Source organism: Corythoichthys intestinalis, chromosome 16, assembly GCF_030265065.1.
Source record: "Corythoichthys intestinalis isolate RoL2023-P3 chromosome 16, ASM3026506v1, whole genome shotgun sequence".
Classification (NCBI taxonomy): domain Eukaryota; kingdom Metazoa; phylum Chordata; class Actinopteri; order Syngnathiformes; family Syngnathidae; genus Corythoichthys; species Corythoichthys intestinalis.
The window spans coordinates 10,601,611-10,889,968 of record NC_080410.1 but is presented as its reverse complement, the minus strand read 5'-3'; the positions used below and the strand labels follow the sequence as shown (position 1 = coordinate 10,889,968).

Below are 288,358 nucleotides of genomic sequence, written 5' to 3'. Positions count from 1 at the left end.
CACATGCTCGTGCTACATATTTGGATTACCAAAAAGAGGACACAAATAACAGACATAAATAATCCCTGTTTACTATTAGTTTATATGTATTGATAAAATGCATGCACACACTGTGCGTGCATGACGCACAGACCTACAATCAGTTTGCCCCAAATTTCGCCCATATCAGCAATATTGAAATATTGCTTGTTTGCCGCACAGAAAAAAAAACAAGCATTCCCAGGTTTACCTTTTTTTTAATCTTTATTTCTTTATGGCTGTGGTCAAAACCACCTTCTGCCTAAAAGCCGAGCTCAAGCTAGGCGCTAACGGTAATGCACAGCTCCAACGCTGCCGTCCTCCCAGACTCTCTCGCTCTTTGCTGACATAATTGCTGCATGAATTCCTATTTGGGAGATTTGAAAGTTCAGACCGCCGCCACATTTTGAACACTGTGGCCCAGATCGGATTTTAACCACATACAAAAGAGACCCAGATCGGATATTAAATAGTCCACTCTATTCGACTTGCCCTTTTCAGACCGGACAAGTTAATGTCTCGCTCGAGTCGGAAAAACATGAAAAAATCGAATTTGTGCATTAACACCTGCGGTCTAAACCTAGCCGTAGTCTCTCTAAAGCAGAGGTGTCCAAACTATTCCACAGAGGGCCACAGTCATACGCGAAGATTTAGGGAGGGCCGGGGGGAGCATTGCACCCCCTGGTGGCAAAAAATTTCATTGCACATAATCGACTTTCCAATATATTCATTTAAAATTAAGACTTTGCCGGTAAAATGTTGTATATAAAAGTTGTAAAGCAAAAAAAAAAAAAAAAAAACATATTTTATATGTATATAAAAAAAAAATATTTTTATAATGGGTCAAAATTATTATTACTAGCACCTTTAAGACAGTCATTTGCTTTGTTTAGCCCCCCCCCCCCCCCCCAAATACCTAAGGACAGAAGAGGGAAGATACATAATTTTTTCAAACCTAAGCTTTCAAAAGCAACAACAACTACTTAGAGAAAACCAAGGAAGGAAGATGTGGACCATGAAACGCAACAACAACTACTGAGAGAGAACCAAGGATTGAAGATGTGGACCATGAAATGCCGGAGAGCACCGCCAAAATGGTGAGCGGAGTTTCAGTATCAGTTTTGCTTGACTAAAGACGTTAACCCTCAAAAATAATGGGAAGCAAAAAAACGCTCATTTTCAATGTATCATTAAAAAATTTTCCTAGCTGGAATATTCATTCAAAACTGATGTGGCGTCTACTTCTTCACTAGTAAAGACAGAAAAAGGCGTGCGCTTACACACACCCCCCCACAAACACCCGCGCACACACAGCTGGGATGCCTGTGTGTACGAGCATGGGCTAAGCTACTTTCCGAGCATATATCCTGTAAGTTAATTTTATTGCTGACACTGCATTTCGGGGTCATCAATATTTTTACCCCCCCCGCCACAAAAGTCAAACTCCGCCTATGGCCACAGTGGGTGCTGGATTTCATTCCAAAAAAACAAGACAACACATTTTCACTAACATGGGGTCTTACAAGTGTAATCAGTTGATTGCAGTCAGGTGCTGCTCGTTTTAGCAGAAATGTCATTGGTTAAACTGTCTGTGCTCGATTATTAATAATAATAAACTCCTAACTCATTTACTGCCATTGACAACAATAGACATAAACTTAATTTTAGTTGAGAAGGCTGGCAGTTATTGAATGATCAAACTTCAAGTCCCAGTCCTCATAGTCCAGAGGGACAAGAGGGCTGCCACCATCAATGGCAGGCAATAAGTGATTGAATGAAAACATTAAAGACAATCTGGGGGTAGGCAGGAAGCAGTTGATGTTTTTCCATAGTTTGAGTGTTACAGCCGGTAATATACCAAAGTTCTGTTTGGTGATTATAAAAACAGCTCATTTTAAAAATACTTTACGAAGTGCATTCCAGCAGAAATAATCTTGTTTAAGATTTTAAAAATAACTTCATTTCATTTTTCTTCTGTGTAATAGTGGAGATAGTGGGGTGCGTTCAGGTTCATGGCAATGTAAATAGTAAACACACATAGCCTACCTTTGCAAGAACGATGGAGTTCCTGTTTGATACGGTCATAGTGTGCAGGTCCTGCACCCAACTGCAGCAAAACTGTTCGTAGCTTTGTATCGATTTGTAATTTCGGAAGCTGATGAGTTTAGTAACATACACCAAACAATAAATACAGCAGAATGTCCATTTCGCGTAATTGTGGAAGCCCGTCGACATCTTTACTCCATTTTTTCTTCGGCTTGCTCGTAAGTCTCAACTTTGTTCACATCCTTAAGTTTGATCACATATCTCTTCTTCGCCTTAGTAACGAGTTTGTCTCCTTATCGAACCGGCAAGTTAACGTTTAAAGAAACAACATTAAACATGAAACAACATTAAACATTGTCCAACAAATAAACCATGAAAAAATAATTTATATGTTGTATATTTGACAAAATAATCGCGTTTCCGAAGTTCGAGTCTGAAAGGGGACGAACCCGGAAGTGATACGTCACACCGAGAACAGCGATGGCAGCGCTCCATACGGCCGCCATACAAAGCCCTTCAAACAATGATTCAAACAGCGATATAAGCGATAGATTGAGCGCAAAGGAGGAGATCCAAGTTTTTGAAGAGTTGGAGGAAGAAGAGGAGCTTGGAATTTTATGTTGAACCTAACATGTATTAGCCAGACGCTAATCAGGATGCAAACAATGTGCCTAGACTACCTGACATGGATGGAGACAAGACCCATCGAGAATACAAGATTGGTAAGATATAGGCTGTTATTATTTTCATGATTTGAAGATGCAGGCATTTGCACATCATTTTATGTTTTTGTCTATCTGATGACATTGTTATAAAAAAATAATAATCAGACTTCATGTTAATTTTCGCAGATCCGGCAGCGCTCGTGCATATGAAATAATAATATAAAAACGTTGGGGGGAAAGAAGGAGATGAGTCGTTGATGGCTTTCTCCACTTTATTGTGGCAACAATAAGAAAACATTCGACCGCGAAGTTTTGCTTCTCGCTCATCTCCCCCTCACCTCCAACTACTCACAGCTCTCCAATCCCAGCGTCTCTTAAACGGATCGTGCATAGTGTCTTGTTATGAGCTTTTTGTTGACAAAGGCATCGAACACACGACGTGTTGACAACTTTGTTTCTTTATTAACACATGGAGCTAACAGTACGAACACAGCTTGGGGCTCTCGGCAGGCTGTGCGGAGCGATAGATAGAGCCTGTGCCTCTCTATCACTCTCCCGCGTCACGTGACCAAAACAACAGTAACATTGCGTGCACTTCAGGGTGCCTCGAAAAACATTATCTCAGAATATTACACACAGTTAGGACATTACAGTATAAAATAAAATAATAATATGCATGAATTCATTTTTACAACAAATCCCAAGAATTGCATGTAGTTTATGAAAATTAACGTCATATGAAAGAGTTGGAGATTTGTTGGTGCACTGAGAAGCTGGACTAACAGATCACAATCCTGACATTTAAAAAAAAAAAAAAAAAAAACTTGAAATTTGCGGCATCTTGGGAGCAAGCAGCCAGGATCAAACGGTATTTCAACATGCCAAAAAGACTGTTGCATTTACTGTCTTTTTTCAAAAACAAGGAAGATGATTCAAAATGAGTCAGAAAAGCACATAGAAAAGAAAGAAAAAAAAGGAAAGTCCCACACCATAGCAAGTGGGCATTTGCGTTTTGTTTTCAGCACAATTTTCTGCATAATGTAATGTCCGTAACTGCGTGCGGGCCCGTGAAGGGGCCATCACACAGCAGAGTGGTGACGAGGCGGGAAATGACGAGAAGAGTGCGGCGTTAGAGCGAAGTTGGCAGTCACATGTTGCAGCAGTCCGCTGTTATTTTTGTTTTTTTGTTATTTAATTGTTGCCACAATAAAGTGAAGGGAGCCATCATTCACTCCTTTCCTTTCTATTTCTCTAGTCGGGCTATTACAATATGTCCCGGGACCTGTCCACGTGCCGTCATCCCTGCGCTGTCATATGTACTTTGCGTTCCGGCACCTTATGATTTACAAATTAAGCACTGTTCCATAACAGTTGGCAGCTCTGCTTTGACAAAGTCATCAGTCATCTATCCAAAAATCACTTTTTTGCAAATCCTTGATCATAAACAGACCGTTTGAGGAAGCAGGCATCTTCGAAGTCTTTGTAGCAGAGAACATGACTCGATGATGGCGTGAAATTCATTCGCTTAGTGCGAACAAAAGCCATTCATACAACTTTTCTTTAGATTGAGAACAATACATCGCCACACACCGCTGTGGCATCTTACCGAGAAGCAATGCAACAATACTGTGTGTATGGCGGACTTCCCTTGCAGTTCTCGGTGTGACGTCATTTCCGAAGTTTTCCGAAGATTGTCGAAAAAAAGCATTTTCGTTGTCAAGGGCATTGCTATGGATTAAACAAAGAATCTGGAAGGGTTGCGTTAAAAAAAAAAAAAACGAAAATATGCTTATAATTGTTTAGCCATTAATATTATTCAAAAAAATGGTTGGCCAACCTTACTTCACATTTGGTCTTTAATGTCCCGCGAGCCAGACCTGCTTCCAGTATGGCTGCGTTGTTGTTGTCAAATCTCGCGTGATCCCCCATTCTGTGACGTAAACGCTCAAGCCTAACAGCGCACGTACTTTAGAGCTGGTTGTTTATATGTGAATTGTCTCGCCCTATGTTTGTATATGTGTATTTGTTGTTAATAAAGTTTGTTTAAAAAAAAAAAAAAAAAAAACTTCAGAGCCGGTGTTTTCAGATACAAACCGGAACAGCGCGTGGCAAACACACACACACGCAAAACAGATGCAGTGGGATGTGATGGCAGAGCACTCAGAGGAAAATTTGTCCTTTACGAGGTGGAGATATAAACACTATTTCAAGTTGGTCAAAATTAAAGGAAAGAACGTGCATGTAAAGTGTAATTTATGTCCCGGGGCAAAGATTTTGTCGACATTTGTGGTAAGCAATTCAAATCTATTTATTTTTGGTGCACTTCAAGTGTAGGATAAATCTGTTGCTGGTGAGGTGCAATAAATATTACAAGGTTCTATAACAGAACTACCTGTCCTTCTCTATTCAACTGACTCGAATACTGCTCAGAAAATTTCAAATACTTTGACATACAACAACTTCTTTTTAAAGTAACGGAAATAGTTACTTTCCCTGGTAAATAGTTACTTTTACTCTAGAGTAATTCAGTTACTAACTCAGTTACTTTTTGGAAGAAGTAGTGAGTAACTATAACTAATTGTTTTTTTAAAGTAACGAGCCCAACACTGCTCATGAAGTCTTATACACCCATACTTTTCCTAAGTTATTGATATGGGAATGTTCTTTATATGCAAGTCGTCATATACATCTTCTATACAGTGTTGTAAATAACGGCGTCAGAGTATAACAGTATTACTAACGGTGTTATTTTTTCAGTAGTAAGTAATCTAATTAATTGCTTTTCTCATTTTTGCAATGCCGTTACCGTTACTGAGGATGTAGAGGCATGCGTTACTATGCGTTACTACATTGGTTGAAAGACGTGAGACAAATGTCTGAGAGACACATACTCACGGAGAAAGCAGAGCGGAAGTGTGGAGGAGGAAAGGGAGTTATGACGCTGTTGCAAACGCGATGCTCTGGGTGGTTCCAATAAGAACTGACTGTTGCCGATAGCCTACAAACTATGCCCACATGATGCTACGATAGATATCACATGTACAGAGAACTAGATGCGAAATGATAGAGTCACCCGTATTAGTAAACAGCGTCAATCTTAAAGCAGTAGACTTCTCAGGAAGGTTCTGTTGTAGAGAACCTTCCTAGCGAACCTATGTAATTTTTAATCTAAAATATTCCTAAATTGGCAAAATCTTGACTTGAATCTATCTTTAAATGATGAAACAGTTTTGAAATGTTCACGTGTCGAAAGTAGACAGAAGGGAACTAATGCAATAACGGGAGCAATATTAACAACTTTAACAGTTGAGTCACAACATTAAATGACTTTCAAACATAGCAAAGGTTACTGTCTAGTTATCGCAATATCCGCAGTACCCCTATGTCTATTTAAGCTTAGGGTAAAGAATTGGGCTAGGGCCAATTGTGCCAAAAACCCTTTGAACTTCACAAAGTGTGACCTGCTTTTTTTTTTTTTTTTTTTTTTTTTGGGAATGAAAAAAAAAAAAAAAATGTGAAAAGTGACCCCAGTTACTTTGCCAAGTAGCTAATTACTCTTACATCAGTGCTTCTCAATTATTTTCTGCTACGCCCCCCCCAAGCAAGACGTAAATGTTTCGCGCCCCCCCAAACTCTCTGCCGCCACTGTAAATAGTATTGTCTATTACTGCAGTATTGTATTATTACTATTATAAATACGCATCTGCCTAATATTGTGTCCTTTTTTTCTAATAAAGAAAAAAAGTAACATAGATCAACTTATAATAAAGTATAACTTTACTAACATTGTTTTGTTTGTAACAGAGAAGACTTGACGTGCATCAATTTGCCTGAATTTAAAAAAAAAAGTCACATTCAAACTGTAAAAATACACTCAAGGTACATTTTTGACCATTTGATACAGAAAAATAAAATGTAATAAAATCAGTAAATAATAACAAATTCAAATTGATTAGAAACATTCACTCATGAGGACAATATGCCAAAAAATTTGACCGAAAAAACAAAAATGAATAAAGGAAAAAAAGAGTGTCCTTGGACAGAAGGACAGTTTTTATTTTTGCTGCTCACACTCAGTATTACCTCCTTTGCAATGGTGTGGAGTCATTTTGCAATGAGCATGCTAACAATGCTCACTGGTTTACTGATATAACACTGACAAAGTAGGACGAGTGTTGGCAATATTCGGCACGTTTTCGCTGAAAAACAATCAAGCGGCTTATCAATGAGATTGGGGTCGAATGTCTTTAAGTGGCGTCTTTATTGATTTGGCTTCTGGCGGTTCGCTATAATTATTTTTAGACACAGTAAACAGTCTTTCCTCATCACCCACAGTATTAAAAGTCAAAGCCAAAAGGCAAACGGCACGAACAAAGCGCATTCTCGGCGGCCGAGGTAGAACCGTAGGTGAGGGCGGTCGTCGTGACGATCCCAAGCCGAAAATGGCACTTATCGGGCGGCGGCGTGAGAACCGGACAAGACAGTGGGTCGCTGCGTGAGTGAGTCCGGTCGGAAAACGGCTTTCGAAAACGGCGGCGGCGCACTGCTCTTCATATTTGTTTTCTGTGTAATGAGTGCTCTTCCTTAGTTCAAAAATACTGCACGCACTCTGAAAATGAGAGCGCCACTGCCACCCACTGAGTGGATGCGCAAGTACACTTTATTCCAGTACGGCAGAAAAAAAAAAAAAAAGAATGTTCCCCGAGGTCACATGCGCCCCCCCTGGCATCGCTCTGCGCCCCCCCAGGGGGGCGCGCCCCACTATTTGAGAAGTACTGTCTTACATTCAGGTGACTGAGTTACTAACTTAATTACTTTTTGGGAGAAGTAATTTGTAACTAATTAATTATTTTTTCAAAGTAAGATTAACAACACTGCTTCTATAGTTGCATACACAATGATTTTTCTCGGACAAAAACAACACATGAATAGGAGAATGTGAATTTTGTCCTGCTCATGTTGCTGTGGGTTAGTCTGACTTGTTGTACTCATGAGGTATGGCTATCTATTCCTCCCAGTCTGCTGCTTTTTAAAGTCGCGTCGTGTATAATCATTTCATACATTTTACAATTTACACAGAAAAATGACAAAAAGAAAAGGAAAAATACCACAATGTTCAACTTTTGGCTGTACGAAGAGTAAGGATGTTACATACAATATTAGGAGCAATGAAAGGCAACTAGCGGGCTGACACCGCTACATGACGTAATGGTTACTGGAAGCAAATGCTAACCAAACTGTGTGTGTTGGAGTATGACATTTAATAGAGCATCTTTGATACACAGCAATCAAAACCACGAAATATAAAACAACCGCATTAACAGCATTAAAACACTGTTATAAAGTAGTTGGTTAGGTTCTGTGTCAGACTTTGCTTGGCATTGCACCCAAATCAGCTGTTGTGGGCCTACAATTATAAAGTCAGATATTTATATACACTGGCAGGCAAATAAATAATGCCACCCACACAAAATGTCACTGCAGGTTGACTTGGGCGATGGTGAAAAAACAAAAAAATAAAGTCAGCCTAAAATACTTACAAGTTCAGAATATTAAACTAGATTTGTATTAGGCCTGCGGTACTTTGAAAAGACTCTTCTTGTGAAGTTTAGAGCTGCGGATAGAAAAAAAGAGAAACGTACTGCAGCTTGTTGTCAACATCAAGGATTTTAGAGGGACCGCAAGATCACTTGTGGTGCCAGTAAATCTCTAATGCACACAATTGGCCGCCACCCAGGGTTTATATTAGAGAGTATCCGAGGTGAATGGTCCTTTAAGGCCTAACCGAATTTGCTTGGCTGGAAGTAGAATTGTATAGCTCTCGTGGCACTTTCTTAAGCGCTGATGGCACAAGGGGGCTCATATCATTTCAGCACAGTATTAAAACAAATATGTTCCACCATCCACAGCTCACTAGCTAATTGTGGATGCAGTTATTTATTGAGGCATGACAGACACGCGACTTAATATACGACCCACAAAGAGTAATTACAATAAATGTGGTGACAAACTCATGGACTTATTTTTTTAAGTTATATTTATACAGTAAAGAAAATGATTATTTGAACACCCTGCTATTTTGCAGGTTCTCCCACTTAGAAATCATGGACAGGTCTGAAATTTCCATCGTAGATTCATGTCCACTGTGAGAGATAATCTAAAAAGAAAAATCCAGACATCACAATGTACGATTTGTTTTTAATGATTAACTTGTGTGATACAGCTGCAAATAAGTATTTGAGCACCTGAGAAAATGAATGTTAATATTTGGTGCAGTAGCCTTTGTTTGCAATTACAGAGGTCAAACGTTTCCTTTAGTTTTTCACCAGGTTTGCTCACACTGCAGGAGGTATATTGCCCCACTCATCAGTCAGGTTTCTGGGCTGTCGCTGAGAAACACGGAGTTTGAGCTCCCTCTAAAGGTGTTCTATTGGGTCTAGGTCTGGAGACTGGCTAGGCTATGCTAGAACCTTGATATGCTTCTTACCAAGCCACTCCTTGGTTTTCTGGCTGTGTGCTGTGTCACTGTCATGTTGGAAGACCAAGCCACAACACAACTTCAATGCTCTGACTGAGGGAAGGAGGTTAATCCCCAAAATCTCTCAATACAGGGCCCCAGTCATCCTCTATTTAATACAGTGCACTCGTTCTGTCCCATGTGCAGAAAAACACCCCCAAAGCATGATGCTACCACCTCCATGCTTCACAATAGGGATGGTGTTCTTGGAATAGTACTCATCATTCTTCTTCCTCCAAATACGGTTAGTGGAATTATGACCAAAAAGTTCTATTTTTATCTCATCTGACCACAAAACTTGAACCCTAGACTCCACTGCATCATCCAAATGGTCATAGGCAGATGGGCCTTGACATGTGCTTGTTTAAGCAGGCGAAGCTTCCGTCCCATGCATGATTTCAAACCATAACGTCTTAGTGTATTACCAACAGTAACCTTGGAAACGGTCCCAGCTCTTTTTTTGGTCATTGACCAATTCCTGTCGTAGAGTTCTGGGCTGATTCCTCACCTTTCTTAGGATCATTGAGACCCCATGAGGTCATATCTTACATAAGGCTCCACTCCGATTGAGATTGACATTCATGTTTAGCTTCTTCTATTTACAAATGATTGCTCCAACAGTAGACCTTTTTTCACCAAGTTGCTTGCCAATTGCTCCGTAGCCCTTTCCAGCCTTGTGGAGGTGTACAATTTTGTCTCTGGTGTCTTTGGACAGGTCTTTTGTCTTGGCCATGTTACAAGTTTGAGTCTTACTGATTGTATAGGGTGGACAGGTATCTTTATGCAGCTATCGACCCTAAAACTTTAATAGTCTGACTAACAGGTCTTTTAGGGTCAGTAGACTAGCTTTCTACAGGTGTTCAAATACCAATAAATTGCTAAAAAATCTAAATTGCTAAAAAATCATGCATTGTGATTTTTAGATTCTCTCTCTCTCTCTCTCTCTCTCTCTCTCTCTCTCTCTCTCTCTCTCTCTCTCTCTCTCTCTCTCTCTCTCTCTCTCTCTCTCTCTCATACAAATTTAATTGGTTCCAGGACCTTGTTTGTAAATCGAAATATGTCAGATGTTGAGCGGGATTTCCCGAAAAGAATACATTATGATTCGATTAATCCGTTCCACAGCCAAAAAACTAAAACCTAAATAAATACTTCAATTACAATTACTAATAACGATTACACATAGCAAAACATCAATTATAAATACAAATCGTAATAATAATAATAAAAATAATAAAAATGAATGGAAATTTTAAAAGGGTATTTTTTTTTATTGTCACCTTAACTTATAGAGACTGGCAAACGTAGGTCTGAGGACACGACGGGTGCATGTGGATATGGTCAGCTGTGTTATGTCTTATATAACAAATCCAATAAATAAAACACATGTAAAACAAATAAATTGTGAAAAAAATATATTATCACCATAATTTATTGGTGAACGGCGGTCGGAGGAGACAACATGTGTGTCTTTAGGTTCCGGCGAGCAGTGTTGTCTAGCCAGTTTGTGCACACCACGCTCATATTTTTCTATCATTTCCTTCTTGATTTCAATGGCAAGCCTCACCTTTTTCCTTTTTTTTTCACCACCTGCCCTAACATTCTTGGGACCCATGTTGATTTCTCTCACAAGAAAACCCGCCGCCCACGACGCTGTCATCAATCGTCGTATTTCGAGCGCGTCGTCATACTGTATGTTGAGACAAATGACTGTTCAAATTTTACGTCGGATGTCAAAAGGATCGTATGTCGATGCGATCGTCGAGGTACCACTGTATAGTCATAAGTGCCTTGTGATGGTTTGTTTTATTTTTCTTTTCTTTCTTCTGTGCAAAATAAAGAATTCATTAATTTGTTAATTCATTCAAAAATAAATTAGGTGGAGTTACTGGTAGAATGGGCAAATTTCAAGATGATACGATATTTGATTTGTCAGGCAGCAATAGGATATTTGCTGATATTAGAAAGTCAACCACGATTCAATTCGTTTCAAGGGCTTTTGATCGCTTTAATACAAGAGTATACAAACATTGAACAAAATCAAACATTTTGTTTTTGACAATTTTGTTGCTGTAACATTTGAGTTAATTCAATGACTCTTTTCAAACAATATGCCAACATTTCTAACATGGATAAAAATTTTGCATTTTGATCAGTTGTGTTACATTTCTACTACTTGGCAATAAAGCTTACACTGCAAAAACACACCTCCTAAAAACTAATTACATTCACTTGTTTTCGGTGTAAATCTACTAGAAATAAGTGAAATTACCTGCCAGTGCTTCAAGTATATTTTACTCACTGAGATTTCTTGAAATAAGAAAAATAGCTAGCTGAAAATAAGCTTAACAGACCTATTTTAAGCAATAAATTAGGATATTTAATCTTTAAAAAGCTTGTTTGTCAGAAATGTTATTAATTCAAGAATAATATAGTTCAAAACATTATTTGAAAGCAAAAGTTTCTTGATTTTGGTGAAAATGACCAACTTTTAGATGAACAAACGGTAACATTTACTTAAGTGGAATAATCTGATGCATTAATATGTTAACTAGTCTTTAACACTCAAAACAAGATGGAGAAAATCATTTGACTAAATGTAAGAAAAATAATATGACTGAGACGTAAATTTGCAGTGTAGAGACTCACCTCCCAAGCACAAGCAGAAGTCACTCTGTCTGATTAAATTTAAGGATGGATCACATTTACAGTTCAAATGACTTAACAATAAAAGCCTTGTCTTCATTGTAAATAAAGACTTGATAGCAACAGTTCTAAAATTTATTGAAATGTCCATTATTTACCACAGTGACATATTAGAGGTCAAACAGCATCCTGGAACTGACTGAATTCTATTTGAATACTTTCGAGTTCACAAGTTCTCACAATTTCACTCCCTTCAAGCAAAAAGAGGAATCAGTGACTGTAGCATTGCTAAGCTTCCTTTGCTTGACTTCCTCTTTTCAAAAAAGTTTCAAGACCAAATCAGAGGAAGCTCCGAGTTTGATGTATACTCAAGGGCGTAGGTTTGCATAGGGACGGTAGGGACATAACACTACCAACTTTTCAGGATGCTCAAATTATCCCCACCAACTTTTAAGCAATCTTATTTGCATTACATAATGACCTCTGTTATATAGGTCATTTTGATGGTCTTCCTATATGTTGTAAGGATAGAATTGATCCTACCATTATGAAATCAATTACAGTACTATTATGCAAACTTACACTGACCCCTTTTCACTGTTTGAATGTGCCAGTCCATTTTTCCCTTAAAACACACGTTTGATTGGCTGATGACTTGACACCCCCCCCCCCCCCCACACACACACACACACACACACACATACCCATTCACAACCGGACATAAATATAACATGCTGCCTCCATTCTATTCTATTCTATTTTTTTTTTTTTTTTTTTTTAAACCTGTCCTGTTCAGCTGTTTGACACAGAGAATGGAAGTCTAAGTGCCCAGATTCTGAACAGTTTTAATGTTTCACATTGAGAGTCTGACATACTCCCATTGTGATCATTCAAAATACCTTTTTATTATGACAAAGCAGCGAACAGGAAGGGATTATGGGGGGACAGAAGAAAAGAAATACAAGAGAAGAAGGAAAAGAAACACATACACAAACAACAACTAGAAATACATTGAACATCTAAACTAGTTACTAATATGCTGGTGCTATCGTCAGCGAGATGTATTTCCGGTTTACACCATGTGGGGGCCTATTGGCCAGTGAAAGAGGAGAATGGGGGTGGGGGTGTCTATAAGCCTATAAGCTAAGTGATTGAAAGGGGTAGAGTACACAAATCAGTTCTGTGATCTAGAACCCAGTAATCGTGTGAATCTCTTATGAGTAAGCCCGTTGGCGACCAACCCTACGCCGCCGCATCGCCAATCCCGGCACCGCGACCCCCGACCCGAGAATGCCCTACCACATCCAGCAGCACGCAGGCCCCACCGGGCGCGCGACAGCCACGCAGACGGGCGGAGAAGCCGCGCGGGCGCCAACCCAGGGCCACGGCCCCCACCCAGCCAGCCCGGGGAGGGAGGGCGGGCGTGGGGGCGGGGGGCCATGCGCAGCCCATCCCTCCTCCCGCAGGCCAGCAAAGGAGCCATCTTCCCCCCTCCGGGACCCAGGGTGGTCCCCCGGGCCACCCGCGCACCCATCAACTGGCCCTCAGGGATGGCAGGAGGGGACGCATCACCAACCCCACGCCTACACCCACCCCCGCCCGCTCACCCGGGCCACGAGCCACAGCCGCAGCCCCCCAACCGGCACGGCACGCCACGGGACCCCCAGCGGCCCACCAAGCCCCAGGCAAGGCAGGGTCCCCCGCCGGTGCAGGCGACACCCCGCTGATACACCGGCGCCCAGCCAGCGACCCGCGACGGAGCGCAGGGCGGATGCCCAGCCAGAGAAGAGAGGGGAAGGCGGAGGCAGGAGAACGCCCAGGAACTGCCACGGGGCGATGCAAGATCGGAGACCCGACCCCCCAACCTACTCCCGCGGCCGGCAGCCGAGGCAGAGGGGAGGCCACACCCCAGGAGCCACGCCATATAAAAAAGTGTGGGACCCACCTACCACCCTATTACTGTGGCTGCCAGGTTCCCGACTGGCAGCCATCACCCAGCACCGTGATGGGGGTGTGAGGGGAGGATAGTGCAATGTATGCATTAAAATAGGAGAGCTTGGCTTGGGGCAGTGGGACCGCAGCATGGAGCTTCTGCCCAGCCGCCCGTCCCACCGCCCTTTGCCAGAGCTCTCCTGTGGAGTATGATGTGTGGTGCATTTAAAAAAGGTGCAGAGATGGCGGGGCCTGTGGTGAGGAGGCAGCCGTGAGGTACCCCCACCCTCAACAGGTCCCAACCATCCCACAACCTTGGTGTGTGGTGCATTAAAAACAGGGGGGAGCCGGGCCGGGACTGTAAAGCCCCGTCCCAACTCTCCCCGGAGAACTGTATGAGCATGTAAGTGGCAAGGTGAAAAATATTTACAGTGCCGAAGTGAGAAGTGCGTGAGTTAAGAGGCAGGCTCCCGCGGGCGTGGCCCCGTCCACCAGAAACACCGGCCGCAGGGCAGAAGAGGCGTCAGGGCCCCGATCAATCTCCGCCCCAGACCACCCATGGCGCCTCCGCGACCGCCCCCCCCCCACCCACCGAGCACCCACCCCGCACTCCGAGCAGGCGCCACACCAAGCGCCGGCGACCAGGGGACGTCCACCCCACTGGCAAGGGACAGCAAGCCTCACCCAAGGCCCCGCGGGCCCCAAGAGGCCCCGCCAACGACCCCGCCGGCCGGGGGGCAGCAGCGGCCGCCGCGGCCCAAGGAGGCGGACAGGGCCGGAAGCAGACCAAGGGGACGGAAGCGCGCCCCCCACAACCCACCCCCGGGCCAGGAGGGGCGCGCGGCATGACACCAGAGGGCACCTCCCCGGCACCCGGTACAGGGAGACGCGGCTCCGGCCGGGCGGACCTGGGAGGGAACCATGGCTGCCGCATGCACCCCCCGGCCCCCACCCCAACTCCACCCCACCCCACCCCGGACCGGCACCCGCGCGGCCCCCCCACCTGCCCACGACACCAGCGCGCGCCCGACGGGACCCCCGCACAGCCAGACGCAACCAGACAAGCCCCGGCCGAAAATCCCGGGGGCCAAGACCGGCGACGGGACGGCCCAGGGCAGGACGCCAACAAACTCCACCTGTAAAGCTGACAGAAGAAGAGGTTTATCAAACACCATTAGATGTATGCCAAGGACCGGTGAAGTGTATTATTTACGCATAGTTCCTTAATTGTTCCAAGTCTGATAATATATAGGGTGTTCCAAAAAAAAGTTGCATATGTTCCCAGCAGCTGGAAACCAAATTGTCTATGAGTATCCTTGTAAAATAAGCCCATTGACCGACTAAACTGTGAAGGAAGAAAGTGTATTTATTACATGCTTTTGGGAGTGTACAAAACAGATTGGATTTAAACATGTCCTGTTTCCAGCTGCAGAAGGATGCATACAACTTCCCTGGACACCCCGCATACATCAATTTATGTGTACATTTTTATTATTTCCATTCTATTCTAATATCCCTTCTAAGACGAGGGATATTAGAAGTTTTTTTTTCCACCAGCAGCAGTCACTGTAAGTAATGTAAAAAGACGTCAATGTTGTGGAGGTGGGGAACACTCCACTAATTTTGCTACTGCTACAGTGCTTCAAGTCGATTTTACTCACTGAGATTTCTTTAAATATGAAAAACAGCAAGCTGAAAATAAGCTTAACAGACTTATTTTAAGCAAAAAGTTTGTATATTTAATCTTGAAAGAAAAACTTGTTTGTCCGAATTTTTTTAAATTCAAGAATAATGTATAAAACATTAGTTGAACATTTTTTTTTTGGTGAAAGATTACCAACTTTTAGATGTATGGGCTCAATACGAACAAATAGTAATATTTACCAAGATTTATTTACTAAGAATCTGATGTATTAATCTGTTAACTAGCCTTTAACACTCAGAAAATTATTTGACTAGATTCAAGAAATATATGATTTAGACGTTATAAATTTGCAGTGTGAAAGTATAGGTCAATACAGATTTATTTTGCATTAATCATTTAGCCTATCAATTAATAAGGTTCATATTGGTGAGAAATGTAGCCCTGACCCCCATTAACTAAATAAGTTTGGTCTTGTTAATGTCCCGTCCCCAGCAAAAAGTGTACATGCAGGTTATGCTGTTATATTGTCCCTCCTAATATTAAGACCAGACCTACGCCCTTGTGTATACTGTATATCTCATTTTAAGCATTTTACATAAGATCTATAAAACTAGCCTCACTGACCAGTGCATGATCCATATTTACACATCAAATATATCAGAGTTATGGAGGTTTGGACCTCTTTAGGGGTCAACAGCAGGTAATCTTGACTTATGCCGTTCACAAGATACATGGCAGTCTGGTCTTTTGTGGTTTCAATTGGATTTCCACTCCGATCCAATATCGACTGGGGAATCACAGCATGCGATGCAGGACTTTGTAATGCATCATGAACGGAGGTGACACCGAATCTTTTTTTACACTACTGAGCGTATCGGAAGCTGTTGCATGTCCTCGTATTTTTACCAATATCCCCAACGGAGAGGCTGCCCGTGGTAAAGGACTTAATAGCTCTTTTTACAGCATTCTGTTGTTTCTTGTACAATGTAAACATCTCCTTCACAGTGTGAGAGAACACTAAACACTGCACATTGCTCTCAGACCGATTTAAAGGCAAACTCCACAATTCTTCTGAATGGTGTTTTAGCATTGGTTCTCTTGTCAAAAACACGTGCAGTGGTATGAAAAAGTATCTGAACCTTTTGGAATTCCCCACATTTCTGCATAAAATCGCCATCAAATGTGTTCTGATCTTTTTCAAAATCACACGGATGAAAAAACAGCGTCTGCTTTAACTAAAATCACCCAAACATTTTTAGGTTTTCATATTTTAAAGAGGACAGTATGAAAACAATGACAGAAGGGGGGAAAATAAGTAAGTGAAAAAACACATTTATTATTTTGTGAACACCATTCTTGGCCATAGTTTTACATATAGTTGATGTGTGCACAGAGATATTGGACTGTGCCAGTGATTTCTGTAAGTCTTTAGCAGACACTCTAGGGTTGTTTTTTTTTTTACTTCTCTGAGTATTCTGCGCTGAACTCTTGGCGTCATCTTTACTAGACGGCCACTCCTTGGGAGAGAAGCAACAGTGCCAAGCTCTCTCCATTTGTAGACAACTTCTCTGACTGCCAGTTGACGAACATTCAAACTTTTAGAGATGGTTTTGTATCCTTTCCCAGCTTTATACAAATCAACAATCCCTGATCGCTGGTCTTCAGACAGCTCTTTTGACCGAGCCATGATCAGACAATGCTTCTCATCAAGACATTTATTACCAGGTGTGTGTTTTATAATGGGCAGGGCAACTTTAAAGCACTCATCAGCAGTGTTGGGAGTAACGCTGTTATAAATACCGCCGTTATGTAACGGCGTTATTTTTTCAGTAACAGGGTAATCGAACTAATTACTTTTTCCGCCGTTACAACGCCGTTACTGTTACTGACGGTCAAAAGCGGTGCGTTACTTACTCAGAATAAATTGAAGAAACTACCAGCCTTGTCGAGTCGACTCTCTGCTCTGTTGATTTGTCATCCAAGACTTGGGGTGCGTTCAGGTTCGAGAATAGCGCACATACTTCTGACTCCAAGCTGTTTGTCCCTGCTCATTCAATTAGACAATGCTTTCCTAAGTTTGGTAACGTTTCTGTGTTTGCTACACCTGATGCTAGCCTCGTTCCCATCTCCCACTGTCAGCCAGCAATAATTCTGCTTCCATCTTGAGGACGGCAGACGCTTTGAAGGTGACGTGAATTGTCGAGAAACAAGCCTACCTGAATGCAGCCCCTCGAGAGATGCGATGGAAGTGATTGTGATTGGCTGAGGGTTAGAGTCATGTGTCGTGGTAAGCCAATCAGAGCCGGTGATTTCATAAGCAAACCGGAACAGCGCGTGCGGCAAACACACACACGCAAAACAGATGCACAGGGTCGGGATGGCAGAGCATTCAGAAGAAAAATTGTCCTTTAAGAGGTGGAGATATAGACACTATTTCAAGTTTGTCGAAATTAAAGGAAAGAACCTGCATGTAATGTGTAATTTATGTCCCGGGGCAAAGCTTTTGTCGACATCTGTGGTAAGCAATTCAAATCTGCTGAAGCACCTAACAAGTTAGCTACCTGTCTGTTCTTTTCTATTCCACTGACTCGAATACTGCTCAGAAAATTTCAAATTCTTTGACATACAACAAGTTCTTTTTAAAGTAACGGAAATAGTTACTTTCCCTGGTAACTAGTTACTTTTACTATAGAGTAATTCAGTTACTAACTCAGTTATTTTTGGAAGAAGTAGTGAGTAATGTAACTAATTACTTTTTTAAAGTAACGTGCCCAACACTGCTCATCAGTGATTAGGCACACACCTGACTTAAATTGTTTGGTAAAAAAATGGTTTCAATTGCTCTTTAGGTCTCCTTAGGCAGAGGGTGCACTTACTTATTTTTCCCCGTACTGTCATTGTTTGCAGGCTATCCTCATTAAAATATGAAAACCTATAATTTTGGGGTGGTTTTAGTTAAAGCAGACACTGTTTTTACATCTGTGTGATTTGACAAAGATCAGATCACATTTGATGGTGATTTTATGCAGAAATGTGAGAAATTCCAAAAGATTCAGATGCTTTTTCATACCACTGTATATTACCACACAATAAATCATGTACTCTTAGATTTTTCACACAAAAATGACAGTTATTGTTGCTTGTGAGCCACAAATTGACGACAACCGACAGCGTGAGTTGCATTTAGGTTAGACCCATGTGTTTCTAACTGTTAATCGATTAGTCTGTGTTTGTTGGCCTCACCTCTAGCATCCATTTTGAAATCTAGCTTATGTATCTTGTACATGGCGAAAGTTAGGTTGGCTTGCCGGGCTAGGTAATCTCCTGCTCCAGTTTAAACGTGTTGCAAGAAGTTGATAAATATAGACTTGAATAAATAGCTGCGGGGAGAAGCACTGTGAAATGCAACATGACGTCACCAGCGTACAATGACTCACCCACCAGTTTCGGAACTTCTTTGATGAAAATATCAGATGGAAACTAGGCTAATCCATTGAAATCCATTAGTTCAAACAGCGCGTAGTTGTGAGCAAGTAAATGTACTGATCATGTAAAGTAAATGAGAACCCTAATGCCTAAAGTATGACATGCCACATTGCACATGTGTGTGAGCTTGGCATGCCGCCATTGCTTTTTACAGGATTTTACAAATCGGCTTTGTGTCAAAAACTTCAGCGGAAGGAGAGCGAGAAGCACCAAGAGCAAGTTGGGGAGGGTCTCTGCATCAACAAGCGTAATTTTCTCTTTTTTTTCTCTCTCGGCATTTCAATCTCCTCCGTGTTTGAAGGAGACGGTCATTATGCTTGGCTCTTCAATCTCTTGCTTTGTTCCAGCATTTCACTCAAAGCACCTTTTCTTCTTCACCTTTAGATGACCTTCTGGTCTATCTGGTCCGCCGCCATCGCCCTGCGTTCGGCCTCTTTTGCTTGGCTCGAGTGAGAACAGAAGCCATCTCGGACCGCCTGATTGAGTTACTGCGGTTGTGCCCGCTGTCACGCGCGCACAAACACACACGGGCACACGGCGCGTGCACTGTTAAGGCTTAGTGAGGAGGGGTGGCAGGGGGCTGATACTGCATTAGGATGAAACAGAGCCAGACGGCTAATAATGACACAGAGCTCCCACCGAGAAGCGGTAGGATTATCCTCTATTGACGTCTAATGGAAAGCATGACTAGTTAGATTTGTTAAGATGCTTGCTTGATTTCGCCTTTTGGTTTCTTTCAAAGTAGTTTATCACTAGTAGTGAAATGGAATATATTTTTGAAGATAAAGCAAACATTGAATTTTTCGTATTATAAGGAAATAAACAAGTAGCCTAACATAGGTAAATGAACAAAAATAAGTCCAAAGTGCACGTTAACTATATTGCCAAAATATATCACATTTGAGACACGCATTTCTGGACCACTTTGCAGTAAAAGAATTTGTTTAAAACCTTATTGTGTTCAATCTCACTTTAGTTGAACAGTATTTGTTTTACCGCAAGAACTGCATATAATGCTTAATGCAGGGGTGTCCAAACTTTTTGCTAAAGGGGCTAGATTTGGTGTGGTAAAAATGTGGGGGGCCGACTTTGGCTGACGTCCTTTACGTAGAACAATATATTTAAGCAAATTTTAGCAAGCCATTCTGTGTGTCACATTTACTTATTTACTTACTTACTATAATTTTTTTAAATTAATAATTTCAACAATCTCGCAACTAGCCTTTGTGGCGTTCTCTTTCGACTCTCGGGCTCTTGCAAATTACTGCTGCTGTGAAATTAAACTAGCTTCAAGTTGTTTCAATTGCTCACTGCGTATCTTCCCTGTAATCTTGTCGTACATGTCAGCGTGTCTTGTTTGGTAATATCGCCTCACATTGAACTCTCTAAAAAGAGCGACTGTCTCTTTGCAAATGAGGCAGACACAAATGTTGCGTATTTTAGTGAAAAAATAGTCCAATTTCCACCTATCCTTGAAGCGTTGGCCGTCGCAGTCAACTTTCTATTTTTTTGTTGTTGATTGTCGCCATTTTAGATAAGTGGAAGTCAACGGTCACACGGGGTAATGTTGCTTAGAGTAGTGCTGCCTTTTAGTGGGTAAATGAGGAGCAGCATTTCGTGTGTAAGCTACTTTATTTTCTGGTAGCAGTACTGCTGACCAATTTATTGAGTCTGTGTGCAGGCCAGATGTTATTGATCTTATGACAGAGGCTGGGGGCCGGATGAAATTTGATCACGGGCCGCATTTGGCCCCCGGGCCGCACTTTGGACATGTCTGGCTTAATGTATCATTTATGATACAAATTAGAGAACATCTTGTCAGACTGAGATACCCACCACGGGAGAACTCTGTAATAAAACATTTGGACAACATGATTCCATTTCTTGTTTTATTTAAAACAATTGGTGCATGCGTAAAACAGGTTTTTAAAAAAATCACAATTTATAAAATTATTAGAAAAATATTAAGGAAGATGGAGCACAAGTCGAGCCTTCCATCATCAAAGTAGAACGCGTGTAGTCTCGATATACTGTATGTCCATCGACGTACAGTAAGTGTTGTCGTGAGGCACATCAACTTGTCTTCCCTTGCTTAACAGTGTTTTCCACATGTAAACAAACAAACAAAAACCTTGTAATTCTTGCATTTATGCGTTTACATAATTGTACAATCCTACACATACTGATTAGCAACAGGCTAGCAGCAGATAGCATGTGCTGGAGCCACAGCAGTACAGTAGTTGTAGTAAATAATATTTAACATCATCATAATTACAATCATAATCGTAATAACAATATCAAAGACAACAAGTCGTTTCATGTGCAAGATTTTAGCTTTGGAATTTTTTGAGCACCTGACACATGAAAATGCAGGGATTGTCATGTCATGTCGCTTCCTGTTTTATTTTGAAGGCTTCAACCTCCTCATGTCTGAGTACTTGCCCTTCCTCTTGTCAACTAGTCACTTATTTTTTCCACCTGTTCCCCATTACCTCATGTGTATATATTGCCTTAGTTTCCCTTGTCCCTTGCAGAAGTTTTTTACTACTTAAGTTGGTCACGTCAGCCTTATCTCATAGCATTCATTCATAGTTGTCTACAGGGGCGTTACCGGGGGGGGGGGGGGGGGGGGGCAGTGCCCACCCACGGACGCGCTCTGCCCACCCAAAGAAAACTGGATGTAGTACTAAAGGCAGTCTGGGCACCACGTATAGTATCCCATTCATATAGTTCTGATGTGTTCTAAGTTTTAACCTTTGCGGTGTTTCCTCCTCTTTCACCTTATAACATAAAAAAAAAAAAAAAAAAAAAAAAAGAAATGTTGATTTTGTTCCTAGGAGGCGCTACACACATTTACACATATTTTGATTTTTTAAAATTTTTTTCACCATTTTATCAAAGTTTTCACCAGTGTTCACCTGGCAGTTCAGTTTGGTTAGTTTTAAAGCATTCTGAGGGGGTCAAAGTAGGTCTCAACGCGTCGGCCAGACAAAGAATGACTGCTAGGGGGCGTTACATAGTGAATTTGGAATTTGTCTTTACACGGTATCAAAGATTGCACCTGTCTTGACCTGCCTGCCGATTTTGGTGTATTTGAAGCATCAGCAGCAGGGGATCAAATGGAGCACAAAGGGGCTGCGGAACAAAGCATAACTATAATGATAATAATTAAACTGAAGAACCACAATAGGTTGCCTAAAAAAAACATTGTCACTGCATGTCCATACTGTTCAGTCATGGATGTGTTCTAAGTCAAATAAAATCAAATCAACTTTTATTTGTTTAGACCAGGGGTCCCCAAACTTTTTCCTGTGAGGGCCACATAACTTTTCCCTTCTCTGATGAGGGGCCGGAGTCAGTTTGTAACAGAAAAAGTGTGACAATTGCAGGAGTGCCTAATTGTAAAAAAACATTGTTTTTCAGAAAGCCACAATCAAATAATAATAATAATAATTCTGCATTCTTCACGGAACAAAAGTAAATAAAATTAAAATATAATACAATATAATATAATATAATATAATATAATATAACATAATAATAATAACACTATTAGTTAAATAGATAATAACCAAATAACCCTCTCTGAGTTCTTCACAGAAAAAGGCCAGGAAATAAATCACACTATTGAGAAAAAAAAAACAAAAAAACAAAATGCTCTCTGGTATTGTTCAGGGGGCCGGACCAAATGTGGAGGCGGGCCGTAGTTTGGGGACCCCTGGTTTAGACCAAATCACAACAACAGTTATCTCAAGGAGAAAACAAAACCTGTTTTAAGGTGCAGTAGCCCTACGCTGGATTTCGACCTACCCCCCCACCCCCAGGTAAGATTAATGCACACCCACACCTGTTATCCTGGTAACACCACTGGTTGTCTAGATGTTATCCTCCATTTGGAGTGCCTTTTGTTTGAACTTTTGATTATGTTATCCTGACTTAATCCTCCGTTTGGAGCGCTTTATATTGGTACTTTTCCTCATCCCCACATGCCAGCGGAGGAACCTTTGTTTTCGAAATCAAAGTTTTTTTGCCTGAAACTCCGCAGCTGAGTCCACCTCATCGTCTCGGTCTGACAGGGGTAGGAAGAACATACCTTCCATAACACAGTGGCAACATGGTTACAAAAACATCCGGTCTTTCTTTTAAAATGTATTCTAGAAAAAACAAAAGCAGAAAAAGGTTTCACCACACAAACCGTAAAGAAATAGTGGAGAAAAAGTCAGCGTTTTCATCGTCTGGTGTACAGTATGCAGGAAGAGTAAAAACTGACTTTGACAATCAAATCTGCAGAGTGTGTCAAACTTTTACCCTACTTTAGTATAATCTGATTACTTTTACGACTGCCTTTTGCCCTTTTGGTCTGCATTGTCTCCATTTTTTCCCCATGATGAGACTTTTCCCTGGTACCACATGTCCTCTTGTGGCCTTATTTGAGTTCTCTGACTCCATCCTCTCCTCCCAGTGCTTGTCTCCACCCTGAACTAATCTACTGAGAGTGACAGTCAGAGAGTACAGGAATGATGAGCAACTAAGCGAGCGAAAGGGAGTGACACGGAGCAAGGAAAAGTCTCCGCTCCCTCGAGTGAAAACAGAGTAGGAGTGACAGGCGTGTCGTGGTGTGGTGTGGCATACACTCAAATTTAGCAGACATTTATATGAGTGGATGGGGAAATGAGTTGAGAAATAGGGGGACTGGGCAAAAAAGGGAGTCAAGGTATAAAAAGGTGAAGGGCTTTGAAGAGCAAGCAGAGATGATGAGAAATGTTTGCTTGGAGGGAGATATTTGACTTACTGATGTGCTGTTACTGACGTGCACCTGGAAGCAACTACAGCGAGGCTGACAGTTCCTGGAGTACACATGTAGTCCTCTAGTAAATAATTTGATCGGCGTGGGTCAGTCAATATAATTATTTCAAATTCATAAATACAGTGTATCAAAAGTGAGTACACCCCTCGCATTTCTGCAGATATTTAAGTATATCATTTAATGGGACAACACTGACACCTTAACATAATGAAAAGTAGTCTGTGTGCAGCTTATACAGCAGAGTTAATTTATTTTCCCCTTAAAATAACTCAAAATATAGCCATTAATATCTAAACCCCTGGCAACAAAAGTTGCTAGTACTAAAGAAGCCGACACAGTCTGTACATTTAAGATTAGACTAAAAACGTTCCTATTTGACAAAGCTTACGGTCAGGCTAGTTGAAATCGGACTAGACTAACAGTTCAGTCTAAGCTGCACTAGAAGCTATAATACTGGGGGAAGTACAGCCAGTGAGTCCTATCCCCTTTTTCTCACTCTACCTACCACTTGACTTACTTTATTTCTCTTTTCTAATTCTAATATCTAGTTGACTAGTCTCTTTATCACTAGTCACCCGGTGTCCCCTTTCCCCCTTCCCCTCTGGGGAGGGGCTATTTTTCAGCTGCAGCCTCCAGACTATCCTGACCCCTAGCTGGATGGATGTCCTTGTTGCCCACCGTCTCAGGCTAGATGGACCTCCTCTTGTTTCTTCATTCCATTGCATCTCTATAAAATGAACCTCCTGCTGCTAATACCCACCATCAGTCCTGGTGCATCTATAGCCTGTCTGTCCTGGGAGTGGATCTCTCCTGTTCTCCCCAAGGTTTCTCATTTTTCCCAAAGGGTTTTTGGAGTTTTTCTTTGCTGACATGAAGGGTCTAAGGATGGGGGATGCCCAGGACTTGAACTTCATCTAATTCATCTACTGTTTACTGTTTCTGACTGTGTGTCATATTGCCTCTGCAAAGCCCTTTGAGACAACCTTGTTGTGATATAGGGCTATACAAATAAAATTCAATTGAATTGAACAAAAGTGAGTACACCCCATGAAAGAAACGTACATCCCTAAATGTCAAAATGTCAAGTGACTCGTTACAAGAGTGCTGTCAGCATTGCTGTAGAGATTGAAGAGGTGGGGGGTCAGCCTGTTAGTGCTCAGACCATACGCTGCACTCTACAAGAAATTGGTGTGCATGGCTGTCACCCCAGGAGGAAGCCTTTTCTGAAGACGGTACACAAGAAAGCCCGCCTGTCTCATCAGACCATAGGACATGGTTCCAGTAATCCATGTGTTTTGTTGAAATGTCTTCAGGCAAACTGTTTGCGGGCTTTCTTGTGTACCGTCTTCAGAAGAGGCTTCCTGCTGGGGTGACAGTCATGCGCACCAATTGCATGCACATCCCCTCCACGATGCATCATGGTGGGGATGAGGTGTTGATGTTGGTGAGCTGTTCCATTTATCCTCCACACATGACGTTGTGTGTTACTCCCAAACAATTCAACTTTGGTTTCATCAGTGCACTTATTATTTTACCAAAACATCTGTGGAGTGTCCAAGTGCCTTTTTGCGAACATTAAACGAGCCACAATGTTGTTGTTTTTTTTTTTTTAGAACGAATTGGCTTCCTCCGTTGAGGCCTCCCATGAACACCATTCTTGGCCATAGTTTTACACATAGTTGATGTGTGCACTATTGGACTGTGCCAGTAATTTCTGTAGACACTCTAGGGTTCTTTTTTACCTCTCTGAGTATTCTGCACTGAACTCTTGGTGTCATCTTTGGTAGATGGCCACACTCCTTGGGAGAGAAGCAACAGTTCCAAACTCTCTCCATTTGTAGACAACCTCACTGACTGTCGATTGATGAACATTCAGACTTTTAGAGATGGTTTTGTATCCTTTCCAAGCTTTATACAAATCAACAATCCTTGATCGCAGGTCTTCAGACAGCTCTTTTGACCGAGCCATGATGCACATCAGACAATGCTTCTCATCAAGACAATTCTTACCAGGTGGGTGTTTTATAGTGGGTAGGGCAGCTTTAAAACACTCATCGGGTATTGGGCACTCACCTGACTTAATTGTTTGACAAAAATGGGTTTCAATTGCTTTTTAAGTCTCCTTAGGCAGAGTGTTCGCTTACTATTTTTTTCCCCCCTTCTGTCATTGTTTGCATGCTATCATCATTAAAATATGAAAACCTGCAAATGTTTGGGTTGTTTTTAGTTAAAGCAGGCACTGTTTTTACATCTGTGTGATTTTGACAAAGATAAGATCACATTTGGTAGTGAGAAATCCCAAAAAGTTCAGCTACTTTCTCATACAATTGTAAGTAAAATTATGTGCCAGTGGATCAAATAATTTTTTACTTAGCTTTCTTGAAATAAGAAAAATAGCTATCTGAAAAGAAGTTTCACAAACTAATTTTAAGCAATAAATTACTGTATTTAAGCTTTAAAAAGCTTATTTGTCAGAACATTTTGTTCAAAACATTATTTGAAAGCAATTTGCTCTTGATTTTGGTGAAAAATTACCAACTTTTAGATGTATGGGCTTAAAAATAATAAGTAGTAATATTTACTCAATAGAAATTTAATAATCTGTCATTAATCTGTTGACTAGACTTTACCACTCAAAACAAAATGGAGAAAATTATTTGACAATATTTAAGACAAATAATTTTGATTGACGTTATAAATTTGCAATCTACAGACTTCATTTTCCTCCCCTAAACTATCACGCCATTTATAAGGTGAATTATGGGGAGTCCTATGTGACTGTAAGCTTTATTTTTCAGAATGAAAAAGGCTGTGGTAACTCCCAAAGCTGTCAAAGAGTGCAAAAACCGAACTACTAGTAGTACTCCACTCCAAACTGCAAAAACACACCTCCTTCAAACTAGTTAAATTCCCTTGTTTTCAGTGTAAATAAAATCTAGTAGAAATAAGTGAAATTACTGTATCTATTAGTGCTTCAAGGAAATTTTACTCACTTGGACTTCTTGAAATAAGGAAAATAGCTAGTTGAAAATATGCTTAACATATTTTACACAAAATGTTAATATAGTTAAACTTAAAAAAATATTTTTTGTCAGAAATGCTCTTAATTCAAGAATAGATATTGTTCAAAACATTATTTCAAAGTATTTTTTTCTTCATTTAGATCGAAAATAGCTAACTTTTAGATGTGTGGTCTTAATATGAGCAATAGTAATATTTACTGAAAGTAAATTGAATAATCTGACGCATTCATCTGTTTATTAGTCTTTAACACTCAGAACAAGACGGAGAAAATTATTTGACTAGATTCAAGAAATATTATATGATTTAGACGTTATAAATTTGCAGTATGTTTACCTTGTACGCAAAAGACTAAAGCGAGTCAATTGAGCTCTATGCATTCTACACTACGAAAACACAGTTCCCTTGATATCAGTCTAAATCTAGTAGAAATAAGTGAAATTACTGTATCTACTAGTGCTTCAAGGAAATTTTACTCACTTAGATTTCTTGAATTTTGAAAAAGAGCTAGCTGAAAATATGCTTAACAGACTTATTTTACGCAAAATGTTATTATAGTTAATCTTAAAAAAAGCTTTTTTTTGTCAGAAATGTATTGTTAATCTAAAAAAAAACGTTTTGTCAGAAATGCTCTTAATTCAAGAAAAGATATTGTTCAAAACATTATTTGAAAGCATTTTTTCTTCATTTAGATGGAAAATGGCAAATTTCTAAATGTAAGGTCTTAATAAGAACAAATAGTAATATTTACTGAAAGTAAATGGAATATAATGTGATGCATTCATCTGTTTATTAGTCTTTAACACTTATTATTGTAATTAATCGCAATTAATCGCAATTCAAACCATCTATAAAATATGCCATATTTTTCTGTAAATTATTATTGGAATGGAAAGAAGGCACAAGATGGACATATACATTCAACATACGGTAAGGACTGTATTTGTTTATTATAACAATAAATCAACAAGATGGCATTAACATTATTAAAATTCTGTTAAAGCGATCCATGGATAGAAAGACTCGTAGTTCTTAAAAGAAAAATGTTAGTACAAGTTATAGAAATTTTTCATTAAAACCCCTCTTACTGTATACGTTTTAATAAAATTTGTAATATTCTTAATCAAAAATTAAACTAGTAGCCAGCCATTGTTGATGTCAATAATTACTTACACGATGCTCATGGGAACTGAAGCCCATAAAATCAGTCGCACCCAAGCGCCAGCAGAGGGCGGCAAAACTCCATAGACACAACAAGTGAGCGTTTCACTGCACTGTCATTTAAATCTGTCTGAGCGGGCCAGCTACGTTAATTGCGTCAAATATTTTAACGCGATTAATTTAAAAAATTAATTAACGGCCGTTAACACGATAATTTTGACAGCCCTAATATATGTGTGTATATATATATATATATATATATATATATATATATATATATATATATTTATATGATTTGTGTGACGGAGTAGCCCCGTCAGATCCCGAGGGAACTCGGCGTCCGCAATATAACGCGTAAGACACGGCAGACTCTGCGTTATCAATAGTATTCATTTTGGCACAATATTATTCATTTTGACACATACACCCGTGCGCATACACTCACACCGTACCTGTTAACTTTTTAGGCATCGCGGGGGTCTGGGGTGCACACTAGACCAGGGGTTTTCAACCCAGTCCTCAAGGCACACTGTGGGTCCTGGTTTTTGTTCCAGCCGATCCAGCAGAGACAGTTGAACCAATGAGGCTTCTGCTAAAACAAGCCACACCTGACTGCAATCAACTGATTGCACTTGTAAAACACCAGATTGGGGAAAAAGTGTTGTCATCTTGTTTGGTAAGAATGAAATCCTGCACCCACAGTGTGCCTTAGTGGAATAGGTTGGGAACCCCTGCACTAGACTGCCGGCACAACATCGTTATGCCGTACTCACTCTTAACAAACATTTCAACATGTAGTCACCCTCCATTCACGTGCAGAACTGTCAAAACAGAGCGCGCATTCACTTCCTGGTTTTATGACGTCACGAGCGGGCCGTCAGCGAATGACGTGACAATACGGCTTGAGTTTTTGGCTCACGTAAATTTATGTTTCTTTCCAAATGTTATTTCGGTATAGTAGTACCAGTATTTTGTTTACTGTATTTTTCTTTAATTTATAGTGAAACTAATATTGAACAAACTGGAGTTATTAAGCAGATAACTGAACTTTTGGAGTAAATTGGCTGGAGGGGAGGGGCCAGGACAATATAAAGAGGGACCTACCTTTCCTACCTGAGTCATTTGGAGTCACACAGTGGTGCAGAGCAGGTAATAGACCTTTTTATTTCATTTGTTATACTATAATTGTTTTTGTAAATATGGTGAATGTATCTTTTGTAAATAATCACTTTTTCACTTTGTCACAGAACACTGCTGTTTAGTTGTTGGGAACGTTAATAAAAACACTTAAAAACCATCATTCTGCTTCGGTTGCCATTTTTGGGAGCAAGAGCCCCGCCACAATTTGGATGTTATAAATATGCATTACGTTTACCTTGTACGCAAAGAACTAAAGCAAGTGTTCAACTGAGCTCCATGCACTCTACACTGCAAAAATACACCTCCTTTGAACTAGTTAAATTCCATTGTTTCGAATGTAAATCTACTAGTAATAAGCGAAATTGTCTGCCAGTACTTCAAGTAAATTTTACTCACATAGATTTCTTGAAAGGAGAAAAATAGCTAGCTGAAAATATGCTCAACAGACTTATTTTACACAAAACGTTTGTATCCTTAATCTAAAAAATACTTTTTTGTTGTTGTTGTCAGAAATGCTCTTAATTCAAAAATAGATATGTTCAAAACATTATTTGAAAGCATTTTTTTCTTTATATCGATGGAAAATGACTAACTTTTCGATATAAGGTCTTCATAAGAACAAATAGTAATATTTACGCAAAGTAAGTTGAATAATCTGACATATTCATCTGTTTATTAAATTTCCTTCTTTTCACTGTAAATCTACAAGAAATAAGTGAAATTATCTACCAGTGCTTCAAGTAAATTTTACTCAGACTTCTTGAAATAAGAAAAATAGCTAGCTGAAAATAACTTTAAGACTTCTTTTAAGCAATATATTTTTCTAATCTTGAAAAAAAATAGCTTGTTTGTCAGAAATGTTCTTAATTCAAGAATAGATATTGTTCAAAACATTCTTCGAAAACAATTTGTTTTGATTTAGGTGAAAAATTACCAACTTTTAGAGTTATAGTCTTAATAAGAACAAGTAGTAATATTTACTTAAAGTAAGTGGAATAATCTGATGCAATTATCTGTTAACTAGTCTTTCACACTTAAAACAAATTGGAGAAAATGATTTGATTGCAAAAAAATTTACCTTCTTGAATACATTTTAAACAACAAATGGAGTAAAAGTCAAGAGACCAACTAGTTTTAACTCTTTCACTGCCAATGACAGTGCTAGAAGTCCAGTCACGTCGCTCTTAAAAACTAGTAGATGTTAGGATGTTCATTCGCTGCCAAGTGCCAACCCTCCCACTTCAAATGGATTCGATGTCTAGCTCATTCATTTTTTGTAGAGCACTTGTATTGATTCTCATTAGCTTGTGCAGTTAGCCCAATGATATGCTTTTGTTGAGTATACATAGAAATCAATCTGAACAGTAAAACACCTTGTAGGGCTGAGTAAATTTAGATTTTGAATGTATGTTGCACCAAAGCAATGAAGACACATCTTCCATTCAGTCTGTGCTCTATAGTCTTCATCCCTCCACCGGGATTCTTCCGTCTGCCTCCCTCTTCCCCTTCCTCTTCCACTTCCTTCCTTCCTCCCCATTATGCTCTCCTTCAGCACCTTTCACCCTCAGTTTCCTGTTATAGAACTCGCACGCATTGTCCTGTTGAAATGATGGAGTATTTGATATTGGGCCAAACCTTATCAGCAATTTTATCCAGAGAGAATGACATGACTCAAATTTAACAGAGGGCACTATAATGTCAGGCTCTAAATTGGCTGCACTGCAGAAACGGATTAGCTGATTTGTGGCGCAGCACGCAGCGTGGCGTCATGAGTGTTCGCATTTGCATTTGTGTGAAGCTGCACATTTATAATGTCTGCCTGTGTGCTTATTTTAAGACACAACTCCAGACTCACACAGTACACGATTTGACGCCTGTTTAGGCCAAGAGGGCTGGAATATAAGCACACCCAGCAAGTACAAACAAACTGGGAGTACTTGGAATATAAAACTAGATCAGTACAGACAAATGCCTTCATACGGATGCGAAAAAAAAAAAAAATGTTGATAAATAAATAGAAGGTCACAGAGAACAAATTACAGAATGAGAAGTTTCTGTAGTTATAACGCGTCGATTAAGATGATAGATGTCCAATCATGTTGCTCCTAAAAACTACATTTAAAATTATAAAAATTAGTTTCACTAGTAGACGTCCAATCCGTTTGAAGTGGGAGGGATGGCAGCGAATGGTCCATTTGCTGCCATCCCTCCCACTTTAAATGGATTGGACATCTAGTGGTGTCAGTAGCAGACAATGAGCTTACAGGGTAAATGCAAAAAATACCCTCCTTTACAATCAAGTGTAGCACAAAATAAAGTTTACCTCAAGGCAACAAATTTCTTTTGTGAAAAACAAATAAAATAACTGAGTACTGTTGCTTTTTCCAACAAATATCGTATCCAGATACATTTCACATACATCTTTTGACAACCCTACTAAAGACGTACAACTTATTGCCCTGTAAAAATCCATATACACTGGTACCTCTACATACGAAGTTAATTCGTTCCAGGACCTTGTTTGTAAGTCGAAATGGTCGTATGTCGAGCAGGATTTTCCCATAAGAATACATTACAATTCCATTAATTCGTTCCACAGCCCGGAAACCTACACTAAATCCGTAATAAATATAGCTGGTACTATTGCAAATAGCAATTCCTCAGAGCAAAACAAATAAATTATGAATAAGAATTGGAATAATAATATAATAATAGTAATAATAATAATAATACCTATAATAATGTAACAAATCTGGTTCTAATGTGGCTGATGTGTTTTGCGTGGTGTACCTGAAAGCACCACGTGGCTGACGTGACAGAGTGAGAGAGGACTTTTTACTTTCACTTTTCATGTTCAGCTGCGGGCGGACAGTAGGCAGGTTGTGTTGCAAAAGTTCTGGAATAAATGATTACGAACTTAAAGAAGCTGACGATTTTTTGGCGATGTTATAATAAAAATAATTGTCACCTTAACTTATAAAGACTGGCGAACGGAGGTCGGTGGAGGACCATTGAGATCGTAGACATTCTACGGCTGTATTGTCGAGCCAGTTCACGGACATTCACAGCACGCTCATATTTTTCTATCATGTCCATCTTCATTTCAATTGTGAGCCTCGCCTTTTTCCTTTTTTCACCACCTGCAGTAACATTCTTGGAACCCATGTTGATTTCTCTCACAAGAAAATCGGCCGTGCGTCGCGTCTTGCTGAAAAACAAAGAATCCGCGGTCATAAATCGTCATATTTCATGAATGTCGTTGGAGATGGAGAAACAAATGGCGAGTCAAATTTTATGTCGGATGTCGAAAAGTTCATGTGTCGAAGCGACTGTATGTCAAGGTACCACTGTATTAGCCGATCTGCGCTGCACCACAACGGTTAAAGCGGAGGGAAAAAAGTAGCGTCTTATTGTCCAAAAAATTGTGGTATATCATTACAAATCTGCTATATTTTTTATTTATTTAGGTTAATTCTTATGTGTCCGAGAGTTTAAGTTTGAGAGATTCTCACTGAAGTACCACTAAATACATTGATGCATCTACAACAGGCGTCAGGAACCTTTTTGGCATTTTATGTAATTTCAACACTTTTAAAACACTGTATTTCCCGCACTATAAGGCGCACCTAAAAGCCTTAAATTAAAACAGTGCGCCTTATAATCCGGTGCGCCTTATATATGAATCAATATTGAGCTTCAACAGTTGTTTTTTTTTTTTTTTGAGTTATTATTTGATTTATTATTGTTATTGCTTTGCACTATTACGAGTGTTACTATATTGTGCACTAATGTTTAACCCTTTAAGGACCTTTTTTGTCTGATTTTGAATGCCTTTGATATTGCATTTATATTTAAAAGAAAGAATTGTTCACAATGGCCTGGTTTGGTTCCTTTTTTCAGGACACCTTGAACTTCATGTCCAAACTGTTGTTTTCTTCACCGACCAATTAAAAATCAACATTTTGGGACCAAAAAGACAAAACATCCCCCCAAAATTTGAACAAATAGTTTTATATTTGATAATTCAACATAAGCAGCAGGTATAGTCATAGGCGTTTTTGGCCTTTACACATGCTCTGGTCAAATACAGTGCATGCATTGCAAAACAGTGGAAAAATTATAACCTATCTAACACAAAAAGGGTGACTGTGGAAAAGAAAAAAGTTCCCCTCCACTACGTGAAATAAATGTTGCTGTTTTGTTGATATTCCCTTCAGTGCAGCACCGTCTAATGGATGCATAAAATAACACCAGCCTCTAATGTAACATTTATTCTATGCGCCTTATAATGCGGTGCGCCTTATATATGAAAAAAGTTTTCAAATATGTCACTCATTGAAGGTGCGCCTTATAATCCGGTGCACCTTATAGTGCGGAAACTACGGTACAAGGGTTTGGGTTACTCTCTAAATTCTTTTTAATAACATTGTTATGCTGTTGCTAATCAATGATGAGTATTTCTTACCATAAATGCGACTTCTGGCGCTGCATGGTTTTGCTGATGATTTTGCTTCATGCAGGCGTTGAGAAACTTCGGATGGGTCTCTTTTCATGTTCACGAAGCGCCACGAATCCTGTTTTTCCCCACCATGCACGGAGCTCAATCTGTGCACACCGAAACAATTTTATCCATCGGTAGATTTTTTTCTTTCGCGAACTTGAATAAATCCTCCCCTCTTGTTGTCCCTTTCATAGTCAAAACCTTGCAATCATGCTGTATTTGGATACATTTTTTACATCTGTTGACTTATCCAAAGCGAAAGAAAAAAATCGGTGCTGCATTTATGTCCTTCACTTGCGTTGCCTCAATTTAATTTGACATCATGACGGTCTTTATCCAAAAAGTCGTCAAAAACTCTCCACAAAGGCAAATTCCTCTCTCAGTTACTGCTGAAAAGTACGTTACTCCTCGTCTTTTTTTCTTTCTCTCATATTCTCAAAAGGGTTTCTAAAGTTAGCTGACAAACGCGGAAAACGAAACTAAAAAGGTTGGAATTTTACTTCACGCACATGCGCACATCAGCCGCTACTTTCGACAGCAAAATACGGCGACCCCACTTGAACTGTCTCTGCCTCATCTGTGTTGCCAATGCGATTGATAGATAAATAAAAATACTGATAGACACAACGACATGTATGTTTGCCATTTTTTCACAAAAATTACTGCAAACCGGTTTTCCAATCGCCGGTTGTAGTATACGGATTACGTGTCCCATGATCACCCTGGGCTCACGCAGCCAATGGCATGGGACTTGGGGGGATCTAACGTAGGGACATCTAGGGTGGTATTTGACGATATCTAGTGCGAATTACGTGGGTGTTGTCAGAGCATCAAAAAAGTTACATACACCGCAAAAGTCATGTCTGCTCATTACTGCACAACACCAGCATATGACCGGTGACCGTCACCGTTTTGCGCGATGCGCAAAGGAGTATAACGAACCTTTTTTTTTTTTTTTAAATAATTAAAGATTTGTCTGCGAGCCAGATGCAGCCATCAAAAGAGCCAGATGTGGCTCGCAAGCCATCGGGTTCCGACCCCTGATGTATAATATCCTAGTCAGGACTAATAAATCATTCACACATGAACTGAATTTAAATCCTTTTTTTCCACACATTTCCCACAGATGAATGAACATTAATTTGCTGCCAACCCTCCTACTTTAAAATATACTGTATTAGACATCTAATGCTGTCAACGGCAGCCAATCAGTTAATGGGAAATTCATTAAGCTTTATTTGTAAACAATTTATTAGTAAGTTCGCTCAAATTGAAGGTCACAGCTAGACCCCCCTTTTGAGATAATATGCACTGTATATTTTTTTAAATGTCATCCAGCTTTCCATCGTTTTCTGCCTTCCATCCTTGGATGATATACAGGCAAACACATTGCATGTTGACTCTTCCCATTTGTCTCTCTTTCTCTCTCTATAGGCCAAAAATGTCACTTTCCCTTGAAGAATCTTTTCTATTTTTTTCCCCACTACCTACCCTCACGCCCTTCCCATATATCTCTCCCCACATCCTTCCCACTCTTCCTCTGTCACTTCCTATTCCCATGTTTCTAATCCTCCCTCCCTCCCTGGTGATAACTCCTCACTCCTTTACCTCTTCCCCTTCTCTCTCTCTCTCTTGCAAGGCACACTACCATCCTCCTCACCCTGCCTCTACCCTAACACCCCCCATACAGCGTTTATCTCACTCTTCCCGCTTCTCTTCTCCTTTGCCATCTATCACTGTGATCTCGCTTCCTAAATCATTCCCGATAGACTGCAGCACCACACGTGCTTATATAGAGGCAAGGGTGTGCAGAGGTATTATAGCGCAGTAATTAAGCATACACACACACACATTACTCACAGTACACACACATATTACCAACTGCTGCTCAGTCAGTGCCACCATTTACCTCGGTTGGAATGTTAAGTAATTTGGGAAAAGTGGCACAATTGGATATAGTGGTTATTAAAGCCTTCACAGTTGATCAAGATGAGGAGGGAGGAGAAAGCACCAAAAAACAGGAACATGGAGATGTTTGAGGAAGAAAAAGATGAGGATGGAAAGCAAAGAATAAGAGGAAAATAAGACACAAAATTATATGTATTTAATAGGTACAGTGGATAGGCCATATATGATACAATTTTAACCCCAGTTACAACAGTTTTTCGTCATATAAAGTTGATATGTGCAACTAATATTTGATAAAAACACCAAGAATTTAAATGCGACATACTTTCTTTGCTGTGTTGATAGAACTTTTTGTGAAACGGCTCGTTTTCTGACGCTACTCCCTAGGTGAATGATAGACATATATATTGGACCAATCAGGTCCAATTCACGAGGCAAAAGATTGGCATACCAGCCTAACAATTGAGTGATAGCATGGCATTGCCACAGCAATTTGGCAAGTATCACCTTATATACATCCACTGAAGTGGTGCTTTTCTCATAGAACAGGTTTTCAACAGTGTGGTTAATCATACTTTTAAAAAGTAAATAGTTACAGTAACAAATGACTTCTCCCAAAAAGTAATTATTTTAGTACCTCAGTCACCTCAACGTAAGAGTAATTAGTTATTCGGCAAAGTAACTGACGTTACTTTTCATGTTCTACACGTTATTACATGATCCATTCTATGACGTCTTTCACATCAAATATCGTTATATTAACTGATTGAATTGAACTGTCTTTTTCACCCCCCCCGCCCAAAAAAAAATTAGGTCACCCTTTTTACTTTGTTTTTAAATTTCAGCGATATAAGACTGTAATGGTATACAAACTTTAACTTTCAAATGCTGTGAGAAAAAAGCCTTCTTCCTGTTGTACTGAACTGTGACTTGTGTGTACCGTCACACCCCTAATAGATAAAAATTAGGGCTGTCAAATGATTAAAATTTCTAATCAAGTTAATTACAGCTTAAACATTAATCATAATTAATCGCAATTCAAACCATCTATAAAATATGCCATATTTTTCTGTAAATTATTGTTGGAATGAAAAGATAGGACACAAGACGGATATATACATTCAACATACGGTACATAAGTACTGTATTTGTTTATTATAACAATAAATCAACAAGATGGCATTAACATTATTAACATTCTCTTAAAGCGATCCATGGATAGAAAAACTTGTATTTCTTAAAAGATAAATGTTAGTACAAGTTATAGAAATTTTATATTAAAACACCCCTTAATGTTTTTGTTTTATTAAAATTTGTAAAATGTTCAAACAAAAAATAAACTAGTAGCTCGCCATTGTTGATGTCATTACACCATGCTCACTGACACAAGCGCCAGCAGAGGGCGCCTAATAACAAAAAACAAGTAGCAAGCGGACATTACACTGCTGTCATTTTAATCTGAGCGGGGTATGTGCGTTAATTGCGTCAAATATTTTAACGTGATTAATTTTAAAAATTACATACCGCCCGTTAACGCAATAATTTTGACAGCCCTAATATAAATATATTTTTCAATATGCAGGTGAGGCTTGAATCTCTTCCCTCTTCTATCTTTGCTCTGGTTATTTTGATTAAAAAGAAATCACGGTTTATGGACATGTCATTCAAGCAAAGTTTAGGTCAAGTGACTTTTTGGTAATAAAAAACAAAACCAAATTATTATGATATTGTAGCATCTACAAGGACAACGCCCACTTGGTGATGATAATGCATACTGAGCAGGAAAACAGTCCATTATTTTCAATTAACTGTACCAACCTGAATGCCACGAACTGTATGTAAAAAGTTTCCCGAGCGTTTAACATGACGCTCGCCACTCTAGTAAATGCTAATGCTAGTGTAACATTGTAATTCTCTTTTGGTGTTACTAAGAATTGAACACCTTATTATACATAGGTTCGACTCAAGGAGCAAGAGCGACTAGGGAAAAAATAAAAAAACAACATTTATTAAACTATTTTACAACACTATATAACAACACACAAACCATGTAAATAAAGAGAATATTACTTCATTGAATAGTCCCTTCACAGACTATTGCTGCCGTGCTTCGATGTCCGTTCTTCTATTCAGTGTATGTGTGTACTACCCGGGTAGTGCGACTGTATATTGTGTGAAGAATTTTGTAGTGAAGGTGAGCTTATCTACCCTCAGGGTGATGCTCCAAAAATTGGTTGAAGTTGAAGAAAAATGGTCGTCTTCAATTCCGCCTTGAATCAGGCCGAATCCTCCTTGACATCAACGCTGTCTCTCCGATGTAGAGCCAGCAATTCAAAAAACAATCTGCATATTAAGGACTTAATTTACAACCAACCATATAATGTATAGCATGTCATCCCCCTTCTCTTATATCTATAACTTCCAATACTGGTCGAAATAGGTCGTTTCTAAAATCAAACAATTTGTTCATGAAGTGTACAGTGACAGATACTAGCTTACATATAGCAAATACTTTCCAGAAATACATCAACATACAACATTAACATATTTGTACATGAAAAAATAACATTGTAGTATATTTTCAATTTCCTCCGATTGGTTTTTTTAGACAAAAGACACAATATTTTGTAACTCAACTCTCCAGGAAAATGTGTCTATCACATAAACATTAGCATACACATACAGCATGGAGGAAGTCGGCGTGATGTCACGATGACTTCACCTCGCTTAGCAACGTGTCGCCATTTTGCGAAGGGGGCACGCACAGCTTAACATTCCGTAGACAAACGTCTGAAATTCATATATTTCAGGTGTGTTTTGCGTCTTTTTTCATAAAAACGTCTTAAACATGGCTTACTATTACCACGAGTCACTGCCGACAGACGCGAGGAGGCGATACAATTTAAAATTACCGTGTATCGGCTTGCAATTCTGCCCATACAAAGTCGCAGCTGATAGCTGGATGAACAAACCAAAGGAATGGCCTGCAGTGGAGTTCAGAAACATCTACGACTACCTAATAAAGTCACCCAGGAAGTTGACCTTTATCAATTACATGGAATATGTACTGTGTGGAACTACAGTAAGAAAACTGGTAGTATATACAGATTGATTTTTTCTGCCGTAAACGGTAATTCGCCTCTAAGCGTTATTTAGCCGTGAACACGTCACGTCCAAATAACTTATTCCCACTAGGCCAATAATATACCGATTGACTAATAATAGCAGTTCACGGCAAAAGAAAAATAACGCTTTGTGAGTTGCTGGTTACGGTAATAAAAACCACTGCCTAGTCTATTGAATCCTAAACGCTAATTTGGGCAAAAAAAATCGATTAAAGTTTACTCACCAGTAATAAAATGTTGGCTGCAAACGTAAATGTGCTTGGATTTAGGTTCCCACAGGCGAGAATAGTCCACGAAACCGTCTTCTTTTACTGTTCCTCGATTAGTTGCTTCAGCCATTTGTTTCTCCTTTTCTTCTCACGAGGAAGAATGAAGGACTTCAAATGCGGCTCCGAACTCGTCCTTGTGTGACAACCCCCAACACAGCAACTTTCATTCCGATGGAAAAAAGACCACAAATAAGACGAAAGTTCAACGCGTTTGTATTACAACGCACGACAGAGCAACTGCTTGTGACTCGTCTTTTGCCCCTATTTCAATATGGCGACGCTTTGTTGTAGCTGGTGACATCGATAATGCCCGGATGTCCGACTGCCTATACAGCGACTCACCGAAGTCTTGCATCACACAGAATAACTCAAAAGTTCTCCCATTAGAGCAATCTGGAACTCGTCTGCAACAAAATCAACCTTTTAAGGTTTCACGTACGTAAAATTGAACAAATATTTTTTTTTCTAAACTATTACCAGTTTCTCTTTAGTCTGAGTCTTGGTTGCGCTAGCATTAGCAGTTTCTCCATTAGCGTTCATAGCATCTCCATTTCCCAAAATGCAACGCTCATACGCCCACTTTTAGTGCAATGCCTGATCATGTAGTGCCATCAAGTGGACATTTTAACCCCTTAATGCCTGCAATATGACGCAATTGTCAGAGAATCACAAAATTTGAAAAATAAGGTCTTAATGAAACCTTTTTTTCAAATTTGTAAGAAAGAAAAAAATATGTGTAATAAGTGCTCTAATATCTATAAACCTTGCTAAATCCCGTTGTTTTTTCCTCATGGAACCTGCAGATGGATGAGTTGACTTGCATCCATTATTTTTTTTTTTGATATATATGATATATGATTGACGATATTTCAAAATTCTGAATTAATCTCAAAATCATAAAATTCTAAGTGTATCAAATGTGATACATTTGGCAAGAAGGGGTTATCTCACAACAGTCATCTAAAATACAGTTCTTAATAAAAACCATGAGCTGTACTTTTATCAGTGTTACACTAGCAAGAACGCAAATGTTATGCTAACACTCTGAGCCACCTAGCATCGCGTTTGCAACACCATCCCAACTAGGGATGGGAATCGAAATCCGATTCGAATTCCGAACCGATTCCTAGTGTTTCGAGGCCTCGACATCACAATAAAAAAGCCTTAACGAACCCTTTAACGATTCCTAAAGACGCATATTGCGTCGTGACGTGTCTTGTTGTCCAGACGCATCAAACTAGCATGGCGCCAAGAACCACAAGCTCCAAACTGGCTACACTTCACCAGGAAAGAGGGTGAAAATGAAAGGTTACAATGGTTTAGCATGAGCATTGCAGCCGTAAACATAACAATGACAGCACGTTGGTTCAAAAACTTCAAACACTCGAAAGTGTGTCTTCACTTCACGAGAAAAAATTACAACAAAGCGACTTGCAGTCATTGCAATGTGGAGATAACTGCATCGGGAGGGAATACGACTGCAATGTCCTCACCGAGACACTAAGGCTCAGTCCTGTCTATACAGCTAGCTAAACTCCCAAATGACGATAAAGAAGACGTTGGTATAATTTTCTGACTTTATTCAACCATCACTTGAAGAGTGAAACTAAAAATAGAAATGAAACAAATCAATTTCGTCCCCAATAACAAACAGGTTTGTATCAACGTAAATCAGCGATGATTAGCTGCTAATACATTAATAACACAACTGTTAGCATGCGTTCGCTAGCATTAGCACATCGTTCAAACCACTACACAACTGGATTTACGTGTCCGATCACGAGTGGAAACACAACAACAACACAAAAGATGATACATACAGGCGTTGCCTCTGTAGATATTTTACAAACATTAACAAAGAACGTAGGCTCGTAGCAGTGTTTCCCTCTCTCATAAACTCGCTCACTCGCTTGGAGGCGGCACTTCTTCTTCGCGTGTAAGCGCGCTCATCTTCACGTGAGGAAGCGCAAGGGCGCCCCCACTTGAGCATGAAAGCACCATAAAAACTAAAAGGCATGCATTTGAATATAATGGTAAATAATACACTTTAACACAGGGGTCCCCAAACTACGGCCCACGGGCCAGATACGGCCCCCTGAACAATACCAGAGAGCATTTTAATTTATTTTTATTTTTTTTCTCAATAGTGTTATTTATTTCCTGGCCTTTTTCTGTGAAGAACTCGGAGAGGGTTATTTGGTTGTTATCTATTAAATTAATAGTGTTATTATTACTAATGGTTATTATATTATACTATATTATCATTTTTATTTTATTTATTTTTGTTCTGTGAAGAATCCAGAAAGGGTTATTTGACTGTGGCTTTCTGAAAAACAATATTTTTTTACATTTAGGCACTCCTGCAATCGTCACGCTTTTTCTGTTACAACAGAAAAGGGAAAAGTTATGTGGCCCTCACAGGAAAAAGTTTGGGGACCCCTGCTTTAACACATATTGCCAAAGGCAGAACAACGACCTATATGCCAATATATACCAATATTTTTTATTTCTATTAGAAAAATGTTTCAGTAAAATGTTACACATTCTTGTGCATTTGCCACTTATTGCCACAGTTAACATTGAGGCTTTGGGCCTCTTTTGACCTCGTTGTGAGTTTGTAAGGTTGTGACTTCTGATTAAACAAACTCGATGCCAATCAAAATGTTTTTTCTTCTTTTTCCCCAAATTAGAATCGATAAGTGAATCGATAAAGAATCGAATCGTTAAGCAATATCGATAATGGAATCGGAATAGTAAAAATCGTATCAATTCCCATCCCTAATCCCAACCCCATTCCCCTCCTCCCCTCTACCGCTCTGCTCTCTCAGACATCTCTCGTCATTCAACCAAATTGTAGTAATACACGCCTTCAAGTCCTCAGTAACGGTAACGGCGTTGCAAAGATGAGAAAAGTAATTAATTATATATATATATATTTTTTTTTATTTCATTTCATTTCAGGCAGTTACATTCATCTTCACAAATACAGATCTTTGCTTTCAAGAAACAACAATACTACTCACTACTGACAAAAATAACACCGTTATACTCTAACGCCATTATTAACAACACCTGCTTTCATCATTTTTTTTGTCAAATGATAGTTTCAGCTCCAGCCACAAGTTGTTTGTTGGCAAATCCTCTTTTTGGAGACAGGATACTGAGGCCGACGCCCCATGGCCTTGGCCCGCCGCACGCATCTTAGGGGCAAAACACATGAGAGGCTATAAGTGATGGCGAAATGAGAAAGTCATCACCGGTAATCTGAAAGCCAACACGACTGCAGTGGCAAGCGACAGTAGCCACGTTTACATGCTGACTTTTATTCATACCGATTCAAATCATTCCGAATGGAAATTTCACATCAGCTGTTTACATGTCACTTCATCTATTCCGATCCAGCGTTTACATGTGTCTGCCTTTATTCCGAAAGGACGTTTGACAACTGCCGTCTGACATGCGCAGATTAATCAAAACAAAGCGTCACGTTGCAAAACATGGAGATCGATCGTCAGATCAGCTGCTGTTTTAACTTTTCGAGTGGAAACAAAACTTCAGAATGACACGCCGTTCATTTAAAAAGTTGTGTGGGTGCGCTGTGCGTGTGCTTGGAATCCATGTTGCAAGTGACGTTACTTACGTCACCAAGTGACGTCACCACGTCAGTACGGAGCATGTGCAGAAAGAACGCAACCAGACACCATTACGCTTCCCTGTTTACATGATATAATTTTACTTCTAATCGGTTTGGGAAAAGGAATATTCCACCCCTGTGAATCGGAATGAAATTCCATTCGGTTTGGGCCTGTTCATTCCGAATGAGGTGTTTATATGGAACACATTTATTCGGTTTGAACAAATATTCCGATTGTAATTGGAATATTTGGCTCCATGTAAACGTGGCAAGTGACACGCATCGCCCTCTGCCTGTACGTCATCGCTCGTCTCTGGTCGGCTATGAAGTTGGAGGGCGTTTCGAAATTGCCGGTATTTTCTGAGCACCAATAACTTCCTTTACTGCTGCTTTTTTATTCATGTCCCTAAAATCATACCGAGAGGTAACATAAAGTATGTGCTGATCGCACGTACACTGCTAAAACGACACGCTCCTCCATGTTGACAAAGGTTTTTTTTGTTGTTTTTGTTTTTTTCAACGACAAGCAATGTTGGAAGGTCTGGAAAAATGACAAGTACAAATGGAAGGACAGAAAGAGAATGAAAAATGAATCAAACAAAAGCGAGAAAAATTGTACAACAAACATTGAAGAAACAAAGAACACTAAGAAATATATAAAAACTTTATGTATTTAATTTTATTTTACTTAGCTTATTGGCTGTGTTTGACAGCCTTAAACGTCCACTCCCTTTTGACTAGGAGGGCTGCCATCAATTTCTTTTAATGAACTCATTGGTTGCCATTGATGGCAATGGATGTCCAATCCGTGTTAACTGAGAGGGCTGGTCAAATTGGAATGGACGTCTATCGCCGTCAATAGCAGTGAGTCATGATCTCATATAATATAGTAATCCCTCGTTTTTGATGGTTAATGGGGAAAGCCCCCAGCGATAATCGAATTCCGCGAAGTAGAGGCGAAGCTTATTTACATTTTTATTTTAATGCTGTGTTCAATGTATTTCTTCAGATTTAACATCGGAAAAATTTATATAAGACGTTTTTCCGCTTTTTTCCCCAAAGTATAATTGAAATTAAAAAAGAAAGTTTTAAACATGTTACTGTGCAACCGAATTATTTTTAAACAAGAATAACGTAGCAAAATGCTTGTCTTTATTAAATGCTTCATTGAGTGAGTCCACTCAAATCCGCTCACGCTGCTCACATACACACACACAATGAGTCACCACCACCGCTAGTGTTTAAAACTCAACTAGGGTATTTCCGATCATGTTTTTTTTTTGCTCCCGATCCGATCCCGATCGTTTTAGTTTGAGTATCTGCCGATCCCGATATTTCCCGATCCGATTGCATTTTTTTTTGCTCCCGATTCAATTCCAATCATTCCCGATAATTTTTCCCGATCGTATACATTTTGGCAATGCATTAAGAAAAAAATGAATAAAACTCGGACGAATATATACATTCAACATACAGTACAGTACTGTATTTGTTTATTATGACAATAAATCCTCAAGATGGCATTTACATTATTAACATTCTTTCTGTGAGAGGGATCCACGGATAGAAAGACTTGTGACTTTGTATATTGTGACTAAATATTGCCATTTAGTGTATTTGTTGAGCTTTCAGTAAATGATACTGTAGTCATGCCCAAATGCATGATGGGAAGTGGAACCATGACTGTGCGTAGTGCTACCAATTGATATACAGTGGGGAGAACAAGTATTTGATACACTGCCAATGGTTTTTCCTATTGGCAGTGTATCAAATACTTGTTCTCCCCAATGTATCTTCTCTGCGTTGGCAAATAACATAAGGTGTTAAGATAAAGATCAATTGCTACCTTGCTTCGCCACATTGCTTCCCATGATATTTCTAATCATAGGGAGAGGAATTGTAAGGTTTTAGCCAATTAAAAAAAAAGGCTCCAAAGGCTGCCAAAATTCACTCTACTCATTTTACGCTGCCTCTTATCTCTCTATATAGGTAAAACGACGCCATTACAGATTGAGCGCAACAATGCGTGAGTGGGTCGTGCAGCGCATGCATTAATTGCGTTAAATATTTTAACGTGATACATTTTTTTTAAAATTAATTACCGCCGTTATTAGGATAAATTTGATAACCCTACTGTTATGTACTTCCTTAATCTAAGTACATGTAAGGCCGAGACTTGAATGGAACAACACTTCTTTATTCAGTGTGCTTCTCATCATATATATCAGAGACATAACAGAGATTCCTTTTAATACTGTTATATCACGCCCACAGGAAGTGCACACTATGGCAACAGCAGTGTGACATAAATATGTCACACCTACTTTAAGTCTAAACTAAAGATTCTGGAAGAGTGAAACATATTATGTCTGTAACGTTAAATACAATTAGAAAACGATTTAATTAAAAATATATACAGTGGGGAGAACAAGTATGTGATACACTGCCAATGGGTTTTGCCAGTGGCAGTGTATCAAATACTTGTTCTCCCCACTGTATATATATTAAAAAAAGGCATGGCCGATATTTTTTTTGCCGATTCCGATACTTTGAAAATGACGTGATCGGACCCGATCGATCGGGATACTGATCGATCAGGTCATCTCTAAGCTCAACGGCCTCATACATTCTGCGTCTCTCAAGGTAAGCGCTCCCAAGCTTTTCTGGCAATATCAATGCTTCAAAGCTGTCACTCATCATTAACTTCAACAAGCAGCTCCTGGATGAGCAAGATAAGCAGCAGGAGGGAGAGGTGAGAGGCTGAACGTGATCAGATCGCGACATCTCTATAAAATACTGTATTTATTTATTTATTAATTGAAAAAAATCTGCGATGGACTGAGGGCATGAAGTAGCGAGGGATCATTGTATAGCCAGGGTACTCAATTAGCGGACCGCGGTCCACGGCCAGACCACGGCACACCTCTCTGCGGACCCAGAGCAAACGACACTTTACAAAAAAGAAAAAAAAAACTTTTTTGAAACATATATTTGTATGAATCGCCGATCTATCGCTATGCGCTACTATTCTATCGCTAAATTATGTTTCATTTTTAGTCAAATATCTTCCATGTTCCCACTTCTGTTGTCGCCTCTAAGACAACGATGCGCTGATTGGGTGAGAGAGCCTGCATGGATGCGCTGATTGGCTGAGAGAGCCTGCATGCTGCTAGCTAGCTAGAGTGGACGGACCGCAGCAGTGCGAAACACGAGTCGCACCCAGCATTTCAATCTGTTTGTTTTCTGTTTGCCACCAAACCGAATCTAACAAAATGGCATGCTCAAAGTTGACCAAGAGAAGAAAAGTGGACAACGAAAATCGTCCTTTCCATGAGGATTGGACTGGCAAACATGTGTGTATTTTACCAACTGCAAGTACCAAACCTATGTGCTTAATATGCTTCAAGACAGTTGCTCTGATAAAAAGTGAAAATGTGAAACGCCATTATGTTAAAGAGCACAGCTCTTTTGAAGAGAAGTGTCCTTCTAAATCAGAATTGAGAAGGCAAGAAATTAACAGGTTGAATCAGTCATATCAGGAGTCAACAAAGTGTCGTGGGTGTTGGCCAAACATTATAAGCCGTTCTCTGATGGAGAATCAATAAAACAGTGTATGACTGAAGTGATGGCAGCAATGTTTGAAAAGAAAAGGAGGAAATGACAACAAAAATCAAACAAATCTCACTCTCAGATTCATCAACCACAAGACGCACTGAAGTACTGGCTGATGATGTGAGTAAACAGTTTTGTGACTCCCAAATACTGTTTCTCTCATTGAGCGGTGTTTTACTGTTTAAGTTACTGTCAATAAATATTATGCTTGCACCTTAATGACGGAGCTTGTCATTTATGTTCTGTAAATGTGAACATGTACTGTACTACTTGCACATTTTCTTTTTTGTCCAGCAGTGTTTTGCAGTTACCAACTGTACTGTCAATAGTGATTGTTTGCACCTTAATGACAGATCTTGTCAATTATCTAGTGTACATGTGTAAACAATGTACTTGCATTGCTTTTTTTTTTTTTGTATTTTTATTTTAAGTCAAGAAAATTTTTTGTTAATTTATTTTTATTTAATCAGAATGTGCACTGTATTTTTGTTTGGTCTAAAGAAAACCACTTTTACGACCTTCAACCTGTCTTGTACTTGACCGACATTAATAAATGGACCCATGCTTGTGTGAAAAAAATAATTGTGGACCTTCAAGATTTGTATTTGAAGATCCCTGCTGTGTAGATTTAAGGGAACACTGTCAATGGCAGTGAATCAGTTAAAAAAGCAAAGCTGCTGTGTATTTGGGACAATATTGAGACAAGCATGGTAGTGATACATAGCAGGGGCAGAGGAGGAGAGTCAGCAAGAAAGACCTTGCGCTCATTTGCTAACAAAATTCTGTGTGTGTGAGAGAGGGAGAACGAGAGAGGGGGTAAGCAGAAGAGGGAGGAGTGAGTAGAAGAGGGAGGAGTGTTTGAGATATTGTCATCCAGTCCTGTCAGAGAACAGAAGAGAACGGCAGTGGAAGCATCACCAAGTGATGGGATACAGACGCACCGATGAGCGGGCAACAACACGGGACTAAAGGAATACACATGGATGAAGATATGCAGAAGGGAAAGGATGGAATGACATAAAAAAAAAAGAGAGAAAGCATTTTGTTCCTTGCTGGCTTTCCTCTGTCTTCCCACTTCCGTTTTGGGCATCCCACAGTGAAAACACATACATATGATATATATATAAAATTCCTATACATATATATCAAATTATGCCTGTTTTCAAAGAAGCTGCAGCTGAACAAGGAGACAATTGACAACTATTTGTTGTATGATTCAGAAAGGTAATGTGCAACAAATTTTCAGAATCTGTTGCATATTAATTGACTGACATTCTTTGGGGTCAATTTTTTGAAAAACAAAAAATTCTACAGACTCGCACCTGAACCTGGCCCAAAAACAACAAAAGAGCATCTGCTACAGTCCAAGAGGGCTTCCTTTGAAAACAGGATGTTTTGATGTGCCGATGGTGGCACGCTGCTGCTGTTTGGGCTTGTCGCATCTCCACTTCGTCGCCAACAACCTTGGGAGATTTATTCCAGCTAAACTTGTGCCAGCCTTCATCCTAGAGTGCAAAGAGATCAGTTCTTTCTTGACCCCATGCTGAGATTTTGTTAGCGTTGACAAAAATCCAGCAGTCCGGCTTGGAAACAGGTCAGGAATATTTTGCTGTAGTGGACCAAAGTGGGACATTTCAAATTAAGGGTAGGAAGGAGTTGCTTCTGTTTGAGTAAGAACTCAGCAAATAGCAATGAATGATCCATTATGTAGTATTCTCCTTTAATAAATCCGGCATCATTTTTTAACAGCTTCTCTCGTTCAGCATCACTAAGACGTTGCGATCCAACATCACAACGCCAACCCTCCTCTTTTCCCCCACCCTTCTCTTCTCAAGTAGGACAAGGATAAATAGAAAAATACTCAGCTGGTGTCCAGGCTCTGTTACAGATCATAGGATCCAGTGATAGGAAAGGTTTCAGGGGAGGGTGGCGGGGGCGAGTCAATCAACAGTGAACTGGGTGCAAAAAGCCACTGGACTCCCTGTGTGCTGAGTGGAAGCTACTAACAAAGAAAGAGCAGCAGGGGAATTGAAGCTGTTAGTGACAGTGTATGTGTGTGTGCATGCGTGATAGGAAAAGACACCACACGTGCAAGAGGAGAAGCGCTTCTGGACTCTCATCATCTGAGGATTCCAGCTGGATGAGTGCCCAGAGTTTTCTTTTAAAGAACAGCTGCGTTTACCTGTTGGCTCATTGACCGAGAGTTGAAAGTAGAAGACCTGAAAAAAAAAGATGCCCACTACTAAAATAAAAGATCACCCTTTGTGCAGTGACGGTGTCAACGGCAGGATGAAAGATGCAAGTTAAGTGGAGGAGGAGGAGGCAGACAACTCCTTTGGGAAACAACACACTCCGGTGAGTTTTCCTTGGGACGTCAGAAGTGATTTGGCGCTACGCATCAAATGTGTAACTCACTCAGGAATACCAGCATGTCTCAGGATTGAGAAACTCACCAAGATGGGGGTTTGGGACCGTTTGTGAGTCTTAGAAGAATACCCCCTTCTTCTTTTGACAGCAGACATTTTCACAGCCTGTTCTTTGACTGAGCAAAGTGGGAAACTGATTGCAGAAAATGCTACAGGCACGATTATTTGCGGACAACAAGCGCTTCTAAACTGGATTCTCTACAAGACAGCGGATTCAGATTTGTTTCGAACTTTCGGATGCCATACAGCTTATTGAAAGGTGACATTTCCCCTATTTTAGACCACTCACCCACCAACACACACACATAAATGAGGCACTGTAGGGTTAAAAACATAATACACTCTGGGCATTGGTAGATGTGGAAAGTACTTACTTTTTTTTTTTTTTACTTAAGTAAAAATACAGATACAGCTGCAAAAAAATTACTTCAGTAAAAGTATAAGCATCTAAGAAAAAATTCCTCATAAACGTACAAAAGTACTTGAAATTTACAAACAAAAAGTAAAAGTATTTTCTCCCAATGCAATAATGTAATATACGTATATACTGAATGTATATATACTGTATATACATATATATACACTCACCAGCCACTTTATTAGGTACACCATGCTAGTAACGGGTTGGACTCCCTTTTGCCTTCAGAATTGCCTCAATTCTTCGTGGCATAGATTCAACAAGGTGCTGGAAGCATTCCTCAGAGAATTTGGTCCATATTGACATGATGGCATCACACAGTTGGTGCAGATTTGTCGGCTGCACATCCATGATGCGAATCTCCCGTTCCACCACATCCCAAAGATGCTCTATTGGATTGAGATCTGGTGACTGTGGAGGCCATTTGAGTACAGTGAACTCATTGTCATGTTCAAGAAACCAGTCTGAGATTATTCCAGCTTTATGACATGGCGCATTATCCTGCTGAAAGTACCATCAGAAGTTGGGTACATTGTGGTCATAAAGGGATGGACATGGTCAGCAACAATACTAGGGTAGGATGTGGTGTTCCAACGATGCTCAGTTGGTACCAAGGGGCCCAAAGAGTGCCAAGAAAATATTCCCCACACCATTACACCACCACCACCAGCCTGAACCGTTGATACAAGGCAGGATGGATCCATACTTTCATGTTGTTGACGCCAAATTTTGACCCTACCATCCGAATGTCGCAGCAGAAATCAAACTCATCAGACCAGGCAACGTTTTTCCAATCTTCTACTGTCCAATTTCGATGAGCTTGTGCAAATTGTAGCCTCAGTTTCCTGTTCTTAGCTGAAAGGAGTGGCACCCGGCGTGGTCTTCTGCTGCTGTAGCCCATCTGCCTCAAAGTTCGACGTACTGTGCGTTCAGAGATGCTCTTCTGCCTACCTTGGTTGTGACGACGGGTGGTTATTTGAGTCACTGTTGCCTTTCTATCAGCTCGAACCAGTCTGGCCATTCTCCTCTGACCTCTGGCATCAACAAGGCATTTCCGCCCACAGAACTGCCCCTCACTGGATATTTTTTTCTTTTTTGGACCATTCTCTGTAAACCCTAGAGATGGTTGTGCGTGAAAATTCCAGTAGATCAGCAGTTTCTGAAATACTCAGAACAGCCCTTCTGGCACCAACAACCATGCCACGTTCAAAGTCACTCAAATTGCCTTTCTTCCCCATACTGATGCTCGGTTTGAACTGCAGGAGATTGTCTTAAACCATGTCTACATGCCTAAATGCACTGAGTTGCTGCCATGTGATTGGCTGATGAGAAATTAAGTGTTAACGAGCAGTTGGACAGCTGTACCTATTAAAGTGGCCGATGAGTGTACACACACATATACATATATACATATATATTTATTTATTTATTTATTTATTTATACACAGTGGGGAAAATAAGTATTTAGTCAACCACTAATTGTGCAAGTTCTCCCAGGCCTGTAACTGTCAACATGGGTAAACCTCAATCATGAGAGACAGAATGTGGGGAAAAAACAGAAAATCACATTGTTTGATTTTTAAAGAATTTATTTCCAAATCATCGTGGTAATTCTGCAAGTTCTCCCAGGCCTGTAACTGTCAAATTGGGTAAACCTCAACCATGAGAGACAGAATGTGGGGGGAAAAAAAAAAAAAAACAGAAAATCACATTGTTTGATTTTTAAAGAATTATTTGCAAATCATGGTGCTAAATAAGTATTTGGTTGATACCAAAAGTTCATCTCAATACTTTGTTATGTACCCTTTGTTGGCAATAACGGAGGCCAAGCATTTTCTGTAACTCTTCACAAGCTTTTCACACACTGTTGCTGGTATTTTGGCCCATTCCTCCATACAGATCTCCTCTAGAGCAGTGATGTTTTGGGGATGTCGTTGGGCAACACGGACTTTCAACTCCCTCCACAGATTTTCTATGGGGCTGAGATCTGGAGCCTGGCTAGGCCACTCCAGGACCTTGCAATGGTTCTCCTTTGTTGCCCTGGCTGTGTGTTTGGAATCACTGTCATGCTGAAAGACCCAGCCATGTCTCATCTTCACTGCCCTTGCTGATGGAAGGAGATTTTCACTCAAAATCTCTCGATACATGGCCCCATTCATTCTTTCCTTTACACAGATCAGTCGTCCTGGTCCCTTTGCAGAAAAACAGCCCCAAAGCATGATGTTTCCACCCCCATGCTTCACAGTGGGCATGGTGTTCTTCGGATGCAATTCAGTATTCTTTCTCCCCCAAACACGAGAACCTGTGTTTCTACCAAAAAGTTCTATTTTAGTTTCATCTGACCATAACCTATTCTCCCAGTCCTCTTCTGGATCATCCAAATGCTCTCTGGAGAACTGCAGACGGGCCTGGACGTGTACTTTCTTCAACAGGGGGACACGTCTGGCAGTGCAGGATTTGAGTTCCTAGCGGCGCATTGTGTTACTGATAGTAGCCTTTGTTACTGTGGTCCCAGCTCTCTGTAGATCATTCACTAGGTCCCTCCGTGTGGTTCTGGGATTTTTGCTCACCGTTCTTGTTATCATTTTGACGCCACAGGGTGAGATCTTGCATGGAGCCCCTGATCGAGGGAGATTATCAGTGGTCTTGTATGTCTTCCATTTTTTAATAATTTCTCCCACAGTTGATATATTTACACCAAGGGTTTTACCCATTGCAGATTCAGTCTTCCCAGCCTGGTGCAGGTCTACAATTTTGTCTCTGGTGCCCTTCGACAGTTCTTTGGTCTTGGCCATAGTGGAGTTTGAAGTTTGACTGACTGATATTGTGGACAGGTGTCTTTTATACCGATAATGAGTTAAAACAGGTGCCATTAATACATGTAACGAGTGGAGCCTCATTAGACCTCGTTAGAAGAAGTTAGACCTCTTTGACAGCCAGAAATCTTGCTTGTCTGTAGGTGACCAAATACTTATTTTCCACTCTAATTTGGAATTATTTTTTTTGTTAAATTTTTTTTTTTTTTCCACATTCTGTCTCTCATGGTTGAAGTTTACTCATGTTGACAATTACAGGCCTCTCTCTCTCTCTCTCTCTCTCTCTCTCTCTCTCTCTCTCTCTCTCTCTCTCTCTCTCTCTCTCTCTCTCGCTCTCTCTCTCTCTCTCTCTCTCTCTCTATATATATATATATATATATATTTATTTATATATTAGGGCTGTCAAACAATTAAAATTTTTAATCGAGTTAATTACAGCTTAAAAATTAATTAATCGTAATTAATCGCAATTAAAAAATTCAAACCATCTATAAAATATGCCATATTTTTCTGTAAATTATATATATATTCTGTAAAATAAATTGTTGGAATGGAAAGATAAGACACAAGATGGATATATACAGTGGGGAGAACAAGTATTTGATACACTGCCAATGGGAAAACCCATTGCACTGTACATTCAACATACGGTACATAAGGACTGTAGTGGGCATTTCACTCTACTGTCATTTAAATCTGTCTATGCTGTCCTCACTCCGAAGTGTCTACTTTTTCCAAAGCTCGACAGCTAGTGAACGACGCCTTAACAATCAGACTTCTTCCTTTTTCATCTGATTTATTAATAAAATGGCCTCAAAACACTGTCCTCTTTAGACCGTAGTGAAACTACAAAAAAAAAGTACACAAGCATTGCATTAGCAACAACGTTAGCTTAGCACGCTATACAGGTTCACTAAACATAAACAAAAAGCGTCTCATACAAAAAATAGAACATTTCGCTTACTAACATAATATGTACATTCTTTACAACAACCATACTTACGGACAAATCTTGTCCAAGGATCATATAAGCACAACATTACAATGTAGGCGTCAGCCCGAGACGTCGTGCAGCCATATTGAACTGGCAAGTAAAAAATAAACCATGTCGCAAAGCGACCATAAGAGTTCGCTGTTAGACAGCACAAAAAGCATTGCTGTAAAACTTACCAAAAAGCAGAATACTGTCTGAGTGGGACATGTGCGTTAATTGCGTCAAATATTTTAACGTGATTAATTTAAAAAATTAATTACCGCGCGTTAACGCGATAATTTTGACAGCCCTAATATATATATATATATATATATATATATATATATATATATATATATATATATATATATATATATATATATATATATATATATATATATATATGTATATATGTATATATGTATATATGTATATATATGTACATATATGTATATATATATATATATATATATATATATATATATATATATATATATATATATATATATATATATATATATATACAGTGCCTTGCAAAAGTATTCGGCCCCCTTGAACCTTGCAACCTTTCGCCACATTTCAGGCTTCAAACATAAAGATATCAAATTTTAATTTTTTGTCAAGAATCAACAACAAGTGGGACACAATCGTGAAGTGGAAGAAAATTTATTGGATAATTTAAACTTTTTTAACAAATAAAAAACTGAAAAGTGGGGCGTGCAATATTATTCGGCCCCCTTGCGTTAATACTTTGTAGCGCCACCTTTTGCTCCAATTACAGCTGCAAGTCGCTTGGGGTATGTTTCTATCAGTTTTGCACATCGAGAGACTGACATTCTTGCCCATTCTTCCTTGCAAAACAGCTCGAGCTCAGTGAGGTTGGATGGAGAGTGTTTGTGAACAGCAGTCTTCAGCTCTTTCCACAGATTCTCGATTGGATTCAGGTCTGGACTTTGACTTGGCCATTCTAACACCTGGATACGTTTATTTTTTAACCATTCCATTGTAGATTTGGCTTTATGTTTTGGATCATTGTCCTGTTGGAAGATAAATCTCCGTCCCAGTCTCAGGTCTTGTGCAGATACCAACAGGTTTTCTTCCAGAATGTTCCTGTATTTGGCTGCATCCATCTTCCCGTCAATTTTAACCATCTTCCCTGTCCCTGCTGAAGAAAAGCAGGCCCAAACCATGATGCTGCCACCACCATGTTTGACAGTGGGGATGGTGTGTTCAGGGTGATGAGCTGTGTTGCTTTTACGCCAAACATATCGTTTTGCATTGTGGCCAAAAAGTTCAATTTTGGTTTCATCTGACCAGAGCACCTTCTTCCACATGTTTGGTGTGTCTCCCAGGTGGCTTGTGGCAAACTTTAAACAAGACTTTTTATGGATATCTTTGAGAAATGGCTTTCTTCTTGCCACTCTTCCATAAAGGCCAGATTTGTGCAGTGTACGACTGATTGTTGTCCTATGGACAGACTCTCCCACCTCAGCTGTAGATCTCTGCAGTTCATCCAGAGTGATCATGGGCCTCTTGGCTGCATCTCTGATCAGTTTTCTCCTTGTTTGAGAAGAAAGTTTGGAAGGACGGCCGGGTCTTGGTAGATTTGCAGTGGTCCATTTCAATATGATGGCTTGCACAGTGCTCCTTGAGATGTTTAAAGCTTGGGAAATCTTTTTGTATCCAAATCCGGCTTTAAACTTCTCCACAACAGTATCTCGGACCTGCCTGGTGTGTTCCTTGGTTTTCAAAATGCTCTCTGCACTTTAAACAGAACCCTGAGACTATCACAGAGCAGGTGCATTTATACGGAGACTTGATTACACACAGGTGGATTGTATTTATCATCATCGGTCATTTAGGACAACATCGGATCATTCAGAGATCCTCACTGAACTTCTGGAGTGAGTTTGCTGCACTGAAAGTAAAGGGGCTGAATAATATTGCACGCCCCACTTTTCAGTTTTTTATTTGTTAAAAAAGTTGAAATTATCCAATAAATGTTGTTCCACTTCACGATTGTGTCCCACTTGTTGTTGATTCTTGTCCAAAAAATTATATTTCATATCTTTATGTTTGAAGCCTGAAATGTGGCGAAAGGTTGCAAGATTCAAGGGGGCCGAATACTTTTGCAAGGCACTATATATATATATATATATATATATATATATATATATATATATATATATATATATATATATATATATATATATATATATATATATATATATATATATATATATATATACACATACATACTGTACATACATACATACAGAGATCTAAGTCAATATTCAAAGAAAGAACCATAAAATGTATTGACTGCTCCATTTTATTTAAAACTGTAGAAAGGGGAAAAAAAGCAATAAAATTGACTGCACTGTAAACAGAAGCTTAACGAGCTCAAAAACTCCCAAATTTAGCTTAACAGCAGATTGCAAGCAACTATCAGGGGCATACCGCCACCTACTGTACAAGAGTGTGGTGGTTTATATTGGTCGATATCTTGTTCACCTGCCTAATCTTGCTTGTACTCGTGTTGCTGCCTCTAGTGCTCAGTTACGGTATAGTTGCACAGGGCTTAACCATTGCGCCGGAGGGATGAAAATGAAACTACTCAATTCACAATGAGAAATAAGAAAACAAAAGTTACGTGTAACGCACATAGGCGGAGTTTGACTTTTGGGGCAGGAGCTGTGACGAGCAGACGTTACTAGTCGAACATGCAGATATGATTTGCTCATATCATTACAATAGTCACATCATCTGTTCGAAAAATAATTTTGACCCAATATATATATATATTTTTTTGTTCATTTCATTCATTTTTGTTGTTTGTTTTATTGCTTTACAACTTTTGTGGACAACATTTTACCGGAAAATTCTTAATTTTAAAATCATATACACGTATAGGAAAGTCAATTACATATAATGACACTTTTTGGCCACCGGGGGGGCCTGGCCCTCCTGCCCCCCCCCCCCCCCCCCCCAAACTCCGCTTATGGTAACACAGGCGACAATTTGAAAAGTAGTGGCGTAAAAAGTACAGATATTTGTTGTAAAATGTAGTGAAGTAAAGGTAAAAAGTACCACTTCATATTTGTACTCAAGTAAAGTACAGATACTCAAAAATAGTAGTTCAGAAAGGCTTCCTCCTGGGGTGACAGCTGTGCACACCAATTTGATGTAGAGTGCGGCGTAGGGTCTGAGCACTAACAGGCTGACACCCCACCTCTTCAATCTCTGCAGCAATGCAGACAGCACTCCTGTAACGAGTCACATGACATTTTGGAGGGAAAATGACAAGCAGTACTCAATTTGGACATTTAGGGATGTCCGTAGTTTCTAAGGGGTGTACTCACTTTTGTTGCCAGGGGTTTAGATATTAATGGCTATATTTTGAGTTATTTTGAGGGGAAAATAAATCAACTCTATCATGTAAGCTGCACACAGACTACTTTTCATCAAAGTGTCATTTTGTCATATCCCATGAAAAGATATACTTAAATATCGGCAGAAATGCGAGGGGTGTACTCACTTTTGTGATACACTGTATTGAGGTATCATGGGGTCACCTGTAGATTTTGAGGCTTTTCCAGCTTATTTAATAATATACGTTAAAATTGGATCACTTCACTTTCCAATGTACATGAATGGGAACATTGGAAATAAATAGGGATGTTTTCGTCAAATTTTGGCGGAACCGTACGTTTTTGGAAACCTTTGTGTGCTTTGATTTGCTGATTTTTAAAAAATGAGTAAATACTGTGAATTGGATTTTTAAAAGATGAATTAATGAGTTGAAATTAATTTAGCTTTTTGTCGAAAAACACACATTTTCACCGTAACCGTAAAGATTAAGGGCGAAATTAAAAGAGCTCCTGCGTGGTGTGAGTTTTTGGAACGTTCCCAATTTTGAAGGATGAAAATAGGTCAAAGTGTGTGGGCTGTGTGGCGTACCGAAAAAGTGGACGGGAAAAAAACTAATTATACATTGGGAGCTTTGCAAATCTTCCCCGCAACAATAATAATAAAAATATAACACAAACAGATAGAGCCACTCTTTTGAAATATCCTCACACATTAGAAGTGCAATTTTCTCAGACACCAAGGTTAATCTCTGAAGCGTATAATCCAGAGGTTCTACTGTCTGACGATAAATTCTGAACACGTAATTGCTTATTTAAAAGGGACTCATTCACAATTCACGAGTTCACAAAGATGGGGAATTGACTTCTGTCACTCACCTGGTGTCAATTAGTTCCCTCTAATTGCAAAATGATTCCCACATCAGTTGTAAGTATATGGGAACTATCACAGGCCCGTCTCAAAATGAATGCTTTTGATTCAACATGGTGACTGTACCTTGTTGTACCTGTACCTTGTTGTCGGATTTTTAACATTATTCTTCTTCCCCCCAAAACTAGGTTCTTCAATGTTGGGTCTATAAATTACGCATCAACACTGAGGCATCAAGACCAAGGATCAAAGATGTCTGGGTACATGCGAACAATATTGGTCAGCTTCTCAGTGGCCGTTCTTTTAGGATTGACCTCTCTGGGAGGTCTAAACCATCAGCCTTTGGGCCAGGTTTCAGCCCAGGCTTCTCCAAATAACCTCACAACTGAGCCCTCAGTTTTACCAGAAGCTGCCCTTGCCACACCGACTCCAGACACAGAGGATAAAACGGCGCCAGGCGGTGCGAATCGTTGCTGGGGTTACTACGACGTCATGGGCCAGTGGGACCCACCTTTCAATTGTAACGCAGGGATCTATAGCTTTTGTTGTGGCTCCTGCTTCTACCGCTTCTGCTGCCAATTCAAAATCCACAGTTTGGACCAGACTTCCTGTTCAAACTACGATACACCTGTCTGGGCAAACACCGGGCGACCGGCAGCCCCCGTCACAGAGGTCCAAGAGGAACCAGACCGCGATCGAACCCACATGATCGTGTATATTATTTGTGGCGTGGTGGCCATCATGGTCCTCATCGGAATTTTCACCAAGTTGGGGCTGGAGAAGAGTCGAGGCGGACAAACAGACATGACCAATTCCAGGTATGACGTAATCAATAGAGATTTATTATCTGATTCTCAGTACAGTGATCCCTCGTTTTTCGCGGTTAATGAGGGCCAGAACCTCCCGCGATAAGTGAAAAACCGCGACGTAGCACCAACCCTTTTTTTATGTGTGTGTGTTCAATGTATTTATTCAGATTAAGCATTGGAAAGAGATACATTTGAGACATGTTTTTTCCCTTTTTTCCAAAAGTATAATAATTTTTTTATGTGTATATATATTTTAATAAATGTTTTTTAAGCACTTCAAATGTAATAATTATGATAAGTTTTAAACATGTTACTGCCCCACCGAATTATTTTTAAACAAGAATAAAGCAGAAAAATGCTTGTCCTCATTAAATGCTCCATTGAAGTCCACTCAAATCCGCAGAAGCTGCTCACTTAGACACAATGAGTTGCCAAAGCAAGTGTTTAATAAGTTAAACGATGAGTGACGCTTGCGGCGCTTTGAAGCATCTTTGACAACATCCAACCTTCACGTCTGTCAATCATCGTTAACTTTAACAAGCAACTCCAATGCAGTGCCTGACCAACAAAGAGCAGCAGGTGGGAGAGTGACATTTAATTATTTGTTTTTAAATTAAAAAAGGAAAATCCACGATGGACTGAAGAAGCGAAGTTTGAAGCGCGAAGTACCGAGGGATCCCTGTACATTAAGGTCAAATCAGCTTTTTGATTACATGTGAGAAGTTATCAATTAAAGGTCAGAAAACCCACGTTTGCAGGGGATAACTATAACAAGGTCTTTTGGGTTGACGGAAATCACAGATTAAATGTTGTGCACTCAGAACATTGTTACAATTATTGTCAATTATGATGGCTATATAAATTTCAGTTAATCTAGATATTCTACACATTCTTATGACATTTTAACTGGCTGGATTTATTTTTGGTGTCCATTCGAGCATCCAGCTATGGAATATTTGTTGCAACCTAAATTACTTTACATAACATATAGTTAGTACTATTCTGTTACTAAGCAATGTTGAAATTTTTGTTCATGCAATATACCACGGTTAGCTCTACTTTAGGAATAAAAACTCAAATTGCTAACATGCATATTATTAAGTCAGATATTACTTTGTGCAGAAGAATGAAAATAAATATAAAAGTCCACCACAAAAGCTTTTTACCCCATTTTCTCTCCCTGTTTAGACTATTTTTTTCACTTGAATTATTACCTTTTTGGTCCATTTAGAGAAAACATGTGGAGTCATGTTGAGTTTTGCTTGCATACTGGTGGTATAGCCATTTCACATTGATGCTGGATTGATTGCTGTGACACAACTGCGACTCTGCCAATGTTTGGCCTCCAGTGAACGATCCGAAGAGAGCGGGTGGTTTTTGGATGGCTGGAATATTGACTGGATGTGACTGGAGAGGAGCCAACGGTTAATTCTAGTGCACAGAACAGTGAGGACAAGGGAGAGACACAGAGTGTGTGTCAGTGTGTTGGGTGTGACCAGCCAGCGTATTGGGTGTTAAAAAATGCACCATGGGGCTTCTTTAAAAAGGCATCATCACTAGATCTCGAAACCTACTCGGCATATGAGTAAGATGATGGTGTGGCATCTAATAGAGAGACGACTACTGGACACCAGCACTAATTAATCCGGCCTTGTGACACCCAGAACATGACGAAAGCTGGCAGCTAAAAGTACATGTTGGCCTCGGATATGTGTGGTTCTTAACTCATTGGCTGCCAGTGACAACATTCGTTCATTTGCCCCTCCCACTCAAAATAGATATTAAGCGTCATCAATGATACTGACAGTTGAACATTCACAGCGCATAGACTTCATAATGTAATCGATGGGACACGGGGTGCGGGGCCGATAAATAGGGGGACTGCATTGTTGGCGAGGCCGTCAAAGCTGACCGAGTGGAATCACAGACAAAGAGCAAAATTGTTGTGAATAAATGCTTAAATCCTTGAATTCTTTATAGATATGGACATAAAACAGTCATGATTCTTGGTTAAAAACTCAAAAACTGTGCAGGTAGCATTTATTTTACGTAAATATGTCGAATGTGCGTCTCGTCTTTAAAGTGCATGTGACACGAAAAAGCATGTTTATTTCATAATACAGTACACGCGGTATTTTATGCTCCTGAATGATATGGACCGCTTAGATGTGTGTGGAAGCGATCGCTATATTTATTTAGTTTTTTTAATCCCGCGCCATGAAAATGAGTGACTTCCGGCTTCGGTCTTGCATTGAGGAGGAGGACGCTGTGACGTGTACGGATGACGGCGTCCTCTTCACTATGCAGCCGTACTGTTGTGTATGAGGACTAAGGATTCAGCTGATTTTGCGGATTAATACGTTTATTTTTCGCATCACGCCGGCCAAACGGCTGCAGAAAAATCTTGCTGTATGAGGTAGAGGCGTGTGCGCCTTTTTGGAGTTTCAAAAGGTTCCCATTCACCGTGGATATTGGCCAAAACAATCCCTACTACTGTGGGACCATTGGACCTATGAGGAAGTGAGTAAACATCTTGTTTTGTTTTATTTCAAATATGAATACAGCGATTACAAAGTAAGCACTACAAACTTTCTTTAAATAAAGGACTACTTACGTCTGATCATTGATAGGCATGTAAAAAGATCTCCTCATGCACATTAGCTGCACGTTAGCTGCACAACAACTGCAGCCGCCCTCCTCCGAGGAAGGAGCTGTAAATTGCTCTCCGCCGGGCGGTTTGCCGATCCACAAAGACAATCGACAACCCAGTCGTCATGTCAAATAATCCGGGCTAGTTATGTGTGATTTTCCGCTTCGAAGACTTTGAAATATCACTCGGTTCGGGTTAGCATGTCGGCTAGCTGTCACGCCTCTTGGTTTGTTTACATTCTCCGAAGCCGGGAAAGGCAAATGACATATGTCCGATTTAGGTGTCATAAAATATCGTTCGGGAGGTGCGACAGTAAAGGTGAAGTCAACAGTTTTGACCATTATGGAATAATTTTGCCATGTCGTCTTGAATAAGTGCATTTTTATTATTTCATATTCCATTTAGCACAAGACTGTTATTTGTCATGACCATGCCATTTATTTAGCAATTGGGGAAAATACTTGGATAAAAAGAATATCCTGTAAACGTATTGAAGTAAAGAGACAGAAACAACAACATTTTGCAGCTCTCTTCATCGCGTTTTCCTCGTTGTGAAAAGTTCCCCCTCGACAGGCTGACTGGTCCTTCTCAAGCCATTTATTTAGCTATTGGGGAAAAATGCTTGGATAAAAAGAATATCCTGTAAAAATAGAGGGGTAGGGAGACAGAAACAATGACATTTTGCAGCTCTCTTTGTCACGTTTTCCTCGTTCTGAATAATTCCCCCTCAATGGGCTGAATAGTAAAACCGATGAGCCCAGTCTCCCGCTGACGTCATCCACCTGTTGGGGACGCTAGAGCCCTATAATGGTAGGCGTGGCTAATCGGCAGATTAAAAGACTAATTTCTCGTCATCTGCGCTTTGCTAAATTGTTGTATATAGTGGAATCGTCTCAAAATATGATTCTAATTCACATAATAATGCTATTTAAGACTTTTTTTCTCCTGTCGTATGCTCTCTAAATATTCACTGTGGCACCGCCATACCACAACAAAGAGCTTTTAACGTTAAAATTATTGTGAATAAATGTTTAAATCCCTGAATTCTTTATAGATATGGACATAAAACAGTCTCGATTCTTGGTTGAAAGCAAAAAACAAACAAGCAGGTAGCATTTATTTTACGTAAATACGTTGAATGTGCGGCTCGTCTTTAAGTTCACTGTGGCGCCGCCTTACCACAACAAAGAGCTTTTAACGTTGAAATTCTTGTGAATAAATGTTTAAATCTCTGAATTCTTTGTAGACATGGATGTAAAACTGTCATGTTCTGCTCCTGGTCAGATTTTGTGTTGTTATAGAGCCGGCTGTGGGGGCGTTCCCGACATCGCACCTGCAGCTAATACCTGCTCATTAACAATAGTATAAAGACGGCGCAGATATATTTCCTTCCATTCGACATCTTGTACTTTCGAGTAGCCTTGTAATTTGTTATTTCGCCCCTGCCTTGGGTTTTTGATCGTCTGCCACCTTAGTTTTGTATTCCTCTACCTTGTGCAGGTACGTGATTGTATTTTAGTTGTTTTATTGGTTTATTGGCCTACCACCTAGGTTTACCCTCACGTTTATACAGTGGGGCAAATAAGTATTTAGTCAACCACTAATTGTGCAAGTTCTCCCACTTGAAAATATTACAGAGGCCTGTAATAGTCAACATGGCTAAATCTCAACCATGAGAGACAGAATGTGAAAAAAAACAAAAACAGAAAATCACATTGTTTGATTTTTAAAGAATGTATTTGCAAATCATGGTGGAAAATAAGTATTTGGTCAATACCAGAAGTTCATCTCAATACTTTGTTATGTACCCTTTGTTGGCAATAACGGAGGCCAAATGTTTTCTGTAACTCTTAACAAGCTTTTCACACACTGTTGCTGGTATTTTGGCCCATTCCTCCATGCAGATCTCCTCTAGAGCAGTGATGTTTTGGGGCTGACGTTGGGCAACACGGACTTCCAACTCCCTCCACAGATTTTCCATGGGGTTGAGATCCGGAGACTGGCTAGGCCACTCCAGGTCCTTGAAATGTTGCCCTGGCTGTGTGTTTGGGATCATTGTCATGCTGAAAGACCCAGCCACGTCTCATCTTCAATGCCCTTGCTGATGGAAGGAGATTTTCACTCAACATCTCTCGATACATGGCCACATTCATTCTTTCCTTTACACAGATCAGTCGTCCTGGTCCCTTTGCAGAAAAACAGCCCCAAAGCATGATGTTTCCACCCCCATGCTTCACAGTGGCTACGGTGTTCTTCGGATACAATTCAGTATTCTTTCTCCTCCAAACACAAGAACCTTTGGTTCTACCAAAAAGTTCTATTTTGGTTTCATCTGACCATAACACATTCCCCCAGTCCTCTTCTGGATCATCCAAATTCTCTCTAGCGAACCGCAGACGGGCCTGGACGTGTACTGGCTTCAGCAGGGGTACACGTCTGGCAGTGAAGGATTTGAGTCCCTGGCAGCTTTACTGATAGTAGCCTTTATTACTGTGATCCCAGCTCTCTGTAGGTCATTCACTAGGTTCCCCCGTGTGGTTCTGGGAATTTTGCTTACTGTTCTTGTTATCATTTTGACGCCACGGGGTGAGATCTTGCATGGAGCCCCATATCGAGGGAGATTATCAGTGGTCTTGTATGTCTTTCATTTTCTAATAATTGCTCCCACAGTTGATTTCTTTACATCAAGGGTTTTACCAATTGCAGATTCAGTCTTCGCAGCCTGGTGCAGGTCTACAATTTTGTCTCTGGTGTCCTTCGACAGCTCTTTGGTCTTGGCCATAGTGGAGTTTGGAGTGTGACTGACTGAGATTGTGGACAGGAGTACTTTATACAGATAATGAGTTAAAGCAGGTGCCGTTAATACAGGTAACGAGTGGAGCCTTGGTAGACCTCGTTAGACCTTGTTAGAAGAAGTTTGACCTCTTTGACAGCCAGAAATCTTGCTTGTTTGTAGGTGACCGAATACTTATTGTCCACTCTAATTTAGAAATAAATTCTTTAAAAATCAAACAATGTGATTTTCTGTTTTTTTTCCACATTCTGTCTCTCATGGTTGAGGTTTACCCATGTTGACAATTACAGGCCTGTCTAATCTTTTCAAGTAGGAGAACTTGCACAATTGGTGGTTGAATAAATGCCTTTTTGCCCCACTGTATATATTGATCCCCGTCGACCTTCTGTCACAGACCCGTTTTGTTATTTCCCCTTTTGACTGCGACCGCGTATTGTTTTGTTTTGTGTTTAATAAACCCTTGCACGCATCCCTCAGTTGTTTGTTGTCTGTTGTGAGGTCCAACCTTTTTTCCACGTTTGCAGATCCCAACCGAATATCTCGACGCCCTTCCAGTGGATTGCCTGCATCTTTATACTATTGTTGATGAGCAGGAATTTGTTGCAGGTGCGATATCGGGAACGCCCCCACAGCCGGCTCTGTAACAACACAAAATCTGACCAGGAGCAGAACGTGACAAAAAAGTCTCGATTCTTGGTTAAAAGCAAAAAATACCTCCAGGTAGCATTTATTTTACGTAAATATTGTGAACTATGACGCCAATGCCTTAGTGGCATATTTCTCTATTTTTGTCAAGTTTCAAAATGCATGCATGGTACGAAAAATATAATTACTTTGAATCCTCAAACAAATCACTCCTGAGACAATCCTTCCTGTTTGTATGTGGTAGAGGTTTCGTACTTTTTGAAACGAAATCCATCGTTTGTTCGCTGCGTGCATGTGTTTGTGAATAGCTCCTCTTGATGTGGGCGCCCCCCTGCTTGAAGAAGTTTCGCAGTGCATGGCGGAGCTGACCCGTCAATAATGATGATGTCTATGCACAGCGAGTCCTCCCAGGTTAAATCAACTGGATTTTATCATTGTCAACAGCAGGCAATAAGTTAATTTTGGGTCACTTCCTTGTTAATTATAGAGTAATTGCATGCCTCTTCCTGTTGATTATGGGATACTTCCTGCACATTTTGGGCCATTTCAGGGTCATTTCATGTACATTTTGGGGCCTTTTCAGGTTTCTTCCGGTTGATGTCAGGTATTTTTTTCCAATTTCAAATTAATGTAGAGTTTTTGTCGAATTTAGGTGGATCTGTACGGTTTGGTAAAAACCTTTGTCAAACGGTCGCCAGTCATATTGGATTGAATGTATGTCAATGGCAGTGAATGAGTTAAAATAAGCAGTTGGATGATTTTTTCCTGAATTGCGGTCACCATCATAATAAAATTCCACCTTCATACTAGTTATCACAATAACAACATACAACAGAATATAGGCCTTGATGTCAAGTTGAGTTAAGCAAATTGCCCCCACCCCTAAAAAATGTCATGTGTGAAAATTATGACTCAAATATTGAAAACACTACAATCGTATGCCCGGCCAGTAGTTAGCGATATGACTTTGGTAACTGCACATACATAATCTGTTGAAGTTTCAGGTCATACTCCAATACCTTTGGCAACCCCTTCATGATTGTAACTTTAATTTATGATAATAGTAATGTACTACTGATAGGTAAGAAAATATTGGCATCCATCATACTCTCTTCTGAAAGGCTATTGAACAACAATAGCAAAAAATAAATAAATAAAAAGGCAAGGTTTGTCGACACAACTTGTAATTTTCATCATAATCAAATATAATTATTTGTAATGACTAACGAGGTTTATTGTGGTTATCATTCAAAATTTACATTTGGATGAATTTTGGTATATTTCTAAACCAGCTTTTGAAGAATCTCAATCAACAAATGTAGGGAATTGTCATTTGTCGTATATGTGTAGCATGTATTTGTGTACATTAACAGTTTTTTTCTGTGTGTACTTACTTCAGTACTTTGGTGCCACCCATCGAATGTTTAATTATACAAGCAGGTTCATTATGTGTCTCTACCGAATATACCACAATGGTCATAGTACAGTTGCCTAGTGTAAAAAAATGCTGCCTTTTATGGCACTGGTGTGTTCGTAGCTATTCACGTTTACTTTCTTATATTCAGCTATCCACTAGCACCTGCCTTCTAGCTCAGTCCCGAGGCATCATGCTAACAAAAGCCATACTCAGCATTGTACTTTCCATTTAGGGAGAGCAGTGTTTCATTTTCATGAGACCAGACCGCTGCCTTAAAAGTGGGTGTTAAGTGTGAAATAATTCTTGATCCTTGTGGCATTTACATGGAAGCATGTCACATGTGATGCTATTAAAACACTTGGGAATGTTTTTTTAAATTACTGCAAAATGGAATGTCGCCATGTTGGCATCAGATGTTGCCTGATGAACAATGAAATATGTTTCCATTCAGAATGGCTGAGCTTATCTCTGCACACCGATCACATTTTCAAATTCATTCTCAGCCGTTGATTGGCAAGCACTTTCACCCAGCTGCCATCAAGAAAGTGTCTTGTACTCAGTGTGCGTGTGCACGCATGTGTGTTTGTACAACATATGGGCAGAAGACAAAAATAAATCTAGCCGCAGAGCTGTTAAAGGTGGCAATGTGCAGAAACCTTGGGTCAGGCAATCACAACAGTCAGTGGTGCAATGATGTACAGCACAACACACAAAATCACCTCTCATTATAGCTGTGCGTTATCCCCCTTACTCCAATGCACTGCTCTTCATCTCCAAAGAGACTGTTTTTGTTTTGGTCGTCATCCGTCTTCTGCAGTGTCCGATACTGCTGCAAAACAACATTTAAAACAAATTGTATGCTTTGATACATGATTCAGTAGAGGAAAGTAAATGCACCAAATGTTTTCCAAACTAGTTGACAATGAATTACTCCTAAGAGACTTGCTTAAATGCTTGGAAGTACAGCATTTTACTGAGGGCGTATTCACACTTTGGTTCGCACCAAAATACATTTGGTCTGGGTTTTTGTGATGCGGTTCCTTTTCACATTGCAATTTGAGCAAATGATCCAGGATTTGACAACAAATCATCCTCGTCCAATCATTGGAAAAAAAAACGGTATGTGTAGGGTAACACGGTAAAATAAGGAAGTAACCAATCACGGAGCTCCAGAGTGCTGCAAACGTGCTCATAATGATTTGCTTTTGTTCGCGGGAAATTTGGAGCATCAGAAGCCTTTGATGGCACTGTAGCGGATGATGTTGGTGAGTCTGTCGCTTGGTGAGTTAAGTTTGCGTTGCCATGCGCTCGTGTTCGGCTGATCGTGCCTTGTGTTCGGCCGCTCGTGTCTTTTTTCTCCGGAAACCGCATGACAGAGTTCCCCTCCGGAACACAACATCCCCCACATTAATTCCGTGGGTAAATTATGTACAGAGGATGTACGGTCACTACACCACGTTCATTTTACAAGAACAGAAGAAATTTCACTCCTAATTGCTCCACACTGAACCTGGACTCATATCACCATGTTACATAAAAAATATACATGTTTTTGTTCCTGGCTTGTAATCATTGTATTTGTGTTGCTTGGGTCCAAATTAAATGAAAAAGTTCCACTAAAAAGGTAAACGTTTGGTTTTGCTAAAATTAGGCTACGTCTACACTAGGACAGATAACTTTCTCCAGGGTATTTTGCCGACTATTTTTATACCTGTCCACACTTCGTTTAAGGTGCGTTTAAGGGCCTCCCCGCTTCTGCAAGGTATGCCTGCATTTGCGCAAACTACGCATGCGTAAAAAGGAGAAGCCTAATGTGTTACGTCATAGCCCGCGCGGTTTACCTCTGAAACGGAAACACATTCCTAGCCCGTGACAAATTTTGAAATTACTACACCTGCTAGACTGTCATTATTTTGTGATCACTTTTTTTTCGTGATCACAATTAAACGCATCACACAGGAGTGGAAGGGAGAGCACGCTCTGCTTTTACGAGCAGTCGCCGAGTTGTGATTAAAATCTTTAGAAAACAACGGAAGCCTGACATCCTTGCATCAGTTGCGCTCTCACCACTTGGAAAATAACAAATAGAAGCATATGGTGTGGCGCTGAGTATATTTTCTGGAAGCAGTAACCACGACTGCTTGTGCATAAAAGTGGCGATCCTGGAAGTGGCAACAGTTTTGACTGGCAGAAATGTCTGGGGAAAAAAACTGATCGCGCGCCTCTTTGACTGGGGGTACCATGCAGGTACTTTTCGGGGTTTAATTTTCCTCTAAGCATTTTTTTTATAAAGTACTCACATTCGGTCGGCATTGAGTTGGGAGGGGCCAGCCCAGCAGCTGGCTGATCGGAAACAACTCGGGAGACGAGCTCTGTAAAAAATGCTCATCTCCACCTCATCCGTGATGGGAGGACCCAAAATGGTCCCTGAATTTAAGCATATTATTGAGACGTAGTTTGAAGGTTCAAGAAAAATATGTGGAAAGGAAAAGAGCAGGAATGCCACGACGTGATCGTCCGCCTCCATTGTTTACGTTGCTGGCATGCCGCACTAAAAACAGTGACGGCATGACATCCCTTCCCGAGTATCCGAATGTTGTACGGTGACAGCAGTCCATATTAGGCGGCGCGTAGGCTGCGGGTAACATTACCGGCCTACTTTATCCGTTTAACAACTAATCCAGATAATAGGCATACTAGTGCAGTTGACATGCCATATAGTCCAACTAATTACAAGTTTAAGGCCATTATCCGTCCTAGTGTAGACGTAGCCTTAGAGGCTATATTCAAAATTTCCGATTTTACGTCATAGTTATGCAGAAAATATGTTAAATGTAATTTCTTTGTGTCTAAGGTCAAGCTAAGTATACAAAATAAGGAGGAAAATGTACATATTTATATATACAATGAGGAGCAGATGTATTTGCACCCCATTTGATTTTCCAAGTTCACCCACTTAGAAAATAGATAGAGGTCTTAAATTTCAATCATAAATGCATTTCCACTGAGAGAGACATAATCTAGAAAAAAAAATCCGGAACTCACATTGTATGATTTTAATAATAATTATTGAATAATTTATTTGTAATTTACTGGGGTCCATAATTATTTGTACCCCAGAAAATCAGCAATAATTATGACACTCATAGTTGTCAGTATACCTTAAAAAAGTCCACCTTTACCCCATGAGTAACCACCCACCCACCACTTGTTTGAGCTCATTATTGTAATCTGTGCGCCCCACAGTCGGTCATAATCCAACTGCTACCATGGGCAAGACCATAGAGCTTTCAAAAGACACCAGAGAAAAAATTGTTGAGCTCCACAAAGCTGGAAAAGGCTATGGGACAATTGGAAAGCAGCTTGGTGAGATTAATCAACAGTTGAAGGAATTGATTGAAAATGGAAAAGGTTAAACATGACTGATAATCTACCTCAGACTGGGGCTACATGTAAAATCCCTCTTCGTTGGGCATCACTCATGATGAGAAAAGTGAGGGCTCAACCTAAAACTACACGGCAGGAACTGGTCAATAACCTGATGAGAGCTAGATGCACAGTTTCAAAGGCTACTGTCAGTAGAACACTACGGTGCAATGGTTTAAAATTAAGCATTACTCAGAAGGTTTCCCTGTTGAAGCCAGTACATGTGAAGGCCCGTCTGAGGTTTGCCTGGGACCATCTGAATGATGCAGAAGGGTCATGGGAAAAAGTCATGTGGTCAGATGAGACCAAAGTAGAACTTTACTCGTTGTGTGTGGAGGAAAATGAAGGATGAGTACAATCCCAAGAACACCATCCCCACTGTGAAGTATTGGGGTGGAAACCTCATGTTTTGGGACTGCTTTTCAGCAAATTGGACAGGACGACTGTTCTCTATAAAGCAGAGGATGAATGGCGAAATGTATCATCAGATTTTGAGCCACAGCCTCCTTCCCTCAGTCAGACAGTTGAAGATGAGTCGTGGCTGGATCTTCCAACATGACAATGATCTGAAGCTCACAGCCAACCTGACCAAGAAGTGGTGGCGTTGTCCTTGTACATAGAAGCTACAATATGTGCTCCTCTGTCAATGTTCTTTCGAAATATAGTGGTACCTCGACACACGATCGCTTCGACACAGGATCTTTTTGACATCCAACGTAAAATTTGACTCGCCATTTGTTTCTACATCTGACGAAATGCTCGAAATACGACGATTTATGACAGCGTCACAATATCATTGTTTTCCCGCAAGATGGACGCACGATGGATTTTCTTGGGAGAAAAATCAACATGGGTTCCAAGAAGGTTAAAGTGGGTGGTGAAAAAAAAAAAAAAGGTGAGGCTTACCCTTGAAGCGTGGGGTGGCCGTCCGTGTACTGCTCGGCAATACTCCTCCGACCTCCATTCGCCAGTCTTTATAAGTTAAGGTGACAGTTATTATTGTGGTACAATCGCCAAAGAGATCGCCAGCTTCGTCAAGTTTTTATTATTTATTTCAGAACTTGTGCAACACAACAAGCCAATAGTCTGCCAAAGTTGACGCCAGCCAGCAACAACAGGATGTTAAAATAGAAAGTAATATATCTCAACTTCACTCTCTCTCACTTTGCGTTCAGGTACACCACGCAAAATACATCAGCCACATTAGAACCTGATTTGTTACATTATTACAGGTATTATTATTATTATTATTACTATTATTATATTATTATACCAATTTTTATGCATAATGTATTTGTTTTGCTCATTGTAATTGCTATTTGCAAAAGTAACAGCAGTATTTTTCAACGATTCAGTGTAGGTTTTTGGGCTGTGGAATAAATCATTGGAATTATAATGTATTCTTATGGGAAAATCCTGCTCGACATATGACCATTTCGACTTACAAACAAGGTCCTGGAACACATCAACTTCGTATGTAGAGGCACCACTGTAGTTGAAAACTTTTTTAAAATCTATTTTTGGAGTAATTCTTAAAAAATTTACAGATGAAAACATTTTTAGTAAACGTAGACTAAAACTAGACAAAATTAGATGAGTTTTTGTCAACAAAAACAAGACGAAGACACATTTTGAGATGACTAATATATGATAAAGACTAATCGGTATTATCGTCCAAAAGACTAAGACAAAATGTTTTTTTTTTTTTTTTTTTTTTTTAATGTATTTGTATATAATTAGAATTAAAAGGCCTACCAAAACAAAACCGGTTGTGATCAAACAGGGCAGGTTTGAATACACTCTGAAAAACTAAAAACAAAATTATTTGACTTGGGTGTTGGTGCTCTAGCTCAGGGAAGAAGCTAACTACTGGCAACTAATTTTTTTAAATTTTGAAAAACAATTGTGCTATCAGCAGTGCTGCTCACCACGAGCGCTGAGATTCGAGCTGTGGCTGTAACAGTTTGAGAAAAGTGGAGCTGTGTGAGCGCTCATCGCTTTGCTGTAAACACCTGTCACAGGCGATGATGAAAAGTGCCACTGCGGCTGAACAATAAAGGAAATAGAAAGCAGTGAGGATGAAATACAATACAGTAAAGCAATAGAATGGTCCATGAAAATGGCTGTTTGGATCCCCTGTGACTCATTCAATTGGTTGTGCCCTTGAACGCAAAGCTCTTCTGAGGAATAACTTATGATGAGTTGGGTAATGCTATTAAACAGAAAGAGTGGAGCATTACACTACTGGGTGTGTTTGTGTTCAAGATGGCGTTGATACCAACAGATTCAACCCAAAGCAAACAAACAAACAAACAAAAAAGAACAGAGGCAAGGCTGTCTAATAATAGTGATGTGCAAATTAATGCAATTTCGTCTTATAAATATAGCTGCTTCCTCTCTAGATGCCTGATATATTTATCTGGTAGTCATTAATAGTGGTTTGAAGTAAAACACTTGTTTTTGAGAAAATATTATACTAATACGTAACATGTATACTAATAGACTTGAGTTTATATGTTAGCACAGTCACATTCACAATTACTCAATTCGAATACTGTGTTGTTGTGGCAAAATATTGACTATTTTATTGTTTGTCAAACTGACGCTAATGTATAACATGACAACATCCTTGACGGTGGCCACAGACTGATACGTTGACATTTATAGTTTTAATTTTTCATAATTATAACTCCCCACTCCCCCACATTACTTATTTACTCTCATGGAACACTTAAGTTAAAATATTTGCACTTAACCTTTTCATGCACAAGTTATTATTATTTATTTATTTATTTATTTATTTTTTAAACCCTCGCTCATTTAACTCATTGGCTGCCACTGATGACGCTAGACGTCCAATCATTTAGACTAGCAGGAGCGAATGAATGTTCATTTGCTCTTTCCAGTCAAAAATATTTGGATGTCTAGCGCTGTCAGTGGCACTGTATGATGAGTATTCACGGACAGTCCTCCCAGTTTGAACAAATTGGACGTCTATCGCTTTCAATAACATAGAATTACCAAAATATCGAACCAAATATGAAAAAACAACTTTATAATGTTACTTTGGGATGTAACCAGAGTGTATTTCTGTGTTTATTGAATTTAATTCTTGAATTTAGCTACAGAGGGTAAATTGTCAGTTTTTTTTAAAAAGCTGTCCGTTGTAAAGGGTTAACCGGCAGGATGATCATCGACGTGGACAGCGCTTTTACGTGACAAAAATTAGGTGAGCCGGTATTAGATGCCTCAGTCGAGGCAAACCGCATCAACGTTTCTGTGTGCTGTGATGCAAAAAAACAATCAAACTGCTGTGTTTCACTGTATATTCAATATCAGTGTTTTTCAACCTGTTCTGAGTCACAGCACGTTTTTACATTGGAAAAAATAGTGCGGCACACAACAAACCAAAAATGTTCTAAAATTATTCTCTGTACAGTTTATTTAATTATAGAATGGTAAATGGTGTTATACTTATATAGCGCTTTTCCACCTTATCAAGGCGCTCAAAGCGCTTTACACTATCTCGCCATTCACCTACTGGTGACACAGCACCAGGAGCAACGTGGGGTTCAGTATCTTGCTGAAGGATACTTAGGTGAGTTCATCAGGGCGAAGAATCAAACCCACAACCTCTGGGTTGGGGGACAACTACTCTACCACTGAGCCACGCCACCCCCGGAGAACAATTTTTCAATATTTATACTTACTCAGTAGGAAACCTGAGCCTATATAGATGAACACAAAGCAGGAATCTTCGTCAACAGCTCTTATTCTCTCTCTGTTTTTATTTATTTATTTATTTTTTATAGCAGTTAGGCCTGAAAAGCTCAGAATTGTCAGACAGGGGGACTTTAGAAATGTCTTTAATTGCATCAGGGGCAAGCATATCACTGACAATGGCTTTGCGGGCTGGTAGTATTGTCTCTTTTTGGATTCAGCAACAAGTTAAGGTAACTGGCTTTGAGGGCTTTCTCATTTACCTTTTCAGTGTTTCTCATAAAAGTTGCCTGTTTCTCTGTGTTTTCATGGAGGCAAACAAAATAGTCCATCAAGTTGTTTTGAAACGAGGGCAACTGCAACTGCTCGTGTCGCGTTCAAGAACTGCTTAGATTTCTAGCCATCACCCACCTTGCTGTCCTCGACAATGTGTTGGAATAAAACACAGGGGAAGGATTGACGGTCATCATATATGGATAAAATGAAAAAGACACTTTCGTGTATGTCGACACTTGACGAGTCTACTCAAATGATGTACAGTAGACGTGTTGGGGTCCATGTTGTCGTGGACAGCAAGGTGGCTGATGGCTAGAAATCTGTGCAGTTCTTGAACGCGGCACAAGCAATACCTCGCTCATCTGCACACGACCGCAACCTTCTACCTCGTCCTTCTTTCAACTGCAACTACACCTGACGACGTAAAAAAAAAAAAAAAAAAATGCGATATTGGATAACTTCTCGCGGCACATTTGACGATCTCTCACGACACACTAGTTTGCCGCAACACACCGGTTGAAAAACACTGCCCTAAATCATATGTAAAGCACATGACAGCTCTGGATACTAACTATCTCCATAAAATTATTGGAATAAGTTGGATCACATAATAGTTTACCGTGAAGATCTGCTAACATTTTTTGAGATCACTCTCCTGCTCTGTCACTAGAGCAGGAGAGTGCTAGCTGTCACTAGCGAACTTGACACATGTAAGCTACTCGTCTCATCCCATCTTTCCTGTTCATTTTGCTTTTGCTGCTCGTTTTGTGAAATATTGACAGGGCAGAACTACATGTTTATATAGTTAAAAAGTGACACTGTGAAAGTACGGCAGCGTACCCATGTGATGTCACCGCCCTGCGACGTCAACAACAATAGAGACACACTAGTCGTTTTTTTGTTTAAATTTTACAAATGTTATTAAAACGAATACATTAAGACGAGTTTTAATATCAAATTACTAAACTTATCAAATTACTACAACTTGTACTAACATTTATCTTGTAAGAATTACATGTCTTTCTATCCGTGGTACCCTTTAAAAAAAATGTCACTTGCCCTATAAAGGGTTAAAGGTCTAAGTGTCCAATTTTGAACAGCTGTCATCTGTAGTGACCATTATCCCAGAAAGTGTACATTTATTTTCCAATATGCAGATGTCATTGTTCGAAAACATTCTTTGATGGCGCAACAGTCAAGAAATACATTTCCAAACACTTCATATAATAATGATTTGATCATTTCTTCATCATTCTGTAGGGATTTGGGAGCGGATGATCGCTATAATTATTTCCATCCTGTGATGTTTTTAAGCCCTCAACTTCCTCAGCTTCTTCAAAACACATCCACACAGGGGACAAACAATTGTCAGCAAGCGCTTAATAAGTCATCGTTATAAAAATTAGACTCCTTTCTTGGATTATAAATGATTAAAACTGAATTCACCATTTTCACAAATAGCTCCAATTTGATAAAAGTGCACCCAGTTGAACATTTCTATTGCATTTTCTACAAAAAATGTCGTACCCCCTTATCAACTGGAAGTAGTACACTCCTCAAGCTGGGAAAACAAATTAACAACTGAGACGTAATGTACTCGTAAAATGGGCTAACTCAATAATATGTCACTTTTAATTGAAGTCCAGAAATTAATGGAGATATGTATACACTGTTTTATTTACTGGTTTCTAATTTGAGGTTTACCAGTTTTAACAAGTAGAGAAAGGCCATTACTGTATTGTACTCAGCACTTTTCCTTGTTCATCAGTCCAACTTCTGGTATCATCAAACAAAATATACGTATGCTATATGGCTGGTCTGGTGACAACAGTCATACCAATAGTGTAATATTGTATTTTTATATTTACATTACATTACACATTTTTCATTTACATTGCGAATGATTGTTGCAATCCCTCTCAGTCCAAACGAATTGGACGTCTAGCGCCGTCAGTGCCACTGAAACACAAGCATTCAAAGCCAATCCTCCCAGTTTAAATGAAATGGATGTCTATCGTTGTCAATGGCAGACTATGGGTACGTTTACGTGGGTAGTTTTCCTCAATCGGATTGAAATCAATCACATTAAGTGATTAAGTGAAAAGGAATTGATCTGTATGCATGAAGTTTCTGTAAAGAGATTCACGTTCTATCTGTGTTTGCATGTCCCCAGCTGAATCAGATTGTATTGATTAACATCACAAACAATAATAGACTAATGTAGAAATAATTAAAATGTAAAAGATTCTACTTGTGACTAGGGCTGCCGCTACTGAATATTTTAGTAATCAAGTATTTGACTGAAAATGTCATCGATTAATCGGATAAAACATTTTGGTAACACTTTATAATAAGGGTCCCTTAATTAACATTAGTTATTGCATTTTTAGGCAATAACTAATGTTTAAGTAACATTACAATAAAGGATTCAATCTCTTTTCTAACATTTATTAATATATTAATTAATATGAGTTAATACATTAAGTTTATGCATTCGTTAATGCATTTAAAGACAATAACTAATGTTTAAGTAACATTACAATTATTCATATAATCCCTTATTTAACATTTAGTGATTTATTGATTAACATTAGTTAGTGCATTTGTTAATGCATATCCAGACAGTAACTAATAGTTTGGTTAAATTAAAAATATCTATAGGCCTATATAGGGTTAGGGTTTGGGGTTTAGGGTTAGGGTTTGTAAAGTTAGCAGCACCCAAGGACTCACAGAGCAATGTTTCTCATTTTGAAATAACATAATCACTTACTAGTACCAGTATACATTAATAACTATTTATTAATGCACTAATGTATATGTGAATTAATGTTAAGTAATGTATTATATATATTATAACAACCTTACAACCTTAACTCTGGTATTATTTCACAAGAACGTACCTCATAAGTATTACTTAACCTTAATTAAATATGATATTATTTCATGTGAACGTACCTCATAAGTACTACTTAACCTTAGTTAGCCATTACTGAAAGTTTTTTGGACCCTTATTGTAAAGTGTAGCACATGTGTCCCTTAACTAAGAAATTATAAATGCTTAAGTTCCTCCCCTTAACCTTTATTAACCATTACTGAATGCTTTTTGGACCCTTATTGTAAAGTGTAGGACATGATTCCCTTAATTAAGAAATTATAAATGCTCAAGTTAACAAACCCTAACCCGAGACCCAAAACCCTAACCATATATATGCCCATATATATTTTTAATTTTACTAAACCATTAGTTACTGTCTGGTTATGCATTAACTAATGCATTAACTAATGTTTCAACTCATGTTAATTAATGTATTATTAAATGTTAGATAAGCAATTATGTTAATCATTGTAATGTTACTTAAACAACATTGTCTAAAAATACATTAACTAATGTTATTTAAGGGACCCTTATTGTAAAGTGCTACCCCATTTTTAGACAATCAATGTCTTTTAGATGTACTTTATTGAAAACAGCCAACAATTGCATCTCAGATGTGACTACAAAAATAAAACAACAAATTCACTGCTTTCACTCAAAAAACCTCAGATCTTATTAAAAACAAAATCTTATTTATTACCGAAAAATGTCATTACGCTTGGAAACACACATCACTTAAGTTAGATGTTTTTCCTCACGTGTTTCAATTGAATTTCCATTTACACAAGCTATTTTTAAGTTCTAGTTAAGGTTTAAGTCTAAATTGTAAGCCCTGATAGGATTTTTGAGTTTTTGCTGTGTTCAAAATAAATGTATGATACCAGCTGTATCGGAGCACATTAGGCACCAGGGCTACTTGGTGTTTTATCCATCCATGACTATCGTGCTAAAATTGACAGTTAGCTGTATTATGTTTTTATTTACACCGTCATCACTTTACAGTGCTATGTTTCTACAGATTGTATAAAGCCTGTATGAAAGACACGTTAGCCACGCATCGACAGTAGTCATAAATGAAACCTAGCCCTCCGCAGGGCTAACGTTACGTTAGCAAGGTACAGTAACGTTAATCATATTTATGAGCGCTACTTTAACTTAGTTTTAGCTTGTCCCGAGTATCGATCCTCCGCTCTTGGAGTAAATACCTTCAGTGGAGCGGGCGTTGGGAGGGCGGGTCGCACGATGGTGCCCGGTCCAGGTTTCGGGGGCAGTCATCGGTCACAGGGTCCAGCCAGGGGTGCGAGAGCATCGGCGGGGCCGGTGGTAGCCTGGGCCGGGCGGGGGTATAGTGCTATGCACTGTCTTACAGTGAATACATGAAACAGTGTTCGCCTTGGTATCCAGCTTGAAATGCTCCCACACTTTTGACATTTTCTGCTTTTTCTTGGTACATTTCTCTTGGCTTTCATCGGCTTCTTCGTCGTTATCTCTATATCCATGCATGGTTGATATCAAATACATCCGCCGCCGCTGTTTTCTTCTGGTACTTACACAACGTCAGCGCGTTTCGTCGCATTAAAAGTAGTCCTGGCAAAACGTGATGCTTAGAGCTGCCAAAATAACACGATTCCTCGGGGCGAATACAATTCCTCGATCAATTTTAAACTCGAGTTACTCGAGTTTTTCGAGTAATCGTTTCAGCTCTACATATGACTAGTTGGCTCAGACGTGTTGACCACTACAGGGGCTCTAGTTCAGGGGTGGGCAAACTATTCCACAAAGGGCCGCTGTGGGTGCAGGTTTTTGCTGCAACCCATCAAGAAGACACCTTTTCACCAATCTGGTGTGTTGTAAGTGCAATCAGTTGATTGCAGTCAGGTGCTTCTTGTTTCCATTGAAACCTCATTGATTAAAAGCTCGATGCTGGATCAGTTGGAACAAAGACCAGGACCCACTGCGGCCCTCGAGGACCGGTTTGCCCACCCCTGCTCTAGTTAGAGAGCACAGGAGATGAACTCAAATACTTTATTGGGCTCACACGCAGGTTTGCATATCAGTACACACATTTAATATCTGCTGAAAACATACAGGTATACAGTCAATATTCACAGAGTTCTTAATGTGATTAGCTTATTAAACAATAAACTATATCATTTTAACTATAACTACAGTGAACATTTGCACGCTCTCTCCCTTCAAACCGCTACATTCACTGCTCACATAAATTATTTTGATGGGATGATAACAGTCGTAGTCGATAAAAACAAGCTCACAACTACAAAATTACGAGTATGAACAATTGAAAAAAAACTGACACAAAAACACCTTTAACACAACTATTACTCCACCTAGCATTGTGAGAAATGTTCACGATCTTCTGTATGTGCAGCGCCGTCAATTCACTTTACAAGACATACTCACATCATCATTGAAGTAGCCGACATATATGAACCCCGTTCTCCTCTATTCTGTAACTCAGTGAGAAGATAAGTTGTTAACCTGACTTGTGCTATACACTCACCGGCCACTTTATTAGGTACCAAAGAACTGCCGCTCACTGGATATTTTTTCTTTTTCGGACCATTCTCTGTAAACCCTAGAGATGGTTGTGCGTGAAAATCCCAGTTGATCATCAGTTTCTGAAATACTCAGACCAGCCCTTCTGGCACCAACAACCATGCCACGTTCAAAGTCACTCAAATCACCTTTCTTCCCCATACTGATGCTCGGTTTGAACTGCAGGAGACTGTCTTAAACCATGTCTACATTCCGAAATGCACTGAGTTGCCGCCATGTGCATGTGCCATATTGCAACGTGCGCGCTGTGTTTAACCTGCTGTGAGATGGAGCTCCTTGACTGGACACTTAGCTCATTGGACAAAATATTTTCTACAATGAGACCTACACCAAACCAACGGCCATGTCCGGCCAACACCTTCACGTCTGGATATGTGGAGGATGCCTGGGGAAAACGGAGGCCCATATGCTTAACGTCTCTCCAGATTGAGGACGTCGAGGACCTCTTTATCTTCGGCTCTCTGATGGCGCTCGCCTTCCTGCTGCTTCTTGGTGCCCTCTGGGTACATCGATTCTCGATGAGAATGAAGCGTCAACTCAACGAGGCAATGGCGATTGCACGTAACGATGGCGACAAATTGTCCCAGGTGACGAAGGAACAAGCAGCGTTAAGTGATGCCACTGTTCAAATGGTCACGAAAATCATCACGGAGATCCGGGATCATGAAAGGCTCACTCGCGGGAACTGGGCAAGAGAGGAGGATGAATAATCTTCCGGAGCGAATACAGCAGACGTGGGCCTCCATGATACCCCGGCCATCCCTCCCTACACCAACTTGGAAATCAACTTATCCAATGAACCTACTCAAATTGACAATATTGCGAAATGCCATGGCAATCAATGACTCTTGGAAAGATATATGAGTAAAAAAATGGACTATGCAACACTAACATGCTAGACTGTGCGTCCCGGGCTGTTGGGGGACGGGTATCGATAAGCATTTGCTTTTTTCCCGTCTTCCTTTGTCTGTCATCGTCTTTTCGGGCAAATTATTCCATATTCTGTGTCAATGTTTCTCTTTCTTGGCCAAACTATCCCACATTCTGTAACTGTCAATGATACTGATGATGATGACAATGACAATAAATTCATTCATTCATTCATTCATGTGATTGGCTGATTGGAAATTAAGTGTTAACGAGCAGTTGGACAGGTGTACCTAATAAAGTGGCCGGTGAGTGTATATTCTACTTCATAAAAAAATCTGATGACCTGAGCAGTTATTAGAAGCTTGAATTTTTCTAATCTAATATATTCAAATTTAACTTGAATAAACTTTTTAAATTTTGAGTGGTGGATCAGGTTAACATAGTAGTGTCAAGTAGAAGTGACTGTGGAAACTATCCCTTAGGAGTTTGCTGCAGAGCATTCTCTTCGAAGTTTACCTGTTGCCGCAGTGGCTCTGCGCAGCATTTAGAGATAAAACAGCAAACATTTTTTTGTTGTCTATTCCCGTGAGATATCTATTTCATCTTTTTTTCTCAGTAGCTCAATCAAGGTCCCGTTCTCATTTTAACATAGCATTTTAATTCAGCACCCATCGTCTTCCTCAAAGGTTTCATGTAGGGAGAGATCATTGCATGTTTCTAATCGGTGGTCTCATGTGTACATGGCAGATGGTTACATGTTTATATAGCCTTGTGAAAGGATAGTGTCGTTTTTAATATATATCATCCATGTGGTCAAATTACACATGCGCAATGTGAAAAATAAATGAGAAAATGTAAGCGTGTTATGTTGATTTAATGGAATGCAGCCATATCATCTTGCATTATGACATCCACTGTTGGATTGCCTAATTAAAATGAAATAAAATGTACTATAGAGATGTGAATAAAATATGAACCCAGTGAAAATGGATCGGACATCTGGTGGCATCAATGGCAGCCAATGAGTTAACAAGGAAATGACCCAAAAATACCGAAAAATGAATAGCAAGTGACCGAAACTCAATAGGAAATGACCTATGGCGTAGCTAAGCATCCCCATGCAATTCCTCTAGAAACCCCATTTTCAAGAATTGTCATTGTTTTTACTGTGGACAAATACAGTTATTGCTGATGCCTTCCTGCTTGATCAAATGAATTGTGTGGTTGTTATGTTAGAGCGAGTCTTGGGTTTTACTATATGTACTACGAGTGCGAGTAACTTTAGGAACACGCCGTCGGACGTGGGTTCCATTTGCACTCCAGTGATCCTGATAATGGTCTTGTTCCAGAGAAGATTGACACTGGCTACAAATCGCAGTGACAGAAAATCAACGGCTTACCATGGAGCTGCTTGCTGGAGCATGCACAGTGGACAGCATCATGACCGTCTATGTGCCATATAGCTTCTAGTCTATGGATGCAGCTAACCATCTCACTCTAAACTGCACACTACAGTACATCTCATAGTACCCGGATTAATGGGGAGTGGAGTGCTTTAACTCCCAAATTGCTCAGGAGAACACACAGATAAAATAAACAAACAAACAAAAAAAATTAAACAAACATTTCATCGCATTTAGTCATGTAGGAAATTTATCAACAGCTAAAAATGAGCCGTCAGAACAACATTGTGTTGGCAAGTGCATTAATGGTTTTGAACTATTCAAGCAAAATTGCCAAAATTCGATCCATGAATGCTGTCTCAAAGCTGAAATTGAAAAAGAGAAAGGGACAAAAAAAAAACATCTGGTAGGTAATAGACAGTACATTGCACACATTGTTGTTACTCAGCCTTGCATTGTCTGGTCTGGTTTTAACAATAGGCTCTGAAAGCATGGGCACGACTGGCTTATTTAAAGAAAAGAAGAAGAAAAAAGTGAAGAAAAAAAAGTACATTTGGCACTGATGGTGTCAAGAGAGTTCAGGAAATGCTACATCCTTTATTGTACTTAATTTATGAAACATGAAAAAGACTATATAATCACTTGCGTTACATTTTTCTGCATTAAGCATACATCTGACCAAAGCACACGGTCCCAGTTGAAGCCTGGGACCATGTGTATTTTTGTGTGAGACCAAGATTGAGCTTTTTGGCAACAAACACTCTAAGTGGGTCTGGCGTGCCATGAAAGATGTGCATAATGAAAAGCACCTCATACCCACTGTGAAGTATGCGGGGTGGGTCAGTGATGCTGTGGGGCTGTTTCACTTCCAAAGGCCCTGGGAACCTTGTTAGTGTGCATGGCATCATGAATGCTTTGAAATACCAGGACATTTTAAACCAAAATCTGTTGCCCTCTGCCCGAAAGCTGAAGATGGGTCGTCACTGGGTCTTTCAGCAAGACAATGACCCTAAACATATGGCCAAATCTATGCAGAAATGGTTCACCAGACACAAAATCAAGCTCCTCCCATGGCCATCTCAGTCCCTAGACCTTGTTTTGTTGGCAAAAGGGGGTTGTACAAAGTATTAACACCAGGGGTGCTAATAATTGTGACAAAAATTATTTGATGTCAAATATTTTTTTCTTTATGTGGGATTTTTCCCCCCACTGAATGAATGCACTTGTATTGAAGGTTGGAATTTTCTCTTTTTTTCCATTAAGGTTATTTGAAAAAAAAAAAAAAAAGATTAGAAGCTAAAAACACATCTTTTTCAGGGGTGCCAATAATTATGGAGGGGACTGTATTTTGCAAGTTCTCCCACTAAGAAATCATGAAGGAGTCTGAAATTTTCATTGTAGGTGTCCACTATGAGAGAAATGATCTAAAAAGAAAACTCCAGAAATCACGATCCTTGATTTTTTTAACAATTTATTTGTGTGATGCAGCTGCAAATTTATTTGTATGTTACAGCTGCAAATAAGTATTTGAACAGCTGTCTATCAGCTAGAATTCTGACCCTAAAAGACCTATTAGTCCGCCTATTTAAAGTCCACCTCCACTCCATGTATTATCCTGAATCAGATGCACTTGTTTCAGGTCAATGGCAGCATAAAGACACCTGTCCACCCCATACAATCAATAAGACTCAAACTTGAATCATGGTCAGCACCAGAGAGCTGTCCAAAGACACCAGAGACAAACTTGTTCACCTCCACAAGGCTGGAAAGGGCTACGGAGCAATTGCCAAGCAGCTAGGTGAAAAAAGGTCCACTGTTGGAGCAATCATTAGGAAATGTAAGAAGCTAAACATGACGGTCAATCCCAATCGGAGTGGAGCCCCATGTAAGATATCACCTCGTGGGGTCACAATGAATCTAAGAAAGGTGAGGAATCAGCCCAGAACTATACGACAGGAGTTGGCCAATGACCGGAAAAAAGCTGGGACCACTGTTTCCATGGTTGCTGTTGGTAGTACACTAGACGTCATGGTTTGAAATCATGCATGGCATGGAGGTTCCCCTGCTTAAACAAGCCTGTCTTAAGTTTGGCTATGACCATTTGGATGATGCAGAGGAGTCGTGCGAGCATGGTTTGTGGTCAGATGAGAGTAAAATATAACTTTTTGGTCATAACTCCACTAACAGTGTTTGGAGGAAGAAAAATGATGTGTACTATCTCAAGAATACCATCCTTACTGTGAAGCATGGGGCCAGTAGTATCATGCTTTGTGGGTGTTTTGCTGCGCATGGGCAGGACAAGTGCACTGTATTAAATAGAGGATGACTGGCGCCCTGTATTGTGAGATTTTGAGAACAACCTCCTTCCTTCAGTCAGAGCATTGAAGTTGGGTCATGCCTGGGCCTCCCAACATGACAATGACCCGAAGCACACAGCCAGAAAAACCAAGGAGTGGCTCCGTAAAAAGCATAACAAGGTTCTAGCATGGCCTAGCCGGTCTCCAGACCTAAACCCAATTGAAGACCTTTGGAGCTCAAACTCAGTGTTTCTCAGCAACAGCCCAGAAACCTGACTGATAGGTGGGCCAAGATCCCTCCTGCAGTGTGTGCAAACCTGGTGAAAAAGTACAGGAAACGTCGTGTACAAAAATGTGTGATCGGGACATCCATAGTTATATTTTTTATAGCATTATCTACAAATGGTGCGAATAAATTTGTCAATGTCTAAGAACCTTTTTAAATGCATCATTTTCTGTCTCATTTTTTACCTCAAAACTGAGCCTTACAGACAGCTGGATGATGACGCACATAAGAATAGAACAGAAGAAAGGCCTCCTGTAGGCCTAATGAGAAACATGAGCCTTTTTGTTAAATGTCAAGTTTCTTACTCATCAGTATTTTAAGTCTTTTGAGTTGCAAACCATATTCCTGCAACATTGGCTCTGCTCTTGATTGGCTCTCGTCCACATGCAATTACAATGTTTCCATACTTCTTAATACTTCTTTTTATACTTGGCAAGCCCTCTCACTTCTACAAAGTAACCTAAATTTAAATTGAGGGAAACCTTCTTTTTACCATCCCTCTTTCCTACATTCATATTCTTATCTGCATACTAACTCAAAAATAACTACTTTCAAGCTCAAACTGGTGTGCTATAACAGAGAAGAGAGAAAAGTGAAAATTCACATCTTTACTTTCCTCTCGTTTCATCCTCCTTCCTGTGCTGCGTTTCGATCCATTGTTCATATTCCATTATTATTGTCTTTTTGATCATTTCTGCACTTTCTCTGCCACTTTGTCCTATTTTCTTCCCCTTACTTAGTTTTGGGAGATGACAGTGGCACCTTCAGCTTATTTGCTATCAATCCCAAATATTTTTGAAAGGATAACTGAGGTAATGAACAGTATTTTTCAATGTCAGTGTAAGACCGATGAGAACAACAATGCTGCACAAGGAGCTTGGTGTGCTGAGCATTTATGTGGTACACCATATTCCTTCCAAATAACTAGAGTTGCACAGATATCGATACTAGTATAAATACCAATACTGCAGTAAAATGAAATAACGCGCCGATGCAGCGTAATATATACTCTTTGAGATTTGGGGTGTATTCACACCAGGAAAGTCCATACTTCACTTTCTTTGGTCCACACCAAAACATAATTGGTCTGGACTTTTTTGATGCAGTTCCTTTTCACGGTGCAATTTGAGCAAGCGACCCAGTATATGAAAATAATGCGGGCTAACACGCCAAAATAAGGAAGTAAACAATCACCGAGCTCCCGGGTACTGTAAACGTGCTCAAAATGATTTGTTTCATCCAATTACAAGTGTTGGTGGGAAATTTGGAGCATCAGAGGCTTTTGATGCCAAGTTCATTTTACAAGGACAGTAGATATTCCGCTCCTCATTGCTCCACGTTGTACCCGGTCTCATATTAGCCGACGTACTGCTAAACATAGACTGTGATGCTAAGCAAACAACATTTCCTGGCTACGGAAGCCTGTTTATTACGCACAAAAAGCGATGTGATTTCAGCTATAGTCGGGACCACGGTGTGGTTGCTTTCACACTTTTAGCGAACCGCACCACGGTCTGTGTGGAAGCGAACCGAGACCACCTCTCTGGCGAGGTCTCGGACCAGCTGTTTCGTCCGCACCAGAGTTCGCTGGTTTGTATTCCCAGCAGCCCAAAACGTGCGCACCAAAGACTTTTTTGGTTTGGTCTGAACCAAACAGTAAGGTGACCATATTTTGATTTCCAAAAAAGAATAAACTCGGCCCGGCCTCAAGATACAAATTTTACTCAAAGTTCACTCAAAGATGCCTATATCACTTTAAATCTATTTAAAGTGTATCTCCTCTGTCTGGATAGAAAGATTCAGTTTTTATATTAAAAAAAAAAAAAAAATAGCCATATAGTATATAACCAAAGACACAAATTCAAATTCTCAGAGGTTACTCAACAGAATTTATTATTCCTAAAGAATAACCGAACATAAAAACACACACACAAAAAATAAATAAATAAATAAATAAAGGAATTATATAATGGTAAAAAAAAATAATATAATGCAGACCAATGAAAATGTAGTCCAGTCAATACACACACACATTAGGGTATGTGGCAACTAAACATTTTCATAAATTACTATGACGACAATTGTCATTGACAAATTGTTGTTCCTGCTCAATTGTTACTCTCATTCAATATTCTAATTGCATGCAAACAATAACCGAAATAAACTGACATACGATTCAACCAGCATGTTTCCAAACGCAGCAGTTTAAAACTATATTTCCCATAATGCCTGGTGCGGCTTAGCTTAGTGACAGCTACCCTATTAGCGGGCACTGGTAGCCAAGGCAAAATCAAACACTGCTATAAAAGTTAACAATCATCGGCAGCGCAACGATGCGACAACAAACAGGATTTTACAGATCACACTAATACAAAGATCCGAGAGAAGTCAACAATTACCGAAAAGTCAGTTTTCCAAGTCTACATACCGATAGCATGTGAGCTCCTGTCGTGAAGGTTTGTTTGTGAATGAGAATTGATAGTAGACTTGCCTGGTATGCCAGACTCACCGTCCGGCGGATCAAATTCCGAGGGCGGAGCAAGCCACAGCAAACAGACAGCAGAGCACACCAATCAGCGACGGCCAGACGTGACGTTGTTAAAGCGACAAGTAATTAGCGTGAGCGGAGAATGGAGACGTTTATTCAACATGGCTAGCGCGAGCCATGTTGACTGTTGTCAATGACTTGTGTCGATGTGTTTTTGGTAATTTAAAACTGGTTTTACCGCGGATTGGAACATATTCTCGGCTCTCCCGTTTGCCATCTGTGTTGTTGTAGAGACGACTTTCGGCGCGCAAGAGTGACGTTACTCGTTAAGAACACGTCACGCAAATAAACAAATCTGATTGAACGATTGATTTTGTACTTGTTTGAGAGGCCGTTAATGGGCTGGGTCCCAGACTATTTCTCACAGTGTTTGAAAAATACAGGGAGAATAGTCTGGCGGTGCCAAGCAAATACTAGACGCCATGATAAAGCCAGTCTGTGACTGCGCCCGCATGCGCAAATTTGTATCCAAAGTAGAATATAGGTATTTTCGTCTAAATTACTCTTTTGGCTACTTGAGCATTTGATTATTTAGTATCGATCATAATAAAAGTCTTAACAACTGGACAGGCTCTCTGGAAACACGTCACAGGCAGCACAGTACCGTAGTATTCTGTGCACAGCGTCAGTCATTTTTAGCACACACTAATTCGTCCCGAGAAAAATAATGAAAACCGGACATTTTTATGAATTTATAAAACTTTATAAGACGCCCCGGGCAGGCTGTTAAAAGTGGACATGTCCGGGCAAAAGAGGACGTTTGGTCACCCTACCAAACAGGGCAGGTATGAATACACCTTTACTTTCCAACCGCTGGTCGACCTCCCGAAGACGGCCGCCAGCTTCGCACACCCTTAGAAAAGAAGGAGCACTTGTCACCCATCTCAAGATGATGATAGACGTCCATTCATGTGGCGTCCAGTCATCATCTGCTGTGAATTTCAGTTAGTTCATCACTAGTTGATGTTTAATCCATTTGAAGTTCATTCGCTGCCACCCCTCCCACATCAAATGGATTGTCTGTCTAGTTCCATCAATGGCAGTCAATGAGCAGTGTCTGACCAAACTATGATAGCATTAACTTTACATTCGCAGTACGCAGTAGTTTAGTATTAAATGAAAACATATACTTAAAAAGAAAAAAATGTGGTATTGACAAAGTATCAACCCTGGGAGCCAAAATAGGCTATTGGTGCAACACTACGAATAGCACTGGCTTTTCTCTTTAAGGGACATGTCCAGAGTAATTATTGGACTGCATTACTGCCTTTGTACAAAGGAGAAACTATCAACGCGGACGAACATTCTTTATTTGTATTCTAATCAAGCCAATACCTCAATGTCAAATCACACAAAGGCAGAAGGAAGAAAACGCAAAGCAAGAAAGAGATAAATTGAAGAATGAGTGCGATGGCGCGGCCTTGAGATAGAATTGGAACAATGGGCTGCTGTGAAAAATGAGTGAAATAACATGGTGACAAAAGAAAAGCACATGACGTCCAATCCATTTTCACTGGGAGGAGGAGAATGAACATTTGTTCACTTAACTCATTGGCTGCCAATGACAGACTAGACTTCAAATCCATTTTGACTGAGAGTCAAAATGGATTTGATGTCTATCACCGTCAATGGCAAGGGCGTCACTCGACAACACAGCAGGGTACTGGCGAGGGAGCAATTTTTGTAAGCATTTGTCTATCATAAAAAGAAAATAGAACAGAAAATAGCGCTTTATACTACATATAATGAAACCAAAATACAGGTTTCTGTTGTTGTTTTTCAGCCAACAGTTTTTGAATTCAAAATTGGGGCATATATTGTTGATCGTCAATTCGCCTCTTCCTACACTTCGCTGCTCTACTTTGTTTGGACAGAAATGGGGATATATCACTGTAACTGATATATCACTGTAACTGTTATGCAATTAAGCAATGTTTCTCAAGGTTGGGACCTAAAAGTGATTTTTGTTGCCTAGGTGGGTTACCTAGCTTACTTCTCTAATTACTCCTTGCTAATTTATCCTTCCTGTAAGCAAATAACTTTCTCTATTTGCAAGAGTAGTGCTGTTTGTGTCAAATAGAATAAAAAAAATATACATGTTGTTACAGATCACAGGAGCTACAGTAACAAATTGCTTGTAAAACAGCTGGAAATTATGATGAGCACACATACAACATTATGACAGGTTATAGCCCAAAGATCGGCAATTAGTTAATACACACTGAATCTATTCATTTTGGTCATATAAACAAATAGCAATAAAAAGCATATGTATTGATACAGATCAAATACCACATGTCGTATTAACACAATATTAGACAAAGCTCTTGAGTGAGAGCCTCTCACTCAAATCACATTTAATTGGCATTGTATTCATACCAAGTTAAATATAAGATGCCAGCTAATCTGCTACTTGAATTTGCGACCGGAGTAGTTTAACGCAGTTAACTGCTTGATATGTAAAAAGTAAACTTGAACCATTTAAATTCACAATTCATGGCAATAGGCGACCAAACAAACATCAAAACACGCAAAAACAAACAACAAGGATGGGCAGTTTATCTGGCACTAACCTATAAAGCATGTGAAAAGATGTAATTTGCACCGTCAACAGTATGATTGGCAGTTTGGCACACCCACCAATATTGATGCTGCATTCACATGTTGTTGGAGTATATCGAAAAAATGATTCTCTATTACATGGTGTCTGTAAAAGGCGCCAGACAGGTCATTCAACTTGTGATGTATCGTTGGAACATTAAAATGGGCTGCCCTTCTTTATAGCAACCATGTTTTTATCCCACATTACAACTTTACAACATATCAGAACGATTTTCCAACTTGGGAACTCAGTTCTCCCGATACAGATGAATGCAACATATCTCCCGAAAGTGCAGAAGTATCAACTCATATGCCTTTCACAGCCAAAGTTACGTGCATAAATTACCATATTAAGGAGCCATGTGCAGATTGTACATATGGAGTGAATAGAGTAATATGACCATGTTAAATAGGCACATTCTGTAGAGTATAGATTATGCTATGTAGACTTAAAACTCCAAATTATTATTATTATTTTATTTTATTTTATTTTTTTTTTTTTAAACGGTGAAATTTATACTGGGGCGCTGCAGATCAGTACTGCAGGATGTGCTCCAGTGAAATACAGTGGGGTAAATAAGTACAGTATTTAGTCAGCCATCAATTGTGCAAGTTCTCCTACTTGAAAAGATTAGAGAGGCCTGTAATTGTCAACATGGGTGAACCTCAACCATGAGAGACAGAATGTGGAAAAAAAAAAAATCACATTGTTTGATTTTTAAAGATTTTATTTCCAAATTAGAGTGGAAAATAAGTATTTGGTCACCTACAAACAAGCAAGATTTCTGGCTGTCAAAGAGGTCTAACTTCTTCTAACGAGGTTTAACAAGGCTCCACTCGTTACCTGTATTAATGGCACCTGTTTCAACTCATTATCGGTATAAAAGACACCGGTCCACAATCTCAGTCTGTCACACTCCAAACTCCACTATGGCCAAGACCAAAGAGCTGTCGAAGGACATCAGAGACAAAATTCTAGACCTTCACCAGGCTGGGAAGACTGAATCTGCAATAGGTAAAACGCTTGGTGTAAAGAAATCAACTGTGGGAGCAATTATTAGAAAATGGAAGACATACAAGACCACTGATAATCTCCCTCCATCTGGGGCTCCATGCAAGATCTCACCCCGTGACGTCAAAATGATAACAAGAACGGTGAGCAAAAATCCCAGAACCACACGGAGGGACCTATTGAATGACCTACAGAGAGCTGGGACCACAGTAACAAAGGCTACTATCAGTAACACAATGCGCCGCCATGGACGCAAATCCTGCACTGCCAGACGTGTCCCCCTGCTGAAGAAAGTACACGTCCAGGCCCGTCTGCGGTGTGTTATGGTCAGATGAAACTAAAATAGAACTTTTTGGTAGAAACACAGGTTCTCGTGTTTGGAGTAGAAAGAATACTGAATTGCATGCGAAGAACACCATACCCACTGTGAAGGATGGGGGTGGAAACATCATGCTTTGGGGCTGTTTTTCTGCAAAGGGACCAGGACGACTGATCTGTGTAAAGGAAAGAATGAATGGGGCCATGTATCGAGAGATTTTGAGTGAAAATCTCCTTCCATCGGCAAGGGCATTGAAGATGAGACATGGCTGGGTCTTTCAGCATGACAATAATCCCAAACACACAGCCAGGGCAACAAAGGAGTGGCTTCGTAAGAAGCGTTTCAAGGTCCTGGAGTGGCCGAGCCAGTCTCCAGATCTCAACCCCATAGAAAATCTGTGGAGGGAGTTGAAAGTCCGTGTTGCCCAACGACAGCCCCAAAACATCACTGCTCTAGAGGAGATCTGCATGGAGAAATGGGCCAAAATACCAGCAACAGTGTGTGAAAAGCTTGTGAAGAGTTACAGAAAACGTTTGGCCACCATTACTGCCAGCAAAGGGTACATAACAAAGAATTGAGATGAACTTTTGGTATTGACCAAATACTTATTTTCCACCATGATTTGCAAATAAATACTTTAAAAATCAAGCAATGTGATTTTCAGTTTTTTTTTTTTTTTTTTTTTCCACATTCTTTCTCTCATGGTTGAGGTTTACCCATGTTGACAGTTACAGGTCTCTCTAATATTTTCAAGTGGGAGAACTTTCACAATTAGTGGTTTGACTACATACTTATTTGCCCCACTGTATGTCTGGAGACGCCCATGGTCATTGGCACAGCCAGTCCTCCCAGTTTAAATTAACTGGATGTCAATCGTTGTCAATGGCTGGCAGTGAGTTAATTTTGGGTCACTTCCTTGATCATTTTAGGGTACTAACAAGTCACTTCTTACACATTTAGTGGCATTCCGGGGCCACTCTCTGACCATTTTGTGTCATTTCCTGTTGATTGTCGGTCATTTCTGGGTCACTCCAGGTAGATTTGGGAGCTTTTGCAGGTCATTTCCTGTTGATATCAACTCATTTTTCCCCATTGGAAATAAAATGAGGTAATTGGAAATAAACAGGAAGGATTTTGTTAAATTTTGGTCGAACCGTATGTTTTTAGCAAAAACTTTTGCAGGCCTTGATTTCTTGATTTATTTTCTTTTATGTGAAAATCATGTGAAATGGGTAAAAAAGATACATGTTGAAATTTGAGCATTCAAACGTTTAAATGTTTTTGCCACAACTGTAAATTTAATCGAAAGAGCCTGCGTTGCATGAATTTTTGTAACGTAACATAATTTGGAACGGTGTGAATATTAGGCCGATAATTATCCCATTTTAGCAGGAATCTCTTGTACAGATTATTCTATTTTTCCTGCAAAAACAAACTTTAGAGACTGCCTATTCTCACCATTACCAAGTAATCTAGCTTGTCGATGGGACTCGGCTGTTAAAAGATAGATGTGAGGAAATAAGCCAGGCAGAGACAGCTGGCATGAAAAACCGCAGAAGACAAATAAGCTCATAGAGAGGCGCCATGGAAGACAAGGGAATAAGGACAACATATGGTGATGAGGAAAATGCAGAATACCACAGAAATTGGGGCATTGTGTCTTGTTGACATCCTCATTGGTAAAGGTACGGTATTTTTCCAGAGAATCTCAAAACTTTTTTGATTAACAATAATCATGATAAAGTAAAGCAGTGCGATAGCAAGGGTGGGTGAATCAATTGCAGCTGTTGTCTTGTAGTTTGTTTCATCACCATTACTGATTACAATAAGTTATTTGTTTTTTGTTTGTTTGTTTACTTCATTGTCTTAATTAAAATAGTTTTCTGACCATTTTGTTTTCACAGTACTTTGTACACGTTCTTATTTTATATTTGTTTTAACCTAGGATTTAAGCTAAAATACATTTCTGTGCATCCAGAAGTGTAGAATTGACAAAAAAGGTACTTTGACTTGTGGACAGGGGTTCAAGTGGCTGGAATAACTCCATGACATAAATATTGCCACGGAGCCAAAATTTTTTTTTTTTTTTTTTTTTTTTTTTGGGGGGGGGTCGGGGGCAAACCTCCTTAAACCATGGAAATTACTTTTAATTACTTAATTACTTTTGGCATAGTTACACCTATATTTAAAATGGTATTTGGTCAATGATTCGCAAAATAACAGTTAAAGACACCACTAACCCTAACCTCCATCTCCTCATTTTTATTTTTCCTAGTGTCCTTACATCAAAATGCAAAACCTCCATTTTAGCTTCTTTATATTAAAATTGAAGATTATGTAAACATTGACTTTTTTAAAAGACTAAAAAGTAACATACATTAACAAAAATAAGTACAAATGAATTACAGTATGCACAGTGAAATATATATATTATACAGTATATATTATATAATATATTTTGAAGATAACGCAAACAAATCATGAGGAAATAAGTAGCCTTACATAAATGAACAAATATTAGTCCAAACTGCACATTAACATGGAAGTTGTTCTGAACCTCCCCATCAGAGCTAATAAAATTAAATAAAAATAAATAAGCATCTTTAACTATTTCTTTTCTCTTAAAGATCTCAATTATCTGTTGTGTTGCCCTCTTTTATTGCATTAATTCAGCAAGCAAGTTTTTTTTGTTGTTGTTCCAGAAAACACATGCATACGAACCAATCAAAGCTAACTATCCATGCTGATCACAAATCAGTACGTCAGCAAATTTAACTGAGTCCAGGGTGGTTTCCTGCACGCATGCGCACATCGACACGTCTCTTCAGAGTCAGTAGGAGACGCTGGGCAGCAGAACTCCATGGAATAAATACACTGATCCTCGCTACTTCGCGCTTTGAAGTGCGTATGACACCTAAAAGCATGTTTATTTTATATTTCACGCGATGTTTTTTGCTCCTGAATGAAATGGACTGCTTGGATGTGTGTGGAAGCGATCACTATATTTATTTAGTTTTTTGGATCCCGCGCCATGAAAATGAGTGATTTCCGGCTCCAGTCTCGAGTAGAGAAATAGGGCGCTGTGACGTGTACAGTAGAAGGAGTCCTCTCCACTATCCAGCCGTACTGTTGTATGAGAAGGACTAAGCATTCAGCTGATTTTGCGGATTAATTTGTTTATTTTTCGCTTCACGCCAGCCAAACGGCTGCAGAAAAAATTTGCTACACCAGGGAGAGGCGTGTGAGCCTTTTTGGGGTTTCAAAAGGTTCACATTCACCGGTGGATATTGGCCAAAACGAGCCCTACTACTGTGTGACCATTGGACTTACGAGGAAGTGAGTAAACGTCGTGTTTTGTATTATGTGAAATACTGGGATAATTTTCATACGTAGGTAGCTTGCATTTTGTGGCTGACATGCTCCTTGTACACTCGGCCGACAACACAGTCGGCTTGTCGCACAATCCGCCGCTTGGACAGCAATATACTCTGTTTTTTGCCCTCTTCATGTGCCCGGTTTTCTGTCAAATTTTCAACCCCATCAGAAATTGCAACTTTGTGTTAAAAATAGCCGCGAATACAGCAATTGCAAAGTAAACACTACAAACTTTCTTTTAATAAAGGACTATTTACTTACGTTTCATCATGGATGGGCAGGTAGAAAAGATCTCCTAAAACAAATTGTCTGTCGTGTTAGCCGCACAACAACTGCACGCCGCTCTTTGTTTACGTCGTCGCCGTGTAGTAAAGCGTTATTTTTCATCATATTCGTGTTGACCATGTGGCAGCTACGCGTTTCTCCGACGTTGGCCGGTTTGTCCGGCGGTACTCTCCAGCTGCTTCCCCGTACTATCAGGGGAATGAGCTGTAACTTGCTCTCCGCCGGGCGGGTTGCCGAACGGCTAAGACAATCGACAACCCCGCGGCAGTGTTACATGATCTGGGCTAGTTTTGTGTGATTTTTCGCTTTGAAAAGCGAAAATAAAACCTTGAGACGTCACTCGGTTCGGGTTAGCATGTCGGCTAGCTGTCACGCCTCTTGGTTTGTTTACATTCTCCGAAGCCGGAGGGCAGAGAAATGTCAAAAGCCTGACTAACTACGGCAGCATAATATAGAGTTCGGGAGGTGCGACAGTAAAGGTGCTGTGTCATACCGAATAAATGCATTTTTATTATTTGATTGTTATTTGTCATGACTACAGTATACCATTTATTTAGCAATTGGGAAAAATACTTTGATAAAAATAATATCCTTTAAAAATATTGCCGTAGAGAAACTGAAACAGTGACATATTGCGGCTCTTTGTCGCATTTTCCTCGTTATGAATAATTCCCCCTCAATGGGCTGCATACTAAATCAGATGAAACCATTCTTCCGCTGACGTCATCCACCTGTTGGGGACGCAAGAGCCCTATAATGGTAGGTGTGGCTAGACGGCGGATTAAAACACTAATTTCTCGTCATCTGTGCTTTGCCAAATTGTTGTATATAGTCGAATCGTCTCAAAATATGATTCTAATTCATATATGAAATAATGCTATTTCAGACTATTTTTATCCTGTCGTACGCGCTTTAAATATCGCTGCCTTTTTTTTTTTTTTTTTTCAATTTTTGTAAAAAATAAATAGATGCAGGATTTTATAGAGATATCCCATCCGATCACGTACAGCGTCTCTCTCTCCCTCCTGAAGCTTTTCTTTCTTACCAGGCAGCTGCAGCTGGTTAGAGTTAACGATGAGTGACAAAGGAGCTGCTTTGAGCTTGCCAGAGAAGCCTGAGAGTACTATCGTTTCAAAGGCGCCGACTCGTTTAACTTGTTAAACATTGTCTGTAGTGTGCTATGGCAAGTCGTTGTGTTGTGTGCTGTTCTAAGCAGCATGAGTTGATTGGAGAGGACTCACTCAATGAAGCATTACAGCAATAAAGAATTATACTTTGGGGAAAAAAAATGGAAAAATCTTGTCTTATACTAGTATGTATGTCTTTCCAATGCTAAATCTGAATAAATACAATGAACACACCACTGAACACTAGGGTTGGGAATCTCTGGCATGAAGCCGATTATATACAGTGCCTTGCAAAAGTATTCGGCCCCCTTGAATCTTGCAACCTTTCGCCACATTTCAGGCTTCAAACATAAAGATATGAAATTTGATTTTTTTAGTCAAGAATAAACAACAAGTGGGACACAATCGTGAAGTGGAACAACATTTATTGGATAATTTAAACTTTTTTAACAAATAAAAAACTGAAAAGTGGGGAGTGCAATATTATTCGGCCCCTTTACTTTCAGTGCAGCAAACTCACTCCAGAAGTTCAGTGAGGATCTCTGAATGATCCAGTGTTGTCCTAAATGACCGATGATGATAAATAGAATCCACCTGTGTGTAATCAAGTCTCCGTACAAATGCACCTGCTCTGTGATAGTCTCAGGGTTCTGTTTAAAGTGCAGAGAGCATTATGAAAACCAAGGAACACACCAGGCAGGTCCGAGATACTGTTGTGGAGAAGTTTAAAGCCGGATTTGAATACAAAAAGATTTCACAAGCTTTAAACATCTCAAGGAGCACTGTGCAAGCCATCATATTGAAATGGAAGGAGCATCAGACCACTGCAAATCTGCCAAGACCCGGCCATCCTTCCAAACTTTCTTCTCAAACAAGGAGAAAACTGATCAGAGATGCAGCCAAGAGGCCCATGATCACTCTGGATGAACTGCAGAGATCTACAGCTGAGGTGGGAGAGTCTGTCCATAGGACAACAATCAGTCGTACACTGCACAAATCTGGCCTTTATGGAAGAGTGGCAAGAAGAAAGCCATTTCTCAAAGATATCCATAAAAGTCTCGTTTAAAGTTTGCCACAAGCCACCTGGGAGACACACCAAACATGTGGAAGAAGGTGCTCTGGTCAGATGAAACCAAAATTGAACTTTTTGGCCACAATGCAAAACGATATGTTTGGCGTAAAAGCAACACAGCTCATCACCCTGAACACACCATCCCCACTGTCAAACATGGTGGTGGCAGCATCATGGTTTTGGCCTGCTTTTCTTCAGCAGGGACAGGGAAGATGGTTAAAATTGACGGGAAGATGGATGCAGCCAAATACAGGAACATTCTGGAAGAAAACCTGTTGGTATCTGCACAAGACCTGAGACTGGGACGGAGATTTATCTTCCAACAGGACAATGATCCAAAACATAAAGCCAAATCTACAATGGAATGGTTAAAAAATAAACATATCCAAGTGTTAGAATGGCCAAGTCAAAGTCCAGACCTGAATCCAATCGAGAATCTGTGGAAAGAGCTGAAGACTGCTGTTCACAAACACTCTCCATCCAACCTCACTGAGCTCGAGCTGTTTTGCAAGGAAGAATGGGCAAGAATGTCAGTCTCTCGATGTGCAAAACTGATAGAAACATACCCCAAGCGACTTGCAGCTGTAATTGGAGCAAAAGGTGGCACTACAAAGTATTAACGCAAGGGGGCCGAATAATATTGCACGCCCCACTTTTCAGTTTTTTATTTGTTAAAAAAGTTTAAATTATCCAATAAATTTTGTTCCACTTCACGATTGTGTCCCACTTGTTGTTGATTCTTGACAAAAAATTAAAATTTTATATCTTTATGTTTGAAGCCTGAAATGTGGCGGAAGGTTGCAAGGCTCAAGGGGGCCGAATACTTTTGCAAGGCACTGTATGTATCTAGATACACAGGTTACGATTCGATTAAAAAAACGATACATTCTTAAGGCCGAGCGATTCGATACGATTCGATACAGTTTAAGAACGATACGTTTCGATACAGAGTGAAAACGATACGATAGTAAACATTTGTTGTGTGGGTTTGTACAGTATTTTAAACATATAAAAAAAAACACATTTCTAGTAGCAAAATTAAAAACAAAATTTCATACCAATGTTTTATTTTTTTGCAAAAAAATAAGGCTTACTATATGACCCTCATTTAGTTGGATGGGATTGATAATAAAATAAAACTCCAGTGAATGACAACAATAAAATGCAGTAATTCAATTACTGTATTTCCTGGTGTTTTTAACACAAGAGGTAAGTAATTCAAGTGCAAACTTTCAACGTAAACATCTTACAAACAAAAAATATTAATTATATGCAGCAGCTCTAGAAAAAAAGAATTAAACCTGCAAGTGTTATCATAAATAAATATTAAATTATGCTTTATGACTGGTATAATTGGGGGAATAAAAACATGGCATTTTAAGACAGACAGGTCAATAATCATGACTTTAACCTTATACACAGCAAAGACATTCACATATGCCTGTGCTTCCACATTTTTTTATTCATCACTGTCCATATCTTTTTTGAAGGGCAAATTTTTCTTGAGGAAGATCAACTAATCCACTTGTTCATGTTTAAGTAGACTGCGTTTCGTGGAAACAAAATGCTGCCCTTTCCACCATTGTAGTGGGTTATTTTTCAGGGTTAAAAACTCACGATTTCTGGACCGCTACACACTTCACACAAGCTCTGTCCCATTCGATTCTGGCAGCCTTCATCACTTCAAAGTCCGACTTTTGTTTTCCTGGGTGCGTTGAAAATCAATCGCTGCACGTCGCTGGTGTCGGTGATCAAACTGTCCATTGTTTTAGTATGTTGCTTCGTTGCCACTACTAGTTTCATTTTAGCTCTGAAGAAAACGCTACGGAGCGTGCGTTACAGTGGTTTTGTTAGCTCTCGCGCCCATGACGATTGGGTAATGACGGCGACTAGTAGCGGTTCCGCCGAAATGCATGGCAAGTGGAGGCAACCACGACTATGAGTAGGGTTTGTCCATAATATATCATGCGTGCGGTCTCGATCTAAGTGCGCTGTGTGGTGACTGACACAAGCGCTGCATGTGAAATAAAAGCTAAAATGTTATCATATTAAGCAATGCATTGAACAAGGCATTAGAAGCCGATTCTTGTGCTCGCGATAGCCGAATTCTATCTCTACTATTGGTTCGTTGAATATTTAATGGCTAATTACTGTCGAATGGTAACTTTACTATTGATACAGCTGTATCTCTCACTTGTAAAACCGGATATCCGGTCATATCGGTTTATCGTTCTCAAGCTTACTGAACATCAATTGGACTGTGTTCACTGTAAATTATATAAATATCGGTGGAAACGGATTATGCTACTCAAGCAATTTATTAGGCTTGTTCTTAACATTTGTGTATGTAAATCTGTTGTTAGTAGATAGGCTTCTTAGAGATGAGATGCGTGTGTGGCAGCATGACAGGTTTTTTCTAACATGGGGAATTGACAGTTTTTGTCATATTTTCGGGATCGTTCCAGCTCCAAATCTTTTACCGGAAAAGCATACCGGACCGTTCCGGCTCACTTTCAACCCTGCTTGTGGATGAAAACAAGATGAATGAAATGTTCCAGTTGAACATATTGATTAATTACACGATAGAGTTATTCCTAAAATAAATTCATTCCATTTTCTTCAAGACGTAAGTCGTTATTCTTACTGTTCCAGGATTAAATTAATGGCACAGTCCCATATCCTTAACTAATACTGCTTTTACACTTTTGCTCCCAGTTCAGCTTTGGTGTAGGTCTGCAGTCTGTATTCTCTTTACTCTCCTATGCGCCTAATTTCACCTGTTTGTTCCTCCCTTTGCATTTACATTCTACCCACATACGACCGATCTTGCCTCCCTTTGCACAAATGAGCGTGATAAATCTTAAGAAGGATGCAGGCCTCTCTATATGCTGAACACACATTGTGGCTCAAAGGCAGTGGATGTTCTAACAGATGTTAACTGCTTTCATTTAGCGGGAGGAGGGGGTGAGCATGGCCTGAGAATGTTCCTTTCAGAACCCACAAAAGAATGCCTCTCAATTAGGCTGGATGATGACCCAAAGATGTTGCAAATGGATGAGCAGTGTTATTTTTACATTATGGATTGATCATCATCAGGCCTCTCAGTAAAAATATCCCCATGTTGTACCTCTGCACAAAGTTATGAAAAGTAATGGTCAACGCCGTGTGCGCAAAGATTGAGGCAAAGATTGGGTTCACTCGACTGTGCCATTTTTTCACTGTAAATTCCCTGTAAAAACTAACAAAGTAAGTAAACCCCTTGTTCCAAATGCCGCTTAAAATTGAATGGTTGCATACCAGGGTCAATGATGGTGTAGTGGTACATGCTTGACTTCGGCGCAGGCAGTTTAGGATCAATTCCCACATAGTGATTGAGAATACAAATGGTTGTTTGTCCCTATATATGCCCTGAGACTGACCAGTTACAGGGTGTAATTTGCCTATCGCCAGCTGGGAAAGACTGCAGCACCCCATGACTCTGGGCTAAGCAGTGCTGAAAATTGGGGGATGGATGTGTTGTTTATCTGGTTCCCTTTGCTGGTCAAATGGTAATTTTCAACATGCACAATGTTGAATTTGATACAATTATACTAAATATACTTCTTAGGAAAGTATGCAGCTATTCAAAAGTTGACATTTAAGACCTTTAACCCCAAAACATAACTTTTTTTTTTGGTTCACTCGACCCTCTCAATCAAAATGGATTGAATGTCTGGTGCCATAAATGAGTTAAAAGAGGGTAAAAACCAATTAAAAAGTCATAATTCGTGCATCAAAGGGTTAAAATGAATACTTATTATACAACTGTGTTGTAATTCTACTATGGTCATGATGGTGCGACTTTGAAAGCTCAGCAAGGGTTAATTTGTGCCGGATCTAGCCGGAACAAGATCCGGCACATCTTGATTTTGGCCTCCCTGTGTTCCGGGACTTATTTGGGCAGATCCGGCACCTCTCGTGTATAGAAAATAATGATAATAAAAAAACGTTTTTAGAAAATGTATTGTAATAGCCCCGAATGGGGGGAAAGAAGGAGAGGAGTCGTTGATGGCTTTCTCCACTATATTGTGGCAACAATAAAAAAAAGGATGAACAAAATAACAGCGAACTGCCGCCACATTCGACCGTTCACTTTTGCTTCTTGCCCATCTCCCCCTCGCTTTCTACTACCTCACAGCTCTCCAGTCCCAGCGTCTCTTAAAGGGACCGTGAATAGTTATGGACAGTATAGTTACAGTCAGGGGTCGCGTTAACCGGATATTTTCCGTCGTTGACCGGTTTTTTAAAACGGTGACGGAAAAAACTGATATCCGTCCGTCATTTTGACAGGTTGCAATTCACACCCCAGACCACAGGGTGGCGAGTCAGCATATTAATTAGCTATTGTCTCTCTTAATGCATGACGTCGTTGGCTCTTCTGTCAGAATATTGTAGCGTCACCGGGGTCTGGTGGCGGCACCGTGATTGACACATCAACGCGAGGTTCTTATTGGTGCACCCGGTGTGCCAGCGCGTCATCCAATCACCCAATCACATGACGTCACAACTCCGCCCCCCTGACCGGAGCCGCCATATTGTGTGTCAGCTCGTCATATTTACACATTACCGCTACGTACATGCCTCCTATTACGGCGTGTTTTTCTGCTCGTTAATATTAATAATCAAAATGGTGAAGGTGTGTGTGGCGGTTGGTTGCTGTAACAGAGAAGATAGACGGAGAGACTTGAAGTTCTACCGTATTCTGAGAGACCCGAAGATGAGAGCGAGATGGACTGCTGTAATTCGACAACAAATCTGGGCACCAAACGATCACCACAGACTATGTAGTAGTCTTTTTATATCTGGTAAGATGCATTTAATATATATTTAGAAGATTTTGGGCTGACAACCACAATTAAGATCATTGTGTGACGTTGGTGATTGGGGTCTATATCGTTGCCTCTTTTTCTTTGGGGGCGGAGTTGTTGGTAAGCAGAGTAAAAAGGGAGAAAAATACCACGACTTCCGTGTCTAATTTTTCGCCGCCAAGCAAGTGTTACAATATTAATTAAAAATGAATGAAAACTAAATACTATTGAATATGTCATCATTATCATTTAAAAAATTGAAGTGACGGATAAAAATAGACTATGACCGGATTTTTATGACCCTGTCAGTCAAAATGACAGACAACGAAAATGTCTAGCGCAACCTCTGGTTACAGTATAAAATAAAATCATAATATTGATAAATTCATTTACAGAACAAATCCCAAGAATTGCATGTTGTTCATAAAAATTTAACGCCATTTGAAAGAGTCCGAGATTTGTTGATGCACTGAAAAGCTGGACCAACAAATCACGCCCTGACATAAAAAAAAAAAAAAAAAAAAATCTTTGGAAATTTGTGGCATCTGGGGAGCAAGCAGCCATGATCAAACGTCATTTCAACATGCCATAAAGACAGTTGTATTTACTGTCTTTTTTCAAAAGGAAGGAAGACGATTCAAAACGAGTCAAAAAAGCAACAACCGGTGATGAGGGCAGCTGCAGCGATCATGCTAACGGGTGGGACTGGGTGTAGCAGGAGGCTAGCGCTGCAGCAGCTAGCCAAGTTCATAGACAGCTAGCCAAGCCGGGGCAGGAGGCTGCTACTGTGGCAGCAGCTGGTCAGGTTCAGCGCCACCCGGAGTGGGGACCAGCTACAGCGCCAACAGTTAGCCAGGTGGACCACCAACAGCCGGAGCAACAGGTCAGTACCCTTAAGGGAAATTGGGGTTTGAGCGGCACAATTTGTAATGCGGTGGGAACTTTGAGGCCAGAAAAGATGGGGGGATGAAACTCGCAAAAGAATGGGTTTGTGTTATTTATTGTAATCTAATCTCTGATATATATTAGGGCTGTCAAACGATTAATTTTTTTTAATCGAGTTAATTACAGCTTAACAATTAATTAATCGTAATTAATCGCAACTCAAACCATCTATAAAATATGCCATATTTTTCTGTAAATTATACATTTCTTCTGTAAAATAAATTGTTGGAATGGAAAGATAAGACACAAGATGGATATATACATTCAACATACGGAACATAAGGACTGTAGTGGGCATTTCACTCTACTGTCATTTAAATCTGTCTATGCTGACCTCACTCCGAAGCGTCTACTTTTTGCAAAGCTAGACAGCTAGTGAACAACGCCTTAATAATCAGACTTCTTCCTTTTTCATCTGATTTATTAATAAAATGGCCTCAAACCATTGTCCTCTTTAGACCGTCGTAAAACTACAAAAAAAAGTACACAAGCATTGCATTAGCAACGACGTTAGCTTAGCACGCTATACAGGTTCACTAAACATAAACAAAAAGCGTCTCATACAAAAAATATAACATTTCGCTTACTAACATATTATGCACATTCTTTACAACAACCATACTTACGGACAAATCTTGTCCAAGGATCATATTAGCACAACATTACAACGTGGGCGTCAGCCCGAGATGTCGTGCAGCCATATTGAACTGTCAAGAAAGCAATAAACCATGTTGCAAAGCGACCACAAAAGTTCGCTGTTTGACAGCACAAAAAGCCTTGCTGTAAAACTTACCAAAAGGCAGAATACTGTCTGAGCGGGACATGTGCGTTAATTGCGTCAAATATTTTAACGTGATTAATTTAAAAAATTAATTACCGCGCGTTAACGTGATAATTTTGACAGCCCTAATATATATATATATATATATATATTTTTTTTTTTTATGTTTTCCCAGTTAGACTCTACGTTACTGTAAGTCCCACCTGTGGTTATGTGGGCAATTGCCCATGCTGTGCGTAGTATAGCCTAAACAGTTGTAGATTGGTGTCATAACATCAATACCATGGATATTATCTGAAATTGAGGCTTGTAAGTCCCACAGCATGGCAAGTGGGCATTTGCGTGTTTTTTTAGCACCGTTTTCTACGTATGTTCCGGGACCTGTGCCCGCCTCATCATCCCTGCGCTGTCATATGTACTTTGCTTTCCGGCACATTATGATTTACAAATTAAGCACTGGAGCTCAGTACTTACTTAGGCGCACTTTTTCTTAAACATGAGAACCACTGATTTAAGAGATATTTTTTGTGGTCATATCTGAATTGTTATTGTCGTTCGAGGTTCCACTGTTGGTTCTTGTGAATGAAATTATGTGCTGGCCCAATTCCTTGTCATAAAGTTTCACCAATCCAATTAGTGTCTACAGAGGCACTCAATGGATAACCCAATTAATTTAAAACAGGTACCTACCTGATTGAGTCCATCTTATGAGGACGTGTGGGTTACATCTTCACTCAAAGTATGTGTCACGCCATGATTTACACATTCACATAAGCATGCAGTGTATCATGAGCTGTTGTTTACCGTTCACTTTGCCTGTAAATCTCTTCGCGCCGCCATCTGTCTCTCACAATTTACCCCCAGCTTCCCGTATCCCTTTACGTGATGAGCTTCCAACCAGCCGAGCCGCAGCCATTAAGTGGATTTATGGGGTTTCCTCTCACTGACAGCTATAGGAACATTGCAAGATCCCATTTCGTTCTCTTGATGCATGTCTGTCTCCTTTTTCAAATGAGATATTGGAATATTTGTGATTAACCACTTTAGCACAGAGTTTGTGACATAGCCAGTCTATTTCAAGTGGGAGGGGCTCATTCAATCACTTCCAGCTCGCCCTGTTAAAAAGGATTGGTTGGACGTCAATTGCAGTCAGTGGCAGCCAAAAATTAAAGCTATGTCACAGAGCAGAGCAAAACAAAACACACAAAGGCCAGGAACACTTATAAATTTATATTTTCATTAAGGTCAAGCCTATGTAGCAGACATCTACAAAGTTTCAAGACTGTACTACAAAAGCTCTGTTTCACTTTGGCGCTCAAAAAATGTGCTCCAAGTGAGCTCCGTGGCGCTGCAGGCACATTTGGCGAGGAAAGTTCTCAATGACCCTCCCGCAGTCATCCAGACTGTGTCTTTGCCATTGAGGTTATGTGCAGTCCCATGGGTTCTGAACTTGTTGACCCATCTGTAGATCATTGAGTGGACAGGAAATTCACGACATCCGAACAGTTCTTTTAATTGCAATTGAGCAGCGTGGATAGACTTCAGGCAAAAATATGCCTCAACTATAAATGTCTTTCCCTTGGTAGATCATGGCATCTTGAAGGTCAAATTTGGTAGACTCTTCGAACATTAATTCTTCTTGGTAAATCCAAAAAAATAAAAAGAATTGATTAATATTTCAAAAGTTAATTAGGTGATGATTGTTTTTGTGTCACCCTGTGTATATACTATATATACTAGTATATATAGGGCGGAAAACACAGACAAGACTGAAAAAGCACTCTCTGCTCTTGCACTCCTCTTTAAAAGAAACTGTTGTATTTAAAGCCAAAACAACTATTGTGTTTGATAGAACAATATGTCTATATGCTGCCATAGCAAATTCATGGCGCATTAATCCCCCGAACTATTTCGTTTTACCCTGGAAACCCCCGTTTACAGATGTCGCGCAACCGCTTTTGTTTCAATATAGCCATAAAAAGAAGGTAAGTAATCATATTTATTATTCGAAATGTCTTTAGCTTAGTATCATTATGTCTGATTATCGAAAAGAAAAAAAAAAAAAAAAAAGAAAAACAACTTTAAAAAATTATTCACTCGCATATTTTAAACTTTTAAACAAATTACCACTCCTTGATGTTTGCGATTTCTGCATCACGACCCGTGTTATATTACCATGTCTCACCCATAAAATCCTCCAAAAATCCGGCTTTGGCCATTCCCATCTGTGTCTCTGATGACACTCGATGATACATGCTACATGGAGTTTTTGGATCGAAACAAGGTAAGTATGCGATTTGACTCCGCTCTCGGACCCCCAATTTGGCCAAACCACCAATTTGGCCAACTCATATTTGTCCTTTATGCATGTGTAATACATCATTGGAAAGCTTAAAATCTCAATTTTCTGGGGGAAGTAAAATTTTGAACAGGAAGGCATTTTTGAAAAAAATTATTTTTCAGACAGCAAAACCCTATCTGGAGGTGAGAGCACGAGAGAGCAGAATTACAGACGCCATGACTGTAACGAGATATAATCGCGTACTTACATGCTACATCGAGCTTTTGGATCGAAACAAGGTATCACTGACTGTCAAAACACAGCTGTGAATGGCCACAGCTGGATTTTTGGGGGATGTTAAGGGTGAAACATGGTCATATAACGAGAGTTGCGATGCAGAAATCGCAGACATCAAGGAGTGGTTGAGATTTTCATTTCCCTATATTTACCCTTTTAAATGTTTTTTTTTTTTTTCCAATTTTTCTTTGTTTGGATCGATTAGTTATCATCTAAAATATTGGGGGAAATGGAACAGTAACGAAAAAAATACAATTAAGCGATAGTTATGAGGTAGAAATCCTATTTTTATTGTAATTTGTTTAAAAGTCGTTTTTTTTTTTTGTTTGTTTTTTAAGAAATATTAGACATCAATTAATGATTCTAAGCTAAAAAATGACAGATATATTGAATATGATTACTTATCTTCTTTTTATGTCTGGGTTGTAACAAAAGCGGTTGCGCAACGTCTGTAAACGGGGGTTTTCAGGGGAAAACGGACAAAATAAAAATAGTTTGGGAACTTAATGTGCGATGAATCTGCTATGGCAGCATATAGACATATTGTTCTATCAAACACAACAGTTGTTTTGGCTTTAAATACAGCAGTTTCGTTTAAAGAGGAGTGCAAGAGCAGAAACTGCTTTTCAGTCTTGTCTGTGTTTTGGGAAGAAAGATGATTTGAGTGACTTTGAACGTGGCATGGTTGTTGGTGCCAGAAGGGCTGGTCTGAGTATTTCAGAAACTGCTGATGTGCTGGGATTTTCACGCACAACCATCTCTAGGGTTTACAGAGAATGGTCTGAAAAAGAAAAAATATCCAGTGAGTGGCAGTTCTGTGGGCGGAAATGCCTTGTTGATGCCAGAGGTCAAAGGAGAATGGCCAGACTGGTTCGAGCTGATAGAAAGGCAACAGTGACTCAAATAACCACTCGTTACAACCAAGGTAGGCAGAAGAGCATCTCTGAACGCACAGTACGTCAAACTTTGAGGCAGACAGGCTACAGCAGCAGAAGACCACGCCGGGTGCCACTCCTTTTAGCTAAGAACTGGAAACTGAGGCTACAATTTGCACAAGCTCCGTGTTGTCCAACGACAGCCCCAAAACATCACTGCTCTAGAGGAGATCTGCATGGAGGAATGGGCCAAAATACCAGCAACAGTGTGTGAAAAGCTTGTGAAGACTTACAGAAAACGTTTGGCCTCCGTTATTGCCAACAAAGTGTACATAACAAAGTATTGAGATGAACTTTTGGTATTGACCAAGTACTTATTTTCCAACCTGATTTGCAAATAAATTCTTTACAAATCAAACAATGTGATTTTCTGTTTTTTTTTTTTCCACATTCTGTCTCTCATGGTTGAGGTTTACCCATGTTGACAATTACAGGCCTCTCTAATATCTTCAAGTGGGAGAACTTGCACAATTAGTGGTTGACTAAATACTTATTTGCCCCACTTTATATACATATATATAATTTAGAATTATTTATATTTTGATTTATTTGTGGCTTTTTTCTTTTTTCTTTTTGCTTTCTGGTTCTCTTTTATTTATTACCAACTCGCTTATTTATATTTGGCTGGCGCCCTGAAGCGATGGATGCTCTGAGGATGGTCGGGATCGACTTATTTGAGAGGGTGGGGCTTGAATTTTGGTTCTTAACGTGCACTATTTATTTTGTGTTTATTTTTAAGGAACCTCAGTGAGCATCATGGAGTGGACGAAGTTGGAATGTGCTTTCGCTGTTGTGGCATTTTTTTCAAGCGGTCGCTCAATCGTCGCAACACAACATGCATTCCGCAGACATTTCAATATTACCCCCCGTGGTCGTGTTCTTGGCCGGCAGTCAATTGTTTAATAGGTAAAAACAACAGGAAAACGGGTGATGTAAATAAAAGGAAACCTGGACTCCCAGGAACCGCAAGGTCACCCCAAAACATTGACGCGGTGAGAGAATCTGTTTTGAGATCTCCCCGACAGTCTACCCACAAAAACGCATCTGCTCTTGAGTTGTCTGCTCGTTCTGTGAGATGAATCCTCCATGAATAACTGAAATTTCATTCCTGCAAATTACCTATGGTGCAGCAACTTAATCTACGCGATTTTATTGCTTGAAAAAAAGGCCTCAACAGCGAAAGCGCATTCCAACTTCATCCACTCCATGATGCTCACTGGGGTTCCTGAAAAATAAACACAAAATAAATAACACACGTTAAGAGCCACATATTAAGCCCGACTCTCTCAAATAAGTCCATCCCTTCCATCCTCAGAGCAACCATTGCTTCAGGGTGCCAAATTTAAGTAAGCAAGTTGCTCTGGCCCACCCTGTATATTTAAGGTGGATTAAGACTTGCAGAAAGACAGCTTTCCTAAACATTAGTACAATTTCAAAAACATTTCTTATCCTGCAGATGTTTTGCACTGGGAGGCAAGGTTGGATGTGCCGTGTAAATATGAGACCTGACTTGCTGTGATATTTCAATCAAAGCCCAGAGAGGATGGGTGAGAGGCCAAAGGAGAGCTAACATTGGTTCCTCTACTAACGTTTCATTGGTTTACCAGTTTTTTCAATCAAAAGTCAAATCCAATATCAATGAAAGATGATAGAAAATGCACTGCTTTCTCCGTGGACCACCAGATATTAAAAAAAAAGAATTAAACCAAATGAGGACATGCTCAGCTGACACGATCTTTGAGATCAACTAGTTGATCAGGATTGAGCTATTGGGCACCCTTGCTGTAGCTCATGATAAATGTACATTTCTCATGCATCCATGCTAAGTAATAAACCAGAGGAAAAAGTCAGAAAGGACTGAAGTATGTATGCTACAAGTGTGTGTGGACTTTAGTGTGTTGTCTATGAGTGTGTGAGTGAATCAGAGGGCAGTTTGTCATGTTGCTGCTCCACAGCTCTGATACGAACTGACAGGTGAAGCTAAGCGCAGCTAAACAGCACACGTAACAGGGGAGAGAGTGATAGAGAGACAGAGAAAGAGGAGAGAGAGAAGAAGACAAAGCAAGAAACAAAGAAGTGAGACAATGGGAGAGTGTGGAAGACAAGCAAAGAGAGACAAAGTAAGTGTGAGAAAATGAGGAATCAGAATATCAGAGTTGGAGCGCAATTAAAAAGAGAACAAGGGGCACTATCACGTTAGGAGGGAAAGAGGCAAAAAGCGGAAATCTGTTGAAAGAAAAGAATCAAGATTAACCCACAGAAGAAATGATTGCCTAAAATTGGCATTTCATCAAAGAAGAGAACTCAGTGGCTACATTTTTATTCTTGCACTCCATTCATCTACAACCACCACTCCCCACTTTATCCACTCTTACTCAATTAGCGGTCGCTCTGATATGTGCTAGGCAGAAAGCTGAAACAGCTGAATATTAAACACATTTCTAAAGGAAATTTTAAACAAAATGAAAAAAGCCATTTTCCCAAATATTCAATTTATTTCACCTTTGAATGCTTTGAACTTAGCATGCAAGATGGAGACGTTATAACGTCATGTTCAAGTGGCACAGCTAAACAACAGAATATTGTCATAGTCATAGACATTGTCATATTTTTTGACCACACCTCCCCCGTTAATTTTGCATGGAGAAACTCAAAGACTCAGAAAGCAGGCAAAGCAAAAGCAAATCACAATTATTGTATTTTAACAACTATAGAGCAGTGTTGTTTTTGTGAAAATATTTCATCAACGAACACTTTTTTTCATGACGATGACGAAGACGATAAAAGTAAAACGTAACGATACAAATGCTGGTTTTCGTCTGACGAGAAGAGACGAAAATGCCCAATAGTTTCCGTCACATGTTCACAATGTGTGACATTTTTATTTGTTGTTAGCCTACATCTTAGCAGTGTCTCCTCCCCCCTGGTCCCTGGTGTCTTCTTCAGTCACTCTAGCTTGCACACAGGGTAAGATTTGTTTTCTTATCTTGGTCAGAGAGAATATACAATGCTGCTTTAGCCTTCAAAGGTCTGTACTGAGTGATCATCACACACTAAATGTTACTCGTAGCATTAGCATAGCATTCGCGTTTGCCTTAGCAATAGGCTAATGCTAACTGCGAGCGTCCTCTTAAAAATCTCGGACAACTTTTTTTTCAACATACAGTTTGTGACGCCTAGGTGGGTATAATTCATTGAAAATAATGCACTGTTTTCCTGCTGAGTGTGTATAATCACAAGTTGGAGTTGTCCTTGTAGAGGGGGGGTCTGGACTGAGCACAAGTTTTATGTCCGCAAACCAACAATTACCATAACATTCAGTGAGACTTGTGCACCTCTTAAAATACATTTTTGTCAACTACTTGAAAGCAACCTTCTCCATCTTTCTCAAGATGAAAAGTTGTCTTCTCCAAGATTGTCAGTTTCACCTCCTTTCCCAGATGTTCAGCTGGATTCAGTTCAAGACTCATAGGAGGCCACTTCCGAATAATTACGGTACTACATACTTTGGTGTTTTGCCAAATTATCAACTTGCATTATTAAGGAAGGGCCACAACAGTTGTATCTCAGGCAGTAAACAATAAAATCTTGAGATTTTCTAGGCATTCTGGAATGAAATGTTTTTCCACCTGTCATATGAGCCACAGATGATGAATAAACCAAGAGGCTAAATGCCTAATGCAAAGCTAAAAACAAACAAACAAACAAACAAAAAACGCCTGAGATAGGCTTAGAACGACACGTACGGCACCTTTATCTGCATTATCTCAGTCAAATGCTAAATCCCTTTCAAAAGGTGGCATGTTTTGAAGAGCGGCTCAAGCTCCAATGTGGCTGTGACAATGTAGGTCCAAGAGAACAGATTGAAGGAAAGCATAGAGTGAGGCAAAATACATGAGAGACGTGTAGTTGGGAGCAGTTGAATGGACAGATTGATAGATTACAACTATTCTCTTGGTCATGTAAGAGGTGGGAGACAGGACTTACTGTGCATGTGTGGGTGCGAGTGAGTGATGTGTTCATTTATTTTCGAGACTTTGGCAAGGCTTCATGAACCTAGGGATGTTTCCATCGCATATTTTGCAAGTGAGTCCAAATAAACTGATATTGAGGATCTGCTCATAAATCGTAAATGTAATAAGGAGGAGGGGAAAAAAACACATACAAATGTCTTTTTTCCCCAATTTAAATAAAGCTACCCCACCATAGCCATATACAATAAAAGGGTTACTGTGGTTTTAACACACCAAGGGAAAAAACTTCACATATTCTTTTATTTATTTATTTTTGCAAATCACGTGTGCAGCACAAAATAAAAATGTGAACACCGTAATTTCCGGACTATAAACCGCTACTTTTTTCCCTTATTTTGAATCCTGAGGCTTATATAATCCAGCGCGGCTTATTTGTTGATTTAGATAAATAGGTAACACTTGATTTGACAGCGCCTTCATAACACTGTCATAAGACAAATGTCAGATGTCATTTAGTGTCATCCAGCTAATTATGTCACTAACGCCATTCATGTCCAGTTTGGATCTTTTACATCCATTCATAAGTGAGATAATTTTCCGGATGACACTAAATGACATCTGTCATGAGCATTCATTAATGCTCATGGCAGTGTCATGTCATGATTCTGATCGTCTAATGACAGTTTTATGGCGCCACTGTCAAATAAAGTGTTACCATGTACTATAACTAGCAATTAATGAAACAACTGGAACAGTAATTGAAGAAATAATTAGCACAGAACATGAATTTTGAATGATATTTACATCTGTGAAGCTGCAATGCATGGTAGGAGGCATGTCGGACAACAACATTGTTGACAGCAGGTGGTGGCAGAGGTTAACTGTCTCCCCCAAGGGAGTAGTGATGGCCAAATGAAGCTTCTTGAAGCAATGATTGAAGCATGGTGGTGCATTTGGTCTTAAAAGTGTTACCGGTTATCATCTTTTGGTGTAAATATCCCATAATACAGTAAGAGCAGCTGCATCATATAGTCCAGTGCGGCTTATCTATGAACAAATGTCATTTTTGTGCCAAATTTGGTGGGTGGCGGCTTATAGTCAGGTGCACCTTATAGAGTGAAAATTACGATATTTGTTTTACATAGATACATTTATAATAGAACTTGATAAATTGAGCAATCTTAGCTGTGGTTTTTTTGACATTTTTGCTGTCACTAGACATTTTTTTATTCAGTTATTAAAAAAAATAATAATAATAATAATAATAATAGCGCAATGGACGTTCATTCCAATTTGACTGGGGGTCAAAATGTATTGCATGTCTGGCGCTGCTATTAGCAGCTAATGAGTTTATACAGTGGTACCTCTACATATGAATTTATTTCATTCCAGGACCTGGTTTGTAAGTCGAATGGTCGTATGTTAAGCGAGATTTTCCCAAAAGAATACATTACAATTTAATTAATTCGTTCCAGAGTCCTAAAATCTACGCTAAATCCTTAAAAATACTGCAGGTAAAATTACAAATAGCAGTTACACAAAAAAATAAATGATGAATAATTAATAAATACAAATTGTAATAATAATAATGATAATAATAATAATGAAAAAAATAATAATGTAACGAATAGGGTTGTAATGTGGCCATTGTGTTTTGCATGCTGATCCTAAATGTAAATGACACAAGAGTGAGAGAGGTGTGTTAGAGTAGGAAGTTTTTACTTTCTCTTTTCTTGTTCTGGTGTTGGCGTCGGGTAGAACGGATAGTAGTCGTGTTGTGTTGCACAAGTTCTGAAATAAATGATTAAAAACCTGACGAAACTGGCGACTTCCTTGCTGTTACAATAATAATAATAATGAGAGTCGTCCTCGAGATTGTAGACATTTTCCGGCCGTATTGTCAAGCCAGTTCACTGACACGCACACCACGGTCATATTTTCAATAATTTCCTTCTTAATTTAAATGGAAAGTGTCACCTTTTTCCTGTTTTCCCCACCTGCACTAACCTTCTTTGGACCCATGTTGATTTTTCTCACAAGAAATTCCTGGAAAACAATGACATTGTCAAATCGTCATATTTCGAGCATGTCGTCATATGTTGAGACAAATCTTATTATTTTCATTTCGGCATTTCCCTTCAGGGGTCGCCACAGCGAATCAGTTGTCTCCATCTACCACTGTACTTGAAAATAAAAATATATACTGTATATTTAAAAAACCTGATCTATTTTTTTACCTCATTCCAATCCTCTTGAAATCACTTGATCGGAACCGATTTCAAGTCACATGATCGGATCGGGGATATCCCCAGTTGATCCTTTACTATATTATTTTGCACTTGTCATGCCCCGCAGTGTGATTGTGTGTTTGTGCATACCTTGCGACTGTCTTCTATTTTTTTCAGTTTTTTTTTTTCTCCTGCACCTTTGCAGAACTCTGAGGTAAATGCAGTGTGAAAGCAATATGTGTGCATGTGTGAATGTGCGCTATGAGTTAAACACAGGTTGGCTGCTGAGTCACTTGGACTGCACCGCTTCGTAAAGTCCTTAGCGAGGTTGCTCTCAGTTTCACCACATTGCGTATCATCTCATGTTTCTGACTGCGTCAACTAAAGAAAAGCGTGAGCAACATTTTGGATTTGCTGAAAACACTTATGACAAAAAGTGACATGCATTGTTTCAAAGCATAAGTTGAACTCTTTGGGAATACTAGCTAAGCTTCTTCTAAGTTCATTTTTAGTTCACATTGACTGCTAACCAGCTGCTTCCCCTCAACCACAAATAGCAGCACTCTGGGAGACTGCCATATCCCTTCACTCAAGCATCCAAAATTAAAAAGAATAATAATGTACCAACCAGACTTGCCTTCCTTTTAACTTTGGGAATAGGCCTGTGCCTCACCATTTTAAAAATTGCGCCTCTGGTTACTAACCATCATAGCGCTCAGCCCATGCGGGTCACGTGAATCGGCGCCAGGGGTTGTCATCCAAGGTCATTTAACTCTGCATTTCACGATCCACTGTCTCCTGCAGTGTACCGATGACAGAGTGTTGTGGGGCTGCTAATTTATCACTGTGGCCCTGACTTTGACACATTTTACATGACATGTACCGCCTGTGTATGAGGCCCAAGAATGTGCAGTCATATATGGATTGAATGGATCTTTTGAAAAGTCTTGTCAAAACGATGGATGGTTGAGATGATGATGCTCACGAGTGAGAGAAAGTGATGTTTTTTTTTTCCCTTCTTGGGTAAGAATCCCTTTCCAAACATTACAATACATGTAACTAGAAAATGCAATTTCTGGAGAAATTGCGATGGTAGCTTTGCTTTCACGGGTAAGCCTGGGGTCACGTTCTGCTGATTTGCGGCCACTTCATGTTAATATCAGGTTACTTCATGTTGATTTGAGGACATTTCATGTTGATATCATATCACTCTCAGTTGATTTGGGGACATTTTATGGTCACTTCCGGGTGATATCAGGTCACTTTCTATTGATTCTGGTGTATTTCAAGGTCACTTCCTGTCGATACTTAGCTATCAATGGCATAAGCTTACATATGCGTCAATGGTATCCAAGTACATTAGCATCAATAGAATCAACATATATGGCCGTCAATGGTATGGACATACATGGCCCTCATTGGCAAGGACGTACATGGCTGTCAATGCATGGACTTAAATGTCTGTCAATGGCATGTACGTGCATGGCTTTGCATTTGACTTACTTGGGCACCAGTTGAATGTCAATGGATTGTAATGGTAAATTTGTGGTCAAAAATCACATCCGCCCGTATTTTTCTGCAATTGAAAATGAATTGGAAATTTTGGCCATTTGAAATCAATGGGATGCCATACATGGCAAAGGCATCCAATTAGAAACAGATGGGAAAGCTTTTGGCGAATTTAGATTTTTGTTTCTGGAGACAACTTTCATGCCCCTTGCCTTCCTGAAATGTTGGATTTATGATTTAGGTGAATTGGACTAGAGGACTAGATACATTTTGAAAAATAAATGGCGCGAACTGTAATTTTTTGGGGGGTCATTCGAAGGATTCCGTGTGTTGCATGAGAATTCCGGCATTTCAGTATTTGAATGGTGTCAATGGGCCAAACAGTTTGGGCTGTGTGGCGTGCCGTAGAAACGCCATTGGGAAAAAAAAAAACTTTTGCATTACATGCAAAGCTACCATCAATTTTCCAGGTTGAATAAAAGTAGTGTCTTAATCCAATTCCGTGGAATTTTGCCCCGTCTTATTAACCTCTGCATCTAAACATGTTTTGACCATTAATGGTAAAATTACATTAGGTAAACAAACTAGCACATGCTATATGGCTGACAAGTTGTAGGCTGTTTAGGTTAGAATCAAAACCTCAACAACAACCAAGGGCGTAGGTTTGGTCTCAACATTGGTATGGACGATAGAACAGCATAATCTGCATGTACACTTTTTGCTGGGGACAAGACATTAGTACGACCATATTGCTGGGGTGAATAGGGGTCAGGGCTACATTTCTCACGAATATCAACCTAATTGATCGATAGGCTAAATGATCAATGCAAAATAAGTCTGTATTGACTTATGCTAATTTTCATATGTATTTGTTCTGGTGATACACCGTTCGATTCAAACTTTTGTTTTCAAAAACTACTAATGAAACATTTTGAAAATATAAATGTCTGGATTTTATTAGAAAATTTAAATTGCAATATTTGAACATAACTTAAATTACATTAACATACACAATAAATAAAGTTTGTTAATAATCTTAACTATCCAGGAATGCAAAAAAAAATAAACATTTGTCTTAAGACCACTCAACATTGTCTGTCTAAATAAACAAAATATAACTGAATAAACTTCATAGTCAGGGAATAACAAAAATATACTGTATAAAAATGGAGCCTTCCTTCAGACAAAACAAAACTGCTTTTGTCCACAAGCACAGCCAAACTAAATAGAAAATGAAAGCGCCGTTGGGCTGTTTCAAGGCCACATAAATAAAATAAAAATTACAATTGGGGAGAAGGGAATAAACCTTGGTTCACTACATTTCTAACAGTTTAAGGAGAAAACACAGGAGGACACTTCTCTCTATGCAGCTTCCGACTTGAGTTTTGCAGGTTAGCAAATTCATACAGTTTAATGTTAGGCTAAATTAGGTCAGATTTTCAGGATCAAAATTTGATGTGTGTTCCCCACCTCCGCAACATTGACGTCTTTTTACATTACTTAGAGTGGCTGCTGGTGCTGTTGGCTGAAAAAAAAAAACCCAACAACTTCTAATTCCCTTCTCTTTGAAGGGGGTGCAGGAGGCGGCATGTTGTCAACGTTTTGTATAAGTAATCAACCAATCAAACATGCGTTTGATGGTAAAAAATGGACTGGCACATTAAGAAAGTGAAAATGGGTAAATGTAAGTCTGAACATAATGAAAATAATTCACTTAATAATAGTAGGGTCAATTCTATCCTTATGGGAATACAATCTAAATGACCTACAGTGGGGAGAACAAGTATTTGATATCAAATACTTGTTCTCCCCACTGTATATAGCTGAAGTCATCATATAATGCAAATAAGGTTGCTTAAAAATTGGTGGGGACAATTTGATCATCCTAAAAAGTTGGTAGTGTTATGTCCCTAGCATCCCTATGCAAACCTACGCCCTTGACAACAACTCAAGGCGTATTTGGGAATTTCAACGAATCAGTAAATAGATACAATGCTGCAGTGCAAAGTACTATCACTGTTAATAAATTTGTTGTTTGATCAATACCACTCTGCATGATTATCCATACAAACATTATATATGACAAATTTATATTGCGACACTCTTATATTAGAACTAATTAAGTAGGAGTTATTTTTTCCCAAGGACTAGTATTGTTCTATTATAGATAATTATGTCATAGCATCTGCTTTTGTTGTCTCCTTTTAACAAAGCTGTTAACTTCAATGGTTAAAATTGAGGGGGAAAAATACACACATTTTTGTTTTTTTCCTACCTGGTATTAGTACCAAATTCATTAATTGTGGATTACACACTAATATGAACCATGTCTCTCATTAGAATCAGAGAATTAAAGTGCTGAACAAGCACACTGTAATCTACTGGACTCATTCAAATAGACACTAGGTAGTCTATCACCAAACACAATTTAATAAAATACAGTATTTACACAATAATACGGATGATACTGTAATTACAATTTCTAAGCATTTCACATTTATCAATCAGGTCCCTATTAACTCAGTGGCTGCCATTGACAGTGCTAGACGTCCAATTTATTTTCACTAGTATGGACGAATGAACGAATGTTTATATGAAGTCACGAGTTTTCTCCTCATTCCAAATGTTTTTTGAGCTGTTCTTCACAATGTATTAGACAGTGCCAACTACTAAATTTGTACCTGCGTATGTGGAAACCCATTTCGAAGGGGCTATCGCGATAATGGGTTTACAGTTGTGTTCAAGATTATTCAACCCCCACAGTAGATAATTGTTTTTGCAAGTTTGGAAGACATTTTATTGTTCATCTTGTTTATGTTCACATTAAAAAATGACATGTCAAATAGACAAATACAACTGAAATAACAAAAATATTTTTGGGAATATTCCAATTTATGGCCTTCCTGTGATTATTTCATTGACTAAATTATTCAAACCCTTAGGTATGTATAACTTTATTACTTAGTACAACATCTTTTGCAACAATAACATCCTTTAGACGTGAAGCATAGCTTGACACAAGTTTCTTGCAGTGATCCACACGTATCTTTGTGCATTCCTCATGGGCAAAGGCCTCCAGTTCATTAACATTTTTGGGCTTGCGTGCTGCAACTGCCTCCTTCAAGTACCACCAGAGATTTTCAATGGGATTTAAGTTAAGAGTGCACTATATCCATTTTTTTGAAACCCCTATCGATAACGTCCTGCTCCTCAAAGCCAATACCGATATCGATAACCGATAAAAAATATATAATTTTTAAATATATACTCACAGATTTTGAACCCCTGGACGTTAAAAAAAACTAGTGGTGGATTCAACATACATTGGGGCAAATAAGTATTTAGTCAACCACTAATTGTGCAAGTTCTCCCACTTGAAAATATTAGAGAGGCCTGTAATTCTCAACATGGGTAAACCTCAACAATGAGAGACAGAATGTGGAAAAAAAAAAACTGAAAATCACATTGTTTGATTTTTAAAGAATTTATTTGCAAATCATGGTAGAAAATAAGTATTTGGTCAATACCAAAAGTTCATCTCAATACTTTGTTATGTACCCTTTGTTGGCAATAACAGAGGCCAGGCGTTTTCTGTAACTCTTCACAAGCTTTTCACACACTGCTGGTATTTTGGCCCATTCCTCCATGCAGATCTCCTCAAGAGCAGTGTTGTTTTGGGGCTGTTGTGGGGCAACACGGACTTTCAACTCCCTCCACAGATTTTCTATGGGGTTGAGATCTGGAGACTGGCTAGGCCACTCCAGGACCTTGAAATGCTTCTTACGAAGCCACTCCTTTGTTGCCCTGGCTGTGTGTTTGGGATCATTGTCATGCCAAAAGACCCAGCCACGTCTCATCTTCAATGCTCTTGCTGATGGAAGGAGATTTTAATAATAATAATAATACATTTTATTTGTAGAGCGCTTTTACCAATGCTCAAAGATGCTTTACAGGAGGAACAGAAACAGCAAACAACGTGAACAGAACAAAACAAAGAAAATAATTATAAGTTAAAAGCTAGTTTAAAAAGGTGAGTTTTTAACAGTTTTTTTAACGTGGGAAGGTCTGAACATGAACGAATGGGTTTTGGGAGTGAGTTCCAAAGGGAGGGGGCGGCAGCGGAGAAGGCTCTGTCCCCCCTAGTTCGGTGTGTTCTTTGTTTGGGCGGTGCGAGGATGTTTCCATTAGAAGAGCGGAGGTGACGGGAAGGGGTGTGGGGACAGAGAAGGTCTGTGAGGTAGGGCGGGGCCAAGTTATTGAGTGCTTTGTAAGTGAGAAGGATGATTTTGAACTGAATTCTGTGTGAAATAGGAAGCCAGTGCAGTTTGTGGAGGATGGGGGTAATGTGGTTCCTATAGGGGGTCCGGGTGAGAAGGCGTGCAGCGGAGTTTTGGATTTATTGTAGTTTATTGATGAGTTTGGATGGAGAATTGACGAGAATGCTGTTGCAGTAGTCAAGTCTGGAGGTTATGAAGGCATGGATGAGGGTTTCAGCAGTAGAGAAGGTGAGGGAGGGGCGAAGACGGGCTATGTTTTTGAGGTGGAAGAAGGCAGTTCTGGTGATATGGTTGACGTGGTGGTCGAATCTGAGTTTATTGTCAAAAATGATACCAAGGTTGCGTGAATGTGTTGAGAAAGGCAGGGTGCAGTTGTTGAGGGTGAGGGAGAATTGGCTGTCTATGATGTGGGCTGCAGGGTCGAAGATGATTATGTCTGATTTGTTACTGTTGAGTTGAAGATAGTTTTCTTGCATCCAGGAATTAATTTCACTGAGGCAGTTTTGAAGTGTGGATTGGGTGCTGTGTGAGATTTGTTTTGTGGTTATGTAAATTTGGATGTCGTCAGCGTAGCAGTGAAATTGGAGTCCATGTTTGCGGATGATCTGACCAAGGGGGAGAATGTAGAGAATGAAGAGGAGGGGACCTAGAACTGAACCTTGGGGGACACCTTGTGGCAGGGGAGCAGGAGGGGATGTGCAATGATTGATGGCGATGAATTGTTGTCGGTCAGTGAGGTAGGAGCGAAACCAGGAAAGTGTGGTACCAGTGATGTGTAAAGATTCTAATCTGGAGAGCAGGATGGTGTGGTTGATTTTCACTCAAAATCTCTCGATACATGGCCCCTTTCATTCTTTCCTTTACACAGATCAGTCGTCCTGGTCCCTTTGCAGAAAAACAGCCCCAAAGCATGATGTTTCCACCCCCATGCTTCAGAGTTGGTATGATGTTCTTCGGATGCAAAACAGTATTCTTTCTCCTCCAAACACGAGAACCTGTGTTTTTACCAAAAAAATCAATTTTGGTTTCATCTGACCACAACACATTCTCCCAGTCCTCTACTGGATCATCCAAATGCTCTCTAGCGAACCGCAGACGGGCCTGGACGTGTACTTTTTTTCAGCAGGGGGACACGTCTGGCAGTGCAGGATTTGAGTCCCTGGCGGTGCATTGTGTTACTAATAGTAGCTGTGTTACTGTGGTCCCAGCTCTCTGTAGGTCATTCACTAGGTCCCCCCGTGTGGTTCTGGGATTTTTGCTCACCGTTCTTGTTATCATTTTGACGCAACGGGGTGAGATCTTGCATGGATCCCCAGATCGAGGGAGATTATCAGTGGTCTTGTATGTCTTCTATTTTCTAATAATTGCTCCCACAGTTGATTTCTTAACACCAGTCACCACCTATTCCAGATTCAGTCTTACCAGCCTGGTGCAGGTCTACAATTTTGTCTCTGATGTCCATCGACATTTCTTTAGTTTTGGCCATAGTGGAGTTTGGAGTGTGACTGCCTGAGGCCGTGGACAGGTGTCTTTTATACTGATAATGAGTTAAAACAGGTGCCATTAATACAGGTAACGAGTGGAGCCTCGTTAGACCTCGTTAGAAGAAGACCTCTTTGACAGCCAGAAATCTTGCTGGTTTTTAGGTGACCAAATACTTATTTCCCCACTCTAATTTGGAAATAAATTCTTTAAAAATCAAACAATGTGATTGGTGATGGTTGAGTTTTACCCATGTTGACAATTACAGGCCTCTCTAATCTTTTCAAGTAGGAAAACTTGCACAATTGGTGGTTGACTAAATACTTATTTGCCCCACTGTAGATTAGCCTTTGTACTTAACCAGATTTTTCATGATGGCATGAACATTATTACAATGAACAAAACAAAGACAAGAACAGTCTCGAGTTCATATAAAGAGCCAATATATATTTTTTCAAATAAATATAATTTGAGTCAATCACAATCAATTAGTCAATGCCATTGCAGAAGTGTTCCCTGAACAATGAGCACTGAACTAAAACATAAACCCAACAGGTATTGTGCTTTGTCTTCAGATAAAAACATTTGGTGCTACAGGAGAGGAGACTGTTGTGGTCTTGGTCCAAGAAACAACTTTCTTAACCTGTTAATTATAGGACAGTAAGCCTATCAATAACCAAAGGCCTCTCAATAACTTACTAACTTATAACTAACACTGTAAAATGCAAACATTATATAGTAAGGTTCACCATTCTTTTCCCATTATGAAAAATATGGTAGAACAAAAAAGTTTAATGGCTTGCCTTTTAATAATCCACATAAACGGCAGTGAGTGGACCCATTTTTAAATAAAGCATGAGGTTTCTTCTCTGCACAGTAGGAAATCCTTGTCCGGCCACTTGCTGACAGGACTAACATTACACGTCCATATGTTCGTGGTGAAATTTATGGACGGTGCTTGGTTGCCGATCGAAGTATGGAAGAGTGTTGCAATCTCATCATACTTTGCCGGTAAACATTTGGCTTGGAATGATGAACCTGGGCTCCAAATGACGAAGTAGTTGCCTGAATCCTATGTCTCAGATGAGGGAATAGGGTTGGTTGTCTAGCGCCATCATTTCTGTGATCAACTTTGTGATCGCTTTAGCCCTTGGTCGTCTTTGTGAAACTTTCAAAGGCCTCGTTATATGGTACAACCTGGCTTTCTTAGCTGGCGTTGGAATTGGATTGGCAGCTTCATTCGCAGCTCGCGCGTTCTCTTACTCTTTTAAAACACCATCGAAGCGATTGTGGTCTTTTAAGTGACTTATTAAGATGTGTTGTAGCTCGACACTTTTTTCCCTCCTCGTGGAACTTCGGCTTTGCATTTGTTACAAATTGCGAGTGAAGCGTTTTTCAATGACAACTTGAAAAAAAACCCACACTACCGACGTACTAGCCAGCCGTGCTACACACTGCCGTCAATTGAGAGTTACATCACAGAAAGGGAGCGCTTAATTTGTGGCAAAACTCCGTCTTCTTAAACCACACACTGTCCCTGATACATTGTACTGAAAAACAGGAGTGGAAACGAACGCATACATCCCAATCCACCGACGCCGTGCCAAAAATATTATACAATATACATATTATACAGAGTTTTGGTGGTGATGCCACCTACACACTGCGCATGCATACTACACCGCCAAATTGTAGGTTTCATGCACTTTTTGATGCCGTGTGAATGCAGTTTTCCACACAGAAAAAAGTAACACAATGCAATCACTGCCGCCTAAACATGGCCTTAGTCTTATTGTTTTACCTACACTGCTGGCCAAAAGTATTGGCACCCTCAGCCTTATACTTGACAGCACAACCTTCAGACAAAATAACTGAGAACAACCCTCCGGTATCCATCAATGAGTTTCTTACAATGCTCTGTTGGAATTTTAGACCATTCTTCTTTGGCCAACTGCTCCTGGGTGCCTTCTCCAAACTGCCATTTCAGATCCCTCCACAGGTGTTCTATGGGATTCAGGTCTGGACTCATTCCTCGCCACTTTAGAGGTCTCCAGTGCTTTCTCTCAAACCATTTTCTAGTGCTTTTTGAAGTGTGTTTTGGGTCATTGTCCTGTTGGAAGACCCATGACTTCTGAGGGAGACCCAGCTTTCTCACACTGGGCCCTACATTATGCTTCAAAATTTGTTGGAAGTCTTCAGATTTCATAATGCCATGCACACGGTCAAGCAGTCCAGTGCCAGAGGTAGCAAAGCAACCCCAAAACATCAGGGAACCTCCGCCATGTTTGACTGTGGGGACCGTGTTCTTTTCTTTGAAGGCCTTGTTTTTTTTTCCTTGTAAACTCTATGTTGATGCCTTTTCCCAAAAAGCTCTACTTTTGTCTCATCTGACCAGGGAACATTCTTCCAAAACGTTTTTTGCTTTCTCAGGTATGTTTTGGCAAACTCCAGCCTGGTTTTTTTACGTCTCTGGGTCAGAAGTGGGGTCTTCCTGGGTATCCTACCATAAAGTCGCTTTTAACTCAGACGCCGACGGATAGTACGGGTTGACACTGTTGTACCCTCGGACTGCAGGACAGCTTGAACTTGTTTGGATATTGGTCGAGGTTCTTTATCCACTATCCGCACAATCTTTCATCGAAATCTCTCATCAATTTTTCTTTTTTGTCCAGATCTAGGGAGGTTAGCCACAGTGCCATGGGCTTTATACTTATTGCTGACACTGCGCACAGTAGACAAAGGAACATTCAGGTCTTTGGAGATGGACTTGTAGCCTCTAGATTGCCCATGCTTCTTCACAATTTTGCTTCTCAAGTCCTCAGACAGTTCTTTGGTGTTCTTTCTTTTCTCCATGCGCAATGTGGTACACACAAAAACACAGGACAGAGGTTGAGTCAACTTTAATCCATTTTAACTGGCTGCACGTGTGATTTAGTTATTTCCACCACCTGTTATGTGCCACAGGTAAGTAACAGGTGCTGTTAATTACACAAATTAGAGAAGCATCACATGATTTTTCAATGGGTGCCAATACTTTTGTCCAGCCCACTTTTGGAGTTTGGTGGAAAATGATAATGAATAGAAGATATTACTACCAAAGCATTTGTAATTTTAATCATTTTCTGGGGGAAATTGAGCATTATCTGACAGAATTGCAGGAGTGCCAATACTTTTGGCCAGCAGTGTAGAAGAAAGGGCTTGTGAAAGAAGGACCACTAAAGAGAAATGATGGTTATAAAAGGTCAGTGTGTAGTGACATTTACCATCCGACAGTATGTATATGGGCTATTTTCAGTGAGTTGTATAAGTAGTTAAGCTGAAAAAAAGGATCAATACAGTGTATAATGATGGACGATGCTGTATCAGAGCATCATGACGTCATTATTGCTTATCATAAAACTACTGAAACTATGGCAATGTGATTGATTGCTTTCTAACAAATATGTATGTGTGCACCTATGTAGGTGTGTGTTGTGCTTGTGTATGATTGCGTTTGTTTCTACGTATAGGCATATTCATGCGTGGGCTGTGTGTGCGTCACGCTGCGTGTTTGAGAACAATTCCCTTGAGCAAAATGAATCTTTGTGAGCGCTTTTGGTCGTTTCTAAAATAAGCCCATACCCTAAAAATAATGAGTCGGGGCAGTGACTCAGAATGTGACATATGGTATTTTCTATGACATCATCTTTACCAACACTGCCTTCTCTGCACTGAAAGCCTGCCAGCAACTGGTTGACTAGGCCCGCAGCATGCTGGCTTCTTTTTGTGATTTTGTCACAACAAGATGCAAACACCGTAGAAAAAAAAAACATTTTAATTGAATTTTGCAGAAAGTAACATTACTAACATCGATGACATTGATATAAAAAATCACTCATTGAAAACATTGGCCACAACAGCATGCATCACAGATACATTGTAATGAGGTCCAATAAAAGATTGAAATGCTCACCATTGACCGGCTTTATGATTTTCCGTAATTTTTGGACTGTAAACCGCTACTTTTTCCGTCTGCTTTTAAACCTACAGGTTATAGTTCATTGCGGCTTACATATGAATTGATGAGCTGGATGTTTTTAGTAGGGCTGTCATAAGAATGATATTTGATTGCAAAAGTATCAATACTCAATTATGTATTTGTTTTTTCACCAGAAATTCAGGTCAGGGCTACAGTTATTACGAATATGAACCTACAGTGCCCTCCATAATTATTGGCACCCCTGAAAAAGATGTGTTTTTTAGCTTCTAATTTTTTTTTTTTTTTTTCAAATAATATGGGACCTTAATGGAAAAAAAGAGAAAAATCCAACCTTCATTACAAGTGCATTCATCCAGTGGGGAAAAAATCCCACATAAAGAAAAAAATATTTGACATCAAATAATGTGTGTCACAATTATTAGCACCCCTGGTGTTAATACTTTGTACAACCCCTTTTGCCAGCAAAACAAGGTCTGGGGACTGAGATGGCCATGGGAGGAGCTTGATTTTGTGTCTGGTGAACCATTTCTGTGTAGATTTGGCCATATGTTTATGGTCATTGTCTTGCTGAAAGACCCAGTGACGACCCATCTTCCGCTTTCGGGCAGAGGGCAACAGATTTTGATTTAAAATGTCCTGGTATTTCAAAGCATTCATGATGCCATGCACCCTAACAAGGTTCCCAGGGCCTTTGGAAGTGAAACAGCCCCACAGCATCACTGACCCACCCCAATACTTCACAGTGGGTATGAGGTGCTTTTCAGCATGTGCATCTTTCGTGGCACGCCAGACCCACTTAGAGTGTTTGTTGCCAAAAAGCTCAATCTTGGTCTCACACAAAAATACACACGGTCCCAGGCTTCAACTGGGACCGTGTGTATTGGTGTGTAATGGTCAGATGAGACCAAGATTGATGTCAAATATTTTTTTCTTTATGTGGGATTTTTTCCCCACTGAATAAATGCACTTGTATTGAAGGTTGGATTTTTATCTTTTTTTCCATTAAGGTCCCACATTATTTGAATAAAAAACATATTAGAAGCTAAAAAACACATCTTTTTCAGGGATGCCAATAATTATGGAGGGCACTGTATTTAATTGATAGGCTAAATGATCAATGCGAAATAAATCTGTATTGACTTATACTAACTTTCATATGTATTGGTTCAGGTGATCCACCGTTCGATTAAAACCTTTGTTTTCAAAAACTACAAAAGAAACATTTTCAATCTCTTAATTATACAGGAATGCAAAAAAATAAACATTTGTCTTAAGACTAAACATCTTAGTCAGGTAATAACATAAACTTACCAAAAAATGGAGCCTTCCCTCAGGTAAAACACTACTGATTTTGTCCACAAGAACAGCCAAACTCAACAAAAAATTAAAGCTCCTTAGGGCTACTTTAAGACCACATCAATGAATTTTTTTTTTCTTTTTTAATTGGGGAGAACGGGGTACACCTCGGTTCACTACATTTTTCACAGTTTATTTAACAATAGAAAACATACAGGAGGACAGTTCTCTCTAAGCAGCTTCCTACTAGAGTTTTGCAGGTTAGTAAATTCACACGGTTTAATGTTATGGAAACTTTGATGGAGGTTGGGCTATTAGTGTCAAAATTTGTGGTGTCCCAAAATTACAGTAATTGTTCAATTATATGCTCGTATTGAACTTACTTTTGTACTTTTAATGAATGAAGTGATGTGATCAATCTAGCAATACACTTTCACTTGTATTCATCTGGGTTCAAACTATTAGCAAGAGAAAGCGTGTGTTAACTATTAGTTCAACGATCTGATTCCCAAAGGAAGACCATGCTTTGGAATCTCTTCTAGTGTGTCATGTAAGTGGCTCAGAGACAGTGCATGAGCACAAACAGGCCCTGGCATGGCGGCCACTCAGCCATGCCAAGGGACATTATTTGGCAGCTGTCAGCTCTAATAGGAATGCAGCAGGGTGGGAGACAGATCCAGGCTCTGTACCAAGCCTACAAGGGTGCACTATCTGGCAGCCATAGCACAACTGTGTCTACTGTGTACATGTGTGTGTGTCTGTGTGAAAATGTTGGTTTGCCCCAACAGACCAGTGTATCAGACCCTCCAAGATGAGTGTTCATTTAGCCTACTTTTGGTGAATTAACCTTGCGAGTGCAAACTAAATACAGATGTGTTTGTAGTTTGTAGTTTGTTTCCTTCGTATGGCAGCGGTTGGCCTGAAAGTAAGGATGTCCCGCTGATTATTTTTTAAACTTCCGATCCAATACCAATTTATTTATGTAGTAAAAGAAAAAAAAAAACATGCAACCAGTAATTGACAAATCATGATTTTTTTTTTTTTTTAAAGTGAACCCGGCTCAAATGCTTTGTTTACAAATATAACACATGGCTGCTACTACACTGTTATTATCATTAGTTTCTAAAGAGAAGTAGTCCCACACAGGAAACATGTTTGCCTTGTGGTTTGATTTACAGCAGCCAAAAGGCATGACAGTGCTGAAAACACGCATGAACACTGGATCGGATCCAATCTCATGACCAAATCCAATATTCCAAAAAAAGCCATAATGTATCAGGCGGTGATACTGAGGTTGAGTATCGGCTCTGGACATCACTACTAGGAATGATTAGTATCGTGACAGACACACACAAATACAGTGATGAATATAGTACCTTTGCCTGTGTCGGTATTATGGAAGTAGCATGATATTTACAAAGATGAACACCAGCTTCAAGTGCTCGACAATAGAATTCTAGAAAAAGAAAGCTTAACAGACAGAAATCCAAGTTAATCGCATTACATATTTCCCAAGCGGCGTTGGTAAACCTAGAAAACAGTCATTCAAATATCAGATAAACATACACTGAATATTTTTTTTATTATATATGGCGGAAAACACTCAGGTGACTTGAAGTTCCGCTCTGAGACTCCCAATTTGGCCAAATTTCAAAATTGTCCGACATGCACGTGTGATACATCATTGGAAAGCTTAAAATCTCTATTTTCTGGTGGAAGAAAATTTTTGAGCAGGAGGGCATTGTTTGACACCTGAAAAGTACTTCCAATCAGGCGAGTTAAAAATATACAGTACATTTTTGAGACCTTCAACATTTTCTTTAAGTTTCTCACTTAAAAAAGGTTTTGAAAACCCATCCTGGTACATAATAAATAACAAACACTTCAAATAACATTTTGTAACAGAATTTTTTTAAATTTATTTTTTAAATATGATTTCCCCTTCCTTGTCATGTCGTTATCATTGAGTGAAAGGAATACCCATCTGTAAAAGTCTGGAGGCCCTTGTTGGATGATGCCAATGTTGTCCTCCCTGCCGTACATGTACAAGGTCTCCTCCTTCTTCAAATATCTCACAGAGAAGCAATTAAATGCATGCACTTCAAGTACCTGTTGGCAAAAAGGGAAGATTTACATTTAGTATACAAAGGAATAGCTCACTGTTAATTTAGGATTAGAAAAAAAATGTGTCAAATAAAAAAAATGCCTTGTATGCAGAGTTGAGGCGATAGAAGGCATCCTTCATCGGTGTTTTTTCTTTCTGATCAGCCGTTGCTATCAACTCTGCCAACTTCTTGGCTCGCTTTTGGACATAGTCCCTGTTCTTCATCCGCCTCACAGCCACAGATTTTTTAGCTGACCTCTGGCTCCTCGAGTACGCACGCAGAGCATTGCAGTGGACGCTTCTCTTCTCCTCTGTTGTAATCAGCCTAGATAGGATAGTATATATATACATACTGAAAAACACCTCCTTACAACTTGTTAAATTCCCTTGTATTCAGCATAAATCTACTATAAACTAGAAACTGGAATTTCTGAAAAAATAACGATGGGCCTTTGCTGTGGTAGATACAGCTCTATCGGGTCACTTCCTGTTGATTTGGTGACATTTTGTGGACACTTCCTCTTGATATTTTGACGTACATGGCTGTCAATGGCACAGACATGCATGGCTGTCAATGGCATCAACTTACTTGGGTGCCAGTTGAATGTCAATGGGTTGTAGTGGTACGTTTTTGGTTAAAAAAAAATTACACAAACAGGTTTTTCTGCAATTGGAAATGAATAGGAAATTTTGACGTACATGTTTGTCAATGGCATGGACTTTCATGGCTGTCAATTGCAACTAGTCTAACACTGAAAACAAGATGGAGAAAATAATCTGACTAGATTTAAGAAAAATAATCTGAATAAGACGTTATAAAATAGTAGTTTAATTATTTTTCATTTGTTAGAAATCGTAATTTACACAATGTTCATGTAAAAATCAAATAAAGTAAATCAAGCAATATACTGTGTAGATCAGGGGTCCCCAAACTTTTTCCTGTGAGGGCCACATAACTTTTCCCTTCTCTGATGAGGGGCCGGGTCAGTTTGTAACAGAAAAAGTGTGACGATTGCAGGAGTTAAATGTAAATGTAAAAAAATATTGTTTTTCAGAAAGCCACAATCAAATAACCCTTTCTGGATTTTTCACGAAACAAAATAAAATAAAATAAAATAAAATAACACTATTAATTAAATAGATAATAACCAAATAGCCCTCTCTGGGTTCTTCACAGAAAAAAGCCAGGAAAAAAATAACACTATTGAGAAAAAAAAAAATGTTCAGGGGGCCGGACCAAATGTGGAGGCGGGCCGTATTCGGCCCGCGGGCCGTAGTTTGGGGATCCCTGGTGTAGATGCATAACACATAAATATCTTGGCTTCTTGCCCTGTGAGCATGCATCGCAGCACTTCCTTGGTGGAAGTGGTGTCTCTGCCAAAAGGCTTGTCCTGGTGAGTTGTGGGCCATTGTTTTGTGCCCCTTTTAATTTGTTCTTCATGGCATAGCGCTCCCTTTGCTTTGCATTTCTCTCCACACGTTTTCTTTCCCCTTCCGCAAGTTCCTCCTGCGTCAGTTCCCCTGAAATAATCTTCTGTCTCTTCTCTGCATTTCTTGCATTGTCCCTTTTTCTACCCGCTTACCTTATCCGCTCATACTTCTCCTGCTCGTTCTGGCTCATTTTTCTCCTCTGCTGTGTCGACTTATGTGGCATAACTTCTGAAAAGCAATACAGGCAATAATGTGAACGTGAATTGAGAATTATCAATAAAAATATCTAGCAAGCTAACGTGTTTGGTCTCGTACCCTAGCTCTAGTTTGTTTGGGGAAAAAAGTCACTAAAAAGGTAAAACTGCCTTTTTATTACATCGTGAGAAAATGAATAACGTGAATCGCGAGCATGAACGAACATAATTAAAGACGCCCCGATTTAAGATTTTAACGAGATATTATCGCATACTTACCGTGTTTCGAAGCAAAAACTCCGTGTGGCGTGTATCATCGAGTGTAAATACACAGCCGTGAATGGCCACAGCCGGACTTAGCCTGGATATTACCGGCAAAACACAATAATATAGAAAAAAACACGACTCGAAAGTCACGGACATCAAGGAGTGGTCGAGATTTTTTTTTTTTCAAATATTTACACCTTTATACATTTTTTTCAATTTTTTTTTGTTTGGATCAATTGTTTATCATCTAAAATATCAGGAAAAATGCGACAGTAACAAAAAAATTACAATTAAGCCATAGGTAAGACACCATTTTTTTTCATTGTGACGTAATTTGTTTAAAAGTTAAAAAATATGCAATTGAATAAATTTTTAAAGTTTTTTTTGTTTAAACTAAATATTAGACCTCAATTGAGGATTCTAAGCTAAAAATTATAGACATTTCTACTAATAAACATGATTACTTACCTTCTCTTTATGGCTGGGTTGAAACAAAAGCGGTTCCGCGATGTCTGTAAACGGGGGTTTTCAGGGTAAAACGGACAAATAAAAAATAGTTAGGGGACTTCATGCGCCATGAATCTGCTATGGCAGCATATGGACATTTTGTTCTATCAAACACAACAGTTCTTTTGGCTTAAAATACAGCAGTTTATTTTAAAGAAGGGTGCAAGAGCAGAAACTGCTTTTTTACCCTTGTCTGTGTTTTCCGTCATATATATTTACTTGTCAACTATAACAAGTAAAGCAAAAGTGAGCATTGGGACAATGGCACATTCCATCCCAATGTTTAAATAAATTGCCAAAATATAGAAAGGTTTATAAAATACAACAAAACAGCTTTTCAGTGTCATAAAAAGGGTTTACTGGCTTGGAAAAGTGTATATTTCCTTTTTTGAAATAGTTTTTGCATGCATAATTGCAAGAGTATATTTATTGATGTTTTTACATCTTCTTTATTTGTATCTGGGGCTTTACCATGTAAAGACCAAGATAATGTTGATCTGCAACTTTATTCTTATTCTTATTAATTTACAGTAGTGATGGAACGAAATGGGCCGAGGTTCCGAAGCTTGTGTCGAGTAATGGGAGGGGCGTTTCCACATAGCTTGTAGCGAGGCGAGCGTCATTTCGGCAAAACCCGGAAATGATGATGTGGGAAGCCTCGCCGGCCTGCTGAATCTCATAAGCACTTCAGAAGTGATCCGACGTTTGGCGCGCATTCCAAAAACAGTACAGACTACGGTATAAATTGGTTGCAAAACGCACTGGCGATCGCCTGTTATCTCACATTTTGTGGATTTCGGGTTCCGGTACTTGTTAATCTGTGCGCAACAGTGCAACCGATGCAATCTTTTTTCAAGCCTTGTCCTTTGCTTGCGATGGAACCTGCGCGAAAAAAGCGATCCTCCCCTGTATGGGAACATTTTGATTTGATTGCTTTCAATAAGGTAAGGGAGAAAAACTACTTTAATATAAATGTGAGTGTGTGTGTACCTATCTGAACCAAACATCAACAGAATGAACAATCCATTAGTGTACTGGGAGGCACAAAAGAATACCTACCCAAATTTCTCTGCACCCCAGCTCATCTGTGCCTTATGAAAGAATATTTTCTAAAGCTGGTGAAATATTGTCCAAAAAAAGAAACCGTTTAAAGCCAGCCACTGTGGGAAAGCTATTATTTCTAAATAAAAATGAATAACAAATTATCCTTAGCACTTGTTGTATTTTGTTCACATACTAAATTACTAACACAAGCACATTTATATCTTTGTCTTAAGCAAATAGCCATTGGATTCTTAACAATGTTGACCTCTTGGGCTTCTAGACCACTTTATGGCGCCATAGAGTAAATGAAGCACCATGAAGCTTTGCTACATGTGCAAACCAATTGGCTGCAAAGCTTCATTGCTTCATGAGGCTTCATTTGGCCATCACTGTAAATTTTACAGTGTTGTTTTTTGGCAGCCCTTTTAATTTTCGTCTTTTGGACGATAATACTTATTAGGCTTAGTCACATTTTAATCATCTCAAAATGTGTTTATGTTTATGTAAGTTTTGTTGACAAAACCCCAAGTCTAATGTCATCTAATTTTAGTCGACATCTACTAAAAATGTTTTCGTCTATTAAATTTTTAAAAAAATAATTACTCAAAAAAAAAAAATAAATAAAGGTTTCCAACTATTTCAAATGAACATGGACAGACGAGCACGGATTGTACACTGCAAATTTATAATGTCCTAATCAGATAATAAATAAATGACTAGTTAACAGATTAATGCGTCTGATTATTCCATTTACTTAAAGTAAATATTACTATCTGTTCTTATCAAGCCCATACATCTAAAGGTTAGTCATTTTTCACCTAAATCTAGAAAAATTTGCTTCCAAATGTTTTGAACAGTATCTGTTCATGAATCAAGGACGATTCTGACAAACAAGCTTGTTTTTAACATTAAATATACTAGCTTTTTGCTTAAAACAAATTTGTTAAGCTTCTTTTCAGCTAGGAATTTTTTTAATTTCAGGAAATCTAAGTGAGTAAAAATTACTTGGAGCACTGGCAGATAATTTCACTTATTTCTAGCAGATTTACACTGAAAACAAGGGAATTTAACTAGTTTGAAGGAGGTGTCTTTTTGCAGTGTAGCGTTTACAAGAACATCACCATATTCGTGATAATACACACTAAGCAGGAAAACAGTACACTATTTTTGATTAATTATACCCACCTGGACGCCATGAATTGTTTGTAAAAAAAATAAAAGTTGTCCAAGAATTTAAGAGGACGCTCGCCGTTAGCATTAGCCTGATGCTAACTCGAATGCTATGCTAATGCGACGAGTTACATTTAGTGTGTGATGATCACTCAGCACAGACCTTTAACTCATTTGCTCCCGAAAACGTATAAATACGTTCTATTTTTAATTGGTTCAGTGTCCCAAAAACGTATTTATACGTCTTTTGCGTGTTTTTTTTTCCACAATCGGCATCTACAGGTTCCCATGTATCTCAAATAGAATGCACAAAGCTCAAAACCCATTTTAAAGCAAAAAAACTGGCCACTGAAGGGCAGTAGCACATTTGGTAAGACCCGCAACCCTATTCAACGGCAACCAACGGCCAAGCCGCAAAGCTGGGTAGAGGGCGGAAGATGACCGAATGGACGACAGGCAGCGGACGACCGAGCAGAACAACCGTTAGAACGCCTGGGATGCCAGGCGCTGGACGACCGAGCAGAACGAGCGGGACCACTAGATGCCTTACAGTCCGTGCTGCTCATGAGCAGAGCCCGCAGAGACTCAAAAAAATTCATCTTTTTGAAACAGGCGGTGATGAGGGAAAATTTTAACCCACTGTCGCAGCCAACACAATGTCATCTTTCAGTTAGTTATGTCTAAATAAATTGTTACTTTGCTATCAAAAGCTCTATTTGTCTTTGTTGTATCTGTTTTTATGTAAAAGGAAAACATTCAGATGTTTAGGATGTAACTAAAGCAAAAAATAGCTGTGTTAAAGTCAAAGTTATCTTTGAAATGTATCCGTTCACAAAAAGCTCAATTTCTCCATTTTTTCATCAGAACTTAGAAAAATAGTCAAACTAGGCTATTATTTAATGCTGATTTCTACACAATGGAAAAGATATGAGCTTACTTTTGTCTGATAATCTTTCTTTTGGTGGGTTCCTTGTTTATATAGCAATAGAACACAATTTTCTGTGGGCTTTGCAAAATCAGTCAAAATCCAGTAAAACGGCCGGGAGCGAAGGGCCTTGCTCCGGTGAAAATGGCTAGGAGTGAATGAGTTAAAGGCTAAAGCAACATTGCATTTTCTCACTGGGCAAGATAAGAAAACAAAACTTACCGTTTGTGCAAGCTTGGAGACTGGAAAGGACATACTGATGAGTCGGGACTGGGGGCACAGCACACCCCATGAGTGACACACCTAGACACTGCTGAGATGCAGGTTGACTACACATAAAATGTCACACATTGTAAACATGTGAGGGAAACGTCTCGTCCTGTTAGACGAAAACTGGCATTAGTCTTGTTATGTTTTAGTCTCCCAAAACACGTTTTTAGCCCATTATCATCATCATAAAAATGCATTCGTGTGTTGACAAAATATTTTTTTTATAGTCATCGTTGGCGAAAACACTTTTTTTTTTTTTTTTTAAATAATATCACATTTACATTACAGTACAATCACATAATCTCAGTGTTCTGTTACTATATGTTTAAAATTACTCCAAAAATATAATATATTTAATGTCGAAATTAAACATTACATGTAATTACAAATTGTGATTGTGATCATCACACTGCTGTGTGGCTCAATAAGCATTTTAGATTGGTGATATTGGTAATTAACAGACACATTTGAAAAGAGGGCAGTTTGAACCACTGTTTGCATGAATAGGCCGATTCTATTGTCTACCAGTTAACGTCGCATGAAGAGATTTCTGCGTATAAAAATGCAGCAAACCATGCATGACCAAAATGTTGTCACTGCGCTCGGCTGGTGTGTCAACAGACAGCATAAGCGAGCACCCTCACTAAATGAGTTGATAATAACCGCTGTCGACTTAAATACATCTACGGATATCAACTTCCTTCACTCATCATCCATTTGTAAATTTTACAGTTTTACACTTGGGTGGGGCTTTTCCATTATTTCTGGATGATTTTGAAATCTGACGAAATCGGTGATGACCAGTGTCCCAGAACAGATTGTGTTGGACCTTAGAGAATTCATTGTTGTGTAGAAAACCAGCAGGACTGTGCCTCCACGTTTCCGTCCACATTAGGTTAGTGGCCCTTGGAATGATCTGTGGGTGGTGTTTACTCCACACTAACCTGCTGTGACAGTGAAGAGTGATTCAGCTCCAAAATGCTGTGTTATATTATACGCCCCCTAGGAAATGGTGTATGTATGTGTGTACAATAGTGAATCTCTTATTCAATGACCAGGGGGTGGTTTTCTCACTTTATTTTTAGCATCTTTGGCAATTCAGAACAGGGGAGCATATTTAGTTACACAACAAGCACCGAGCCGCCACAGTCTCGTGATCATGTGCAACTTGCAATGCTGCAGCTGTTTGTTTTCACAGTGGTTGACTCCTTCACCCTCTCTGATATGCAATTTACAAACTAAAGTGTGTTTGCCTTGTCTCCCCCACTTGAAAACGGGAGGGGGCAATGTGGGTGTATGAATTAATCATGCAAGTTTTTGGTCACGTCATAACAACAACAAGCAAGTAAAGTGTTTAGTTGAGCCATTACACTGCCTCTGGGAACTGTGGTACACAAAATTTTGGGGCACTTTGAAAATATTCTTTGCGATTGCTACTCACTGATCGAACTCAACTGAACTCAACTTTAGTCGACTTGAGTTGCATAGAACTGGACAATTACTGGAAATTTGTGGGGTAAACAAATACTTTTAACTGCTCAGAGATTAAGGTAATGTTGGACATCAGTTTCATGTATCGCAGTCACGTGTTAGCTGGACAATTTAGAATGTGCAGTTAGGCCAGGAAACATTCTTGGGGACGTCGGTGGAATGAAGGAAATAAAAATGCTTCACAGTGGGGATGGTGTGTTTTTGGTGATGTGCACTGTTTAGTTTTTGCCAAACATAACGCCCTGTCTGATGGCCAAAAAGCTCAATTTTGCTCTCATGAGACCAAAGAATCTTCTACTTGACCATGGAGTCTTCCACATGCTTTTTGGCAAACTCTAGCCCAGATCTAATATGATTTTACTAGGGCTGTCAAAATTATCACGTTAACGGGCGGTAATTTATTTTTTTAATTAATCACGTTAAAATATTCGACGCAATTAACTCACATGCCCCGCTCAAACAGATTAAAATGACAGCACAGTGTCATGTCCACTTGTTACTTGTGTTTTTTGGTGTTTTGTCGCCCTCTGATGGCGTTTGGGTGTGACTGATTTTATGGGTTACAGCACCATGAGCAGTGTATAATTATTGTCATTATTGTCAACAATGGCGAGCTACTAGTTTATTTTTTGATTGGAAATTTTACAAATTTTATTAAAACGAAAACATTAAGAGGGATTTCAATATATAATTTCTATAACTTGTACTAACATTTATCTTTTAAGGACTACAAGTCTTTCTATCCATGGATCGCTTTAACAGAATGTTAATGTTAATGGCATCTTGTCAATTTATTGTTATAATAAAAAAATACAGTACTTATGTACAGTATGTTGAATGTTTATATCAGTCTTGTGTCTTATCTTTCCATTCTAACCATAATTTACAGAAAAATATGGCATATTTTATAGATGGTTTGAATTGCAATTAATTACGATAATTAATTTTTAAGCTGTGATTAACCTGATTAAAAATTGATCGTTCGACAGCCCTAGATTTTACTTCAGCAGTTGCTTTCGACTTTTCAAACACACCATCCCCTCTGTGAAGCGTGATGGTGGTGGCAGCACCATGCTGTTGGGATGTTTCTCAGCAGCCGGACGTGGAACGCTTGTAAAGATAGACGGCAAGATGAATATTGTAAATACACCAAAATCCTGGGGGACAATCTTCTTAGGTCTGCAAGAGAACTATAGCTTGAGAGTAGATTTATTTTCCAGCAAGACAATGAACCAAAGCATACTGCAAAAGCTGCACAGGAATGGTTAAAAAAGAACTAGGTAAATGTTCTGGAGTGGCCAGCCATCAATCCTATAGAGAATTTTAGCTGGACTTGAAAAGGGCTGTTGATGCTCGATACCCGTGCAACCTGACAAAGCTTGAGTAGTTTTGCAAAGAAGAATGGGGCAAAATTGCAGTGGGCAGATGGACAAGACTGATTGAGACACACACAGACACACTGTTGTAATTGAAGCCAAAGGTTCATCTACGAAATACTGTTTTGATAGGGTAGGGGTGTTAATAATTATGCAAACAATTATTTTCATTTATATTTATTCCTTTCATTGAAATTACTCGTTGAAATCTGTTTTCACTTTGACATTAAAATGTTTTTTCCGCAAAAATGTTTGTGTTGAAAATGCCATATTGTTTTGACCATGATTGATTTATTAATGCAATAAAAGGGGAAAAGAGCCAAGGAGGTGATTACAGTAATTTTCAGACAATAAGGCAACACCCAACAAATTTGACACGAAAACAGTATTTGTTCATAGATAGGCCGCATCAGACAATAAGCCGCAGCTGTCCGCACTGTATTATGGGATATATACACTGAAATATATTAACCAGTAACACTTTATTTGACAGCGGCGTCATAAGACTGTCATATAACCGTCATATAACCTTCATAATTATGACATGAGACTGTCATGAGCATTATTGAATGGTTATGACAGATGTCATTTAGGGTCATCTGGCAAATTTTCTCACTTTTGAATGAATATAAAAGATCCAAACTGGGCATAAATGGAGTTAGACAAAATTGGCCGGATGACACTTTATGACATCTGTCATAATCATTCATTAATACCCATGAAAGTTTCATGTCATAATTATTACAGTCTTATGACCGTCTTATCAAACCACTGTCAAATAAAGTGTTACCTATTAACCCAAATATATCAACAAATAAACCGCATTGGACTATAAACCGCAGGATTCAAAATGAGGGGAAAAAAGTAACGTCTTATCGTCCGAAAATTACGGTACCTATGATAGACACTGTACGAATCCCAAATTATGAACTGTGAGGAAATTGTGCAAATCACTTGACCACTGTTGTGCCACAATAATTCACACAAAATTTTGATTAAAATTATACAAATGGCTTTGTTTAAAGTCAGTTTTATTTACATGTTGTATTAGTTTCACTGATGTCTTAATGAAATCATACACAAGACATACAGTTTGAAACCGTAAAACAACTTATATTTATAGGGAATAGATTGAGCTCTTCTATACGTTTTTAAGAAGCCACAGCTTTTTATAATGCTTTTATAATGCATTTGGTCTGTATTCTATTTCTAGGTATCTGTGTTATAAATTGGCCACTTCATGTCCACTTTTTTCCACTGTGCTGAAATGGTTGATTGAACATCTAATTATTCTAATTAAAAGGCAGATTAGATTCATTGTTCCCTCATAACTGTTGCCACCAACAGTTAGCTTCATCAGAACTTGTTAACTGCAAATTTTCACAAAAAATTGCTTTAATTACTGACTGGTACCTCAGAATCCGCTACAGTATAATTAAATGTATCACAAACATTGAAATGGGATTAAAAAGGTTCCATTTGTATTCATCATCTGCTGAAATCTGTTTGACATTGAACCAAACTATATCAAACTGTGACATCACTGCAGTTATCAGCCTACTTTCTTTTGCAATACAACCATTCAAACAGATTATGTTTCAATGGTACTGTATGTGCTAAGTAAATACACATGTATGCACACACACAATTGCATACCAAGCGTTTAAAGTACTAGGCTTAATTAACAATCATGTGATGAATAACACTTCCTATTTGCACTGTTAAACATTTAATTTATTTATTTAGTTGTTTATTTTACTTTGTTTACTCTTATTTAATTAATTAAATGGGAGGAAGGGTTGTGTGTAGTTCTACTAGTGATTTAGCATTCGACCAAATGAATTGATCATTAAGACAATGAATGATGAATGACTCCATGAACTCATTAAACATTTTTTAAAAATCACCGAATATGCTGAATTTATAGTTTTTATGTGTTCTACTGAGCAGAATGATGCTACTGGTGCTGTTGTCAGGGGCGGCTCCACCAGGGTGGCATGGGGACCACCCCAGTTGCCACACCAGTGGAAAAAAAAAGAAGCTCCAGTCTATTTGACATTTACTGCCATTAATTAAGTAGTGGTTAGTGTCAGTGAGGATCCTTATAATAATATACAGTAAAAACAATTGTATGTTGGTATGTTTCTCTATATCATTGTGTAAATATCACTTTTTGTAGTGTTACGATTTCTTAGCATACTGTTTCACATCTATCATATGATGACACTAGGAGTGTAACAATCATTGTGGATCAATACATTGATTTGTTAAGCATAGTTGAATGTAATTCGATCAAAATACAAAATGATTATGATTTTTATATGCCGTTTTGTAAAAATAAATACATAATAATGTCAAGGAACGCGGGTAGGCAGGTGGTGTGGGCCTAATTGCAGGAAAACAGAGGTGAGGCAGAAAAGGCAGTGCAATAATGTTTTAATTAATTCCAACAAAAACCAAAGTACAGACAAAATGATCGAGGAATCCAAAAACTCTTAACAAAAAAATCAACTTACTTTCGAAGCAGGACGAGGAATACAAGGAACTGGCAAAAACGCTAACATGAACGTGGACATGCACAATGTCGCGAAAAGACTCAACAAAAACGGTAGGCTTATATAGACACAGACACGGGGTAACGAGTCAGCGAGGAACAGGTGGGTGACAGATGACTGATTTTGTACTGATTTGTACATTGATATTGCTGCAGGTAATTTGGAACTGATTGTAATGTCTTCATAATGTTGTATCAAATCAATCGAAAGCCCTTGAATCGAATGGTCGCTGAATGTCGTATCATTGTCTAAAGAATCTATTATGTATTAAACTATCATAAAGTATTTGCTACACTCAAAAGTTCCTTCATCCCTCTCACCACCCCATTTTTCTAGATCCGCCCCTGGCCGTCGTGCACTTTATTTAGACTCGAATTGATGTTTGATTCCTACTGTCTAAAATGAGAAGGTTGCATAAATAGATAAATAACTGTTATTTCTGTTTTTGTATTTTTTTATTTGTTTTTTGTCAAATTCCAAACATGTCTGTTCTTTGTGTTTTTCCTTTAGTCAATAATTTATTGAAATGTCAGCTAAAAAGAATGACAGATTGGGGGACGAGTGACAAATTGTTATTAGGTTAACTATATTTTGATTCTATAATTACAGGGGAGCCTTGTTAAAATATTTGTCTTCATACACTGTTGCAAACAAGCAAGCAAACATGTTTTCCGATAATATTGTATTGTTGGATTATGAGTAGAGACATTTGTTGATTGCAATCTCTGTGTTTTGGTGCCATGTTTATCAGTGGATTACTATGATAATATGGGTGTTTGAGTGCACATGGAGTGTTAATTTGTGTAAAGGTCTTTGCTACTACGCTGCAGACAAAGAGCCTAGTTAAAGGTTAGAAAATTACTGTAGCTGGGCACGAGGATAAAAAATATGATTTCAAAAATACAATGGAGGAAGACATCCATCAACAGATCCGTGGAAGGGTGTTTAATAAAGCACCATATGGGCAGAAAAACTGAGAAGTTGTAGCTGCAGCAGGAGACAGTCAATCAAATGAATCGTGACACATTGTCAAAAGCATTTGTGTTTGAAATAGTGTGTGTCATTTACAGTGCTGATATCCATCCATCACTCATATACACCATTTGAGAAGAAGGTCACAATGACCTCTGACCTGCCATAACAAATATTCAGTGGGTGAAAGTTTGCATGGAGGTATGCAGCAGAGGACAACGGATTGTTTATTGTTAAAATTAATATTCACATGACCATTCTTATGTGAGGATTAATTTTTTTTATTTTTTTTTGGCAGGTTTTCGTCAAAATCTGAATTGCTTCAATTTGATTCTATATTTGACTAGGTTAAGCAAAAGTGCAAAAGTGTTTTTTTTTAATTGCATATTTTGTAAAAATTCTATTTTAACAATTTTTTTTAGATATATTATAGTAGCTATAGTAATAGCTTGAAAAGAAATAATATATTTATATAATGTAGCCATACTTAAATTTATTTTATTGAGATGTTAGAAAAAGTTCAGGAAGCGTAGCAAGAGTATTTTTTTCTCCCAAGTATTTTTTTTTTACCCCTGAAGTCATTTCCACTATATGGCACCCTAGGCAACTGCCTAGCTCACCTATCCTAATGGCCGGTACTGGTTCCAATGCTATTTTTTTTCCTTCTCAATTTAATTGTATAATACTTTCCTGCCATATATTTAATGAACTATATTTTTTGTAGTTGTAAAGCACCTAGAAAACCTTTCGGGTTTTTGTAAAGGGCTATATAAATAAATTTGATTTGATTTGAACTATTGGTGCATCTACAGTGGGGAAAATAAGTATTTAGTCAACCACTAATTATGCAAGTTCTCCCACTTGAATATATTAGAGAGGCCTGTAATTGTCAACATGGGTAAACCTCACCCATGAGAGACAGAATGTGGAAAAAAAACAGAAAATCACATTGTTTGATTTTTAAAGAATTTATTTGCAAATCATGGTGGAAAATAAGTATTTGGTCAATACCAAAAGTTCATCTCAATACTTTGTTATGTACCTTTGTTGGCAATAACGGAGGCCAAACGTTTTCTGTAACTCTTCACAAGCTTTTCACACACTGTTGCTGGTATTTTGGCCCATTCCTCCATGCAGATCTCCTCTAGAGCAGTGATGTTTTGGGGCTGTCGTTGGGCAACACGGACTTTCAACTCCCTCCACAGATTTTCTATGGGGTTGAGATCTGGAGACTGGCTAGGCCACTCCAGGACTTTGAAATGCTTCTAACAAAGCAACTCCTTTGTTGCCCTGGCTGTGTGTTTGGGATCATTGTCATGCTGAACGACCCAGCCATGTCTCATCTTCAATGCCCTTGCTGATGGAAGGAGATTTTCACTCAAAATCTCTCGATACATGGCCCTATTCATTCTTTCCTTTACGCAGATCAGTCGTCCTGGTCACTTTGCAGAAAAACAGCCCCAAAGCATGATGTTTCCACCCACATGCTTCACAGTGGGTATGGTGTTCTTCGGATGCAATTCAGTATTCTTTTTCCTCCAAACACGAGAACATGTGTTTTTACTAAAAACATCTATTTTGGTTTCATCTGACCACAACACATTCTCCCAGTCCTCTTCTGGATCATCCAAATGCTCTCTAGCGAACCGCAGACGGGCCTGGACGTGTACTTTTTTTCAGCAGGGGGACACGTCTGGCAGTGCAGGATTTGAGTCCCTGGCGGTGCATTGTGTACTGATAGTAGCCTTTGTTACTGTGGTCCCAGCTCTCTGTAGGTCATTCACTAGGTTCCCCCGTGTGGTTCTGGGATTTTTGCTCACCGTTCTTGTTATCATTTTGACGCCACGGGGTGAGATCTTGCATGGAGCTCCAGATCGAGGGAGATTATCAGTGGTCTTGTATGTCTTCCATTTTCTAATAATTGCTCCCACAGTTGATTTCTTTACACCAAGTGTTTTACCTATTGCAGATTCAGACTTCCGGGCCTGGTGCAGGTCTACAATTTTTTCTCTGGTGTCCTTTGACAGCTCTTTGGTCTTGGCCGTAGTGGAGTTTGGAGTGTGACTGACTGACTGACTGACATTGTGGACAGATGTCTTTTATACCGATAATGAGTTAAAACAGGTGCCATTAATACAGGTAACGAGTTGAGCCTTCTTAGACCTCGTTAGAAGAAGTTAGACCTCTATAATAGTCAGAAATCTTGCTTGTTTGTAGGTGAACAAATACTTATTTTCCACTCTGATTTAGAAATAAATTCTTTAAAAATCAAACAATGTGATTTTCTGTTTTTTTTTCCACATTCTGTCTCTCATGGTTGAGGTTTACCCATGTTGACAATTACAGGCCTCTCTAATCTTTTCAAGTAGGAGAAATTGCACAGTTGGTGGTTGACTAAATGCTTATTTGCAACACTGTATTACTGCGCAAATACTGTAATGTCAATATATGTATCTTGGTCTTAATAATTTCAGAATATAAAGGACTACATAACGACCAGCCTTTTATATAAATAGTTTAAAGAACACTATCTAAACAGCCCCTTTAATATTGGTAAAGGTATGTGAGAAAAAAATAACTGACAGTTCACAATGCCAAAATGCCAAATACTGACACCCACCTCACTTTTTTGTTATTACTTGTCATATAATAATGATCTTGGTATCATTGGAATCATGCTTTCATTTAGATTGACCTATCGTACCCATTTTGTTGGTATTCTGTAAATTTTATTGATTTTTTTTTTTTTTTTGGTTGCATACCTACATACCTTATTGGAGAGGAAAGGTTCTACTCGTCCAGCTTTCAAAGTTTCTGCACTCTGTGCATGTATGATAGCCTATCACAAGCCGCAGGTGTGCATGTGGGGCAAAGCATGCGGATACGGCATCCTGGCGTGAGAGTAAGGTTACCTATGAGAGGTCGCACTGTTGTGACAGAAGTTAGCTACCGCTGTTGCTCATGTTTTATGTTTATGGCTCTCACAACTACAGGCGTCATTTCAGGGGATGATTTTGAAGTGGGTTTTGCCTAACTTTAATAGTTAGGGTAGGATATTGTATCAATTGCAGGTGTAAATTGTGATTGTAAGCCTTGCAATGCATAGAAATACTGTACTGTAAAGTTTAGTAAAACAACTAAGAATTCGAAACAGAATGTAGTCTTTCACCTGAAAGTTTCTGGGATATAGGACAAGCAGTATATTAGAAGGATAAATAGCAACCAACCAATATAATCTGTAGTTTTTTTGTTTTTTTTTAACGTTCCAGGAACAGAGATCTACTGGACAGCTTTTGAAAAGTTGTCACTTAAGGCCTTTAACCCATTACAAGGCAAGAGACTATATTTGGTCATTAATAACACTAAAATATGAGCAATTACAGTAGTACCTCTACTTACGAATGTGTCTGCATACAGAATTTTCAGGTTACGACACGTCTCAAAGGAGAAATGTTGCCTCTTGTTACGAAAGAAATTTCAAAGGCAAAAATATAGTATGCTGCTACAAGCAACTCCCAGAGTTTACGGAATGTAACATAATTATCGCTGCTCTGCCATTGGCTATTGCCTAGCATCTTCCTGTTATCCAATTGTGTATTCCAGCGTGCTTTAATTCGCTTCTCGTGTTCCAAGAGCTTTACATGAGTGTGTTAACTTTTATTCTTTGTCTTTTACATTATGCACAACTCTCATTTCATGTTTCTTGTGAAATAATCTAATTGTAACATGTATTTGTTACTTGTTTTGACACATTTTTATGCTTTATAAAAATGAATTTTGGAAGAATTTTACAAGAATCTTAATTTAATGGGTTTGGAACAGATTAGGGCATTTACATGGAAAGCACATCTCTCCTTACGGAATTTTCAGTTAACGAAGCTACTTCTGGAACCAATTTCGTTAGTAGAGGTACCACTGTATTATGATATTTGTAATGGATTTAGTTTTGTAATATTATTTTTTCATATGATTATAGATGTATACGTTATTACAATATTAATAAAAACTAAGTTCATTAAGTTAAAATGAATAAAAGCAAATAAACACTGTTTTTTTCGTAGTATTTAACTCTTGCATGCCAATGATGGCGTTAGACATCTAATTCATCTACAACCGGGAAGACTGGCTGTAAATGCTCATGTTTGCTCGTGCTAGACGTCCAGCGTCGTCAATGGCAGCTAATGAGTTGAATGAGTGGCCTGTAAGGGTTAAAAGAAATTGTGAATGAATAACAATCCACAAACTATCAGAGCTAGCAAGTAATGACAAAATATTCAAATATACTGCTTATTTGGTAATGAGTTTCTGGAGGTTTGCAGTTGTTGGAACAGCAATCCCATATTTTATACGAGAGTCTTTTCTACTAAACCTTGGTAAATGCAATGTTAGCGTCTTATAAAGTGTATTTGAAAATATATATTAAAAGAAAGAACAAAGTTGTCCACCAGAGTTATTTCACTCAACTAAACTAGACAAAAGGAAGCACCAAGGGTGAATTTAAGTCCTGCTTATTTCCATGAATTTGACTCCAGGAAGGGAGCACACTAAGCAAACGAAGCATTTACTTTTATCAAATTAGAGCTGTCTGTTACAAAACAGCTTTTATCTTCTAGTGCAGGTTTTAGATTTTATTCGCCAAATGTTTTACTTTTGAGGCATCCGAACTTGTTCAAAGGCATCAAACAATAAAGACGGCAAGTTGGGGAAACTCATTGTTCGACATTCCCGTTGGCAAACATCCACAGACATATTCCTTTTCATCTTTGAGTTCACATTTTTTTGATGAGAACTCAAAAGAGCTTCCTGTTAGAGTTTATGGAAATGAACAATGAGAAGCTCATATAAGGACTTTTTGGATATTAACAGGATTTTCACAAGTAATATGTACATTGTATGCATGGGGGTCGCCAGACATATTTCACTTGGGCACGTGCCCCAGTATTAATCTGCATGGCTGTAGTATAGATTTCACCAATAAAAAAATAATAATAGTAATAATATTTACGAGAAAGTAGGTGCAAGTGGGCCGGAACGGTCAGGAACACTGTTCCGGTAGAAGATTCAGGGCCGGAACACAGTTCTGGTATAAGATTCAGGGGTGGAACGCTGTTCCAGTATAACATTCAGGGCCGGAGTGCTGTTCCGGTACACGGTGCTTTAATTCTGTAAATATGACAGCAACTGTCAAAACGCTATGTAAAAAAAAAAAATGCAAAGCTGCCACACATGCATTTCAGCTCCAAGAAGAAAACAATCTACCAACATCAGATTTACATACACAAGTTTTAACAACCAGCATAATAAAGTGCTTGTGTAGCGTAATCCGTTTCCACCGATATTTATTAGTGATTTTATTCCACGGACAGCATGGACGTTTCCCCAGCTGCTGCAGTTATCTGAGTCCGACAATGACGAGTCATGTCAATGTGCGAATGCACGCAGCAAAGCAAAACGCCTGGACTCATTTATCCGCTGAATTGGCTGACATACTGACATGCAATCAGAAGAGATGGTTAGCTCTGATTGGTTCAAATTTGCATGTTTTCTGGAACACAAAAAAAAAAAAATCTTGTTGAATTTATGCGACAAAAAAAGCGCAATGCAACATAAAATGGATCAAATCTTTAGGAGCAACGAAAGAGTTGAGGAGGCTTATTTATCATATTTAGTTTTATTTGCTCCGATGGGGAGGATCAGAACATCTTGGCTGTCAATGTGCACTTTGGACTTATATTTGTTCATTTATGTTAGGCTACTTATTCATTTCCTTATAATTTAAAAAAGTCACTTTTTGCGCAATCTTCATTTGTACTTATTTTCCTGAAGGTATGTTACTTATATCTTTATTATTTAAAAAAAAAAAAAGTAAATGTTTACATTAACTTCAATTTGAATATATATCCTATGTTCTTAAGTAGTTAAAATTGAAATTTGTCATTTAGTATGTGAGGAAAAATAAAAATTTGGCGATAGAGGTTGGGGTTATTGCTGTTTTGCTTTTATTTTGCAAATCATTGAAAAAATACAATTTTGAATGAAAATCCGTTTTTGTATGTGATATAGAAATAACTGTGCTAAAACAGTTTTCTTTGCATTTCAGTAGTTTAAGACGTTTCACCAACCCCACTAAAAAAGAAAAATAAATAAATAAATAAATGAAATTTCTGGATCCGTGGCAACCTTCGCATCGGGGAGTTCTGGCAAGAAATTCTAGCCACTTTCACTCCTGGTTTTAAGTTTCATAGCAGAATCTACACGCTACAGAATGTGCCTACTTAATACGGTCATATTACTCTATTCACTGCTGCTTAATATGGTAATTTATGCACGCAACTTTGGCTAGATAGGCATATGAGTTGATACTTCTGTGAAGCACTTCCTGGAGATATGCTGCGTTCATGCATGTTGGGAGATCTGAATTCCCAAGTTGGAAAATCATTCTGATGTGTTGTAAAGTTGTAATGTGGGATAAAAACATGGTTGCGACAAAGAAGGGTAGCCTATTTTAATGCTCCATTGATACATCACAAATTGAGTGACTGTTTGGCGCTTTTTATAGACACCAGGTAATAGAAAATTATTGTTTCGATTACTCTAACACCGGGGTCCTATATTAGCGGACCGCGGTCCACGACCGGACCACGACACACCTCTCTGCAGACCCAGAGCAAACGACACTTTTCCCAAAAAAATTTAAATTAAAAAAAACTTTTTTTAACATATATTAATTGTATGAATCGCCGATCTATCGCTATGCGCTACTATTCTATCGTTAAATTCTGTTTCATTTTTAGTCAACTATCTTCCATGTTCCCACTTCTGTTGTCATCTCAAAGACAACGATGCGCTGACTGGCTGAGAGAGCCTGCATGGATGCACTGATTGGCTGAGAGAGCCCGAATGCTGCTAGCTAGCTAGAGTGGATGGACCGCAGCATCCAGCACTTTGCAATCTGTTTGTTTTCTGTTTGCCACCAGTAGAAGACCGAATCTAACAAAGTGGCATGCTCAAAGTTGACCAAGCGAAGAAAAGTGGACAACGAAAATTGTCGTTTCAATGAGGAATGGAATGACAAATATGCGTCCATTTTACCAACTGCAAGTACCAAACCGATGTGCTTAATATGCGCCAAGACATTTGCTCTGATAAAAAGTGAAAATGTGAAACACCATTATGTTAAAGAGCAAAGCTCTTTTGAAGAGAAGTTTCCTCCTAAATCATAATTGAGAAGGCAAGAAAGTAACAGGTTGAAGCAGTCATATCAAGAGTCAAGGAAGGTTATTGGTAAATCTAGGACACAATAACAAAATGTAACTGAGTGCTCACTCAGAGTGTCGTGGGTGTTGACCAAACATAAGCCGTTCTCTGATGGAGAAATAATAAAAGAGTGTATGACTGAAGTGATGGCAGCAATGTTTGAAGGAAAAGAAAAGGAGGAAATGACAACATAAATCAAACAAATCATCAACCACAAGACGCACTGAAGTACTGGCTGATGATGTGAGTAAACAGCTTTGTGACCCCCAAATGCCATTTCTCTCATCGAGCATTGTTTTACAGTTAAAGTTACTGTAAATAAAAATTATGTCTGTGCCTTAATGACAGAGCTTGTCATTTATGTTCTGTACATGTGAACATGTACTGTACAACTTGCACATTTTCTTTTTTGTCCAGCAGTGTTTTACAGTTACAAAATGTACTGCCACTAGTTATTGTTTGCACCTTAATGACAGATCTTGTCAATTATTTTGTGTACATGTGTTAACATTGCACTTGCATAGGTTGTTTTTTGTATTTTTATTTTAAGTCAAGAAAATGTTTTGTTAATTTATTTTTATTTAATCAGAATGTGCACTGTATTTTGTTTGGTCAAAAGAAAACCACCTTTACCACCTTCGACCTGCCTTGTGCTTGACGGCCATTAATAAATGGACCCATGCTTGTATGAAAAAAAATAAGTGTGGACCTTTAAAATTTGTATTTGAGGACCCCTGCTCTAACAACACATGAATGCAGCATTATTATTATGGTGCGTGTACCGAGCTGCCAATCATGCAGTCGACGGGCCAAATTACACCTTCCCACCTGCTATACAGGTCAGTGGCAGATAAACCGCCCATCCCTGTTGTTCGTTTTTACCTCCTGTTGATGTTTGTTTGGTCGCCTATTCCTATGAATTATCAAATTAAATCGTTCAACTTTACTCTTCACATATCAGGCAGCTAACTGTGGTAAACTGCTCTGGTCGCGAATTGAAGTAGCAGATTAGCTGGCGTCTTTTAGCTCACTGGCTATGAATACTATGACAATTAAATGCAATTTGAGTGAGAGGCTGTGACTCAACAGCTTTGTCTAATATTGTGTTAATATGATATGTGGTATTTGAACTGTTTCAAGACTGGTGGTATTTATTGCTATTTGGTTAGATGACCAAAATGAATAGACTCAATCTGTATGAATGAATTGCCTATCTTTGGGATATAACCTCTAACAATGTTGTATGTGTACTCGTCATAATTTCCAGCTGCTTAACAAGCATTTTGTTACTGCATTTCCTGTGATCTGGAACAAGATGTCTTATTTTTTATTTCTGTTTCACACAAACAGCATTACTCTTGCAAATGGATATTAGAAAGTTACTTGCTCGCAGCAAGGATAAATAAGCAAAGAGGAATGAGAGGGGTAAGATAGGTAATCCACCTAGGCTATATAAACAACTTTTAGGTCACAACATATCAGTTGAGAAGCACTAATTACTAGGGCTGTCAAATTTATTGCGTTAACGGGCAGTAATTAATTTTTTAAATTAATCACGTTGAAATATTTAACGTATTTAACGCATGCGCGGAACCACCCACTCATGCATTACCACAAACAGACTACAATGGTGCCGTTTTATGCATATTGAGAGCTAAGAGGCAGAAACAAGCGAGTGGAGTGGATACAGGCATTCATTGGGGCCGCGCTATTTATTGGCATAAGCTTTGGCATCTCCTCCACAACAATTATAACTATTGTGGCGAGCGACGTGGGGAAGAATGACAGGCGATAATATTTTTCTTAATAACCTGTATTGAACACAACGCAGAGAAGATATACCGTTTTCAGTCACCACTGACAGTCATGGTTGCCCAACTTCCCATTATGCAATTGGGAGGAACAGTAAAGTCGCTACAGTATCATTTACTGAAAGCACAACAAAAATAATTTTCCTCTCGCCAAAACAATAATGTTCTCAAAAAGAAAAGCGCTCAATGCAAAGAGAACTGGCATTCACAATCAAAATAGCTACGCAAAATAATAACCAGACTTTGGTCAAACTCTATTCAAACATTTCGTTTAGCTCAACAAATACACAAGATGGCAATATTTGGTCACAATATACAAACTATCTGAGGTCTCGTACGTTATGAAGTCAACACTTAAATGAAGGCAAGGTACAATGAACCCAGAAACTACGGCGTCATTCGAGGGGCAAAATGCACTCGAAAAACTTGACTAGATCTCTAATTATTTTAAACTCGCCCTTGACACCTTGTGGTGTATTTCAGTCACTACCTTCCACAATGGCAAACTATTAGTTTATTTTTTGATTGAAAATTGAGAGAGAGAGGTTTTAATATAAAATTACGATAACTTGTACTCAAATTAAATCTTTTAAGAATTACATGTCTTTCTATCCATGGATCCCTTTCACAGAAAGAATGTTAATAATGTTAATGCCATCTTGTGGATTTATTGTTGTAATGAACAAATACAGTACTTATGTACAGTATGTTGATTATATTTCCATTCCAACAATAATTTACAGAAAAATATGGCATATTTTAGAGATAGTTTGAATTGCGATTAGTTACAATTAATTAATTTTTAAGCTGTGATTAACTCGATTAAAAATTTTAATCGTTTGACAGCCCTTCTAATTACATAACAGTTACAGTGATATTTCCCCATTTCTGTCCAGACAAAGTAGAGCAGTGTAGGATGAGGTGAAGGAGAGATGGAAGTTGATGAGCATGAGCGAATGTGAATTGACTATTAACAAGAGATGTCCCTATTTTGATTTTGAATACTGATGGCTGAGAAACAAAAATTTTTTTTTTTTTACAGAAACTTGCATTTTGGTTTCATTATATATAGTTTAAGGCAATATTTCTGACTTTTTATCATAGATAAGTGCTAAAAAAAATTTTTGGCTCGGTCGCCAGTGCCCCATTGTTCCTCAGTATTTTATCAGGTTTAGTGACCCCCCTGATTGTAGGATTACCGTTTTAAGTTCAAGTTCACTGCGCTGGAATTTTACAATGACACTGCGTGCATGCGGGATAGCATCTACAGTAATTGTCATGTTTTCTGTTGTTTTCCTGTTTGCTTTATGTAATGTTATTCCTCTTTTCCGCAGGACTTTGACAGAGTTGCTGAAGCAGCCAGGCGAGGCAGGAGTTGTGGATGGAACCGGAATACACCACCCTATAGGGACCAATGGTATCTCGGCTAGGGCGTTACGCTCCAACAACGGTCAGTCCTCACACTAAAGCTTGCCCTTAAACTGACAAGATATAGTTGGGCATTTTTCTGTATTGCTATTAGTTTGGTGTCAGATGTGGGGAAAATGAGATATGTAACAGCTCATACATACAATAGGTGCAAAGATCTCATATTGAAATATGAAATCTGTATGTAAGACATCAAGCACTTTCATCAGCTGAGTCATTTTTTTCTTTCTTTGGTTTCATGCGACTATTTTGTGACGACTGAAAAGAAAAGCAACGGGTGTTAGGAGCGGAAGAATGGGAGTAAAAAAAAAAAAAATACACACTGGAGGTGATCAGAAATAAGCAGACAGAACAATAATACTTTTGTCACAGAGGTGCTTAAAAGCCATGGAGGTAAATGTATGCAACTGTACTCAATATATGGTACAATATATGGTATGGAACTACAGATAGTTGCGCAAGAACAACAACAAAAAAGGCTGACAAAAGTACACTGCAAGCACTAATTTGACCCCTTAACTTAAGTGAAAGTAAAAAAAAAAAAATTAAAAAAAATAAATAAATAAAAAAAGATGGTCCATTTTGATGACTTGGCTCAGTGAAATAAGCGGTATCCTAGCATGCACGCACATGTCTCATATCACCTGTCCATTGAGATCAGCTTGCAGTTCTTTTATACTTTTCACGCTTAAGCCTCCCAGACTCGAACAATTTTTTTTTTCTTCCATCATATCAAGGACAAACATTTAAAGGGAATGTGAAGGTCACTGCTCTTTGGCTGCGTTCGGATCAGTGAAGAACGACAACCAAAACTGTGTTTGTGTCACTTCCACCAAATCACCAACACTCACTCTAAGGGGCCGTTTACATGATTGTGTTACGGAATGGCTTCACCTCTAAATGGTGACGGCAAACACGGAACGCGAAGACGCACACTTTTATTTCAGGCCTCCAAGGTGGACTGATTCGATTGCGGTGATTGCTCCGCAACCATGTAACTGGAATACTTTTGCTCATATGACGTCATCACTCCCACAAACTTTGGGCATGCGCAGTCGCTGCTACTAAACATTCAAAACAGCAAACATGGGGGAGCGTCGACTTTAAATGAGTGTTTTTATAATATTTTTAATTACAATATATTTTATGTTTGCATTGTTGTGCCTTTTGAAACAGAAAAAAAAAATGTGGACGCCATTGCTTCGAGTGGGCTGTTGTCTTCCGGGCTGAGGAGGTGGTTGTCAAGGAAGTGCATCATTGGCTATCGCTTTGTAAAACTGCACTGCCCCCTAGGGCCTGGCATAAATACTACATCGTTTTCAAGCAGAATTGCAACATCATTTGAATGGAGACGGAACTAAGATGTGTCGCATTCTCGGAGCGTCACCATGTAAACGGCCCCTTAAATGCCTCCTGACCAGGAGCCACAACACAGCAGTACATCTTTGTGCTAGTAATTAAAATAGACCTACAGGTGTCACTCATAAATTGCTTTTGCCTGATTACACATGAAAAAGACCTCGAGACAGATTATTTTTTTAAACAAGTCGTAATTAGCTTGATCCTGGCTTCCTAACCCAAAATGAATGCAGAGTACCATATCTTTTTTTCCTTTCTTTTGACTGTTTGACACCACATGCACACGCGTGCACGCACAAATGAAGTATATTTCCCGAGGACTCATTTTCGATGACTGTTGACATGTTTATTTAAAGGACAAAAGCTCCCTGCTGTGTCACATCTGCCCTAATTTTCAAACGCTCCAATATATGAGCTATTTGCTGCTCGGTGTGCATGTAAATGCGTTTTCCGTTGCACTATGGTAAGTGCCAGAACGCTGTATCATAGTGCGTCATGCTCTCAAGGTAGTACATATTTGAACGCCAATGTACAGAAAATGATTCGTACAGAACCTTTGTAGTACACTGATTCATCTAAAGTTGATTGTAGTATTATTTTTCCACTTCACATGATCACAAACACACATGCAATGTTTACTCGTGCATGGAGACAATAAAAAAAAAAAAAAAAAAAAAGACTACTTTCATCTTCCCACCATGGCTATAAACACATTTTGGCCTCATTTTCACCTCATGCTGTGGTTATTAGGGGTCCTCTATCTTGCGCCTCTTTTCCTTCTTCCCCAGCTATTAAATCCTACCCTCTTTGCTTCCTCTGCCTTCTCACACCAATTTGTTGTATTACTTTACTTCCACAACATCATTATCTGGGTAAAAAAAATAATGTTCAGCACTGTGCATTTTTCATGACGACGGCAAAGACTGTATATTGTCTTTGTTTATTCAATAGGTCAAGAAGATGTACGAGGATAATGATACCAAAGATGTACGAGGATAATGATACCACGAGAAACACTCATAACTGCACAATTTATGTTTATGGATTTCAGTTCGCAAATATACTCTATACTATTTTCGATGCCACATAAAAAAATAAAAACAAACTCAAATGATGTTATTTATAACTTTCAGTGCAATTGACGATGATAGATGTATAATCATGTGACTGTTAAAAACTAAATTAAAACTCTTTAAATGAGTTTATCATGAGTAGCCTTCCCATCCATTTGAATTGTTAGGCTGCCAGCAGATGAATGTCCTCCCACTTCAAATGGATTGGACGTTTATTGCTGTCAATGGCAGCTAATGTGTTAACAAGGAAATCACAAACATATCATCTATCCCTATGTAAAAGGTAAAGCAAAATCATATTTACCAGATGAAAACAAATTTCAGGTGAACTGTGGTTGTGCAAAAACAAATTACCACTAAATACCAATACTTTTATTGTATCCAGATACAACATTTCAGTTTGATACTTTTGAAAACTCTACTACAAAGTAGGTTAGTTAGGAGCACTATGACGACGTGGCTGTTGTTGTTGTTTTTTTAACTGCTAACCACTGTACAGTATAGAGGAGGAAAAATGGAAGCTTCTTGGTAGCAGTAATGGAGTTACAGTGATGACAGCGAGGCCAAGAAGCCTTCAAGATCATGCTGTGTCAGCTGTCCATGCATAATTACCTCTTAATTAAACAAATTTAAATCTCCAGGCAAAGAGACTAAGGGTGATAAGGTTGATAGGGTAACACACACACATAGACAAAGTTCCTTATTATGTTGGAGGTCAGAGTTTAAGATACTGTAACTGGAGAAAAATGAGATTGAAGCACGCTTTAATGATTAAATGAATTAATTCATTTTCCCTTCCCAGTCAAAATGGATTGGACCTCAAGCACCTTAAATGGCAGCCAATGAATTAACAAGGAAGTGAGCCAAAATGCCCCAAAAATAATAAAAAATGACGGAAAAACTACATGAAGTGACCCATGGCAGAGAGCAAAGCATCCCCACTCTTCTACTGTAATTAGGCCTACGTTTTGTTTTTGTTTTTTATCATTTCTTTATTATTTATTTATTTATTTATTTATTTTCCTGACTTAACAATAACGATTATTTTTATAATCAATTAATCGGACGATAAATTAAATGATTAATCGGATAAATGTCACTTTTTTAATTACCTTCAATTACCTTAACAATTTAACTTAAATTCGTTTTAGGCATGTTGTTAGTAACAATGAAGACAAAATGGATTACCACTTCCTTCAAAAATAATATTTTATCATAGCTTCCTGACTTAACTGTACTGTAGTCTACAACTGTACTGTTTTAAGTACAAAAAAAATATGTTAAAGTTTAAAAAAAAAAAAAAAAATGTTTTAGGAAAAAATATAAAAAGTTCTCAGTAAACAAATCACATAAAATTCCTGTTCATAAAAAAAAAAAAAAAAAAAAAAAAAAAAAAAGTGCTGGGGATTGAAATTTTTTTCTTGTGGGAAAAGTGCTGATATAAATCGTGTCACTGACTCATTTATTTTCTTTAAACAAACAAAACAACAAAATCGAATAAGGAGGAGTTAGACTGTAATGAATCTGTTGTTTTTATCAAACAGTTGTTCATAAATACAATTCCAATCCAGTTTCAAAACACCCTCTTTTGTATGACAATTTACAGTTTGAGTTTGTGTTGAAATGAGACTCAAAGCCAGTCCTCAAGGGGTGCTGTGGGTCAGTGTGTGGTTTTTATTCCTACTGATCGAGCACAGACCGTTTAACCAATGAGGTTTCTGCTAACAAAAAGCACCGAACTGCGACAATAATACCTGACTGCAGCCGACAGCCACTACAAGCCACGCCCACTTTGGTACAAACTACACCCACATGATGCTACTGTAGACATGTATATAGAACTAATTAACTAACTAAAATGAGCCTTCATAGGTAGGCTCTGTTGTAGCGAACCTTCCTAGTGAACCTAAGTAAACTTTTATCTAAAAAATTTCTAAATCTGCAAAATCTTGACTTGAATCTATCTTTAAATGATGAAACAGGTTTAAAACTTTCACATGTCGAAAGTAGGCAGAAGGAAACGGGAGCCCCTTTAACAACTTGAACAGTTGACTTACAACATTAAACGACTTCCAAACATAGGAAAGGTTACAATCTAGTTAGCGCAATACCCGCAATACCCCTGTGTCTAGTTAAGTTTAGGTTAAAGAATTGGTCTAGGGCCTATTGTCCCAAAAACCCTTTGAACTTCACATGTTACAGTCAACGAATTCTTCGCGCCACCGTACCGGCGGGGTTTGGAGGTGCGTAGTTTGAATGAGGCGTGGTTTGTAGCGTGGCTCTGGCTACAGTCAGACCCTTCTCGACTGCGATCCACTGATTGCGATTAGGGGACACCAGATAGGTGAAAAGGTTTCCTCTTGATGAGTTGGAACAGAAACCTGCACCCTTGCACCCCTTTGTGGAATAGTTTGCCCACCGCTGCTCTCAGCCATAATATAAATGGGTTTATGTGTGTGGTTTCTTTATAAAAAGAAAAGAAACATCTTTACAATCTAACAATAACTCAAATGCTAATATGTTTCTCCAAAACACAATACAAACAGACACTTAAGACACTAATTAGCATAATCGCTAACTAGCTTAGCGCTCCATGCTAAGCAGTAACAGCTCATCAACAATGAATGGCGTACCGCACGCATGCTATTTTTAGACCTTGAGGTCGCATCATAAAGCGGAAGCAAAGCTGAAGTGGGACATTATAGACCCACCCTCGCATAGAAACAACGTAATTTGTGCTACTTTTCGACAGTAATCTTTCAAAAACGAACATGCCGATCCCACATTGCTTTTTTGGAACTTGTAGAAACGACTCTAGACATTACTTCACATGAAGGATGTTTTCTTCATACGTTTCCGGAAACCAAAAACTCGGGAGGAAAAAATGTGAAGACCGAATCAACTTGCGCGGACTTTTTAACACAAGTTCGGTGAATCCATTCACACTTCATATGCAGTAAACATTTTGTTGGGTTGGCATGGTCTTTCAGAGGACAAAGAGGTAAGCCATTTTTATATTTTTAACTTATTTTTTTTGCGTAACGTTGTGCTGTACTGCTTCTGTCTGACAAGGAATGACCTGAAAAGAATTACAATGGTATCTGACTGTTTTATATATATGTATATATATATATATATATATATATATATATATATATATCGGGGGTCGCGTTAACCGAATATTTTCCGTCGTTGACCGGTTTTTTAAAACGGTGACGGAAAAAACTGAAGTCCGTCCGTCATTTTGACCGGTTGCAATTCACAGCCCAGACCACAGGGTGGCGAGTGAGCATATTAATTAGCTATTGTCTCTCTTAATGCATGACGTCGTTGGCTATTCTGTCAGAATATTGTAGCGTCACCGGGGTCTGGCGGCGGCACCGTGATTGACACATCAACGCGAGGTTCTTATTGGTGCACCCGGTGTGCCAGCGCGTCATCCAATTGGTGGACTAGATTGCCGCCTGTGTATAGACCCCAATCACATGACGTCACAACTCCGCCCCCCTGACTGGAGCCGCCATATTGTGTGTCAGCTAGGTTTACACATTACCGCTACGTACATGCCTCCTATTACGGCGTGTTTTTCTGCTCGTTAACATTAATAATCAAAATGGTGAAGGCGTGTGTGGCGGTTGGTTGCAGTAAAAGAGAAGATAGACGGAGAGACTTGAAGTTCTACCGTATTCTGAGAGACGCGAAGAGGAGAGCGAGATGGACTGCTGTAATTCGACAAGAAATATGGGCACCAAACGATCACCACAGACTATGTAGTAGTCATTTTATATCTGGTAAGATGCATTTAATATATATTTAGAAGATTTTGGGCTGACAACCACAATTAAGATCATTGTGTGACGTTGGTGATTGGGGTCTATATAGTTGCCTCTTTTTCTTTGGGGGCGGAGTTGTTGTTTTGTTCGTGTTGGCAGTAAGCAGAGTAAAAAGAGACTTCCGTGTCTAATTTTTCGCCGCCAAGCAAGCGTTACAATATTAATTAAAAATGAATGAAAACTAAATACTATTGAATATGTCATCATTATCATTTTAAAAATTTAAGTGACGGGTAAAAATAGATTATGACCGGATTTTTATGACCCTGTCAGTCAAAATGACAGACAACGAAAATGTCTAGCGCAACCTCTGATATATATATATATATATATATATATATATATATATGTATGTATGTATGTATGTATATATATATGTGTGTGTATGTATGTATGTATGTATATATATATATATATATATATATATATATATAAACAACTTTAGTAAGGGGGAAGTGTAAATAAATTATAGAATTAAAAATTAAAAGTGTTTGTTGGCTGTCACTGAGTAGCATTTGCGATCACTACTCAAAGCTAACTAAATCACCCCCAAGAACGGTCAGAGACGTAGGACAACCAGAGGATATAAAAGAAAGACAGGGCTGATGGTAAAGGATAGCTTGTTGAAACAGCTTGTCATTGTCAGTCGCGTCGATAAAAAAGCTAAGGCTATGCTTAGGTCGGCTCGTTTTTTATTCGTCTTTTTCAGCCTTCGACACTCAAGTCATCTCTTCAAGTCATCTACTCTTTTTTTTTATTCTACTACTTTTTTTTTTGCCGTACTGGAATAAAGTGTACTTGCACATCCACTCAGTGGGTGGCAGTGGCGCTCTCATTTTCAGAGTGCGCGCAGTATTTTTGAACTAAAGAAGAGCACTCAGCACACACAGAAAACAAATATGAAGAGCAGTGTGCCACCGCCGTTTTCCAACCGAACTAACTCACGCAGCGACCCACTGTCTTGTCCAGTTCTCACGTCGCCGCCCGAGAAGTGCCATTTTCGGCTTGGGATCGTCACGACGACCGCCCTCACCTGCGGTTCTACCTCGGCCGCCGAGAATGCGCTTTTTCCGTGCCGTTTGCCTTTTAGCTTTGACTTTTAATACAGTGGGTGATGAGGAAAGACCACTGTTTACTATGTCTAAAAATAATTATAGCGGATAGCCAGAAGCCAAATCAATTAAGACGCCACTTAAAGACATTAGACCCCAATCTCATTGATAAGCCGCTTGATTGTGTTTCAGTGAAAACGTGCCGAATATTGCCAAAAATTGTCCTGCTTTGTCAGTGTTATATCAGTAAACCAGTGAGCATTGTTAGCATGCTCATTGCAAAATAACTCCACACTAGGGATGGGAATTGATACGATTTTTACGATTCCGATTCCGTTATCGATACTGCTTAACGATTCGATTCTTTATCGATTCTCTTATTGATTTTAATTTCGGGAAAAAGAAGAACAAACATTTTGATTGGCATCAAGTTTGTTTAATCAGAAGTCACAACCTTACAAACTCCCAACGAGGTCAAAAGAGGCCCAAAGCCTCAATATTAACTGTTGCAATAAGTGGCAAATGCACAAGAATGTGTAACATTTTACTGAAACATTTTTCTAATAGAAATAAAAAATATTGGTATATTTTGGCATATAGGTCGTTGTTCTGCCTTTGGCAATGTCCCCAAACTTTTTCCTGTGAGGGCCAAATAACTTTTCCCTTCTCTGATGAGAGGCCGGGGTCAGTTTCTAACAGAAAAAGTGTGACGATTGCAGGAGTGTGTAAATGTAAAAAAAATATTGTTTTTCAGAAAGCCACAATCAAATAACCCTCTTTGGATTCTTCACGGAACAAAAGTAAATAAAATAAAAATAATAATGAACAAAATTAAATAAAATTAACACAATAATATAATATAATAATAATAATAAATAATAATAGCACTATTAATTAAATAGATAATAACCAAATAACCCTCTCTGAGCCAAACTTTGGAGCGAGTGGTTCTTGGCGCCATGCTAGTTTGATGCGTCTGGACAACAAGACACGTCACGACGCAATATGCGTCTTTAGGGATCGTTAAAGGGATCGTTAAGGCTTTTTCATTGTGATGTCGAGGCCTCGAAACACTCGGAACCGGTTCCGAATTGGAATCGGATTTCGATTCCCATCCCTACTCCACACCATTGCAAAGGAGGTAAATACTGTGAGCAGCAAAAATAAAAACTATCCTTCTGTCCAAGGACACTCTTTTTTTCTTTTACTCAGTTGTGTTTTTTCGGTCAAATTTTTTGGCATATCGTCCTCATGAGTGAATATTTCTAATCAATTTTAATTTGTTATTATTTACTGATTTTATTACATGTTATTTTTCTGTTTTGTATCAAATGGTCAAAAATGTACCTTGAGTATTTTTACAGTTTGGATGTGACTTTTTTTAAAATTCAGGCAAATTGATGCGCGTCGTCTTCTCTGTTACAAACAAAACAATGTTAATAAAGTTATACTTTATTTAAAAAAGGACACAATTTTAGGCAGATGCATATTTATAATAGTAATTTTATAGACAAATGATACTATTTACAGTGGCGGCAGAGAGTTTGGGGGGGGCGCGAAACATTTACGTCTTCCTTGGGGGGGCGTAACAGAAAATAATTGAGAAGCACTGCTTTAACTGAACATTTTTATGTTCTTCCACATCTTTGCCAGTGAATTTGGCCCCAGGTACATCATTCTCCGAGAGAATTAGTAGCTTTAGCTCTGTAAACATCTCCTTTGTACACGATTTCCATTCATTTCCTATTAGGGACGAACGGTGGCTTGTCCCTTCTTAGCAACAGTAGCGAACGTCATGAATATTAATGAGCGGAAGTGACGTGTTGCTTGCGGTACGCCATTCAAACAATACAATTGGCTTCATTTACTCGCCTCTGATGGAGGCACACTGGATCTAACAACGCAAAAGACAATCTAACTCTCGACACTTCGTAATGTTGATTCAGTAACCCAACAGCAACAGCAGCAGAAGTTGCAGCAGTGAACTCTCTCTCTCTTGGTCTAATCACTGGTGCGCGCGCAGACTCACATTAGAAATAAACAAGGACCCAGACTGCTCATAGCTGCCTGCAAAAATCGATTATCAAATTAGTTGGCAACAAATTTATTAATCGAATCTAATCGATTAAATCGATTAGTTGTTGCAGCCTTATTTGACATGAATAATACAACATAATGTCATTAGAATTTGGCATATTTTATGTAAAAGTGCTAATAGTCTCAAAACACGTTTGGATCCATGTCTCACAAACGAATGATCATATCCAATAGTTTAAGAGAGATGTTTCGATGCAGGTAAGTGCATCACAAGTCACAAGAACCAGCCAATAAACGCAAAACGAGCATGTTTTTTTTTTTTTCCCTCAAGTTTTGAAGACCGCAGCCAAATCTTCTAAGCATCCACCTCCCCCTCCCTCTTGTACACTCCTGAGCTCATTTTGAGGCTGAGATATTTTTGATACTGCTTAGATGAAGGGAGGGATGAAACCTGCAGGATGTAAAATTTGAGGAATGTTTGCAAGATAGAAAAAGGGGTGAGTGGCAAGAAGAGGAAAGCGGGGAAAGAAATAGGTCATACCATATCCCTGTTGGTGAAACACAGACAGATAAGATGGAGCTAACAAAACAAAACAAAACAAAAAAAAAATGGAGTTTTAAAGAGAGGGTCAAGCAGGAAAGGTGAAGAGAGACAAGCAAATAAAGAACAGATAGAAGAGCCAACATGCTGCTAGCTGCAAGGGGGACAGCTGGTCAGCTGCTGCTGCACTCGCTTCTAGTAGGGAGAGCTGCCCTAAGGACAGCCACCCTGTTCTACACACACAGGCACGCACACACACACCTGCTCTCACATTTTCACACAGTCCCATATTCACAGATGGTTGCATGTATACTTACAAACAAACTGCAGTCAAGCTTGCGTCACCTGAACACCTCACAAACAGGGGTACACAAGTGCACGCACTACTTTTAGCTGATGAGAGCAATGATTGCGTGAGGTCAAAGTTTGCCTTCAAGTAAAATGGGTGTTATGACAAAGCAGATTTAGCTAGATAAATTGCAAGGAAGTATCGGGAGAATAGAAAACGAACTGGGTAGAGCGTAAGGGAGAGTTTAAGGGATTATGTAAATGACAGAGATGAAGAGCTAATGGGATGAAAGGAAGAATTTGGTGGGCGGGGTGTCCAACTACCTCACAAATATGCTGAAATTATATATGGCGGAAAATACTCAGGTGACTTGAAGTTCCGCTCTGACACCCCCAATTTGACCAAATTTCAAAATTGCCCTAGATGCTTTCGTGATACATCATTGGAAAGCTTAAAATCTCTATTTTCCAGGGGAAGAAAATTTTTAAACAGGAGGGTATTCTTAATTTTTTTTTTTTTTTTTAAACAGCAAAACCCTAACTGGACAGAGCACGCGAGAGCATAATTAAAGACGTCATGATTTTAACGAGATATTATCGTGTACTTACCTTGTTTCGATCCAAAAAAATCCATTTCGCATGTATCATCACGTTTCAAGACACAGATGTGAATGGCCACAGCCGGATTTTTGGGGGATTTTATGGGTGAAACATGGTAATATAACAAGCGTCGCGATGCAGAAATCACAGACATCAAGGAGTGGTCGAGATGTTTTTTTTAAAATATATTTACCGTTTTTTTTTTTTTTCAATTTTTCTTTGTTTGGATCGATTATTTATCATCTAACATATTGGGGGAAATGCGACAGTAACAAAAAAATACAATTAATCGATAGTTATGAGGTAGATATCCGTGACCTTTTTACAGACGCCCTTTTTTTCATTGTGATGTAATTTGTTTAAAAGTTTACACTATGTGAGTGAATAATTTTTTAAAGTCTTTGTTTAAAAAAAAAAAAAAACGAAATATTAGACACCAATTAATGATTCTAAGCTAAAAATGACATATGTTGAATAATAGATAAGATTACTTACCTTCTTTTTATGGCTGGGTTGAAACAAAAGCGTTTGCGCGACATGTGTAAATGGGGGTTTCCAGGGTAAAGGGGACAAATTAAAAATAGTTCGGGGGCTTATTGTGCCATGAATGTGCTATGGCAGCATATAGACATATTGTTCTATCGAACACAACAGTTTTTTTGGCTTGAAATACAGCAGTTTATTTTGAAGAGGGGTGCAAGAGCAGAAACTGCTTTTTCAGCCTTGTCTTGTGTTTTCCGCCATATAATGACGGTACTGAAATGATGTTATCTTTTGACGTATTTTGGTCCAAACTATTTTGTTTTGCGGCTTTCCAACTTTAGTTTACCCAGAATTAACAGTTTCAGCACCACGGAGAGCACCCCTTGCTCTTTTTTTGAGGAGATGCAGCATTCTACTAGTCTTACAGGCAAAACGGTCATTCATACAGTACCGTCTTGTCAACCTCAAGTGTCTAACCACTTTGCGGCCATCTGATGACCGAGCCAGTCAGGAAAAAGGGGTGGGAGCTGCAGATGTAACCAAGAAGCGACTACAATGGCATAGTGCAAAGCAGTTTTTGTAGATAGGTCGTTTTCCAAAGTTTTGTCAGGAATACCCCAGATAGCAGACCGACATTGAATAAACGTTGATTTTCCAATCTATTGTGATAAAACAACAAAATTGCAATAACTGCATTAACCATCAAAGTGAAGTCTAACTGTAACTGTAGTCTTGAAATAAAATAAATCTGAATAAGGAAAAACATTGCAATAAAGTAATGCAAACTGGTTAAACTTGATAGTAGCTGAGATCTGTCATGACAGAACATCGCTTCAATCATATCTGGCGCCATCTAGCGTCGTGAATGGGGAGAGTAGCTGAGATCTGTCATGACAGAACATCGCTTCAATGATATCTAGCGCCATTTAGCATCGTGAATGGGTATAATTTCTAGACCGCGAATATAAGACGACCCCCTCTTTTTCAGTCTTATTTCAATGCAAAAAACACTGTCATATATTTGGGCCAATACGGTAGTTGATTTATGATTGACTGGGAAATATGATTGAAAAGTTTTTAAATTATGGATGAGCAGGCGTTTTGGTCGAAAACATAACATTAATTCAGCGTTATTTCAAATATTATTAATAATTGAAACGTCGAAACAACATTAATTGAGGGTGCAGAAGTGACCTTGATTCAACGATATATGATCGACAGCAGAATGCTGATCCAACATCTTTTCAACGTCGGTCTGCAATCTGGGACATTTAATTTCCTCATTTAAAGAAGAGCAAAAAACACCACGTTAAGCTTTTTTTTTTTTTTTTTACATGAAACAATGTTTTTGGTCTTCCGCAAACTAATACGTCATACTTGTGCTAACGGCAGGGCTCCAGACTACCATTTTTTTTACTTGGAGCGGTATTCCTCTAATTTTCACTGTTTAACCGATAAATACTTTCATAATAAATGCATAAAACTAAAAACTTATAAATCTATATTATATTCTCTATTGGTTTTTACAGCAACCAGTATACTGCTTATGAATTAGGCTAACATGGGAATTTCTGTCGCTATAACTAATCAGCAACGGATTTAGTGATCGACAAATCACCTGCGAGGACACTGACCAACCCGAAAATTGACATCCACAGTCCACTTTGTCAACATGGAGGAGTGTATCATTTTAGCAGTGTGTGACCGGCACATACTTTATGATACCACTCGAAATGATTTTCAGGACATAAATGAAAAAGCAGCAGTATGGGAAGTTGTTGGCGCTCAGAAAAAAAAACATACATTTTAAAATGCCCTCCAAAGTCATAGCTAATCAGAGACAAGCAAAGACGCACAGGTAGAATGTGTGGAGCTGTCATTTGCCGCTGCAGTCGCATCGCACCCAGTGTGTTGGCTTTCATCTCAATGGTGATGACTTTCTCATTTTGCCATCGCTCATCGCTTCCTGTGTGTTGAGCCCCTGAGTTGGACTAAATTGGACTCCCTTGAAACAGTGTTTGTTGGAAAGAAAGTAGTCACTTGTTGTTTTTGTTATTGTTCACAAGTGCTGTAAAGTTTTCCCACCACCCCACGCTCCACACATCGCCCACCTCCACCTTCTTTTTCTTATGTTGTATTTTCCCTTGGCAAACCAGCTCGTTACATTACCGCCAACTAGTGGAATTAACCATTTAACCAAGAGTTTGTCAGCAGTGTTGTTGATAACTGTGTTTCTAACGGCTTAATTTTTTTCAGTAGTAACTACTCTAATTGCTTTTACCATCTTTGCAATGCCGTTAACGTTACTGAGAATGTTAAGGGGCACGTTACTACAATTTGGTTGAATTTGTCTCAGCTTCCTGGGAGAGAACAGAATGGGAGGGGGAGTAGAAAAGGGGATCGTGATGCGGTTGCAAACGCGATTATGAAAGACGAGGTGGCTCGGAGCGTTAGCGTAGCGTTCTCGTTGGCATTAGCATTTAGCGTCGTCTCACTCCCAGGCAACTTTATTTTACATACAGTTCGCTGCCTCCAGGTGGGTACAATTAAGTGAAAATAATGTACTATTTCTCTGCTGGGTGTGCATTATCATCACCAAGTTGGCGTTGTGCTTGTAGATGCTACAATATAGCAATAATAATAATAATTATAATATATATATTTTTTGTTTGTTTGTACCAAAAATAGTCATTTGCCCTAAACTTTTCTTGAATCACATATCTGACAAACTTGTGTGATGTTTTTTAATCAAAACACCTAGAGCAAAGATAGTAGAGGGAGGAGATTCAGAGCCTCACCTGCATATTAAAAAATATATCTACATATATTAGGGGTGTGACAATACACACAAGTCATGGTTAAGATATACCTCGGTATGGGGGTCACGGTTCGGTGCGGGTTCAGTACAACAGGAAAACCAAAGTTGTTTTTTTTTCTCACAGTATTTTAAAGTTATACCGTTACACTGTCATATAGGTGAAAAAAAATGTAAAAAGTGTGACCTATGCTTATTTTTTTTGTTTTTAAATTATTGAGAAAAAATCAGATCAAAAGTAACATCCGTTACTCAGCTGAGTAACGAATTACTCTTACAATGAGGTAACTACTGAGTTAACTCAATTACTTTTTGGGAGAAGTAATTTGTAACTGTAACTAATTACTTTTTAAAAGTAAGATTAACAACACTGTCAGCTACTTCAATTTTTTTTTTTTTTTGCATATTTTAACCGCAATGTTACTGGTCGCGCATGTGCGAGTAGACGAAAAAAATAATCATTCTGGCTCTATTTTTAGTATAAAGACCTGGCTTAATGTGGACTCCCAGGTGATACATTACAACTGCTCAGACCATAACGACACTCAGATTTCTAATCTCTGTGTCTAAGCAGCTGAACAGGACATGACTGCAAAAAGGTTCTTGTTGATCAGTAAATTTCCCAAGAGCTGTCCGAAATACGAGAAGGGTCCAGCTGCCCTGCTGCTTGAGGGCAATGTGGGGCGTGGAAAGCAAGTACTGCAGGCCGGAGCTGGACCTACCTGGGAACTACTCTTAATTTCTTCATTATAGGGGGAGCAAAGAATGTCACTAAAAACTTTTTTTGCCGGGAAACTATGTTTTTGCGCTTCCCCTTGACCAATACGTCACACTGTGGCGTAATGTGGATTGGTCAGTGATGAGTGTGATGAGAAGAGCCATCATCCAATCAGCGGGTGTATATTTTTTTTAAAGTTTCCTCCCATGAAAAAGGACTCAATTGAATCTACATCAGATTGATTTGTTTAATATATTTGTAGCAGATATATGGAACGATCAATCTGGTGTGCCAGGTTAGCGTTCCAATGCTGCTGCTGAAAACAAAACCTTTTCAGAAGGGTCCACTGTAAAATGGAATAAACACATTCTGACCTAAAAATGTATCACTCAAGTAAAACTTGCTATGCACACTGAAAAAGAATGAAGATAAACATTTTTCTTTGATTTGAGCTCTGCTGTAATAATATGTGTTGAATGCTGAGGGAACTGGATTACTCATTGCTGCGTAGTTTAGCTGATTTACATTTGGGTGATTTACCCCCTGGGTGTGCTGCTTCTGGATAGGTGAAAGCACTGCATTTGCACGCAAAGTAAAGGCTAAACTAAAATAGTGTACAAATCATAGAGTTGATCTTGGTCTTAAAATCTGTTGCTTCTTACAAGAGCTTTAAAATCTGATTCATAGTGCAGTATTTTGAGTCTCTGCAAAATATGAAAACATCATCAGGCAGACAAAATGAATAAAAATCACGTTACTATAAACCAATAAAAAGAACATTGTCCCCGACAAATAAAACATGAATAATTGAATATTGGAAAGTTAAATCACTGCACATATTTTTGTTTCAACCGTCATGCTGCTTTGAACCGTTTTATAAGGTAGCGTGGACCTGATATGCTCTATTCAGCAGTTCTTGCAGGTAACCTTCAAAACAAAAACAAAACCTGCCTCTGTCACGGCGTAAAAAGATGCGCTCCGCTTTTTCACTGGAAAACCTCTTTTTAAAACAGATTTGCATGTGGGGCATAATTTGCATACAATCCCAGTTAGAATGAGAGGATGGTCGGAAATTAAATGGAAGAGGAAAACACATTAAAGAAACATGAGCAAGGTTGCACATATGCCTTTGTCAATCGACGAGGAGTGGGAAAACCGAGCTGGAAATCGGTGTGATAAGAAAATGAGTATCATGGGATCCTGGAGAGCAGCTATTAAGTGAAAAGACGTAGGGGGTTGTTGTGTGTTAAAGCATTAGAGTGTTTGTTTACATCTGTGCGCCCTTGAATACCATGGAGTGTCATCAGAGTGCCACATGGGGCCGGTGCCAATTATATCCTCTGTGAGCTTGTCAATGACACCCCACCGCAGAGACAGCTTGATACACAAAAGATGACAGTCAAACCAAGTAGTAATATATTATTTCTCTATGTACAGTATGTATATTAGTGTGATTTTATGTGTGGACGTAAATCAGTTTATTTTTTTAGAAAACTTGTATTTCTGTTGCAGGGGCTGAACTTAGGGGGGGTGCTGGTGGTGCAACTGTACCTGGGCCTGGGCCTCCAAGGGGCCCAGTTTGCAGGCATAAAGTGGGCGTTGTTGGGCGAGGAGAGGGTCAAACAGAAAGTAAAGATAATGCGCGGATCTGTAGCCCCCGACCCCCCAATCGGGCGGCCTCGTTTTGCTCATCGCACCCGGGCCCTGTTCACATTCCCACCACTGTTTTGTTGTGTGCTGATTTGCTAATTATACTACTGTTATTTAGAAAAAGAATGTTACTAGCATTGCACCGATGTTTATACTAGTATTGGTATTGGACATGTGGCGACATTGTTGTTTTTGGCAGCCTTTTAATTTTTGTCTCGTCTTTTGGACGATAATACTTATCAGTCTTAGTCATATTTTAGTCATTTCAAAATGTGTTTGTTTTCGTCTAGTTTTTGTTGTTGAAAACTCAAGTACGGTGGCCCTGAAGTGCAAAACACAACGGCAAATTAAAAAACACAACGGTAGTGTTTTTTAATTTGCCGTTGTGTTTTGCACTTCAGGGCCACCGTACTCAAGACTAATTTCGTCAAGTTTTAGTTGAACTTCAATAAAAATGTTTTCGTCTGTAAACATTTTTTTTTAATTACTCCAAAAATAAGTTTTTAGGACTACAACTCGCACCTGAGTATAAGTTGCACTAGCCATAAAATGCCCAACGAAGATGAAAAAAAACCTATAAGTCGCACCGGAGTATAAGTCGCATTTTTGGGGGAAATTTACTTGATAAAATCCAACACATAGAACAGATATGTTATCTTGAAAGGCAATTTAATATAAAAATACAGTAGAAGACAGCAAGCTGAATAAGTGTACAATATGATAATGTTACATGATGCATGAAAAACGAAATGCGAATATACTGTCCTCACCAGCTTGCTATACAGCAAGCTAAACTCCCGTCGTTATGACACCATCATTTGAAGAGTGAAAGTAAAAATAGAAATAATACTAATCAATTTCGTCCTCGATACCAAACAGGTTCGCATCAACGTAAATAAATGATAATTAGCTGCTATCACAGCAATGACAAAAACGGTTAGCATGCGTTCGCTAGCATTAGCACATTGTTCAAACAACCACATAACTGGCTGTAAGTGTCCGATCGCGGGTGGAAAACACACAACGACAGTAGAAATGATGATATACACAGGCGTTGCCTCTGTAGAGATATTTTACAAGCATAAACAATTAACGTACGTTCGCAGCCGTGATCCTCTCTCTCTCTCTCTCTCTCTCTCTCTCTCTCTCTTTCTCTCTCGCCCACTCGTTCAGACGCTGCGTAGCTGTCCGTCTTCTTCTGGCGTGTGAGTGCTCTTCTTCGCGTAAACAAGTGCGAGTGCGCCCCCACTTGGGCGTGAAAGCTCCTTGAACTAAAAGCATGCATTTCAATATAAAAAAGTCAATAATACAATTGAACACACATTGCCAAAGGCAGAACGCGAATGTGGCCATAGCTATTAAGAGTTATTCAGATAACTATAGCATAAACAACTTGCTAACAAGTTTACCAAACCATCAGTGTCACTCCAAAACACCAAAATAACATGTGAAATGATATATAAATGTGTTAATAATTCCACACATAAGTTACTCCTGAGTATGAGTCAGCCAGCCAAACTATGAAAAAAACTGCGACTTATAGTCCGAAAAATATGGTAAATGAATAAAGGTCTCCAACTATTTCGAATGAACATTGACAGACGAGCACATATTGTAGCGTCTACAAGTACGACGCCAACTTGGTGATTATCCACACTTAGCAGGAAAATAGTACATTATTTTCATTTGATTATACCCAACTGGACGCCAAGAACTGCATGTAAAAAATAGTTTGAGATTTTAGGAGGAGGCTTGCCGTAAAAATTAGCAGAATGCTAATGCGAATTCTATGGAAAAGCTACAAGTTACATTTATGTGTTGATTACTCAGCACATACTGTACCTGAAAAGACTAAAGCAACATTGCATATTGTCCCTGGCCAAAAAAACAAATCTTACCTGTGTGCAAGCCTGCATGGAGACTGGAGACGACACACTGGTGAGTCGGGGGAAGGGAATCGGAAAAGGGGGGTGGGGGCGCAGCAGGTCACGAGTGACATAACCAGTCACTGCTACGATAGAGGCTAACTACACATAAAATGTTACTCATTGTGAACATGTGACAGAAACTATTGCGCATTTTCATCTCGTTCTGGTCTCGTCAGACGAAAACTACCATTCGTCTTGTTATGTTTTTGTCTCCCAAAACACGTTTTTAGCTCGTTATCATCTCGTCATCGTCATGAAAAACGTTTTTGTTGACAAATTATTTTCAGTTGCGTCATCGTTGACGAATACAACACCGCCCACCAATGTGTTTTTCACGACGTCTAATCCATCCACTTCAAATGGTTTAGACGTCTAGCTCTGTCAATGGTACTCAACGAGTTAAGCAGTGCCTGATCAAGCCAGGATAGCAATTAATTTACATTCAAGTGAGTATGCAGTAATTAGTATTAAAAGACAAAAAAATAATTAATATTAAACCACACAGCCAGGTACCGTAATCGGTTTTGGGAGCCAAAATATAGTATCGACCCACACTAAATGCTATTGCAATTTATGTGACAATAAACAGCTAGATGGTGCCCATAGATTCCATTTAGGCCAATGTTGAAAGCTTTAGAGTGCTTAAATGTTAATGGCGCAGAGAAATGTAGAAATCTACAACTTCGATGAGTTAGCATTCCTTTATAAGCAGTGCGCTGCTTCAGTGGAATATTTGCATACGTTAAGGATAAATAGCTGCAACGTGGTAAGTATGCTATTGAACTGATGGAGAAAGTTCAAGTTGGTGATGCCTTTCTGGCTGACAAGTTGTAGTACAACATTTTCCATTTAATCTGTTGGGCAAAATATCTAAGAAAAAGACACAGAATCACATGCATCACTAGTTAGATAATTACATGCATATGGTAATCATTGTATTGTATTACAGTTAACAAAAATAAATTAAATGCAAATGCAAAAAACTAAAATTTAACAAATTAAAAAAAAAAAAAAATCTGAATTACATAAACTAAAAATACTAAAAGTAAAATGTTACTCTTGCAAACTAAAAGTAAGCAATATTTAATTTGCTTTATTCTTTGTGATTTAATTTTGGTAATTCATTGGTGTTGATTTTTTTTTTTTTTTTTTTTTTCATGACTGTAAAACACTTGAGCCTAAACATGTACCAATTACCGGTTTCAAGGAATACCGTGGTATGAAAACGTCAAGGTCTCAAAACCGCAAAATTTTCCGTCATACTGTCCCTAAGGTATTAGCTATTTTTTATGTCCCAAGAGAAATCCCTCGCTTGCAGCTGTAAGGCCTAACACTCTCCCACCGGTTGTTGCTCAGTGTCAGTGAGTCATCTGTGCTACAAAATGGCTGGAGGAGGTAAAAATCCTGAGCTTTTTCCCCTGTCAAAAAATACCAAATCGCTGGTATGGGAATACTTCCGCTACAGAAAAGTTACAGGCGGTCGCTGCTTAGAGGAGGAGGGCCAACCGACATGTAAAACATGTCTGCGGAGGGTGGCTGCCAAGGAGGCAATACCTCCAATATGATTTCGCATTTATACAAAACGAAAGGTTAGTAAACACTGTTGTGAACATTTCCCACCAGCTACAAGAGTAACTCCAGCGTGTTTAGTGTGTCTAGTCACGGTAAAACACGTGGTGTTTTTTTTCTTTCTGGCAACTATCTGTGTTGATAAAGAGTGTGTGTGTAATGTAAACATGATATGAGTCATACATGCTTTTTTATGGAAAATAATGCAATTATTTTTGTTCTAATTGTAATGTTGAGCTGTGGCTGTGGGTTTAAGCTCACCTTAAGGACTGCATTTATTTTAATTTTGTATATCTTTATTTATTTTAATTCTATCATGATCCTTATGTTCCAGGGGTTAGGGTTTGTTAATCTGCTAATGTTTTGAAAAATAAAAATCCTGTTCAATGGAAAAAAAAAATTTTTTTCTTTTCTTTTTTTCTTAACCCAGATATCTCAAAGCAACATACTTAAGTTTAGAGCTTTAATTGCAATACCATGAAACCGTGATATTTTTGCTTAGGGTATCATACCAGCACATGCCTACTTGAGCCTTAAAAGAAGATGGATGATTCAATACAATGACAACATAAAAAGGCAACAACACTACACCGATACTGGAATTTGAAAGCAATTATCAACTTTATACACTACTTATTGCCAAGTACTACTGATCAGGATTAAAAACAAAAATATTTATTTGGTGTGATGGAAGTCTGCACTGTATAAATGCATTTTCATTTACAGTACATATATGTCTGCACTTGAGATGACTTTGCAAGAATTAGAGCCATAACACTTGTTTATATGCTCTCAAACAAACAGCTCATCTCACTTAATGGCCTCTCTGGCCTTTTTGTAGCACTATATGAATGTGTGATCACTACTTACTATGGCTGAATAGCGGCGAGTCCCATAGGGATATCAACTACATGCTGACGGGTGGTTAAATAAGGTGTAAATCAGCATTGCAATCCTGTTAGGCATCACTGGCTCTATTCTCTTACTCTTTCATGTTTCATTTTGCCCTCGCCACTTCCCTCTCATTAGCAGCCCTTCATCACTCGTCCTCTGCCTCTGCTTTTCACTGGCAGGCATTCGCTGCATACTTTTCTCTTTTTCTGGCTTCGCTCTGTCCTCGCTGCTCCCAACTCTCCTCTCTTCTTTCATTCATTGTCTGACAGAGACCGATCTGTCTGATCCCTCACTCAGAGTGAACACCAAGGTCGCCCAGAAATGATCACAGCGCTACCATGAATAGATCTGATGACTCTCATTGTGAATGAGATTTCAAAGAAAACTTTTCCGGTTATTGGGACAGCATTCACAAGTAATGACCTTATTGCATACTGCAGTCAAAAGACGAGTTGAGTTCAGCATACATTGTGCAATTTGTGTATGTTTAATTATTGCAATCAGTGTAGTGTGCATTTTTTCCCCCATTTCATTCATTCCATTTCATCATTTTTGAAGAAATAATGTAACTCGCCGTCAGTGTTGTTAATCTTACTGGTAAAAAAGTAATTAGTTACACTTACAAATTACTTCTCCAAAAAGTAATTGAGTTAGTAACTCAGTTACCTCATTGTAAGAGTAATTACTTACTAAGCAAAGTAACTGATGGTACTTTTAATGTTCTACACGTTATTACATTATATATTCTATAACATCTTTCTGGATCCACAAAAGCACAACTTTAAAAACCAGGTCGCTACAATTACAAAGATGAAAAAAAAAAAAAAAAATCAAATCCATTTTACTTTGACTTCTTAGCTTGCGGCGGATAGAGTCCTATTAAAATCACAATTAGTGCTTGATGAACTTGAAGCTAATGGGTGTAGCGGTTTATAGTCTGAAAAAGGCTGTATATTCTTAAAATACTGTACATTAACTTTAGTTTGCAAGCTGAGATGGGGGGCCGATCAAATAAGCAACAGTAATGTTAAAAACATCATAAATAATCCAATTTAAGGGTAAACAAGATTGTCTGGGTGGGCTAAACAAAACAAAGTAAAACGGAGGTTACGTGCAGAATGTTAGCGGTTTAGATCCGTGTGAGAGTATTGATTGACTAAAGACCCTACCCACCGACGTCACAAAATCACGTGCTCGCTGTATGGTTCCGCCCACTTGTCCGTCATTTTGTGTCTGTATTATCAATGGTCTCAATTGATCGAGCAATTTATAATGCATTTCATGGAAGACCCGGTGCTTTCGGATGCCGTAAACTCACTTGATGCGTTGCATAAAAGGCGTTATGTGGAAAAGCTTCAGTTTATCCATTCGCCAGATCCATATTTGATGCCTAAATCGATGTTTTTCGACCCGCTGTCTCCGCCGTATTTGCCTGACATCTGCTAGCTACCCTGAACTGTACAACTATCTTGTCCACACAAAATCAGCCTATTCTCACGAAAGTTTGAAAAACTTTAAGAGCTTGGAGGCTTATAAATACTTCGTTGCTGGTTTGGTGAAACAGGTCCTCGTCCACGAAAATTCGGCAGGAATCTATCTTGTGCTTGGAAAGGTGAGTTACGAAATTCTCAATTCAAAATCTTTTGTTATTGCTAACATCCACTGTCTAATGTATTTCATGTCGTTTGTCAATGGAGTTAGGGTTTTTAATGTTTATATGGTTTAGCGATAGCACTCTCACTACATACATACGTGTATGTTGTCGGCGATTAGCCTAGCAATGATCTTAATTGTGGTTGTCAGCCCAAAACACTCTAAATATATATTAAATGCATCTTACCAGATATAAAATGACTACTACATAATCTGTGGTAATCGTTTGGAGCCCAGTTTTCTCGTCGAATTGCAGCAGCCCATCTCGCTCTCTTCTCTCCGGGTCTCTCGGAATCCGGTAGAACTTCAAGTCTCTCCGTCTTCTCCGTCTATCTTCTCTGTTATTGCAACCGACCGCCACACACGCCTTAACCATTTTGATTATTAATGTTAACGAGCAGAAAAACACGTCGTAAATAGGAGGAATGTACGTAGCCGTAACAGGGAAACATGATGTGTTGATGGACAATTGGGCGGCACCAGTCAGGAGGAAGGAGTTGTGACGTCACGTGGGTAGGGTCTATTGTCTACTCCAAGGGTTCCTAAACTATTCCACTTCGGGCCGCTGTGGGTGCTAGATTTCTTTCCAACAAAACAGGACGACACATGTGTACCAGTTTGGTGTTTTACAAGTGTAATCAGTTGATTGTAGTCGGGTCCTGCTTGTTTTAGCAGAATTCTCATTGGTTAAACGGTCTTTGCTCGATTGATAGGGGGAAAAAAACAGGACCCACAATGGGTCCTTGAGGACCGGTTTGGGAACCACTGTCACTCTCATGTCAAGGACCAAGACTCTACGGCCACACACATAATGCGGTATAGACAGAGACATCTGCAACACAACTATTGGCAGGCATGATATAAAGTGGACGAATGAAGCTCGATAAAGAAAAACGACAGCATAGAAGACACATTTGGTTGTTAGCTGTCTTGATACACAAGGCGTGTTTGCTTCTCTTCATACACTATACGTTCGCATTGGAGAGAGGCTTTGTGGATCTCAACACTGACACTGCCATCAATCTTGAGAGTTCAGAACCTTAGATTGGCAGCACATTTGACAATGATGAATGATATGTGCGCATGCACGCTATGGCACTTAGCTTCAGTGTAATAAGCCGTCAGGGACAAAATGCAGAATTGCACTACTGAAACGTTCTCACCGCTTTTACACTCTTACATATACCGTATTTTTCAGACTATAAGTCGCAGTTTTTTTCATAGTTTGGCTGGGGATGCGACTTATACTCAGGAGTGACTTATGTGTGAAATTATTCTCACATTATGAAAGCATTTCACATGTTATTTTGGTGTTTTGGAGTGACACTGATGGTTTGGTAAACTTGTTAGCATGTCCTTTATGCTATAGTTATCTGAATAACTCTTAATAGTTATGGCCACGTTCGCGTTCTGCCTTTGGCAATGTGTGTTCAATTGTATTATTGACTTTCTTATATTGAAATGCATGCTTTTAGTTTGTGGCGCTTTCACGCCCAATTGGGGGCGCACTCGCACTTGTCTATGCAAAGAAGAGCGCTCACACGGCTGCGAACCTACGTTCATTATTTATGCTTGTAAAATATCTCTACAGAGGCAGCGCTTATGTGTATCATCTTTTCTTTTGTTGTTCTGTGTTTTCCACCCGCGATTGGACATTTAGAGTCATTTGTGTGGTTGTTTGAACGATGAGCTAATGCTAGCGAATGTATGCTAACCATTTTTGTCATTGCTGTAATGGCAGCTAATTGTCATTTATTTACGTTGATGCGAACCTGTTTGGTATCGAGGATGAAATTAGTATTATTTCTATTTTTACTTTCACTCTTCAAATGATGGTGTCATAACGACAGCCAAAATAAAGTCAGCAAATTATATGGACGTCCAGCATCAACATTTGGGAGTTTAGCTCGCTGTATAGCCAGGACCGAGCTGTAGCGTCCAGGTGAGGACAGTATATTCGCATTTCGTTGTTCATGCATCATGTAACATTATCATACTGTACACTTATTCAGCATGTTGTTTTCTATTGTATTTTTATATTAAATTGCCTTTCAAGATGACATATCTGTTCTATGTGTTGGATTTTATCAAGTAAGTTTCCCCCCAAAATGCGACTTATACTCCGTTGCGACTTACATGTTTTTTTCCCTTTCGTTGGGCATTTTATGACTGGTGCGAAGATTCTCGATCGTTTTCAGGCAAGCGAGGTATTGCTTGTGTCGCGTTCAAAAACTGCTTTGTTTTCTAGCCACCTTGCTATGCACGACAATGTGTTGGGATAAAATGCAGGGAGATGACTGACGGTCGACATATATGAATAAAATGGATAAAATCCTTTCGTGTATATCGACACTTGACTATTGTCGCGGACAGCAAGGTGGCTTATGTCCAAGCAGTTCTTGAACGGAAGCGGAGCAATACCTCACTCACTCACACGTGACCAATAACAATCCTTCCTTGTGACACACACAGAGGTCGTGATGGCAGTCATGGATAACGTTTTAAAATGGACAACTTCGAAATCAAAACTGAGCACTGGACAAGATTCTGACCCAGATGAAGGCCCTAGTATGTGTCGTGGTAAAAAAAAAAAAAAAAACTTTAAAAAAAAAAAAAAAAAAAGCAAAGTCGTAGAGCTCAAAGGCAAGGCAATAGAGTGAAAGCTACGTTTCGTTTGGATTTACTTTCACCAGGGATGAGACGAAACCTACTCCATTATGTCTGGTGTGTTGAGAGAAGCTATCCAACAGCAGCATGAGGCCAAACAATCTTAAGCACCTGTCGCTTCAAAAAGGGTCGATGGACTATTTTGTTCGCCTTCCTGAACTTGTTTTTAAATCCAAAAAGTCCCATACTGTGGCAGAGACATTAACACTACCTGCCAGCAAAGCCATTCATTGTTAATGAGATGCAGTTAAAGACATTAATAAAGTCCCTTTGTCTGATAATACGATTGCCTTTGTGACGTTTCACTCTACATAAGTATAAATATTGAGGAATTATAATATAATACTAGGCCTGCAAGCAGGACTGAACGGGCCCTCGCAATCTAGCGCAACTCGGATGTCACGCAACTCGGACTGTGTGCAGGTCAGGGTGGTGGCAGATCCTCCTCTCTAATCATCTCATTAGAACCTAACATGCTCGAAAGTCGCCTATTTACATTCCCACACCCAAGAGATAAAAAACCCTATTGGAGAAAGTACTACAAAAAAGGAGCCACTACTGAGCTGTGCAGCCAAGCCCTTATTCAAAACTAAAATTAATCTTCTAACTGGGCCAATTCGACCAAGTGTGCCAACTATTGTGGCTCTATAAGCTCCCTGAGTCTCTGAAAAAAAATATTTCCTTTAAATGGCGAACAAAGGGTCGTCACGGCAACAGACAGAGACACGTGGACATGGGCCGTAAAAAAGTATTTTAATAGGTCTTGAAACTACAATGACCAACATGAAAAGAACTGGACATGTTTTGGAAAAACGAGTGACTTTCTATCGCCACTAGTTGGCGCTGTAGGGTTGATGCAAATGACCCCTACAAGGCCCTTCAGGGTATGACTCTCAACAAGCACGGGAAGTTTGGCGCAGATATCTTGTATATCTGCCGTGTTATGACTGTTCAAAGTTTTTGGAGAGAAAAATTGTTGACAGTCATTTTCACTTTCCTGTTTGGACCCCTCCGCTTCAACGAAACTTCAATATTTTTCATCAGGCACCTGAAGACAGGTCTTAAGGCTTCCCTTATGCAGGTTTGAGGTTGATTGATTTTTTTTTTCCCTTAGAGGAGGAGTGTGTCCCGTAAAAAAGGGCATTTCCTGTTCCCACTAGGAGGCGCCAGGCACAAATGGTAAATTTTCAATCCAGTCGTGCTCAGGCTGGTATACCTCACACACATGGCAGATTTAAAATAGATTGAACGTTGTATGAGGGAGTTATCAGTCATTTTCCGAATTCGATGTTTTGGCGAAAAAATGGCCGACTTTGGCACCCCGCCCAGGTCAGGCCCGTGAATGAAAACACACCATTTTGATAACTTAAGATTTCATATGCCTCATAAACAGTCTCGCCAATTTTGAGAATGATCAAACTTATTCCCTAGGTGCCAAGGTGTAAAATGTGCACACTGTAAATCGATAAAAAATTTACATTCAATCCAAAATACCCGATTTCCTGTTGGGTTTGGAATACGCATGCAAGAGACTTTTTGGAGCAGTTTTGTACAAGGTATTGACTCTCCGAATTTCATCCCTCTACGTTGAAAAAACCTAAATGGAGAGGCCTTTTTTAAAATTTCAAGGGGGCGCCAGTGAGCCATTTTGTTACATGTTTTCGTAACGTTGCAAGATTATTGAACGTTATGCAAAGCCGCATGTATGTCGAAATTTTTGTGAGTTTTCGTTTATGTTCAAACCTCCAAATGTAAACTCCTACTGTGAACCGATAAAAATTTCACATTTGATCCAAAATACCCGATTTCCTGTTGGATTTGGAATACGGGTGCAAGAGACTTTTTGGAGCAGTTTTGCATAAGGTATCTACTCCCCAAATTTCCTCGCTCTATGTTGAAAAAACCCAATAGGAAAGGCCTTTTTTAAAACTTCTTTCTGTCGCCACTAGTTGGCACTGTAGAGTTGATGCAAATGACCCCTACAAGAACCTTCAGGGTATGACTCTCAACAAACACGGGAAGTTTGGCGCAGATATGTTGCATATCTGCCGAGTTATGACTGTTCAAAGTTTTTGGCGAGACAAATTGTTGACGGTCATTTTCACTTCCAGTTTGGACCTCTCCGCTTCAACGAAACCTCAATATTTTTTATCAGGCACCTGAACACATGTCTTGAGGCTCCCCTGAAACAGGTTTGAGGTCAATAGATTTTTTTCCCTTGGAGGAGGATCCTCTCTCGTAAAGAATGCCATTTCCTTTTCCCACTAGGGGGCGCCAGGCCTAATGAGTAATATTTCAATGCAGTTGTGTTCAGGCTGGGATATCTCATATACATGCTAGAAATGAAAAAGATTGAACGTTGTATCACGGAGTTTTTAATCATTTTCTGAATTTGGTATTTTGCCCAAAAATGGCCAACTTTGGGACCACGCCCAGGCCAGACCCTTGGATGAAAACTCACCATTTTGAAAACTTAAGATCTCATATGTCTCCTGAATAGTCTGACCAATTTTGAAGACGATCCAACAATTTTCTTCAGCGACAAGGTCTCAAATGTAAATCGATAAAATTTCGCATTTGATCCAAAATTTCCGACTTCCTGTTGGATTTGGAATATAGGTGCAAGAGACTTTTTGGAGCAGTTTTACACAATGTATTGACTCACCAAATTTCATCATTCTACGTTGAAAAAACCTAATAGGACAGGCCTTTTTGAAAATTTCAAGGGGGCGCCACTGAGCCTTTTTGTTAATTTTTTTCAAAGATTATCAAAATTTACGCAAAGTTGAACATATGTGCACATTTTGGTGAGTTTTCGTGCATGTTCAAGCCTCCAAATGTGAACTCCAACTGTGAACCGAAAAAATTTCAGATTCGATCCAAAATAACCGATTTCCTGTTGGATTTGGAATATGGGTGCAAGAGGCTTTTTTGAGCAGTTAGGCATAAGGTATCTACTCCCCAAATTTCATTGCTCTACGTTGAAAACCTGAGAGGAGAGGCCTTTTTGAAAATTTTAAGGGTCAAGGGGGCGCCACTGAGCCATTTTTGGACATTTTTTCAAAACGACGCAAGATTATTGAAATATACGCGAATCTGCACGTATGTGCAAATTTTGGTGACTTTTCGTGCATGTTCAGGCCTCCAAATTGGCCATTTTCATTTGCCATGAAAAAAGAAGAATAATAATAATCCTTTGCATTACAATAGGGCCTTCGCACGCCTAGTGCTCGGGCCCTAATAATATAATATAATATAATATAATATAATATAATATGATATAATATAATATAATATAATATAATATAATATAATATAATATAATATAATATAATATAATATAATATAATATAATATAATATAATATAATATATAGGGCTGTCAAATTTATCGCGTTAACGCACGGTAATTCATTTTTTTAATTAATCACGTTAAAATATTTGACGCAATTAACGCACATGTCCCTCTCAGAAAGTAGTCTGCCTTTTGGTAAGGTTTACAGCAAGGCTTTTTGCGCTGTCCAACAGCGAACTCTTGTGGTCGCTTTGCGACATGGTTTATTATTTTCTTCTTTTCTTCATTATGGCTGCACGACGTCTCGGGCTGATAATGTTGTGCTTATACGATCCTTGGACAAGATTTGTCCGTAAGTATGGTTGTTGTAAAGAATGTACATATTATGTTAGTAAGCGAAATTTTATATTTTTTGTATGAGACGCTTTTTGTTTATGTTTAGTGAACCTGTATAGCGTGCTAAGCTAACGTTGTTGCTAATGCAATGCTGTGTACTTTTTTGTTGTTGTTTCACTACGGTCTAAAGAGGACAGTGGTTTGAGGCCATTTTATTAATAAATCAGATGAAAAAGGAAGAAGTCTGATTATCAAGGCGTCGTTCACTAGCTGTCTAGCTTTGGAAAAAGTAGACGCTTCGGAATGAGGACAGCATAGACAGATTTAAATGACAGTAGAGTGAAATGCCCACTACAGTCCTTATGTACCGTATGTTGAATGTATATATACATCTTGTGTCTTATCTTTCCATTCCAACAATTTATTTTACAGAATATATATATAGTTTACAGAAAAATATGGCATATTTTATAGATGGTTTGAATTGCGATTAATTGCGATTAATTACGATTAATTAATTTTTAAGCTGTAATTAACTCGATTAAAAATTTTAATCGTTTGACAGCCTTAATAATATAATATAATATAATATAATATAATATAATATAATATAATATAATATAATATAATATAATATAATATAATATAATATAATATAATATAATATAAATGTGCCGCAAGATTCTTTCAAATGTAAAAACGTGCCATGACTCAGAAAAGGTTGAAAAATATTGCACTAGAGAATGCAATGTCTGAAAAATTGCATCAGGGATGTTTTGCTTTCACATGGGTCACTTCCTGTAGATTTCCGGTCACTTCCTAATAATTTTTGGTCACTTCCTTATTAACTCAGTGTCTGCCAATGACGGCACTAAAGATGTCCATTCCACTTTGATCTGAGGGGGCGAATGAACAAACTCATTCACAGCCACTCCTCCCAGTTAAGATGAATTGGACGTCTATCATTGTCAAAGGCAGGGATTGAGTTAATTGTGAGTCACTTTCTCATTAACTTTAGAGCATTTCCTGTTGATTTTGGGTCACTTGCTGTACATTTTGGGGCATTCTGGAGTAATTTCTTTTGGATCATTTTCTGTTGGTTATCGGAAATTCCTTGATCATTTCCTGTTCATTGGCAGAGCTGGGTACTAACGTGTTATTTTTTACTCCATTACATTTACTTGAGTAACTGTTTTTTCCTGTTAGAGTAGTTTGACCATGCAGTACTTTTTTACTTTTACTTGAGTAGATTTTGAAGAAGAAACACTACTCTTACCTTGTTACTTTGAGCTACACTAGTCGTTTTTTCTCTTTAGTCTACAAATTTACACTTTATTTGCCAGAGATGCTGACAGTGGCTGTCTCAGTTTCACCAATGAGACGTCACACCAATAGCCATATGACTCAATTATACCAATGAGCGGTAACAATGTTTTTTTTTTCTGGACGAGAGGGCACTCATGCTCTTTGGACGAGTGATGTTTCATAGTGTTGTTCTAGTCTGAATTTGATGAATTTTTTGTCATGTTTTTGGCCTAATATGGTCATGTAATAGGTTGTAGTACAGTATAATAATTAAAGATGCACGATAATATCGGTTACCAATAATTATCGGCCGATAACGGCAATTATGACATCATACAGATAATCCAGATATTAAAAAATTCTACCCATAATGCAATCCGATAATTATATACTTGACTTAGCCTCCAAATGTGCGTAACCGAAGGAGTTTTGTCCAATTACGCACCGCCGCCTCCTTCACCCCTACCCTCTCTGAAGCCCCTGAGGGAGGAGGGGTTGGAGGCGGAGTTACACAACAGAGTGACAACAGTGGCGAGCATGGCGGCTCTCAACTGCGTGGCTGGATTTATCCACGTATGAAAAAAACGACGCTCTTTCCATCTGCAAAACATGCACTGCAGAAGTTCCACAAAGTGGAAAAAAAGCGTCCTCATTCAACACCACTAAACTCAATCAGCTATTTAAAGCTACATCACAAAGATTTTTGGAACGAATATGAGGTTGCTGCTAGCGTGAATGCCATTGCTAATGTAAACACACATAAACGAAGCTAAGCTACACGGCTTGTGTCGACGGAGAGACGCTGCGGCCTTCCCAGTGTTGGGTTGTTTGGGAATGCAGCCCAAAGTGGGTAGTAAACTCAACATCAACTTAACATCTAAGGCTAAACACCGGCATGAGACCGATAGTCGACAAGTTGCCGTCTTCCAACAGAGCCCGCCGCTCTGGCCGGTCCGGCAAGCTCGCCCTAGGCGGGGCGGGCAGGCGGCCCAAGCCCGGTTCCAGGGCAGCGGGACCTCCGGCGAACACCCCGGTTTCTTGAGTGTTCCCTCACGGCGTGCGGGACGTTAGGCGCGGCCTCCGTCCGAAGCGGAGCCAGGCCCCGAATTCGCCCCGGTGAGCCGGCTGGGGCGGGCGGATATCCAGTACGAACGTAGCTGCAGCCGACACTCATCTCCAGCTCAACTCATCTAGCAGCATTGCCAGACAGAGGCCTGGCGCGGGTGGTGATTTGGCTGCCGGACCGACTGAAGGTCACAGGCGGGAGGAGATGCCGGACGAGATACTTTTTTTTTTTTTTTTTTTTTTACCGAAATGACACGAGAGCCAAAGCCCCGGATAAAAAATGATGCAGTTTATACGACCACCATTCTTCGTAAAAACATGCCGATCACATCAAGTAAGCATGACGGCACAGTAGATAATTTCAACATGCACCAAACCACTGCCACAAGAAGTCAGCCAGTCAGTAATGCATTCAGTACGCTGTAAATTTATGACATCCTAATCAGATCATTCTTCTTAAATCTATTCAAATAATTTTCCCCATCATGTTTTGAGTGTTAAAGACTAGTTAACAGATTAATGTGCCAGATTATTCCACTAGAAGTACTTAAATATTGCCATTTGTTCTTATTAAGCCCATACATTAAAAAAAAAAAAAAAAAAAGGGTAATTTTTCGCCTAAATGAAGAAAAAAATGCTTTCAAATAATGTTTTGAACCATACCTATTCTTGAATAAACATTTCTGACAAACACGTTTTTTTAGGGTTAAGTATAATAATTTATTGCTTAAAATAAGGCTGTTAAGCATATTTTCAGCTATTTTTCTTCAACGAACCTGGGTGAAATACACTTGAAGCGCTGGCAGATCATTTCACTTTTTTCCAATAGATTCCCACTGAAAACAAGTGAATTTAACTAGTTTTAAGGAGGTGTTTTTGCAGTATAGTAATGTTATGTTCGGAATGGCTTACTTTTAAAGGCCTTTTTGTGCAATTTAGGTATTTACTCTGTAAGTAATTGTTGCCAAAAGTTCGCCATTACACAATATCAGATAATCTGTCATTATTTAGATGTTGGAATTTTCTACTTGTTTACATTTGGTGTTGAAAAAAAGAGCAACAAATTACATTTTTGCCCAGTAATATTTTCTCTTGTGTATACTTTAAAATTTTACATAAATCTTTTAATAGAATTATCGGCTTGACATTATCGGTTATCGGTCGGAATGAGGAGGAAATTATAGGTTATCGGTATCGGTTGAAAAATGTATTATCGTGCATTGCTAATAATAATAATAGTTCGTATAGATGAAGTTGTGCTGAGAAAAAAAATATACCCTCATGGGAAAAAAAGTCAGACATTGTAAGCAGTTACTCATAATGTTACTCATATGTTGAGTATTGTTTTAAACGAATACTTTTTTACTTACTATACTTTTGTAAATTTTTGGATGACTACTTTTACTTGAGTAGTATTATTTAAAAGTAATTACTACTTACTTGAGTAAAGGTTTTGGCTATCTACCTGCCTCTGTTCATTGGTCACTTCTTGTTGACTTTTGGGCACAGGCGGGTCACTTTCTGTTGGCACTGGGGCACGTACAGGTCACTTTCTGTTGACTTTAGGTGACAATTTTGGTTCAGTTTCTGCTTGTTTTTGGGCCATTTGAATTTTTTTTTTGGGTGGGGGGTAAAAAATAATGACCACCAATGGGCATAATTTTGCAGGTCCGAGATGAAAATCCATAGGATTGATTGAAAATTGTGGCAAATTTTGGCACAGTCATGTTTTTGCCAAAACCTGGCTGAAAACCTTTGTGTGCCTTGATTTTGTGAATTTGTTGATGTGTGAATTGGACAACTGTAAGACAGGCAGGATTTTGGGGGAAAAAATGCAATTGGAAATGAATGGAGCTTTGCAAGGTGTACTCGTGTTAACCGGTCAAAGCAAACCGAAAATGTGTATAGAACAAAAAATATGAACATTATTTGGGAAGCTTTGTTTTGCAATACATCCCCAAAGTTGCTAAAAATGCTTGCTCACAGGCACGACAGAAACACTCACACCCACAACTGAAATGCATATTTCCGTATATTATGTGGAGCTATGAATATACATCAGTATGATGTGGCCTTTTCAAACAAACCCATTCCTTGTGTAGAGTATGTGCAAGAAGAGGTCGAAGATTGAATGCCATGCAGTAATATTAGAAGGCACAGGATAGGGGAAACCTGTGATGAACACCAGCATAGTACAGTATGAAAAGGTCTTAAGAGGATTTCAGTTGTGACCATGAGAACATTTGAGTAGCATGTGAGAGCGTTTAAATTGCGTTGGTGAGCAAAAAAATTTCAGTAGTTTGTGCTACAGGTAATCCTGAATTATGTCTCTGCCGCACTGCACGTGCAGGTAGGTGATCCGTGTCATGGGCGAGACAGCATATAGAAGGATGCGTATAAGTGTGTGCGCATGGACACCGATATGAGCTGCTGAGCAGTGCAGCATGTGGTGATACATTAAACTGCCAGGATTATCCTCTGCTGCAGGCCTACTGATAGTGTTAATGTTATGGAGGGAAAGGGCGGGATAGCGCTCCATTTTGGCATCGTTATCAAGCCATAATGAGCCATAACCACACTCATTGACGACTCAACGACTTCCCGCTTAATGCATTAGGCCAAGGGTGGCCAATGTGCTGATTTGCAGGAAAGTGGGATGATGAAGAGTGGGAGGGAAAACAAGCACATTAAGGGGAATTCCAACAAATAAAGTGCTAATACAAGAAATGAAAAATCCTTATAAGGATTATAGTCCAGTATGACTACAATCCCCTATCCTAAAATGAAGACAAAATGACTACTCAAACCTCTAATGGCAAAGACAACGATGAAATTATGTAATTATGGATTTGCCTAAATCTAATTGATTTTTGATATTTTCAATCAATTGATAATTTATTGACGCGGGATTTACTCGCGTCATTGCTTTCACGCATGGAGAGATATTCCGGGAATGATGCGGGTTGGACACTTTCACAGACTTGTCCCGTGCTGGCCACTCGTGGCTTTCTGTGCGGGGAAGGCTGCTGGCGCGCGTTTATAACGTCATTTTTGGTTGGCATCCGCCGTCACATTCTGTTGGTCAGATTGTGTTTTGTTACACAGCAGGTTGTGGGAGCGTTCCCGACGTCTGCAGCCAATTCAACCTCATCAAGACTGTATTTAAGCCTAGGCGATCCAAGAGAAGGGTGCCAAGTTATTGACTTACTGGGCGCCATTCAATACCTTGTACTCTCAAATTTTGGGCATTTGCTAGCTTGTTGGTCTGCTGCCCTTGTTCTGAAATCCCCTACGTTGTGCTGGTATTCCAGTGTATTTTGTTGTCTTATTGGCTCTCTGCCTACCTCTTAGGTTAGTATAATTGATCCCCGTTGACCTACTGTCACGGACCCATTGTGTAATTCCCCCTTTCCCACGCGATCGCGTGTATTTTTGTTTGTATTTAATAAACCCTTGAATACATCCCTCTGTTGTTTTGTGCTTTGAGGTACAACCTTGTTTCCGCAGTTCTGGACCCTAACATCGGCAACAAAGTAAACCACACGTTTTCAAAAATAGACGATGGACTCTCTCCCTCAGCTCTACGATCCAGTAGCAATTTAATTTCGTTATGTTTTCAGTTTAATTGAGCTATTTCCAGCTTGCTATGTTGATAATTGCAATGTTTGTTTACCGCTTTTAGTCTTATTGCGAAGAAAGAGGAAGTGACAGTCGGCCCGCCATGATATTTACGTCATCAGCCATTGTGCTGTGACCCGTGAACTAACGCCTGCTTTCACACATACAGCTTCCCGGGAAAGTCCCGGACATTATAGTAAGACGCGACTCAATAAATGTCCACCGTGTCAGTCGACCCGGGAAATTGCTTTCACATATAATGGCTGCCCGTTTAAAGAGCATACAACAGGAGAAAAAAATTCTCACATGGCATTATTATGTGAATTAGAATCATATTTTGAGACGATTCGACTATATACAACAATTTAGCAAAACGCAGATGACGAGAAATTAGTCTTTTAATCTGCCGGTTACCCACGCCTCCCATTATAGGGCTTTAGCGTCCCCAACAGGTGGATGACGTCAGCGGTAGACTGGGCTCATCGGTTTTACTATTCAGCCCATTGAGGGGGAATTATTCAGAACGAGGAAAACGCGACGAAGAGAGCCACAAAATGTCATTGTTTCAGTCTCTCTACTCCAAAATTTTTACAGGATATTCTTTTTATCCAAGTATTTTTCCCCAATAGCTATATAAATGGCTTGAGAAGGACCAGTCAGCCCGTCAAGGGGAAACTATTCACAATGAGGAAAACGCGACGAAGAGAGCGGCAAAATGTAATTGCTTCTGTCTCTTTACTTCAATATTTTTACAGGATATTCTTTTTATCCAAGTATTTTCCCCAATTGCTAAATAAATGGCATGGTCATGACAAATAACAGTCTTGTGCTGAATGGAATATGAAATAATAAAAATGCACTTATTCAGGACGACATGGCAAAATTACTCCATAATGGTCAAAACTGTCAACTTCACCTTTACTGTCGCACCTCCCGAACGATACTTTATGACACCTAAATCGGACATATGTCATTTCCCTTCCCCGGCTTCGGAGAATGTAAACAAACCAGAAGGCGTGACAGCTAGCTGACATGCTAACCCGAACCGAGTGATGTTTCAAAGTATTCGAAGGGGAAAATCACACATAACTAGCCCGGATTATTTGACATGACGACCTGGTTGTCGATTGTCTTTGCGGATCGGCAAACCGCCCGGCGGAGAGCAATTTACAGTTCTTTCCCCGGAGGAGGGTGGCTGGAGTTGTTGTGCAGCTAACATGCTGAGGAGAGATTTTTACATGCCTATCAATGATCAAACGTAAGTAGTCCTTTATTTAAAGGAAGTTTGTAGTGTTTACTTTGTAATCGCTGTATTTGTATATGACATAATACAAAACAAGATGTTTACTCACTTCCTCGTAAATCCAATGGTCCCACAGTAAATATCCACGGTGAATGAGAACCTTTTGAAACTCCAAAAAGGCGCATACGCCTCTCCCTCATACAGAATGATTTTTCTGCAGCCGTTTAGCTGGCGTGATGCGAAAAATAAACGTATTAATCCGCAAAATCAGCTGAATCCTTCGTCCTCATACACAACAGTACACTGTAGCGTGAAGAGGACGTCTTCTACCGTACACGTCACAGCGCCCTCCTCCTCAATGCAAGACCGAAGCCGGAAGTCACTCATTTTCATGGCGCGGGATTCAAAAAACTAAATAAAAATAGCGATCGCTTCCACACACATCCAAGCGGTCCATAGCATAAAATAGAGCAGGGCGGTAAACCGAAAATTTACCGTCACCGAAATTCTTAACGATGACCGACGTAATTTTGACCATGTCGGTAAATTCGGTAAATTAATAAAACAAGAAAATATAGTCTTTTCACCCCGCTTTGATTCTGTGTTGTTCGTCTATGTTCATTCCCCTTTAAGAAAGCAGTGAATGTGCTTACGTAGGGAGTCACGTGATCATCAGGAAGCCAATCAAACAAAAGCCCGGTAAGCTAACGCTAGCAGCTAACGCTACAAGCAAAACGTGATGGAGTGTGGCTTAAGGGAGGTTCACCAAACTTTCAACCGACATTTAGTAGACTCTTGGTGGCATCCAGACGGGCTTTCACCCGCTGTCCTCCTTTGTTCTCACGATTTCCGGAGATGGTGCTTTCAGTGCTTTCTACTGGTAGCCAGGCTAACGCTAGCTAGCGGCTAACGCTACAAATGAACGTTATGGAGTCGGATAGTGGCTCTAACCTTGTCGAAACGGTTGAACTTAATGAGTGGCTTGGGCACGGACTGCATCTAGCAATTACTATGTGGCGTTATTTTGTATCTGTCTGTGTGTGATTCTTCTGATAGCTTTTGTGATGGTAAAGCATTCAGCATAAAGTACAATCCAACGGCGAAACTTATAATGACTGAGAAATGGCCCCAGCTATTTTTATTGTGCGTGCATTTATTAAAAAATGCACTGGGGGGAAAAAAAACCTTAAACCATAAAGTAAACACTTGTATTTAATAATTATGTCACAGCAGCCATTAACAATAAGTTGTCTTTTTGAAGTGTACTGTTCAAGCTGCAAGTCATTTGTGTTACAATTACATGTTTGCACAGGCATATTGATTTTGACAATGTACATTGTTCAAGTCATACACGCCGTTATAAATGTTCATACTTGAATTCTTATCACTTACAATACATTTTTTATAAACTTAATTTTTAGACTGCATGTACAATTGTTAAATACAGTATATCAAATTGAATGCTGGTAAATAAATCAACAAGAAATAGTTAATCTGTATTTCATGCATTGATTCAGATTTTCAAATTATATAACAGTCCGCTTGGGCGAATTTATCGTCTTTTATCGTTATCGAGATAAATCTGCTCAATTTATCGTGATACATGTTGAAGGCCATATCGCCCAGCCCTAGCATAAAATACCGCGTGTATTATGACATAAACATGCTTTTTCGTGTCACATGCACTTTAAGTCCCTGGATTTAAACGGTGTTCAGGTGTATGTGAAAGGGGCCATATAGCTATTCTTGATAATACACCAGGCGCATCAACGCAACGCCAATGAAAGGTTTTAAAAAGCACCTAGTGGCCGACATGTCAGCGCAGTCAAACGCGGACCTTAAAGTTAAGCAGCGAGTGCACACCAGTTGCAGAGCGGCTGCGTTTCAGAGAAACGGTTAAACGCGTCGCACCCGAAACGAACGGCAGAGTTTATTATTTGTCGTGAGACGCAACCTTCATACATCAATCGAACTAAGTAAGATCGGGCAGACCGGAAGTCACACGTGTGAAAATACGGTGGATCCGTGTGTTTATCTGACCGTCTGGTAAAAGCACTGCTTGTGTTCAAGGACTTTTTCTTCCATTGTTATTATCTAGAGGCTGGTAGTTGATAGGACAAATATAAAAAGTATGAACTTGAAGGTCGGGGCAGATCGACTCGAGAGCGCCTCGTGGTGTTTTCGGCATCCTCTGGCCAGCCAGCTTTTCTTTTGTCTTTCCTCACTAAATGTCCCCTCAGTATTTTCTTTTTGTTACTGAATTGTGTGTCGTCATCTCTTGTTCGTTAAGAATATTAAAGAACCTGTACAACGAAAAAACTTTTTTCTGCAATAATTTTTAAAATAATGTGCAATGAATTTTATTATTTTCTGCGTGGCGCTCTAACTTGAGAAAATTCATCAATCAAGCTTTTTAAAACCTTTCATAAGAAAAAAATGCTTTATTGAGCCATTTGATTTGTAAAATACCTGTTAAAAACTTTCTTTGTCATTGCAATTGTTTTTCTCTTTAGCACAGGACTTTTTTCTTTTTCCTTTCAGAAAGAAAGCTGACCAACACGCAAGGTCTGAACGGCAAATGGTTGTATTGTTATCTTTAAATACCCGCTACTCTCACGCAATCATGCAACTCTCGCGTGTACCGTTGGAGCCGCTCCAAAGATGCTCTGTTCGTAAAACGCATCCTGTTGAAATTGGGGGCGAGCGTCTGCGGTGCGTTGACGCACTGGCAACGCTGACATGCTGCACACATTCCTGGTGTAAAACCGGAGTTAATTCCCATCCGCTCGTCGACCTACTCAAGCTAGCCCCCAGATATGCATGCAGCTGCAAAAAAAAAAAGGTTGATGATAAATGTCCAATCGTGTGGCTTCCAATCATCCTCTGCTGTAACTTTCAATGAGTGTATCATGGGTTGGTAGCTGGAATTGTCCTGGGACCGAAGGGGCAGCAGTTCGATTCCTTACTACGACCACCCACTGTCAAAGTGCTATCGTGCAAGGAACCTAACCACAATTTGACCCCGGTAGGTTGGCAGTGTCTTGCATGGCAACAGCACCATTGGTGTGGGAAGTATGTGTGAATGGGTGAATGTGAGCTAAATTAAAGTGCTTTGGGCAAAAATGTGAAGATAAATGTACCATTGACACCCAATTACCATTTTACATTTATTGAATGTGTTTTCATTTAGTATTAAAATCGATATTGATTATTATTATCGGTATAAAATCGGCAATCGGTATTGTTATTGCTATGAAAGCAACCTCAGTGAGGCACCGCTTTGCATGCAAGAGTCTGTTTTTTGCCGGCTAAGCCAAAAGATGCTTTAAACATATCTGACGGGAATCAAAAGAAAGCCAGTGTTCCTGGAAGACAGCTCTGGTATCCTCACTATAAAAGTCTATTGTGTGACAACACTGACTTGTGCTTTCTTTTACACACATTACTGAAAATCCAAACCAAACGTATAACCGTGTCTTAAAGCTGTGAAAGTCCTTGATGGTGCGGACATAAGGTTAAAATAAAAACCAGGCAAAAAAAATCAGTTAAAAAGGCTCAATCCACTACAGCCAAAAACTTTCCTTTAGCGTACTCAAGTGTCCCTAAATTTGTGGCTGGGTAGTGTCCAAGATACCACAATCTACGCACACGTGAGCACCCCGTGGACACATGTGACGCAAACCTACATCCGCGCCCTCTCGTTTCCCTATCTGTCAGGCACACGCACAACGCGACATCACATCAAATCATCTCAGCAAGCGTGTTTAACCTAATCACACTCAGCCATGCGTGAACCTCAGATGGAGGAGTCAGGTCTGTTATGACAGCCGATGTGCTGTGTGACAGCCACGGGCTTTCGAGAGCACCGACCGACAGCCTGCTTTTTAATACACACGGGTTGAACTCTACGCAAAACACAAGACCTGCACACGACAACGACGCAGGCGAAGATGTAGGTCGGAGCAGGGAGCCAAGACTTTGAGGCAAACGGTGACCAATTGTATGTTTCAGTCCTATAACGGTTAAATAGTGAGCAGACACAGAGTTAGATGCAGGGCCCCTGGATCCAATCAGATTTGTCCTTTGAAAAGCTTTTGGTACATTTCTTTGTGTTTTGCTAAAGGAGTGTTGCCATTTAAAAGGGGAACGATGATGTATCTACAGTATATGGTGATATATCGTGATACATTGTATCCCAATAGGTTATTGATATGCTCCCGCCAACAATTGATGTATCGTTTTTAATCCTTGAAGGTCCGGGCCTATTTTGTCTGATTTTGCATGCCTTTGGATGTTGCTTTTATATTTAAAAGAAAGAATTGTTCACAATTGCCCGGTTTGGTCCATTTTTTCAGGACACCTTGAACTTCATGTCCAAACTGTTGTTTTCTTCACTGACCAATTATAAATCAACATTTTGAGACCAAAAAGACAAAAAATTCCAAAATTGTTTTGTGAAAATGTGTAATATTAATGTCCTATTGACAACTGAACATGCTCAACAAACCGTTTTGAACCTTGATAATATTTAAAAACATGTTAGGATGAATATTCAACCGGAAAAAAAAATTTGAATAGATAGTTTTATATTTGATAATTCAACCTAAACAGCATCTATAGTCATCAAAACTATGAATGAACACTTGGAATTATGTACTTGGGAAAAAAAGTGAAATAAGTGAAAACAGGTTTTATATTCTACTTTCTTCAGTATCCACCCTTTGCTCTTATTACTTTTTTGGACACTTTTGGCACTCTCTCAATGAGCTTCAAGATGCAAACACCTGAAAAGGTTTGCACTTCACAGCTATGCCTCATTAGGGTTAGCAAGTGTAATTTGTTGCCTTTTCAATGGGGTTGGGACCATCATTGAATGAGGAGTGTCAAAACCTCTGGCCTGTACAATAAATATCTGGCGGAAAACACTCAGGTGACTTGAAGTTCCGCTCTGAGACCCCTAATTTAGCCAAATTTCAAAATTGTCCGATATGCATGTGTGATACATCATTGAAAAGCTTAAAATCTCAATTTTCTGGGGGAAGAAAAATTTTGAACAGGCGGGCATTTAAAAAAATTAGCAGCAAAATCCTAACTAGAGGCAAGAGCAGAATTACAGATGCTATGACTTTAACAAGATATCATCGCGTACTTACCTTGTTTCGATCCAAAAATTCCGTGTACCATGTATCACCGAGTTGTCAAGACACAGCTGTGAATGGCCACAGCTGGATTTTTTGGGGATTTTGTCGGTGAAACATGGTAATATAACAAGGGTTGCAGAAATCGCAGACATTGAGGAGTGTTCGAGATTTTGTTTTTCATATATCTACCCTTTCAAACTTTTTTTTTTTTCAATTTTTCTTTGTTTAGATCGATTATTTATCATCTAACATATTGGAGAAAATGCAACAGTAACAATAAAAAAATACAATTAAGCAATAGTTATGAGGTAGATATCCATGACTTTTTTACAGACACCATTTTGACCCAATATGAAATACTTTGGTGGATTCTTGTTCATTTTTGTTGTTTGTTTAATTACTTTACAATTTTTAGAGACATTTTAACGGCTAGGTCTTTATTTTAAAGAGAATGTTCAGAATTTTTTACATTTGGCTTAATCTTCAAGTTGGCGGGGGTTTAATTTGCCAGTGGTTTGATTTCAACAGATTCCATGCAGTTTGTCAGTTATTAGAGTGTCTAAGATAGCGCGGGTCAATGTTGGTTGAAATCAACTCCATTGACTAATTAAACTCCCGCTAACATGAATATTAAGCCTTATGTGAAAAATGCTAATCTTCCCTTTTAAATTCAATTGTCAGTAAGTCAATTAGATGCGATGCAGATTATTTTGTTGTCATTCTTATGTTGAGGCAGCAAAGGGAGAAAAATTGGTGAAAAGTAACTCGTGAATTAATTTTAAAGTAACTGTGACTTTGGTGATTATGTAATCAGTAAAGTAACTAGATTACTTTTTTGAGGCATAATCCTGTCATCAGTAACTAAATTATTTTTTCAAGTAATCTGTGACAGCACTGACAATGACGTATAATACATGAATTTGGATATTTTCTAGATTTAGAGGGCATTTAGGAGTACTTCAAGGATGAATTCTTATTTATGTGGAAATTCGGGTTACGTCACCAGTGTAGGAACGGAAATTATTCGTGACCCGGGTACTACCTGTAGTTTGTTTGTGTACTTTAGAATATCACAGAATCCCTGGCCCATTTATCAATAATTGTCGTATTCGCATATTGTGAGATAATCGCTAATGTGAGCCTTGTATTGCAAATCATATCGAGAGGTACCCAGAGGTTCCCAACCCTTATAAAGACCAAAAACCTTCATGTAAATAGTATGCCTCTACGGGTAAATGTTCTAGATTGAATCTGAAGTGATTTGACTGACTGTCATGGAGGTGACAAGCGAGCAAGAGACTATCCCAGCGGACTCTATTCTCTATCAATCACATGATATGATAAAGAATTTTTCTTTAGCATATTATTCTCACTTGGTATTTCAACCAAACAGAAAAGAGTTTGCTAACTTTGCCAATGAAGAGAAAAAAATGAAGGTCCAAAATTTAAGCTTGCATTCTAATTACTGTAAGTAAATGATTCAGGAATACCATGACAATGTGGACACACTAATGTGGCTATTACCATGCAGTGTAAAATCCCAAAGGATGCTTTTCAAGATAACATTGTTTGACAGTTTTATATTTCACTTACTCGAATGTCATTCAAGCATACTTATAACTATGTAAAACAGTTTTTCGGTCTTCATTCTCATACCAACAATATGCTGTAGAATCAAAATTCTAGCTTGTTAACACATTTGTACAATGTTTATTCAAATCCGGTGTGTACTCTCAGTGCTGGGATGTGTTTCAATATACAGGCCACCTAGACGGGGAGTCGCGTGTTCTTCCGTAGTACAGCTAACAAGGGGAAGTTGTTTGTCAGTGCTCTATGTGCTCCCTTTTGTATAAAGCTCCCAGTTGCCAGAATCCCACGCAATGTTTTGAAGCTTCTTTTCACATCCAAGGACAAGAATCATGACGTGTCTAGTGTCTGTGATTGTCTAAATTAAATGACTGTAGTGTTAGGTGGTAAAATCAACTATGAAGCAGATGAATTCCATTTTATATGCCAAACACAGTCACACAATTAATAAAGAGTAGCTTATCTAAGATTTTTGGTACTTCAGCCACTTATAGCCAGAAACGGTCTGGGGCATCTCCTGCGTGTAACCTTTCTGCTTCTGCTCTGGAGTATGAAGACCAGAGGTGGGTAGAGTAGTCAAATTTTACTCAAGAGTAGCATCACTTCAAATTATTATTACTCAAGTTAAAATAGTCATATAAAAAAATCTACTCAAGTGCAAGTAAAAAAGTAAACCTACAGATATGACACATCACCCATCCATCCAGCTAGTTACTCAATATAACAAAGCTAATGTAAAGTGTTATACTACCCACTTCTGATGGAGACAGACAGTAATAGTGTAATGGTATTTGTATTCATCCTTACCATCAAGGTACGAGCATCAGGTGTTGGTGCACGAAGTCAGACGGCGAATACGTTTGAGTTAAAAAAAAAAAAATCCTTGTCAGAGTTAGTCCTTCTGTCAGTGTTACTCTTCCTCCACTCCTGGGGGGGCAGTGGTAATGCGCCTAAACCAACAACCAACATCACGAGTAAAAGAAGACAAACTCATGACTGTAGACTGTGTAAGACTGTGTAATGGGAACTATCAGATGCAGTATTACACTTTTTGAAATGTATTTAATTTATATTTTCAATTTAGGAAATATTTATTTGGCTATAGCCCTTGGCTGAAGCCATTGAAACACAGAGTGAGTATTTATTTTTGCACGATTTCAAAAGATGCTTTTTAAGTTTTGGAACTATTGCACTTTTTTTGTTATTTTAGCCAATATACCGTATTGGCCCCAATATAAGACGGTGTTTTTTGCATTGAAATAAGACTGAAAACGTGGGGGTTGTCTTATATTCGCAGTCTAAACGTTATACCCATTCAAGACGCTAGATGGCGCCAGATATCATTGAAGCAATGTTCTGTCATGACAGATCTCAGCTACTCTCAAGTTAAACCAGTTTGCATTATTTTATTGAAATGTTTTCCCTATTCAGATTTGTTTCAAGACTACAGTTACGGTTAGACTTCACTTTGATGGTTAATGCAGTCATTGCAATTTTGTTGTTTTATCACAACAGATTGGTTTATTTACATTTCAAAAACCAGAAGCCATTCATTTACAGATGTGATTGCACTTTGGTTTACATATTTAAATGTTCAGATATTAAGATTTGAATGACGCAAAATAACATGCTTTTTCTCTCAGATATATTGTTATAACCATTTGTTTCAGATGTACTGCGATTATTTTCTGTATAAAAAATAATTTGGTGTTCAAAAAGTCTTTTTTCAAACTTGAGTCTTGGAAAAGAGGGGGTCGTCTTATAATCAGGGCCGTTTTATTTTCGGGCCAATACGGTAAAAATCTATGTTATTTAGGACTGTATGTTCACTGGTAATGGTTTACGGTTTACTGTTTGTAATCCAACATTGAAAATATTAGTACATGTATATTATTTTTCTTAAAAAAAAAAAATTAAAAAAAAAGGTGCCAGCTAGCGAGTGCTACCTGACTTTAACTGTTACCTCAGTTGATTACTAAAAAGGGGGTTTGTTGTTTATTTTTCCTCAAAAACTGAATTAAAGAATCTCAGAACAATAAAAACACAAATTCACAAGTTTGATGTTTTCTTCTATTTATTTTGCACTTTAGTAAGAGCTGCTTTTTTGTTTTAGCCACTAGAACAAACTAACTTTTAAATGCTGTGATTGAAAAAAGCCATTTTGTTTTCTGCTGTTATTCCGAACTCGTACTGAACCACAATCCTCGTACGTGAACCGTTACTTATGTGTACAGTTACACTCCGAACAGAAAATGGTGCCACATTGAGAGGGTTCCCTCCCAGTTAGGCTATTTTCAAAGACTCGTAGTGGGAGAGAAATGCATTATGTTAATTTGCATTTAGGCTACTTTTGACAAAATTGTATCTTGGACAGAAGGTTATTATTTGAGTATGTTTTTTTAATCGAACTGGGTGGGTTTCACAGTGTGATTGAACCGGAGACCATATTTCCCATCTGGCAACACTGGAAACAGCGGCCACCAAAACTCATTTTTGTATTTTTAACCATTTAAACGGTGACGACAGAATGGTGCCTTGTCAAGACTTCAACTCCGGAAGAAGTTCTCCAATTTTCAGCCTCCCAAACGCCATCTCCGTCAACGATATGAACATCTGGGACAGTTTTTTTGTGTTTTCCCCCATTACCGCTGTCGTGCAAACAGCCCCTTAATTGTTTAATTTCACACTTGATGGGTAGGCAAACATGGACATAGCTATTTGTATACCAGCAATTAAAAAGTCTATTTTCTAAAATATGTCCCCTTAAATAACTAGACCTTGTTTTATACGCATCGGGGACTTCTGTAGTCGCAAGTGCGGGTGCAAACATTAACGTCTAAAACTAAATTGCAAAGGCAAAAAAATGAGAGGATTTAATAAAAAGAGGTGGAAAAAAGATTATGACAAGAGAAGAGGATAAATATTAAAGATAATCACACAGACAGAGAAGGGAGGGAGTCTTTTTCCCAAGCGGCGCTGCTCTATTGATCTTAGCTTGTTTCTTGGAGAGTTTCTGTGAGATCAGGGCGAGTGCTGACACAGCCATCACAATGCATTATGTGGGATCAAAGAGAGGCCAGCATTGGCCACCACGCAGGAACTTTGACGCCCGAGGGAATAGAGAAAGAATGGAGGGAAGAGAAAATGGGACAGGGACTAACAGAAGCGCCCAATGAAACATGGCTAAACAGGATTTTCAATCACGGCCAGTCGCTAGCTGTGGTGTCTCTGTTTCTCTGTATCGCTCTAATAAGACATAAATGAATGTGGAAAGGGATGGGAACCATCGGCGATGATAGACATACAATTATGTGGCTTTTAAAAGCTAAATTAAAGCTCTTTAAATTAGTTTACCACTAGTAGACGTCCAATCCATTTGAGCTGGGAGGGTGGCAGTGAATGAACGTTTGTTCGAACTAGGCATGTGCCGGTATGAGATTTTGATGGTACGATAACCGTGAGCAAAAATACCGCGGTTTCACGGTATCACGGTATTGCAATTATAGCTCCAAAATTTTGAGATGTATGGGTTTAAAAAAAAAAACAACAACAAAAAACTTTTTTCCATTGAACAGGTTTTTTTTTTCAGAACATATTTGCAAATTGGAACATGAATATAATGTGAAAATAAATTAATGTAAAAATAAATAAATTAACAAAAAATAACAAATATTTTATATAAAATTAAAATAAATAGAACCTAGACTATACCCACAGCCACAGCTCAAGTTGCTCAATATTAGAGCAAGAACAAAATAATTGCTATAAAAAAGTAAAAACACTTCTAAATAAAATTAAAGATATATACTGTATGACTTTTTTTGAGGGGGAGAAGCTGAAGTTTCGCCATTTTCAGCCACTGTGTCAACTCTCTTCTACATGATGTCATGCCTTTGTGTTAAAAAGAACAAAGAATTCATAAGTTAATAAGTTAGTTAAAGATGTATAAGTTAGTTTTCTAAGTTAGTTAAAATGTAAATATTGTTAAGGAAAGATTTCATCTAAAACAAAAAGTGAGGAGTTAGACCTCATTTTGCAATTAGCGCTCTTTTGACGCGATCCTTTTTTTTTTTTTCTCCCTCCTTCATTTAAGCTTGTTTCTCACTCAGCGGCTGTGAGACATAAAACTTCGACGAAGCTGCTCTCCCAGCTTAGCCTAGGCTAACATTCGTCTTTTTAAGTTTTAGTTAGTTTGTATATTGAATTTGAAAGGAAAATGTGTGTTTTGTTTTTGGCAACCTTTTTCATGGTGCTACTGCTATCCTGTTGAACCTACTCACATGTGGAAAAATACAATTGTATAACGTTTTAAATGTATTCATTTGTATATTTCACCACGATTTGAGAGCTCAATAAATTGAAGAAAAGTACGCCTTGTGTTTGGAGGGTTTGTTTTTGAGTTTGCTGGCTGTTTAGCAGAATAGCGTCACTGACACTCACGGCAACAAACAGGGGAAGGGTGAGCGCTGCCGCACCAAGCCACTTCGGCTGCATTTTGGCACATGAAAAATAGCGAATACCGTACTAAGGTGTGACGGAAAATTTTAGTGGTTTTGAAACCGCGACGTTTTCACACCACGTTAAACCGTGAAACTGGTAACCGGCACATGTCTAGTTCGAACAAACTAACAAAATAACATAAATAACTGAGTTGCACTACTTTTGCAATCAAATGCCGCATCCGGACACAATATTTCATTTTGACAACCCTACAATGAGGTGAGAAACGTTGTGGGATTCAGGGAGTGAAACCTAAAATCAAAGGTGTGAAGGATGACACTGGGCATGCTGCATGTACAAAGTCTGGTGGTTGAGAAAGTTATGTAATTATTTTGTGTAGACAGAGAGAAGCACAGAGAGAGAGAGAGAGAAAGAGAGAGAGAAATGTCAGTGGACAGCGTCCATGTGTTGGCTGCAGAGCAACAGAAATGTCAAGCATGGACAAACAGCTGACGTCTTTCACACAGCGTGCATGTGCGTACATTGCTTGCGTGCATGTCACTGGGTCATCTCAAAAATCTCGAGGCACGCACAAATACAACAAATACAGTACTCTACATGTGTACATGAATGAATGAAAATCTTAATTCATGTTTAAGTGAGCTATTGTGTGGTTTGGATTGTAATATGTACTTCAAATTTAAGGAAATTTGCCATATTGTATGTTTATGACATAGTTCATTATTTATCGATGCAAAAATCACTATTTGGGATGCATCGCTTGTAGGACTGAACACCCCTGACTCTTCCGCACCAATGATCAAGTTCATTTGCAATCCCTTCACATTTGTGGCAACGCTCATCCTCTACATCACCAAAGGTGAAACTGGATTGCTCAGGGGAAGATTGACGTGAGCTTACAAACAGAATTTATGGGCACTCTGAAATGAGCACTTGGGGACCACCACCTGGATCACTTGGTCACCCCCATGACACCACACCCACATGCTGCAGCTAGTGGGATGGTTTTAGAAATACAATAATGTTGACATTACCAATTTATGCCCTAAAAGAACTGATTTCTGAATTAAATTGATTTAGAGCAGTGTTGTTTTCATCAACGATGACGACAGCGAAAATATTTCGTCAATGAACACTTTTGTCATGTTGATGATGAGACAATAACGAGCTAAAAATGTGTTTTTAGAAGACTAAAACATAATGGACGCTTTCCAGTTTTTGTCTGAAGAAATGAGAACGAGACGAAAATACGCCATAGTTTCCGTCACATGTTCACAATGTGTGACATTTTATGTGTAGTTATCATGCATCTTAGCAGTGTCTGGGTGTGTCACTCGTGACGTGCTGTGGTATCCCCCCATCCCGACTCACCAGTGTGTTGCCTCCAGTATCCATGAAGGCACACACGGTAAGATTTGTTTTCTTGGTGAGAGAGAATATGCAATGCTGCTTTAGCCTTTAAAGGTCTGTGCTGAGTGATCATCACACACTAAATATAGCTCGTAGCATTAGCATAGTGTATACCTCTTTGTATGTATAACGTTAGGAGCTGTGTTCGAGGTTTGGCTTAACTGGTTACGATGACCACATCAAACATCAGGTTTACGCCGTTGGAAACCTATTTGTGTATATATATTTTTTCATGAATAATACAATAAAATTATTTTAACATTTAACAACGATGAACCGGTAATAACAAACAAAACTTATTTAAAAAAAATTAAAAATAGTCTTGGGTTGAGTCTCAGTCCATTCTTTTGTCAAAGTCAATATTGTCCAATATTAGCTGCAATGGCAACTAATTCAATGTCTCAAGTTTTACTATTGCAATAGTTTTTTTTCCAAAAATCTTTGTATCAGTCCAATGACTGACACAATCCTACGACATAGACAGTTCGTCCGTTATTCCAGAATTTTCGATGTTCTTGGTTCTTCAAATAACTCTGGGTAGCCCGCCATCTTGAATCCTCGCCGATGATCTTATTTTTTTTTTTTATCAGGAAAAAAAACAGACTGAATAGTCTTAACTGACGATGCCTGGTCCTCTTGCTCTCACACAAGGCTTTTGGCCGAGTGGTCTCCGCTCAACATTTTCACCAAGTGACCGTCCGAATAAAGCAAAAGACACGCCACACAGCAACAGATGCATTTGTCAATTTGCTTTTCTGTTTTTCTTACTTTTGTTTGTTCTAGAGCGAAGAAAAACCCTCAGTTAGAAAGGCCAACGTTCAAAAAGGAAGCACACATGCGCTGGCGTCACAGCCACGAATCTCTGAATAGCAATTACTATTTCAAATGTCGCTCATGCCCTCTAGTGTTGTTATTGGGTATAACGCTTCCATATTTTTCTTTGGGCTAAATCAGCATTCGAGTTAGCAATATGCTAATGCTATGGGCGAGTGTCCTCTTAAAATTTCGGACAACTTTTTTTGCATTAAGTTCGTTGCGTCCGGGTGGGTACAATTAATTGGAAATGAAGTGATCCCTCATTTTTCGCGGTTAATGAGGACCAGAACCCATCGCAATATGTGAAGAACCACGAAGTAGCAAAAAAAAAACATGTTACTGTCCCACCGAATTATTTTTAAACAAGAATAAAGTAGAAAAATGCTTGGCTTAATGAAATGCTTCATTGAGTGAGCCCACTCAAATCCGCTCAAACTGTTCACTGAAGTTCGCGTCTCTGGCAAGATTAAACCTAAACGTCTGTCAATCTTCGTTAACTTTAATAAGCAACTCCAGTGCACTCCCTGACTAACAAAGAGCAGGAAGAGGGAGGGAGAGTGAGACTACATGATCGGCTCGGGACAGCTCATCTGTACTGTATTTATTTATTTATTTATTTATTGGAAAAAAATCTGCGATGGACTGAGGGCGCGAAGTTTGAAGCGTGAAGTAGCGAAGGATCACTTGACTGTAATGTTCGTATTCCTGCTGAGTGTGTATAATCAAGTTAGCGTTGTCCTTGTAGATGCTAAATATGTGCTCGTCTGTCAATCTTCATTCGGATTACAGTTGTTGGAAACCATTATTAATTTATTTATTTATGGAGTAGATTTTTTTTTTTCAATTTTACAGAAGAAGAGGTTTTCGTCAACAAAAATTGAACGAAAACAAACACATTTTGAGATGTCTAAAATATGACCAGGGGTGAAAGTGGCTAGAATTTCTTGCCGGAACTCCCCGACGTGAAGGTCGCCGAGGAGCCAGAAATTTTATATATATATTTTTCATTCAAAATTGTATTTTTTCAATGATTTGCCAAATAAAAGTTAACAAAAACAGCAATAAACCTAACCTCCATCTTCTAATTTTTATTTTCTGTCATTTCCTCACATACTAAATGCCAATTCTCAATTTTAACGACTTAAGAAGATAGGTTGTATAATAAAATTGAAGTTAATGTAAACATTTACTATTTTTTAAATGATAAAGATATAAGTAACATACATTCAGAAAAATAAGTACAAAAGACTTATATTATGCAGAGTGAAATGGAATATATTTTGAAGATCGCGCAAACAATGACTTTTTCAAATCATAAGGAAATGAAAAAGTAGCCTAACATATATGAACAAATATAAGTCCTAAGTGCACATTGATGTAAGATGTTCTGAACCTCCCCATCAGAGCAAATAAAACTAAATATGATAGATAAGCCTCCTCAACTCTTTCGTTGCTCTTAAAGATTTGATCCATTTTTTTGCCCTTTTTTTTTATCGCATCAATTCAACAACCTTTTTTTTTTTTTTTTTTTTTTTTGCTGTTCTAGAAAACATGCACATTTGAACCAATCAGCGCCAACTATCTCTGCTGATCACATGTCTGTATGTCACCCAAATGAACAGACGAATGAGTCCAGGCGTTTTGCTTTGCTGCGTGCATTCGCACATTGACGTGACTTATCACCGTCAAGACTCTGATAAATGCAGCAGCTGCGGAAACCTCCATGCCGTCCGTGGAATAAAATAAATAATAAATATTGGTGGAAACGGATTAGGCTACATAAGCACTTCATTATGCTTGTTGTTAACACTTGTGTTTTTAAATCTGATGTTGGTAGATTGTTTTCTTCTTGGAGGTTAAATGCATGTGTGGCACCTTAGCATTATTTTATTTTATTTTTTTCACATAGCGTTTTGACAATTGCTGTCATATTTTCGGAATCAAAGCACCGTGTACTTGAACAGCATTCCGGCCGTGGATCTTACACCGGAACTGCGTTCTGGCCCTCAATCTTATACCGGAACTGCGTTCCTGACCGTTCTGGCGCACTTTCACCCCTGAATATGACTAAGACTAATATGTGTTATCGTCCAAAAGACCAAGAGTAAGACTAAAATTAAAAGGGCTGCAAAAAGAATACTAGTTCAGAGGATTTGATCCAAGCTCTGTACATACTTGTAAAGGAAATTTGTGTGCAAGTTCACCAATTCGATTTAAACCAGCAGTCTAAATTGCACTAATACATGTATCTCTGGCAGCACTGTGTTGTTTACAGCATGCTGTTGCATTCGATCACAAAATGCACTTAAACTCTAAAACTAAAATTTAGGTCAAAGAATTTTGGCAAGACATGAACTGTTGATAAAATGACATGGAAGAAAAATAGAGCACACTCCTTTGGAATTGCTTTTCACCCCAATGTATTTTTCCTAGTTTTCTCATTCCTGGAAAAGGTGTCAAGACTAATATGACTAAACATGTTGTCTGCTAACTGAAAATTAGAAACATAAAGCTGCACTATACTCTCTACTCATGCTGATGCCAGCAACTCACAGAACGCAAATGGAACAACATCACAGAGTTTGTGTTTTGACAACACCAATTGTGAAAATGTGATGATCATTTCATTGTGAAAAATATGGGCTAACGTGTTGCATTGAGTCTGTGTATGTGTGTTGAGAGTAGTAAAGTCATGTGGCTCAGAGTAAAAAGGAGAAAGCACCCTGAGAAGGTACACTTCACCCAGCCTGTCTTCATCAATAACACACTCAGTCAAATGCCAAAATTGTGACCTTGTTCTCTGAAGTCACAATGTAGTCAAATTAGTGCCATGGACAATTCGTATTCGCAAACATAACGGCTTGTTGCATTGTTTTTAAAAGCTGCTTTGGGTGTCATGTTGAGCTAAATAAATCAAAATTGTTTTTTTTTTTTTCATTTTGACTATGTGATACATGTATACATGGCTCTTTTTAAGACTTGATGTGTGGTGAAAAACAATTAGATTTTTTTTTTTTTTTTTTTTTTTTTGTAACAAAGAAATTTTGGCACCAGACCAGAAGAATGACAAATTACAGGCAACCAATAATACCTTCATTTAATGTCTAAGTTAGCACCCTAGTGTTGTACAGCACATATTATCATGTTAAATAAGGAAAGGCACAGATGCAGCTGATCGCTTCAACAATAGCACTTTCCTCTCTGTAAGTGTCCCCCAAAGCTGCCAGTGTCATTCGGTGATTTATTAGCAACTGTCGAGTCCTTCTTGTGTTTAATATCCAAAGTTGCACGTGAAAGATGTCATCATAAATTTGAGTAATTAAAAAAAGGACAATCCTTATTATGAATACATCTTATGACAACTATTATTATCTTTGTGTGTGAATTAGTTGGTATGTTTACCAAATTATTTATTTATGGTAGAGGGGAGGTAGTAAGGAATATACAGTATATGTAAGATATTTGTTTGTGATTGTAAGTGTGTATAAAGGTATTTGTTGTATATATATATATATATATATATATATATATATATATATATATATATATATATATATATATATATATATATATATATATATATATATATATATATATTAGTGCTGCCAAGCGATTAAAATATTTGATCGCGATTAATCGCAGAAATGTCATAGTTAACTCGCGATTAATCGCACATTGATCACAACATTTTATCTATAATAAATGTCCCTTGAATTATTTTAATACTGTTATCAACATGGAAAAGTGGATAGGCTTACTTCGTGCATTTTTTTTTTTGTTGTTGTTGAAAACAATAAGTAGTGCTATATTTCGCATTTCCTTTCTCACTTTGAGCAGTCATTCACATTTCAAGCAATATCTCACACAAGTTCAGACACGTACCTGCAATAATATAAAGCACTTCAGTGTTGTTAGTCACATAGAGCTCCCTCCCTTCCCTCCCTCACTCACTCACTCACTCACTCACTCACTCACTCACTCACTCACTCACTCACTCACTCACTCACTCACTCACTCACTCACTCACTCACTCACACACAGATAGGCCAAACTGGTATCAGTAGTTACAGTAGTATATGGGGAGAGAGGAGGGATATGTCACTCTGTGTGTATGTCTGTCTGTCTGTCTGTCTGTCTCTCTCTCTCTCTCTCTCTCTCTCTCTCGCTCTCTTTCTCTCTCTCTCACCCACGCTGCTCCAACGCAGCTTTGAGCTTCCTCATTTTCTCCAGCTCGGTAGCTGTTGGCATGGCGACATTGGTTGGGTTTCATTTCAAGGTTAGTATTCCATCTAGCTGACACTTTCTGTGTGAGCGACTCTTTCTTCTGATGGTGTGCGATCTGTTGCTGCTCTAGCTCCACGGCATTTGCTGGGCTGGGTTTGAAATGTCCAACTTTTCGGCATTTTGCCAATGCACTGTCAAACGGGCTGTTGTGTAAAGAAACCGTGATTGCTCGCTGCACACTGTGTGCAATGCACAGCAAGTGTTCAAAAGGAAGCTGTCTGGCCACAGCAATCAAGTTGCCTGCACTATCAGTGGTCAGTGAGACCACTTTGTGTTCAATGTTCCAGTCTTTGGCTACTTGCATGAAATGCGCTGCAACAACGTCGCTGAAGTACCTCTCTTCGGCCCACAGTGGGTCGAAATAATGTGCTGTGACCCCGAGGTAGTTATCATTACTGAGGGACGTCTTGTAATCTCCAGTGAGAGTGACTGTGTTTGTCTGCTCCAACGCGTCCTGTACCTTGGACTTCTCCGTGAACTTTCCGTTCAGAATTGTTTTCGTTTCCATTTCGTTTCACTCAAACAGCCTACTCTTTCACAGCGAATGTACAGGCAAGATCAAGCACATGCGCGGGGCGTGCCTATTGTTTTTTTCCGGGTTATAACTTTTTTTCTCACGTTGCAACCAGTGGCCACAGTTGATAAAAACTACAAGTCCACTTGGTCACAATGAACGTTAATCTCGCGATAAAAAAAATGACGCCGTTAAAATTGATTTTCGTTAACACGTTACTAACGCGCTATTTTTGACAGCAATAATAAAGAGGAAGAAGGAGATAGTACCTTTTCTCGTAGGCACCGTAAAACTGTTTGCATTATTCTAACACACTTAATATAATTAATCAGGCAATATTATATTTTCTCGTATTTACCGATGAACTGTGCTGTGTGATTGCTGTCGAATAAATTGTCAACTTGTGCTTCGAAGCCTTTTCCAGCTTTCAAAATGAAGTTAGTTAAGACTAAGGTGAATGCACGGAGTTTGGCCTTTTGGCCAGGTTGTCGGGTTCTCGCCGGCCCGGGTCATTGGAGCCGCGGGTCTGGCTGTCGTGATTCCGGCTAAAAGGTCAGAATCCTTCAATATTAAAATATATATATATATATATGTATATATATATATATATATATATATATATATATATATATATGTATATATATATATGTATATATATATATATATATATGTATATATATGTATATATATATATATATATATATATATATATGTATATATGTGTATATATATATATATATATATATATATATATATATATATATGGCGGAAAACAGACAAGACTTTTTCTTCTCTTGCACTCCTCTTTAAAAGAAACTGCTGTATTTTAAGCCAAAACAACTGTTGTGTTTGATAGAACAATATTTCTGTATGCTGTGATAGCAGATTCATGGCTCATTAAGCCCCTGAACTATTTATAATTTGTCCGTTTTACCCTGGAAAACCCCGTTTACAGACATTGCGCTACCGCTTTTGTTTCAACCCAGCCATAAAACGGAGGTAATTAATTATATTTATCATTCAAAATGTCTGTCATTTTTAACTTAAAATATTTAATTGATGTCTAATATTAAAAAAAAAAAAAAAAAAAAGACTTTAAAAAATTATTCACTCGCATATTCTAAACTTTTAAACGAATAACGTCACAACGAAAAATTTGGCGTCTGTAATAAAGTCACGGATATCTACCTCATAACTATCGCTTGATTGTATTTTTTTTTTTTTGTTACTGTCGCATTTTCCCCGATATGTTAGATGATGAATAATCGATCCAAACAAAGAAAAACTGAAAAATAACGTTTAAAAGGGTAAATATATGAAAAGGAAAATCTCAACCACTCCTTGTTGTCTGCGATTTCAGCATTGCGACCCTTGTTATATCAACATGTTTGACCCGTAAAATCCCCCAAAAATCAGTCTGTGGCCATTCACAGCTGTGTCTTGACACTCGGTGATACATGCTACATTGAGTTTTTGGATTGAAACAAGGTAAGTACGCGATAATATCTAGTTAAAATCGTGGTGTCTTTAATTCAGCTCTCGCGTGCTCTCGCTTCCAGTTATGGTTTTGCTATTTTAAAAAAAATTATTATTTTTTTGAAATGCCCTCCTGTTAAAAAAAATTCCTCCCCCAGAAAATTGGGATTTTAAGCTTTCCAGTGATGCATCACACATGCATATAGGACAATTTTGAAATTTGGCCAAATTGAGGGTCTCAGAGCGGAACGTCAAGTCACCTGAGTGTTTTCCGCCATATGTATATGTATACATATAAATGTAATAGGGATGTACTGAAAGCAAAATTTTTGGCCCAAAGAGAAAACAGAGTATTGGAAACACTTATTGAAAAACCGAAAGTCTGAATAGTACACATGTATACATTTTTTTTTTTTTTAACAGTCAGGCGGAAATAAAATATGGTCCTTTCTCAGAAGCATGAAAGCATCTTTCAAAATGTTCTACGATCCCCGAGGCTTGAGAAATTTTGTTTGGAAGGAGCATATTCTTAAAACCCCTTTGTGAGGGTGCATTTCTGGCGGCAGTGAACATTTTGTGGCAAACTCTGAACGCATCCTATAGCAGAGGTGCCGGCGTCATCTTAGCGTTCGGTTCGGTGGGCGTTACAGCTGATGAACCCTTGATACATGTGCTTTCTTGGAAAGTTGGAACATGCCTCCAGTTGCTAAGCTAAATGAGATCTCGATTATCTCGTTTGTTTGGAACTGTAGTTCACAACAACAACAAAAAAAATATTCCGTTCTCACAGAAACTTGTAAAGCTCTTTACAAGGTTATTACTATCTCTTGTACTCCTTAAAATGAGATTCGCTGTTTTCTTGTGCAACAAGTGGAATCGATTGAGAGCCAGACGAGCGGGCCAAGTCGTAGCCGGCGACTGGCAGAGGCGGTGTGGAAGTCATGGAAAAAATGGGACAAAAAGAGGAAATGGACATGCCATTAAGTTATTGTACTAAATCACAGCAAATGCACATGTATGCATTTAAATAATACTTAATTTGTATTCTGCTTGCTTGATAAAACTTAAATGTACTGTACTCGATATGACACGAGACATCAATAGAAAGCAACTTCAGTACGAGCGTGTAGCAGCGATGAAGCGAATTTGTTATTTTCCTTCATTTAATAATTTATATATTTCTTCGATACCTCAAAATACTTCCAAACCACGGACATGTTGACTGTGAGCCAGTAGTGTTGCTTCTCGCCGTGTTTTATTTGCACCATCAACTCTTGGTCTTTTAACCGAAAACCGAAAGTACAATTGTAGTTATTTTAGGGCCGAAAGTTTTCAATGCCGAATTTTACAAAAATATAAACTACTTTTTAAAATAATGCAAAGCTGCACATGCATCACTAGATCTTACTCGATCCCAAATTTCAACTTATTTCAAAGTCATTATCATTATTAAGGTGAAACATATGGAATCTTATTTCTGACTTGAAATGAGAGCAATACATATTTTAGATAGCTGGATTGCTTTGGGAGAATGGTCGTGCATAAAAACCGGGAGCATGCAATTATCTTGCCAGACGTGTCAACTCATTTTTATCCTTCTGTCTGTTTTGCCTGGTTTTAAGGGGCACAGCAAATGACAGAATTTAAAAAATCACTTCCTTGTGGGAGGGAAAATCATGTCGCTCTTCTCATCCTTCTGCTGTGAATATAAATGAGTTTATCATCAGTTGATGTCCATCCATTTGAAACAGGAGGGTGACACTGTGAATGCCAACCTTCCCAATTCATATGGATTGGACAACTAGCTACGTCAATGAGTTAACAAGAGCTGAAGGAAAAAAAGATGAGGGCAAACATGACAAAGGGAGCAGGTGCTTCTGAGACAAGATTACATTTGAAATGTTCATAATGTTTTGTCAACTTCGTTCACCCTCCTGTCACATATTCTTTTTAAGTCATCTGCTGCCTCCCACATGCTTTAAATAAGTCTTATTAGTCCAAAAAATGACTATTTTTATCTTTCTCCCTATTTTACCACTCCCACAATGTAAAAATAACAAAGCAACTAACGATGTCCCCAATCTGAACACCCGATTGGAAATTCAGCCCAATCACATCATTTTCAGTGGCTCGAATTGGATGAAAAAGAATGGGATTTTAAAATGTATTTATTTTTATTTTTAGAAATGTAGTTAAACAGTTCCGTTTCACTTGCACAAACTGATTTCAAGTTTGTCAGTGCAATTAGTGGAATTTCCAATATTTTTGTCTATACAGTGGTCAATGTTGTCACACATTACTTGAAAAAGTAATTTAATCACTGATTACTGATTACGCCTCACAAAATAATCTAGTGACTTTACTCATTTTTATTATCAAAGTAACAAAGGCTAGGTTCATACTGCAGGTCTTAATGCACAAATCTGATTTTTTGTCATATCTTTTTTTGGGCGTGCCTGTTCAGACTGCCCTTGTCCATTGTGACCGTTCAAGTATTACGCATGTGCACTAATTCGCAGTCCAACACGTGCTGAGCAAGAAGACCCGCTTGCACAGAAGCCAAAACAAATAACTACACATGCTGGCTATCATCAGTCATTTGCAAGCCTAGGATTCCAGGGAAATCATATTTTGATTTCCAAAAGAGGACACAAATAACATAAATAATCCCCGTTTAGGCTTCTATTCAAAGTTTATATGTGTCAAGTAACGCGTGCGGGCAGGTGGTGTGTGGACCCAATTGCGGGAAAAGAGGTGACGCAGACCGGCAGTGCAAAATTGATTTAATTAAGGCAAAAAAACGAAGTACCAACCAATTTTGTGGGGATACAAAAAAATACACAGAAACAAACAAAACCCAGGACACTGACAAAAGGCTTGGTATAGAAAACTTACTTTGAGGAACACAACACAAGGGCTTGGACGGCGAAAACTGTTGAGAACAAACGCTGACGTGCACGTGGGCATTGACAATGACGCAACAAGGAGTGAAAAGAAACTTGGAGCTTATATACACACATAGGCAAGGGGTAACAAGACAATGAGGAACACGAGGATGACACAAGAGGATGCAGGTTGGAAGACACTAGGAGCAGGCACAACAAGTGAAATCAATGAGCAATCACAGGCATGCACGCACTGTCTGTGCATGTCACACGTACACACGGGCAGTTTGCCCCGACTCTCGGCCGTGAAAGCAATCTTGAAATATTGCTCATATAGAGCAGAGAGAAAACCGATCATTCTCAGGCTTACCCTCAACCCATTTTAATTATTTTTATGACTGTTGTCAAGCCCGACCCTTCTCAAAAAGCTGTGTTCAAGGTAAGCTAGGCGCTAACGCACAGCTGCACCGCTACCGTAGTAGTAATTGCTGCATTAATTCCGATTTGGGAGACTTGACAGTTCAGTCCGCCGTGAAATTCTGGAAAAATGTGGGCCAGCTCAGATTTAAACCACATACGAAATTGACCCAGATCGGATTTGAAATGGTCCACTTTGATGCGACTTGTCCCGTTCAGACCGTCAAGTTAATGCCTCACTTGAGTCGGAAAAACTCGGATTCGTGCATTAAAACCTGCAGTATGAACCTAGCCTAAGTTACTTTAAAAGTAATTTATCAGTTACTTTTTACTAGTTTTTCTGCTTTGCTGCCTCAACATCAGTCAAAAATGTCATCGCATGTAATTGACTTTCCGATAATTGAATTTAAAGGGGAAGATCAGAATTTTTCACATGTGGCTTAATCTTAGAGTTAGCGGGGGTTTATTAGTCGATGGAGTTGATTTCAACCACCATTAACTCGCGCTACCTTAGCCACTCCGGACAAGGGCGTAGGTTTACATAGGGACAGTAGGGACAAAACACTATCAACTTTTCAGGATGCTTAACCCATAAGAACCCAGACCCATTTTTCCTTGCATGAAAATTATGTGGTGTATACCACAGACCAAGTGGACCACATGAAACACATTTTTGATGTTTTTTTCAAAATAAAAGTTTTTCATACCATAGATCTGCATTGTTACATATTTGCCACATTGGGCGTTAGTAGTAAAGATGTTCTTAATTTAACAGTAAGTAAACATGACCATTTTTAGTGCTCAGCAACATGTAAACAGCCTTTTTATTTGCATTTTAACAACACATATCAAAGCTCTGACTTTAATAACAAGATTTAACAAAATTATTTAGCTTTGCTTAGTGTAAAAAAATAAATATTGGAATTGTATCAAAAATAAATAATACTGCTTATTTTGGGGCATTTAACAAGCTACCATGGGTACAGAGAACGGAACAACAAACCTGTAAACATTAGATGTGCAAATAAATAAAAATGCTGAAGAAAAATAGAACCCACATCATCAGCACCATGTCTGAAAAATGTTCAAAGTTCGTTCGTCTGTTAAGTATCGGACAAGCCTTTTAGTCTATGCCAAATGGTAAAACTTGTAACAGTTTCGTTCCTTGGTGAGGCAAAGACACACATCACATTTCTCACAGAGGGTGGTAGTAAACTTTGCAGAGTTTGCAGCGTCCACGTTTTTCACATTTCAGACACCAGTGTGCAACTTGATCAGAGCGAACATCATCTGGAACTCCAACACGAACTCTCTTGGGGGGTGGGGGTGGTGACGGTGATGCTTCGCTAAGTGATGGTCGGCCTCTTCGTGTCTGCGTAAGAATGAGGCTAGTGGCAACTTCCGCCTGGAAGCTCTTTTGTCGCAGTGTATTTTTGACACCAAGTAGTTTACAGTCACGGCGGTAGATCAACCCTGCATTATCCAGACCTAACATGATGCTGTGCCAGAACAAGTACAGGTACCACCTCCGTGACCTCATGTGGTACTTGCACCTTGCAATGCATCCATCAAGGAGATCTACTCCTCCCATGAGCGTGTTGTACTCCCTTACAATGTGTGGCCATCTGACCTCTAAAAATTTCTTGTCTGCTTTGCTCCAGCGTTGGACGGTATCTTGAGGCTCAACTGCACAGTAGGATGAGATCAAGGTAACAGATTTGTTGTCATACCACTTGACAATGGCCAGCCTTTCTTCTTTTTTCCACCCTGGCGTCAATAGATCCTCTTCCTGTCTTGGCAAGACTTTTCTCATCTTCAAGCTGACACCCAGCCAAGCGATTGCCACGCAGAGTTCCCACAAAGTAGATCTTTCGTTGAAGAAGGTTGAGCACCAGCGGTGCTGAAGAAAAAAGATTGTCGGCAAACACTTTGTAATTCTGGTCTGACGGAAGAGTTTCACAAAGCTTGACCACGACAAAATCATAAAAGATTCCTGAGGAAGAACAGCGACTCCAAATTTTAAACCCCCAAGGATGGGGCTTGCCCTTCACATACTTTCTTATTAGACTGTGTGTCCCTCTGAATGACACCATTTGCTCATCAATCGAGTTGTGCTCTTCCGGAGTGATATCCAGACATTGTTTGCGAAACATATCCAACCATGGCCGGATCTTCCAACACTTATCTTCTGCTTGCCTGATTGATAAGTCAGTGTGGTCAGTGAAATATAAATTGACCAGCAGGTTCTGAAAACGATTATGTGACATGACCTCAGCAACCATGGGACATCTTGTGTCATTTTCCCAGTACGCACAATTTCCTGTCAGTTGACAAAGACCCATTCGCAGTTAAAGACCAATCATGATTTCCAGTTCTTTTACAGTGGTGTTCACATTGTTTTGCTTTTCCGACTTTTGTACACTGTACAAATGTGTTTGTTCTTTGAGTAATTCAAGCATTTCTGTTGTTATGAACTTTCTAAAGTACTCAAGAGGACTACGAAGAATGTCTGGAGGTGTGACATGTAGTCCTTTGAATGTGCACTCAGGGGTTTCAAAAGGTTTGCTCCTCCAAGAAAGGTGTTTTCTACCTTGGACAGTTCCTTCTGCTTCTTGTTTTTTTGCCTAGGTTGGACCTATTTTATTTTAATTCACTATTGCCTAATTCATAACACTGACTTGACTCGTCACTCTCCATGTCTTACTTGGTAGGATTGTAAAGAGGGTTATCAGGGACTTCATCTGAGCTATCCATTTGCATTTTTGTGGGATCAGCATAAGATAGTAAATTGTAAAAATTGTTTTGTAACACAAATAAAATACTTCACCATTATTTTATATTTTTGTTTGGTCAGTACACTTTTGACAAGCAGAACATATATGAACTGAATATAACAGATACTACTAAATTAATTCGGTGGATTATTACCATTTCTGCTATTGTGACAAATAGGTCACATCAATCTCTTCATTCTGATTTTGGGGCTGAAAGCCCGATGTGACATTTATGTCACAGCGATATTTCCCACTTTGGTTTGATATTAATTTATTCAATAAATATGGTGAGACCAAGTTGAATGTAAGGTAGGACATGTTATCAAAGCATTACAAGTGTCAAACGACTTTGAAATTACCTGTAGTATCAAATAACAACTTTTTGAAATTGTCTGGTTCCTTGAAGTCAGCACACCAGCAGAACCACCATTTTGGAGAGACTACTTCCTGACAGAGTCACATGATTATCACATGATCTTCACAACAGGATGTTCCGTATGTGCCGCTTAGGGTTTTAATGAGTTGAAGTCAGACATAAAGCTTTATATCAAAGAGACTGAGACGTTCAAAGTGTTTGTGACCCTGGCGCCACCGTGGGTTCTTATGGGTTAAATTGTCCCCACCAACTTTTAAGCAACCTTATTTGCATTATATAATGTGTTCAGTGATATAGATCATTTAGATTGTCTTCCCATATTTTGTAACGATAGAATTGACCCTACTCTTATTGAATGAATTATTTTCATTATGTTAAGACTTACATTTACCCCTTTTTCACTTGCTGAATGCGCCGCTCCATTTTTTTTTTCTCAAACGCACGTTTGATTGGCTGATGACTTGACCCTACCCCCTACACACACATGCACGCTCACTCTCACAGTTCCGAATTACGTTGCATGTCGGTCCTCCGCCCGCTTTGAAGAGGAGGGATATTTGAAGTTTTTTTCGGCCAGCAGCCACTGTAAGTAATTGAAGTAATAGAGTTGGTTGGCTATACCATTACGATAAACTGTGTGAACTCAGTAACCTGAGTAGGAAGCTGCTTAAGTACAGTAGAAGTGTCCTCCTGTATGTGTTTTCCACTATGTTAATGATAATTAAACTGCGAGAAATTTAGTAAACTCTACTCAGCTTTAAGAAATGTAGTGAACCAAGGTTTACACCCTTCTCCCCAGTTTTCCTTTTTATTTTACTTATCTGGTGTTAAAGCAGCCCAAAAGAGCTTTCATTTTTTGTTGAGTTTGGCTGTGCTTGTGGCCAAAAACGGCAGTACTAATCCTGAAGGAAGGCTCCATTTTTTTTTCTTATTCCATGACTTAGAACTTTTTTGTTTTATTTAATTTATTAAGGAAGACAATTTTGATTGGTAATAAGAAATTTTTTTTTAATTAATTTTTTTTTTTTTTTTTTTTTGCATTCCTGGACACTTAAGAGATGATTAACAAGTTTGTATTTCTTGTGTATATTAATATAATTTGTGTTAAAATAATGCAAAGTAAATTTGCTAATAAAATCCAGACATTTATTCTGGAAGTTTTTAAAATGTGTCTTTAGTAGTTTTTGAAAACAAAAGGTTCAATCGAATTGTGTATCACCTGAATTAATACATATGCACTGCAAAAATCCACCTCCTTAAAACTGAGAAGAAAAATAAAACTTAAATTCCCTTGTTTTCAGTGTAAATCTACTAGAAATAGGTGAAAATATCTGCCAGTGCTTCAAATAATTTTTTTCCCCAGATTTCTTGAAATAAAAATTGCTGGCTGAAAAGAACAGATTTATTTGAAACAAAAAGTTTGTATTTTTAACCTTCAAAAAACTTGTTTGTCAGAAATGTTCTTAATTCAAGAATAGATACTGTTCAAAGCCCTATTTGAATGCATTTTTTCTTGATTTGGATGAATAATGATCAACTTTTAGATATATGGGCCTAATAAGAACAAATGGTAATATTTACCAAAAGTAAATGGAAGAATCTGATGCCTTTATCTGTTAACTAACCATTAAAACTCAAAACAAGATAAAAAAAAATATTCAACTAGATTTAAGAAAAATGATCAGATTAAGACATTATACTGTAAAATTTGCTGTGTGAAAGTTAGAACAAGTCAATACATATTTATTTTTGCATTAATCAATTAGCCTATCAATTAATGTGGTTCTTATTGGTGAGAAATGTAGCCCTGACCGCCATTCACCCAATCTGTTTGGTCTTGTTAATGTCCTGTCCCCAGCAAAAAGTGTACATGCAGCTTTTACTGTTATATTGTCCGTACCAATATTGAGACCAAACCTACGCCTTTGCCTCTGAGCCCTGAAACTAACAAATAAGGGACAAACTGCATGGAATTTGTTGAAATAAACTCCGCTTAGCATCTTCCCGCCATCCAGTTGGCTTAGAGGGGCCTCTACTGCATGTGTATGTGTGTATCCAAGCGTCCTCTTCATTCGCCCCTCTGGCCATGAGGTGTTCCGACAGCTTTACGAAGATGTATTAACTTTTATTCTTTACTATATTCTTTATTTTTTATATCATGCACAACTCCCATTCTACGTTTTTTTTTAGCAATAATCTAATTGTAACTTGTATTTGTTACATGTTTTGATGCATTTTTATGCTTTGTAAAAGATTTATGTCTGAATTTTGGGGGGCTTGGAACGGTTTATGGCATTTACATGGAAAAGGCGACTCAACTTATGGAATTTTCAGTTTAATTAACTACTTCCAGAACCAATAAATTTCGTAATTAGAGGTACAACCATAAAGGATTATTTATGTGAGACAGAATTATTTTGTGTAAATTTTGTTGTAATTGTGTGCGTTCTCAGCTCCTTTTTCATTCAGCATATGATTGAGTCGGATGGGCGAGGCCATGCGACACGCCTGTGGCGCATTAGTAACACTCAATATTTAAGGACGTCTGACACCAGATGCGAGTGTCGGACTATTACTTGCTTGCATACCTGTGTGTGCGTCATCTTGAGATCTGCCTGCCTACGGTTGTCTTTACTGTTATCATGTAGCTGTTTTCCTAGTATTTTGTTGAACTTTGCTATTAACATAATTTTCAGACTATAAACCGCTACTTTTTTTCTTTATTTTGAATCCTGTTGCTTATAGTCCAGTGCGGTTTATTTGTTGATATATTTGAATAAATAGGCAACACATGCTTCCTAGCATGCATTGCAACACTACAGATGTAAATAACAATCCAAATTTATGTTCTGTGCTAATTATTTATTCAGTTACTGTTCCACTTGTTTCATTAATTGCTTGTTATGGTATTTAGTCACACTTTATTTGACAGTGCGTCATAAGACTGTCATAAGACGGTCAATTATGACATGACACTATCATGGGCATTACTGAATGCTTGTGACAGATATTATTTAGTGTTTTTCAGCAAATTATCTCACTTTTAAATGGACGTAAAAGATTCAAACTGGACGTAAATGGAGTTAGTAACATAATTTGCCGGATAACACTTAATGACATCTGTCACAAGCATTCAGTGATGAAACAACTGCAACAGTAACTGAAGAAATAATTAGCACAGAACATGAATTTTGATTCTTATTTACATCTGTAGCGCTGCAACTCATGCTAGGAGGCATGTTGGGCAACAACAGTGTTGACAGTAGGTGGCAGAAGAGGTTGACTGTCTCCCCCAAGGGAGCAGTGATGGCCAAATGAAGTTTCTTCTTAAAGCAATGAAGGTTTGCAGCCAATTGGTTCAAAGCTTCATGGTGGTTCATTTGGTGTTATGACAGTCGTATGATGCCGCTTTCAAATAAAGCGTTACCGGTTAATATCTTTTGGTGTAAATATCCCATAATACAGTGAGGAGAACTGTGTCTTATAGTCCAGTGCGGCTTATCTATGAACATTTTCGTGTCACATTTGGTGGGTGGCAGGTTATAGTCAGGTGCGCCTTGTAGTGTGAAAATTACGGTGCTTGTTCTTGCCTTTTCTGGCCATTGTTGCCTTCCCTTTGGTTCTCTCGCCGACTTGTCTGGTGCCATTTTTGGTTTTGTTTTTTTTCTCGCGTGTTCTGGTATGCTCCCTGAGTTGTCTTATTTTGTAAAATATACTAAACGAATTTTATTGTCTGTGTTGGGATCCATATCTAACACCTCTCCATTTTATAACATATTTAAGGGTTTTTTAGATCACTTCCTGTTGATATCAAGTCATTTTTTTCCCATTGGTAATGAATGGGCCCGTTGAAAATAAATGAGAATATTTTGGGGGGGTAAATTTTGGTGAAATTTTTGGCAAAAACGTTGTGCTTTGATTTACGTATCTTCTTGAATTGGAAATTATGTAAATTGGGAAAAAAAATTGTTGGACAAAGTACATTTTGATATTTTAATTTCTAAATGTTCTTTTCGGTTAGAAATGGATACACATTTTTGCCGCAACCGTAAAAGTTAAAGGCAAATTTGAAGGAGCGCTTTTGTCACGTGAATTTTTGGAACGTTATAAAGTTGGAACGATGAGAACCGGTCAACTAAAAAGTAGACTGGAAAAAAATATATATTATATGCGGAGAAATTTGCAAAGACCCAGATGGCCTTATGCATCACTAATCCAGACCACCATATTAGTCAGGTATCCGTCACAAGATGGAAGCAAAAATATGGGGGCTTGAAGGTGGTAACATGGGCTAGGAAATGATTTGAAGGTCATACACCGGCATGTGTTAGCACACACACATACACACGCTGAAATCTCGCCCACACAGTGTATGTGTGTGTAGCATAAATCTCTGTTAGACATGGTGGGTGGGCAGACTGGCAGGAGATTTATACTTAAACACTCAAAGCAGAGCTCTTGATCCAGAAAAAGGGGGACAGAGGCAAAGGCCGACTGGTATTTGTGAAGCGGCACGGCGACCTAGTGGATGTCACATCCTTCTTAAAGTTCTGAGGTTGGTGTTTGGATGATTGGAGTCTTCACTTTTTCTTTTTATGTTTTTGCAGTTTTCTACCCAAACCTCAAAATGTGCATTGAAGACTATAAATTGTCTGTAAGTGCTTCTTGGTTTGTATAAATGTGCCTTCCCATTGGAAAATTGAAGGTCAGTCACCACCTGGAACAGATAATGTTGGCCCTTAGAGGTTCTACTGCATATTTTAACGTTTAAACATGATTTCTCTATAACAATAAGAAAAAAGACAATTTTGTGCTATTTATTGTCTTTTTAAGTTTGATTTTAAGTGGTTGAACAAGTATTTCCCCACTGATGCTCACATTTAATATTCGCTATCAGCGCTGCCAAGTGTTGTTATGGAAGACGGTGTTGGAGGGCCACAGGAGGGGTTTATGGGCCTTTGTAAAGTCAGCGAGCTGAGCCGCTGCGGTTCATCCCAGGAATATGGATGAGATCACTCCTACTCACGCGGGTGCACATGCACGGACACATTACACACATTCAAGTCTGGGTTGTAGAAAGAGTTGCGAGTGCTTAGTCGCTACGATGGAGAAGATTTCAAGCATGACAATGACTATCTTCATTCGAGTTTGTATCTTTGTGTGTGTTAGCTCACTTGTTACATTGCTATCCAGTCGATGAGGAACATTCCACTAATAGTAGATCATTTCAAGGCGCTCTCTCTCGCTCTCATACACCGAGTATAGTGTCACTGTCATTGAGCATTATACATCAAATTACATTACAAGAGATTGCTCCCACTTCAAAATTTTTAAAGTGACACTGAAGGAAGACAATTGTGTAACTCAAGACTTATAACATGTACAATATCCATTTATATACTCTTTTGTCTTTCTGTGACCCTCCTCCTTAGTTATCGCTCCATTTTCCTCCGTCTAGACCACGGGTGGGCAAACTATTCCACAAAGGGCCGCAGTGGGCGCGGGTTTTTGTTCATACCCATCATGAGGACAGCCTTTCACCAATCCGGTTTCTTACAAGTGCAATCAGTAGATTTCAGTCAGGTGCTTCTTGTTTCCACTGATACCTCATTGGCTAAACTGTCTGTGCTGAATAAGTTTGAACAAAGACCAGGACCCACTGCGGCCCTCGAGGACCGGTTTGCCCACCCCTGGTCTAGACCTTTCTTTTGCTATTTTATTACAATCCATTGGCTGCTTCAAAGGTCTTAACTGTAATTTTTCATAGGAAACGTAATGTGCTTACCCCATGACCTTATCTCCTCTCTGAAGGAATACATAAATAAGACTCCCCGCTTGCCACTTACTTTCGCAAAATGGGGAAAAACGATTTCAAGCTTTTACATCTCGTTTGTTAGTGTTAAGCAGACTTGTATGAAAAGGTGGTCTTGAAATGAGATCCGTATTATATCCGCTTTCTTTCAGCTCACTGGGTACCAAGGTAACATATTTATACCAGTATATATACATATATATATATATATATATATATATGGCGGAAAACACTCAGGTGACATGAAGTTCCGCTCTGAGACCCCCAATTTAGCCAAATTTCAAAATGGTTCGATATGCATGTATGATACATAATTGGAAAGCTTAAAATCTCAATTTTCTGGGGGAAGAAAAATTTTGAAAAGGAGGGCAATTTTTTTTTTTGAATGTTTTTTAAACAGCAAAACCTGTCTGGAGGTGAGAGCACGCGAGAGCAGAATTACAGACGCCATGAATTTAATGAGATATTATCGCATACTTCTTGCATTTTTTTGTGAAAACTTATTGGCTGCCATTGACAGCACTAGACATCCAATCCATTTTAAATTAGGTCTGAATGAAAGCATTCATTCACTGCCACCCTCCCACCTTAAATAGATTGGATGTCTAAAAGTGACAAGAGCCACATGATTGGATGTCTATTGGCTGTGCAAAAGTCAATAAAATATAATATTGAATTTGGGGGGTTTTATTGATGTAGTATCGGAAATAGTATTTTTATAGTACAAATATCGCGTTGAAAATTTTAGTATCGTGACAACAATTTCAGGAACTATGCTCATAAGGATGGTTGAAAAATAAAGTAAACTTGCAAAGAATTAATTGTGCCAAACTGCTTTATCGCTCTTCAACAGCACTTACATCCATGAATATGGGGGCCTTAGTTGAAGAAAAATAAAAGAGACTATATCAATGGACAATATGCCTCAATTAATTTTTTTGCTCACATCTTTTATGGATACAACAGACGCCTCTGGTCCCAGCTTGGGTGGGTTTAAGAACGAAGAGGCTTTTAATCCCTGGCATTGGTCATAATTTAAAAATTGCTATTTAAAAAATCATGTGAAGATGCGATTTCTGAAAAAAATGTGTGGGAATTTTTGGGGTACTTCCTTGTTAACTCATTTATTTTCCATTGATGGCACTAGACGTCTAATCCATTTTGACTGGATTGGACGTATAGCGCCATCAATAGGACAAAGAGGTTAGCATTTCCAGCCAGGCCTCCCAGTTTGAATGAATTATATGTCTACTGTTGTCAATAATGTGCAATGAGTTAATTTTGGGTCTCTTCATTGTATATTTTAGGGAAGATACAAGTCGCATCCTGTTGATTTTTGGGCTTTTTCAGGTCACTTCCTATTTGAAATGAATTAATAATGGAGATTAGTGGGGATGTTTTTGGTAGAACCGTACTTTTTGGCAAAACCTGTATACGACATCTGCGTATACTACATTTCCTCAATTATTTTGGATATATTTAAGTGAATTGGACAAGAACTCGCTTGGATGCGGCATTTCTTCTTCTTCGCGTGTAAGCGCGTTCTTCTTCACGTGAGCGCGCTCTTCTTCGCGTGAGGAAGCGCAAGGGCGCCACCACTTGAGCGTGAAAGCACCATAAAAACTAAAAGGCATGCATTTCAATATACTGGTAAATAAAAACAGGGGTCCCCAAACTACGGCCCGCGGCTCCATATTTGGTCCGGCCCCCTGAACAATTCCTGAGAGCATTTTTAATTTTTTTTGTTTTTTTCTCCCTCAGTAGTGTTATTTATTTCCTGGCCTTTTTCAGTGAATAACTCAGAGAGGGCTATTTGGTTATTATCTATTTAATTAATAGTGCTATTATTATATATGATTCTTATATTATATTATTATTTTTATTTTATTTACTTTTGTTCCGTGAAGAATCCACAGAGGGTTATTTGATTGTGGCTTTCTGAAAAACAATATTTTTTTTACATTTACGCACTCCTGCAATCGTCACACTTTTTCTGTTACAAACTGACCCCGGCCTCTCATTGCCAAAGGCAGAACAATGACCTATATGCCAATATATACTAACATTTTTTTTTACTTTTAGAAAAATGTTTCAGTAAAATGTTTCACATTCTTGTGCATTTGCCACTTATTGCCACAGTTAACATTGAGGCTTTGGGCCTCTTTTGACCTCGTTGTGAGTTTGTAAGGTTGTGACTTCTAATTAAACAAACTTGATGCCAATCAGAATGTTTGTTCTTCTTTTTCCCGAAATTAGAATCGATAAAGAATCGAATCGTTAAGCAATATCGATAATGGAATCGGAATCGTAAAAATCGTGTCAATTCCCATCCCTATCCAGGACCTTGAAATGCTTCTTACGAAACCACTCCTTTGTTGCCCTGGCTATGTGTTTGGGATCATTGTCATATTGAAAGACCCAGCCACGTCTCATCTTCAATGCCCTTGCTGATGGAAGGAGATTTTCACTCAAAATCTCTTGATACCTGGCCCCATTCATTCTTTCCTTTACACAGATCAGTGGTCCTGGTCCCTTTGCAGAAAAACAGCCCCAAAGCATGATGTTTCCACCCCCATGCTTCACAGCGGGTATGGTGCAAATCAGTATTCTTTTTCCTCCAAACAAGAGAACCTGTGTTTCTACCAAAAAGTTCTATTTTGGTTTAATCTGACCATAACACATTCTCCCAGTCCTCTTCTGGATCATCCAAATGCTCTCTAACGAACCGCAGATGGGCCTGGACTCGTACTTTCTTCAGAAGGGGGACACGTTTGGCAGTGCAGGATTTGAGTCGGTGGCGGCACATTGTGTTACTGATAGTAGCCCTGGTTACTGTGGTCCCAGCTCTCTGGTCATTCACTAGGTCCCCCCGTGTGGTTCTGGGATTTTTGCTCCCCGGTCTTGTTATCATTTTGATGCCACGGGGTGAGAGGGAGTTGAAAGTTCGTGTTGCCCAACGACAGCCCCAAAACATCATTGCTCTAGAGGAGATCTCTATGGAGGAATTGGCCAAAATACCAGCAGCAGCGTATGAAAAGCTTGTGAAAAGTTCCGGAAAACGTTTGCCCTCCGTTATTGCTAACAAAGGGTACATAACAAAATATTGAGATGAACTTTTGGTTTGACCAAATACTTATTTTCCACCGTGATTTGCAAATAAATTATTTAAAAATCAAACAGTGTGATTTTCTGGAGTTTTTTTTCTCCACATTCTGTCTCTCATGGTTGAGGTTTACCCATGTTGACAATTACAGGCCTCTCTAATATTTTCAAGTGGGAGAACTTGCACAATTAGTGGTTGACTAAATACTTATTTGCCCCACTGTATGTTACGTTAGCATACCGGCCATGTTCGCATTTCGTTGTTCATGCATCATGTAACAATATCATACTGTCCACTTATTCAGCATGTTTTTCTCTATTGTATTTTTATTTTAAAATGCATTTCAAGACGACATACCTGTTTTATGTGTTGGATTTTATCAAGCATATTTCCCCAAAAAATTTTTACTTGTACTCCGATGCGACTTACACTACCGTTCAAAAGTTTGGATTCACTTTGAACGGTAGTGTATATGTTTTTTTCCCTCTTCATTGCGTATTTTGGGGCTGGTGCGACTTATACTCATGTGCGACTTATAGTCCGAAAAATACGGTACAGTACGTATATACATACGTATATATATAATTTCAAAATTCCTATATGCATGTGTGATACATCATTGGAAAGCTTAAAATCTCAATTTTCTGGAGGAAGAACAATTTTGAACACGAGGGCATTTTTAAAGAAAAAAAAAATTAAACAGCAAAACCCTAACTGGAAGTGAGAACATAAGAGAGCATATTTAAAGACGCCATGATTTTAACAAAATATTATCCAGTACTTACCTCTTTTTGATCCAAAATCTCCATGTAGCATGTATCACCGAGTGTCAAGAAACAGCTGTGAATGGCCACGGCCGGATTTTGGGGGGATTTTATGGGTGAAACATGTTAATATAACAAGGGTCGCAATGCAGAAATCGCAGACATCAAGGAGTGGTCGAGATTTTCTTTTTCATATATTTACCCTTTTAAATTTTTTTTTTTTCTTTGTTTGGATCGATTTTTTTAATCATCTAAAATATCAGGGAAAATGCGACAGTAACAAAAAAAATACATTTAAACGATAGTTATGAGGTAGATATCTGTGACTTGCTTACAGACAGTATTTTTTTCATTGTGACATAATTCTTTAAAAGTTTAAAATATGTGAGTGAATAATTTTTTAAAGTTTTTTTTTTTTTTTTTCAAACTAGACATCAATTAATGACTCTAAGCTAAAAATGACAGACATTTCGAATAATAAATATTACTTACCTTCTTTTTATGGCTGAGTTGAAACAAAAGCGGTTGCGCGACATCTGTAAACGGGTGTATCCAGGGTAAAACGGACAAATTAAAAATAGTGCGGGGGTTTAATGCGCCATGAATCTGCTATGGCAGCATATAGCCATATTTTTCTATCAAACACAATAGTTCTTTTGGCTTAAAATACAGCAGTTTATTTTAAAGAGGGGTGCAAGAGCAGAAACTGCTTTTTCAGCCTTGTCTGTGTTTTCCGCTATATATAATATATATATAAATATAAATAGGGAAGAAAATACAATTAGTACATGTATAACATGTAGCATGTTTTCTTCATACGTAAACAGTATAACACTCAGCACTCAGGACACACTAGCTCATAAGATCCATGTAAACAAGACATTTCAAATCTACACAGACCCACAAAGTCAGCACATCTATAATGCACCTCGACGGAAAATATTCCTACCTGTTCAGTGCAGTGTAAAATGTGATAGATCATGATATGCTATAAATATTTGGATCCGCACCAAAATTCTTCAGAGTAGAAGGATTTTCTCTCTGTAGGAGACCAGACACTCAACAATCTAGACTTGAGGGGACTTCAAGCTTAAGGGATGGAGCCTTTGAGTTGGAAAGATATATATGAGAGTGTAAAGTGTAAAAACTCCAGGCTCTGCTTGGCCCTTGTGATGAAAGGACACGTTCAAAGCTCAGATTAGTTTAATAATTCATCACTTTTCCAGCGCTGAGGGAATCGCCACTATAGTGTGACTTACGAGCACAGATGCATCACTATTGGTCATCGTGGGGATTCTTTGACAGAAAAAGCTCATTCATTAACAATGAAATTAAATTTAATTTTCAAAATGCTACTTGTCCTGAAGTTTTTGCCACTTAATTCACATATTCAAACATTGATTTAGTCAATAAATCAAGGCGCACAAAAATATCGGACATTTCTTCGCAAAAAAAGTAGAATTTTGCCAAAATATGATAAAAGCGTCCCCATACACTTTCACTAGCCCCATTCACTTTCAATGGCACATTCAACTCGCACAAAAATGGTTCCATTAACTCCTATTGATTTTCAATTCTGATCTGCAAAAAAAAAAAAAAAAGTCCTTTGGTGGTCATTATTTTTGACAAAAAAATATTCTAATTGTAGGAAGTAATTTCAAATGTACAGCAAGTGACTCAGAAATGCCCAAAAAATAACTGAAAGTGATCCAAAATCAACAAAGAGTGACTAGTAAGGGCCCCAAAACACCAAATTGATTGAAGTTGGGAGGACTGGATGTGAATGCTCATCTTTCAGTGCAATTGATGGCGCAAGATGTCCAATTCATTTGGACTAGGAGTGGTGAATGATGAATGGTGACTATTTTTGACAAAAAAAAAAATCTTAAGTTGCCCCAAAATTAACAAAAAGTAATCCGGGAATGCTTCAAAATCATCAGCCCCTAAGTGCCCCAAAAACAATCGGAAGTGACCCATAAATCCACTAAAATCAACAATAAATGACCAGTGAGCAAGAGGCGAAATTCCCTAAAATCAAGAGGAAATGATCCAAATTGTACAGAAAGTGACCTTGGAATCCCCCAAATTGTGTGGGAAGTCATCCAAAACAAATAGGAAATGACCCACAAATAAAATGAACAAATAAGTGATCCACAATTAAGCCATTGCTTGCCATTGACAACATTAAACATCCATCCATCATTTACCGCCTAATCCAGGGTCAGCAGCTTTAGCACGGAAGCCCAGACTTCCCTCTTCCCAGCCATTTCAACGAGCTCCTCCAACGGGATCCCAAGGCGTTCCCAGGCCAGGAGACATACAGTTGTGGTCAAAAGTTTACATACACTTGTGAAGAATATCTTATCTTTGTCCATGTGATCAGCAGCAAACTTCAGTCGAGCCTTAAGGTGCCGCTTTTGGAGCAAGGGCTTCCTTCTTGCGCGTCAGCCTCTCAGTCCATGGAGATGCAAAACACGCTTGACTGTGGACACTGTGACACCTGTGTTCCAGCAGCTTCTAATTCTTGGGAGATCTGCTTTTTGGTGATTCTCAGTTGAATCTTCACCCTCCTGACCAATTTTCTCTCAGCAGCAGGTGATTGCTTGCGTTTTCTTCCTGATCGTGGCAGTGACAAAACAGTGCCAGGCACTTTATACTTACAAACAATTGTTTGCACTGTTGCTCATGGGACCTGCAGCTGTTTTGAAATGGATCCAAGTGACTTTCCTGACTTGTTCAAGTCAATGATTGTTGAGTCAATAATCACTCACAAGAAATTGCTAATTCGTGTTGCTGTATGTATATTTTTGACCCAGCAGATTTGATCACTTTTTCTGTTAACCCATAATAAAGTCATAAAAGAACCAAACTTCATGAATGTTTTTTGTGACAAAGAAGTATCTGTTCCAATCACTCTATCGGAGAAAAATCAGAGTTGTAGAAATAACTGGAAACTCAAGAGAGCCATGACATTATGTTCTTCACAAGTGTATGTAAACTTTTGACCACAACTGCAAGCCCCTTTCACACACTCCGAAACACCAGGAATATCGCGGGATTTAACCGTGCAGCAGTTGTATGTGAAAACAATTTCCCGGGTCAACTGACACGGAGATTACTCGGACATTTCGCGGGTTGCGTCTTAGTATCATGCCCGGGACTTTCCCGGAAAGTGGTGTGCGTGAAAGCAGGCGTTAAATTCCCAGCACGATGGCTGATGACGTAAATATCATAGCAAGCCGATCGTCACTTCCTCTACTACTCTACTTTCACTACTGCGGAAACAAGGTTGTACTTCAAAGCAGAAAACAACGGAGGGAAGCGTTCAAGGGTTTATAAATACATATTTGCTACTACTACCAAAATCTGCACCCGCGGCGGCGGCTCCACACGGGCCCGCGCCCGAGGCTTCCGTGCGCACCGTGGCTGCCTTCCTACTCGGCGTAGCCTGAGGCGAGAGGAGAGAGAGAGCCTCTCCCCGCCGCTGCCCCGCGTACAAAAATACACACGATCGCTGGCTGATAAGGAGGAATTACACAATGCGTCCGTGACAGTAGAACCAAGGAAGAGAGTCCATCGTCCATCTTTGGAAATGTGTGGTTTATTTTGTTCCCGATGTTAGAGCCCGCTACTGCAGAAACAAAGTTGTACTTCAAAGCAGAAAACAGCGGAGGGATGCGCTCAATGGTTTATTAAATACAAAAGTACACGCGATCACTGGCTGAAAAGAAGGAATTATACAATGCGTCTGTGACAAAGGTTCGACGAGGATCAATAAAATACTAACCTAAGCGGTAGGCAGAGAGCTGATAAGACAACAAAACAAAGCAAGCGGGATTCTTCCTTCCGCCCTTCTCTTGGATGGCCTGGGCTTAAATACAGTCTTGATGAGCTTGAATTGGCTGCAGTTACGATGACGGGAACGCTCCCTCCAGAACAAAACACGATTTGACCAACGTTGTGACAGCCGATGCCGACCAAAAATGACGTAATGTCCGGGTTATAAAATCGTGCCAGCAGCCCTCCCTGCACAGAGATCGCCAGTGGGCAACGCGGGACAAGTCTGTGAAAGTGTTCTACCCGTGTCATTCTCAAGACATTTCTACATACGTGAAAGCAATGACGCGAGTAAATCACACGCCATCTTACATGGGAATTTCCCTGGATATGTGTGTGAAAAGGACTATAGTCTCTCCAGCCTCTCCAGCGTGTCCTGGGTTGTCCCTGGGGCCTCCTGCCAGTGGGACATGCCCAGAACTCCTCTCCAGGGAGGCGTCCAGGAGGCAGATGGCTCCTCGCAACCAGGGCTCCACTCTGAAGCCAGACCTGGAGGTGGGGTTCGAAGGCAAGTGTCTGGTGGCCAAGCCTGTACCCATGGGGCCCGGCCGGGTACAGTCCGAAAAGGCAACGTTGTTCCCCCCTTCCCATGGGCTGTGGGAGGGGCAAAAGGCGTCGGGTGCATAGGGAGTTGGCGGCAGCCAAAGGCGGTTCGACCCCCAGCTACACAAGCTAACTCTTGGGAATGTCACAATAGACATCCAATTCATTTAAATTGGGAAGGACTGGCTGTGAATCCCCGTTTCAGTGCCACTGACGGCGCAACATGTCTAAACCATTTAGACTGGCAGGAGCAAATGAACGTTCCTTTGGCCAATGAATTAACAAGGAAGTGACCCGAAAATGCCCCTCAATATAAAGAAAGCGACCGAAAATCTACATGACGTCCCATAGCAAAGCAAAATTAAAGATGAGCTGTTGTTCATGTCTCATTTACATCTCTGAGAAATGAATCAGCAATAATCGAGAGCAGAGTGGAAATGTGTCTCATGAGAAGTAAGTCTCATAGTGAGCATTACATGAGAAGGTCTTGAGAATAATTCTACTGGCACGATTTTTCAATAAAGTCTCACATTTGTCTCCTTTCAAGGTCTCACCAAGAGACAACTATGAGTACATGTGTCGATCTCAAATGCGTCTCAATTTTATCTCCTTACTTGGAGTCACGATTTCAGTAATGTCTCAGTAAAAGATATGGATGAGCAAAGTATTTTATTTCTTCAACTTGCCTCAAAGCTGCCTTTTTTACTGATCTCTGACATGTCCAATCAAATCTTTAATTCATCTCATGCCAAAATCCGAAAAAATCCTGTATTATAAATTGGTCAAATAATTAAATAACATCTGGTTAATTTGGTTCATCTTGTTCAATGTAAAAATTAGAGATGTGACCGAAAATTCAGTGCCGAAAACGATTGGCTGCATTATCATTTTTTGGTTTTGAAGACCGAACGTTTACCACAAAATAGCGTGAAGAACCTTAGTTCTCTTGTTTGATGACGTAATCAAAACAGGCAACACGCTGGCTGCGGATGTCTTGCTAAAACTACTGGCTAACAGGCAACATGTCTGCGATTTGGAAGTTTTTTTTTTAAATATGAAAGAAATATATAAATTAATAAATGAACCAAAGTATAATACATTTTTCTTCATCGCTGCTACACGCTCTTTCTGAAGTTGCTTTCCATTGATGTGCCGCGTCACATCGAGCACAGTGCATTTGAGCCCGTGCATGGCTCAGTGGTATAGAAGTCGTTACCCAACCTAGAGGTTGTGAGTTCAACTCTCTGTCCTGATCAGAGTTGTTAATCTTACTTTAAAAAAGTAATTGATTACAGTTACAAATTACTTGTACCAAGAAATAATTGCGTTAGTAACTGAGTTACCTGAATGTAAGAGTAATTAGTTACTTGGCAAAGTAACTGGTGGTAATTTTTCTCCCAAAAAAATAAAAAGAGAGAAAAAACAGGTCACACAATGTGAACTTTAAAGGGTTTTTTGGGACAATTGGCCCTAGCCCAATTCTTTATCCTAAACTTAACTATACACAGGGGTATTGCGGATATTGCGATAACTAGATAGTAACCTTTGCTATGTGTGGAAGTCTTTTAATGTTGTGAATCAACCTTGTGAATCAAGTTGTTAAAATTGCTCCCGTTATTGCATTAGTTCCCTTCTGTCTACCTATGACATGTGTAAGTTTTAAAACTATTTCATCATTTAAAGATAGATTTAAGTCAACATTTTGCCAATTTAAGAGCATTTTAGATAAAAAGTTACTTAGGTTCGCCAGGAAGGTTCTCTACAACAGAGCCTTCCTGAGAAGTCTACTGCTTTAAGACGACGGCTGTTTACTAACGCATCTAGTTCTTTTATTATACATGTTGCTAATGCAGCCGTGTCTGTCATTTGCATCTAGTTATGTATATATGTGATATCTACTGAAGCATCATGGGGGCGTAGTTTGTAGGCTATCGGCTACAGTCAGGTATTATTGGAGCCACCTAGCATAGTAGCATCGCGTTTGCAACGGCGTCACACTCCCTTGCCTCCTCCTCACTCCTGCTCTGCTCTCTCGTCTCCGTGAGTCCGTCTTTCTCAGACTTTTCTTGCGTCAGTCAACCAACATAGTAACGAATGCCTTTTCCGCCTCAGTAACGGTAACGATGATGCCAAGATGGGAGAAGTAGTTAACGTATTTTTCGGACTATAAGTTGCTCCTGAGTATAAGTCGCACCAGCCATAAAATGCCCAACAAAGAGGAAAAAAACATATATAAGTCCAGGGGTGCACATAAGTGGTCCGCATGCGCGCATGCGTACTGGACGTAGACAAACGTGCTGGCCCTCAACGGATTCCATACGCTTTCGCGTACCGATGGCTGACCACTGTATTTGCGGCGGACACCACTGTATTTGCGGCGGACACGAGAAAATAACTTCTCAAAATGTCGAAGAGGCAGGCCACACTGAGTAATTACTTCCGTATTCCCCCACCCCCGTCTAAAGACAGACAGACGACAGAGACGTCACCGGAGCTACCGAAAAAAAGGACTTTTGCTGACAAGTGGCTACAGGAGGTATCATGGCTAGAAGCAAATGATGCTCGCACGGAAATGCGGTACAAAATGTGCCGTGAGAATCCCAATGTCGCCGATAAGAGCAGCGCATTTTATGTAGGGTCAAAGAATTTCAGCCATCCAAACTTTGAAAAGCACGAAAAAAACAGAGCATGTGGGAATTAAGCAAACTATTGATGTCAAACAGGACCCCATTCGCCCTATGGACAAGTGGCGGAATAGGGCGGAATAAAGGTAATGAACAGCGACATGCACTGACAAACGTGTTTTTGCTCGCATTTTACAAAGCTAAACATGTACGTTCAATGAGGTCTTATGAGGAGGACATCCCACTTTTAAAAAGGCTTGGAGTTAATGTGGGAGCCGCATAATGCCCTTTATTTTGAAATGGTGCTTTTTATTTCTTTACATTTCACTTCAAAGTAATGGCAATTTTGTTGTGCCAGTTGATGTTAATCAAGCATTAATTGTTAATATAATTAATTAAAGTTAATTGGCTCTAAGTAAAGCTTGTCATAAATTTATAGCATCAGGCGGGTCGGCTCTCAAGCTGAATGAGGACCAAGTCACATCTCCAGGTCCTCCTCTGAGAACCTGGGCAAAAAATTATGTGCACCCCTGTATAAGTCGCACCGGAGTATAAGTCGCATTTTTTGAGGAAATTTACTTGATGAAATCCAACACATAGAACAGATATGTCATCCTGAAAGGCAATAAAAAATAAAAATGCGATAGATAACAACATGCTGAATAAGTGTACAGTATGATAATGTTACATAATGCATTAACAACCTAATGTGAATATGGCCGGTATGTTGACGTAACATAGCTATTAAGAGTTATTCAGATAACTATAACATAAAGACCATGCTAACAAGTTTACCAAACCATCGGTGTCACTCCAAAACACCAAAATAACGTGAAATGATATAATAATGTGTTAATAATTTCACACATATGTCACTCCTGAGTATAAGCTGCACCCCTAGCCAAACTATGAAAAAAAACTGTGACTTATAGTCCAAAAAATACGGTAATTAGATTACTCACTACTGAAGAAAATAATGCCGTTAGTAACGCCGTTATATTCTAATGCCGTTATTAACAACACTGGTCCTGATGAATTCATCTAAGTATCCTTTAGCAAGACACTGAACCCCATGTTGTTGCGTCACCAGAAGGTAGATGAGGATATAGTGTCAAAGTGCTCTGAGTGCCTGAAAGGTGCTGTACAAGTGTAACTCCATTTTTAATTAAGAGAATTTCTCTTTTCAAATACTGCTCATATCTGGTTTTCTCAAATCAATCTCCTTGGTCTCAATGATGTCTTTGCTCATTTTGACTCATCATTTGCTCCTAAGGGTAACCTTAGGACAGTACTTCTCAAAAGGTGGGGCGCGCCCCCCCAGGGGGGCGCAGAGCGATGCCAGGGGGGGCGCGAGTGACCTCGGGGAACATGCTTTTTTTTTTTTTTTTTGCCGTACTAGAATAAAGTGTACTTGCACATCCACTCCGTGGGTGGCAGTGGCGCTCTCATTTTCAAAGTGCGTGCAGTATTTTTGAAGTAAGCAAGAGCACACGGAAGAGACTCATGCAGAGCTGGACTCACGCAGCGACCCGCTGTCTTCTTCGGTTCTCACGTGTCCGGCCGAGAAGTGCCGTTTTCGGCTTGGGATCGTCACGACCACCGCCCTCACCTACGGTTCTCCCTCGGCCGCCGAGAATGCGCTTTTTTCGGGCCGTTTGCCTTTGACTTTTAATATAGTGGGAAATGAGGAAAGACCACTGTTTACTGAGTCTAAAAATGATTATAGCGGAGAAGCCAAATCAGTTAAGATGCCACTTAAAGACATTTGACCTCAATCTCATTGATAAGCCGCTTGATTGTTTTTCAGCGAAAACGTGCCGAATATTGCCAATTGTCACAATCGTCCTGCTTTGTCAGTGTTATATCAGTAAACCAGTGAGCACTGTGGTGAATCAGCGAAAATAAAAACTTTCCTTCTGTCCAAAGACCTTTTTCCCCCCTTCTATTCAGTTTTGTTTTTTTTTCGGTCAAATTTTTTGGCATGTTGTCCTGAAGAGTAAATGTTTCTAATCAATTTGAATTTGTTATTATTTACTGATTTTATTACATTTTATTTTTCAGTATCAAATGGTCAAAAATGTACCTTGAGTGTATTTTTACAGTTTGGATGTGACTTTTTTTTTATTTTTTATTTTTTTTAACTTCAGGCAAATTGATGCGCGTTAAGTCTTTTCTGTTACAAGCAACACAATGTTAAAAAAGTTATACTTTATTATAAGTTGATCTATGTTACTTTTTTTCTTTAATAGAAAAAAAAGGACACAATGTTAGGCTGAGGCGTACTTATAATAGTAATATAGACGAATGATACTATTTACAGTGGCGGCAGAGAGTTGGGGGGGCGCGAAACATTTACGTCTTCCTTGGGGGGGCGTAACAGAAAATAATTGAGAAGCACTGCCTTAGGAGCACAAACCCAGAAACAAATAAACAGAGAATGAGATAAATTTGAGATGATCAAATTCGTCTCACGAGACGGGATTAAGCAACAGATGAGTAGCAAATTTTTGCTATGGGGTGGCATAGCAAAGCATCTCCATCAGTGTTGTTTTCGTCAACCATAACGATAACGTAAATATTTAGTGGACGAACAATTTTTCATGACGATGACTTGCTAAAAGTGTGGTTTAGGAGAATTGGATATAACGAGATGAATGACATTTTTTGTCCGACAAGACGACAACGAGACGAAAGTGTGACGGTTTCTGTTATATGTTCACAATGCCTGACATTTTCATATTGAACGTGGAGTACATCAGCTTACATCCTGGCAGTGTTTGGGTCGTGTCGCTCATGTGAGAGGTGCTGCGCCTCTCCCTCCCCACCAGAGTTTAGGACGTGTTAATAGTATTCGTCCAAAATGCAGACAAAAATTAAAAGGGCTATCAAAAACAACACTGATCTCTATGCAATATCTAGTTACCAATTAATTATTTCGACAGGTCGCGAGACCTTAGGATACAGACGTGTCTGCACTGTAAAGGATTTAGTTTTTCAGGGAAAAAGTGTTTTGCTCTGGCGAGAAGCAAATTTTAGTGAGATAGCTTGCATAATCCTTTTGGAGATAGAAGTGGCGCCATTCTAATCGGAAATCTCAAGCCATTGTACTTCCTGGCAAATTAATCGGGGCAAATGAGGCTTATGAATTTTGGGACCAAATTGAGTCCTCTTGCATAACATGGGTACCCCCCTCCCCCCACCATTTCAAATATCTGCTGCTGTTATGGGGAGCAGCAGATGATTATACAACACTGCCACATACACACTCGTTACATATTACGCTCACATTTCTCCTTTCGAGAAATTATATATGCTTTAAAATATTGTCCGTTTGCGAATGATGGAGCAGGACAAGTCCCTTTTAGAATAAATGAACTTTGAGAATAGAGGCTTTGGTCTATAGAGAATCACTTTGTTGTTGGGTTACAAACAATTAGAAAGTAAAGGAGAGAGCAGGAGGGAGAAATAAAAAGTCACGATGCCTTTGAAGAAGACAAGCGGGACTTTAGATGCCTGTCATACTCAAAGAACCTCTTTGTACATCATGAATGAGAAGTAATAGAGTCAAGAATTAATTTTTACAGAGTGCATAAAGAGTACCCTCCTCTGTAGTTATCCTAAATTCAGATTTTGTTTAATCAGACTATTTATTTTTAATAGGAACAACAGCATTAAACTTTATTAATATAAGAGTAATGAACATAATGTTGACATGCCATCATTGACGGCGATTCGTCCCATCTACTCCAAATGGATTGGATGTCTAGTGCCATCAATGGCAATAAAACATGAGCATTCACAGCAAGGCCTCACAGTTTAAATGTAATGAATGTCTATCATTTTCAGTGGCTGGTAATGAGTTCATTTTGGGTCTCTTCCTTGATAAATTTACTCGAGGGTCAATTCCTGTTGATTTTACAGCATTTCCAGGTTAATTATTTTAATTAAACGTATTTTTCGGACTATGCGTCGCACCTGAGTATAAAAAATGCGCAATGAAAAGGAAAAAAACATATAAGTCGCACAGGAGTACAAGTGGCATTTTTGGGGGGAAATTTATTTGATAGAATCCAGCACCAAGAATAGACATGTCATCTTGAAAGGCAATTTAAAATACAATAGAGAACAACAGGCTGAATAGGTGTACGGTATTCTAACATTATATGACGCTAGAAGTTAATCAATTAACTTGATTTTCTTGCCCGAGCCCGAAAAACCCCAAAATTTTATGTTTTATTTGTAGGCACGAGCCCGAAAAAAAAAAGAAATTTTATGTTTTATTTATTTATTATTTTATTATTTATTTTACTTCTTGAACTTACCAGAATCCAGGAGAAAACAAAACAGATGTGACTTTTCTTTTAAAGGCTGCTGTTTAACTTGCTCGTTTCATCATGATGAATAAATGTTTCCTCCATGGATTGATACGGTAAAATGAAAGTGAGAAGGTAAGTCGGATACCCGAGAGAGCTCATCGCTGTCGACACGACATTAACAATAGGAACTATTGTTATTTGGGTTTGAGGTTCCCGAGGGACAGATATAGTTGACGGACACAGGTATTCTGTGTTGTTACGTTTGTTACGGTCCGAGTTGCGGAGCTGCAATAAACGTTGACTCAAATGAGTTCAAGAAACTAAATTCTGTGCTTTATGAAGAGTGAAAAAAGCAGAATTTAACACAGACGAAATCATTCGGCTGATCAGAGTGAAGTATTACCGAAACAAAATGGTGACGTCACGTACTGTAATGGTCGGCAACGGATCGCCGCATATGTTTCTTCAACACAACATGGCCGTGTCAATTAAAAAAAAAAAATGTTTTATATATATATATATATATATATATATATATATATATATATATATATATATATTGGGGGGAAAAAGTGCCCGTTATATTCGGGAAATTACAGTAGTTTAATCTCGAGTTGGCAGAAAAAAAAAACAAGTTATCTCAATGTTTATATAGTCTGCATATTTTTAGGATCATTATAAATGCATTTATACAACAAAATAATGCTGGAAAAGTTTGTTAAATATATTTCTCGTATGAGACCAAAGCGCCACATTCGTTTACATTCAGCGAAGCCGAGACAGGTTACTGTATCTTCAACAATCAATTTGAATCCTTTCCATATCTCACTCCTACCGCATTTGTTTGCTTTTCACTTCCCCTGTCTTTAGTTTGTTTTTCACTCCTATAGCTGCTCCATATTGAAAAGGAAATACCAGGATGCTCGCGGACGGGAAGATTGAAAAGAGAGTGGGGCCACTGCGTTCACGTGCGCAGGCATGCACCGCGCCCTCTCTGTTTTATCCAAATTATTTATTTTATTTAACATCCATACATCGTTTTGGTATAAATAGATGAATATATATTCTTTTTTTTTTTTTCTTAAAGCGAGAGAGAAGTCGGCCCGACCCGACTGTAAATAATCACACATAAGTCACTCCAGAGTACTAGTATAAGACGCACCCTCTGCCAAACTATGAAAAGAACTGTGACTTATAGTCCGAAAAATCCGGTAATTTTGGGTCGCTTTCTGATGATTTATGGGCATTCTTGAGACACTTCCTGTTAATTTTGAGGCAATTCGAGGATTTTATTTTTTTCAAAAATAATGACCACCAATGGAGATTTTTTGCAGGTCTGAGATGAAAATCAATGAGTGAATTCAAATTGTGGGAGTGTCATTGGAGTTGGAAATTTACTTGGCCATTGAAAATGTATTTTTGTCAAATTTTGGCACAATTAGGTTTTTGCCAATTGGAAATGAATAAGTCAATTTTTAGATGTACATTGCTGGCCAAAAGTATTGGCACCCCTGCAATTCTGTCAGATAATGCTCAATTTCTCCCGGAAAATGATTGCAATTACAAATGCTTCGGTAGTAATATCTTTATTTATTTTGCTTTCAATGACAAAAGACAATGAAAAAATAAAATCATTATCATTTTACACAAAACTCCAAAAACGGGCAAGAAAAAAAGCACCCTCAGCCTAATACTTGGTAGCACAACTTTTAGACAAAATAACTGCGAACAACCGCGTCCGGTATCCATCAATCAGTGACGTGCGGTGAGGTTCATGTTTGGTGAGGCACTGACCCAAATATATAAACCTAAAAGGGTAGCTTATTCAATTGGCTACTGGTTATTTCATATCTCATCAGCATTCTTCACAAAACACACACACACGGTACATATTATCGATATGTAAAAGTAAGAAAATAACATGCATTTGCTCTACACCCTCAATGTGTTGGCCGTCGCAATTCTATAATTCATGCAACATAAATGAGAGTAAAGAGTGGTGTACAAAACCACAGAATTCAATTCTGACCTTTAGTGAAATATTCAGTTGTTTTTAAAACTATTCATTCTGATACTTTAATCAATTTATTACAGATTGCTAAACAAAAAGTGTGAAAAGAAAAACAAAGAATATTTTATTTAAGGCCAAAATTTAGTTTTTAAATATTCTATTGTATTTTTCTTAGTCTAAGCTCTTTTTTTTTTTTTTAATTTTTTTTTTTTATAAGATTGAAATGAAAACTGTTTGTGGTCTTGCGCCTGTCCTTCACCACAAAAAACGGCGTTACTTTGGAAGGGCATAGGTTTGGTCTCAACATTCGTAGGGACGATATAACAGCATAATCTGCATGTAGGTACACTTTTTGCTGGGGACGGGACATTAATAAGACCAAACAGATTGGATGAAGGGGGCAAAGGGCCACATTTCTCATGTATATGAACCTAATAAATTAATAGGCAAAATGATCAATGCAAAATAAATCCTTATCTACTGATAATAATTTTTACGTGCATTGGTTCAGATGATACACTGTTCGATTCAAACCTTTGTTTTCAAAAAATACTAAAGAAACATTTTGAAAACTTCCTGAATAAATGTCTGGTTTTTAATAGCAAACATAAACATAATGAAAATAATTCACTTAATAATGGTAGGGTCAATTGTATCCTTACAACATATGGAACTATTGAAAGATCTAAATTCTCTTTTTTAATGTCACAATATCTCGTGTTAGTCCAGACATTGGCACAAGTTGAGAAGAAAAGGCAGGGAAAGCAGCAAAGGCGATTTTTCGAAGGACAGCCACATAGCCTGTCTTTTCGGGTGTACCAGACCGTTTGAAAAGCGCGAGTTATCTTCTGTCCCGTAGTTTGAAGCAAACCTTTTAACTCCGGTGTTGTGTTAATCGCGTCCACTTTTAACGGAAAGTCCAGTTTCACGTACGCCCCCTTTCAGTGGGGCAAAGTACTATCTGCCGCAACCTGTGCCTTTTCACTGCGGTTTTATTTCCCATCAGCCAAACTAAATATGTCGCTAACAAACATTAAACTTTAAGGGTTAAAGACATTAGCCAGACTGTGGAAAATCAGGTCAAATAAACGTATCTGGAAACATTACAATGGCGACATGCAGATGTACGGCAACCAGCACGCTCCAATTCCATGTATCAACCCAGTTTGTTATGGATTGCGCATTCAGAGGTGAGGCTTTACTCGTTGCTGCCGCACCTCTCGTTTCATTTCTTTATTTGAACAGGAAATAGGCAAATTCAGCGATTTTGACTATAAAAAATGTTTGAAATGAGTCATACATAAAGAGCAATGGACAAATATTAATATAAATTTGATGCTATAATTATTTTTTTGTCATGATGATGTCATGCTCTGCCTCACCTGCCTCCCCTGACCGCATGTCACTGCCATCAATAAGTTTCTTACAATGCTCTGCTGGAATTTTAGACCATTCGTCTTTGGCCAACTGCTCCAGAGTGCCTTTTCCAAATTGCCATTTTCAGATCTCTCCACAGCTGTTCTATTGGATTCAAGTCTGGACTCATTGCTGGCAACGTTTCAGTCTTCAATGCTTCCTCTCAAAGCATTTTTTAGTGCTTTTTGAAGTGTGTTTTGGGTCATTGTCCTGCTGGAAGACCCATGACCTCTGAGGGAGACCCAGCTTTCTCACACTGAGCCCTGCATTATGCTGCAAAATTTGTTGGTAGTCTTCAGACTTCATAATGCCATGCACATGGTCAAGCAGCCCAGTACCATAGGAAGCAGAGCAACCCCAAAACATCACAGAACCTCCCCCATGTTTGACTATGGGGACCGTGTTCTTTTCTTTGAAGGCCTTGTTTTTTTCCTTGTAAACTCTATGTTGATGCCTTTTCCCAAAAAGCTCCACTTTTGTCTCATCTGACCAGAGAACATTCTTCCAAAACGTTTTTTGGATTTCTCAGGTAAGTTTTGGCAAACTCCAGCCCGGCTTTTTTATGTGTCTTGTTCAGAAGTGGGGTCTTCCTGGGTATCCTACCATAGAGTCCCTTTTCATTCAGACGCCGACGGATAGTACAGGTTTACACTGTTGTACCATCGGACTGTAGGACAGTTTGAACTTGTTTGGATGTAGTCGAGCTTCTTTATCCACCATCCGCACAATCTTTCGTTGAAATCTCTCGTCAATTTTTCTTAGACGCAGCAACATTCAGGTCTTTGGAGATTAGCCTTGCGATTGCCCGTGCTTCCTCACAATTTTGCTTCTCAAGTCCTCAGACAGTTCTTTGTTCTTCTTTCTTTTCTCCATGCTCAATGTGATAATGATAATAAAGTTCTATTCTATTCTATTCTATTTTTTTCTATTCTATTCTATTCTGGAGTAGCTCATTGTAGGTCATATAGTCTAGCCTTCAACAATTGTTTAATTATCACATGAAAAACACAATCCTATACAAATATCAATTCTAATTGGTAAAAAAAAAACACCATGCGTAAACAGTTTTGTATTTTTCAAAATAGGCTTCTCTCATTTTGTTCCCTTATTTATTTGTCTCTCACAAGGTTCTGCACACGGTCCCAAATTATAGAGAAGTCTTAAAAAAGCCTTCCCATGTTTCACCTATTTATCACCTCATGCTCATGCTGCCTTTTGTGTTTATTTCCATTCTTTTTCACCCTTGCAGATGCACAGAGGCCCTTTAGATTATAAAAAGTGCTGACTGAACAAGCAGACAAATTTACTGCACTCCGTAATGGGGTTATAAGCCCTCGTTTACCCTGTAAATTGTGTGCTAGCAGAGACAGAATGGTGTGAAAGAGGCAAAACTACCAGAATTGGGAGACTAAAATGACCCCATTAACTCTATTTGACGCACGCAGACAGTGCAAAACACAATAGAAGTCAACAGAAAGTGGGAATTCCAGTTGTATCCATAATGATAGAAGTGTGTACTTATCAGGGATCAAGCAAAGGAAAGAGAAAAAGAAATGTGTCGACCTGCAACTTAGGTCGTTTTTTAAATTACGCAAGTTCCTGGTGTTTCACTGCAAGTATTGCTGCATGAACATAAAAATGGAAGAAATATTGCATTGCAGCGAGACTCCCTGATTAGTGTGTCCCTAAAGAGTTTAACCAACTTTTGGACAACTCTGTTGCTCCAACTCACCCAGAGATGGATAATATCACAGCACGCTGTGCATCAGTATACAGTGGTACCTCTACGTATGAACGTCTCTACAAACCGAATTTTCAGATTACGACATGGCTCAATGGGAAAATATTGCCTTTTGAAATGAAAGAAATTTCAAGATACGAAGGGCAAAATACAGCACAGTATTGTAAAAGATATGTATGTACTGTCACTACCTATCATGACAGGCTACTGGGTTGCGATGGTTTTCTACTGCGCATGCGCTAACCGACGCCATTTTCTCTCGAGAGATGACGGGAGCTAGAGATACAGTATGTACGTGATGAACTAAACAAATGTAATTTTTTTTTTTTTTTTTTTGCTTTTTGCTTTTTGGGTGATAATGCTATCTGAAGGGTTTACTTGGGATGAGGGGACAGAAAAATTGTTTAAACCACACTGTTTAAATTCTTGGAAGGCATTAAGTTTATGTATAACTCGTAAAGGTGAAGGCATTGGCGCTGTATATTCTTGTACACTAGATGGCGGTATGCACTTGAAAGTTGCTTGCAGTATGCCATTAATCAAAAGATTTTTTGCGTGCCGTGATGTCCCTGAGGTGATTTATACGTTAAATTCAGACATATAAAAACATTATTATTCAACCCACATGCCAGACCATTCGAAGAATGATTAATGTATATGTCCGAATCTCTCTGGTTTATAAGCATAAAGCCAACGGGGGAAGTGACGTAATGCAGTCACGTGAACAGCTGGTCGCAATTGTGTAGCCATACTGCGCATGTGCTTTAAAATTCTTCTTCTTGCAATTAGTTTTTAGGTGAATACCGCCACCTAATGTGCAACATCCATTCTTACACCCTTACGATCAATACATCAACTTAACTCATTTGCTCCCAAAAACGTATAAATACGTTCTATTTTAAATTGTTTCAGTGTCCCAAAAACTTATTGATACATCTTTTACGTTTTTTTTCACAAGAGACATCTCTAGGTTCTGATGCAACTTTGCTCCAAAGCACGATGCTCAAAATCCATTTTAAAGCAGTAAAACTGGCCACTGGAGGGCAGTAGCGCATTGGTAAGAACTCATATTGGACCATGAAAGGAAGTGAGGAGAGGAGGTGTAACCTGCAGAACGAACGGTCGGGTTGCACAGCCGGGACACTGGTGAAGCCGACCGAATGGATGATCAGGAGAACGTCCAGGATGCCAGGTGTGGGAAGTCCGAGTAGGACGATCGGGAGGACGCCCAGGATCCTAGGTGATGAACGAACAAGTGCGACGATCAGGAAGACGTCCAGGATGCTAGGCGGCGGACGACCGGGCAGAATAATCAGGAGGACATCCGGTATGCCAAGCGTTGGATGACCGAGCAGAACGATCGGGATCAACAGTATAGCGGATTATGTTGTTGAGTCTGTGTTGCTAGTTGAGTAGAGTTCGCGTTGCCGTGTTCGGCCGTTCGTGTCTCTCATGACTGTCTAATGTCTCGTGACTCAGCCGGAAATGTGCACGGCCCCCCAGGAACACAACATGCCCCACACAAGTTCCCTAGGTGAATTCTATTATGAGGTATAGTGGTCACTATAAAAGAAAGATTCAAAAAAATTTATCTTGATGAGACAGGCGGTGATGAGGGAAAAGTTTACCCCGTCTGGCGAGACAGCCGCGGCCACAACAGCGTCATCTCTCAGTTCAATAGTTTAGTGATATGTAAATTAATTGTTACTTTGCTAACAAAGGCTCTATTTGTCTTGTTGTTTATGTCATTTTATAGAATAAAAACATTATTCATATGTTAGGGATGTCACAAAAGCAAAAAATAGCTGTGTTAAAGTCAAAGTTATGTTTTTACAAAAAGCTCAATTTTTCTGTTTTTTCAACAGAAATTGGAAAATTGCTCAAACAAGCTATTTTCTAATGCTGACTTCTAAAGAATGGAAAAAGATATGAACTTACTTTTTTTACTGCTGAAAGAAGAATTTGTTTCTACATCCGATGACATGCTAGAAATACAACGATTTTTGACAGCGCCACAGATTCTTTGTTTTGCCGAAAGACGGATTCATGGCTGATTTTCTTGTGAGAGAAATCAACACTGGATCCAAAAAGGTTAGTGCAGGTGGAGAAAAAAAAGAGAAGGTGACGCTTACCATTGAAATGAAAATGTGAATGATAGCAACATATAAGCATGGGGTGTGCATCCATGAACTGGGTCGACAATAGGGCCATAGAAGGTCGATCTTGGCCAGCGGTCCTCCTCCGTTCGCCAGTCTCTATAGATTGAGGTGACGATTCTTATTATGATAACATCACCGAAGAAATCACCAGCCAGCTTCGTCAGGTTTGTAATCATTTATACTATGAACTTGCCTACTGTCCGCTGCTGTTGACGCCAGGATCAAGCACAAAATAAAATAGAACCGTGCTCTTGCTCAGCCCCACGGTGCGTTCAGGTACAGCAAAAAAAGTCCGCCACATTAGAACCCTATTCGTTACATTATTACAGGAATTATTATTATTATATTATTATTATAATTTTTATTTATAATTTATTTGTTTTGCTCTTTGTAATTGCTTTTTGCAATAGTAACAGCAGTATTTATTAAGGATTTAGTGTAGGTTTTCGGACTGTGAAACGAATTAATGGAATTGTAATGCATTCTTATGGGAAAATCCTGCTCGACATACAACCATTTCGACTTACAAACAAGGTCCTGGAACGTATTAACTTCGTATGTAGAGGTACCACTGTAATCTGCCGACAACGTGTACCAGCATTAAGGTTTGACTGCCGCGTAGTCACTCCCTACCGGCAAAGCCCCAGCTTTAATATGCTAACAGGCAAAAAGTGCATATTCATGTTTCACATTAGCTTTTTAATTCAAATAAGCCATTAATTCTTTCTTACCCAACTGACTGTGGGTCAGAGGTGAAGGTAGAGCCAGGATAGATCGCAGACAGTGTTTCATTAACTCACACACACGATAACATCCACAAGCAACAATGTCCAATTAACCTAACGTGCATAATTGTGGCACGAAGCCAAATCATCCACGGGGAACCCCTGCAGGAAACTCATGGGATTGTAGGAACAGGGAAATTGTCCTGAAGGGTTCAAACCCGAAGCCTTGTGGTTGCGAGGTGACCCTTCTAACCGTCACACGAGCTAAACATACTTTTTCAGTCATGTGTCATCCGTACACATCTTTTACAAGCGTGTTTGAAACCTTTTGGGTCCACTCCACACAAAAAAAAAAAAAAAAAAAGACTCAAATTTACGGTAAAATATTGGCAACTGCGCTTACCTTTAAAAAGAAAAAAATGGGTGTAAAAGTTAAAACACTATCGTGGTTTGTTTACCTTTGATTTTTCCGTAGATTTTCAGATTTGGTTATTTTTGTGAAAGTCATGAGAGTATAGATTTAACATTGTTGTGTTTTATACTGTGATTGACAGTGGTGACATCACATCACTCCTTTTTCCTCATTCCTCATTTTTCTGCTCCAGTTGGGCAGATTGACAATCTTGGCCGTCAAACGTGCTAACTTCATGGTAGTTGGTTGTTAATTTACCAATGAACATTTTACGTTTTCCCTTATATATTTAATGGTAAAATTAGGGCAACCACAGCTGTCAGTATTTTACCATAAATTCGTTTTTTGTTCTTTTTTTACAATACAAGTTCCTGTAGTGCTACACAACTAAGTATTAAACATGATATAAAAGCCCTGAATTCCATATTGATGAAGCAGTTGCCTATTTCAGGGGGGAGGTAGGGTATAATGAAAATTTGTATCCCTCCCTACATACAAAAGGTATCACACCCTTTATTCTGAAAAAGATTTTTTGACAGAAAAGGATGTTAACACTGTATTTGACACCGGCGTTTTAAGACCGTCATAATTATGAAATCATGCTGTCACGACTCACGAGCATTAATGAATGCTTATGACAGTATCATCTGGCAAATTTTGTCAATAATACCATAAACAGTGAGGAGCAGACGTATTTGCACCCCTTGTGATTTTGCAAGTTCACCCACTTAGAAATTAGGTAGTGGTCTAAAATTTCAATCATAGATGCATTTCCACTCATGGAGACATATTCTAAAAAATAATAATAATAATAAATCTGGAAACCACATTGTATATTTCAATAATTTATTTGTAATTTACTGGGGTTCATAAGTATTTGCACCCCTGAAAATTAGTTTCAGCAATTGTTTAAAAAATAGGAAAGGCTAAATATAACTCATAATCTACCTCAGAGGGGGGCTCTATGTAAAATCTCTCCTCGTAGGGTATCACTCATGATGAGAAAAGTGAGTGTTCAGGCTAGAAAGACACAGCAGGAGCTGGTCAATGACCTGTAGAGCGCTGGATGCACAGCTTCAAAGGCTACTGTCAGTAGAACACTACGGTACATTGGTTTAAAATCATGCATTGCTCAGAAGGTTCTCCTGTTGAAGCCAGTACATGTGAAGGCCCGTCTGACGTTTGCCAGGGACCATCTGAATGATGCAGAGGGGTCATGGGAGAAAGTCATGTGGTCAGATGAGACCAAAGTAGAACTTTATTCGTTTTGTGTGGAGGAAAATGAAGGATGAGTACAATCCCAAGAACACCATCCCCACTGTGAAGTATGGTATAGTATGGTAAGGATACAGGACGACTGTACTGTATAAAGCAAAGGATGAATGGTGAAATGTATCGTCAGATTTTGAGCCACAACTTACTTCCCTCTGTTAGAGACTTGAAGATGGGTCGCGGCTGGATCTTCCAAAATGGCAATGATGCCAACTGACCATGGAGTGGCTGTGTAAAAAGCTTATCAAGGTTCTGGAGTGGCCTAGCCACTCTCAAGACCTCAATCCAATAGAAAATCTTTGGATGGGGCTGAAACTTCGTGTTTCTCAACAACAGACCCCAAACCTGACAGATGTAGAGATTTGTGTGGCGGAATGGGCCAAAATCCCTTTTTCTATATGTAAAAGCCTGGTGAAGAACTACAGAAAGCATCTGATCTCTGTGATTGCAAACAAAGGCTTCTCCACTAAATATTAGCACTGATTTTCTCAGGGGTACAAGTACTTATGAACCCTAGTAAATTACAAATAAATTATTGAAAAATCATACAATGTGAGTTCTGGATTTTTTTCGAGTACGTCTCTATGAATGGAAATGTATCTATAATTGAAATTTCATACCTCTACCTATTTTCTAAGTGGGTGAACTTGCAAAATAACAAAGGGTGCGAATACTTCTGCTCCTCACTGTATGTCCAGCCCGCATCTTCTACAATCATTCAAAAGTGACATAATTTGCCAGATGACACCAGATGACATTTGTCATAAGCATTCACTAATGCTCATGACAGTGACAGTGTCAGTAATGATTATGGCGGTCTTATGACAGTCTTATGACGCCGATGTCAAATAAAGTGTTATCAAAAGCACTATTAATACACTCAAAATATTACTTAATTGGTGTGACAATATAATAATTGTTCATTTAAAAAAGTATAGTATATAAAGTGGTGTCAGATTTTTGTAATGATGCATCATAATGTCATCGTTTTTAATTTGCCTAAGTTAGGGAAAATGACCTGGCTTATCATGTTTGACCAGTGTGGTGCAATGCAATGATGTCTCGGGCCCTCAGTGGCAGACATTATTACATACATTTGTTGAAGGTCCGTAATTAATCATTCTAGGATAATAGTTGCTTGCAAAAACAAATGTCCTCAAATCGCTAAAAGTGTACATCTTAATAGAAAAGTATTCACCTACTCAATAAAAAAATTGTAACGAATAGAAAGCTTTTATTGGATAAGGACTGCCCTCGCCCCTAACTTAATTCATAATAGACAACAGTTGGACTGCCTCATATATAATTACAGTAATGGATAAAGCAGGTAACTTGGAAAGTAAGAAGTAGGTACATACAGCGAGATGAACACTGACGCAGAATAAGGTCATACAAGGTGATGCATTAGCAAAAAATATGGAGAGAGGAAAGGAGGATGGAGGCAAGGACAATGGCTTGATAACTCCCCGTAGGAATGTCTCTGCACCAAAGGGGGTTAAATAAATTGACCAAATTATGCACAGTTAAAATCCTTGCAAACTTAGTTTTGGGGGTAAGACGCACTCAAGTTTAAGCTTTATTAATTTAAATGAGCACATATGCCTGAAGGCAAGCCTGAGTCACAAACATTTTGTTTTATTTTAAGGCCTTTTAGTTGTTGGTACATCCCCAGGCAGCATGTGTGTAATGTCCTATATCCTCTGCCCTATCTTTCACTCTCATTTAAACAGATGGGATAAGAAATTTTAAAAAATGTAATATTTGGACTAAAAGCCGCCTCTTTTTTCCTTTATTTTGAATCCTGCGGCTTATTTGTCGATTTCTTTTTGGTTTAATAGGTAACACTTTATTTGACATCGGTGTCATAAGACCGTCATAATTATGACATGCGATATCATGGGTGTTACTGAATGCTAATGACACATGTCATTAAGTGTCATGCGGCAAATTATGTCACTAACTCCATTAATGTCCAGCTCAGATTTTTTACATCCATTCAAAAGTGAGATAATTTGCCAGATAACACTAAATGACATCTGTTATAAGAATTCATTAATGCTCATGACAGTGTCAAGTCATAATTATGGCACCACTGTCAAATATTGTGTGAGCAAATACTATAGCTAGCAATTAATGAAACAACTGGAACAGTAACTGAAGAAATAATTAGCACAGAACATTAATTTTGATTGTTCTTTATATCTGTAGGGCTGCTATGCATGCTAGGAAGCATGTTGGACAACAACAGTGTTGACAGCAGGTGGCAGCAGAGGTTGACTGTCTCCCCCAAGGGAGCAGTGATGGCCAAATGAAGCTTCTTGAAGCTTAGAAGCTTTGCAGCCAATTGGTTCTAAGCTTCACGGTGGTTAATTTGGTTTTATGACAGTCGTGTGATGCCGCTGTCAAATAAAGTGTTACCGGATAATATCTTTTGATGTAACTATCCCATGATACTGTAAAGACAGCTGCGGCTTATAGGCCAGTGCGGCTTATCTATGAAACAAATGTCGTTTTCATGTCAAATTTAGTGGGTGGCGGCATATATTCAGGTGCGCCTCATAGTGCGAAAATGATGGTAAAGTTTCAGGAAAATTTGAGGAAACCATACTCACTAGGGTCACGGTTGAGCTGTAGCCTATCCTAGTTGATAAATGGTTACTGATATATAAATGATTGGTATACACTTGGGGCAGGGGTGTCAAACATATGGCTTGCGGGGCAGCAGCGGCCTGCCAGGGAGTCCAATGGACAAAGGTGTTGGTCTGCCTCAGTGGTGGAGCAAATTCAATCAAGTCCTGGGAATGTTGAGTACGACCAGGGCCCACAGAGCAGGAGGGGCAGTGTTGTTATCGTCAATGATGACAATAACGAAAATATTTTGTCAACAAACACTTTTTTCATGACAATTAGAAGACGGTAACAAGCTAAAAACGTGTTTTGGGAGACTAAAGGATGACGAGACGAATGCTAGTTTTCGTCTGACGGAACGAAAATGCGCCGTAGTTTCAGTCACATGTTCACAATGTGTGACATTTTATGTGTAGTTAGCCTGCATCGTAGCATTGTCTGGTTGTGTCACTCATATGATTCGCAGACTCACCAGTGTCCTTTCCAGTCTCCATGCTTGCACACACGCACCCATAGTAAGATTTATTTTATTATCTTGGCCAGGGAGAATATGAAATGTTGCTTTAGCCTTTAAAGGTCTGTGCTGAGTGATCATCACACACTAAATGTAACTCTTAGCATTAGCATTTGCGTTCGTATTAGGCTAATGCTAACAGCGAGCGTCCTTTGAAACTCTCTTTTTTTTTTTTTACATTCAATTCGTGATGTCCAGGTGGGTATAATTCATTGAAAATAACTTACTTTTTTCCTGCTGAATGTGTATTATCACCAAGTTGGTGTTGTCGTTGTACTGTAGACAGTACAATATATGCTCGTCTGTCAATGTTAATTTGAAATAGTTGGAAACCTTCATTTATTTATTTCTGGAGTAATTTTGCCGATGAAAACAGACTAAAACTAGACAAAATTATTCTTGAGTTTTCGTCAACAAAAACTAGATGAAGACAAACACATTTTGAGATGATTACAATATGATTGAGACTAATGAATATTATCGTCCAAAAGACTAAGACAAAAATTAAAAGGGCTGCCAAAAACAACACTAAGGGGGAGGAGGAGGGGGAGCTAGAGGAGTGGTGTTTGCCACATGATTGGACATCTATCATGGTCAATGTCACTGAACGAGTTAAGCTTAATTGAAATCGGCATCAAATCGTTAAAGAACTCAGTCAAACAGCATAGAAAAAACGACAACTTTACTTCTAGATTTAGCTCTTTTGTTCTGTTTAAGTGTGTGACAAAGATTAACTTCTTTCGACACTTGTGTGGTGCATCGTGTAAAAATGGTACAAAATATGGTGCCATTTATTGCGAAAATCAGGATTGGTTTTATAGTGATAGCACAATAATATAAATATTATTTATTTGGCTCGCCTTTATTTCGCAGGAGTAAAATCTGGCACAGAATGTGTTCAGAAAGTCTTCCACTTTATAACCGTCTACGATAAAAGCCACTTGACTTATGATCGATGGTGGCCTTGTGTGCGACGAGAGCAGGGCTGATCTCTTCATTCCTAATGCATTAAACAGCGCAGGTCGCTCCTTCAATCTCGATGCCACCTACGCCATTCACCCCTCATGCATCTATCTTCCTCTTTGCGTCCCGTGTATGTGTGCGTCTCAGTTATCATGTCAGAGTGAAGCTAGCAGAAGCCCTTGCAGCAGTCCTCGTCTTTGATGCTGAACCCTGCTGGCCTACTCACACACGCACACCATGGTTGAAGCGCATGCACTTGCTAAATGTTCAAAATCCAACTGAAGTAGTTCAGCGGTCAAATTTACCTTCACAGCCTTTTATGAAAATTAAGTGGCTATAGCTTATTGGCTACATCCCGATTCAAGGTCTGTACACTTGTAGTGTGTTATGTTACAAGACTGCGCAAAGGCCTCTCCAAATCCATTCAAACTCAGAGGGTGCTCCTCTGACACATTCAGAATGGGTCCACCTCGTGGGCCGTTTTGAGCCGATTTCAGAGGACGCAGTGCTACTGTATTCGGCTTACAGCCAGAGGCTGGGCTGGCAGACAGGCTAGCCAGGCAGTTGCTTGGGGCCCCAGTAAATAATGGGGCCTTTATGGGCTGTCAAAATGTACTCCACAGAAACAATCAGAATTGGGCATTTGAAACGACACCATTGTAGGGAACCCACCTGGTGGGTCTCCACCCCCTCTGCTGTAGCAACCTGCACTTGACGCTGTCATTGGATCCCGCGTAGTTTTTTTATTTGTGGTTGTTTATTTATAAATTATATGTGTTTCTATTAAAAGTTTATGCATATATTGCATTATATTTAAAAACTAAATTTTGTGGCGTATACGGGTGGACTGGGGCGCCCCTAGATACCCTAACCACGCCACTGCTAACAACCATATCCCAGAATGCTTTTCATGCTACTGCCACGGCTAAATAAATCATTTTCAAATGGTGGATCTACTGGTGATATGACTAATGAAGTGTTATGAAAAAGTATCTGACCCTTTTGGAATTTCTCACATTTCTGCATAAAATCACCATCAAATGTGATCTGATCTTTGTCAAAATCACACAGATGAAAAAACAGTGTCTGCCTTAACTAAAACCACCCAAACATTTATATGTTGTCATATTTTATTGAGGATAGTATGCAAACAATGACAGTAGTGGGAAAAATAAGTAAGTGAACCCTCTGCCTAAGGAGAATTAAAGAGCATTTGAAACCAATTTTTACCAAACAATTTAAGTCATGTGTGTGCCCAATCACTGATGAGTGGTTTAAATCTGCCCTGCTCACTATAAAGCACACACCTGGTAAGAATTGTCTTGATGAGAAGCATTCTCTGACGTACATAATGGTTCGGTCAAAAGAGCTGTCTGAAGACCTGCAATCAAGGATCGTTGAGTTGTCTAAAGCTGGAAAAGGATAGAAAGCCATCTCTAAAAGGCTGGATGTTCATCGATTGACAGTCCGAGAAGTTGTGTAAAAATGGAGAGAGTTTTGCACTGTTGCTTCTCTCCCAAGCAGTGGCCGTCCACCAAAGATGACATCAAGAGTTCAGCGCAGAATACTCAGAGAGGTAAAAAAAGAACCCTAGAGTGTCTGCTAAAGACTTCCAAAAATCAATTGCACTGTCCAATATCTCTGTGCACACATCAGTGATATGTACTGTAAAACTATGGCCAAGAATGGTGTTCATGGAAGCATTCCACGAGGAAGCCACTGCTGTCTAAAAAAAAACATTGTTGCTCATTTAATGTTCGTAAAGAGGTACTTGGACACTCCACAAAAGTTTTAGCAAAATATTGTGGACTGATGAAACCAAAGTTGAATTGTTTGTGGGACACACAATGTCATATGTGGAGGAAAAATGAGACAGCTCACCAACATCAACACCTCAACCCCACCGTGAAGCATGGTGGAGGGAACATCATGATTTCGGGCTGTTTTGCTACCTCAGGGCCTGGACAACTTTATCAGGATGTTTTGCAGGAAAACCTGAGGCCGTCTCTCAGACATCTGAAGCTAAAAAGAGGATGGATGCTGCAGCAAGACAATGATTCAAAACACAGACTTCCGAATGGTTTCAGAAGAACAAAATACACCTTCTGGCCAAGGCAAAGATGCTGTGGCATGACCTAAAGACAGCGATTCATGCCAGACATCCCAGAAATCTGACTGAACTACAATAGTTTTGTAGACAAGAATGGGCCAAGATTAGTCCTGATTGATGTGCCAGACTGATCTGCAGCTACAGGAAGCGTCTGGTTGAAGTTATTGCTGCAAGGGAGGGGGGGGGGGGGGGGGGGGGGCACAAAATATTAAATGTGATGGTTCACTTACTTATTTTTCCCCCTACTGTCATTGTTTGCATACTATCCTCAATAAAATATGAAAACCTATAAATGTTTGAGTGGTTTTAGTTGAAGCATACACTGCTTTTTCATCTGTGTGATTTTGACAAAGATCAGATCACATTTGATGGTGATTTTATGCAGGAATGTGAGAAATTCCAAAAGGTTCAGATACTTTTACGTACCACTGTAAATGAAAGTAAAAGTTTTTAACGGTACACTTTTTTTCTTATCTAAACATCCGGCGCCATTTATTAAACCAAAACCCTAAAATTCTATTAAAACAGTTAGTGCTTCGTAATGGTTAGAGTGCAGACGCTATAAAAATGTTTTGCAGTTAAGAGTTTGCTTCAAAAGTCAATATTATTTCATTATATTTTATTTGATCCAAGAGAAAATGAATTTAATTTTTACATGACGCAACCAGGAAAAACACCGGAGGTTAGACCGTCCCGTTTTGTTATCAGGGATCCTCCGTCAACCACGTCCAGAAGGGTGCTGACCCTTAATAAGGACACAACTATTCTGGAGTAAAACATGTCCCCAAATGGTTATTTCTTCCTTTCTCTGTCCCCTGCTCACTTTATGAATCACATTCATACACTGATTAAGTCCTCATTTGCTTCTCTGCCTCTTTTTAATGAACATAAATTTGAATAAGTATGAGTGTTTTTCCTTGGAGGGCCCCTATACTCTATAGCACATCAAAAAGGAGGCGCACACTCACAGACACACATAGGAAAAAAATGGGGCATTGGAGGAAATGTATGCAAGAATACAAAACACAGGAAACAGTTTCCTTTCGATCTGCTCTCTCTTTCGCCCTCTCTTACTCCTACATTATTTCTACATTTGTACCACACTGACAAAGCAGGAGGGAGGCATCCGGAACTACACATGAAAGCACATAAAATGTAGAAGAGGCTGCAGATGTGGTGCTATCAGAAAAGTAGACACTGCTTTTAAATAGAAAAAGATAGACATTTATTATCTTGATAATGAAAATTTAAATGACTAACGGCCTTATTTTTTTTACTTTTGATATATTCCAAGGAATCTGAGTATTATCTTACATACTCAAATAGATAAAATAAAAGAGGCGTTATTCCAATGAACAGAATGAATTGACCATATTAACTGACAAAGGTTATATCGTAACTGAAATGTATTTAAAATGCGCCTACGCTCCAAAAGGGAATACAGGGTGACCCAAAAAAAAGTTTACACTCAGTTGACTGCTTGTTTAAAAGCCATTGATACATATCTAAATAGGTTGTCATGCTTAAGTGATTCATTAAGGTCACTCAATGCAGCTGGTAATCTCTCGTCTCTACATTTCCTGTGCGTCTGCTGAAAATGAAGAAAACTTTAGTTGTACCTGAATTGCTGCGTGCCGGTCTGACACCTACTGAGATTGTAGCAAATCTGAGAATATCCAGATGTGCAGTCTACAAACTTAAAAAGAATCTGAAAGATACTGGAACAGCCTCACGAAAACTTGGGTCTTGAAGTGCCGATCTGTGCGGACCAAAAAGTTGATTGACAAGGTGATATGTGGCCACCCCAGAGTCCAGATCTCAACCCCCTGGATTATAGCATATGGGCAACTGTGGAGGACAGTGCCTGTAAGAAGCCACTAACTTCTGTGGCAGCCTTGGAGAGGTCCATTGTTAGATCTTGGGAAAAGATGACAGCATCCTACATAAAGAACACCTGTCAAGCGTTCCGCAGGCGCCTGGAGGCTGTTGTGACACTTAAGGGAGGACACATTGAAAAATAGAGTGTACTGTACATGTTCTTTACAATAATGTATAATTTGTGATTAAATTCTAATTCTAAGATGAATAAACATGGCATTTAAGTTGTATTATGGCAGTGTAAACTTTTTTTGGGTCACCCTGTATATAGTGATGCCAAGTGTCAGTTTCAATTCCTCAAGGAAACTGCTTTAATACCAGCTAAATTATGGTTGGAGTATGGTTAATGAATTAATGTTTCATCATTATAGTAGTTGGAAAAGGAATATTGTCTAGTATCATCACCATAACCTTTTTTTGCCAGTTGGCATTGATAAATCACGCTGTTTAAGTTCCTATAATGTGGTGTGCCAATAGGTTTAGTTATTGAATGACGTCACATGCCCTATACAGTGGTACCTTGATGTACGATAGCTTCAGCACACAAACTTTACGACAATCCAATGTAAAATTTGACTCGTCATTGTTTCTACATCCGCCGACATGCTCGAAATACGACGATTTATGACAGCGCCGCAGTATCTTTGTTTTCCCGCAAGACAGACCAAGAGCAGATTTTCTTTTGAGAGAAATCAACACAGGTTCCAAGAATGTTAGTGCAGGTGGTGAAAAAGGGAAACAGGTGAGGCTTACTATTGAAATGAATATGGAAATGGTAGAAAAATATGAGCATGGTGTGCACGTCCGCGAACTGGCTCGACAATATGGCCGTAGAATGTCTACGATCTCGACGGTCCTCCTCCGACCTCCGTCCACCAGTCTTTAAAAGTTAAGGTGACAATTATTATTATTGTACCATCGCCCAAAAAATCCCCAGCTTTGCCAGGTTTTTAATCATTTTTTTCAGAACTTGTGCAACACAACATGCCTACTGTCCGCGATAGCTGAACATGAAAAGTGAAAGTAAAAAGTTCTGGTGCACCACACAAAACACATCTGCCACAACATAACCCGATTCGTTACATTATTACAGGTATTATTATTATTACTATTATTATATTATTATTCCGATTTTTATTCAAAATTTATTTTTGCTCTGTGTAACTGCCATTTTTCAACAGTACCAGTAGCATTGATTAAGGATGTAGTGTATGTTTTCAGGATGTCGAACAAATTAATGTAATTATCATGTATTTCTATGGAAAAGTCCTGCTCAACATACGACCATTTTGACTTAAAAACAGGGTCCTGGATTGAATAAACGTCATATGTAGCGGTACCACTGTATATTAGTCCTATCTTTGCCTATACAGGTAGTCCCCGGGTTATGACGTACCCACCCTACGTGATTATGACTTTACAACGCCAGAGTCTCGTCCGAAATTTTGTCTCCACTTGTTTTTTGTTTTTTTTTTTTAAGTTCTGTAAACAGTACCTTATTGTACCTCACAGTAGCTTATGTTTTACTTTATTTTAATAACATGACTGTTCCGCCTTTGGCGAAATATGTATTTGATTATATTGCTGACTTTTGTTTTGTAATGCATGCTTTTATTATGGCGCAGGAAGCAGAAAGCAGGTTGTACTTCTGCACGCTAGTAAGAGCGCATGTACACACTATGCACGTATTTGCGCACACGAAGAAGAGCGCACATGCACACACAACAAAGAGCCATTTGCCCCCAGAGAAAACTTGTGCAGCCAAGTTAGAGAGGGAAAACATTGCATCTTAGCTTGTTGTCTAGCTAGGACTAAGCTCCAACGTCTTGGTGAGGACAGTACAATGATGTATAATACATGTTTTGGGGTGGTCATTCTGGGTATTTAGGATTACTTAAAGACTTATTTGCCTGGCCTGTAACTTTTAAAGCAATGTCTGTCTTGTTTATGTCACATTTTTGAAACTGAACGCTTTCTTTTGTATTCTTTTCTATTTATTTTGCTGACATTTTAAGACACTTAATGACTTCATGCACAAAAAGCTTTAACATATTGCTGAGTATAAAATAAAATTAGTTTGTCTATTTATGGGGATGTCCCGATCGCATATTTTTGCACCCGAGTCCAAGTCACCTGATTTAGAGACAATGCAGATACAGTCCCGATCCGATACCGAAAAAAAAGTACCGTATTGGTCCGAATATAAGACGGTGTAAGACTGAAAAAGTGGGTGTCATTTTATATTCGCGGTCTAGACGTTATACCCATTCACGACGCTAGATGGCGCCAGATATTGAACCGATGTTCTGTCATGAAAGATCTCAGCTACTCTCAAGTTTAACCAGTTTGCATTATTTTATTGCAATGTTTTTCCTTATTCAGATTTGTTTCAAGACTACAGTTACAGTTAGACTTCACTTTTATAGTTAATGCAGTTTTTGCAATTTTGATGTTTTATCACAACAGATTGGTTTATTTACATTTCAAAAACCAGAAGCCATTCATTTACGAATGTGATTGCACTTTAGTTTACATATTTAAAAGTTTAGATATTAAGATTTGAATGAGGCAAAATAACATGCTTTTTTTCTCAAATATATTGTTATAATCATTTGTTTCAGATGTACTGTAATTATTTTCTGTATAAAAATTAATTTGGTGTTCAAAAAGTCTTTTTTCAAACTTGAGTCTTGAAAAAGAGGGGGTCGTCTTATAATCAGGGCCGTCTTATATTCGGGCCAATACGGTATTTGTTCAAAAAAAAAAAAAAGAAAGGTTCCAAACATGTTACAATACTGTAATGTTTACAGTACTTCCTCTTCCGCTTTGTCTGGGAGCGTTGTGGAGGTTGTTGTTGTATATAACGTATATATTTTTGTTTCTTTTGGCAATGCCATTGTATTTCTGGATTAATTTGTTACTTGTATGCCCTGAAAAAATATATGTATATGTATATATATATATATATATATATATTTTTTTTTTTTTTTTTTTTTTTTTAAACACGATCCTTTTTTCACCGATTCCGATCCTCAGAAAAAGGCCCGATCGGCCCTACTTCCAATCACATGATCGGACATCCCTACTATTTATGGTTATTTAATTTTGGGTGATTGCGTGTCCACCTCAGATTTTCTGCAATGTCGTGCGTTTTGATTACCTCATGTGCAATGTTCTGCATGTTGTTAACTTCTAATTTTGTGCAATGTTCCTCATATTTGTGAAATACTGTGGAGTAGTTTGTCACCATGCATGCATCTTTGTTCTGACATTAAAGACTGGTTAAAGCAGCTTCTGTTTTTGTCAACTTAGACTCAGTGGAAAAAAATCTGACTTCAAATTGGAAAGAAAAAAAATTATCAATCTCGAGTAATACGAACTTTTATAGCGATAACAATTTTTGTCATACCGCCCAGGTTTACGCCATACTCTTCTGCATAACCAAATCATGTATGCCCCCGAAAGTAAATATTAGTAAATTTTAATTAGTTGAGTGTCAAAAGCATCTTTAGAATGCCACACTATATACATCCAGATACATTTAAACACACACATCTGAAAATATAAATGCTTAAAACATGGCATGTCATAAGTTGTTTACATCAAATGACTTCACTCTAGATGCATAGTCAAATCATTAGCTCGTCTTTTCTGGCTTTTAGCTTGACTATACTAAAGTGCACTGCTGCAAAACTAGTGGTAGTGAAATTATTCAACAGATGTATAAAAAATAAAAGAGAAAGTAGGAGGACCCAAAACCAGAAAAGAAAAAAAAGGATCCGTACATGACTGTGCCACACTTTCTGGGAGCTCTCTGGTGGCTGGGAACAGCCCTGTGGTCAAACTGGAGACTGGCCAAGGATCTTTCCATCAATTAGTTGATTTTTTTCCCCCGCAGTCTCTCTCTGAATAACTCCCACTCTGATTCTCTTCATCTTTTTCTCTCCCTGTCTGTCCCATTACTTCCACTACTGGCTTGCTCGAAGAATGCTTGAGAATGTAGGACACTTCAAGAGCAAAAAGCCCATCCTTTTATCATTGATATTAAGAACCACTCAAAGACCTCTGACTGCAGTTAGACATAATAATTTTGTCCTTTTGGTGTAGTTTGTGGGTCATAAAAGTCTATTTTGGTAGTGCAGGTGGCACCACCCAGACAACAAGCGGTCGCCACGTGAAGCTACGCACACAGATAATTACATCACACAGTTGTGCCCCGCAGCTCTGCACGCCACACACAGCGTGTCATCACCGCATATCAATTACACGAGGAGAAGATGTGTTTCAAATTCAATCAGTCAGTGTTGGTGTCACATCCCTCACTCTATGGAGTTTGCCTGCATCACCCCCTGTCCCACTTTCAACTGATACGATTCTTAGGCATTGTGCGGATGGTGGACACAGGTGTTAGGTTTATAGGTCTATAAATGTGGAGAATACAGTGGATCCGCTAAGGTTGTTTGCCCCAGAGGTTCTGCAGTTCTGACCGCCACTAAAATGTTCAGGAGGATGGTAAAGCAAAAGTTTTAGAAATACTGCCAGAATGAATGACACAATATACGCATATCGTCTGATAATTCAGCAGCCTACTTATTCGCAACATTAATGAATTAACTCTGTGTTTTTGTCTGTCTCACATTTCTGAAGTTGGGGGTTTGAATCTCAGTATACTGATAACAGGTTTGGCAAATACCGTAGTTTTCATGATGGGCCGACCAGGGTCAATTAAGTGGAATTAGGGAATAAAAATGTAAATTATATACTGTATATTTGCCTTATCCATAAGTAGTGTTGCATCATACGGCACTAAAATGAGGGTGGTGCAGCAGCCCCTGGTGTTGGGGAGAAAAAAAGTTTTAAAAATAAATAAATAAATCCCATTGAAACAATAGCACGTTTAACTTTGGGGATTAGATATGTATGTTAAAAAAGTTTTTGGGGTTAATAACACCACATGACATTTTGCTTGCTACCGGGTCACGTTGAATAAGGCGCTATTGGAACGGAAAAGTAAACTGTTGACAGAGGAGGCGTTAACATGCCACAAAAACAGATTAGTAATTTTTTCTTTAGAAAAGCCGTGAAATTTTCTAAAATTAAAGTCGAGGTGGAAAATTTGGATGATTGTCCTTTGGTTTCTTCAAATAGGTAAGACATGCTTGCATTGAAGCCATATTATTGTTTGTTGAAGCAGTATATACTGCATTGCTGTGCGGTGTATGCTTTTGTGAGCAGTATATATATGGCGGAAAACACTCAGGTGACTTGAAGTTCCACTCTGAGAGCCTCAATTTGACCAAATTTCAAAATTGTCAGATTGATACATCATTGGGAAGTTTAAAATCTCTGTTTTCTGGGGAAAGAAAAATTTTGAACAGGAGGGCATTTAAAAAAAACAAAAATTTAAACAGCAAAACCCTAACTGGAAGCGAGAGCACGCGAGAGCAGAATTAAAGACGCCATAATTTTAATTAGATATTATCGCGTACTCACCTTGTTTCGATAAAAAAAACTCCTTGTAGCATGTATCATCGAGTGTCAAGACACAGATGTGAATGGCCACAGCAGGATTTTGGGGGGATTTTATGGGTGATACATTGTAATATAACAGGGGTCATGATGCAGAAATCGCAGACATCAAGGAGTGGTCGAGATGTTCTTTTTCATATATTTACCCTTTTAAACGTTTTTTTTTTCCAATTTTTCTTTGTTTGGATCGAATGTTTATCATCTAACATATTGGGGAAAATGGGACAGTGACAAAAAAATACAATTAATCGATAGTTATAAGGTAGATATCCGTGACTTTTTTACAAACGCCATTTTTTCATTGTGATGTAATTCGTTTAAAAGTTTAAAATATGCGAGTGAATAATTTTTTTAAGTCGTTTTTTTTTTTAAACGAAATATTAGACATCAATCAATGATTCTAAGATAAAAATGACAGACATTTTGATGAATAAATAAAATTACTTTCCTTTTATGGTTGGGTTGAAACAAAAGTGTATGCGCAACGTCTGTAAACGGGGGTTTCCAGGGTAAAAGGGACAAATTAAAAATTGTTCGGGGGCTTCATGCGTCATGAATCTGCTATGGCAGCATATAGACATACAGTGCTGCTCAAAAGTTTGTGAACCCCCTCAACATTTTGGAATTTTCTATTATTTCAACCTGATTTCCTAATCAATCAATTCAGTAGTTTTTTTTTTTTTTTTTTTTAACAGTTGTGTTGTCGAGACTAAATTAAAAAGAGTTTTCATCAACTGATGTAGGTGCAAAATTGAACTGTTTGGTCACAACCAAAACCGCCATGTCTGGCGAAAAGTCAACACTGCATACCACCAAAAGAACCTTCTCCCAACAGTGAAGCATGGAGGTGGGAATGTCAAGATCTGGGCTTGCTTTTCATCCTCAGGACCTGGACAACTCCACATAGTCCAGGGAATCATGAATTCTGAGGAATATTGTCAAATCCTAGAACATAACCTGACACCATCTGTTTTGAAGTTAAAGCTTGGCAGAAGGTGGATCATGCAACATGATAATGATCCAAAGCATTCCAGCAATACAACCAAGGAATGGCTGAAAAAGAAGAAGATTCGTGTTCTGGACTGGCCCAGTCAAAGTCCTGACCTAAATCCCATTGAAATGCTGTGGCGGGACCTGAAGCGAGCAGTTCATGCCAGACGCCCATCAAACCTCTCTCAACTGACTGCGTTCTGCAAGGAAGAATGGGCAAAAATCCCCCAAAGTAGATGTGAGAGGCTGATTAGTCACTACAGAAACCGTTTGGTTGAGGTAATCTCTGCAAAAGGAGGCGCAATATCCTATTAACTGAAGGGGTTCACATACTTTTGCACACATGATATCTGAGTTTTTCTTAAATCAACCACTTTTGTTAAATAAAGAATGACAATATAACTATTTCTTTTGTTTCAGTCCATTATTTGGAATGTCAGTATTGTGGATTTGGGTATAACTTAACATTTAATAAGGTTATTTTAGTTTTTTTTACAAAAAATCTGACCATCGCTGTGGGGTTCACAAACTTTCGAGCAGCACTGTATTGTTCTATCAAACACAACAGTTGTTTTTGGCTTAAAATACAGCAGTTTATTTTAAAGAGGAGTGCAAGAGCAGAAACTGCTTTTTCATTCTTGTCTGTGTTTTCCGCCATATACAGTATATGGCGGAAAACACTCAGGTGACTTGAAGTTACGCTCTGAGACCCCCAATTTGGCCAACTTTCAAAATTGTTCGATATGCATGTGTGATACATCACTGGAGAGCTTGAAATCACAATTTTGAACAGGAGGGCATTTAAAAAAAAAAAAATGTTTTTAAACAGTGAAACCCTGTCTGGAGGTGAGAGCATGAAAGAGCAGAATTAAAGACGCCATGACTTTAACGAGATGTTATCGCGTACTTACCTAGTTTCGATCCAAAAACTCCATGTAGCATGTATCACTGAGTGTCAAGCCACAGCTGTGAATGGCCACAGCTGGATTTTTTTGAGGGATTTTGTGGGTGAAACATGGTAATATAACAAGGGCCGCAAAGCAGAAATCGTAGACATCAAGGAGTGGTTGAGATTTTTTTTTTCATATCTTTACCCTTTTAAAGTTTTTTTTTTTTTTTCTTTGTTTGGATCGATTATTTATCATCTAACATATTGGAGAAAATGCGACAGTAACAAAAGAAATACAATTAAGCGATAGTTATGAAGTACATATCCATGACTTTTTTTACACACACCTTTTTTTTTCATCGTGACGTAATTTGTTTAAAAGTTTAAAATCTGCGAGTGAATATTTTTTAAAGTAGTTTTTTTTTTTTTTTAAGTTAAATATTAGACATCAAGATTCTAAGCTAAAAATGACAGACATTTTGAATAATAAATATAATTAATTACCTTCGTTATATGGCTGGGTTTAAACAAAAGCGGTTGCGCGACGTCTGTAAACGGGGGTTTCCAGGGTAAAGCAGACAAATTAAAAATAGTTCGGGGGCTTAATGCACCATGAATCTGCTATGGCAGCGTATAGACTTATTGATCTATCAAACGCAACAGTTGTTTTGGCTTAAAATAAAGCAATTTATTTTAAAGAGGAGTGCAAGAGCAGAAACTGCTTTTTCAGTCTTGTCTTGTGTTTTCGCCATATGTGTATATATATATATACAGTGGTACATATGAAGTTAATTCGTTCCAGGACCTTGTTTGTAAGTTGAAATGGTCGTATGTAGAGCAGGATTTTCCCATAAGAATACATTACAATTCCATTAATTCATTCCCAAGTCCGAAAATCTACACGAAATCTATAATCAATACTCCTTGTACTATTGAAAATAGCAATTACACAGAGCAAAACAAATACATTATAAAAATTGGAATAATAATATAATAGTAGTAGTTATAATAGTAATGTAACGAATCGGGTTCTAATGTAGTGGTTGTGTTTTGCGTGGTGTACCTGAACACACCGCGTGGCTGACGTGACAGAATGAGAGTTGCATTAGAGTTTTTATGTTTTTCATGTTCTGTTGTTGGCGTCAGCTGCGGCGGACAGTAGGCATGTTGTGTTGCACACGTTATGAAATAAATGATTAAAAATTAATTTCTTTGGCGGTGTAACAATAATAATAACTGTCACCTTAACATATAAAGACTGGCAAACTGAGGTCAAAAGAGGATCATCGTGATCGTAGACATTCTACGGCCGTATCGTCGAGCAAGTACTTCACTTCCATCTTAATTTCAATGGTCAGATGACGAGAAAATCAGCCGTGTGTCCGTCTTGCAGGAAAACAAAGGGTGGCGCTGTCACAAATCATCGTATTTCGAGTATGTCGTCGGATGTAGAAACAAATGACGAGTCAAATTTTACGTTGGATGTCGAAAAGATCATGTGTTGCAGTGATCATATGTCGAGGTACCACTGTGTATGTATGTATGTATATATATATATATATATATATATATATATTTTTTTTTTTTTTTTTTTCCCCCAAATAAACATGCTATTGGTACATTCTCAGCATTCGGTTTATAAGAATCGTATCGAGAGACAAAAAATTGATCAGTGCAACACTATCAACAAGCAAGAGTAACTGAAATGCAGTGCAAACAAATAAATAAGCGTAAAAATAACCAATTACAGTTTTAATCTCACTCCTATGTCAGACCGCTGCTTGCACCTTAGACTGCAAAAGAGATTCAGCGCCAAAGTCAAAGACAATTAAATTCGGCCCGGGAGCACTAATTTGCACTCTTTGTACTATCTCCCCTGCACAATAGTTTAGCGTGTGTAGCATTGCGTGCTGCAAGCTCAAAGTACAGGCAACTGGAAAAGCCCACAATGTGAGATAAAAATTTTGAATCATTCTTTTGTAATCAACTTACGGTATTCCACTTTAATTGATTTAAAACAACACTTCTTCTTTCGATTATGCCTATGACGAGACGCGACCGCTTGCAGCGTAGCATATCTGGTTCACATGTACAACTGGCTCATTTTAATTCACTTCTTGTTTCCCCCCAGTGCTTTTTAGCTATTATATGCTCCATAATGTTCACCAAATAGTCACTGCATTTGTTTGCCGAGTGATTGGTGCTGTGCAGGTAGCATGCAGGGACTTTATGAGAGCTTTATTGGTGGTAACAGCTGCCTGCTGTGGTTGTAAAACAACTGATGAAAACAGCTACACTGAACATTAGCAGCAAAGTTCAAAAGGTCATAATGGGTAAAATGAGCGAAATAGGCACTTTTCAGTATCACATTACAATCGTGCTTCAATTCAATTAGCGCCAGGTTGTGTTGATTAGAAATAATAGACCATAGACTTCATAATACTTGACATGAAATGGGAAACGGCCGATCTGTAGGGGGCCTACTTTCAAAAACTTCAGATTCAAAATATTTTCAAAACCAAAGCTGCTCCCGACCTAAAAACCAAAACAGACACCTACCTGAGCCTTATATGAGTCTCCATGAGTGTTCCCTGATAAATTAATTTTTTATATAATTTATATATAATGTAACAAAACTAAATGGCTATATAATTCTCAGTTTTTACTCTAGAATTTACACTAGATGCACGAATGAGTTTTTGCCCAAAATAGCAACTTTTTTTTTTTTTTTTTTTTTTTTTTTTACTGCAAGTTTTCAACAGCTAATAAATCAATTCAAAATCAGAAACTTAATACTTGAGGAAAACATGCAGAATAAATTATAAATAATGTATAAATAGATTTTTTAAAATAATTTAAAATATATATATATATATTAACAATAAAAATATATATATATTTTTTTGAAATTATTAAATTCTATATACAATCACAATTTATTATAGGATAGAATAGCCCTTTATTATCATTATACAGTTGTACAATGAATTTGTGGAGCATCTCCCTTTTCAGTGCAGGATATGATAAGCTAAAATCTCAAAAGTGATGTGCAAGTATGAAAACTAAATAAACATAAATATAAAATGCGTATGTGATAGTCCTATTATTTGGGCAGTGCAAATAATCGATGTGGTGTTACCAGGATGTGAGCCTCGTCTTTCAACAATCACATAGCCTCTTTCTATGCCTTGCATTATCTGGTCAGCTTCCTCGACTTGTCATGTCCCTGTTCCTCGCCATCCCCTTTCTGCCCTCCTCGACTCCTTTTCCTGCCGGTCGGCCACACCAAGGCCTTGTTCTTCCTCGCTTCTGAAGTTACATCCTTGGAGAAGTTCGCACCAAAACAGTTGAAGAGGGACCGCGAGGAACTCCAGCAGGTGCTCTTGTGCTTCCTGCACATCAGGGAGTCCCACAGCGACATTCCGAAGGACGCCATGTGGGCCATGGGGAGAGATGGCCGCTTGAAGACCACCCGGCCCATCTCCGTGTCCCTGTGTTCCTCCTTGCCCGTGGTCAATTCAATTCAATTAAATTCCATTTTATTTGTATAGCCCTATATCACAACAAGGTTGTCTCAGAGGGCTTTGCAAAGTCAATATGATACACAGTTGGGTACAGTAGATTTATTTACAATTAGATAAGTTCAATGTCCTGGGCCCTCCATGGCGGCAAGGAAAAACTCCAAAAACCCAGTGGGTTAAGAGAAACCTTGGGGAGAACTACAGTCAGGAAAGATCCACTCCCAGGACGTACAGGCTATAGATGCACCTGGACTGATGATGGGTATTAGCAGAAGGAGTTCCAGTTTGTAGAGATGCAATGGTGTGAAGGAACATGAGGGGGTCCATATAGCCAATGAGCCCTTGTGCCCCCCCCCCCCCCCGTCTCATCTGGGGGGGTGACATAACAAGAAAGTCCATCCAGCGAGGGGTCAGGATAGTCAGGCGGCTGCGGCTGAAGTTGACACCGGGTGACTAGTGATGAAGAGACTAGTCAACTAGATATTAGAATTAGAAAAGAGAAATAAAGTAAAGACAAGTGGTAGGTAGAGTGAAAAACAGGGGATAGGACTCAGTAGCTGTACTTCCCCCAGCATTATAGCTTCTAATGCAGCTTAGACTGAACTGTGAGTCCAGTCTGTTTTCAACTAGCCTGACCATAAGCTTTGTCAAATAGAAACATTTTTAGTCTGATCTTAAATGTACAGACTGTGTCAGCCTCTTTAATATTAGCTGGAACCTGATTCCATAAGACAGGAGCTTAGAAATAAGGGAACTAAAGGGTCTAGCTCCTAGGTCATGGCGAGGAGCCTCAGCCTGGCAACCGTTTTGGCATTGACGACCGCCATGATGAGCCCGACGCTCTGCAACTCGATCGAAGAGCGCGCCAGCACCTTCTGGGTCAACTTGTAGCCGGCCTTGATGGACTTGTAGTTCTCCCACCTAGCCAGCACCTTCAGGCTTGAGAATCGGGCCGTCCTCATCTTCTCATGCTCCGAAAAAACATGTTTGTTTTAGAAAGATAGGTGTTTTGTTTAATTTTATTTGTGAAGTAAATTTTGCTGGCCACTTACTTCAGCCCCAGGACACCTGGGCAGCACCATACAGCCGTTGTTGTGAAAGCTGCTGTAGATGTTCCTCCAAAGGTGCACGGTCTCAAAGTAGACGAAGATCTGCTTGTTGCCGTCGGTGTAAGGGTTGGTGTAGGACCAGCCCCAGGACACCTGGGCAGCACCATACAGCCGTTGTTGTGAAAACTGCTGTAGATGTTCTTCCAAAGGTGCACAGGGTCAAAATAGTCGAAGATCTGCTTGTTGCCGCCGGTGTAGGGGTTGGTGTAGGACCAGGTGCCCTCTGGGAGCTCAAGGCTGAAGTAGTAGCCAGCACTGTTGGCGTGGCCGTCAAAGCTGACTGAGTGGAAACACAGACAAAGAGCTTTTTTCCGTTGAAAATTCTTGCGAATAAATGCTTAAAACCCAATATTTTTTATATACAGTGGGGCAAATAAGTATTTAGTCAAGCACCAATTGTGCAAGTTCTCCTACTTGAAAATCTTAGCGAGGCCTGTAATTGTCAACATAGGTAAACTTCAACCATGACAGACAGAAGGTGGAAAGAAAAAAAAAAACTGAAAATCACATTGTTGGATTTTTAAAGAATTTATTTCCAAATTAGAGTGGAAAGTAAGTATTTGGTCGCCTGCAAACAGGCAAGATTTCTGGCTGTCAAAGATGTTTAACTTCTTCTAACGAGGTCTAACGAGGCTCCACTCGTTACCTGTATTAATGGCACCTGTTTTAACTCATTATCGGTATAAAAGACACCTGTCTACAGCCTCAGTCAGTCACACTCCAAACTCCACTATGGCCAAGACCAAAGAGTTGTCGAAGGACACCAGAGACAAAATTGTAGACCTGCACCAGGCTGGGAAGACTGAATCTGCAATAGGTAAAACGCTTGGTGTAAAGAAATCAACTGTGGGAGCAATTATTAGAAAATGGAAGACATACAAGACCACTGATAAGCTCCCTCGATCTGGGGCTCCATGCAAGATCTCACCCCGTGGCGTCAAAATGATAACAAGAACGATGAGCAAAAATCCCAGAACCACACGGGGGGACCTAGTGAATGACCTACTGAGAGCTGGGACCACAGTAACAAAGGCTACTATCAGTAACACAATGTGCCGTCAGGGACTCAAATCCTGCACTGCCAGACGTGTCCCCCTGCAGAAGAAAGTACACGTCCAGGCCCGTCTGCGGTTCGCTAGAGAGCATTTGGATGATCCAGGAGAGGACTGGGAGAATGTGTTATGGTCAGATGAAACCAAAATAGAACATTTTGGTAGAAACACAGGTTCTCGTGTTTGGAGGAGAAAGAATACTGAATTGCATCCCAAGAACACTATACCCACTGTGAAGCATGGAGGTGGACACATCATGATTTGGGGCTGTTTTTCTGCAAAGGGACCAGGACGACGGATCTGTGTAAAGGAAAGAATGAATGTGGCCATGCATCGAGAGATTTTGAGTGAAAATCTCCTTCCATCAGCAAGGGCATTGAAGATGAGATGTGGCTGGGTCTTTCAGAGTGACAATGATCCCAAACACACAGCCAGGGCAACAAAGGAGTGGCTTCTTAAGAAGCATTTCAAGGTCCTGGAGTAGCCTAGCCAGTCTCCAGATCTCAACCCCATAGAAAAGCTGTGGAGGGAGTTGAAAGTCCGTATTGCCCAAAGACAGCCCCAAAACCTCACTGCTCTAAAGGAGATCTGCATGGAGGGATGGGCCAAAATACCAGCAACAGTGTGTGAAAAGCTTGTGAAGAGTTACAGAAAACGTTTGGCCTGTTATTGCCAACAAAGGGAACATAACAAAGTATTGAGATGAACTTTGATATTGACCAAATACTTATTTTCCACCATGATTTGCAAATAAATTCTTTAAAAATCAAACAATGTGATTTTCTGTTTTTTTTTTTCACATTCTGTCTCTCATGGTTGAGGTTTACCCATGTTGACAATTACAGGCCTCGCTAATATTTTCAAGTGGGAGAACTTGCACAAATAGTGGTTGACTAAATACTTATTTGCCCCACTCTACAGTATATAGACGTAAAACAGTCTCGATACTTGGTTAAAAGCAAAAAAAAAAAAAAAAAAAAAGTGCAGTTAGTGTTTATTTTATGTAAATATGTCGAAGTACAATGCTATTTTGTTAGTGAATGTAGCTAGTAGCCACCTAATGTAAACAGAGCTTTTCTGGTGAAAATTCTTGTGAATAAATGCTTAAATCCACTAATTCTTTATAGGTACAATATGGACGTAAAACAGTATCGAACTTGAATCCTTAAAAAAAATCATTCCTGAGACAATCCTTCTTGTTAGTATGTGGTCCAGCTTTCGTACTTTTTAAATGTAAATCCGGCTTTGTGCTCAAACGCATGTGTGATTGTTTCACTGCCACCGACTTCTAATAAATGGAATGGTGTCACACAGCCCGCTACGGGCAGGCGGGGCGCAGTGAATAAAGGAGCTCATGTGTCAAGTATTATGAAGTCTATGAATAGACTTATAATAGCAATGTAAAAATCACAGCAACGCAAAAGACAAAATGTGTACCTTTCTCAACATCACATTATTTTTGGACACAAGTAAGCATTCTTTCAAAAAAAAAAAAAAAAAGGCGACTGCTCATTAAATACATAAAAACATTGATCAAATATATGTGGGAGCGCTTGACTTTTCACATAGTCATCATTTTGCCTGTCATTTATCAATGTGTGTGACATGTTCATATTACGTCCTTGTTGGTTTTCACCTCTAAAAGCTGTTTGCCTATATTCTATAATTTAAAGATGAAATATTATGTAATAGGGTTGACGCACAAGCACAAATGGCCATGCAGCCTTCGATAATCATTACATGCGCGCCCACATAAAAAAGCTCGACTCTTGTTGCATTACAATACAGTGACCAAGCTATGTAGAATAATAACTAAAAATAAATGGTACATTAACTTATTTTAATTTTTTTCTCTCTATCTTTCTTGTAGATCATAACCATTTGAATAATGCAGCCCTTTCTCCTCTGGGTCCAGCCATGGCATTGTCCCACCCTCATAACAACCTGGGAATTGGTTTCAATAAGTACTCCTCACTCAAGGGTGTAGGTAAGTATTTATGCTCACATGCTTTAAACACTTGTACTGTCAGAAAGAGATATTTGTATGCCTGACAAGCTGAGATAGTATCTGATACATATAAATCAAACAGATGGAAAATATACTGTGCATGAGATAACTAACAAAATATTCTATTTGAGTTTTTAGGTCCTTTTAATGTACAAAAGTGTTTTGATATGATTAACTGTGGAATTCAAACAGTGGTGTGCGTGGACTTTTTACATTCCACTGTAGTTTCCCATTTTAGAATTTGGTTATGCATAACATTGAACTGCATTAATAGTCCATTAGCATTATGAAACCGGGGAAGTCCAGTATTGATTACAACTGGGATCAGCACATATTTATGGATGCATTCTACTCATCTGTCTAGAGCTCAGCCACTAGAACGCTGACAGTTATTGACAGCTGACCTTTCTCTAAATATAAATGTGAGCCTTGGAAAGAAAGAAAACAGCAATAGCAAAGGGGATCTATTTTAAAAATAAATATATAAATAAGCGTACGCCTCAAATAATCAAATCACAAACAAATGGTTACATACTGTTTGTGTCACTGCAACACAAGTATGCATGCATGCCCAAGCGAGGCATAATGGTGAATAACAGCAGTCTGGACAGCAGCAGGGCGAGGCGGCTATGTGAAGTCCTGCAACTCACCCTCTGGCTTCACTGACAGACACCAATGCACTGTCCAAAGGTTCACTTAACACTTGTGATCATATGAGCAAACTTACACATGCTCTTATCATTTCATGTGTCCAAAAAGAGAAGGACGGATTGAGAAAGAAGAAAATGTTCCATACTAAAAAATATGCCGAGAAGACCAATGAACAGTATTGGACACAGGTTTGAATTATTTACTACATACGATTAATAGCTACAAAATGAATAATTGCTTCCACGGAGTTGACAGTTGCAGGTTGTGCAGAAAAAGTCACACATACACACATACAGTATGCACACTGTAGTGCTGTATATGAGCCATTTAATATCATGATATTGATATGACACAATACAGTATAATTAATATACAGTATTCTTAATTATTTGGTGAAAAAATATACAACAATTATGATAGCCCCCCCACCCACTTTATTTTTTAAATTACATTTAATGATCTTGCCACAAATGTAAAACGCATCAAATAGTGGCGCAACCTAAAATTATCCTGTGTAAACAGAAACAGCACAGTAGCATACATGTTTTTGCTCAAATATAAAGCTAATGATCTACTAATAATTATGAGAGGTTTTGAATTTTAAGACAGTTCTATACTGAGTTATCATAATATCATGAACAGTAATTTAATTAAAATTGATTTTGGAGAGAATTATGTTGTCTGCTTTCTGTTGATTTTATGCTTGACTATTTTCTTTTGTCTTACATGCATTACTCGCGTACAGTTGGCAGGCGGAGCCAATTCGCTATCTATTAAGTATAGATAGGGACATCTTGTAGCTGAGTGGTGGCATTACTATAGCATATGGAATCCCATCAACGTAGCAAGTGAGCACAAATTATGAATTGCAGAAACAGGTCGATTTATGGCGATAATGATGACAAACAGGTAATATTTCAAAGTTTTATATCAATATTAATCATTATCAGAGGCAATTGCGCTAAGACTGCATAATACCAGCATCAGACACCAATTGTTATATCATGCAGCACTAGAAAACGGTGGTTTCCCGTCCTAAAATGTCAAAAAAATAAGTGATCAAATGCATACTGTTGTGTGTACATGTCATTGACAAAATATGCACATACCTGTCAACCCGAGGCTGTTGGAAATCTTACAAATAGTGACGTATGCCCTTACAAATTGGTGACTAATCTTACAACGTTGTTTTTGCGTGCAATATGAAACAAAAATAAAACTCAATTTTTAAAATAATATAAATTTATTGGTGATATTGTAATTTATAACCTGGTGCAATCAAAGAACAATCAATATCTTCAGCTACATTATGATTACTAAAATTTAACAGTGACTTTTGTTATAATTTTATGTAGCGCTTTTGGCAATTTCTATCATGTCTTTTGATGGCTGCACTTCAGCTCGCAATTCAGTTTGACTTGAAGGTAGTTCGTTAGTGTGACCAATTATAAATTAAAAAGGTCAATTGATAAAATTAACTTACCAATGCAATCTGCAGGCAAATTGTGTTCAGCAACAAATTGGCTGAATAAAATCTTACAGACTTCATCTTTATGACCAGTGTTGTTAATCTTTCTTAAAAGGTAATTAATTACGGTTACAAATTACTTCTCCCCAAAAGTAATTGAATTAGTAACTCAGTTACCTGAATGTAAGAGTAATTAGTTACTTGGCAAAGTAACTGGTGTTACCTTTCATGTTTTGTTTTTTGTTTTTTTCATTTGAAAAAAAAAAAAAAAACAGTGACCTTTGCTATGTTTGGAAATCATTTAATGTTGTGAATTAACTGTTGATGTTGTTGTGAAAGTTTTAAAACTGTTTCATCATTTAAAGATAGATTCAAGTCAAGATTTTGAAGATTTAGGAGTATTTTACATAAAAAATTACTTAGGTTCGCTAGGAAGGTTCACTAAAACAACCTTTCTGAGAAGTCTACTGCTATAAAATGGCGACTGTTTACTAACGCCGCCGAGTCTGTCATTTTGCATGTAGTTCTATATGCATGTGATATCTAGGCGTAGATTGTAGGCTGTCGGCTACAGTCATGAAATATTGGAGCCACCTAGCCTAGTATCGCGATTGCTACAGCGTCACAACAAACACTCTTCTCTCTCCGTGTTTCTGACTTTTCTCGCGTCATTCAACCAACATAGTAACGCATAGTAACGCACACTGTCCCGTCGCCGAAACGGTGACAAAATCCGGAGAAGAAAAAATAACATAATGCACGAAAAAGGTACAGATTTCGAACGTACGGCGTACACATTTAAAAATCAGTGTTCACTTGTACAAATTACGCCCAAACCGTACAACTTGACAGGTATGCATGCACAACAACTCGCTCAGCTTTTGTTTAAAATAAGCTTCTTTAACACTGTTAAAGAAGTACTGTTTTACAGTCCTTCAAACAGTGTTGGATGCTGTGCATCTACAGAGTTGAGAGTGCATTGTTCCACGACTGTGAAACGAGACGAGTCATTGGCTAAAGGCTGGGCTTGTCCCACCCATCGGACGCTGTTAGTCTTCGGAGGTCTACGTGCAGTGGGCGGGGCTTGGCTGGCCCGGACACTCTGCTTCTCTGCATGAATTGGAAGATTGATTTTTGGCTGAATCCCTTTTTGATTGACGGTAAAATGAGCAAATCAGCAATCTTGTTGTTTTTTTACATTTTCATTCCGTTGTTCTGAGTTGAACTGGAGACTTTCCTTATCATCCTATTGATACTTTCTTCATTAAAAATGTGTGCATAGTTAAAAAAAAAAATTTTAAAAAAAAATAGCTGCTTCTGTTTGGAGACTGACTTCTGTTACTCTAGTATCTTTCCCTACTGAGCAGCGGGTGCCGCTGAGCCCCTCCTCTGTCACAGAGCACTCACTGGCACACTTTGAGCTTCCCCTCCTTGAAGTACCAGCATCAGACACCAATTGTTATATCATGCAGCACTAGAAAACGGTGGTTTCCAGTCAATGCAGCATGTGTGTGAAACATGTTAGAATCTTCATGAGCATAATCTATGCCACACCACCTTAGACACATATGGTTTTAAAGCACATTCCACCTCAAATTTGGCATTACCTTTTTGAACAGCCCACAAATACATCTATTTTCTCACTTTGCAACGAAGCATGGAATTATAACATTTGGACACAGAAAAAAAACTGTAGCATTGTATGTGTAAGGATACTATAAAAGTTTACACCTTTTTTTCTAACAGCTTGTTTTTCTTGAGGAAGGAAATTATTCATAAAAGGGGAAAACAAGGTTGATGGTGTCTTAAGGCTAGTGTGTGTATGTGCGTGCGTGCATGTGCGTATGTGTGTGTTGCGGGGTGAAGGGGCTGAAGTGGTGATGACCGAACAGCAGCAGAGTCGCGTTCATCTCAGTGAGCTCGCGCTAATCTGACATGACACGCTGAACCCGTTCTACTTTCAATCCCTACAGTTTTGTGCAACACTCCCTCATCATGTTGCTTCGCCATCTTTTCTATTTTTTGGGTTCAAATTTTTCTGTGAAGCTGTTGTCCCTACTTTTCTCAAAGCTTTATGCTCTTTTTCATCCTTGTACTGTGAATTTACATGCGTTTATCACAGGTAGACATCCAATCCATTTGAACAGGGAGGTTGGCGAATTAACATTCGTTCATTATCTTTTATGTTGTTTTACTGTGTTTACTGCAATGCAATTAATCTTTATTAAAAACGCATTAAAATTTTGTAGTCTTAGACATATGGCAGAAAATACTCAGGTGACTTCAAGTTCCGCTCTGAGACCCCCAATTTGACCAAATTTCAAAATTGTCCTTTATGCATGTGTGATACATCATTGTAAAGCTTAAAATCACTATTTTCTGGGGGAAGAAAATTCCTGAACAGGAGGGCATTTAAAAAAAAAAAAAAAAATTAAAAAGCAAAACCCTAACTGGAGGATATGAGAGAGCAGAATTAAAGACGCCATGATTTTAACGAGATATTATTGCGTACTTACCTTGTTTCGATCCAAAAACTGCATGTAGCATGTATTATTGAGTGTCAAGACACATATGTGAATGGCCACAGCCGGATTTTGGGGGGATTTTATGGGTGAAGCATGGTAATATAACAAGTGTCGCGATGCAGAAATCGAGATGTTCTTTTTCATACATTTACCCTTTTAAACATTTTTTTTTCAAATTTTTCTTTGTTTGGATCGATTATTTATCATCTAACGTATTGGGGAAAATGCGACAGTGACAAAAAAAATAAATAAAATTAATCCATAGTTATGAGGTTGATATCCGTGACTTATTCACAGACGCCATTTTTTTCATTGTGATGTAATTTGTTTAAAAGTTTAAAATATGCAAGTGAATAATATTTTAAACTCTTTTTTTTTTTTTTTTTTTTTTTAAACGAAATTTTAGACATCAATTAATGATTCTAAGCTAAAAATGACAGACATTTTGAATGACAAATATCATTGCTTACCTTCTTTTTATGGCTGGGTTGAAACAAAAGCGGTTGCGCAACATCTGTAAACGGTGGTTTCCAGGGTAAAACGGACAAATTAAAAATAGTTTGGGGGCTTAATGCGCCATGAATCTGCGAAAGCAGCATATAGAAATATTAGAACAACATTTCTTTTGGCTTAAAATACAGCAGTTTATTTTAAAGAGGGGTGCAAGAGCAGAAACTTATTTTTCAGTCTTGTCTGTGTTTTCCGCCATATAATGGTGTCGCCCTTAAAAACTGAATTAAAACTGAAATCATCACTTGTAGATGTGCAATCCATTTGAAGTGGGAGGACTAGCAGTCCCGTCCAATGCCGGCAATGGCAGCCACTGTGTAAATAGCATGTGTCCAATACAGAAATACTACACTACGTACAGTAATTATTTGTAAACGTACCAAAAGCAAAATTCTTGGCCAAACCAATAGGCCGGATAATACATATGTATACAAATAATTTTTTAGTATTAATTTTTTTAACTAATTTTAAGTTTATTTAAACAGGTGGAAATAAAATACAGGTCTTTCTCACAAGTACGCAAACATCTTCCAAAATGTTCTACGACCCCCAAGGTTCGAGAAATTTTGTTTGAAAGGTACAGATTTAAATCCCGTGGGAGGGTGTTGTTTTACAAAAGTCAAGGTTCGCAGTGAGTAAGCAACAGGCACACTTTTGCTTAATAGACAATGTTTATTGATTAGAAATTGCAAATAAATGAATAAATGAAGTTTTATTGATTACAATCCCACAAAAGCAAGCAAATAACAAGCATAACTCAGAATAACAAACATAACTCAGGATAACTACAACGCTAGGTCTCGATTGTCCGTCAAAAAAAAAACCCTACGATGCAGTTAAAAACACACAAACACAAGTAACAATAGTGCTAGATATGTTAGTTGTCGAAGCTAAAATATCCCCGCACCAATGTACAACGAGTTCCCTGATAATGAGTCAAGCTCTTACCTGTCGACAATGAACGGAGGGCCACACACACGTTCCTGGTCTGAGCAATCAAGGAACCCCGGCCGAGCGATTGACGCGTAAAATCCTACGACCGACCCTAGGTGTGGCCCGGAAAAGTCCGCTCTTTATAGGCATATGTCACATGAGAACAGAGGGGGCCGACCCCTGCCCTCAGGAGACACACTGCCTGCCCAAACATGGTAAATTTAGCATGTTTTGCTCAACCTCCTAAGGAGATGAGTCTCGTGTCCAAATATAATTGGTTCACTCGTTGTATCTCTTTAGAAGCATCAAATATCCTGGTTACCATAGTAATGGGCTGAACTGCGCCAGAATGGCGAAAATAAGCTGATAAGAAGTAACAGTCAGTCCAAAAGAATGTGTGCACCTAGAGCACTGAGTTAGTTACTCTTCCCAAAGACAGTTATGGCGCAGTTAAAAGCAGTTATGTTTATATGTGCGTAGTCATACATATATGGATCAATTCGGGTCACAAAAAAGGTCACAAGATCACAAGAAAGGTCATAAAAAGGTTACAGGTGTTTTTTCCCATTCAGGTGTGTTTCCGGCGGCAATGAGCATTTTGTGGCGAACTCTGAATGCGTCTTATAGCAGAGGTGCCGCTGTCGTCGGAGCATTCGGTTTGGTGGGCTTCACGGCCGATGAAAGCTTAATAAATGTGCTTTCTTGGAAGTTAGGGACACTCGAAAAATGGGTTGCACGCGTCCAATTGCTAAGCTAAATAAGATTTAGATGTAGTTTGTGTGGAACAATAGTTAACAACAACAACAAAACCTATTCTGTTTTTGCCGAAACTTGTTAACCTCTATTACAAGGCTATTACAATCTCTCATACTTCTCAAGGCCAAATTATACTGGACGCGTCTTCAGTATGAATCCGCCAATCTCCGTGTTGACTGCATGCTCCGCAGTACGTCAAAAATAGGACAAAACATGCCGACTGCGCACAACTGCGTTCCGGCAGCTCCACGCCGTTGTAAGCTCTCGCGTGATCGCGTGCAGTAATGTGGCATCAAAAACAACGACAACCACACGGAGTCTGTACTCAACTGAGAAGAAGAGAGAGAGGTGGACTTGATTTAATTGAACATTTTTTCCCGATTTTTTTTTTTTTTTTTTTTTTTTGCTTTTACCATGGGTTTGTGACACTATTTAATTACTGTTTTAAATTACATGCGCAAAAACTCACCTTCCATCCTCCTAGCTTCTGCTGTGGCGTTTCATGCAGCTTCCTTTGTAATGTTGTCCTTATAAAAAGGATCTACTACATCATAAATCACTTTGTGACTTTCCACCTCCAGGATGAAGCGTTCTTCGTCCATGTTTGCTGGTGTTTAAACCGTGAATTAGCACTTGGCCTGTTGACTCCAGGCCTGTCTACGGCCATTTTGAAGGATGCGTCTCCGGCAAAAATAGAAAATAGCCCAAACCATCCGGCGGGCTCCAGCACGTCAGAGATGGTCCGCAGTCAATTCGTAGCGCTGACGTGGCCGGTATACGTTGAACAATAGGATAGAATGGACACGGATTGGCTCCTTGACAGACGCGCCCGGTATAATTTAGCCTTTAAAATACGATTCGCTGTCCCCCACGATTGGTGGGGAGGGGCCATAGCCCTGGCGCGGCACCCACATGGCCCCTCCACTCGTCTGCGAGACTATCACATGTCAGATGAGATTCACTAAGTGAAATTAGACACACTCAAGTAGAAAACCTCGGAGTCAGGATTACCGATGAGACAGCATAGAATAGGATGCCAACATACTCACATTCACAAGGGATTCACACAAATACTGGGTTCTAGACTACATGGCTGATTTGTGTACACTCCACCCCTCCTAATCACTTATCTTTCAGACCCCCCTCCGCTCTTTCATTGCTTATCAGGCCCCCCACATGGTGTCAACCGGAAATACAACTAGCTAACGATAGCGCCAACATATTCATAGTTAGTGTAGGCGTTCAATGTATTTCTTGTTGTTGTTTGTGCTTCTTCTGTCTCTCCCTCCTTCTTTTCTTCTGTTCCCCCATAAACCCTTCCCGTTTGCTGTTTTCTCCTAATAAGGAGGTACGTTGAATGATCACAATGGAAGTATATCATACTCCCATGTGATACATTAAAACTGTTTAGACCAATTGGACACTCAGATCTCCATTCTCCCTGTCAATGAGCTGAACAGGACAGGTTAAAAAATAAATAAATAAGTAAATAAGTAAGTAAAAGTGGAATCAATCGAAAGCCAGGCGAGTGGGCAGAGTCCTAGCAGCGACAAAGCCGAGTCAAGTCACTGCCGGCCGGATTAAACAGCGACTGGCAGAGGAGGTATGGAAGTCGTGGGAAAAATGTGACAAAAAGAGGAAGTGGTCGTGCCATAAAATTATGGTACTTAACCACAGCAAAGGCACATGCATGCATTTAAATACTACTTTATTTGTATACTGATCGATTGATTTAACTCCAAAATACTCACACACGGGCTCAAATGCACTGTACTCGATGTGACGTGGGACGAGAAGCAACGTTGCTTCTCTCCGTGTTTTGGTTGCGTCATCATAAGAAGACTACGGTTTTTCACACTATTAGGTGGTAAAATTTCATTTTTTTAACCGAAAACCGAAAATGCAATTTTAGCTATTTTCGGCATCGAATTTTCGGTCACATCTCTAGTAATTAAACATTATTCAATAATTTCAATTCTTTAAATTTGTTAGGTTTTGTTTTTTTTCCTCCTAGGGTGACTTGTCCCTGTGATTGCCCATTGATTTCACCTGTTCTGCCTGCTCCTAGTGTATCCTCCAATCTGCATCCTCCTGTGTCACCCATCTGTTCCTCGTTGACACGCTACTCCGTGTCTGTGTCTATATAAACTCCCCTTTTTCTTTTTTTCTTTTTTTTTTGTCGCGACATTGTCAATGTCTTCGTTCATGCCTGCATTGATTCTTGTCCGTTCCTACGTCCCAGCCCTTGTGTTAAGTTTTTGAGACCAGTTTTTTGTCAATACCCTGGGTTTTGTTTGCTACTGTGTTTTGTGGGATCACCTAAGTCTTGGTTTGTACTTTGTTTCTCTGTCGGCTTTAATTAAATTACTTTTGCGCCGCCTTTCTGCCTCGCTTCCCTTTCCCTGCAATTGGGTCCACACCACCTGTCAACCCGCGTACCCTGTCAAATGATCTTTTTTTATTGTGTGTTTTTTTAATGTAACGCTATGGATTCCGAAATAAAACATGTTAAAATTGTTTTTGCGGGACTGGAATGGATTCATTGTATTTCAGTCAATTCAATGGGGAAAATGGATTTGTTATGGGGTGAATTAAATTCTGAGAAGTTGTATCACACAATGCAACACAATGCAAAAACCAGTGTGCTTTACATCACATTCAAATCAGCAAGAAATAATTAAAACAAAACCAATTAATAAAAGTAAAAATAAATGAAAGAACATACAGTATCGAAGTCACATTAAATGTTCTGTATGTAATTTTCCTGACTTTTTTTCCCGTCTGCTCTTAATCCAGAGACAACGCCTAGAGACTACTACAAGAGCTACCCGATGGTAGATTACACCCACCGCCAGTCTCCTCCCACTTTCCAACCAATCAACTTCCACCCAAAAGAAAAATCCTTCCTCCCACCGCCCGACATCCATGCACCGCTGGCCATTACAATCAATGCCTCGCAGGTGCCCAAGCCCAAGATATCTAAAACCAACACCCACCCGCTGACATCAGGCTCTGCCTTCAAAGCCTGGGACCCCGCTAAGAGCCACGTTCAGCGCCCGGCTGCGTCCCACATGGTCCTACAGGCCCCGCAGCATCACCACACTATCCAGCAGCAGCACCACCAACCACTGCATCATCAGCCCAACAGCCGACGCCAAGCCTACTCCAATAAAAGGCAATTCAGCATTGAGACGCTGCCCGAGCTCTTCTCCCAGCCGCTGGGCTACAGCCACTCACCACACATGCACCCCAAGCACAAGGGACTGCCGACCAACAGCAAGACAGAAGTCACTGTTTGAACATGAAATGATGGTTGGAGGGAAAAAATACACTTTAAAAGATGTGCTCTGATATCTTTTATATCCATGGCCTAACTGCAGGAGAGGCAGGCAAATATCGTGTAAGATAAGATTTTTTTTTAACTTTTTCCTTATCATTGTTGATAATATTAATATGGGTGTGCTTTGAATGATGACTGGATCAAAACAGCAGATAACCTGAGAAGGTGGGGGCTGTGATGTAAATAATTGATCGGCTTGTCAGTGTGTTGGCATAGCGCTCAACTCCGTTCATCTCAAACATCCCACCCGAATGCCTCGAACTGAAATCCCACATGAAGGCTCTAATTACCCTGCATGCACCAGCTCAATCTAGATATTTTCCCCTATCAGAAAACGGTTGTCAAAAGTATCGATACTGAAATGTTGTATCTGGATTAGAGGTCGATCGATATGGGATTTTTAAATGCCGATACAAATATCTAAAAAACATTGCAGCCAACTGCCGATATCCATAGCCGATTTTGTAAGCTGATATTTGAGGCCAATATACTATTTTTAAAGCACGTAGATTATGAATGGCATTTTTTTAATTGCTTCAACAGCTTCACATTTACAATGATGATCTGCGATTTAAGATTAATTCGGTCTAGTGCTACCAAACCATCGAACGCAGCACTTCTTTTTATGATTATACACATTCAGCAAGAACAGTACATTATTTCCATTAAATTAAACCCACCACGAAAAGAGCTAAACAAGTGGGAGCGTTTAAGAGGATGCTCACTATGCTAACGATAATGCTAAAATGAATGCTACGCTAACACTCCGTGTTACATTTAGAGTTTAAGGATCACTCAGTAAACACCTCAAAAGGCTAAAGTAACATTGCATATTCACTCATGCAAGGTAGAAAAAAAATGTTAGAATATTTACAAAACAGGCAAGCCTGAAGCTTCCTGTAGGAGCCTGCCTTCAAGCTGCTGCAGGGTCCTTCTGGGGTCCTACTGTCAGTCAGCGGCGGCCACAGTTGCCCATATATGCCTGATCAAAATCCTTTTTTATCGGCTTTTTTTTTGGGGGTGTTAATTGTCCAATGGCCAATGTTGGAAAAGAGTTCATATACCGGCCCGATATATCGGCCGCCCAATATATTGGTCAACCTCAAATCCGGATATGATATTTGATTGCAAAAGTATCGATAACCAGTTATTTATGCGCCAGAAATTTGTTGTCATGGGGTAAATTTGATTTTGCGCTACTCTTGATAGTAGTGTAGGATATTCTTGTATTTTCCTTGTTCACTAATATCTGCAATCGACAACACTAGACGTTCGATCAGTTGGAAGTGGGAGGGATGGCACGAATTTAACATCAACTAGTGATAAACTAATTGGCGGGAGGGTTCATCTTTGCCAGAAGAAGAACAAATTTTTAACTTATTGTCTGTCATCGACGGTGCTAGACGTCCAATCCGTTTGAAGAGAGATCAATATCGAGTTGAAAATTCGAGTATTATGACAATAGTATAAGAGAGGTTGCTAAAGCTTCCCCCCCACCCGAGACTTTAGCTTCCCATCACCAGAGACAATGCCATCATGTTGTCAGTTCCCACCGCCCTCCAGCCCTCTGGGAGGGTGAGAGATCAGGCTGGCAATTCATACCAGAGGAGGGTGAGGGTTATTTCCCTGTTTCCAGGGGCAAATAGGAGGATGTGAGAGAGTACACGCTTGTCAAAAATTACAGAGGATTCCCAGGAGCATCAGAGACCACATTCGCCTTCATCCCCAAAGCAGATACAAACACAATATTCTCTTCTCATCACACAACAACTTCGGAAACTGCGCGCATGAATAAGAAAGCTCAGTTGTAGTTGATGCTAATTCTTGTCAACCTCCCTTGTGTTCCCGAGAATGCTAAACATACTCCAGAATATTCCGCAATGGCTGAGAAATGCAAAGGATTGCAACTATCAAGGTCTTTTTAAAGTCATTATCCCGTAACCTTTTGTCTGCCATTGCCAACGACAGACTTTCAATTCATTTAATCTGGGAGGATTGACTGTGAACGCTCATGTTTCAGTACCACTGACGGCGCTAGACGCCCAAACAATTTTTGACATAGAGGGGCAGCAAAAAGGTTAGCCATCAACAACACAAACCTATTGAAACACCTTTATTATCCTGTTGTTGTTTTTTTTGTTGTTGTTTTTTTTAATGGAGACCCATTAAAACCATTTGGATACATGTTTGTCCAAATAATAGATGGAGTGGTGAAAGCACTAATTCTTAAAATGTATTATAAAATCAATTTGCAATATGACATTATATATACTCTGCAATAACGATTCCCTTTTGAGTGTACGTAGAAGTCCAAAAATAGAAAACGTTTTAATTAGGGTTGTTCTGATCATGTTTTTTTGCTCCCGATCCGATCCCGATCATTTTAGTTTGAGTATCTGCTGATCCCGATATTTCCCGATCCGATTGCTTTTTTTTTTTGCTCCCGATTCAATTCCAACCATTCCCGATAATTTTTCCCGATCATATACATTTTGGCAATGCATTAAGAAAATAATGAATAAAACTCGGACGAATATATACAGTACATTCAACATACAGTACATAAGTACTGTATTTGTTTATTATGACAATAAATCCTCAAGATGGCATTTACATTATTAACATTCTTTCTGTGAGAGGGATCCACGGATAGAAAGACTTGTGACTTTGTATATTGTGACTAAATATTGCCATCTAGTGTATTTGTTGAGCTTTCAGTAAATGATACTGTAACCATGCCCAAATGCATGATGGGAAGTGGAACCATGACTGTGCGTAGTGCTACCAATTGATATATCTTCTCTGCAATGGGATATAACATAAGGTGTTAAGAAAAAGATCAATTGCTACCTTGCTTCCCCACATTGCTTCCCATGATATTTCTAATCATAAGGAGAGGGATTGTAAGGCTTTAGCCAATTAAAAAAAGGCTCCAAAGGCTGCCAAAATTCACTCTACTCATTTTACTCTGCCTTTTATCTCTCTATATAGGTAAAATGGCGCCATTACAGATTGAGCGCAACAATGCGTGAGTGGGTCGTGTAGCGCATGCGTGAATTGCGTTAAATATTTTGACGTGATACATTTTTTAAAAAATTAATTACTGCCGTTATTGGGATAAATTTGATAACCCTACCTTAAGCCTAAACTAAAGACTCTGGATAAGTGTAACATAATATGTCTGTAACGTTAAACACAATTAGAAAACGATTCAATTAAAAATATATATATATATTAAAAACAGGCATGGACGATATTTTTTTGCCGATTCCGCTACTTTGAAAATGACTGATCGGACCCGATCGATCAGGACATCTCTAGTTTTAATAATGCAGTCAAGAAGCTGATGGATTGATTGACAATGTTACAAACACACTTACTTATAATTACAATTATAGTGTGTCTATAATTGGATGTTTAAAAGTATTCAATTGAGTTTTGCAATACAATCAATTATGATGCAACAATAAATATTTGAGCTTCAATTAATCACTTGACACTAAACAAAAACAATAAACAACAATATGACAATAAACCATGCAAACCATGATTTCAAGAACCATGTAATTGTGTTTGTGGGCAACAGACACACATTTGTAGAGGCCTCTTCATCAGCACTGATGATAAAATCATGAATGCGTCCATGTCAGAAGAGACCAGTGATGCATACTTTCCTCATAAAGATGTAGCTGAGTACTTTAGTGCTGTGAAACTATTTTAACCAAAGCTGTTCCAAGCCTCTTAGTAGCTACACAGTTAAATGAACTTCACACAACAGACCTACAATGAGTATGACTTATCAGATGAATTTACTTTCATTTGTTTTCATTAGTACATGCTACAGTGCATCTCATATGCCTGGTACATGGTACTACATCACATTGGTCCCTAATCGAACGGGATCATTTAGCTGGATCATACTCAATTTAGCACCTGTTTCCCTCTGCTGCGTTGCAGCTCTCTAGAAGACCATCCTGCCCCTCTCACAACATTCGCCTGCCACTCAGTAATCTCCCTCTTGAGAATGTCATTCATAAGAGTTTAGAAGGTAGTAATTTAGGGCAATTACAGATTTTCTCGATTGCTTTGTTACGTTTTTCAGATTAGAATTCTAAAAACTATTTGTTCAATCCTCACAACATGTTGCAAAAGTAGCATAACAGCATAGATAACCTGCAAACGCCAGTTTTTTGTGCAAAATTCTTAGTCTATCGCTCAAAATTTAAATTTCTTTGTCAATGAACCTGTCAGTGCTGTGAATGACAAGTCCTTGTTTCATATAGTATACAGACAAGACAGTCAAATTGCTTAGTCATGCTCTCAATTGAACAGTTACTCTGGTGGAAGGCTCTGATGCTGAAGATGGTGTACGTAAATTTTGATGAAAATTGCAAATTACACCTTGGTGTGTGGGAGATTGATTGCAAGAGACTGGACAAGATTCAGTTTACACTTACTGTTTTTACAATTTCTTGACAGACCATGTCACTGTGATACAGAGACCAAAAGACAGCATTAAGTATCACAAAGAAAAATAAAACAAAAGCAAAATAAGAAATGTGAACATAAGACAATCGGCACAACTAAACTTTGAGTGCTACATGTCAGGATTTTTGTCACCATTCTTTCTACATATCTTGACATTCCTCCCTGTCGTGCCACAAATTTTTATCCACACAACTGATGTCCTCTCTTGCTATACAGCATGGAAAGAATCTTCTTGAATGCCTTATCCAGCCTGTGCAGGTATCTGCTGTGATGTCACTGCATGCTGCATTCATGGCATCCAGAAGAGTCATCTGAGTGTGAGGCTGGCGATCATACACTTACCAGGGAGAAAAAAATCTTCAATGGGATTGAGGAATGGGGAGTATGCTGGGAGGAACTCCATTACCATTCTGTTATGGGTTGCAAACCATTCCCTGATTATGTTGGAATGGTGGAAACCCACATTGTCCCAAACTATCACAAATTTTGGCAGGTTAACATAAGTTATGTAAAATAAGTAACGAAAATGCTTATGTTGACATATTCTGACAATATGTTCATCCATTTTGCATGTAAATACTTATGCAATGGGTTAATGACTAAATGTTGTGGGTGGTGAGACTATTAAATAGAGACCCATTATCATCTATTTTGACCACTGTGACAGATGCAACTGATAATGTAGGAAACAGCACAGAATTGTACAAAATCATTTGCATGGATGCACAAAAACATCTGCAACTTGCTCAAAGAAATGAGAAAGTGCTTTTTTGATGTGCACTACTGATACGATGTTGTGAGGATTGAACAAGTAGTTTTGAGAATTTCAATTCTGATCTGAGAAATGTACCAAAGCAATTAAGAAAACTGTAATACAAAACTACTATCTTTCCGCATTACTTTTAAAAAAATCATTTTAGAAGTACAGGGGTGACTGCAATGTGACCCACAAAGTATTATCAATGTCTTGACGATATTTTAACATGCCTCCTAGCATGCATTGCAGCGCTAGGTGTAAATAACAATCAAAATTCATGTTCTGTGTTAATAATTTCCTCAGTTACTGTTCCAGTTGTTTCATTAATTGCTAGTTATGGTATTTGGTAGCACTTTATTTGACATTGGCGCCATAAGACTGTCATTATACAATCTTAATTATGATACAACACTGTCATGAGCATTAATGAATGCTTATAACAGATGTCATTTATTATCTCACTGTTGAATGGATGTAAAATATCCAAGCTGGATATACACGGAGTTAGTGACATAATTTGCTGGATGACATTTAATTACATCTTTCATAAGCATTCAGTAATGCCCAGGATAGTGTCATGTCAGAATTATGACAGTGTTATGACACCACTGTCAAATCAAGCGTTACCTATTAACCCAAATAAATCAACAAATAACACGCACTGGACTATAAACCGTAGGATTAGAAAATGAGGGAAAAAAGTAGGGGCTTATAGTCTGAAAATTACGGTAAACAAAACATACCTTTTTGAGATCTCAAGTACTGCGAACACACATATTTCAACATGATCCCAAAATCTGTGACAAAAAGAATTTTGAGCATCCCTTGAGAAAAATTTCTAAAAAATGATGACCTAATTTCCTAGAAGAAATCAGTATGACATGTTCAGCATATCATAGCCATCACGTGGTATATATGTATGGAACTTAATTTGAGACATCTACTTGGGCCTCCTAAAAAAATATTTCATTGTAATGATATTATTATTTCAGGCGTTTAGTGTCACTCGTAAAACAATTTATTTTGAACTGACCTAATTATTGGATCCTGATTGTTCTATAACTTTTTCGATGTTGAGAGGGATATGTCATCATTGACTACAACCATGCATTTCTACTGTACAAACAGCGGTTGTTGCCAAAGTAAGACAGCCAGATTCTCCAATTTGCATCTCTGTATTAGGGAGCCACAAATGTACACAAGTGGGTGTGGGAGCGGCATAGTTAAAACTTTAATGCGAGAGAATAAATTAGCAATATAATGTCCCGCTTGTGCAGCAGCGACGGCTTCTACACTGTACCGCTCGAAGATGTGAAAAACCTGTTAGGCAAGCTGTTGGAGTAGTGCTCAGTGCTGCTGGCATGCTTTTGTAATAAGGGATCAGCTGAGAATGGGATCATGAATACAAAAGCATCAATGGGATATGCATCAAACACATTTCCGCTTATGCTCTTGCCAACGACGCACACTATGTAACGGTTTCTTTGTCACGGCCTCCCCTTCTCACTGACTTTTATTCCCATATGGCGCCATGCTTTTAGTGGGTCACTTCATCGGAAAAAGCCTTCGCCAAAATATTCTGTGGAGGTCTGTCCCGAACCGCTCGGGATGCTTTGGAGGTTTAGAACAAACATGAGTAAACAAGCAATATGTGTCAGGGAAGCAATAAGTGCCCAACTGTCCTAGCGCTGGTGGTGTCATCAGAGTTTAGTTGGTTAAAGAGGGTGTGCAAGGAGACAGAAAAAAGGGTTGCATGAATAAAAGGGACATTTTTGATTTTACGTGTATGATGTCTTGGTACCTTCTCTCTACTCGAGCAGCCACCAACAACACACTATGGCTGGAGCTGCAGTTTGAGCATTTTTGCGTTTCTATCAATTTTTGGAAGCAAAATCTTTAAAGAAACACTGACCACCGAGGTTAGGACACTGGAGTTAAAAGCGAGGACCTTGGAATACTTACTTACTGCTCCAGATTTGAACCTGCAGCAAGCTCTGCGGGAGATTTTTTTGGGGCTCCTTCGTTTTAAGACTCATTTTATTGCAGATGAAGACCTTTCTATCTCTTTGGAAATGTGATGTACTAGAGAAGAGATTGTGCATTTCCAACAAGGATCTAGGAAGTACCGCAGCATGTTTATTCATCTTCAATGTTGGACTGATTTCAGAGGGAAAAAAACTGCTGGACATGTGCTATGAAGGCCTGTAATGGACAAGACAATGTAAATACTTGCACAAGAGAGGTGAAATACTAATGATATCTTCCATATTTGCTCACAGCGTTGGACCAAACGCCTTCAATGGGAGAAAATTGAGTACATCTAACTGATGCCTTGACATCCAAAACTGTGTGAATGCCGAGACAGTTTTGGATCATCAGCTTAGAGTGTAATTTCTCCTTATAAATTGCAAACTATGGCAATGCTGATACAGCTTGGAGCTAACTGACTGTTGTTTGTAAATTTAAAAAAAAAAAATGCAAGTATTCTACGACAGGTTTTCATGAATGCGACCTGGTAGACATACTTGAGCTCCATGATCCCTAGCAATATATAGAATATTGTGTGTGGTTTCTTTTTGTTTTTGGTCTGTTTATTCTTGTTTGGTTTGACTTGTTTTGTACTGTGTTTTTTCAAGAATTGAAACAACAACAAAAATATATATGCCCATCAGACCAATGAAAGTTAGAAGTGCTTCCAGATTTTAGTCTTATGGCTGCACGACCTTCATCCACCCGCTCCGATTCGCGTTCCATTCTTATTAGAGGATGTCCAATGTTTGAAGCTTGTGATCTTTTGACATTGTATGGTACACGCTTCCTTATGTAATTAATGTGATAACATATTGCATTGTAACAAAGTGCTTTGCCAACACATTAGCTGGAAGGTGGGAGGTGGATTCAGATTTTTATCTGCAAAAAAATAAAAATAAAAAGTAACAAAAAATAAATAAACATAAAATCATGCATTATTTCATGATAAATTGTACTGGGCAGCAGTAGGTTGCCTTTGATTGCTATGTACTAACTGTGTATATACAGTATGTATGCTGTACCACTTGTCTGCTGTGAAATGTGTTGAGTACTCAGCTTACAGTATATAAGGGCTTTTTATAGATATTAAAGCAGACTGGGTAATCTGATGTCAAACACTGTAACCGAAGTTGAATTTCTTTGGAGGTTTTTTTTTTTATTTTATTTTTTTTTTTTATTAAGGGATGGAGGGATACTAAAAGAATTTTCATGCATACAACATTCTAACTATTAAAATGGCTTTGGCCTATGTGTCCTGTTTGAATAAATCTTTGTGAAATATAACTGTCACACTGTGCTGCTGTTTTATGTTTTATGATTTAATAAAATATCTGCATGTTTATAGTCATACAAACATCTCAGTATGCTACAGTGCAGTTCTGCAGCCAGAATTTCTATATTTTTAACAAGAAACACAACGTTTGTTGTGTTTACATCAGTGTGTTTTTCGACAACGATGACGAAAACGAAAATAACGAAAATGTTTTGTCAACTAACCATTTTTTCATGACGATGACGAGCTAAAAACCTGTCTTTGGAGACTAAAATGTAACGAGATGGATGCCAGTTGTCGCCCGACGAGACGAGAACAAGAAGAACATTCGCCATAGTTTCAGTTGTAAGCTCACAATGTGTGGATATCTGTTTGGCCGTGTCACTCATGTGACGTGCTGCGCTCCCCCCTCCCGACCCACACAGGCTTAGTCACCGATGAGTAAGCATGTGCCCTTTCCATGCTCCTTTTGTGAAATGTGTCAGATGCTGCTTGGTAAGTTTTGTCTTCTTATCTTAGCTATGCCATGTTGCTTTAGCCTTTAAAGGTCTGTCATAGACATCTTAATGATATTAACGGGGCAAGGGGCCAATAAATACGGGGCCTACATTGTTGGCAAGGCCGTCAAAGCTGACCGAGTGGAATCACAGACAAAGAGCTTCTTACGTTGAAAAATTTTGTGAATAAATGCTTAAATTCCTGAATTCATTATAGATACAGTATGGACGTAAAACAGTCTCGATTCTTAGTTAAAAGCAAAAAAATAAAGTGCAGTTAGCATTTATTTTACGTAAATATGTCGAAGTACAATGCTAGTCTGTTAGTAAATGTAGCTAGGGACCGCCTTATGTAAACAAAGCTTTTCCGGTAAAAATTCTTGTGAATAAATGCTTAAATCCCCAAATTCTTTATAGATACACTATGGACGTAAAAGCAAAAAAAAAAATGTGCAGTTTGCATTTATTTTACGTAAATATTGCAAACTACGATGCCAATGCAGTAGCGGCTAATTTCTCCGGTTAATTTTTTTCATAACGTTTCAAAATGCCTGCATGGTACGAAAAATATAATAATGGCCTTGAAACCTCGAACAAATCACTCCTGAGTCAATCCCTTCTGTTTGTATGCGGTACAGCTTTCGTGTTTTTTAAACAGAAATCCGGCGGTAGATCGCTGCGTGCGTGTGTTTGTGAATCCTGTAGCTCCTCTTGATGTGGGCGGCCCCCTACTTGAATGCGAGGCACAGTGCATGACCGATCTGACCCGTCAATACCATTATGAAGTCTCTGGCTGAGTGATCATCACACACTAAACTAACTTGTAGCATTAGCATAGCATAGCATTAGTATGAACATTTAGCGCGGTGACTCAGTGAGTGTCTTCTTAAACTCTAGCAAAACTTTTTACATACAGTTCGTGGTGTTCAGGTGAGTTTAATTAATTGCAAATAATGTGCCATTTTACTGCTGAGTGTGTATTATCATCTTGAAGATGTTGATGTCCTCGTAGTCTACTCTACAATTATGTGCTCGTCTGGCAATGTTCATTCAAAATTGTTGGAAACCTTTTATTTATTTATTCATGGACTAAAACTTTTGAAGTTTATAGACAAAATATTTTGACAATTGTTGATTAAAACTAGACGAAATTTGTCTGTGTTTTCACTGACTAAAACTAGACGAAGACAAAAACATAATATAAAACAATAAGTAAAATATGACTAAGAATAACAAGTGTTTTCATCCAAATAACTAAGACGTTTACATACAAATTTTTTAACGTTAAACACATTTGAGCTCTTTATGGGAAAATTGACTATTTTCGGTCATTTAAAAAAATATCAACAATCATTTTGACTCCAGAACTACACTACTGTCCAAAAGTTTGGTGTCAGTTATACAGACAATTTTGTTTTTTTTTTCCCATGAGACAGTACACTTTTACTTATAAAATGAGTTGCTACATTGACAAGGTTAAGAATAATGATTTTTATTTGAAATGATAATTTTTTACTATAAACTTGGCTTTCAGCAAAGAGTGCTCCATTTGTCGCATTTACAGCATTGCGGACCTTTGGCATTTTAGCTGTCAATTTTCTGAGGTAATGTGGAAAAATTCATTCCAACTATCCCAGAAACCCCTCCCATACATTTGATCGGTTTGACGGGCACTGGGTCAAGCTGCTCCCACAAAACCTTAATGGGGTTAAGACCTGGTGATTATTACTCAAATAAATTTGTATTATTTCTAACATGTTTAATGTCTTGACTATATTTCTATTCATTTTGCATCTCATTTGATAAATGAATGGTTGACTTTTAATGGAAAACACAATGTTGTCTAGTTGACCCCAAACTTTTGAACGTCCAGTTCACGTAAACCGGGAAGACTGGCTGTGAATGCTCATGTTTCAGTGCCAACACCAGACTTTTATGGTATAAATGTGATTCTCAGATCAAAATACTGACACTTTTGATACTTGTATCAGTTATGTACAGTTTATTAACAGAGTGAAAACTGTCTCTTTTTTCAGCATCTTTCAGGGCTTTGTTTTTTATGTGACTTCAGGTAACGTCATGATGCCTTTACTCCGATTTAATTTTCTAGGGCTGCTGATATGTATACCGCACAGGAAGCGATAAGAAGGGAATGTCGTATTATAAAGGAGAACGCCTCTGAAATGAAACAAAAAAAAAAAAACATTGGACTTCCGCATGTTAATTTTGCGTCCTTGTTGCTCTATTTCTCTCTTTGTAATGTATAGCCTTAGGTATTGAATGTAAAAAGAGGCATGTTGCTTCTTGATTTGTTCTGACATAATGTGGGATTCAACCGGATGTGTTTCCTGTGGCTTATGAGCTGGCAATGTGTGTTTTCTAGTCCTTGAGTGGGTTGCGTCATCTACAACAAAACAATGAGAGGTGAAGAGACAATAGTTTTGTCAAGAGTATAGGATTACAAAACAAGGCAAATGGTTTTTTTGATTTTCATGTTCTCAATGTATTTTACAACAACAATAATGACAAAACATGAGGCATCAGAAGTACTTTATAAAAGTATAAAATGCAGAAATATACAGTGGGGCAAATAAGTATTTAGTCAACCACTAATTGTGCAAGTTCTCCCACTTGAAACTATTAGAGATTAGAGAAACGGATTTGATGTCTACTGGTGATGTCTAACGGGGATGGCGTGGCTCAGTGGTAGAGTAGTTGTCACCCCTACCCAGAGGTTGTGGGTTCGATTCTCTGCCCTGATGAACTCGCCTAAGTATCCTTGCACAAGGTACTGAACCCCACATTGCTCCTGGTGCTGAGTCACCAGTAGGTAGATGGCAATGTAGTGTAAAGCGCTTTGAGCGCCTTGAAAGGTGGAAAAGTGCTGTACAAGTATAACACCATTTACCATGAACTCATTTATATTCACAGCAGAATGATGGAAAAAGTCAGTGGCGGTGAAAGAGTTAAAAATAGCAAGGTTGGTGGACTATGCACCTGTCATGCGTTCATATGTGATTCCTAAGACATGAACCCAAGCCTATTGGGCTCATAGACAATACAACAAAGCGTTTGTAAAAATATTTCTTTTTTATGATGGCTATAGTGTGTGTCCTATGGACCAATACTAAGCGCAATAAATAAATGCTCTTATTCAGGTCAGAAGATACTGCAATATTACATAGTCATTACTTATTCAGCCTTCTTTCCACTTCTACTAATGCAGCATATCAGATAAGAAATTCCTCTCAGCAAAACTGTGGATGAAAAAATTTAAAATTAAAAAAAAATCCATTAGAATCCGTCTCGCATGTAATTCATTATTCAAAACACTGTATAATGCTTTACAGGCATTGCTTTACAGGCATTTGACGGAATCCATTTGATTTCTGATGTGTAAAATAAAGTTTTGGCTAATTCGCAGATGGCACAGAATTGCTTATTTTTACTGAGTCACATGGTCATTTTTTTGTTGTCAAGTCAAACATTTGAGAATTCTTATAGGAAGTGTAATCTTTTTGGCAGAAAGAATGTTGTTTACCGGTAATAATTTGAAAAATAACCAAATTTCATTTTTCTGCTGCGTAACAGGGGAGAAAAACGTCAATAAAGTCCAATACTTCCAGGAAGTAGGCTACATTGCCTTGAGCAGCCGTATTTAAATGTCAGAAATGTTTTAGCCAATCAAATGAGAGTAGTTCAGATAGTCCGTGTCATATTTGTGTGTGTCTCAGTTCTTTTTCTTTCCTTTATGCAGCACCTGATTGAGCCAGATTGGCGGGGTAATGCGACACACCTGTGCTTGATTAGGAAAGCTCAGTATTTAAGGAAGCTTGTCACCATCTGCAAGTGTCGGACTATTGCTTGCTATTTGCCTTGCTTACCGCCTGTGTGTTCATCGTCATCCTTCGAGTTTCCCGACGTTCTACGGTCGTATTCTGGTTTGGTCATCTTTACTTTAGTGCTCTTTTGGGCTTTGTAGTCAGATTCTTGTACTGTGTTATATTCATGCATTCTAGCGT

At 39.0% G+C, this 288,358-nt stretch overlaps 1 protein-coding gene across 1 annotated transcript; it reads left to right on the top strand.

Annotated features, from left to right (window-relative positions):
• The first annotated feature begins 47,020 nt into the window (after positions 1-47,020).
• Positions 47,021-276,585, top strand: LOC130931619 (protein shisa-8). Its single transcript, XM_057860534.1, has 5 exons — positions 47,021-48,815; positions 57,191-57,820; positions 148,926-149,041; positions 264,970-265,086; positions 274,747-276,585. Exons 2-5 carry the CDS (start codon positions 57,255-57,257, stop codon positions 275,247-275,249), a joined length of 1,302 nt encoding a protein of 433 aa, XP_057716517.1. The 5' UTR covers positions 47,021-48,815; positions 57,191-57,254; the 3' UTR covers positions 275,250-276,585.
• Positions 276,586-288,358: the final 11,773 nt, after the last annotated feature.

What these genes read in the sequence shown, in the direction of transcription:
- LOC130931619 (XM_057860534.1), top strand. Translation starts at nt 57,255, where the DNA reads ATGTCTGGGTACATGCGAACAATATTGGTCAGCTTCTCAGTGGCCGTT. An exon ending in GGCGTTACGCTCCAACAACG is followed by an intron (nt 149,042 to 264,969) that starts GTCAGTCCTCAC and finishes TCTTTCTTGTAG; the next exon opens with ATCATAACCATTTGAATAAT. An exon ending in CTCCTCACTCAAGGGTGTAG is followed by an intron (nt 265,087 to 274,746) that starts GTAAGTATTTAT and finishes CTCTTAATCCAG; the next exon opens with AGACAACGCCTAGAGACTAC.